Below are 288,358 nucleotides of genomic sequence, written 5' to 3'. Positions count from 1 at the left end.
GTAGCTTGCTTGGCTTCTACATTCTGTATTAAAGAAAACAACCTGCTCCAGTCACACAAAAGGTAAATAACTATTCCACCATCCTCTCACTGTTAGCTAACACTGAGTTTTAAAATTCAACAGCATGACCATATTGAACAGAAAACAAAAGAAAAGACAAGAAGAACCCATGTTCTCTGAACCAATAAGTCTTGAATTGCTATAGAAGAATGGAAGAAAAGGATTTGAATTAAGTCTTTCACCCAGAATCTATAATATTCAGGCTTTGAGGTAACAAGAGAAAAAACATTTCTGCAGATGGGTTGGAGTAAGGGGAAGAGAAAATGTGAGAAGTCTGCACAAGAAAACAAATACCCTGTACTCAGTCATCAAACTTGTATTAGGTTTGTAGCCAAATAGCTTTATTTTATTTTCAATTACCAGACAAACTCATTTATGGAATAGCATGAGTCTTTCTTTCCTACAGTTTTTAGAATAATAGAAAACTAACCAGAGAAAACTGACAGATGCAGTTTTTATCAATAAAGCTATGCTTAGAGGAGTTGAAAATCTTTTCCTTTCATGCTTTCAAGTTCTTATTGTATACAATTGTTTTCCTCAGGGGATTATACCTGATCCCATGAAGCTTTCCCTGCCAAGACCGTCCAGCCTCATTGTGGAATAAGGGCAGACATTGATAGGCAGGGACCACAAGGGAGACTGCGGCAGCTCTGGGCCCCTCTCTCCCAGCAGGGTTTTGCTGCTCAGCCTGTAAGGGTCACCTGAGCATGGCTTAAAGGATCTGGAAAGGAGAGGATATCTGAAGGCCAAATATTTTAAAAATGCAAGCCCTTTGCCATTTCTTTATGAACCTCTCCCATCAAATAAAATATATTCAACATTGTTTGTTTCCAAATGTGCTGGAAATGAAAATAACTGCAGTTATTGAAGCTGTGGGAGGTACAATGGATATTTCAGCTGCAACGGGATGAGAATGCCTGTTCAAAGGTTGCCTTCAAGCTCTTTATAGCAGACAAATCCTCAAAAGAAAACATACTTTGTTAACTTTCATTTGAATACGTCCTGCTCCAGCCAGACAGCCCACTTAAAATGACACAGAGGTAGTAAATTGTTCTACTGATTGGTTAGCTGGAGTTTAACAGCTTGAGCTTATCAGGAAAGCGATAGGAACAAAAGTGTCGAGCATATCACCGTTCAGGCAAGATCTCCTTCCACTCTCCCTGAACCTCTGAGGTGAAGCCCTTTAATTCCTCTTTGCGGTAAAAGATGTGTCATGAAAACACTGGGAGATGGACAAAGGCCACCCAGAAGGGATCTTATTCAACAAGCCTTGCATACAGCATGCCACAAGAAACCCTCTTAACGTGAAGTATTTCAGTAGCTGCATTTCTGTGTGGGCCCATGTTTTTTCCAATAAAGTGTTTGCCTCAAAAAATCCTTTATGAGGTAAGAAACAACAGACCTTGTCCTCAAGATACTTCCGATATCTAGCAACTGAAAGATGATGAGAAGCACAGACTTCCTGTTATTTTGTTTTGAGAAATGGCACCCCAAGGCATTAAAATGTTCATGAAAATATGGAGGGCCAGATTTTGACAGACACTCACACCACACACTGTTGAATGGAGATTCAAAACGCTCAGTTCCTGTTCTGTGGTCAATCCATTTAGGCTGCTGACTTCTGGCTCTGAATCCCCTCCAGAGCTCAATGGCTTGTGCCAAATAACATGCACATGCCACTAAGCCCAGCATTGTCAGACAGCTACAAGCTGATCAGAAGCATTTGTAGGTTTGTTTTTTTTCTGTTTGATGTTACAGTCAACCTTTGAATAATTGCCTCTGAAGAAATAGGAGTAAATAACACACATCCAGTCTGGCCAAAAGCATTTTTATCAATGCCAAAATCTCCACAATGTACAAGACTGTACAACAGACAAGGACAACCCCTCAAAGGCAATTATGATTGTTGCATGAAAGAGCAACAAAGCTCAATTAACCAATTAAATTGTCTGCCAAGAGACTAAGGAATCCACTGTTCAAATATACACAAAATCAGGCTAAGTAGAAAGTGTAGAGGTTTAGTAAGATAAGATGGCCTTACAAGAAAGCAAATATCACAGGTATCAGTTTGTGAGGCAGCCCCAAAACTCAAGGTGCAAAGGAAACCATAAGTCATGAAAGGGCTGGAGAGACAGATATTCAGTACATCTCAGCAGTGGTGTTAACTGTGAAATAAAACACAATATGGAAATCCAACAGTCAGATATGAGCTCTCAGTTGTTTTGGCTATGAAGTCAAAGATACATGAGTCTTAGATTCTCCTAAGATGTTGTCACAGGAGATTCTCTGTGTGACACCATTAATTTGAGCTTCAGGTAGAGAATCCATATGCCAGAATTTAAAATTAGATGCAAGCTTCCTCATTTAACCCCATCTCCTGTGTTTCTCTGCTTTGTTTTGTAACAATATTAAAAATGCTACTATAGCCCCTAGTGAAATCACATGCATTTATGAAAGGGAAATCGTGGTTGACCAAACTGACAGCATTCTATGAAGACTTGACTAGCTCAGAGGAGGAATAGAGAGCAGTGGATGCTGGTTGACTTCTGAAAAGCTTTTGACACTGTCTCCCACAAGATCCTTACAGACAACCAATGAAGTACAAGCTAGAAAAACAGACAGTGAGATGGTCTGAAAATGGGCTGCACTGCCTGGCTCTGAGTTGTGATCAGTGGCACAAAGCGCCGCTGGAGGCCAGTCAGTAGTGGTGTATGCCACGGCTGGGGTCAGTGCTGGGGCCCACACTGTCTAACATCTTCCTAAGTGACCTGTACGGGTGGGATGGAGCGCAGCCTACACTAATTTGCAGATGATACACAACTGGCAAGAGTGGCTGATGCACCAGCCATAGAGAGCCACTGGAGCAAACTGGAGAAATGGGCCAACAGGAATATAATGACATTCAACAAAGGGAAGTGCAAAGTCCTGCCCCTAGGGATCAATAACCCCCTGCACAAGAACAGGCTGGGGACAGCCTGACTGGAAAGCAGGTTTACAGAAAAAGACCTGAGGCTCCCAGTGGATGCCAAGCTGAGCACAAGCCATCAGGGCATCTTTATGGCAAAGACGGCAACAGCCTCCTAGGCTGTGTTAGGATAAGCAGCTGCCAGCACAAATCTGGAGTGCTGTGCCCAATGCTGAGCTCCCCAGAACAGTAGAGACAATGACAAACGAGAGCAGGTCCAGCAAAGGACCACAACGATTATTATGAGGACATGCAACATCTAACAGATGAGGAGAAGATGAGATGGTTGGGGTTGTTCAACCTGGAGAAGACAAGTCTTGGGAGGACCTTATCAATGTGCATAAATACCTGATGGGAGGGATTAAGATGGAGGCACGTTCTTTTCAGTAATACCAAGTGACAGGAGGCAACAGGCACAAATTGAAATAAAGGGAATTCCATTCAAACACAGAAGACTATTTCTGTGAGGGTAGCCAAATAGTAGAACAGATGGCCCAGAGAGTTTGTGGAGCCTCAATCCTTGGAGATAATCAAAACTCTGACAGGGTACAGGTGACCTGCTGTAACTGGCCCTGCTTTGAGCAGGGGAGTTGGACTAGGCAATCTCTGGACATCCCTTCCAACCTCAGCTGTTCTGTGAAAACATGCCAATCACAGAACCTATGAGAAATAAAGGCATCTGTAAAGTGTCGAGATTCTGTGTACATTTACTAAGAATATATTTACTACAGGTTTCACATTTACCTTGAGGTTCTCTTCAGCTTTTCACCAAAGTAAATTTAACTTAGGTACAAATATCAAAAGAAGCAAATCTCATGACTGATAACTGTAACATTAAACTTTAATGTCCATGATGCAGGAGGTAGCATTAAGCAGAAAAGTTTCAATGCAGCTTTTCACTCTAATGCACTTCCACTCTCTCAACCCTCATCAAATGTATATAATGTATGTTTGTATACATTTACATACAGATCTTTGTGTATTTTAAAGAAACTATTCTCCTCTGTGTTTCAGACATTTTGTTTGTTATTTTTAGTAAAATCTAGGAGATATTTGACATTTCTATTCATTTCTACCAATAGTCTCCCAGTTCACCCCTCCTGGTATAATAACTCTTCTTTGTTTCCAATTTTTCTCTTTCACCTCTTACTCTTCCCAGTGTGTGTTTCCTAGTCAGGTGACATCTCATGATAGCCATAACACATCTGAAAACAATCCAAAAGTCACAGGCCTATCAGATCAGTGCCAAAGACACTCTGTGTACAAATTGGCAGAGGCTAATCTAACTCTTTCCATCTGTTTTCCTTTGGTTTTGGGGGTTTATTTATTTATTTATTTATTTATTTTGAGGGAGGGGCAGGGAGGGATAGGGGATTTCGAATGGGTAAGGATGAATCAAAAGTTCAGAAAAAAAAAAAAAGCTTGAACCTCTTAAACTTATTTACTGAAGTCCAGAAATGCAGAATTGCCTACTGCTGCTATTCTAATTCCAGACTTAGTCAACAGTGCTGCAAATCACATCATAGTACCTCAAGCGCGCAAAGAGATGCAGATAGACTCTAAAGAGTCATCAAACCTCCAAAACCAGCTACAGGTCTGTAGGTCTGTAAACACTGCTCCTCTTAGAGGTAAACTCATCCCTAATCTCCAAAGTATCATTTAGGGTTAAACTGATAGGAAGAATATGAGTTTAAAGAAAAATCTACTGGAGTCTGACCATTCTAGTACATGCAATGTTTGTAATAAATCCTCCAGTAGTTTGTACTGTTCATTGCAGATGTCCATAAGCTATTGGTTTTTTTTCCCAAGCTATTCACGACATTCAAACATTATTTTTTTTTTTCCCCCTTCCGGAAATGCTGATATGAATCATATGAACAAAGTAAACAGAGTACTCTGTTAGAGTTTCCCTTTTTACAAATGAGCCATAAAATTGTTCATTAATCAGCCTTGCATCCCCAGGGGCCGGACAGCATTGTTGAGGTTTCCTTTTCCATTTCTGATCCATTTTGTCGAGGAGATTACAAAAAAAAAAAAAAAAAAAAAAAAAAAAAAAAAAAATCACAATGCAGTAAACCAAAAAGAATAGGCTTTTGAAAACTGCCCTCCTCTCCACAGCCCTCAGGCAGAGCTGGAGTTTTGATCAGTGGTAGAGAATTCTAAATTTAAACACTCCTGATTTTTCATCCTTTATCTTCTAGTAAAATAATAAGCCTATCATGGCTCCTTCACCTCCCATCCAGAGGACACAGTGTTCCTATCTATTTAAATTACTCCAACAAGTTCCTTAGAACAATAAAAAGGCCCTTTGATGTCTCCTGGGGTAAGTATCTACAACCAGAGAAATAATGAAAAGCTGAGAGAGTTTACTGGGAATCTGGCATTTCAGAGCTTTGCCTCCTGTTAATTCCTGAGAAAGGTGTCAGTTCTGACAGCGTTTAAATGTATCTGGAGGGCATATTCTTTTAAAACAGCACAGGAAGAAATATATATCTATTGTACTTGTCACTCCAAAATGTGTGCCATCCATGGGCACAGGGTCAGCCAGCAATTCTACTGTGTGTTGGATCTTTGAAGATCCAGCTCTTTACTCAGGACAGCCAAGTCTGCACCAGATTTTGAAGGTGCACAGTGGGAATTGGGTGAAGGAGTCAACCTCAGTTGCAGTAGGTTTTCTAGCTGACTTTACTGTGTTTTTTAAAGTAGAAAGGTCATGAGGCTTACACAGGAACACTGGAAGCTGGTGTAAAATAGCACAGAATGAACAAAGTCCACCAACATGTACGTGATGATGTTACCTGTAGATCTGGTCTCTAGCTGTCATAGATTTGCTAACTATCATCTAAAAACTAATGCTTTTGTCTTCTAGGTGTTAGATAATTTAATGCGAACTTTCCAATTCATCCTGTCCCTAATTAGAACTTTGGTTCTTATATTGCCTCTTCTGCCTTCCCTGTCTTTCACTATCTGTCACATATTTGGGGGGAGATGACATAAGCTCCTTGCAGGGGTATATTTTTAGCAGAGCAGCTTATTTAACATGCAAACCAAATACATAATCAAAGTGGAGGTTTTTTTTAAAAGGAAAGTCATCTCAAGGTTGACTTAAAAGCCAAAGAGCTTTATCTCACCAAACTCTCAGTTAAGTGCTGCAGTGTGGAGCCCTATGTGTAAAACAAGACTGCTCTTTTCAGCAAGGCTCTGTTTATCTATGATCTAATCTAGGCTCTTTAAATAAGCTTTAAAGTATGTAACTAAGATCCCCTTTATCTGTTATTAATGTCTCGTTCTGTTATCACTGCAAGGAATTTAAATATATGAGTCATATTTGATTAATTCCTCTACGGATTTCCTTCCCTCCCAAAAATATGGGAAGTTTGGTAAGGATTTTTTTTTCTTCTCTGTATTCCTTATGAGCTCAGTGGCACTCTAACATTAGGTTCCTAGCCTCATGCACGTAAAACACTGAAATGTCTGGACATGCATGCAATGTGACTCACTCACACCTAGTGAACAAGTTCTCTCATTCAAAGACCACAGAAGTGTGAGTTTCTTGAATCACTGATTTTATTAGTACAAACAAGTTGAACTTTACTAACATACCTTTTGACTTTATTGGTGTACCTTATTTTATACATCTTAAAGAACTTAGCAGTTTTTCCACAGTTAATTTAATCGAGATAGCATTCAGGGGAGAAAAAAGAATACCTAGCTAAATCATAAAAGGAATTTCTCCTAATCTCCCTCATGTTATTGGTGGCTGACCTAAGAAAGTATCTGCCACATAACCTGGCTTTTTCTCATGGGGTTTCATTTATTCTTATCTAAAACCAAATCTTACCACATCTCTAATTCCAGTTCAGTCTGAGCTGTGGGAAATGTCTTGAGTTTTCACATACTGTTAGGGAAGGTCTGTGTCCTGCATGAAACCTAAAGCAATACTCATTATGCATATTTGCATTGGCTTCTCTGTAACCCAGGAAAACTGTTCTTAAAAAAGAGCAAATAAAAGAAAAGCTGCTGTGAAACAATTAGCTGCCTTGGGAACAGTACCTGCCAAGTCAGCTCTTAACTCGTGCATCCAGTTGCCACAGAATTTGATCAGCTCTGCAACACACTGCATCTGACTTATCTTGTTGCATCCCAGAACTGCTGAGCTTTTTTCTGTGGACAAAAAAAAAAAAAAAAAAAAGTATTTTAAAGGTCACATCTACCCTTTCTAAATCTTCCAGACCTAAGAAAGAAATGTGTTCCTTTTCTTACTGCTACAATGACAGATATTTACCTCAGTGTTAAGATAAACGAATGAATATGCAAAAGTTAAAATCAGGATCACAGTTCTGTACTTGCTTAAATAAAAATAACTGATGAAGAATTTTATTATGACCTTCAGCTGTCTTATCCATAATTGTCTTAGACTTACAATCCTTCAGCAGGTATGTTGATGAGAATTTTCTGTGCTAGCTAGGAAGGCTTAAGCAAGTTTTGACTTCTCTGTTAACAAGGAAACGCCTCTAGACAATTGCAGTACAAGCCCCTATTCCTTCCTCCAGCAAACTATTGCAAAGCTGGCTGAGTAGTATGATCCTGATACCTTATGCCAAGTCAGAAACCAAAAGCAGCTCTACAGGAAGATAAACCAAAATAACAGGTGTAGAGCATGCAGAACGAACCAAAGAATCTCATCGTACTCTGTTTTTATATGGAGAGATAAATCCAGTATGAAATGTTGTAATTCAACAATGTCTGGTTTTCCATTGCTTACAGATTCAATAAGAGAACAGTCACTGCCTTTCACCTTGTTCACACTGACATACATATGGATACACACATCCTTATATATGCATGCACACACACAAATAACAGAGAAAACTTGGTTCAAAAAGAACCTAAGCATGACAGCAACAAAGCATGAAGTGCAGAGTTTTGGAATGTTAAACCCCATGCTAACAGTATTTGTACCCACCCATTTATGAATACAGGTATGTGAATAGTGTACAATATTTTAAAGACATATTCTTGGGTCTTCATAACATTGAATGTTGAAATTATAACATAAAGGTTCCTATCACAATTTAATGTATCACCCAGTTGTGATATGTCAAAATCCAGACAAGAAACCACTGAAAACATAAATTAATTCAATGAATGTTACTAAGTCTGATGTTTCAGAAAGATAGTTCAGCTAATTCTAGCCTAATATATAAACTATAACTAGTAGAGAATATAAAATGGGTTACAGCATGCACTCCTGAAGCAAGCCTTAGTAAAAGACTCAAGGATATAGCTAATTCCTTATGATAGTCACCAGGAAAGAGTGAATCCTGTACCACATGTCTTCCCTCCTCTTTCTAAATCCATTTTATAACTGTGAGAGGTCTCCTTCATTGTCCTCTTGCTTCCAGTAATGACTTGATTTTTTTTTTATTCCTTGCTCTGTTAACAACCTTTGCAATGCAGAGGGTCTTGCTAGAAAAAATACGCCTGGAGCCTTCATATCATTTGCATATTATTTTAAATACATTTACATGGCATTTTAATCAAGGAAAACGCAAACGCACAGTTATAACTTGTTATTTATAGAGATCTTATAAGGCACTCAGAAAAACATAGACAAAATATGACCTCAGGGCTGAAGAGGAAAAAGTATCAATGAGAAAACTGTTAGCATGTCTTGAAAATCCGTCTGATTAATGTCCTGTTTTACATCTAGCTATTATTGTTTGAGGCTATTTAGGAGCTTGCAATGTTTTGATTTAATCAGTTTTATGATAGAAAAAGTCTGTCTACAGCTACCCACAAAGTGGCTCACACATAGAGCACACATCACACTCTTAGTTCTGGATGTCATTTGTCAGGTATTTGCTGGGACAGAGATGCTCTAACTCATGGGTGTTTGCAGTGGACAGATTCCTGACAGATCTCACATGATCCTCACCCTCAAATTTCAAAGTTCTGCTGAAAGTAACACTGAAGATAACCTGACATCTATTGCATCTCCTCAAATTACCACAATCTGGTCAGCCTAGCTACATTTAATGTTTCTTTGAAATATGCTGCTGAAGAGGGGAAAGGGTAACAATAATGAAGATGGCCAGGAGAAATGTGTTCTGCTCTGTCTCACACCAGCTAGTTTGTCACCCACTCACAAGTCTTCCCACCCAATCCTTCCTAACAGCAGCAGCAGACAAAAGTTCCATTTGTCCTACTGAAAATGCAATTATACCAGTGGCTGACTCACCTTTGACTTCCAACTTGAGGAGTGGTGCGATCTGCTGAGGGAGAAGTATCCTGAAACATAATCAACCTCTTTATAACTGCAGATAAAACAACAATACTGGAGGAATTTAAAAAAAAAAATAAAAAAATCAAGCAATGCCAGAATTAAAGGTATCAGAAGAATCTTAACCTGTTTAGACACATACATTCTTATGATTCTCATCGCCATACTGAAAGCTTCCATGAGAACCTGTGACAGAAATAAGACCTGACTGGACGCTACGTTTTAACTATGAAAACTGTACATATGTCCCATCCAAAAAGTTTAAGCTGAAAGTTTCTGCATAATTAAAATCTTAAGACAACTTTCTCCAAGATATTTTCCAAAATGTGACAATCCTAAAATGAAATACCTTCATCTGATTTCCTTCTGGGACTCTGGAAGCCAGAGAAGCAGCTGAAAATCTGAGAAGATTCTTCTCAGTTTGAAAATTACTCACAAACAAAACTGAAAAAAGTCTTATCTTCAATAGGTTTGTCCATCTTAAACAATGAATGGAGTTTCCAACTGTTTGGAAGGAAAGAAACAAGTATAAAATAATGTAATTATTGATAGCATGCTAGGTACAAAGATGGTGCTTTTAATATGCAAGCTCCATAAATATCTGCCTGAATCTGACAAACAACATTATGAGATTTAACATATATTTGTAAAAAGTTTATTGATTCCTAGGTGAAATGTCCTTTTGAAGTAGTATTGTTGTTGTTGTAGAAAATAGAAAAAGTCACAGTCTCACTAAAGGAATAGAAACTACAGGAAATATGTAAGAAAAAAAAAAAAAAAAAAAAACGGAAACCACTGTGATACTCCAAAAAGCAGTGCTTTTAAGGCCATCACTTACTGTTCCATAGATGTTCTACATTTTTCTCCAGTCTTCACAAAACATCAGGATTTCAGGTTTATGTCTTATTCACATGATGGGTAATGCATAATCTAAAACTCTTTCAGGGCAACTAAGTAAACAAAACTGCTAGTGTACTCTACAAATTTTGCTTAAGGGCTTTAAGACAGCAATGACTCTAGGTAAAAATCTGTTCAGACCTACACTGGTCTGTCAAGAAGAGAATCAAGACCTTCATTCTTTCTTCTGGGAAATATAGGGCTTCTCAGGTGAACTAAAGCAGCCCTGGTGACACTGAGGCACATGATATCAACCGAGTGACTGTGTGGATTGCGCTTTTTGTCTACCCACCCTTCAAAACCCATAATTGTGGGGGGACAGAGAACTTGTGAGAGAAGGAGGTACAAGGTAGAGTCAGAGCAGAGTTTTTAGGTAATAGTGAAAGGTGAAACTGGATAATCTGTGGGTTTGGGGGGTTTGTTCTGATTTGCTGTTTTTTTTGTTTTGGTTTATGGTTAGGGATTTGGGGTTGGGTTGTTGGTTTGGTTTTTTGTTTTTTGGGTTTTTTTTTAATATTAAAACACACAAACAAACAAAAACAAAACAAACAAAAAACAAATGCTTGCCACCACTGGAAAAGTAGAGCTCTAAGAAATAAAATGTTATGAATGATAGCTCATAACCCATCCCCTTTTTCAGTAGCACATTATCCATCTTTTCTGATGTTTTTTTCCCCTCAAGGATCAATTTGGCAATAAATAAGTTCAGAGTTCATGTATACTTGATGATCTCTGGAATGTCACTGTGCTTAAGCATCTTATTTGCAGCTATTAGGATGTAATTCTTTTCACAGCTGCATTATTAATTCCCAGGTAAGGTACGTGAGAGTTCCTCTGTCTGCTGAAGAGAAGCCTTCATCCAGGTATCATACAACAGTAACTGATGGTAGGGATAACAACAAGATCTATGACAAGGAAAATATAACAATATTTTATTGAATTACCCTATACTTTCTACAACTTAAAAACCACCTTTAGGTTATAAAAAACATGGAAGATACCAAGTACTTCAGATTTAAAAAAAAAAAAAATTATGTCATTATCTAGGAATTTTTACAGAAAATCAGACCAATGACTCAGTGAATTAGTTTGTGAAAACAGACATATCTGGCATTGCATGTTTTTTTGAATGGGATAAAAATGTGCATGAGATGTGATTGAGTTCATCTCCAAGTCAGTGTTTCAAACCCAGGTAAGGCCCATAATTATGACTGAGCTTTGTAATCTCATATGAAACAACTAGTTAGGCTCCATCCGTTTAAAAATGGCTATTCATATCAAGTACCTAGGAGCATTACTGCTATACACTACTTCCATATTATTAACGGTTAGCGTATTAAAAACATGCATGGACTGATCAGATAGTATCACATTATCAACACCCACAATTTTATCAAAATATTCATTGTGTTGGGGGATTTTCTTTAAAATCCCAGCTGCAAGGGTCATGTGACTGTATCTGAAGGTCAGATTTCAAAATCATTTCTTACCTCTGCTTTTAAGCAAAGCTTGATAACATAAAGCAGCTGAACCCTATCAAAAGTACAGAAACCACCTAATAAGATGTAATAAAAACATATTGCTTTAAAACCTCTTTTGAAGACAAAGGCAAACTCATAATTATTATTAATAACACATCAGTGTAGATAAAACTTAAGGACAGAAGTGCATTTTAAACTGTGAAAAGTCACACTGCTCTTGGTACCTCTACTTGTCAGGTTTATTTATATCTAATGCTAGCCTGACTGTAACTTATAAAGAGCATTTATATTTTTCCCAAATAAAAACGTGAATGTAATTTTCAGATTTATATTGAACAGGGGAAAAAAGTAGAAAGAATGTGTGAATTTTTGTGATTTAAAAGAATATGTATATATTTTAAAAGTGCTTCTATAATCTCTGGTCCAAAAAAAGCTGCACTGAAATCCAGAATAAAATGAATTTTATATCATTTTTTTTTGTGATTGGTCATAATAACAGAGCTTGCTATATTATTACTGTTTGATAAACAGTGTGTAGTATGGGGTTTGTTATGAGAGGTTAGCTTCTTAAAGCTTATAATAAAAATGTGAAATATCAACTGAGCAGGGGGAGGATTTGCAACACCAACAGATTAACCTTAATTCTGTAAAGGTAGAAGTACGCAAATAAAAGAAACATGTCTGTCATCAATAGCACCATAATGATGTGAGGAAGGTCACACTTGCCAGAATTTTCATTTCTTCCCCCAGGGAACATGAAACATGTCTCAAGCACATGATCATGTACCCGGAGGAACAGTAATATTGCTTGAGATCAATCATCCTTTCTGCCTCTTGAATGGAAAGCTAAACTTTCAAGAGTGAACAAAATAAAAAATTAATTACTGCATGTATAGCTCAAGAACTGGGACCACTATCACTGTAAGTGAAGTGTGAAGATCTATTAGAAAGTCATTAAAGTCACCTGTCCCAAAAAACAGCAATAATTCTGAATGTCTCAAACAAAATTTTCAATAACAACCAGGTAGAAGACAAACACTTTTACTTGTCTCTTACCCATTCAATTGTGAAGTTACAATTTGTAAAGTAATGTTTCTGAACAAATACTGAGTTTGTTCTACAGTTTTTCTGATTTTCTGAAATTAAACATTTGGGGATTTTTCCTGAAATTGCTCTTGTTTCAAGGGTTGGGGTTTCTGGCGAGTATTCTGATATAGATCTGCACTCTTCATCCTTTAAGGTTGCTCTGATCTAAAAACTACCCCAGAGGAATGTTACAAAAATTATTCTATTTTGTTTCTGTAACATGGTCCAGTTCTTTTCAAGATCTCCAAATCTCAATGATGGTCTATATCACAGTTTATAATACAGCTCAAGTCAAGCATTGTGATGTAGGAAAAACAAAAAGTGAACTATGTCAACTAAAAAGCCTAAAATATTTTCATCTATCTTGCTATCTATTTTTGGTTGAAATATGCCATTTTTTTTAATATTTCAGTGTAATCATATTGGCATGTTTTCCATCACTTGCATAAAGAATAATATTAGGCTACTCACAATACAGAATGTTAAACTCAGGAAGTTTATGCTGTCAAATATCATGAAATATGTATACACACACATATATATAAAGCTCCTATTTCAACTCCACTTTAAGAAAAATCCAAGCACATCTATAGCCTGTTTTAATTATTTTTGGCCTTCGTATTTTCTTTCTGAGTTATGTTGAGAAAGTGAAAATGTATCACCAATAATATTTTAAAGCCATCACCTAATGTTCTATCATACATCACCACACATTTCAGTTTCCAGACCTCTCAGCAGTTACACAGCTGTTATTTATGGCAGTAGCTACCAGTTTTATAGGCTGATTATCAGAAAGGGAATAGGAATTGGGCTTTTTTTCTGGCTTTTGTCTCTTCAAAAAGGAAAGAACAAAACCAGCACAAATAAGGAAAGTGTTCCCCCACTTTTGCTTAGGTTGGGTTGTTTTCCTTTCAGGTTCTCTTCTATGAACTCCCACTGAAAATATGTCTCTAAGGAGCATTTGTTCAGGGTAAACTGACAGGTTACTGGTGGCCTTTTCCTGATTTTAACTATTTTAATTCTTCCATTATGTCAACCACCAAAATATTCTTTCCATATTGATATACTGGTGTGTCATTTCATAAACACAACACTGAAGTAATGTTCAATTATCTCTTAACTGCTCCCCATTATCAAGCACCTAAGTAATACAGCTCCAAGGACAACACAGTACAATATTAAGTGAATTTTAATAGTAAATAAAAGATGGCAAGCCTTCTCCCTCTCCACCTGTCAAACAAAAATATATTGTATCTGTTACATAAAACACTAACAGAAAAGTATAATTATTCCAATTTAACAAAACATCAACAGTGACACTACATTTCAACATCAGCAGGCAATCATTAGCATGTAGGCCAAGTTATCATAGGAGAAAGGAAAACAAATAAATTGTTTAAAATAAATGGTCTAGAAACCCAAGTTCATATGTGCCAACAAATAGTATCTCAAGAAAGATCAAACTGCCATGCTCACAAGCATAGGTTACAGAAGCAAAATGGAAAAGTGATGCTTTTAGTGATAATTAAGAACTGAAACTATCATAAATATTCATTATAAAAAGATAGCTTCACTCCTTAGAAAACATTTCCAGGTTGCAAATGTGTAATTGACTTTTTTTTCTTCCTTGTTATGAAGGATGAAAGACCACAGCATCTGTTGTACTACACAATTGGTCTGTTCATAACACTGAAAAGTTGGGCACTTAAAGGTGAAAATATGCAAAAGGCTTTTCTCTCATTACTTATTTCTGCAGGTCTGTAAAACTGAATGGATTAAAACTTTAAATCCATTGATTACAAGCCTAGGGAAAAGACTGGAATGATGCAGTTAATACCCAGCTTCTTTTTAAAGAGAAATTCACAATGACTTATTCTGTCTACAGAAATAAGAGGATCTGGCTGGCAGAAGATCTTCAAAACGTGAAGGGCAAATCTTAACACAATCAACTTTTTTGGAGGATTTCTATTCCCATGGTGAGAAAACAGCAGAGGTGTTAATTGTGAAGTACAGTTCAATATAAAGGCCCCACAGAGCACTTGGTACTCAGTTTTTTGTTTCTCATGAAAGGCCCATTTTTTTTTTAGCTAAAAATTCAATCTCCAACCCCTCTGTTCCACTCAGAATTCATAGTTATGCCTAATCTGCTGCTTTTCTGGCTCACTTACAGGCCGTGTTGGCAGGTACTGAATGCAAAATCATTTTAATGGGGAAACCCCTGGGAACGGGAGCAAAAGTTTTGAGCATTAACAATTTTACAATGACGTATGGCCAGCTGTTAGAGGAAATAGGCCTCCATCACTGAAACTCACTGGAATGAGACCATTTACACAGATCTTTTCAACTCAGCAGTCTGCTAAAGAAGGAAACTAGATCATCCAAACAACAAAAGAACAGGATTAGTCTGGACAGGGAAACATCATGAGGACATATGGTACTTATTAAACCCATTGCACAATGAGAACTCCATCCCTAATTTGAGGGCCACAAACTGTTGAAGTCACAAAGTGAGGGCCAATAGAGTCTGAAGGCCCATATGGCAAGGTGAGGCAAATAAAATGGTTCAGGATTGTATAAAGCAAAGAGAAGAAAGTGCTTGACAAGGACAATGACAATTTGATATGTTGGACAGTTTATACAAATGTGAATTTAATTTGGATCTAGCCAAGAGCACATTTTGGGCAACGGGGTAAGACACCAATTTTGACCTTTTCTGTTACTTACCATGATGTCAATGATGACAACCGGTGCCAAATTTAAAGAAAATGGACTTCATTCATTTCCTATTGAAATCAGTAGAAATCTCTCCTTGTCTCTGGAGGAAGCTAAATTAAGCCATTTATTAGCAAGAATATCTGCTCATAACAATCCCATTATAAAACAAATAGAAAAATTATAAGAAACTGGAGAACACACTAAAAAATAAACACTATGGTTAAGAAATAATGAGAAAACTAATTTAAAATATGCATCATTCTCCTTTTGAAACAAAAGTCAGCCATGATGTCCTACTTCACATTTGTTTCTTCCCACTCATTCAACTGATCAATGGTTCCCAAGGTACCTGTTCATCTTGTTTTCCTCTACTTCAGCCTTCTCTGTGGAATTGCTCTCTCAACTGTTTCATATAACACAAGCATTATTTTCAATCCAGTGCCGCCTCAAACATCCAGAAGAAAGAGATTAAAAGAAAAACATCTCTCTTAAAAATCTTGTATTCATTTGGGTGTGGGGCTTTCTAAAGGAGGTTAGTTGTTTATAAAACTGAACTCTCCTGAACTCCTTTGGAAAATCCCACTTCTAAATCAAGGTTTGTGTTTCTGTGGGGACACTAGCTAGGACCCAGTGAACGCAGTCAGAGGGTCTCTGCTCAGTTTCATGGTACAAGGTGACTATATAGCTATTCTGAGCAAGGACTGAAGCTTCTTTCACACTCAGGAGTTAGAAAGGGAAATCAAGGAGACTGGGTTTGATTGCACTGGGCCAGGGAATATCAGCAACATTCATGAGGTGGGCGTCAGCTGGATGAGGGAGGCACTAGCAGGTCAGTGGTAAAAGCAGCTACTTGTATGTCTTCATCCTTAGAGGTTTTTGAGACCCAAATGGTGAAGCCCTGAGTAACCATGCTTGATCTCATAGCTGACCCTTCTTTGAACAGGGTTGGTCAAGAGACCCCCGAGATCCCTTCCCACCTGAATTATCTTGTGATCCTATGCTTCTTACTGCCCCCATTTCTTAATCTGTCTCCCAGTCGAGAAGGAAAAAAAAAAAAAAAAAAAAAAAAAAATCAAACACAGTTACTTAGGCTAAAAAAAAATAAATCTGTCCCTCTAGTCCATACACCTCCCACAAGGGACAACCATGATACCTATATCATTCCTGACAGATCTATAGTTTACATTCCTTAAAGTTTCCTCTGTGGAGTAATGGAGAGTCAACAGCTTCTGCTAGTAATTTATCCTGGTATGCCACTATCCTTCTCAGTAAAGTTTATCCTTCTCAGTATTTAAATCTGTTTTGCTGCAGTTTAATTCCATAATTTCTCTGTTAGACACAGAGGGCAGATCATTCCCTCCCTCTTTGTAGCATCTTGTTCTGCATTTTTAAGTTAACCTCAATCTTCTATCTAGTCTGAAGAACCACAGTTTATTCAGACTTGTCCTGTGTTTCAAGTCACTGACCATTCCTTGCCTTGTGCTACGCCCTCTCCAACTGGCTAATATTCTTCTCAACATGCAGTGAGCAGAACTGGACAGCCAGCTCCAGCTCAAACTGCTGCAGGGAACAGAGTACAAAGTTGACTTCACATACCTTGCAGGCTATGATCCACACACAGTCATGTTTGCTTTATTCACATTGTCATGAGACCCTTGGCTTGAACCTAACTCATAATCAGCTATAACTCTAAGATATTTTCCTTCAGAACTGGTATTAGCCCATATTCCTACATCAAATACTGAAGTAGTTGACTAGTTCTGCCTTATTGTTGAAATTCCACTTCTCTTTCCTGGACAATATCCTGACTTTTTCTAAATCACATCTTTAGCTCTCCAGATTATTTTGACTTCTAATTTAAATCTAACAAACATACAAATCCTTCATATGTCTAATAATTCCTCTATTCCACCACGTGAGTCATTAATGAAAATATTGACCAGAACTAGAGAGTTGTGTAAGCAGGAGGAAGCTGTTATTTCCTGAACCTCTCTACTAACCTTTTTCCTCCTCATTTCAGCCCATTTCCTTCCTCCCTCCCTAGGGCATCTGCAGAGAGCCAGAAAAGAACGAGAGGAGAAGGCAGGCTTCAGCCAGCTCAGCAGTCAGACGTGATTTAGTAGCGGTAGAGGCCAAAAGCAGCAACAAAAAGATAATAGGATAGAGAACTGTGATTCAGAAGTGGAAGTCTGTGTAAGGCAGCTGATATCACACCTTGTTTGCCATATTCCTAGAGTCTTAAAAGTGTGACATTTACAAGTCTAAATGGTCCTGCATACAATGCAAGCTACACTTGTGATCACGACATATTATACTGTCCCTTGCGGGTCAAAATACATCCCCTCTAAAAGCCTTCTGGCTGAGCTCAGCCCATTCTGATAGCACCCATCAGACAGTCTACAGTGTCTTAGCATTGTACAATCTTTCTGACTCTTTTCAAGTGTTCTCCTTGTATCCTCAAACCTGGAAACTTTCAGCTTAATGGCTTAATTACACACTCGGATAATGTAAATACAATACTTTGGCTGCTGTAAAAAAAAAATCCAATTTTGTCTGCTGGCAGAGTGTCTAAGTGTGAAGCAATTTGCAGTGAGGAAAATTCTGCCTTATTTTGAATGGAGTCAGAAACCTTGATAATGTTCAGTTGTATCTGAGTGCTTCCAATTTTTTTGCCAAACACTGATGCCCCCTTTCTAACTGTGTAGTTTTTATGACAAAGCCAGAATCAAGGCCAAAGCCAGTGGTTATGGGAATTATTATGACTGATACTAGTCTATTGTTAATATGAGTCAAAATGGGAACTCTGCACTTTGGAATAGAGATAGAGTGCACAACTGTAAACCACCCACAGCTCAAGTTGTAGATAAATCTAATTGACATAGGCTCTGGTCAATAGCACACAGTGAAAAAGAATATCTAATAAAAAAAAAAAATCACAGAGTACTCCTTCTCCATTAAGTATTTAAATTTTATGTTAATATACTTTCATTAATTGTCGGTTCAACTAACTAGCCTAACCCTGAAGACAGGATCACACAGGTGTAGGCCTCCAGAAACCTTTAAATAAAGGTTTAACTAGATTTTCTGTCAATATTTATCAAGGACAGAAAACATCTTTGCTATTTTCCACCCTATTCAGCACTGAGAAGGGCATAGGATTCTTTTTTTCCCTCACCAGAAACTGAGTTTGTTCTCGCCACCCCAGTCAGGATTGACCTACTTTGATAGTCCGTGAAATATATAACATTATTGCCAGGTGCGTTGTTTCCCTCTACAACAAAGAATCTCTAATGCCCCCTGAGTATATCCTGGGCTAAAAAGCATTTGCAAAATCTCACAGAAATCCAAAGGAAAAAAATAAGCTTAAGATATAATTACAAAAGTGTTCAACATCAGACAAATTTTTTATTTGTTTGTTTTTGTTGTTTTTTTGTTTTGTTTTGGGTTTTTTGTTTGTTTGTTTGTTTTTGTTTGTTTGTTTGTTTGTTTTTTTAAATAATTTCAAAACCAGGAAGGAGAAAGATTTCTGAGGTTTTCTGACCAGGGAAGCATTTTCCACTTAGCTTAAAGAAGAATTGGAGGCTTGTCCTGTCACCTAGCAGTATCAATACAGGTAGAATATCTCAAGGCATCTCCACCATTTTCACAGTAACTTTTTCACAGCAGTGCTAGGATAAAATAATGACAATCTCACAACCCTGCTGCCAGCTCTTACCCATTGTACCAGAGCATTATAAGCATTTGGCAGCCATCCAATGAGCCAGAACTGAAAATTATTTAGCTGAAAAAATAAAGTAGGGGTGTTTGCCAGTTTCTTTTAAAGCCAAATCAATTCCCCAGTCAGGTTCACCACTTTCTTGTGCAAGAGCTTGTGCTAGAATAACAGTCGTTAACACAAGGGTGAAGACTACATGGGTTGTATTATTAACCAACCTCTCACTGCGGTCTCAGAATCCCAAAAGACACATTAGCATGTTTTGAGCAGCAGGTTGGCGGGAGGGAGGATTCTGTCACTGAATTCAAACCTGGTCTTACTCGCACTAGCTGCACACCAATATGCTGCTCTCAATTTCCATCCCTGTAAGGGAAAAATCAAGACCAAGGAGTTAATGAAATGTCGGGTGAAGAATCAGCTAAACATGTCAAAATGCCACAAAATTTATTGCTCCCAGAAGAGAAAGAATCAAGAGTTCACCAGAAATGGCATATGGCTGGTGATCATTATTAACAACGAAAAAAGAAAAAAGGAAAAAAAAGGGGGGGGGGGGGGGGGGGGGAAGAAGTAAAAAAAGAAAGGTCTTCTTCCACTCCACAATTCAGTCAGATCCTTTCCTGGCTACAACTCTAAAATGATAAATTATATAAATTACAAAAGATTCCAAAATACATATGGTAGTCCCTCTAGTTCACATTTATTTACAGAGCTTTCAAAGATGCAGCCAACTGAGGAACCTCCCATATAGTTGAACCTCAATATTATTGAATCATAAAAAGTACAGCAGCTGACTCTTAACCACAAAGATCAAATCTCACCTCTTCTTAAATGTCATTCTGCTATCATCCTTCTCTTCATTAACTTTTCTTTCCATGTCATGTTTTTCATTATCAATTCTATTCAGTGAGCACAGTTCTGCAATTAATTTTGCAGTGTTTTTGTTCATTTTCTTTCCCCAGCCCATAATCATATATAGTGTGCCTTTCTGTAAGAAACAAGCTTAACAGGGTTAACAGATGCCAGTATTACACAGCACAGGCATGGAATCCAAATACCTAACAGACTGTTATATGATTACAAAAATAAAGTAGCCTTCTCTCTGTATAACCTTATTACAAGATAGAACAGATACAGAATGAAGCAAGATGAATTTTAATCTGCAATAAACATTCTCTCTTCTGTATTATTGTCCTTGTATTAAGAAATGAAAATATATTTCAAGTGGATAATCAAACTCTGAAGTTTTGTCATCATCTTATAAAAGGTCAGTTCCCCATTGATGTAAATCAAGTGAATTGTATTTAATACCATACAATTTCTCGGCATCAGTGAAGGATCTGTAAACACAGGGAAAACAGTCTTGCAGTTAAGACTCTAGTCTAGGAATGAGGAGCTTAGAGTTTGGTTGCCAGCTGTGCCACAACTTTTCTGCATGAATTTTAAATGCAAATCCCCTCATTCTGAACATCTATTTCTGCTCCACAAAGTAAAAAAAAAAAAAAAAAAAGTTTTCTGGATAGTGTATTTGAACTGTAAGCCACTTGAGGCAAGATAAACAAAATCCTTATTATCAAAGCAGTAGAAACATAATACTCATCTATTTTTTCTCTAACTACTGATCTGGTCTCTGTGGGCTAGTCCAAAAAAAAGCTGATTCACACTGGGACCCTGTCCATACCAAAGGAGATTCCTAGTAAAACTGTCTAAAACAACTTTCCCCTTTCCCCAAGTTATTTCCCAACCTATGAACCTCCGAACCACAAAAGAGTTCAGAATCACAGCATGGAAATGGTGGCACTTGTGTATTCCCCAGTGTTTCCTTGTCAGATAGCACCCTGAGCAGTTAGTAACACAACCATACCATAGAACATGTTGAAGACCCATTCAATAAACATAGCCCACTACACCTTTTGATGCCTGCTAAATTTCCTCCACTACTGTCTTAAGCCATTCCACCTAACACCTAAGCTCCTTCCCAGACCTTTCACAATTTGGTTACTTTTTTCCTCTGTTCATTCTCTTCAGCTTACTTGTTAGACTACCTGTTTACTTTTCAGCTCCAATATTTTAACAAAAGATGTAGACCTCAGGCATAATTTGAAGTTTGGAATCTCTCTGAATTCCTTATCTAAGATAATGTTACTCACTCTGAACCTTACGATTTTATTGGCACTATCTTCCTTTAGTGCTGGTCATTTTTAACTTTCTTAAGAACTGTCCCAACAAAAAAAGGAGAATGAAAATGTTCTAATAAGCATTGAAGAAGGAAATACTATGACAAGTAGAAGCACAGCAATGCAGTCTACAAATAGAAAGGTGAATTCATTTCAGGTTCCTCATTGGCCCAAGAAAACAGTTTTCTTCAGTTTGAGATGGGGGAAAAGACACTTAAAAATATGTAGCTGTTCTCAAGAAGGCAGCATTCAAAAAGGCATTTATATGAAATTGCTTGTGCTGCTGATCTGGGTCTACAGAGATTAACAAAATTATGCCCATGTTCAAAACTCAGGCAAGCAGGTGTATTAAATAAACCAAAGATCTGACAGATCTTGCAAACAGAATGAATGCACATGCAATCAGATGGCATGAATATGAGAGCAAAGAAAGGGATCTCAAGTTTCCTGAAAGTTAGTAAGCATAAATGATATCTTAGTCCATGGGTCAGAAAAGGATCAGGAAATACTGAAACTTGGGGCTGTACATCCAATGTTTATGACAGGGCGAGGGAGAAATCTTAATGTCAAACTCCTGAGATGAACTCTTCTACTTTTTCTTTCTGTCAGTATTGCTCTCTTGTCTTAAGAGAAAAAAGCCCCTGTACTAAAGCGTTTACAACGCTGCATTAGAATTAGAAATGAGCAGATTGCCAGACAGTCTCGGGGAAAAAAAAAAAAAAAAAAAAAAAAAAAAAAAACCAAAAAAACACAAAACCAAAACAATATGAAAGTGATCTACATGGAGCAGATTGTTAAAAATTAGCTGGCCTGAACTTGTTCACACAAAAGTGACTACATAATATGAAAAAGTAGTCAAGCAAATTGCAGAAAAAGATGCTTAATATAATTGCACAAAGAAAGGGGTAAAAATCTGTTAAATTATCTGCTGTGAATTGCTCTCCAATTTCAGCACTGTAGTATGTTCTACTACTTGAGCAGGAAAAATAATTAGACTTCCAGAGTAATTCATACATACCTCAGTAATCTTGTACTAATCTACAAGGTCTGGAAATCAAGCTGAGATCTAATGACAGGACTGGTATAAATAGGGAAAATATTTAATGACTATAATGATTAGCTGTATTGTTAGGGATAAATGAGCAGTGAAGATTTATGACTTTACTTCCAGTTGTGCAACAACTTATGTAATACACCTAATATCTATAGGATAACAGAACAAACCGGCCTTTCCCTCATACCTTTTAACAGAGTTGAACTCAAATCAATTTCCCAAATGTCTTGGCTTAGGTTATCCACAAAGCATCATCCACAACTCTGTTTTTGCTAAATGACTCAAGATTCCAAGGAGGTGAAGTACCAGCCCAGCTACAGGTGAAGTGTAAGATCTGGCTCATCCTTCCAGATGTATCTGGAAATAACAGTGACTTATATTTCTGCAGAATAATCTGGCTCAATTTGGTGACATAAGTAAAAAATTGTATTGCTGCTTTTTTTAGAAATAATAATAAAAACAACTCACTGCACCCCAGCATATGCTCCTAAGGATAATGCAACCAGGTGAAGCTGTAAGAAAATCCAGCGTTTTCATAGAGGAAAATACATATGACTAAAGCCTAGGAACAAAACTGTGAAAACAATTTTTTTAAGTGAACAAACTGAAAATTGCATTCAGTTAAAAAAATTAATGTCATTTTTTGGTTACCCAAAAAGCTGTATTTCTTTTTCTCCTCTGCTTGATAGAGTTTAAACACTTCTTTCCACATTTCTGATGCTTAGTCTAACTACTTCATTAGGGATATTTTAAATCCAGTCTGTTCAGACCTAAAGTCTTTTGGAAAATGAAAGCAGCGAAGGACTAAACCAAAAAAATCTGTTGTCATACTTTTATGTAATAGTACAAGAGTGGAATAGCAAGATTCATTTGTGCTGCCTTCCTGAGAGGCCAGGAACCCTGCCTGCAGCCCCTGGCAGCATACTGCACACAAGGTTCTGCAGCCCACTCTCCCTCCTGCTTAAATGAAGAGGAAGGAGTAGCCTTACAACTTCAGGCTGAAAAATAATTCTAAATTTAAAAAGTGAAAATGTTAATTTCAGCAGTTAGTAATCAAGCTCACCTTTTTTCTTTCTTTCTTTCTTTCTACTCTTAGATAAAAGTGTTGCATAAATTCTAGGCAAGCTCACAAATCAATTCAGAATGATCGAAATTACATTGCTTGGGGAATTATTTTTGCTGGGAAAAAAAAATAAAATAAAAAATTAACAATTCTCGAAAGAACAGCTCTGCATTCTCTTCCCAGCTATGCCACAAGCTTGTTTGTCTGCTTAGTTAAGTTATTCAAATTCTTTTTGCCTGACTTCTCTTATTGTTCAGACACTGATCATGATGCTGCCCATTTCTAAGGGTGCTGCAAAGTTGCATCACTATTATCATAGGTCTTTGAGATTCTTGTATGGAAGACATCATGGAAATGCAAAAAATAAGATTTTGCACTGAGCAGCAAAAGTGTCTTTCACTCCTTTGAACATGAGACAGAGGGAAGAATCAAATATAGAGAGCCAGATCTAACTCCAGAAAATAGAAGTTGAGAAAATCTACACTCCAAAGAGAGTAATATTATAAGGAGTATTGCTGGATTGAATAAACATTCGTTAATTCAGTGATGAAATTTTGCTGCTGTCTGAAACCATTGTTCCATCAGATTTTTAAATCCTTGCTGTAGAAATTTAAAATATGTATTTTATAATATCTTGATATTTGGTGGCAAAAAGCCCAAATCTCATTTTAAATTGTTTCAAATGAAACTTTAATTTATTTTTAATTAGAAATATGCATGACAAGTGATTGCTATAAGTATGTTGACAGATGCCCCATCCAGCAGCTCTACCATCAGAGAATGTAAAAACCTACAGTACAAGAAGAACCCTGATGTCGTGCAAAGCTCTTTGAATAGCTTGTAAGAAGTCATTCAGGCTTCAAACATTGATGCTTTTTTTTTTTCAAATTAATTACCAACAGAACACATTTTTTCCCAAAAGGTTAACCCAGCCATTCTTCTGGGGTGGTTAGTGCCCTTTATTAACAACATTTCTCATGGAAGGTCATGAGCAACATCCTGACTTCAATCTCTAAAGACATTAGACTCCCTCCATAAATGATAATCTGGGAAGGCAGAGGGAATGGAGGAGGGCTCGCACATTATCGGCATGGTTGAGCTGATGCAGGTGGTCATAACTTATTGCAGATGGAGGTATAATTGCTAACATCTCTCACAGGACCATAGCATTAAGTATGTATGTACAATGCCATACGTAAGAGTTTGAAGCCACAATGACTTCCTCAGAAGAAGCATCATTTAGGGAACTGAACAGCGACATTTTTTTCTTTCATCTGAAGGAAATGGTCACAAAGGAAAAGAGCGATGAGATGTTTGTTTATCATTTTTAAATGAGCTGCTAGAAAAGAAGAGAAACATTCAAATATTTTCATCCTGGGAAGATCATAGACATTGTGGTCTTCTACTTTTATCACTTAACAAACCAATGTCATGAAAATAGTAAGGAATCTTCACCATACACAAAGCAGTGTATGTGACATGGAAGAAGAAAATGGCTCTCTTGCCCATAGTTTAAAAGAGAGAGAGTTGGTGGGTTCTTCAAAGGTCTAAGTTAAAAGTCCATCTAATTAAATTGCAACTCCATCTATTTAAATTATAACTATGCACTTCTAGTTTGAAATGTGTAACAAAGCTTCATAAGCTTCATAAGCTTTGTACATTAAACTCAGGAAAATAAACCACCCATGGCTTCGATCTATGATTTCAGGGGAGAAATTGGGGTAGATTGTGACCCTATGTACATCCTAGTGTGGCTCTGGGAATCTCCACAGATGCCTTTAACCCTCCAAATGCTAAATAGCGAAGACGATGCTCTGCTAGTCTGGAAGCAGAGATTTTACCCAGTTATTTCTGATTTAGGGATGTAGCAGCCCTATGAGAAAGATTACCAAATCATCCTTTCAGATTCTCCTTGTACCCTCTGACTGTACTCTGCTTCCCAAATCACGCTGAGTTCTCCAGACATTTACCGGATGCACATATTAAATCTGTTTTTCTAGGCTAGACAGCTTCTGTAGCATCGCAGGGGTAAGGTTTGGATTTGATGCAATAGCAATGCAAGTTGTTTTACAGTTAACAAATATATTGGTATTTAATCCACCAAACATCATAAAGAGTAGTGCAAACATTTTAATAAGCTACTGTGTAGTCATTAAATATTGAAATCTGTTCTTAATTAAGTGCTTTGTTTGACATAAAAATCCTCATTCTCAATGCAAGATTTAGCCCTGTTCCAACACAAGGGCAGCAGCATGACATGATGTGTTGGACCATCTGTGTTTACAATCACTGGCTTTCCTAATGTATATATGAAAATGAGGTCAACCCTGAAACAGGTTGCTTTATTTAGTTTGAAGATAACTCAGGCTGTTACTAGTCATTAAAATCCATAACTTTTCATAGGTGTGAACAATTACAGAAATGAACTGGTCCATTGAAATAGCACTTCTGAAAATTTTTCTCATTTCTTTGAAAAACATGCAGTGCTATAAAATTACATAAATTTGTCTTTTCTTTTTTTTTTTTTTTTTGCTGCTACAAGCACCTGTACAATGTGTATGCTGAAAATTAGAGGAAAACAGTTGTGTTTTTCAAGATTTTATAAAATCTAAACCAAGGCCCCCACTGACATTTTTCTCCTTTGTTCTATAGAGTTTGTACCTTCAAACAGAATTTTTTTAAGTGTTGTGCAATTTCACTTTAAAATTACATCTTCTGGGTCCATCCAACTTTTAAATACACTTTTCCTGTTATTATTTGTAAACACAAGGATAATTACTGACAGATGATATTCAGCTATGCAGTCATTAGCAAAAAGAATTACACCATCAAAAAATCTTACTTACATTGCGTCAGTAAGGATATCACTATTGAAAAGGCCAAACCTGTAGATGAGGGAGAGGCTTGGCATGGGAAGAGAGGGAAGACAAAGACATCATGGCACCATGAAGTTCATGCTAATACCTACAACAAAACAAAGCCGCTCCTTGTGAGAACTGCAGCCACAACTACCATCAGGCTGCAGAAACTCACAGAAGGCAGGATCTCTCTTCAGTTTCCCTTAGAGTTAATGCATATTAGAACAAGTTGTACAATCTGATAGATCACTTCCTGCAAATATACATATGTTGTCTACCTCTACAAGTATATACCTAAGAGTAACAAACTTTTCCCAAGAACAGCAAATGAAATTCAGAGGGTAGTTTTACGTGTTTACAGGATACAAATCCCCATATTGCCCATGAGTTACATTTCATCCCAGGCAGAGAGACACCAAACACTAGGCTTCTGAAATGCAACATAGGAATATATGGAAGTGGTCTACTATTTCCTCACAATATTTGGTGTTTTTCTAAAATCATCAGTGCCTGTAGCTATGTGGTAATTTGGCATTCTTTTAGAAAAACAGTTATGCCTCTATCTTTCAAAGTTTCAAAAGAAAAAAAAAATATAAGCTGCACTAGCTCATATGGCCAGATGGCAAATAAAATTTAAAGATAGTAACTGAAATGTATTTAGAATCTCTAATTATATTGGGCTTGAGTTTTTATCACTAGGGCTGACAAAGCATTAACTTCTATAAATGTATGAAATGTTGGGATACCTAGGATGGTGAAGAATTATCTAACAGTAATCCCTAGAATTATAATGAGCAAAAGCCGAATAAAATCATGGTAAGAATATTCAGAAGAATAATGCTAAAATGTGGAAGATTGCAGACATCATTCTCAGTCACCATTTTTCTTTTCTTCTTCCTATGCCTTTGATGTAGAGAGAGGCAATAAAAGTATTGTGAGCTATGAAAGGAAAATCATATAAAAGGGAGACATTGGAGGCCCATTAAACACAATCATTTAGAGGGAATGACAGACTACATGAGCAAAGAAAAAAAAAAATTGCAATTTTAGATTTTTATTCATTACTTTTTTTTTTTTCATTAATTATTTCAGGCTAGTTTCCTTAGAACAACTGTGGTTTCCTAGAATCTTTTTGACCATTTATAGATCTTTCTATATATTCTATCTCAACATGCTTTAATACTGTACAAAGACTTTTACCAAGCAGTTTCTAGCCCATCAACTCTTTGTTCTAAACTAGTCATTACAAAAAATTTTTTTGCATTGCCTTGCATTTAACATCTGATAGTGAAAGATAAATAAGTACCTGAATGCAGATCCTCAAAGTATTGTCTTGGAGAGATCAGGCAGTGATGAATTTTCTTAACTGACAACACAAATGATCCAAATAATAATTTATAGGAAAGATGCACTACAGATGGCAACCAGCAACTTATGTCCCCCAAACTGCTTCTACCGCTGATCTGGAGGAAGTACTACAAGAGGTGAGACAAACAATGCAATGTATAGGCTTTTTAATGAAAGAGCTAGAAAATATGCAAAGTTCACCTCCCCTCACATGTGACAAATGCCATTTCTGTCACTATTAACCTCAGTTAGCAACAGGATGAAAAGGAAAACTTAAAACATTCAGGAATATTGTGTTTACTCATTTCATAAGAGATTCTTTTCTTTCAAATGCTTTTCCATTTTAAAATAGGAAAATTCTGTTTTGAAATTTACAGCAAAGTTTCAAAACATTGAAGCCATTTGTTTCAACACTTTCCTCTGCATTTTGACTTCTTCTGTTTTTTTCACTTTGTATTATTTCTGAAGTTTGAAGTAAAAAGACAGCTTAAAAAAAATTAATAATGATCTCAAGTAAGTTTACATTCTTTTTATTGCATCTTCATGCATTTTTATAAAATTTTTCTATCAGAACAGAATTTTGGAAAGCACCAGCTTTTTGACAAGCTGGTCTTTATTTAAAAAAACAAAACAAAACAAAAAAAAAAAAAAACAGGAAAATACCCCACTGGAAAAAAATTAGTATGTCCCAGTAAAAAATAAAAGAAAATTTAGTTTATTTAGAAGGATTCTTATCCAACAACCTTGGCTACACTCACTAGACAAGACACCTTACAATACTGAGAGCAACCATAGCAATTATTTATATGCAATACTCCTAGCTTTATGGAATCATATAATCTGCAAATATAAAGACAGATCTTCCTAATACCAGTGTGTATTCAAGGGGTTAATTAAACTGGTCCAAAAAAATCCCTGTCTTCTTTAGCTATGGTTTCACATAATCATCATTCTCTTCTTATCAAGGCTAAGTAATATCATACGTATTATTGAATTTGGTTTCTGAAATCCCAGCACTGATGTTGCAAGAAGAGGTTTGAAACAGCCATCTTTGTCTACATCTATGACATCTACATGTGAGTGTGAGAAATCAAGCATGGTTACCAGAGAATTTTGAAACTTACATACCTGAGAAGAATTAATAGAGGAGGAAAGCAGGTATGGAGAATCTGATGTGGAACTGACTATGAAGATCTAACACAAGAAATAAGATGTTGGTGAGATTCATCTTTCTCATCTATAAATATTTTATCCATTTTTAAAAAATACAGAAATAGATAAATAATTAAATAAGTGTTAGGCATGCAGACTGGTAATAAACTGACTGCCACAAGCACTTATCAGTAGGACAGGATGTAAATATGCCTTCCTAAGAATTGCACAGCTTCTCCTTAAAGAAAAAAATACGGAGCTTGGAGACACCACTAAAATATTAATTTTATTAAACAGTAAAAGCACTAAAATTTTACTCTTTTATTTGTTCATTTTCATATGCTACTTTTAATTACAATGGAACTTGGACTGCTTATTGGTTTCTGTTGGATATGGCCAATCTGGGAATTCACAAGAATTGCCTGAATAAAAATATTAAAGTTATGTTCATTAGAGTGTAAAGCACATCTACACATAGCTTTTATTTCTTTCTGAACTATCATAACCACAATAGAAGGATCAGTGGGAGCACATCATTCATACACTAATAAATAGAAATCGAAGCAGGAACTGCTGAAATGGAATCAGGAGTTAAAAGCCACTTGTTGCTATTCCCTATGCTCTGTAGCATGACGCAATTATATAATAGACATAGTTAATTTCAGACATTCCAGGTACAAGGTGGCTATCAAATCGTGTTCACATCAAGTACTAAATTATACTATGAGACGCCTCAGTACTTTCAATAGCACCATTAGTTGAATAAATGCTGCATAATACAAGCATTAGTATTCAAATCTGCCCATAATTTCTAAAGTGAAATGTAATCACTTTGGGTACTTACTTGAAGCAAAAAGTATTATGGTTAGCTATTAGTATTACTAACACAATCACTGAATGTATACATACAACTTCATACAAAAAAAGTACAGTATAAATCTTTCATTTATTTCTTCTAACCTCAATTCTCATTCAAAAGCCAACTTCCAAATACTTAAGTAAAGAGATTTGGAGCTACCTTTGTGATAAATAATTTTAAAAGTGGAGATCCACATCTAGAGTCTGAACTTTTATTTGGTGATGCTAATGAGAGTGTTGTCACAAATTTTAACAGCAGAAGAATCTATTTTTTATAATGCATTGTCACACAAGCATTCTTAATGAAGGACTGTGTTCTTAGGGACTGAAACTTCAGCTGCAGCAGCATGCTGCTCATGTCTGAGCTCTGAGATTGCTTCGTTATTCCTCCCCTGAGAGTTCAATGGATTTGATTCAAGCACCATTGAATGTGATGCTGTATTAATTGCCCTGGAGGGTAGAAAGGCCTTTGAACTGTGGCTGTGAGTGATATTTTGTTATAAGACATGTGTCAGCACTTGGCTGGTTAACTCTAGGGCTGGGTTGTATAGCATGCTGGGACCAAGTATCTGGAAAACTACTTTGCATCCTAATCTTACATCTGTTTTCTATCATGCTGTGAGATTGACTGGCCATTCTATCAGAGAAGCATCATTCTGGAATAGACAGTCTAAGTAAAAATATTGTACTGTCAAAGAATATTAAGGATATGCCATCATCTCTTATAGTTCATAAAACCAGCTGGCAGACGGAGACACCAAAATAATATTGTGGCTGATGTATTATCCTTTCTGCTTTAGAGAAACAGTCTGTGCCCAACTTGGTACAGTAGCAACTAAAAATAGCCTCATGGTCCCACTTGTCTCTCTGTTTACAGAGAGGTCTAAATTCTCTCTAGATATAACTGCAGGTAGAGTCCCTATCACACAATCATCTATCACATAATCCATTATCATCAGTATTAGAATAGCACCAAGAGGTCACAGTAGAGCTTTAGGAGATACAGCACTCACCTGAACATTAGAGAGTCCAGTTCAGTTCTGTCATCTCAAAAGAGCTACAATCCCTATCTCCTTTTCCTTTGAAGAGGGGTAACCCAGAACACTATACTGTATCTTGTCTCCACACTCCTTTCTAAAGTCACACCATTTTGCATTATAAAGCACAGGGATCATTGCTTCTGCAGCTGAGACCATAAGGGCATTTGTCAAGTATTGAAAAACCTGGGTTCTTATTCTCAGTCTGAAAACAATTTCTATTTTCTGTATACTAGGTGAAATACCTAAAAGTTATATCAAACTCATGCTCCGGCAATATCTTTGTATGGCGAGATCCTTGTCACAGTCTTTCGTGTGGTCCCCAGTCCTGGACTATTTGTTACATGTTGCAAACACAAGCAGCTCCTTAAGGGATACAGTAGAGAAATGCTTAGAACTAAGCTCCTGATCTGCCTTAAGTACACAATGTTTCAAAGATGTTAAGCATGACAAGGCTGTCATGGTCATGCACAAAAATGGGAATTGTAGGAGCCTGTGGGATTTCAGTGAAGCAGAATCATTTTCATGGCTAGAGGCATGTATGGAGGATAGGGGGAGTTTAACTTGTGGACTTAGCCAGGGTTAAGATGTCAAGCTTCACTTTCAGTGCCTAGAACATTTATCCTATTTTCTCTCCTTTTTGCCTTCCTTTCTGCTTTTCCTTTTCTTTCCTTTCCCTTCACTTCCTTTTCTGATTTAGTCTATTAGGAATTCTCTGAGAAAGCAGGGAACTAAAACTTGCCACTGTTATCAAAACAAACCTACCTCTCCTTCCAAAATGACACGAGCTACACCTTCTCCTTTTACCTCTGATAATAATAATTAATCTATTTAGTTTAAAAAGTATGCATGGAGTGCAAATGAATGCATGGAAAAAGCAACCATAAGTTCACAAGACATATTAGCAATGGTGCCATGTATGCATCTACATACTGACATGTAAAGCATAAGTTATTATACAAATTCCTGCATAAAATAATAAACCTTTCCTAGTCATTTATTTTATATTCTAAAATATTGGTCAAAAATAAAAAAATACTAAGAACCCATACTAAACATTAAACTATTGGCTTTTTTTTTTTTTTATCTCTTTAACCCATCACAGCAGAAATATTAGGAGAAAGACATGTTGATATTTGAAATTGAGTATTTAACAAGGATGTCACCTTAAGAATAAAAAGAGAATATTTTCATAAAAGCAAAATGCAGTATTTCAGATTATACAGTCCTACAGAGCCACACGCTCTGGCATACAAGAAATGCAAAGTATAACAATAGTCTTTTCATCTAGGACAAAGAGCTGTCCTTCATATTCCTGGTAATAGAAACTAAATAATAGAAAACTATTACTAATGCACCTGCAGCTTCAACCACTGGAGAGATATATCTAACTTGCTCTCAGGATTTTATTCAGTATGACGAAAGCAATTTTGCTTCTATGCAACAGTACAAGAATTTGGATAGAATCTTCTCTGCAAAGAGAAAATACCACATAGACACTTATACTTGATGATTGAAGTTAAATAATAATCCCTTTCTAAGTGTCTTAAAACCCACGCTCATCTACTTTGATAGGGCCCAGTACAATTATTGAAGCTGACAGAAAAAAAATCTCATAAAAGTCAATGCATGCAACAAAAGAGATAATAATCTCCTTAATGGGAGCAAGGGGTTCATACCACAGGATACTCAGTGCCATTGCACTTCCTGCCTTGCCCCAGACCCCTGACTGATTCAGTATTATTATATATAACAATTCAGCTGTTGACTGCCAGAGTCCATCTAAGTGTAAGGAGTACTTTTTCAAGTCCTAAGATGTTACAGCTTGTATTTAGTTTGAAAGGAAAAAAAAGCTAGCTGAAGTCTCTGAATCTGAACCGTCAAACAATAAAGTTTTTGGACTAAGCAGTGTATAGTTTGTAGGCATTTATCAAGATAGCCCTGGTTGACATGACATGTAAATTGTATAGCAAATTTGACAGCTCAAATATTAATGCATCCACCTAGTTCTATCTTACACAGTTTGTACTGCAATAGGCTTTTTGAAAGCATCCTTGATATCCATTTCAAATCTGACTGATTTTTCAAGTTGACATCATATCAACTCAGTTTAATTAGAACTGGTTATCTGAAGACATCTCAGTCTATGATTGTTAAATTAATTACTGATGCAAGAGACAAGTCATAGTTTGTATTCATATTCCACGTTAGTTTTCCATTATCTAAAGAAGTCCCCAACACACAATATATTTGATCATTTAAATTGAAAGTATTGCCATGCCTGTAGGCCAAGGGATTACACTAAACTAACTCTCTCCTGTAGTTGCTTGCTCTGCAGGATATGTTTTCTCCTCATAATAATCTGATATCCAAAGAAGCAATGAGTTAAGACTTCCAGGGCCAAGTCAAATACTCACAGCCATCCAAAAGAAACAGCTCTGCTGTACTGCAAACAATGAAATAGGCACTTTCAAAGCACTGTTGCTATTTACAGCTTCGTGTGCTGTAAACTGGGAACTGCAACAGAGATCTCAGCATCATTCTGGGTGCTGAGCAACTTCACTTCCTGCTGAGATCTGCAAGAGCTCCCTGAAGGACCATTGCTGCGTTTTGCAACACTGGGCTGCAGAGTAGATAGGAGCTGCTTTGTAGGATGGGATTTCTGGGCTGCACATGGTCTAGAAAAATTTACTGTCTCTGAATTCTGTTTATACTAGCAAGAGCCCTTTGTAATAGGCAGGTTTAAAGTTCCCTAGGGAGAATGGAAACAACACTACTCTTAAATACGCCTTGTAAATAACAAATTGTAGGCTGAAGGAACATACAAAATTGAAAACATTGCTATTACACTGAACAGGAACGATTCCAGCCTTCTTTAAGAATAGTATTTGTATCAGACTGGACAAAAAAAAAAAAAAAAAACAAACCAAAACAAAACCTACCACTTTCTTTTCCCACAATAGATCTAAACTGCTGTTTTTAAAAACATTTTAGCACCTAACTTGAATTCATTCTTTCTTTTTTGAATAATAATTTATAGGAATCATTATCCAGTGGTCATTTGAGAGATGCAAAGATAAATAAAAATAACTCCCAAATTGTTTATCTCACTAATTACATGTGACCTTTATTTTCAAGTTTTCTTTTTATTAATTCCAAGTCTATGACAAATTTCATATCAAGGCCAGTCTTTACTATAAAAAAAAAAAAAAAAAAGATTGCCTTTGGTTTTAGAAATAATCTCCTTTCTCAGTCCTCCATGTTATTTATCAAACGACTCCATCTGTTCCTTAAGAGAACCTATCCAAAACAAAGAAAATTTAACAATAGAAACAAAAAAATATTTTCTTGCCAATCCTATTTTGTTTTATCTTCAAAATAATTGGAAGATACAGAAAGAGGTCATGTACATGTGGAATACAATATTTTAGGGAATAATTATATCTCTGAGGACATGTTCTAATGCCAGGACACTGAAAACCAACAGAAATAGACTTTAAGACTGCACATGAGCAACTGCAAACATGCAACCATGGACCAAGGTCTGGCAGATTAGTGTGGTCTAAATCAGGACAAGCAGGTGTCTTGATAAACAGTAATAGTGAGACACTAAATTTACTAAATTATATGGGGCCAAAAAATTGAAGTCAATGGTATTATAATTATGACCACAAGACCATTTGTTTCATATATAAGAACCTCACGGGTTCAATTAAGAAAGATATATTGGAACTATCAGATACCACTTTTCTCAGGGAGAGTGATATAATTTTCTTTTTTTTTTCCATTTTAAAACTTATTCTGGAACTAAATATTTTTCATTCTAATAAATACAGTAAATATATTCACAAAAAAGAAAAATGTAACTACAATTTTGATCTACAGTAGGTATAACACGCTCCCAGATACACTAAATACATTAGCTCCTGAATTTTAGAACAAAAGCTTCTGATAAGCCTAAGCTAAGATTTTAATGTAGTTAGACCCCCAATATTATTTTATGTCTACTGCTTGCCCTCTCTCACACCTTAACCCTTTTTCCATCCAGTCTGCTTACTGGCCTATTTTTTTCAGAATTTTTCTTTCTCTACTTGAGTAAATACAGGTATTTATCTTGCAGGACCAAACTGGCAGTGAGTTTTCATTCCAGCTGATTCAGACAGTTTAATCTCTCTTAAAGGAAGACAGTTTGGTAGCAAAGTTTATCTCTTCCCCTAGTACCACTAAGGAAAACAGGGGAAAAGAAATCTTTCCACTTCTTCACAGTTAGGGTTAATTGACTTCCCCCCTTCCCACCATGGTCATGGGGAAAGGCACTGCCTTCCCGTGTCTCCAGACCATATGGTTGAAAGGAGGGGAAATAACTGCTAACTGCAGAGAAGCAGCAGTCTGTGCCTAGAAGACAGAAAGGAGGAGGTAACAGCAGAAAACCCAAATATCAGCCAAGAAAACAAAATATGGCCATACTTGTATTGCTAAAAATGGCAACCAGGATAAAGGACCCAGGGATCTTTATTTAGAAGACTACAATTCCTAAGGTAGGTATAAATATTAAAAAAAAATAGCATGTAATAAAAACTGTTTGCAAGAATTATATAATATACCTTAAACTATTTGGCTGGATTAGCAGATAGCAGTAGAATTGCTCCTAATAATAAATATTGCCCTCTTTTTCTGCTGACACAGTAAACTCTGGTGACAATGGCCTAATCCTTGAAAAATTACTCCTTTGGGTTCAATAACAGTATTTGGAAAAGCTGATCTGTTTGTTACTACCTCATATCAGATGGTCAAGAAATGACCCGGGAAATATTTTAGCTCTACTGCAAAATTCAAATTATTCCTCTTTTTAAAGAGAAAAAAAAAAAAAAAAAAGAAATCCAAAATTTCAGGTTTAAAGTTATTCTCTGTGTCTATTTCTTGCTTATTGAGAAGTAGCACCAGATTTTGAGTTAAAGGTTCCTGACAGCCTTCAGAAAGCATCCTGATGAGAATATTTGAAAACCATTCCACCTTACACCTTGCCATCACTGAATGTCACAGCTAATTGATCCATACTCATTTCTCGGCATTTGGAAAATAAACACTTTAGGTAATTGGAACACTGAGGCAACTATAATTGTTCAGACATTTCTCATTCTTCATCCTGATTTTGCAGTGTCTGTGACTCACTAGTAATAAACAACTTTTTTTCTATCCAATAAAGCACCATATCTTTTCCTGCTTGAGATGGTACACAAGAGTATTTAGAAACATTTCACAGGCAGTTACTACCATTTTCATCTCAACCCCTATGTATTCTAGTAGAAAGACAAGTACTTATTCTTCCTGCAATACTTTCTGCTTTTGTTTTTTTAATAATCTATTCAAAACAAGCTACTTAGTGATCTCGGGAGGAACCTGCAACTTTCAGATAGTCCTAAACCAGCTCAGCAAAATGTTCAAGCATGTAACTTAGAAGTCAATTGTGAGGGCTTCTGTATTTGTCTTCAGGTACCAGAGCACAGCAGAAAGCAATGATGGATCTCATACACCACCAAGGGAAATCCTTGTATTGACCCTACAAGGACTCGAGAAATGACCAAAAAAAACCCACCCAGTTGGCGAATGGATGATTTCTTAAAAATGCAGAGACATTGTAGGTGATTTTGAAATTCAGAGGAGTTTTGGGTAACTACATAATCACAAGAATTTATAAAGTGTAGCTCCTTTGTTGCTTGTTGTTATTCTCCTTTTCAAAGGCTTATTATACCAATGCATTCACCTTATACAGCACACCTAAAAATAAATGCAATAAAATTAACAATATCCCTTTAAAGTTGAAAATAACACAACTCTATCTTTCTGTTCATGTTGGTTTCAGCCTGAAATAAATATGAGAAAAAGACCATATTTTCCAAACAGAAGAAGAAACCTCGCGGGGGATTTCATTTCACAGGACTTCTAGACTGTGTCTGAGTGCTATACAAAATCTCAAGATTTATGCGTATAAATTGTTTTAAAAGCAGATTAAGTCATTGTCATTGAAGCAAGAATGTTAGCTAATGGATTGGTCTTACCAGAAGATTTTATTTATAAGATCAAGTAGATTGTCTCTGTATTCAAGTTATATTGATAAATGAGCTCATTATAAATACCTGTGGATACAGCATATATAAACTGGCCCCTAATTAAAGGGCAGGGGTTCACGTTTTATGACAAGATACTACCTTTTCAGTAGAAATCTCTGTGAAATAAGAAAATATTCTGAATTCACCCACAGTGATGCATGTTAACTAAAGTAGGTTTACAATGTATACTGTGGGCAAATGCAAGCTTGCCTCATCTATGCTGCAAGCCAACCAAGAGTCAGAAGTCATAAATTAGCCACTGATTAGGTACAATTAGTAGAGCCTGACTGCATTGCCTAATATATTAATTTATGTCTAATTTATTCCACTATACAAGTACTTAGTCTGGATCTGACTCATGTCCCACAAGATATAAGAAGGGACAGAAAAAGTGATATGCTGTATATTTTATATAGATAACACCCTTAAAAGGATAATTGTCTAGCAAGCTGCAGGGAATACCAGGTTAGGAAACTTAATTGTAATGTAAGAAAACAATAGTGAAATTAATATCTGGGAAGGGGTTCACTCATTTATCAATTGACATGTATTCATATCAGACATGAAAGTTTAACCGGTGATGATGAGACACTCAAGGACAAGTATTCCTTCAAAGCAATTAAATTGCAGTTCACCAAGATAATCAATTAGTAAAAGTTTTGCAGTCAACTCAACAGGTTAAATACAACATTTTTTACAGCAATGTCCCGAAAGAAACCCAAACTTCTCTTGTGCTATATATTCATGAGCTAACAGATAAAGTCAAATGTCTGGATCTAGGAAACAGATTGAGGCAAGTACAAAATTCCTTTTATAAGGATCTAAGAGTAGGATTGCTACTTGAAATGGGAAGAGAAAATATTTTAAAAATACCATCTTTCTGAGTTTGGAACACTGCGTATGAAAGTTGTGTTGCCCTTCACTTTGACTTTTTCTCTTACCAAAAGTACATTACTTATGATCAAATGTCAGATTGACATGGCTGAGTTGTGCTGATCTGCCAATATTACCAGCTTTTCTGATCTGATAAGATGTTCATTTCAAAAATACATTATCAAAGAAAGATGAAGGTCTCAATGTCCTTCTACCATGTTATTTAACACTGAATATGCCCATGAAGTGTTCAACATTGTTTCACTCTAATGACAGCATTGCTCAAAAGATACATAGCAGATACCACTTTTTAAAAATAGAGATGTTATCTGGTGATTTTTAATTATTTTTATTCATTTCATCCTGGTTCCAAAATGAAAATATACAACCTTCTCACTAGTTCACTTTGTTGATCCTTAAAGTACTTTCACATAATTAATTAGCTTGTAAATGTATATGCTAATACTGATGAAATAATTTGACATTTCAAATTTCCAGCCTACTTGCTAATACCCTAGAATGACATTTCAACTAAGTTCAAGTCACCAGTAAAAGGGGAATTCTGCTTCCTTAACCAAGGGGAGAAATACAGTGACCCTCACTCATCTTTCTATCCAGTTTTTGTGTACAGAAAGGCATAGTTGCCCCCAGCAGGGTATGTGATAAAGCAGTACGTCATGGAGACTAAGAGAGCCTATAAGTTTTAGAAAAAAAAATGAGATATCCTTGAAAAATGTGAAATAAAACTATTGGGAAATCTAGGTGCCTACACAGTGTATGGTTTTGTTGTTCATAACTCAGGAGTAAATGCCAGAGACAACGGGAAGATAAGTAATCCTTATTAAAGACAGCTTTAGAAAGCTACCAGCTTCGTCAACCACAGTTCCAGCTGGGGCACATCAGCAGAGCTCCACTGAAGTCAAAGGCAACAAGTGTGCCAGCAGAAACCTAGTACTAAACTCAACAGAGATTAGCTAAAGATGGGATGAACTTGAGATGTGTAACATGGAGCTGGGTTTGTTTTTAATGACCCCACCAATCTTTCCTACCAGCTTTTTATTCATCAAAATGTTTATGTAAAATTAAATTGCAGATCTCTACCCAAGAAACTAAACCAGGTTTGATTAAAAACAAACAGGAACTCTAGAGTTATTGCAGGGTTTTTTTTTACTTAACTTTGCTTCATTCCGTGCTTTGTTAACAAGCAATCATACAGCCTTGCTAGTGAATTCAAAATGTGAGTTATTCATGACAAGCACAGGGTGAAACCTGGTCACAACTTACCTGTATACCATTGCATTTTGAATACAATGTTGAATTTATAAGAGGTACATATACAGGAAAGAAAAGAGCGGTAAATCAACTGCTCTCTGCAAGCAATTTCCACATCTCTAAGGCAGGAACAACATCACGGTTCCTCTTTTAGCAGGAAGCAATCAACAACCGGAGAGAAAAGCCATGAAACATTTTAATTAATAGCATCAAGACTAATAATTATTTATTATTATTCTACGTTTCTAAAGACAGGTGATATTAATTTGCTGTGTCTTATAAAAGGCTGAATGTGCAGGTGTTTAGCAAACATGAATATATTTTTTAAATGCATTCAAAATATTTTAAAATTTTAAATATGTAAATGCAGTCCAACAAGATTACATTTCCAGGATATAATGTGCATAATAAAATATAACAAATATTTACAATGAAAACTCCTTCAATTAAAATATTCATTTTCAGCAACATCTCTATTTTCTGTAAGAGCATATTGATCCTGAATTAACCTTCTTCCAACCATAAAAAGTATTTTCATCTTTCCTTTCAAAATGGCTTTTCAACAACTATTTCAGTCGATCCAAGAAAATTTTTTAGGTACATATTTTGGGGAAATATTTTCTTGTGTACAGATTTTCATTAAGAATTAAAACTAATTCCCAAATAATACAAATTCCATGTTTTACTGTCTCCAATATTCAGAATTATTTATCACTGTAACATACAGAACAGCAGCTTAAAAAAAAAAAAGTAAATATTTTCCTTGTGTTTTAGAGAAAGGCAGATTATTCCTCACTGGAATTACTCTTTTTTTTTTTTTTTTTTTTCAAGTTTCACTGTTGCATTAAAAAAATGTAAAAGTGCTGGCAGAAATCTAGTTATATTCTTTTCACATGTAAAGACTCATAACAAAGAGTGTTGCTTCACATAAAGCAATAAAACTTCAAGGACCTAATTCTAATATTAGTCTGACATTGTATCAGAAATTAATTACTATGTAATTAGAATTACATAAAATGCACATGGGATTTCTTAATGTTATCAACAGCTGTTTGAAATTAGATTTATCTGAAAACATCGGAAAAATAGAAATGCTCCTTCACAAACTGTGTGGTACCGAATTTGCCAGCTATCTAGCAAAGTCTAGTGAAACCTCTCTTTCTTACATAAGATGCCCTATATAACCTATAAAATCATGAATATGCAGCACGAATAATACAGCTCTTCCCCCCAACTCCTGCTAGGTAAGCGAGGACATGTAAAAGAAGCACGTCTGAGAGAATGCCAGGCCTCATGACCCCCTCAGTGTCAAGAAATTATCAGAAATATCTACCACAGGGAACTACACAGCTAATGAAAACAAAAATGATCTGAACCTCAAGGATAATGATAGCTCAATGTCTAATTATCCGAGATGAATTTTTGATGACACCTCCTCTGGCCAATTAGTTTGCTAGTCACCAAAGAGTGCTTTTGGCAAGGAGGGTTAAGCAGAAGGCTGAAAAAATAACAAGAGAAAATAGGACTGAAAATGCTGGAGCCAGAGGGTCCCAATTCTTCAGCCACTTGTCTCAGCAGCAGAAGTAGGCTCTGTGGGAGCCAAGAGAGATAAGATAGGTTTAAGCCAGAGTGAGAGAGAAGAGGATCAGTAAGCCTGGGAAGCCTCACAGCATTCAGGGTGAGCCCTATTGCCCCTGCAAGCCCTGATCTAAGCAGAGTGCTGCAAGCTCTCCCCCTGACCCATGACAGCGGTACCACACAGCTGCTCAGCCTGCTCTGCTGATCACCGCCCTGGTACACAGGCCCTCTGAGCAAAGGCCGCGGTACTACACCCAGAAAGCCCATCCCTCCCAGGATACACCTTTACTAGAACTTGCACATGCCCCTGCCGTGGCCTTCAGGGCTTTGTTCATCATGTGATAGTGTGCATGTTCCTCTCCCACAACATGTGGCACTGGTCTCAGCCTTTAGCCAGAAAAGGATGAAAGGAAATCACTTTTTTTTTATTGCTGACCAGCAACTAAAGTAGCTATAAAACAGTAGAAACTAGGCACATGAAAGACTCTGTACTCCACGTATATAAATCAGCATAGCTTCATTAAAATCCTCTTTAACAATCCCAAATGCCAGCACCAGCTTCAGTCAGAATGTAAGTTACACCTAGCTTCCATAGCCCATTCAGGCATTCAGGACATCATGCAGCAATAGCATTAGTTCATTCCTCCTAAGCTTCTCCAGCTACTTCTCCAGCACAGGGAGAGAAGTGACATGGCAACTGCTGGAAAAGACTGATGAAAATGTCACTTGCTCAGATTTAGAAACCTGGTTGCTGTACAACAGTTCTTCTGCTCTAAAGAACAGACTTCTCTAAACAATTATGTTTGTGTGCGAAGCTGCAAGAGTGGGGGAAGACAGGCAAACAGAATAAACAGAAATGATTTTTCTTCTTCCTCTTTGAATTTTACAAGTTTGCAATAAGCAAAGCTCAGGTTTTTGATCTAGAGCCAGGTAGACAATCTTTTCAACCAGAGCCAGCATTCACCATAGTGAAAAAATATCCAGCAGAACCTTGTATCTTGTCATTTTCAATAATCCTACTATATCCCACCAGGATTATTTTTTCCTAGGTCATAAATATGTTCTCACCCAGTAACCTACCACCCTCTGATCCCCATTATTTCTGAAGCTTGTTACAGATAGATTTAGTTACAATTCTGTATTTTTTTTTTCTATTCCATGAAGCAGAAGTACTATGTCATATCTATATAATACATTACTCATTCTCTCTGAGAAGCTTCCGAGACAGTTGGCTTCTGACTGGGATGTTTATTTTAGACTTTTCTCTAGTATATAAGAGCAGTGCAGCAAAGGAGGTGCATATAGGAGATAAAGCAAAGATGTCGCTAAAAGAAGTCTAGAGAAGGTCTGAGGTATAAACTGTTCCTTAGCGCTGGAGAATATAAACAAATTAGTTGTGTTAGATTTAGACTTGCTTGACTTAAAATGAATTTCTGCAATACCATCAGGCATTAATATTGACATTTCATGGTATTTGAGATGTTATTTACACTCTGCACACTAGACATACACCAGACAGTTTACCTTCAATACAAGCAGCTGGTTACTCACTTGGGAAGCCAAGTTGGGATGGTGTGGCCACTATCACTTTACGACACTTAAAGATTACTGAACAAGGACTGCAATGTCAAAGTAGCTCCAGAAACTGCCTCTTCTATTTGGATTGACTACAGTCACCAACTGTACATAGAAGAAATCAGTGCTGATCTGTACTAGGTCTTTTTATCAGTTATACTAAATGACCTATCTTATGCCTGGAAGGCTGGCCATGTATATTGGCCCTTTAACATAGAATAATATAACAATTTAAATTGGAAGGGGCCCTGAAGTCCAACATCTTCCTCAAAGCAGAACTAACTTCAAAGTTAGATTGATCAAGCCCTTGTCCAGATAGAGTTCTGAATGGCTCCAAGGATGGTAATTCAACAACCTCTCAGAGTCCTGTTCCAATATTTGATCACAGTCATCATGAAAAACAAACATTTTTTATGGTCAATCTTAAGAAATGTCCTAGTGACAAGATGACCTAAAAGACAGCAACAAACTGTGTTAAAACATTTGAATAATTTCATGACATATGGTAAAGTCTCTGCTTGTAAGTGGTGGCAGTAGTATGATTTCAGGGTTACTTTACATTTTCTCTGCTGTAACTGAACAATACATCATAGCTGTGGCAAGCTCATGCTGAAACATACATTGCTACAGCTCTAATTCGGTGTCACCATTGTCCCATTCTCAGCTGGACCACCCCACACTTCCCTTTAATGAAGATGCAACTCAAAATATTCCTGTGATAGTTTCACCATCAAGCTTCTACAAGTTCAGTTTTCCACATTTTAGAAATCATTTTCCCTCTTTCAGACATGGGTATGTGCTAATTTCCCTTAGGCAAAAACATGATATAACTGATGTGTTTATAATCCAAGAAAAAGCAAATTAATGTTTTGAAAAAGAAGTGATTTGATACAACTTGATTTAGTTATATTTATTTCCAAATAATGTCTTGAGTAGGGTTGATCTAAACCAGTGACAAGCACTGATTTCTGCTGTATACCTAAACTAAGACTAAATTAACAAACTCTTTCAGTTTGTAATCAGGTTATAAAAATAAAGTGTGGCAAACAGAAACTAACCTGTTTGTTTTGTAAGTAATGTATGTGCTGTATCCAGACCTTAATTAGACCACATAGTAAGAGACTTTTATAGATGGATTTTTATAGACACTTTTCCAGACATGCTGTGCTCCTGATATTCTTCCCCCAAGCCCCAATCCACACCTTGCTAAATAACTTTTATAGGTCTAATTAAACAGGCTTGTGATTCAGTAGTAATCCTATTAAAACAACAGTACTTGAGAACTGTCATTCTTATTATAGCATCCTCCTTTCTTTCCAGTAGGATTCCATTTAAAAAGCTACTGGTAAGATCTCAGGATATTTCTATATCGCACAATCTGATGTCATCCTAGAAATACCTCACCTAGTTCTGTGTGAGCTAGATCGTCTACACAGTTCATGCAGCACCAAGAAAAGGATACATTAACTCTACTGCCAGAAGCAGTAGGGCAGCAGTAGTGTGGCACTGCACCCAAGCTAATTATATGCTTTTCTGCTATACTCTTCCTTCTTATGGAACTAAGAGAGAGCAAGCATTAGTCATCGGAGACACCCTCTGGAATCTTTTATGTCTAGTATTATTGAAAGACAAGATAAACCTCCATCATTTAAATGTTGCCTAGAATTTAACAGGAATTATAAAAAATACCCTCCAAAATAGAAGAATTCAACTGAGAATTATTTATTTAATTTTATTTTAGTATTATTAAATTTAAGGAACTATTCTATAGAAGGCATATGGACCATTAAAGTTGATAACAAAGCTCCTGTTATTGGACTTGAAGCCACAATTCCCTAAAATGACTCAGAAATCTGAGACTGGTTATAATGTATTCAACACTGCAAGCATTTTCCATGAAGAATAAAATGTTGGAAAGCCCTCAGAAATTATTACAAAAAGCTGCTCATGCTCCAGGATTACCACTTTTCTAAGAACTCTCTTCAGTCACAAATATGCCTCTTACATAAGACTTTGTGTCTGTTGAATACTCCACTGGTATTATCTAGGTAATACTGGCACTTATGAAAAAATAAAGGCCGTTGCCATCACTCAGTCCTGCTCTATCCTGCCAGCATCATCATGGCATGTTTCGTGAATGCACATTATAAGTTTGATTGATTTTATCAAGTTGTTGCTGCACTTTCAACAATTAATAGGATTTTTCTGAACTCTCTAAGAAATATAAAGTTATGTGCCAAATTTTATTCTCAGTTTGGAGTAGAATTAATGCTCACAAGGCATTTTTCTACTAGTCTGAAGAAACAATTTCTGTACTATAAGAGACTGAAAAAGGCTTCCTCTCATGCTTCCAGTGACATCTTTAAACATGTTGAAGTTATCCTTATACTTCAAACACTGTATCACGGTAAGAAGTTTCTTCCTGCATCAACATTGTCAGTCATTTTTATGGCAGAAGGTGAAACAATTTGAATAAAATAAAATACTCTCAACACAAAATTACTTCCATATTTTAAAGGAAATTTTGCAATTCTAACATTTTAAAAAATACTTCTTTTACTATGGCTGAAACAACAGTGCATTTCCTTGCTACTTTTCTGGATATGACCAATAGATGATGCAATCTAGAAATGCTTTTGTACTAAGAATATAAAACTGAATAGATGGTTTGTGGTCTTACCCACCCCAAAATGCGCTATTCCCTAATCTTGAGATGAGAACCTAAAAATGTCCAGAAATATACAAAATTCCTGCATAAGTCAATCCTAAAACAAATTTATAGTTAGAAACTAACGTTATGGGGTGGTCTGCAACTACCCCCAAAATCATGAAACACAAACTCCTACCTTCCATAGTTTTCTGGGAAAGCTCCAGCCAATAAATAGTTAAGTACTGAAGCAGCAAAACACTTCCTATCTGGTCAATCCATGCCACTAAAATTACAATTCCTCTTATTTCCACCTTGCTTATAGGGAACCAGCAGGCCTTTTACTCATTATTATATATTTCTTTGATCTTCTCTCCCCTTGAACCTTACTGCACTTCCTTTTACAAGTTTTCCACTTCTTTGGCCAAGGCTTACATATCAACACCATCTGTCTGCATGCAAAGAAACATTACTACATGCTTCCCTGAAGACAAGCCTGCTGTGCTAGCCATGAGCCACTGACATGATTTCCAGCTCAGCACTTCAGAAGAGTTCTACTCAAAACACCATTGCATGTATTTCCTCACAAAAGAGGAAAGGGGAAAAAAAACCTTAAACTCTCCACTGGATCTATAATAGTAGGGAATGTGTGTCATGTTTTATGAACACAAAAATTCCAGGCTCAATTATGTGTTACTACTATGTGCTCTGCCTGCCAAGCCACTACCCTGTTTCCGATAAGTATGCAGCAATATAATGAAAGGACAAACTACAGATCTTATAAATTGCTTTTAAGTACTGCTTTTTGCACATTAAAACCATCATGGGAAAGGCTTTGCATCTCAGGAAGCGTGCTGGCAAACCTTGTCAATTGTTACTATGTTTTACCAAAATATTTAACCAACTGAGCAATAATAACCCCTATTTATTGTACTCACAAGTGGCGAGCAATTCCTGCTTTCCAGCTCTAGATTTATGAGAAAGTAACAGGAGAAGCAGCATTCTTAAACCAAAGCCTGTCATTTGTTAGTTAATTTCCACAAGCACATACTTGTATGTCTAAATATCATAGGCAGGACTCCCATGACAAATTAAAGTTAATGGAAATTGTATGCATCTCAATTCTTGGAATTGAAATAATGTTAGCACTGCGTGCAACACTAAATGAAAGCTCGCTATGAGCCTTCTAAGCACAGCACTTTCTTCAGCTGGCTACCTTTGGCTGTGCAGTTAGTTCCAGCTTATATTCAGAAACTACTCATTGCTAAGCTGCTTTGACTAATTAACTAAACTGAGTATTACATTGGTTGAAGTGTCATAACATGTTCATGTTAAGCTCGGCTCCATCTAGAGACATACTTATCAAAAAGTCAAATACAGAGGCAAATATTAGAATCACTGCTTTGCCCTCAAGATCCCAAATGGTCCAAAGCTGAAGCCTAGACAACATATTGTCCACAGTGGCCCTCTCTGCAGCACGCTTCATCTCGACCACATACCAAAGCCAGGTTTGTTGCCAAGCTAGATATTGCACAGAGCACGTTATTCTATTTGGGCATTAGCTTGAAGGCTACGGATGACAATCTTCAGTTGAAAGCTCTGAATAAAATATATTTACATATGGAGAAGTGATTTGTTAAAAAAAACAACAAAACAAAAAAAAAAAAACACAAAAGCAAACAAAATATTACGGAGACAATTTGTAATTAATGGCTGGATGTGCATTTTGAGGCCTGCATCTTTTAAAGTAAAACATTAAATTCAGAGTTTTATTCCTCTGTACCGAATTGTCCATGACACAGGAACATCCTGCACTTGGGCACTATCTTGACATAATTTAAGTCAATACATTTTACAGAGCAAAGGTCAGCAAAGGACTCAGAAATAATCTTCTGCTTCACTCATTCAAAAATACCCATATACGCTCTTCTGCCTGTGCATATGTAATAGTGAATCAAGAAGGATAGAAATTTTCAGAGCACTGCAAAATCTAACTATACATTTGGGTTCTTGAAATCTGTTAACTACTAAAAAATTAAAATAAACTGCTACAACTTTAGAATTTTCAAATAAATTGGTTTTAAGTTTGTCATTTGTATTCTTCTAAAACTACAAATGTGATACCATAGATGCTTTATAATCATCCTGAAGAAAATGTAGATCTGTTCTTTCCCTTAAGATGCAAAGAATATGAAACTCTAATATATTTTTAAAAAAAAAAAAAAACACAGATATTACCTTATTACATAGGGCAGTGTCAAGCACAACAGACTCTTATCAAAATGAGAATAATATATCATATTCTTTTTATTACAAGACTAAGTCATTGACAGTGAATTTGGAAGCCAGCTATGCACAGATCATATCAATGATCTTTAATGTGTCGTCTTTTATACTAGATTTCTGTGAAGTTTCAGGCTTCTTATTCACTAATTCTTTAAGCATAAAAACACCAGCAGGCGCCAAATGAAATTATCAGGCAGCAGGTTTAAAACAAACAAAAGGAAGTACTTTTTCATACAATGCATAACTTAATTGTTGAATTCCTTGCCACAGGATGTTTTGTATGCCAAAGTCATAGGCCAGTTAAAGAAAAAGAAAAAGCATAATTTAGAGAACAGAGATTCACCAGGGCTTATTATATAAGTAGGGCAAATATAATCTGCAGCTCTGGAATTCCCAAAACAACAGAAGACTGGAATTTGGCAGAGTAAATAGGGGAAAGTGTTATTCCACTCTTGACTTACCCCTACTCCCCTACCCCACCCCCCCACCCCCCCCCCCAAAAAAAAAAAATTCTGTTAGAAGGTACCATTGGAGGAAGAAGTTATAGATTTAGCTGAAGGTCAGCTAGGTCAATCTGTCAAGGTTCTTTTTCCTCTTCATTAACTAATTAATTAATTAATGCAAAAAAAAAAAAAAAAAAGGTCTACCTATAAGTGCTACCTTTATATGTAAAACTTTTAAAAAAATATCAGAAGTTTCTAAGTTGGCTTTTCTAGCTGTTTTTTTGTGTCTACATTATCAAGGCAAATGCATCCCAATTTGCAACTGTATAGTCTGTTCTTTTCAGATCAGACTGCATTTGGATAATCATAGCTGATTAAAAATATCTGTTTAATGTTTCTATCTCAATTTAATTATTAACAGGCTATGTATATACTCTGACCTTAAGGAAAAAAAAAAATGCTTGTCCTCTGCAGGTAGTTATTACTTTGATATTGAGTTGCAAGATACATGCTGATATCATGTCAAGGATGGCTCTGCACTGCTTCTAACTCTTGCATATGAATAAGCACCATTACATGATGCAGGCAAGATAACTTACCACTGAGGATGGGATTCATTCCTATTCAGAGGAGATTTTCTTTCATATCAAAAAAATATATTGATCAAGGATAGCATGTGAACAACATGTACCAACACAATATACCAGTTTTCCATATGTTGACATGTAGATCATTTTTCTTCTCCAAAACAGCTATCTGCATGCCTGCACATTGGTACCATGTTTACTATAGGAAATGATAGCTCAGGCGGTGCTTGGCTCTTAGCTCACTCTCTTAATTTTTGCAGTAGCAGATGTTGCCATAATTCTTTTTGATAGCATCACCTTTCTGGTTTTATCTGCAAAGAAGGCCGTCAAATTTATCTTCTGTTTAGATCATCAGCAACAGAAATCAAATGCTTTTTGAAAAAAAAGCCAACTCTTTGAGCTAGGTGAAGCATGAATGTTGTTCAAGCTTGCTTGTTTTATTTTTCTAGCAGAAAACTAAGGGTACACTCATGTGTTTTGTTAAATCATGGAGTAAATCAAACACTGGATTTTTCAATGTTTTCATTTTTGAAAGAATTTTCAAAATTAGTTAGCAATTCTTATTTTGAATAAGGATTGGGAGAAGGAACTGATGTAATTTAAAAAATCCACATTAAATTCCAATCAATTGTTTCACAGTTTAACTCTTTTAATACACAGACATCAAGAGGTCATAGTTGCTTTTGATAAAGTAATGGATACTTTAGATAGATACGGCTTAATAAGTATATTGCATGACATAGTAGATTTCTCTCCACACTATTTCTGTAAAATCAATCTATGCTACAAAATGCATTTAATTTTCTACTGAAACAAAAGAAATTAATATTAGTTTATAGCCTTCTTGTCAGAAGCAGGTACTTCAAAATCATGTAACAGCTTATCAAAATCCATCATTTAATTTTTAACTAACAAAATGTTGCTGGAAAATATGTGGGAAGAAGCTAATCAGAACCATGAAGGTTTGAATGGAAGAAACTGTTCATAAGTGTTGAATAAAAGCCAGAGGAGTTTTTGAAAAAATTGCTAACTCTACTGCCTTTGTCAGCATTATGTATAGTGTAATTCACAGCCATAAAGAACCTGCAGTTGGGCAAGCATTTGAACAAGTTATTTGTTCTGAAATAGTTTCCAGATCACATTACAGTAGGAAAATATATTTGTTTTATAAGGTTGTGTAAACTGTTTTCATTTATTTTCAAATTTAGTCGGGTTTTCTAATAATGTTCTGAAACACCCTAAAATACTGGCAATTATGAGGCTGATATTGTGCTAGGTGTTCCTGTTGGCAGATGAGCATGACTTCCATTTGTAAGAGAAGACCAAATCCCTACACACTTTAGAAAAAAAATTAGGGATAAAATAAAAAATATTTCATAAATACATATGTAGTATTTCACATGTTTAAAAGCTAACTTGAGACAAACCTATGTTAGTAAAAGCATGCTATCTGGAAAAATTAATTGTAACAGTTCAACCAACAGGCCAATGAGATTGTTTTAGATGGTCTATCCCTACTCTGCTACTTCATTCATATCTTTAACGTATGGGATTAGAAACTGAAATTACCAAATTAGCTGTAATTCAGTTCTGATTAACTTTACCAAGCCATGACTACTTTCCAGTGGAAAATTTTGTCTGCAGTTAAAACACTGATACATGATTGACTCAAATACTTCACTGATTCAGTGATTTTTTTATGTGTGAAGTGTTTAAGGTCAAATGCAGCTTGCTGACTGATACAACGGGGATTTAGATAGCTTTCAGTCTAGCCAAGAAAACAATATAAATAGAGTTTTAACTACAACATGATTCTGTCCACACTGAATAAATAGATTCTTCATTCTTTTACTTCTCCACACAGCTAAAAAGAGAATGAAGATATTAGTGGCAAACTTAAGAAATATGCATCCCAAAGAATGATGTTATCTACATTCTCAGAGGAAAATCATTATCTACTTCACATATTGAAAACCATATGTACATTTCTGAGACCACCTGGACTTCCTGTGATTTAAAACAATAGAAGTCTCTCAATGAAGGGCTATAGCTCATTCAAAAGCACACTCATGGTATGATTCAAACATTTCTAAAACTGTATGTAAGAAAATTAATAGAGAATTTTAAGGAAGAAAAAAAAAAAAAAAAAAAAAAAACACAGACTTGAAGAAGTACACTGTGTCCAGACATCCCAAGAAACACATTAGCAAGTTGATGAGATTGTGATTAGTAGTCAGAGATGAGCCAGCATCACACGAATCTAATGGAAGTTCCCAGACTGGTGATAACATCATTGATACATGACCTCAAAAACAAACTGTCCAACCTGTCAGCTGCTACAGGAGTATATCTATAGAACCTAAACAACCACCTCAGGTTGTATCTCCTGGACTTGTGAAACACTTGGAAGATCAGTGGTCAGTCATTTCACTACTGGTGATGTACAATAGAGATATAATTCATTGGGTTCAGTAAGAAAATAAATATTAAACACAGTGAATCCTGAAAGATGTTTGGATAAAAAAAAAAAAAAAAAAAGCGGGTAAAAACACCCCTCTCTTATTCTTCTTGATTTGTTCAGTTTTTTGCCTTCCCCAATGGTATTACTACCTCATTTCTGCCAGCCTGCTGATCTAGCTAAAATCTATATCCACAGCACTACAGTATTTAAGCAGTAACAACAGCAAGAGTAACAACCCGAATCTTTTTAATTGCTTCTTGGAGTAACACTTGCATAACAAATGAGTTTGTGTTTCTGTATGTGTGCATGCAACCAAGTACCTAAGGATAGACAAGGTTTTTTTTAGTTGGTTTTCTTTCTTAATAAGAGCAAAAGCTGAAGAGTTTTTCCACTTACCTGAAATCTCCGAGGTCTGTAATTGCTTGTCAGCTCTTGCAGATGTGACCTCCTTAGTGAGGTTTTGGCTCACCAGAATGGCCTGATACTGACAGTGGCAGATATACAGATGATTTTTAGGAGTCCTATAGATGTCAACCTCTTGGAGGAGACCTGAGAGAAAGAAAAATCTGTCACATACTTACAGGCCAATCTTACAAAATATCTTCCATATTAGGGTAAAAATACTTAAACTACATTCTATATTCTAGTGGACTGCTACAGCACAACTTTTTCACATTGTAAAATGTAGATTCTGCAGAATTTTACAGTGTACACATCTTTTAGTAATGCTTTATATGTACATTACAATTATAGTTTTAACACTACATAAATGCATATGAATTTGGTGTCCATGAAAATGAACAAACTGTTAAAAGGGCTAGAATCTGCTGGTCTTTGGGGAAACATCTCTTTATGATACTCCTCCTCTGCAAAAGGCCAACTACTGCATTGTGAAACTTTTCTTGAATTCTTGCCAATGACACTGTATTTTGTAATGGTTTTGTAACAAGGCTAAAATCAACACCTCTAAACTAAATGGGAAGATGACAAAGAAAAGGGAACTGGGACATGGTGAGAAGAAATACGGTGAGGGCCAAGTCATTTAGAAGGTCAGAAGAGAAAAAAGAAAAGAGACTAGAAAAAATAAGATGAATCAGAGGACTGTATGGTATAAACAGAGTAAAGCAGATTTTTTTTCCTCATTTTCCTCCCTGGCACTCAATACTATGTCAAGTGCACACTTGTCACTTTTGTGAGAACTCACAATCAGCAGCTAGAAGAGAAATGGTCTAATGGCACTGTCCTCCTCTGTAGCTTGCACAAATCAACAATACCATGAAACATTCTTTTCGGTTTAATAAAAAAAAAACCACTTAGCTTCAGCACATCCAGAGTCCAGAAACTGGGGAAGAATACAAACATATGAACAGTTTTATTCTATTGCATACTATTAGAAACCAAAGTTTCAGCCACTGAATGCTATGTTCTCAGTACACTGCACAATCTCATTTATCTATCCCCACTTACCCAAAACATTTTGTGACAGACAGTGCTGTCACAGGGAATAGCAAAAACCCCATGTTAAACTACAGAAAAGGGCTTTGGGAAGGAGCAGAGGTACAGCACCAGGAGTCCAGAGCGAACAAAGTCTGCCCTCCTATTCAGACCTTGCTTACCAAAAACATAGTTCTCAGAACAGGTTAAGTAGAGAAGAATGTGTTTTATTATATTATTGTTCACCTATTCCATTATCACACTTTTTAAATAAGAAAAGAGAACTTCTAAGGAGAAAGAATGCCTTTCTCAGAAAATTTAAGCTCAAGGATAGCTGTCAAACATACTTTTCAGATATTGTTTTGTTGCTATAAGACATGTTTTCAGTTTATATTGTATCACTTTTTTGACAGCTTGCACAAAACCAAATCTTTCTTTGTTAGAAATCATCTTCTCTAGCTGCTTTTTATTGCATCTGAGGTTATAATCTGGTCACAATATTATGCTCAGGTGACTGTATAGAGAAGAAGGTAAAGTTTTCATGGAGCAACAGAGTTCAAATCTCTTCTCACAGAAAATACACATTTTTTTCCAAGAACTATAAACTAGAACTAGATTAAAAAACAGGATTAAGACATTCATCACAAACATAAACAATGGTGGTCAACAAAGCCATGAAGAAGCTATAATGGAAAATATATAATTTGCTGACAAACCCACTTTACTGAAAAATAAAGGGGGACAGGGGCAGGAAAACATGAAAAAAAAATCCCTCTGAACAGTGTTTTAAAGTATTCTTTCCACTTGTGCCACTGTTTTCCTGGATGGCTGTGTGCAACTTATTTCAACCCTCTACACTACTTGCTGGATCATGCACAGTGGAGACAAAACTAACTGCCCTTCCGCCCTTGTGAATTACATTGATATCTATGAAGAACAAAGTATGGTTAAGAGATAACTAGCAATATCATATTTAAGCACATCCTTCTAACTCCAGCTTTTCTCATACCATCATTCCCTACGAAAAGACACCTCAAACAGCCTTTTTGCAAAAAAAAAGCAATAGTTTCAAGTGATTACATTTATAATTTTAATAATGTAAGAGTTTTACAGTAAGATACCATGCAACCAAGAATTCATTACTTTTCCTTTCAGATTTTAATAAAAGTACACTATGAATTATTTAAACTAAATGAAACATGTCAAGATAAATTAATTTAGTACATGTTGTGATGCAGTATATTCTGGCTTTAATTGTGTTTGCTGCTTACTGAGTATAGCAATTCACAAAGTCCAGTAATAAATTTTCCCAGCCATTAGAAACAAGAACCATGGGAGTGTTGTATCATGTTCATTACTCAGAGATTTTTTACTTTTTTTGATAAAAAGTTGAAGTTAGGTTATTACACTAAAAAAAAAAAAAAAAACAAAAAAAAAAACAAACAACTAAACAAAGAGTGAAAATACTGAAAGGTTCAGGGGATTTCTTGTGTACCTCTTCTAATTTAACTCTAGTCAGCAGTACCTAGAAAAAAATCCCAGGATGATGAGTTTTCAGAAGCTGCTATGCAAAAATTCTGAGATTTAATTTGGTACTCTTTAATTCTCATTATAAAGTAAAAACAGGGTCCCAGGAAAGTCAGGAAAAATTTTGCCTCTGACATGAGCGAAATAGAAGACACAATCCATAGCCTAAACATAGCTGTTAGTGCCATGTGAGATGCCCTGTGGGACTCCTCCTGGCTCCAGATGAGGACCTAGCAGTACTTGAATTTCCTGTAGGTCCTGTTACTGTACCTGTCAGATTTATGGGAAGTCCTTGGGTGACTGGAACTTCTCAAATAGCACTAATCACTACTTTTAGATCACTGAACTGAGCCCAGGATGCCTCCCATTGGACATCCCAGATTGACGGTGCCTTACACAGATACTGTTGTACATGTCTGCTGACAGCCCCCAGCCTAACATATCTGATGACATTCCTAACAGAAAAAGATGCACTAAGACATTTATATATAACTTATGTATCTTTATATACAAATATTTTTGGTAAAGATGCACATTTAAAAGGAATCATCCTTCCCATTCTGCTACACTGGCATGTCTCACAAAGATCATATCCCATACTATACAGGTAAAAATTGTACAAATCTCTTTTCCAAAGCATTTTAAAGGGTAAATTTCTTGAAGGATCAGGTTGCAGAAAGCAGGATTCTCTTTTGGAAGTTCTGGACTTTCCTGAGAATAACATTTGCTTCAAAAGAAAGTAGTGAGCAGAAATCCTTTTGAAGTCTTATGTCATTGTTACTTTGTGAAAGAGATCTGGTTGTTCACTTTTATCAATGGAATACTTTTCTAGATTTCTTACATTTTAATGGAAGCTGGGAGTTCTCTGCATGTCTAGAAACCAAATTATATCTATTTTTCAGTTTGTGCTAGAAGTGATGGCTCTATTAAGTTTTCTAGGGAAACTAATCAAGAAAATAATTTCATGGTCAGAAAGGAAGCTCAGTTTAGGAAGAATGATGCAAGTCTTCCAGAGTTAATTAATGCTCGCTATCCAGGGCAACAACATTTGAAATGGCAGGAAAGCCAAAAAGTTGAAATTATATAAAAAATAAAGCAAGCTCAAGTTTGTTAGAACGAAGTCGAAATCAGATATTTTTCAAGAATTTAAGACTAATGCTTATAGCACATATAATCTTAATTTTAAAATTAAATTTAAAAACTACTCTTTGTAACAAGTCAATAAATAGAATAGCCATACAGTACTTTCTGAATAGTTCATAAGGCATTAATTTGTGTTTACTTAGAGGTCATTCAGTTCAGGAAGACTGATTTAGATCTTGGTACAAGTAGAAACTTCATCACTTTGGCAGAAAAAACACAGCATTTATGTTTCTGAAAACAGTACACAAGTCTTCTTGAGATTAAGTATATTTAAAGATACTGAACCAGATATTCTGTTAACTACATTTGTCTTTATGCTGCATCATCTTTCCTCCTCTTATCCCAAAACTGAAGAGGCCACTCCATCATTATTGGACATAAGAGACCACACCACATTCTCCTTATATCTCTGACCAAATTCAACAGCAAACATCCTAAAGCAAATGTCTTGTGCCGACCCAGGGTGTCCAAACATCAGAGCTGAATTACATGGTGGGTCAGGCCTATGCAGAGCAACCTGACAGTTAATCTAGGTTGCCCTCTGCAATGTAGGTAGTCACAGACAGTCATCGACACTATTGTTGCAGAGCCATTTGCTCCTATTCTCAACTTCCCATTTTCTTTCTCTTTCCAATTTCATGTACTCCTTGAAAAATTTCTCCTGCACTGTCCCCTCTCACAACAGTAGCTGATGGCTGATAGAAAAGGGACTGGCCTAATACGAACAGCAAAAAGTCTAGTTGTCAAGAAAGAGAAGGAGGAACAAACAAAAGGGTGTGATTCAGAACAAATCACACCCTTCAGAACACATTCAGAGCAAATCAACCTTCTCTAGTATATTGAGAATATATGGGATGAGCTCTGAAGTGATTATATTTCCTCACATAGATGCGAGGAAAAGCTATGTTGGGAAATTCTGAATTGGCCTCATTCTTCTCTACAGAAAAAAAAATCATCTTGCATTATAATAACAATAAAAACTTCTAATATTTATATATCAGGTTTTCTTATGGAGAATCCTCAAGTTCTCCTGGGTTGGGAAGAAGTAGCCCCAATACATGTTGGTTTATGAGAGGAAATAGAGAAGAGAATACCATATCCAATTGATACTTCAGAGAGATTTGAAGGATAATGAACGTGTATTTGGAATAGGGCCAGGATACTGGGGCTACTACACCCTATCTTGCAAATAGAGACATTGGACTGTTAAAAACCATAAACAATCAGGCCACTGGTTTTATGTCTCATCAGCAAAGTTAGAGTACATATTCATTTAACTCACACTTGCTTTTAAATTCTCTCAGCTTCTACTACTGGTGGTTTTAGTTCTTTGTCTTATCAATAAAGTGAGTTACTTCACTCTTTATTCACTGGAAATCTGTAGTTGATTCATCCAGCACTACACTAACCAAATTTTAAATGAAGAAATCCTGCACTGACAGAAAAAACACATCTATTTTTAACATCTATGTACCATTCCTCATGTCACAGGCTTGAGGATTTTTTTTCAGGTAAGATCACTCTGAAATCATGAGATTCTTTAAGAAATAAAAAAATAATAATAATAAATGGTGGTACACAGTAAAACAAACTTTTAATTATGTACTGATGAAGAGGAGAAAATGCATAGACACTAAAAAAAAAAAATAATTTACTTCAGCATCCTGATAAGCTGTGACAAAATTTTCCAGTTTTTGTAGTGTTTCTAATTCTTCTGTCTCCGTGAGTAAATAGCTAATACACATGGTATTAAACTAGCAGTAAAAGAAATCGGGGGTTGGGGGTGGAGGAACCATTTAATAATTAAGTGCTTCAGGAGAGAACATTCTTCTAAACTAGCAAGCTAAAAACAAGATGTAAGTATTTTTAACAGAAAATAAGTTAGGAAGGAAGTAGTCTGGAGAAAGAAGCCCAGTTGTGTGCACCTTAAGCTTCAAAATTGTTTATTTGTTCTATATTCTATATTTTAAAAACCAGAGTTGCATTGAAAACATAAATCTTCAGAAGTGCCTGAAGATTAATTCTATGGAGCTCAGAATCCTTCCTGTTTTGATCTTTCTTCCTAAAGCCATCCATAACATTGTCCAACTTTTACAAAGTAATATTTTCCAAGAGGACACCAATAAGCTCTCTTGTCATGTATGCTTCAGCTGTTCTGGGAAGGAAACCTGCATTTCCAGTATTCAGTTTGAATGACAACCTTCAGAGAGCATTCTACAAACTTTCTGAAAAGATGAGTTTTCCAAGACACCTCTAGTTAGATATCCTAAAATTTCTTGTACTTTTTTTGCAAAGAACGTGAACATAGTTATTACAGTGTAGCTGACAGACAGAAAAGCATGAAGCCACATAATTTGATTAAGGTACAAGCAAATCACAAGCTTGTTTTAAGTGTCTTGGTGTCAAACAAGTAAAACCTAGTCTCCTTAATCACATAACATTCAAAACTTAAAAACAAACAAACAAAAAAAAAAACCAAAAACAAACAACAGTCTAATGAACACTCCCTTTGAAATAAGCTTCCTCAGTTACGAAAAAAAATTGTATTGTATTGACAGTCCTGCACTTTCCTTAACAGTGCATGTCTGTTCATCCAACTTAGCTGATACATTGAGTTTCCAGACCATGCTACACTTTTGAAAGTGTTGATCTGTCACCTTCCTTGTTAGCTCTGTAATAGGAATGAAGTATTCAGTAACCAGTAAGACTAGATTGATGAACAATGCTATTTTTAAAATTATATCTATAAAGCTAATATCAGAAAGTAGAATTCAGGCTTTCCAATTTAAAAAAAAAAGAAAGATTAAATCAGGGCATTGTATCAAATTTCTAATTATATATTTATTTGCATACAGTTGAGTAATAGTAGCAGTCACACATCCATACTGTCCATAACACTCGTATCAAATAAGTAGGGTTAGAATAAGGTTAGAGCGATATTGCAATACTGCTTTTAGAGCTGAAGAACTCATCAGTTAGACCCTTCTGTGGGGGAGACAGGTCGATTTCATGCAACCACTGTTTCCAGTGCTATTATAGGGTTTGTCTATATATGACTCTTCAAGAAACCCACAATCCTGCAAAGCAAGGTGTATGAGCAGCAGCAGAACAGATCAAGGACAACCATCTCTTTTCTATTCATGCAAAAATTAAGTGGGAAAGTCCATTTAAGGCAGCACATTACATCAGTTTAGCAAATGACACAACTAAAAGGAGACTCAAAAGGAAAGCCAAAGCTGGGGAAACATCCTGTCAGTGTAGCACCACTGAAAGTACAAAGCCTTGGGGAAAATAACGATAGGAGGATCTTATACATTTATTCTCCTATAGTTACCTTCCTCTTAGTATAAAATGTGCTATGCTGAACACACTGACATTTTGCACAATCTTGAAAGTTAAACAATCCTAGGCAAATGCAGTCCAGGATACAAACCACCTAGAAACTGTAGGTATTGCAAGTACAAACAAGCTGTCACAGTTGAGCACTACACCATTGAATCTGAGTATGTTGAAAGAGTCCCTTTGGTCTTATCTGTGCTAATTAACAGAGAATAAGAGGAGGTACTTTCTGCTTACAGTCTCTACATCCAGAAGAAGATATCTAAACTGATTGTCACACTCTGAAGCTTTTATTTACATCAGCATGATTTCCAGCACCATCTACAGAGGACAGTTATCTGCACAAGGATCCAGTGCATTAAAGAAATTGAGCCCACACTGCAAGACATTCCTTATTTACACAAGCATACACTCCAGATTTCTATACGCACAGGTACTTCTAGCACATCCCAAGCAAAGGAAAGGCAGTGGGTATCCAAAGCAGCTTCACAGCTGATACATAAAGTACTGTAACAAAAACTTTCTGATTGCATCTATGTAAGTGGGAAAGAATTGCAAATTATCTGAATTAACAACTTCACTTTTGTTATCAACAATCTGAGCTATTTATACTTACATTGATTGTTATCCTGTACTCCTTGCCAAGAAGCATTTTGAGAGCCCTTTAGCCGCCTTTTCTCAGCTCTTCAAGAGCTAGGTCCGATGCTGAATATATATAAACAGCCCTTTTGTGCTTGATCTTGAAAGAGAAATCAGTTATCTGCGTATGATCTGTGTTACAGCAAAATGTAATTTTTCCCTCTAACAACATGTTTATGGTTGTTAAATTGTTGTGATTGCTAAGAGAAATTTATTTTCTGCAGAGGCTTCTATAGCTTCAGATGTCACCTGTTTTACCTATCCCCCTCCGTCTTTCTTCCCTTTTCAATTGATTCAAAAATTAGGTTGACCCTCTGCTAGGTTGAAAAAAAAAAAAGAGAGATATTCCTGAAAATTAAAAGTTTGGCACAATCCTATAATAAGAGTCCATTTATCTTGTCTTTTCTATAAAGATAGTTTGCAGATTCTGGCACAGATCCCATTTCCAGTAACAGAAGTCTCCAAGGACTTCTGGTATCTAAGACGTTCTCTTCCTGGATCCTGATCACATTACTGTGATTAAACTGGCTATTACAGAAAATATTTTTATTATTTGTATTTATTATTGTAAGAGAAAAAGAGAACAAAAACATTTATATATTAAATGCTCAATAACTTTTTTACTGATGTGTCTGAAGTGACTCTGCAAGCCGTAGTTCAAAGGCTGTCTACATGTTGCTTTGCTATTCTGATCTGAGAGGGGTTCTGGTATTCTACACGCAGCACAGACTTTGAATGTCCAGCAAAGTAATGGAATAAAGCAGACCATACAGAGCACAGAAATGAATCGGATTCTATAATCATCCATAAGTCGGTACCATCTGATACAATCATGTCTCCGTACAAACTATCTGAATCTCAGCATCATTTGTTACACAAGAATGAAGTCTATAACATTTCCTTGCTTAATCTCACCTCACAGTGAATAAATTTTATGTACATTCTCCCTATCCAGTTTCCAACCAGTACCATTGTACTTGTGCACCTCTCCCTGTCTCTGGCAGGATGAGGCTTTCCTGGTGACCTAGAGCTTTTGCATTCCAAACATGAAGACTGCTGACTTCCCTGTGGCTCCAGCTCACTCTAGTAAAATCATTATACCAAAGTGCTTCACCTTTCATGGTGTTGGAGGATAAAGTGTGTGTGAAGGATTGCATGCTTGGAACCATTTCTGAGCAGTTTTGCAGATGGGGCTAGCAGGCTGTTCAAAGTCCTTGTGACACTCCCCTTTCTTTTAACCACAACTCTACTCACTAAGCAATATAATCTTCCTTTTACCATAGAGTATGTTAATATAAAGCCACTTTGTCAGTATGCTGGTGACTCTACAATTGAAGTATATATCAGTTCAATCATTCATAAATCAATGTGTATATTCTTCCTAAGCTCTAATGTCATTTCATCAATGCACCCCTTATTTTGCAGTTATTGATACTAAATTCCAACATGATTACAAAATCACATTTTTCACTTTATTACATTTTGAATATTAAAGGGTTTCCTTCTTTATTAAATTACACTATATTAGAAGGGTCTGAAAATCCTCTGATGCATGACCAAGGACATAGTTCCATCTGTTTTGTTTTCCTCATTCATGACATAGATGATTTTGTTTTAACCAGTACATGCATTTCACTTGAATTCCACTTTATGTCTGTCAGGTTACATCATTTCTGATGTGTGGATACTCTGCTAGAGAGCTTTGCAAAATAATTTAAGTTTAAAGTAAAACCAGCTTTTTGCATAGCTCAGGTGTTCAGAAATGAGATATGGCTACTTAAGTTACCAGTTTAAATAGAGCACATGGCACAAAGCCATATCAAAACCTGGCAAGACCCGTCTGGCTAAAAAAAAAAAATCCTATTTGAAGAGGTTTCTTGGTAGCCTATATAAAAGGAACAAATTTCCTAACAGTTACTTAGAAATGCAGGTGTTTACACAACCAGAGCTGCCTGCACAGCAGGCACAATTGGTAGATTGTCAGCAGTCTTAACACAAATTCCACGTGTTTGATTTTGAACTCAAATACTGTAAAGTAAACCAGGAGAAACTCTACTCTATGTCTTAAACCTACACTGTGCAAGTTTAATGATTGTATAGCATAAGAATTTTAAAGACTTTATAAATTAGAGCAATACTCCATGACATTAGGTGCTGTACAAACACATAGGTGCCTAAAATGAGGAGGGATGAATTTAAAACCGACTGAAACTTAACTTAGGAATCTAGTCTTCTTCAGAACTTTCAGAAGACACCTATGGAAGAAGAGTCAGATTGCAGTAGACTGAATCACCTCCTAGAAGTGCCCATCTCTTTCTGTGAAGCATCCAGTGAGTTAGCATATATATGGATCACAATAAAGGGACAGTCCGACAGTCCCTGAGCTTATCTATTTAACAAACAAGTTTTCTAACCTCAAGTTTCTCACATAAAAAAAAAGGAAACAGACCTTAAAATTTTACAAATGTACCTCATTAACATGTGAGATGAATTTAAATTTTCTAAGCTGTGGAGATTCATTTACTCAGACTGCTATACTGTCTCTGGTGATGGTACCACATTCATTCATTGGTGTGACAGTACTTTGATTCAGAAGTTGCCACATAGAAAAAGAAGAATAAAAATGCAGAAATCCAGGAGGGTTTACTAGAAATATCATGTAAATATTTTTTTTTTTTTTTTAAAAAAGGTTCACTTATTTCCCTGTGGACATTCACTGTATTAATGACTGTCCATTGGGTAGTGAAAATAAAAAATAATTATGCCTATGTTAATCAGGGTATTCTGACACTTCTTGTACAACCAGCACCTCCAGAAGCCTCCTAGATGGGGAACTAAGCAACCATGGGTATCTGAAGACATCGGAGAGAAGAGCTTTCATTAGTCACTGACCCTACCTCACCACAAAACATCAGATAAATACAAGAGCTTTTTTAATGACTTATTTAGAACATGCAAGCTCAACGTACAGGCTAAGAATTATTATGCTTGGTTTTGTTTTCAGAGAAAAGCAAAAACAACACCCACGCAGTCAGGTCTCAGTTTTCAGGTTTAGAAGTACATTATTGTAACAAAGAGACAGGCCCATTTCTTGCCTGCAACAAGGGGTGTTTGTGTAGGAAAGCAAACAGGAGTAAGTCACCTCAATGCACAAAAACAACTTCAGTCATTTGCAGGAACTAATCTAAAGCAGTGAAATTCTCATTTCTTCCCCTTTCCTGTCCAGGTGAATGTTTATATCCCCGTAGCTCTTTGAGGAATTCCCTTTCAACAGCAGATATCTTACATTTGTAATGCTGCAGATACACACATGTGTTTATGAGAGTACATGCATTTTTTTTTTTTTTTCAATAATGCTGCAGGTAGAAATTGATAGACTCATTCTCCTTTCCCCCTAGAGCACTAATATTAACAGGCAACATACATTTACACCTCTCCAGAGATTGCAATTTTTCAGTTGAATGGCAATAAGGATAGACCACAAGAGCAGAGGAAAACCTGGACAATAGCAGAGGCTGGATTTATGCACACCTCTATTTCAGACAATTAATTATAAAACCATAAGTATGTGAGCTTTTAAGTTTAGATCACTTTACCCTTTCTTGCAGTTTAAACTACATTTAGATTAAAGTAATTTAGCTTGAGACAGGATTTCTCACTAGAACAGGAACAAAAATTAAATGTATCTATGCTTCCAGTTCTCTGCTTATTTCAGTACTTCTGCACTCCTGAATAGAAGAGAAATTGCTATCTCTATAACACAGCAATGCTTCACATTCTCAGTTCATTTGGGCACAGCCAGATAAGAATCAAGTATTAAAATGAATTATTTAAGAGATTACAGGCTATATAGCAATATCCAAGAGTCTTAATGCTTTTTAACTTTTTAACACACACTCCTGCCCACAAATAACAACATCATTTAGAGCCCTGCACAAAGATAGCCACTGCACTGAAATCAGTTTTGTTTTGGTTTTTTTTTTTTTGTTTTCTTATCAGTATAACGGAGTAGAATTTGTTCCATTAGCCATGATATTTAAGGTCATTTTTACAAATATTTGCTCAGAGTTTGTGCTTCCCAGCTGTCCTCATTGCAATTTACTTTGCTAATATCATCAGAGGTTGTTGAAATTTGAATATGGGGTGAAAAAACAGCAAAAAACGATTTGCTTTAAAGGTGGATCTCTAACAGAAGTTTAATTTTTTGTTTTAGGGTTTCAGCATTGTATACAACTGTTTAATATTTTTGAAATCACACATGTATGAGCAACATCAAATCAGCATCAGGTTTATTACCTAGGAGACACAGGTGGGTTGCTTTCCTAAAGCAAGTAACATTTCCCAATCTTTTACTCCTTCCTGTAACTCTATAAATAATTAAGAGAATATGCCTGTTTCACAGGAACAACTCTTATCAAGTGCCAGCTAGAAAGGCCTCCACAGCTTACTGCACACCAAAGCGTGTGCTACAAAACATATTGCTTTGATTTTCTGCATGTGTGTGGAACTGTTTGGCTCAAACATAAGAACATAAAGTGGCATGCACTAAAACTGTAAGTCTTCAGTTCCTCCACTTGTAAACTAGTTTTACAGCTGTAAATTAAAGGAATTTAAAGGCTTTTGTGCAGATGCTAATAAATTCTATTCACAAAATCATTTTTCCTCTCCCTTACAGTACTTTCCCATGTGCTTTCACATGATACACCTGTTCTCTTTATGTGGGCATATACCTTTGTCCTGTGATAAAGAATTCCTTCATCACAGAATAATTAAATGTCACGTTTCTCTCATTCCTATTGATTACTCAGTAAATCCCTTGTAGCAGCAAAACAAATTGCAGCAAGTGAATTGCACACAGTAAGGCACACTTCAGTATTCTGACCACAACAAATTAAGAAATTTCCATTTAGTATGAATATACATAAGTAAGAAACACTATATCTGTAACAAAAGTAAGTTTACACTTTTCCTAATTTTGTGTAACGTGTATGATATATGATGTGCAAAACAAATAGTTAAACACATATACACTTAAAGCACTGAATGTTGCTCAGCCCACTCTTTGGAATAGTTATACAAAGTGGTTTATGACTGAGGCACAGCCTTAAAAATGAGAAATGATGAAAATTCACATCAGTTGAAAACGTTGTCTTTTGTTCAGTTGCATAAAACTAATATAGCAGGATGTACTCCTGTATGCAAAAATGGCAAACGCATGAAGATGATTGACAGAATGAAGCAAACCCTTTGTTTTCTAAAACAATAGCTCCTCATCCGCTATTTTAATATTTCTCTTATGCGCAGCACAATGCAGAAGTAAGGTCCCTTCCTCCCTTTTAGAAAAAGGTTACTTAGTTTTAAGATGATCTCTTAATTTGCTGGTGTTGTGGGTTTAACTGGGAAAATGTTGACTGCAGTCTGGTCTGTGGCTGTGAGGTGAGGAGGGCACCATCACAGCATAGATCTATCCCCAGGAGTTCTTTCCTGTGAATACCTCTGCATACATCCTCAGCGGGACTTCATTAGACTATTTTAATACATACACTACAGTTTGCAGTCTATCATTGGTAACTGTGAGACAGATAACCAGGGATTCAGTGACTGGACCCATGTGAAGTCTAGACAAGCAGAAGTCATGTCCCAAAAAGTAGGCAGACAGATACAGAGCGGACCATATTGATTAGCTTCAAGTATTTATATTACCTACACTAGATCTAAATCTCATTTCCATTCACTGTGAGGAGTGTAGGGAGATCATCCAACCCCTAAACTAGGCACTAACAAGCTTAGGTACTGTGAATATACTGTTCTCCCATGTTCACCCGACCTCCATTCTTCTTCACTGTGTCTGGTTAGGATGCTGTGCTGAACACACACAACATCAGAGTGCTGTATACAAAAAATAAACCTCAAAGCTATGCAGAAAAAATTAATCTTTAAGCAGCGTGTCCAGATTATAGGGCTCTCAGGGCACTATGTACTACCAGAAATTTCTGCTAGCGCATCACAGGTGGTGGAGAAGACATCTCTGCAGCCAGCTGAGTTCCCTAGGCCACACAGTTAAGCTCCATATCAGGATCTGGGAACATGGGGATTTTTACCTTACTGCTGGCCCCAACTTAGCCAAGCCAACTGCCCATGTTCCCTGCTGTAATCAGTGGATTACAGTGGATAAGGGCACACGCAACATTTGCACAAAGGAAAAGGAAACTGTCTTTGAAGACACAACCCCATTAACAACAGGAGACAAAAGGACACATTGTAAATATGGATATTGCTTTTTGAAATAGGTATGGTAATGCATCTACACTTGAACAAACACATGAAAGACTTCATGAGTGCACAGACATTGTCCAGGTCCTCTGCACAGAAGTGAGTTTAGCCAGAAAAGATAAATATATTTCCATAAGCAGTTTGGGGTGTTTTAATTATTTGATGCACTATTTCAGAAGCATAAGTACAGTTTCAGTTTCAAAATTTAACCACATAACACCCCTACACCTTCCCCACCCCTTGCAATCAGTGGGGTTTACAGTGGCATAGTAGAGATGAGAAATACAGACAGAACATGTTATTTTTTCAGTGTCATTAAGCAAGGACAAATTCTGAAGGCAAGAGAGAACAGTCTTTTCCAAAAAATGCAAGACAAAAGGAAAGAAATTGATGCAGTTTAAATCACGCTTTTATAAATGCTAACATCCTCACATTATCTTTATATCCAACTAAATGACGTGTGTTACACAGCAATAAGACCTATATTTTCTGGAACAGGAAATCAGTAAAACAATATTCTATCAGACATTACATCTGCTAGTGCCTTAGGACACTCAGACTGACTAATGCCAGTAAAGCTGATGTGTGACAATCATAGGCAAATTACATTTTTTCTGGCTGGTTTATTTTGTTTAAATTGTGTTAAGTGTATAAATAAATAGCTTAAATGTATTCTATAAGAACAAATAGAGAAGTTCTCCTACAAAAGCAAAGAGACTGACAGTCATGGAGTCCTCTAACTGGTGGATGTATCTCCATGGAAGCTTGCAAGGTAAGCCATTTTAATTGTCACTGAGTGGCCCAATTATTTCACTTGGCTCTATATATTTATATATCTACCTCTGAAAACTACTGAGAAATCTGAGCAAACCTCCTTTAACTGAATAAACTGAAAACTCAAAGAAGAAATATAATTGCTTTGGGAAATTATTCCTAACCCCTAAAATGTAACCGTTCTTGTTACTTCAATTAACTGTGGTTTGGGAGAGTAGATGGTTCAAGAGATTGGTAATCAGCTATTGGTTTACCTCTAGTCCAGGTCAAGGATTCAACAAATGGAAAGCTGAATTATTGTCTCTCACTAAAATGTGATTCCCTAATCACCTTTTCTGGCCTAAATGCGTGGATTCTGAAGAACTTTAGTGACACTAGTCCTCTAGCAAGCCTGAGTGAGGAATTGGGCAACTGCTCAGCTCCCAGACCACCTTTAAACTCAAATTAAGTATATATCATCCACTATACTGTCGGAAGCAGAGACCACAGGTATCTTCACTCCTGCTTACAATCACTCTGGATCCACTGCCTTGTCTTTTGGATGAACAAGATTTTCAACCACCCCACCCACCCACCCCATGAAATAAATACAAAAAAAAGACAGATAGGTTTAGAGACAGATCTGTTGTTAGGCAGAAGCTTGACTTAGTTTCATTTATCTTTTATCCATATCATGAAAACAGCAAACAACTAGGTACAGTTTATCTGAGTACTTAAAATATTTTCACTTTACAAGCAACCAACAAGCTCCTGTGCATTTCATAAATACTAACATCATAATCCTTTCTTAATCTGGCAAGGGGTGGAGGTTTTCATTCTTTAGCATACTGAAAGGTAATATTATTGGAGAGTTATCTGTCCATTCCCTAGTGAATGAGTCTGCAGCATTCAGAGTTTAACTATGGAAGTGGAATTCTTGCCTTTCAGGGTTTATTTACAGATTTTTCCAGATGAATATGTAACCTGTGAACTATAATTAAGGATTTCCAGCTGTTACCAGAAAACCTGGAATGCACAGCTTGCAAGCTTTGAACATATTTAAAAATCACTACTAGTAATCCTAAAATATTATTAAGTTACCAGGGACAGAATAGCATATGTTCAAATGCATATTAATCCCTTAGTCACTTCAATTATAGCATACATATATTATGGAATACGCATGCAGACCTTTGAGTCTTTGTGATACATTTAAACACAGTCTAATTCGAATTCCACCAGCTCAGTATTGTATGTCCCTGGTTTGACCACTGGGCAAAACTGGAAATCCCTCATTTTTGTTCTGACCAATTAAAAATAATTTTGTGGGGAGCCTGGGAGACACAGCCTGGTCCTTTATTTCACTATGTAGCTAGAAGAACAAGTGCATAGAAAAGGAAAGAATTATCCCCATACGTTCCTCCCTGTACTGCATTAATTATCTATTTTCTAAAAAAAATAATTCAGAATGTTTACCCCATTTCCTACAGTACCCATAAGAGTTATTCCTCAACAGCTTTTGTTTTAAATACAGCTTAGTTCAACATTCTCCAAAATCAAATCTTTGCAGTGTACCCTGACATTTAGCTTGTTTGAAGACAAATTTCCTCTAAAAATAACAAAAAAAAAAAAAAAAAAAAGAAAAGAAAAAAAAAAAAAAACACACAAACCCAACAACAAAGTGTTAAGGTTACCTGGAAAATCAAATTCTAAATTATGAGACTTTTTGAGAAAGGAGATTTTAGCATTTTGGAAAATTGTTCTATTATTTCAGTTCATAACCAGCTCAAACATTTGACATAAAAACTCCTTAGTTATACCTTGACCACTCCCCACAAAAAGAACTAACGAAGGACATATTTTTTGCCATGTACAAAATTCTAAGTTTAGAGAAAACTGAGTTCTACACCTCAGATATTAATTAAGGGGATTTTGTATCTACAATTTCACAGAGAGAACACATAGCTTTTCAAAACTCTGTGCTGCCTAAATGAACTCTTCAGCTAGGGAAAATTATATCTTTAGACTAAATAAGAGAAAAATGTAAACAGCTTCAGAATAAATGAGAGAGAAACCTAAACATCATTCTTGTTAAGAGGCAGGTCTGAATGGTTTCCATCACATGAAATCATGATAGCTTCATTCCAAAATCCAGCCACAATCCTGATTAACATGTATTCTGAGACCATACACATATGTTCCCAGTGTTGGCCACTTGAGTTTGAACCATCTAGTTTATTATTATTTCTCTTCTGATTTCTAGTCAATATTTCAAAAGAGACATAAAACAAAAGCAATCAAGAACTCCTTCTAAAAAATACAGACATGTGTAAGCTTCTATAAATTATTTTTTTTCTCCTCAGATTACTAGGCACAGTAATTCAAGCTTTGGCTGTCTGCCTAAAACTACAATTTCCTTAAGTTTTTAATTCAAACTTTCATCTATAAAATTGATTGTGCCATTAAAATAAAAGTGACATAGTTACCAACTACTCTCTATAATTAGATACTGTTAGGTGCTTCCTGTTACTTGAAAAACATTCTTCGTTTAATATACAGAGAGAGGTAGTGTTGACTAATGAGCTGCTCCATTACTAACTTTTACCAGTTAGTAGTAATAGTTTTATCAGAGCTGCAAACACTTTTGAATAGCAAGATCTTTGTTCTGAGAGCTGAGCTGAAATGCTGAAATGTTCCGAATACAGTAAAACTCTGGAGCTGACGCGCAATATGGATTCTTTGTTCACCTCCTGTACAAGCTGAAAGAGACAACCTAAACATAAATGGTCATTTGTTCTCATTACTGATCCCAAGGAATATTGTGAAAGAATGCAGAAATTAATCTAAATATCCTGGCTTTTCCAGCTTTGATAACTACATCCTCTCTACCCTAAACACCCTCTATTTCTCTCCACTCTTTAGTTTCATTTAAATAAATTACTCATTTCCCCAGTTATAAAATATTGACTGTTGCTAATGATAAAAAATGACAACCATGTTCCTTTCTGAGGACTGCTGCAGAATAAGTCTTAGCTAGCTGGGGACACAGCTTCTCAGTCACTTGAGTTGCTCCTCAATTAAAAGTGCTGAGCAAACATAAGAGATGAGCCAAAGCAGGGAAGAGCAAATTTGAAACAATACATTGCACCTCTCTAAGAAGGAGAATGTTCCAACCTAGGATGGGGAAGAGTTCACTGCCATATCAAAACACAGATTGTGTTTGCAGTTGTGGAGCCATATTCTCATCAGATTTTTAATATCTTTAACTTGGGGCTGTATCTACAAGTTCTTTCTCATCTTCAGCTTTGTCAGCAGAAGACATTCCATGAGCCTATGTCCTCATCACAGCTTCACTCCATATAAAGACCCAGACCTCCCAGCTAAACTACTTCTCTCAGTGCTTGTTTCAGCCAAAGTAAATCTGATTAGCATAAACAGCTTAATAACAGGTCTTTGCTAACACTAATCCAGTGCATGTTGACTAGAACAGGGTTAGGGAAAATGTCACAAGTAGCTCAGCTGCTAGATACAGAGGACAGTATTCTTTCAGAGTGACAAAGGCAGTCTCCTGGAGGCTGGTCTCTTCTTTCAGCTTATCTGCAGCCAGAGAAGGAACTATGTCTGTAGTAATGCTTGTCTTTAGCCAAAAACATATAAATCAGGATGCTCCAGCATAAACCGGAAAGAATCAATCTCTTCTCATAAAGCAGAGTTCATATGATTAAATTTATATGGAGACAATGTAGCCATACTTAAGGGCACAGAAATACTGAAACATAAGTCTAGAAGATTAAAATACTGTTTGAAGAGATCTGGCTGTTATATCAGAGGCCCTTCAAAAACCTTTTATAACCCTACCATATTTTATTGGTTGAACTGAAGTTTTCCACTGTTGCCATATCCTATTAACACAAGGAAAATATATTAGTAAGGAGGGAAGTAATTGTCAAAACTGAGCAGCAACACAAAAAAAGGAAAAAGAAGACAAGATCCAAATATACAAAGTCCAGTATATGATAGGGATGGAATGCAAGTAGCTACTTTGTTCTCCAACATCTAGCCCACATTTTCAAAAAGTGAAGTGTGCACCAAATTCTTAATCAGTTTTCTGGAATATACAAACTGAACAATCCTGGCTACAGGATTTTAGAAGAGACTGTGCTCCTGAGTGGGATTGAGAGGTGTAAGTGTTAATGGGGTGTGACAAACCAGAGAGGAAAAGAGTTGTCACTTTGCTGCTTTTCCTGGCTGGAGTAGGGGTGATCTTTCCCTTCCTCTCCAGAATTTGGCATCCAACATGAGGCTTCATAGCAATTTGCAGTTACACTTTCAGCTTGTCAAGCCGCCAGTGTCTCAAATCCACTCAAGTTTTCCAAAAGGTCGCAACACCCACAATGTTATTAATCCAAACAAGAAGGCACCCTGGGTTTGTCAGCATTAAGTACATTTAATCAGTTTAAGGCTGGAAATACTAGAAGCTTATCCTAGCAAGAGAAAGTTGACTACTGAAGGTTAATTGCAAAGCTGGAAACAAGATTACAAAATAAAATCACCAAGCAAAGAACTTAAGAGGACTCATTACTGAGTTCCTTCCCATTAAAGTCTATATTTTCCCTTTCTTCAGAACAAACTCCCAAAATATTAACAAACCTTTAGCTAGCAATAACTCTGATAATTCACATTTGCCTCTACCTTTTCCTTGTGACCTGGCTTTTCTCCTTTCTTCTTTCAGCACAAGTAAAACATTTGGTGACTGGTGCTAGAATAAATTCAAGGCAAATCAAATATTTGGGGCATCTCTGGAAGGGAAGACTGATAAAGGGGAGTGGGGAGTTAACTTTCAAGACTACTAAAAAAAACTTTATGAATCCAGCATCACAGCAAATGTTCACTGGATGCACATCCTGTCTCTGGCTCAGCTTAAGCTCTCCACAGGGACTAAACACAGCACATTAATAATATAGATGACAGAACTGACATGTAGAGTCTTTGTCTGAACTATATTCCCTACTCTCTTCTTGTCAGCTTGGAGGCTTGCAACAAGTTAGCTGCTTCATCCATCACTCTCTCTTATATATCCACAAGGCAAGATCCAGCAAACAAAAAACTACTCCAGATATTTCTCTTAAGCATGACAATAGTATCACATTTTAAATAAAGATGTTTTTATTTTTATTTTCTCTTTGTTTTATATACTCTATCTTTGCACCAAATTTCTAGTGCTTCAGTCAGAAAGAAATTACATTGACTTTTCCTTATTTCTCTGTATAGCTTTAACCAGGGCACCCAGTCTTTGATTTGCAGTGCCACTGATCATGATTGAATGGATAGTTAATCCAGTCTGTAAACTATGATAGCAGTCCAGTTCCTTTACAGAAGACATTATTCATGCTATCATAGAAAGAAAATTCTCCCATGAAACCATAAAAGCCTGAAAGCTGCTTCCTAACTTTCACCCCTCACTTTCCCTAAGAGGAGATAAGAGGTTCTATGTATCTGGGCTATTATTTGACTCATACTATCAGAACAACTGAACACTGAGCAACTGTTAATTGCAGTTACCCTCACCACACTCCTGAGTAAAGTAGTGGCATAATCTCTACTGTACTAATAGGAGGTATAAAGAGTCTGTATAACTTGCTCAAAGCATTCACAAGGTCTGTAGTGGAGGCAAGATTTCAGTGCTCCCTTTGCAAGCTAGGGCTCTTATCTCTTTCCAAATCATGCAGCACAGAAGTAGGGGAACTTATTTGCTCCCTCTCCATCTCCCTCCTGCTTTTCCAGTTTTGATGGATAAGAGGATCACATATTGGGCTTCTGTCTAGAAACCCCTTCTTTTGTGGGCAAGAGGAATAAACAGTTCTGTGACACTGAAGGTGATGTTACTACCAGTTCAGCAGGTCTGGGAATACAATAATTTCCTGTAACGTGCATCCCTCAACCCAGCTAAAGATTCCTCCAGTCGCAGAAATCCTGAGAATAGAGATGAATACCACCTCAGCCTCTCTGGACATCTGCCTTCTTTGACATCAGATTATCATTTCAGAAAGAACTAGATCAAACATGTGAGAACCTGGTTTTGTATAAAATTTGCCATCCTTGCAAGGCAACTTACTTAAAAGGCAACTTACTTACAAGGCAACTTGCTTGCTTACTTACAAGGCAACTTGCTTGCTTACTTACAAGGCAACTTGCTTGCTTACTTACAAGGCAGCTTGCTTACAAGGCTGCTTACTTACAAGGCAGCTTGCTTACAAGGCAGCTTACTTACAAGGCAGCTTGCTTACAAGGCTGCTGGCTTACAAGGCTGCTGGCTTACAAGGCAACTTACTTACAAGGCAACTTACTTACAAGGCAACTTACTTACAAGGCAACTTACTTACAAGGCAACTTACTTACAAGGCAACTTACTTACAAGGCAACTTACTTACAAGGCAACTTACTTACAAGGCAACTTACAAGGCAACTTACTTACTTACAAGGCAACTTACTTACTTACAAGGCAACTTACTTACAAGGCAACTTGCTTACAAGGCAACTTGCTTACAAGGCAACTTGCTTACAAGGCAACTTGCTTACTTACAAGGCAACTTGCTTACAAGGCAACTTGCTTACAAGGCAACTTGCTTACTTACAAGGCAACTTGCTTACAAGGCAACTTACTTACAAGGCAACTTACTTACAAGGCAACTTACAAGGCAACTTACAAGGCAACTTACTTACAAGGCAACTTACTTACAAGGCAACTTACTTACAAGGCAACTTACTTACAAGGCAACTTACTTACAAGGCAACTTACTTACAAGGCAACTTACTTACAAGGCAACTTACTTACAAGGCAACTTACTTACTTACAAGGCAACTTACTTACTTACAAGGCAACTTACTTACTTACAAGGCAACTTACTTACTTACAAGGCAACTTACTTACTTACAAGGCAACTTACAAGGCAACTTACTTACAAGGCAACTTACTTACTTACAAGGCAACTTACTTACAAGGCAACTTACAAGGCAACTTACTTACAAGGCAACTTACAAGGCAACTTACTTACAAGGCAACTTACTTACAAGGCAACTTACTTACAAGGCAACTTACTTACAAGGCAACTTACTTACAAGGCAACTTACTTACAAGGCAACTTACTTACAAGGCAACTTACTTACAAGGCAACTTACAGGCAACTTACTTACAAGGCAACTTACTTACAAGGCAACTTACTTACAAGGCAACTTACTTACAAGGCAACTTACTTACAAGGCAACTTACTTACAAGGCAACTTACTTACAAGGCAACTTACTTACAAGGCAACTTACTTACAAGGCAACTTACTTACAAGGCAACTTACTTACAAGGCAACTTACTTACAAGGCAACTTACTTACAAGGCAACTTACTTACAAGGCAACTTACTTACAAGGCAACTTACTTACAAGGCAACTTACAAGGCAACTTACTTACAAGGCAACTTGCTTACTTACAAGGCAACTTGCTTACTTACAAGGCAACTTGCTTACTTACAAGGCAACTTGCTTACTTACAAGGCAACTTGCTTACAAGGCAACTTACTTACAAGGCAACTTACTTACAAGGCAACTTACTTACAAGGCAACTTACTTACAAGGCAACTTACTTACAAGGCAACTTACAAGGCAACTTACTTACAAGGCAACTTACTTACAAGGCAACTTACTTACAAGGCAACTTACTTACAAGGCAACTTACAAGGCAACTTACTTACAAGGCAACTTACTTACAAGGCAACTTACTTACAAGGCAACTTACTTACAAGGCAACTTACTTACAAGGCAACCTACTTACAAGGCAACCTACTTACAAGGCAACCTACTTACAAGGCAACCTACTTACAAGGCAACTTACAAGGCAACTTACAAGGCAACTTACAAGGCAACTAAATTACTTACAAGGCAACTAACTTACAAGGCAACTTACAAGGCAACTTACTAACTTACGGGGCAACTTACTTACGGGGCAACTTACTAACTTACGGGGCAACTTACGGGGCAACTTACTTACGGGGCAACTTACTTACGGGGCAACTTACTTACGGGGCAACTTACTTACTTACGGGGCAACTTACTTACTTACGGGGCAACTTACTTACTTACGGGGCAACTTACTTACTTACGGGGCAACTTACTTACTTACGGGGCAACTTACTTACTTACGGGGCAACTTACTTACTTACGGGGCAACTTACTTACTTACGGGGCAACTTACTTACGGGGCAACTTACTTACGGGGCAACTTACTTACGGGGCAACTTACTTACGGGGCAACTTACTTACTTACGGGGCAACTTACTTACTTACGGGGCAACTTACTTACTTACGGGGCAACTTACTTACGGGGCAACTTACTTACGGGGCAACTTACTTACGGGGCAACTTACTTACTTACGGGGCAACTTACTTACGGGGCAACTTACTTACGGGGCAACTTACTTACAGGGCAACTTACTTACGGGGCAACTTACTTACGGGGCAACTTGCTTGCTTACGGGGCAACTTGCTTGCTTACGGGGCAACTTACAGATTTCTGGGTATTCTGTAGTTATGGCAACTTAACTTAAAAAAGTAAATGTCCTGTCACTACTGAGACCATTCACCATTGTACTTAAAGTCTTCTGTTGTACACTTGCATTTGTAGCAGGCTAAGCACTCCCATCAATAGCACCATAAGCAGTTTTCACACTTGTACTATCCAATTTAGGAGGGAATGTTGGCTTCATCTCAATTATATACTGTAATCCTCTATTTAATCCTTCCTTTCAGGTTTTATTACGATTTATTCAAACTCTGCCTTTGATGTTAAAGAGGTTACTATCCAGCATAGACATTTATAGTGTACTACTTTCATCTTAGATCACACCAGATCCTTTCTAGATTATAATAATTCATTAAGCAATTTTTCACATTTTTATAACAAATGAAATTTTAAAAGTTAAGCGAATTGTCCTGTGGATACCACAACTAAGTAAAGCAAGTTTCCTACCCATTTGTGTCCTCCATCCTTTAACAGCTCCTTCTCTTCTCCACACCCTTTCCATACCACTCCTGCCTTCTTTCTTAGATCCCAGAGAACTTTTTAAAACAGAGTGATTAGTAGTTGCTGCTGTCCAACTTAAGTTACGTGATCGGTGACTGTCCAGATGGCTGCTGCTTTCAGGAATGGCTAAAATGCCAAGTTATAATTGTTACGCTTCAGGGGGGTACATGCACTCTAGCCTCTTCTGAGCTACCAATATGCATTGCATAACACCTTTAAAACTAATAGTCCTCTATCAAATTCAGCCAAAGATGTCCAGTGAGTTCCAAAGCTACCGAGAACTAAAAGACGGACAGATTGATGGTATGGTTGCATGTATTTGTCTTGAAAGCATATTGCATCTTCCCATAAAAATTCATCCATTAGCTGTCTCTGGATTCAAGACAATGAGATGGGTTTAATGACATTCCAATACAGTCAAAAGACATAAATTTTAAAAGCATATGATCAATCAGAAATGATTATCCAGACTACAGTAAATGTTAGTGGATCTGGTTACTACTCTGCCTGGGGTGTACCCCTCACTTCTGTTAGAAGCACAAAGAACCAGCATCATACGGAAGCTCCACATTTAGCTTATTTCAAAGTTTAGAAAATTGTCTCATCTCCCACCATATCTACAAGATTGCAGTGCTTTCCCACAAGCCATATCTTCACTTTTGCCACCCACCACTAACTATACTCACAAATACAATCTAGTTGTCATTTTAATCCTGCCAGAGGAAGGGGGTGGAGGGATGTTTTTAAAGTAAACCCCTCTTTAAGCTTTGCTTAAAAGGTTCAGAATTAGTTCTGAGTTAGCTCTTCATGTCCCTTTTAATTTCTTTAATCTTCTGAAGAAATTGCTTGTGATTAACAAAAGCAAACACCACAAGGGAGGTAACTCTAGTTGTCTTCAGAACTACTAGAAGCATTCCTAAAGTCTCGGTTATTTCTTATGTAAATAATAATGAATAATAGTCAACCTTAAATCAAGGTTATTGTGGCAATGATGCTTCCACTCCATCCAGATCTTGACAACCTCTACATTGAGGTCTAGGCTGTTAAATTAGGATATGATCTGCTTGTAATCAAAAGTAGGTACCTTCTAACCTTTCTACATATTGATTTTGTCTTCTTTGCCAATACTTCTTCCAATCACAGATATCCCAGTAAGGTTTTCCAGGAGCTGTGGGATAGGTACACAGGAAACTTCTCAATCATAAATTCAAAATATATTTTGATTCAGTTCCCAGTGCTTTGTTACTGCATGATAAGCAAAGCCAGGAGGGTCAACACATTACTCAAGCACTTTTTTTATAAGAGACCTTAGAAATTCAAACTCTTCTTAGAAACATGGGAATTGGGAATTTACGGTATCTAGATGATAGCCAAAGGACAACTTACACTTCATTTTTGGTTTTCAAAACTTTATGTCAATAAAAAATTCTCTAAAAGGTCTTTAATTAAAAAAAAAAAAAAAAAAAAAAAAAAAAAAAAACCAAAACCACACCTAACAGCAGTAGTAAATTGGGCTACTTATGCTGAAAACAACATGATATTTTTCCATGGGGATATGTGTTAACATAGATATTGGCGTATACCAGTTTCTGACTGTGACTTAAGGCTAGTAGCCAGCTCTAAGGCAGAAATTGCAGTGGGGTAGCAAAGTGCAGAGTAGTTTTCAGGAAAAGCAATGGTGCTGCCAAGACTGAAAAGTATCTTCTTGGATAAAAGGCAAACAGGTTCATACAGCAGTGGGAAGAGGACAAAAATGGATGTTTGATTCATAACAAAAGAAAAAAAAAAAAGTCAAGAACTGAAGGAACAATAAATTTAGGATTTCTTTTTCCCCACAGAAAGAAAGAAGGAAGATGGAAGGAGAGAGAGATTGGGCCACTAATAGATCTGATGAAGTTTTCTGGGGTTTCCCTCTCATAATTTCTGAGCAATGATTGGAAAAAAAATTTGCATTCAGAACTTTTCCATGACAGAGAGTGAAGCACTCTCCCAGACCAATGGGTATGTAAACTTCTGAGGTATCCAGGATTTTGTTGAGGCTTGCAATGCTGCCAAATATGGAAGACTTAAGAAAGCGTAAGCAGTCTCTGTATAATTCCCGTTAAGCAGAACTTTAACACTGTTGCCATGCACAACCAGAAACAGGTACCTCTGTGCTTAGTCCATTGGTTTTATTCTCCCAAAAGGAATTCTCTGTTCCTTGATAGAATACTAATCTTCCATAATCTTACAAGATCAGGTTACCTGTTTATGCCCAGAAACTGTCTCTATCCTTATCCTAGCTTGCTTTCATGTCTTCTTCCTTTCCGAACAAATGCATTGTTTTGTGTCTGAGTAGGGGCTTACAACATATATTCTCTTGTGAGTGGTATTGACCCAAAGGCACATAGTACACCCTTCACTCAAAGTCTGAGCAACATTTAGTATGACTTAAAAACGGATGGCAATAAATTCTGTCACCCATGGCCAAAAAAACCAAAGAACAAAAAATAAGACAAACTCAAAATAAAATAAAATTATGAAGAGACAGGGATAAGCACTTCTTCGTATATTTACCTGGAGGGGAATTTAAAACTACAGCAAGTTTTGGAATAAGTGAAAGGAACAGAACAGAAAAAGCAAAGAAAGAAAAGTCCCTTGTAGTGTTAATTTCCCTGGCTGCTTTGCACACGCTTTGAGGAAGATGCAGGGCAAAATCGTTTCAAGATCACAGCATTTTGAAGCAATAATGTAGCTCATTTTGTCACCAGTACAGATGGCAGGCTGTAATGAGCCCACGTTAATGACTACTATAGATATTCTATACACAGATATGTAATGGTGCGCTGCGAGATGCCGGCAATGAAACCAAATGCTGAGAGCCTTGGCCTCATTTCAGGTTTTGTTACAAGCATGAAGCTCAGATTCTGTTTGCTCAAAGGTGGACATAAGATTATTTTATTCAAGATAATTTGGTCCAATTTTTAAATAAAACAAAGGTTGATTAATGGTTTCACACCAAATCATTTTTTCCCAGACAAAACCAGGTGAAAGTCACTGTTTTTTCCTGAACTATCACATTCCTTTTTGTAAATGATCTGGCTGAATATGTAAAGCAAACCTAGACACTGCAAAAACTGGAACTCAGAAACAGACCTGCTTGGATTTTCTTTAGAGCTGGTAGAGATGCTCTTTTAGCATATAAAGCCCCACAGAAACTCACATAAACATGCATTTTAACTACATAAAATCAGGGCCCCAAACTCACCTGCCACAGCCAGCCTTGCCCAGGATCAAACATCTTTGCTCTTGCACATACATCCTCTGCCCATACATCCAGAAATATAATTTAAACTCAGGCTAGGCTCACAGTCCTGGCCTGAGCTACACCACAGGTGTACCTGTTCCCATATCCTGCACCTGAGCTGCTATTATTTTAATTGACCACAGACCAGACCAGTTACCTTACTGAATAGCCAGGTTTGAGACTAAATAAGGCTCCTGGATGCACAGGTGAGAGGGTGGAGGTCTCAGGTGAAGCTGGTCAGGACAATTAAGGCTTATTGGTGCACTCAAGGCACTAACATATACAACACCTGTGAAAGTCTGGGGGAAAAAAAAAAAAAAAAAAAAACAAAAAACAAACAAACAAAAAAAACACACCAAACCAAAAAAGGCAAATCAGCAGATATTGCTTATAGTATTTCCAAATAAGGTATTTCAAAATTACAACCTCTAGTACGGGGAAGATAGAAAACATCAGACAAACACTATATGAGGACTGTGAATCTACTTTTCTCTTTGAAAAAAAGGTGACCATTTAAAAAAACTGTTAGGTAATACATGCTATAGAAATCCCTCTGACTCAACAACAGGCAGGAAACCCAATACATATAAAGGATGTTCAGTTATGCGTTTCTGTGCAAAGCTGAAGTTATCATAGTCTCAGCTCATAGACCATGTCAAAACAAACACTACTTCTACTTCTTCCTGAAGTAGGAGGTGAGTGAAGGCCACAGCATGTTGGCTAGATATAGCATCTCCAAGAGATCTATCACATGGACGAATTAAATGAAATTTAGGTTGACAACTATGCTTTGTGGATGGAAGTCATTCTGAAGGACATGAATTTGTCGTGTGAAGAATGGGCATTTGGGACTAGTAAATGAAGAGAGATCATTTGAATAAACTACCAGATGGGAAACACACTCGTCATGAAGGTCCCTTAATTGGCCCCAGCTTGAGGCTAATCTGAAAAAATGGGTTTGGACACAGCAGCAAACTAACCAGCAAGAATCAATAGCAGTGACTCAAATAACGGCCCAGGAAACAGCTAAATGATTATGATGTAAGGATTATGAGGGTGTCTGATGTCATAAAGTTATAATGGGGAAATTATTGACCATGTATAATTTCTGCCTGAAGTGGTGATAAACTTCTAATCATTTGTCACAGACGCAGAAGTAAAATTAAAGCAATGTGGGAATATAAACTGTCTGAGAAGCTTGGTACCTCTATGAAAATGCATTGCCTTGATATTGAAGACATCTTCCATCGCTCACTATGAATAGTTTCACAGACTCATGTTATCCTTTATTGAGATAGCAACTGGGAGTGATTCTCATCTTCTTTCCAGTATCCTTACAGTGATGTCAACCTTTTAATGTCAATGGAAATAATTCTAATTTACTGCTTAACCAGAAGAAAAAGAGATGCGTTAACCTTCCAGGAATGATGTATAAACATTTCTAACATGGATAAACAGACAAGTTGTTTCCATCATTATGAGAACAAATGAACAAATAAATTTATATTCTTCTTCAAGCTGCCCCTAACTCAGACCCAGAGGATATTAGAGTAATGGACAAACTTCTTACACACTGCCTGAAATCCTCTTGGGGTATCCACTTTTTCAATCCTAGAATCACATCACTGTGTTTCAAAGAGTACATTGTTCATAAAGCACTCTTTTCCTGATGCAAAAAAAGCTGAAGACCCTTAAGCCCTCACTCCTACCTGAAATATCACCCAAATATTTGCAGTCCCTCCTGTATAATAGGTTTTCTATGTGAGACCCCATGTTATACACAAAAACCCTACACTAATTGGTTATTATCTTAATAATCTTAACATTTCTTCATCTAATAATAGTTAATTTAATGTGCTCCTGTAATGCACTACTAAATTACTAGTTTATAAAAAAAAAAAAAAAGTCCTGATTTCAGGTTTCCACACATTGCATTAATTATCTGGAAATGTCTCTGAGACTTCCTAGAGCAGATTTTCACAATCTCCTTATTATCCCTGTACAGACGTTTTAAACATACTGTAGCTACTCCAAGTTCATCAACCTTGTAATTTACACAGACCATGTAATTGATATTTGTAAGCACAGAAAATCTGGAAGTGAAAAGAAATATTAGATGGCCTCCTCCTTCTAACTCACAGATCTTCCACTTGAACAGATGTACTGAGAACTGGTGCTATAAAGAGATGCAGACCCCTCTCCACTGAATCCAGGGGAACTGGGTGAGGGGAGGGTACACACAGCCTAACCCTATTCTTCCTTACACACAGGCTACTTTCAGGTACTTATTTGCTATTTAGGGAGATTTACTAGTGAGCCCATCAGTAAGCAGAAGCAGGGAGAAAATCAGGGAAATAAAACCATGCAAAAAAGGTCTTCCTATCAGAGTAGAAAAATTATTGTAATCACTAGTAAGAGAACATGCAAATACCCAGTGAGCCACAAACTGAAAGGTATAACTAGATAATTCAAATATTAAAATAAGTTAGTTCTTTCCTCTCTCTCTCACCACCATGTGAGAATCAGAAGCCTAAATCCTGAATTTGCTAAGCAAAACTGCACACACACACACACACACACACACACACACACACACAGCTCAATCTAGTCTGGATGCAGATAACACCTGTTAGGACGTAAAACATAACGGACAGGATATTATTTTGTGCCACAGTGTAGTACAGAGTCTGAAGGTCTCTTCCACATCCCATTTCTCTGATGGCACCAGAGTCCAATATTGTCTGACCAGGTTCTTTTAGATAGCCCATACTTGGAGGTTGTAATGTTTAATATCAAATTTACTTATTTAAAGATAGTTGATGTGACAGAGGATTTCTGATTTAGCAGAGTGATTAAAAAATACATTGAATAAGACAATGCAAACATAAGCTACATTTAACAAAATATACAGCAATCACAATACACAATTCAGTCACAATCCTGATAAAATTCCCATTACCGGTCTCTAGAATATGCTCACTGTCACAACGCTAGGCATCCCCAATTGCCAGGAATTAATATGTGGGTATGAAGCCAGGAATGTAGCCAGCTCAAACATGTTGCACTCTTCAGTTTTTATACTATATGTTGGGATGAGCAACATATTTGCATCCCCCATGCTGCTCTGGCTAACTCAGACACATTCACACTCTTTTAATGAATTCAGGGAGTTCATCTAAAAAAGGACCACCCTCTGGACCCCTTTGTGCTGAGACAAAGTCAGCTCATGGCAACAGCTGTGGTCAGTCATATCCTGCATTATTCCCTGAGCTTCCCAGGCACATCACCCTGGCCCATCTCCTCTGAGCCTTCTTCCATTTTGATGGTGTACTGGTCAGTCACATAGCTCACAATCCCTGCTTCTCAAGGTACACAGTACTACTTTCTTCTGGACAAGTCAAAATAGGGGAGGGAGGCTGAGCAGCTTCCACCATCTCTCTCAAGGAAGGAATGAAATTACTTTGAGTGAAAGACTACTTATATCTGCTTCAACAGAAGACACAGCAGATCCACAATTTACAACTTTAGAGAGTTTATCACCCATTACAGTGAATGATTCACACAACTAAAACTTGGTTTGTGCCAGCTGTGGACCTAGAAAGATGTTGCTAGATGTCAGGTATCCTTCAGTCACATTGTGACTCGGGTTTGAAATTTTTTCACAACCATGAAGAATCATTCTTGGTAAAATAAGGTTGTTAGGGCCATGACTTTCAGATTTTTTAGGGCTGTGCCTAATACATTTGAGTGTTAATCTGGCTGTGTTAGGTAAAAAGAGCATGGATTTGAAGACATCAGTAATACCAGTTTCTGAATGAACAAGTTATGCACCAACAGAAGATATGACGATTTAGTGGCAAAAGCTTTTATACACATCTCACTATCACTAGCAAACACACCTTCCAGCATAAAGCACTATTGTGCAACAACAGAAGAAAACTGTAGGGACTTTCACTACAACAACTTTTCCAGTGTCTTTTCTCTATTTGCCTCCAGCTGCCCCCAGAGGTTGCTGACAGCCTCTCACTCTGTCTCGAGATGAAAGCACATCAATGAAGGCAAACAAGACTGCCAGATACCCCTGGCATTCCCATGGAGAAATGTAATTCTTGAAGCATGACCATAAGAGTATTACCACAGGTGCTTTTGTGAGTAGTCCCACTGCAGACATGTCTACTCAAAAGACTAGTGTTACTTACTCAGTTGCAAAATTTGACAAATAATCTGTTTACACTTGGAATTCAGTAACAGAACTGTTAGGAGAAAGGTCTACCATCAATACATTTTGTATTATTCCAGAACTCAAGCTAACGCCCTCAGCAGTTTGGGTTTACCAGTGTTGGAGGCAGGGGCTGCCCTGCAGTGGCTCCAAGTCAGGTGGCAATGCTCTATTTGTCCTCACTCAGGCCCTGAGCAGCGCCAGGCATGGCTAAGGAAGGCTTCTCTTTGTCAGTAGCAGTCCCTCGGACTTTGACACCAGAAAAATCCTTACAAAGCTTAAATTGTACCATTTACAGGGTATAACATGAGATGCAGCTCATTGTTTCCCCTGATTTTATTAGCTAGGACAATGGCATAGTCTCTTGTTTGATGACCTCTCAGTGCTAGCCTTCTTTAGGAAGTTGTACTGGTCTGTATGAAGGAAGGAAGATTATATGTCTTTCTCCTGTAATCCAGGCATGGCTTATAGGGAAATAAAAAAATATAAATACTTAAAGGCAAACAAGATCCACTTAGAGCAGAATAAATTATATGTATGCACATTAACATGACCTGAACAGAAACATTCTTGATCAGCAGCATATAATCACTTGGGCACAGGGATGCTGTGTTGATAAAAATAAATACTGAAATACAGTTCTTGGCTCATTTCTATGTATAGTATATTCCAAACTCCTTTGTTCAGTCACACTGTTCAAGGTGCAGTTGTGATGGTTTGAGGCTTTTTTCCTAAAACCTCAAGAAAAAACAAAGAAGTTACTGAATCATAGGAGTCTTAGAAACTAGCAACTGCATACTGGTGAGTTTGTGCCAGCCAAAGCACATAAATCATAACAATTGTTCTTTCCACACCCACTGGATGTTTTCCACATTCCGGGTTTCCTTCTCATTTCCACCCTCCTTCGTATTTCTCTATCCTATCACTACTACTCTCTTAACTGTTAAGGACTTTGTCCAACTAATTTGAAAAAGTCACCTTCTGTATCTCCTCTCTTTGTTTTGATCTTACTTTAATTGCCAACTCTTCCTACCCTTGCTACTTTCATGTACTTGATTTTTTTACTCCCATTTTTCAGAAAACTCTTGTTTTCACAGTTGTCCTTTCTTTGAGAAAGCTTCTTAGAGTTTATCAGCCATGATATTGCACCAAACCAGCTATTTGTTAGACCACAGAATTTATAGGAGAAAATGGGCTCTGCTTTTTATATGGTTGGATTGTTTGGGTATGGTCTTGTTGTTTTGTTGGGGTTTTTTAATTGTAGATTCACAAGGAAATAGTAGCCTATTAAATGCTACAGAATGACCTGGAAAGCCTATTAAAACTTCCATATTGTCTACTATGTCATATAAAGCCGTTTATATCACCTTCTTTCTTATAATATCTGAGAATTTTCTAATCGATATTATGGCTGTACTTGTAGCATGCAACGTGGCATATAGCAAGAAAATAGCCCTGTTTTACACCTAAAAGAGGTACAGCTCTACATGCATAAAAGAGAATGCTGTAGCTTCTAGGAGTACAGGGCAGGTTATTTGTCACTCTGGGTTTTGTGGCAGTGGATCAGTGACCCTATTTGCCAGGCCTATGTCCCCAGTGACAGAGAGCCTCTTTCTTGACAGGGCTCCGAAGACACCTGCATCTCCCCACAGGCTGTGAGATGGACCACTTGAGAGCTGCATATAGGGATGCTACCCAGTGAAGCTGACTCAATGATCAGCATTTATCTGTTTTGCTCTGGTAGGAAGGACTATGGGAACATGCTGCATCTGCTCTGTGCCCTATTGTAGCTTTTATTACAGTCATCTTATTTCTACTACATTTGTTAGAGCAGAAAGATAAATCAAAATAACATTTTCTGCAGATTTCAGTCAAGTTGGGAGAAGAACAACGTCACGAGACCTGATTCTGAGAAGGACTACATCATGTTATCTCCCTGTTAGACAGCAGGGAATGCACAGAAATGTTATAAATGCCCATCCATGCCAATTCATGCTTCTCAGATACCAAAGGAAGAGCAGCAACATAAGATACTTGAGTGGGAAACTGGAGGTTGGTACTCCATAAGGAATGAGGTTTTCTTAGTGTCAGTACTCAAATAATTGCATGATTGCAACTGGTGTCTGAACAAGTAAAATTTAAAAAAAAATTTAAAAAATCAGAATAATACAAAATTTAAGTTGCAGCTTATAAGGTCCTCACCAACAAAATAAAAAATTCCATTTCAGTTCAAAATATTCTGTGTCAAACTGAAAATAACATTTTCATTTTAAGATATTAAAGAGAACATACTTTCTATTCACATGTAAATTCACAACAAAAGTAGTATTTTTAAATTGTACTTTCTTTTGTCTGAAATCATTTGCCTATTTTGACCCTAACTCAGTAGCTATTTTTGTTCTTGAACTTTTTTTCTACAAAATCCCACTGGTCTTTATTTTTGTACAGCTCTATTTCACAGCATTTGAAGAATCTCAGTTCTGAGAAGAAATGTTCTCAGTACATTCACTGGTGCCTCACTGGCCATTTTATCCTATAGACTGAGACAAAAAATATCCACAGAAAAACTGTGGCTGAAAAAGTTGCCAAGTTCGACTTTCACAATTAGCAAACAGGAAAATAAAATGAGGTCTTAGGATGAAATTTTCAGTGTGCATTCTTCATCCAGTGCTACCAGTTTTGCTTTAGATCACACAGAGGCAAATATTAAAGCCAGTAAAATCTTTCGTCTTTATCTGCCTCGCTTTTCTTTCCTCTGTTCATAATAGCAGTCTCCCCAGTGTGGGATAATTCCCTATAAAGATCTGTCTTTCTCTCTGTGTCTTGTGTTGCTTTTCTCTCTTTTCACACCACAAGCATCCCTTGAGTGGAATAACACCCTGTAAAAGCTTAATAGTACATGTGCTACATGTTGTCTATTTGTGTTTTAAATGCTTTCCCTAGTGTGATATAATACCCAGTAAAAATCTGTCCTGTCTTTAGGTTCTGTATTGTTGTTTTCTGATACCAGTGAATTCTGCACCTGAGCAGTGTCAGATCCTTATAAATGGCAGTGTCATAAAAACGGGTACTAATACCATGGAAACAAATTATATTTTGAAATGTTTCTTCTTAATTTCTAGAATAAACAGTTCCAATAAGAATAGTTGGTAATCTGCATAAACCACCACTAGTGGTAAGTACTTGAACCGTAGGATACTGAGAGACAGGTGTACTAAGAATTTGGGGACAGACATTCAAATCATGTAGGTATACAAAGCTCACACCTACTCTCATCCCAGTTTCTGCAAGTAATAACAAACAAAAATTAAACACACAGTTGTACTTACTCTACCCAGAGCGCAGGGGAAAAAAGAAGAAGTTTTGATCTGGGATGGCTATTACTATCTTCTCTCTTCTACAGCCTGCTGTTCAAGGAACAGAAAAATTAAGAGGTAGGGCTGTACACAGACAGCTGCCCATAATCTGGAGTAGCAGGAAGCCTGGATATAGTAGATAATGCAAAAGCATGAACAATATAGGTGCTGTATTCTGCAGAACATGGTGCTGAGACCCCAGACACACTCATGTCCACCAAAGCTGCCTAGCTCCTGCTCAGATAGTTCTCATATCCTGTTCATTCCACTTTGCTTTTTCCAGTTCTCTCTACTAGCACTATGCATGCTCATCTTCTTTTTAGCTAAAAGCCCTTCATCACCCACAAGTGTAAAAAACAAGTCCCAGCAATGCTGGAGTTTGATGAGCATTTTCAGTTACACATTACGGCTTTATATATTTTCTGTAGCAAAACAGCATTTATTCAGAAGTAATTTTCTGGTCTAAACTAATGAGCAATGAGTGTGACAAATACTGCTGTTAGTGATTGTGCATTTTAAGGCAATTTTAGAGTGCATGATCTCTGTGGGAATAGCCAGGCACATTTTACTTCTCATATATATATAACTTCAAGTCTCAGTGATAAAGTCCTATTAAAGATATCCACCCTCTTGACTGGAGTTTTATCTTTGCTAATGTAACGTTAGTGGCTCTGATGCAATGTGGATGTCCTTGGACTGATTTAATTGGGCAGAAACCTTTGAAATATGCCACAGGCTAATTCACTTTGAGGGTTAAACCAATGAATCCCTGTAGAAAATAATATATTACTGGGTAAAAAGATGAATTAATGGCAGTACTTGAATATCATCTCTACAGCAACCAGAATAGCTGAATTAATAACATACCAGGGTTTTATTATGGCTTGAGAATTACAGCTATGATGACACTATGAGTAGCTCAGCCTTCCCCTTTATTGGACCTTTGTAGACACGGTAATCCTTTGGCCTCTGGAGAATTTGTTCTCTCCTGGTGATCAAGCAAGGTTGCTCCATTTACATGATCATCTCCTCCTTTAACCATCTCTCATGTGCATTTCTCCCCCTCCTCCCTTTCTCTCCTTCAGGTTCACACACAGGTCACACACCAAAGTATCTGTAATACCTGGAATCATGCAAATCAGTAGTTTGGAATTTGATTGCCCTAACTGGAAATCATAGTTTTCAAGGGAATAAATGAGCTCTCATTCTGTCCACCAAAATAAAAAAAAAATATCTTACAATAAGTATATAGGTATAAAAAACTCTTTTCTAAGTACTACTGAGAAAAAAGGAGGCAAACTCTCCTGTCATGTGCGTTGGTAAAAAGCTGTAATGCTTCTCTGTACAACCAGGTGAAGGATACCCAATTTACACTGGTATAATTGTGGGCAGACTGCACCATGTGTTTCTATTTATTTAATCTAATGACATTGTTCAACAGAGAGGACTCCTTTTGTGCATCTGACAGAATATTTATCTTAATGTACTTTTTTCTGCAGCAAGAATTTCAGGGGAAAAAAATGCTCCACCTACAGCATTATCTTCAGTTGGCCAAGTACTTTTTTGATTCATACAAGTGCCATCTTGTATTACAGTACCAAGGAGACATTTTTACCAATATAACTAGTTCTTGCAAGAGCAGGATGAGACTGTTGAATACTACAGACATCTTGTAATGTTACTTGACACTTTGATCAAGAACTTTAGATTGTTTGCTCTAGGAAAATTGGTTCAAATTCCCTAAGAAATAAAACCTGCAAGAATCTTAAGAGGATTTGATTAACTTGAGGGACCAAAGGGGTAAAAGGTCATTTACCATAATTTTTAGATCTCCTTCAGTCTGTTGGAGAAGACAAAGGCTTTGAGGGGGACTAAGGGGACCCAAGATTCTTAGCTAATTTGTTTTTTGGGGTATTTTTCTAATTAGAAGAGGAAATGCTTAGCGTATTTAGAGTTCGTGTAACTACCTTTGACCAGCTCAGAATCATAAACTGTCCTGGACAGAGCTGTAGGCAGAATCACCATTTATCTTCCAAGTTCCTGGAAGAACCTGACAAGAAAAGGAGGGAAAAGACCTGTAAAAGACAGAGGAGTCAATTGTGGAAGGAAATTAAAAGGAGAGGCAAGGAATTCGGTGTGGTAGCTTTACCTTTAAAACTAAAATTACTTTCCACCGCACTTGAAACCTTTTTACCACACGCACAATAATCACTGGAACACATCCTTGGCTATTTCTACTCCTTCTCATACACTTTCCCTGTAAATGGGGATTGAGCCATTTCAGTCATGACCTGCTCACATAACAATTACTCAGGCAAAAGAGCTATTAAAATCAATGGGAGAGTTTGGCCCATTTAGAGAATGCAGAACAAAATCTATTACTGCTGGCATTTTCCTAAATCTATGTTGTTATGGGTACTGAAAAGAGTCTTTTACTGTGCAGGGTTTCATAGAGGATAATCTCGCCTGTAAAAGACTGCTATGTTAGGAACAGATCAAAATGACTTGGGTAAAAGCAATGCCTTGAGCTCTCAGTGTGAGAGCATGATACTTGGTTTGGCTCCAGACTTTTTTAGATACATTTGTGCTGTCACTAACCTCTGCAACTGGATCCCCACCTCCCTTATACCAGGCTTGCTTACTGATTGGTACTACTTCAGAAAGAAAATAGTGTTTGTCCACGCTACAAACAGGTATGAGTTTAAAACATGCATGGACATACTCGAGCTAGCACCTACAGGACAGAGAGATCTAATGGTAATAACAGGAGAAAAAAAAGCCATACAGAAATGTGACAGCTAGAAATTAGTATTTCAGATAATTCAGACTAGAACTAAAAGGCATATTTTTAAGTAGAGAAGCTAATTAAGTCATTAGAAGACATTGCCAGAGGAATGGTTTAGTTTCTCAGTCACTTAGGTCTTTGAACTCTTTACATTTGAATATGTTTCCAGTACATTTCCCCATGTACAAATCTTTTCAGATGCAGTATCACTCAAACTGAAGTGGTAATCTTGATGCCAAAATTGCTAGTTCAAGTGCTCTGACCTACTTCAGCATGATACCAGTTACACAGTAGAAAGGGTTTCTTCTTACTTCCAAAACTAGGATTTTCCTAATTAATTCCTGAGTAAAATTCCAGAGACCAAGTGGGAAAATATGCTATCAAAAAATATCTGGACAACTTTGTAGATTGACAGTGCCTCACATTTTGTATAACTATCACAATTCAGGGTGTTTATACTGAACACCAGCTTAGTAAATCTCATCAGTTACCTACATCCATACAAGGAAATATCTCATTTAATTTTGCAAATAGATATATGCGAGACTGAAAATCACATTAGAATTGATAGCAATGGGCCCAACAGAGAGAGAGAGAGAGTGAATACGAGAATTGTCACTCATTTGAGATAGGGCAAAACCATCATCCTTTGCTATTATAAATACTGGCTGTGTCAAGGCAATGAAATTATATACCTTGAGAAGAAATGTGAGTTGTTATGAATCTGCCCCAGGCCGGTACACTATGAACAACGCATTGTCAGTGTTGTGAGTGTAGTAGGAGCCGGTAAGCTTCAGAGATTACAGGTTAGAGGGCAGGCCTGACATTTTAAACTAACAAAATGCATGTTGTCTTTAGCTTACAGTTCTTCACAAACACTACCCCACATTCATTTTCAAGCCATCATAAATTGGACCCTCAAAATCAGGCTTTCTTTGAGGTCTAAAAGTTAAGTTATTGGCTTTCCTCAGGGGAACAGGCTGCTAAACCTTTGCATCAAAGTAATCTGGAGTGTTTTGCATGCTGTTTTCAGATCAGCTAGTTTGTCTAATGAATGAGATGTGAAATGAGTTCCTAGGGCTCAGGAGAAAGCTGAAGGAGGATTTCTCAGTCTCTCTGAAACTCATAGCATTAACCTTGCATACACTATTGCGTGTCAATGTGTAACAAACACCTAGACAAACCAATCCATCACCAAACCTTCTGCAAAGCATTAGCAGCCAAAAGCAAGGAAAAAGCCAGGATGACCGTTTTTTGTATTCCAAGAATTTTTAAAGAAAATAAAGGTTGACACATGAAGCTTTTGCCAGCATAACAGTTTCTGCTGGGGTTCTAAATTTCTATGCTGAGAAAAACCCCATACAAACACAATGTAAAATATCCCTGGGGCTGTAAATTGTTTCAATCCCAGAACCATACACAGGATAAACTGGCAAATGCACTTTTTTGCTGATATAGAGAGAGTCCAGACTATGTCTGTTTGCCTGTGCAGGCATGTCGGTATTGCTAAAAACATTGAAGGCACTTGAAACTGTTTTCAAATACCACAGTCTGAACTTTTGCCACAGCTAGATCATTTCAGGGACTGAATGAGAACTCAGATTAAAGAAAAAAAAAAAAAAAAAGTGTTTCTTAGTTGCAAACTGCAAATGCTTTGTCATTTATTTGCATACCTAAGTGTAGAGCAGAGCATGTGGGTGCCACCCTAATATAAATGTTTCTTATAAACTATAATAACATCATGATTTCCATATATAATGTCCCATATATAAGCATTGAAGAGTTGCTCCACAAATTCCCAGGCCTGCCCCTACCAGCCGAGATGGGCTCTTTCCTTCTCATGCAAATACTGTATGAGAAGGGTGTGAGCACAGCAGGGAGTCGCAGTAGAAAGATTCCCCAGGCCAAACTGGAACTTCACTAATATCTGTGACAACCCCTGGCTTTATGCCTGTGAAGCCATCTTCTTTGCTGTTCAGCTGAAGGTGCACACCACGTAAGAGAAAGAAGGACCTGCTGTTGGTTCTCTTTCTAAAGCTAATACAGTTGACAAGGATGAAGAGTTTAGAGAATTCACAGACAACTCAAATGAGGGAAGTCATCAGATGTGGGAAAAGATTTCTTTTTCAAGTAGAACAGGAAGAAAGCAGGCTTTCAAAAATCAGAGCGGCATAAGCTTTTGAAGAAAAAGGAGGGAGCCAAATCTGGCATGACTGCTGCTTCAGGTATTGTGTTTCTCTCTATCAGGGAAATTGTTATCATCAGATGCCATCAGTCATATTTATGTATTGATATTTCTAGAGGAGTGAGATGTTCCCCTTTCCGGACAGTATCAAAATCAGATTGTAGCTTCACAATAACATAAGTGTCTAAGAAGGTGTTTCCCAAAGAGCAGATGAATGACTAAAACCTAACAAAATAATTTATTAAAACAAAGCTCCATCAAAAGCAAGGCATTCAGTACCAACAGCGATCAGCATTTTAAAAAAGGGTAAGCAATGATAACTGCAGCAACTCAGAAGGTTCCCAGTATCTCAAAGTACCCAGTATCACCCAGGATTCATATTAGAGATTCTCCTGTGGCTAACAGGGTTAGGATTTAGAGAGCTGTGTTCTGATATGGAGCTCAAGATGAAGAAAAAAATTATTGCATCACTTTGTGAGCAACTCTGACATCAAACCCTTCAAGTATTGCCAATCATTTGAACTCTCACACCAGAGTTCTTCAGCAATTAGCTTTTGTTACTAAATTCACAGTTAAATAGTGCTCCTATTTGTCATTTACACTTCATAGATATAAAGGAGTACAGATAAAAATCTGTTGGTACTGTATGGCACCCAACCACCATTCACTGGCAGTAATTAAATCCTGCTGTAAAACTGCTACAAATATTTCTTAAAAGCAGGAACAGATGTTTTTTTGCAACCAAGCAATGATGAAAATCTGATAAGATCCATAAACCAAAGATGTGGGCACTTCAGAGAAAACTTCCCTTACGATTTTGATACCATGCTGTCTCAATTTGCCAGCAATATTACAGAGATAAAACATGACCATTTTTTTGTATTATTATTCTTGTCTTTAGTAACACAGTAAGTGTCAAGGGAACTGTGGAGTAAAAAAAAATAATAATCATAATAATGAGGCACAAGGCTTACAAATTTACATTTCTGTTTTCAAACCATAATAAATTAGCACAATCACTTAGACTTAGTTATGATTCACAAATCATATCCTCATGTGGCTTTTATGAACTATGACTGTCTAATTAATATTGGTACATATAAACATCTCCTAGTTATTCAGTACTACCATTTTTCTTGGTAGGTACTGAAATTCAGTTACAGCACGAGTTATTCTAAGCAGTGCCCAACCTGTGAGATAGTTAACTGTAATTGAGTTGATGCGGAAGGGTACATTTTGCATTTTCCTGGTTTAGGTTGGCTGCAAAGAGAACCTTAGTTTTTCCTTCAAAACATGTCACTAATCCACCCTGAAGAATTGCTTTGCAATAAAGCAAACCTCCCCTCCAGTTCCAGAGTGTGTATATTCACCACGTAGTTGTGATGATAGCTTGTCAGTAGGGTGAGATGAAGAGAGCTATTTGATCTGCAGGGACGTAAATTGATAGCAGAGATACTATGTTCAATCAAGAGTCATGGTAGCGACTGGAAAGCAAAATTCTCAATCAAGCTGGCTTTAATCCAGTGAAATGCAGTTTAAACAAAGGGAGAAGACAGAGACCAGATTTCCAAGAATACTCAGCACCCCCAACTGGGTTAATATTTTTAAAGAAAAGGCTCAGATCAGAGATAGGCACCTGTAAAAACAAAGGGTTGTACGCAGTGTCAGTAATTTATGAAAACTGGGCAACTTGGACTAAATGTCTTAACAGCAGCTGAGTTGCATAGAAAATCTGACACATAAATTACCCAGAAAATATAGTGCCTGCATAGGTTCCTTACTGAAAAGCACAATGACACCAGCTACCACTTATTTAAACTAGCGCATTTCATTATGTCAGGGCAATTGCTACCCTGGTACATATCTTATTAGCGCTTATTTATTATCAATGTTAAGGAGGTTAACTGCACTGTTATTTCCTCTGCTACTGGGCTTTATTGCATGTCTGAGGCACAGAGTTCTGACTAAGCTCAAGCAGCAAAGGAAATAACAGAGGCCATGGCTTAACAATAAATATCCTCTAAAGGAATATAGCAATCATGTACGGAAAAAGAAAGCCAATATCTTCTGAGGAATATCAAGAGAGGAAACCTAGAGCACCCATTCTGATAAGAGCTAGATAAGTAACCCACAAAGGTCATTTGTCTGAGAAATTGAATCCTTTTTTGTGTTGCAAAATATCTGTAGAGAGTATGATCTTCATTTGTTTGGCAAATTCCCAGTATTCTTTGATTTAAAATTATGGATTGAGTTCTATCAGTTGCTGTGGAAAGTCATTTCTAATTGTAAAAAAAAAATTAATTAGTTGCTGCCTGGTCAGAAAAGTTACCTTGTACTACTGCTGATCTATAACTGCATGACCTCAAAAGCCCATCCACTACTGATACTCATAGTAAATTGGAGCATTCACATGTTTAAAAGCTTTTAACTTCATACCTTCAAACATTTGCCAATGTAATTACAAAGGAAAGTGATATCAATAAGAGTCCATCTCTTAGAAGAAAATTGTGCAGGAAAAAAAAAAAAAGTGTGGCACTAGTAGTAGCATTTTTGTATTATTCATCCACTTACAGGAGCTCTGCTGCAAGAAAACAGTATAACACTTAAGTTGCCGACACACAAGTAAAGATACATTAAATAGACCATAAAAAAATTGAAAATAATTAGGAGGATAGCTACAACATAATCAAGCAGTAAGCCAATAGCTGCAATTTTCTGTGCATTTCCAAGCAGTTAATGGTGAGTAGTACATTTTAAATTCCTTTACATATTGATAAAATTAGATTAAATCACAGATTTTTGAAGAAAAAAAAAAAAAAAGTCTTAAACAGTTAGGAAAGCACAGATTCAACATTTAACAAGATAAATCACGTATTTATGACACAAAATTATGCTTGCCGTCTCAAGTAGTTTACAAGAGCAGGCTCATCTGCACACACAAACAAACGGCAATACTTTCCCCAGCCACTGGAGTTCCTGCCATATGCGAGTCAGAAGTTGGACCTGGTGTTTCTTAAGGGAGAGAAAAGTCCCAGTTCTATACAGGAAAAAGATTTGCTGCATGTTATGAGACAGACAGCTTGCAGCTTTCTGTGTTTGCCGAGACAGAAGTGAACATATGACACAGATGGGGAATCAGTGTGGCCACCTCAATTGATGCATTTGGTTTCTGGCTACACAGACATTTTCCTTTACAATTATATTGGGAACACTGAAGCCCAAAGCATATATCAACCATCAGTTGATACAATGACTACTTTAGCTGTTGATTTTTACCTAACACAACATTTGGGAATATATTTGTTGGATTTACTGTTACACATTCAGAAAACACCTTTTATCTTCACTCCTCTCAGCTTGGCTCCCTCAAACACATGCATACATATACTCATAGATACATTTTGTATGCATGTTTGTAAAACAGCTCGTCATTTTCAACACTGGTCTCACCAACTCCTATGAAGAATATAAAAAGGAACAAGTCCCCCCAGACTGAGGAGAGGTACCCACTCCTGGGAAAGACCCAGCATAGGGAGCCACAGAAGGGCATAGGGGTCCAGTGCTCCTCCTCTATGGCGATGCATGCAACCACTCATCAAAAATAGCTGAAACAGAGGAAGGAAGCATCCCCTTTATTTTCAGGTAGCACCCAAGCACTTTGCTGAATGTCATTTGTTACTGAGCGCTGCAGTTTAATTTGCTATAAGGCTGCTGTGAGCTTTCCATGAGTTGGGTCAGTCTTGTGGTATTAATACAACCTTCCCAAACAGCTGTTACTGTTTCAAAAGAAAAAAAAAAAAAAAAAAAAAAAAAAAAATAGTAATGACTAGGCTTGGGGGAAAAGGATGCCTTGTGCAAATGAAATCACCACTTACCCTTTCTTTGTGTTTCGCACCCCGTCAGCAGCATGGACAGACCCTTCCGAAAGGGCAGGCAGCTGGTTTTGGAGGGAAGCACCATCCTGCCCCACAACAGCTTTTTAACAAAGGTACTCACTGTGTTTGTTAACCCCAAACCAAAGAAATTCACCCACTGGCAATTAAAATACAGCTCACAGAAGAACACCTCACTGCAGGAGATGCTGTGTCCCCTCACCACTGGGCTGGGCCCACAGCACGTTGCTGTGCCTCAGATGTGGGCCAGCAGCCATGGCCAGCCTGGGCAGCCCTGCCCGGGGCAACCACCCTCTCTTTTCTGACTGGAAACTTTCTACCTTCAGCTTTGTTTATTTGGAGTAGAAAAGATTTCCCTCAATTCCACCAAATGCTCCTGCTTTTTCCTGTCAAATCAGTCTTTCTGTTCCCGCCTGCCACGGCTCAGCCAGCACTGCCTGGGCAGGGTGAGGCTGCTCTGGGGCCACGGGGCTTGTGGGGGAACGGCTGCCGGGCTTGGGGAAGTGCCCGGGGGCTGGGGCAGGGCCCCCGGCTTGGCTCCCCAGGACAGGGCACCCTGGCCCCACCACCCCAGCCCTGTGGAAGCCTTCTTGGAAGTTCATTCCCCAGTGGTAAGTTTGTCAGCAGCAGGTCTAAGAGTTAAAAAAAAAAAAAAAAAAAAAAAAAAAAAAACCACTCCTTAATCTGTGGTTCACTTCTCAAAGGGATGGGTAAAGCAAGGGAGCAAACAGGACCAGCAGCTGTGGGAGTGTGTGGAGGGAGTCTGGGTCCCCAGGGCTCAGTCCCCTACGCCTGCTCCCCAGGGGCTTCCAGGCAGCATCGGTGGGGACAGCTACAGGTGCACACGTTTGCTCGTTTACTGCCAAGCAGGTTTCTGCCACTGTTCCTCTCATTGCTCTTTCCCTTGTAAAAGCCTCTGCTCCACTTTGCTCTATCTTTCCTTGACACACCTCTTAGAAGAGCACTGCATTTGTACCTTCTACTCTTCTCCCCTGCAGATGCCTCTTTTCTTTGTCCTTTCCCATTCGGCATCTGCAGGGCTGGCTGACTCGACGTTTCACTGATGGCCAGGTTACCCCTGCATCGGAGATGCTACTACTGCTTTTGCTCTTTCATCTGCATAAGTCAGAGGTGGTAGAGACAAAAAATATCACACAGATCATTTGAGCAATCCCTCTGGGAGAGATAAGATTGCTGTCTATTGCAGGTTTATTGGTTCTTTAATTAATACCTATAGGATCAATTTTCAAGAATCCCCCACCACCTCACTTGGGATGTTATTTGAAAGGCTAAAGGCAGTCCAGAATATTTTTCCCTAATATTCAAGTTAGTTTTTTCTTTTTATGTTCATTCTATTGGTCTTAATTATATCATAGCTTCTACAGTGTGACTTGGTTTTCTTCAATATACATCAATTACATTATTTTGCTCCTTAGCTAGTATCCTACTAAACATGTAATATTTATCAGAATGCCTTATGTTTACCAATATACAGCAGTCCTTCCAGTCCACTTTATTTCTGTTATCAGTGTTTTTCAGGTCACTAATATCTTCATAAGATATCCCAAGCACAAGTACATGAGGATGCATGCAGAGATATCAAGGCCCCAGGATACCACTATGAAAGACTGAGGGCAGCTAATCTGGGGAAAAATAGATGTCATTAAAAAACCAAGGAGTTAAAGCAAGATCCAACCTATGGTTTATTTGCTCCAGGACACATTCCAATGAAAACAGCCCCAAACTGTGCTAGCCTTTTTTCTTGTTATATCACATTGCAGATCAAAGCTAATTTTATTAAAACAATCAATCCCAAGTCTTTCTACTACATCATTTTTTGCTATATCCCTCCCAATTTGGACCACGCTGTAGATAGTTTTTGTTCTTATATATATTAGTTTGCATTTTTCCACAGTATATTTCATTTTATTTTCAACTCAAATCTACGGGTGAATTAATAAGTTTTACTATATAAAACAGATTTTTTCCATAGGCAAAAGTGGAGTGGGGCTGTTAATGAAAAAACACTCACGAAATAAAGAAAACTTGTAAGAATATTCATTCAAATTTAAATACAAACTTTTCCAAGTATATTAGCATCCATGATACATTTGCTTCCTACAAATACCTTTGAAATCGAGTTTTATAAGATTTTCTCTGAATGCTTAAGAAAGCAAATCTTAACTTTCTATACATGATCATTCATGCAGGAATCTGATAAGGAGGGTTATCTTCATCTAGTTAAGTAAAAATAATACCATACACTTTGTGGCAATCTGTGCCATAGACCCATGCAAAGCAGCATGGAAGTCAACTCCCCTGACTGCAGGACTGATATACAAAGTGAACAAACAGCATGACAGGACTGCAAGATAGAGAAATAGTTAACTAAACTACAAGCAAAATTCATTAACATTTAATCAAACCATTTTAAAATATGAATGAGCTTTAAAAATAATCAGATACTATATCCAAACACTGTAAAAGGCGGGGAGAAGACATTGGAAAGATACCATTCCTGGAGATTTCAAAATTTTCTTCTGTGAGAGGTTAAGTTGAGCCACACAGTGTTAGACAACAATCAGGTGAGAAGACTTGTGAGGTATGAAAGGATAAGACTGGGCAATAATAATTTGATCTACTTCATTTGTATGAGAAGCATGAGGAGAAATAGATGGGTGGAAAATCCTACTGGAAGTCTGGACAAGCAGTCCCACAAGGAGCTGTCTAACCAAAGGAGATGCCCAGCCAAACACCATAATGTCAAGGAGCACTGAGATGCTCCACAGCTAGTTTGACCTCACTGACATTGCAGGGGTCCTGCAGCTCCCTCCCTTTGACCTTGCTTCCTGCCTCAGACATAGGAGCAGGGGTGAACCCTGCACTGAATGAAGACAGATCAAGCTTATTTCCAGACACAGGACCCAGATTTCCAAATGGCTTCTCTTCAGAATGCCTGTGTTTCACTTACCTCAACAAGCTGGTAGACTTCATAGCTTGCTTTCTGGGAACAGCTGCCTTGCAGCAGTTGAAATCCTGTTTTAAAGCAACAACTCTTTCTGGAATAATGCAAAAGAGAAACACATTTGGAAGCAAATTGTTCTGTCAGATTCAAGGCTTTTCTCCCAACAGAAGCAGCCCAGCTGTATCCTGGATCCTAGCGTATGGATAGTGTGATCACATTACCATTGTTCTCCTTCCCTGTAAAAAATGGACACTGGATATGGAGAACGTATCTCTCAAGCCATTATGGATACTATAGGCTGTAATAGAATACTATTCCTGTAACATCTCAAAGGGGACATGAGATATCCCTTTCTTGCCATTCTTAGGTGACCATTGTTAAATAATGTATAGACAAATGGGTGGATTGCCATACAAGGGGAAAAAAATATCTTTTTCTGTGACTTCCAGTGTTACCTCAGTGAAACACTCAAAGATCTTTTTTATGTAGGTGAACACCCCCCCTACCCTACCCCAGCTGAGAAAAGAATGAACCAGTATCTTCTGGAGAAGAACTTCATGAACTTGGCTAATGTTGGCCTTAATGGAGTTGTGCCTATGTTCAAGATGTGTCCTGCAATATTCTGTCTTGACAGCCTAGCAGGAGTGCTTTGCATTGCCATACAGGTGATTCCAGGTTTGATTTTCCTTTCCACTTCCCCATGTCAGATGAAGGTGCCAAATGTGCTTAAAGATAGTAATCAAAACCACATTCTCACTCCCAACCACATTCTCAGCTCATTCAGCCTTCAAAGACCAGTGTACCCCACTATGAGGTCAAATTGGCAGGTGCTCTAGGAAAAGGCCTGGCAGGATGAGAAACACCCTGCTCATAACAATCCAGAATCTGCCAGTTCCTGTAGAAAAAAAAAAAAAAAAGAAAACCCCAAGAAAACTGAAGCAGCTCAACTCGTTTTTGTACCTGCTTTGCTCTGTGAGATATAGAGCTGAGGAAATCCTTACTTGGAAGCACAGGCGATAGCACATAGATTAATCACATGGGTGTGCAAGAAAATAAGTAGGTGCATAAATTCTTTAGCCGTGCTATGCATTTCCTAATGCAGACTTCATTCACTTTAATGCTGACAAGCTGTTGAATTTTTTTTAATTATAAACTGAAATCCCTTTTGCTATCAGTTATAAATATAACAAAGTCTTCTGTTTAACTTCAAATTCCATATCACCCATACAAGTTATAAGTTTAGTATCTCTGAAATAAAATATTTACTAGCAGGAAAATTAAAGGTTATCTCATATTAAATAAATGCATAGTGCTATGACTTGCTAGTGAAAATTCCAGCAAGATGACTAGTGTTAATCTTGTAATACCATTAAACAAATCCACAGTCATAAAGAGTTTCTCAGCCCATTTTAAACAGTTAAAATGCAGGAGGAAAAATATCCTTGTATATAAGGAACAGGTTTGTGATCCTAAAGATCTGACTCCTGTTCCTGGCTTTGCCATATACTGTCTGAGTGACCCTTAATAAAGCGGTTACCTTTCAGTGTACCTCAATTCCTACTCTGTAAACTGGCAATAATGAAACACTCTCTTTTTTATAAATATACAAGAATATCCTTGGTAAAAAAGCTGTAACTGATATGTTTGAATAACACAAGGGTATTCTCAAAGTAAGACTGAAATCTGACATCTTCAGAGAACTAACCTATAAAAATAGTAAGAAAATTATTAGTTTTTATCTGGGTTGGTGGAGTTGCTAACTGTGGAATTTAGTAAGCTGCTAAATGACTTTTTAATTTGGTGCATTCCCAGATGTCAGTGTCTCAGGCAGAATCATCCATTCTGCAGCTAGTGTTCACTTCTGCCCTGCTCCAAGAACCAGCCTTCCTCTTCCTCCTCCTCCTTTCCCTGCCCTCCCCTCAGGTCCTTTACCCCTGTCTCCTTCCTATGTCTCCTTCACTCTATTTTCAAGGCTGTCAAGGCTACAAGAGGTTCACATTTGAGAGCCTCTGACACACTCAGAAGTCATATAAAGAGGATGTCTGCCTTCTCCAGAGAAGCAGATAATCTTTCATTTTTCTTAGGACAGCAGTTTTATAAGAACTTGCTTTAACACACCTTGTCAGCTACTGGGATCAACAAATCTGTGAGAGGAAAAAGCTGTTACCAAAAATATCTTTTTTTTTTTTTTTTTTTTTTTTGAGAAGGAGGAACAGAAAAACTAGCCAAACCTTTAGCTTAATTGACAGACATGCTGTAAGAAAGAAAAAATATCTCCAAAAACGAAGTGCTGTTGCAAGGCAGTACACCACCTCACAACTACAGCAAGTGGCAATAGGCAGCATGCAGGAAAACAAGCTTGTCTTGAATTCATGAATCGACAAACTGGTTTCTTATAATCATTATGAATCATCATAAACTTCAAACTTCTAACTCATTATATGTTATTAACTGCTAATTCAGCTCTTCTCTTTCTTGTCTTTTGTCTCTTGGGAGAAATGGGAAGGCGTTTCATAGCTTCCTTGAAACCTATGCCTTATGGTTGATTACTTCAGTGCTATCCCCAGGAGCATCTAGTTACCATCTCAAACAGGGTTATTACCCTAATTTAGAATGGTATTAACAATTCTGTTAACCCATCTATGCTGCAAAAAGTAATGTGTCCAGATAGTAATGACACACACTGATAAGGAGGTTTTATAACAGAAGTATGCTTTCATATCTATTATTCTATTCTGAGCTTTTGAGGGTAGGGTAAAGCTGTTGCTTTGCTATAATCTTGAAATAGAAAATAAAATATTTACTAAACAAAAGTAAGCCTTCCTGGGAATACACATTGCTAATCATCAAATCTCACCCTTACTCTGGAGAATCAATGTCACAGAGAAGTTGAAGTCCCGTTTCAGTGAGAGCAAGGTGTTATCAGATTCATGAGACCTCCTATAGCTTCAGCAATGCCTACAACCTGTAGCATCCTCTAAGCAAGCAAAATGTACAAACACAAATAAACAAAAGGTATTATTTTTACTAATAGTGAGTGTCTTTAGATAATAACTACATAGAAGCTGAAGGTAGTCTGTAATTTTTGCATTTTACAAAAATACATCACAACGGTTACACTCACAAAAGACCATTACTTGACTGACTTCACTAGCAGGAAAAGAACATTTTCCAGTAATTTCAGAGAAGGGAAAGCAAGATCCAGATCTCGTATGAATTTAAGCATATAACTTAAATAAGTTTAAAAGTCAATTAAGATTCCTAAAAAACATAGTGTCACCCAACCTGAAGGGTTCATAGATCTAAAAAGACATGTTTCTGATGAGAGGAAGCATCTAGGTTATTTCACTACTCATATTGCTTTGTAATGCTTTGATAGCATTAATTTTTCTTGGTGCAGACCTTATTGGAGATCCCCTGAAGGAGCTGGAAAGAGCTTCATGGACTTGATTTCTCTGGGTCTTAAGTGAAAAAATACAGCTCTTGCAAATTACCTGTTTGGAAAATGTTACTAAATTTAATTACAAGCACCTATCCTGTCTTTTTTAAATGAGCAGCACCATAAATTACTTGAGCCCCCAACCAAAACCCCACAAAATCTCTTTATTCCCCAAAGGCCATTTCACAAAGCAACACACGAAAACGCAAGGAATTATTTCGAGTAGGCAAGGTAAGCTTTTAAATTACAATTAGGGCAATGTTGTTTGGGTCAGTAGCACAAGCGTGGCCATCTATCTACAGATCAAGGAATGGGAAGCTGTTTTACAGGCTACTGGACAGGTAATCTCTGTTACATCAAGGCAAAGATCAACCTTTATATTTCATGTGGTATTTATTACTCTGTTCAGATAGTCCATAATACAACCCAAACAGCAAAAAGATTAGCTGCAAGAAAATGTTACTTGTTTAAAAGTGTTAACACAATTAGTCAAACTTCTTCATTTCAAAACCTGTATCTATTTATCTGAATCTAAATACATTCCTGGGACAAAGTAGCTCCAATGGTATGCAACCGTCTATTAAAGCTAGGTGAAAACAGAGCGGAAATGAAGCTAGCTTATCTTATTATCAGTGTGTGCTTCAACTGTATCAGGTCGCAGCCTTGCCCACCTGTACCAACACTTCTGTAATTGATTCCTACAAGTCCTCATACACTATGGCTTCCAGTTCCATTTAAATGCAGATGTGGACTAATGGAAGGGCTGTGCATTTCTGAACAGAAACTCAGGGAACATATTACTTGCCTATTCAGTGATCTGAATGCTTTTATTCTTTTCCTTAACAGCCTTTATTTTGTTGTGTGTATTTTTTTTTTTTAATTTAAACAACATGGGGTTTTTTCCACGGTCTGTTAAAAGAGGAAGGGGGAAAAGAGCTAATTATATCTGAAGTGTAACCATGGCCCTATTAAATAGGTAGCAGTTATGGGCTATTGATCGCAGTTCACAGGAAAAGCTTGTCATGTAGTGTCAAGAGGTTAATGTAATTACAAGAGCGGGCAGCAGGATCAGTTGTGTCCTCGAATAGGCGAATAACTAAAAGCTGCTTTAGAGACACATAATGTTGTCAAAGCATAAATAATTCATCCCAGCATTCGAGAAGAAATTACTGCTCTGTTCCAGCGTATTATTCAGCCATTAAAATCCTGCCCTTGTAAAGTCTTTTGATGTAGTCATATTTTCAGTTCTAAGAGCAGTTTTGGAGCATTCAGCTTTTATTAAGCCTTATATTGTGCAGTTTTCAAAGTATTAAAAAGGATATGAAATAGACTTACAATTTGTTTAATAACTGCATTGCGATTCAGATAAGAGGGAGAGAGCTATGTGGATTTATGGAGTGCTTGTGCAGTGCAAAGAGGAAGCCGTGGCATGATGTGATGGAAGTTTTAACTCCCCTAAGGTGGCCAGAATTTAATGGGCTTCAGCTATTTACTAGCAGTGATAGCTGTAGCAGTCTTCACAGCATTTGGTGACCCATTTCTTGAGAGCCAGCTAAGTCATAGTGCCATGAGAAGTATCAGTGTGCCCAGCTATTCTCCTATTACAGCTTCTTGATTCCAGCTCTTTCCTTGTCCCTGTTAAAGTCTGTAGCAATTTTATATTGAATGGCTTCTACTCTTTGCATTTGCAACCTGAACTGTGTCTTCCTGTTGGTTGCAATGTCTACAGCTGCCCACATTTACCGTCAGGGGCTATGGTGCTAATTTATGTTAAATTACAAGAAAAAGACCCTAAGTAATTGCTTCTCTACTGGACTGCAGCTAGCCCCATGCAGTTGGGTAGTTTGGTGGAATGACAGAAAAGAAAGAGAAAGGACAAGGTATTATAAGAAACTGCTCTCTCCTCAACCCTCCCATCCCCATACCAAGTTAATCTGATGCTCAAACACTTGTTACACAGCCAAAGCCCCCAAACTGCCCTTTGCTAATATTACCTACATGAAATTCCCAGTTAAAATTTGCAAATAAGAGATATTTGGGGTCTCAGCCCACCTATTCACAAACTTAGATTTCTGTCAATTTGACCACGCATGTAAAGGAAAAACATGCGGAATCTGAACGTATACATTTTATGTCTCCTATTATATTTACTTTAATATTCAAATAGAAAAAAAATTGTTTGAGAACAGACTAAGCAGTTATGAAATTTAAGGAGAAGGGATGTGGCTTGACAGAGAAAACAGGCTTTCATTTCAAGCTGACCAAAAGGAAAGTTGCCTTCCATGCACACCCCCAACCAAGCTCCCCCCACCATAATTATTTGTCTTACTTTCCTGCTACAGCCTAGTCCCGGTCCTTACCCTGCCCACAATGTGGCTAGAACTGGAAAGCTACAGTCTGAGACACAAGCCCTACCCTACCCTCTGCTAGCATCATCTCTGCAAGAACATTGCCAATATTACAAAGTCTATAGCAAGCTTTCGGCTAACGATGGTTGTGGACCTTTGTTCATGTTCCATACCATAAAAAAGCAGCCTGTATTTAGTATACAATTACAGAAAACAATCATAGAATGAAATATTACAGCTCTCAGATACTACACTGATTGTTAGCAATCTGATGAAGAATAGAATAAAAAGTTACTTATAAAGTCAGTACATGAAAAAAAAAGAAAATAAAACAGAAACTAAAAGTGAAGCTGAGAAGACCACAATGGCATGAAGTAGAAGCTTAGAAACAATTTCAGGGGAAAAGTTCCCCAGAAGAGGGAAAAATACAGAGAAAACGGGAAGAAAGCAAAAAAATACAGTTTCTCCACTATCTTTTACCTTATGAAAGCCCTTAAAACACCACTATTCTGGCATAGCAGTAACTCTTCTGTCTTATTTTCAAGAAATAAAAAACAAGTGAAGTCCTGCCAAAAAATGTTATTTTAATTTTAAATCAACTTTTGAACAGGACATTCCCGAAAGTTAGACATTTTGACAATACCTAAAGAGACCACATTCATATGACAAAGAAGAGCTAGTCTTTTTCCAGTCATTTCTTTTCAAGAACAAAAAATAAACAAATTTTCAGGGAAAAAAAAAAAAAAACAAACAAAACAAAACAAAAAACTCAGAGCAAGCAAGTTTGTCCTCACCATGAATATCCTCATCCTTGAGCCATGTATATGCTGCTTTTCCGTGTTTACTTCCCACGCACTAGTGTACGGATGTTTGCTGTGTTGTGAGGGGAGTTTGTCTTGGCTTTGTGTATATCTGTATGGTGTTGACAGGGGGATATTGATGTTTCTTGCACTATTTCATTCAGGGACTGAAGAACAGAGCCAAGTTTATTCCTAAGGGAAGTTGAACTTAGTATCTTAAATTCACTGTACATGAGTAAGATAATTAGGATGTCAATATTCCGTATACACAGGTTACAACTCCACAGTTAAATAGAAGAGCAGGCAATGTTTGAAACTGCAAGAACAAGCCTGAATAGCAACTTAAATGCAGCTTTCTGATGGTTCAAAAGTTATAAACCATGGGAAAAAAAAACACAAGAGATACAAAGATAGGAGCTTAATGCTGTTTTCCTGTCCCTTAGGTTTTATGTGGCCTGTGGAAGCCCTGAAATCACTTCAGTGTGAATTGGAACAGCTAAAGGCCAATCCCACACTGACTCCATCAGGTGGAGAGTTAGTCCAGCCAAGGACTGTGTTTTTTGTCACTCCTGTCGTTAAATCTCATCACCCCCAATCAGCTGGCCTGGTTCACATCTTACAGTAGTGTTTGGCTTCCTTGAACTTATCTGGTGATAAGCAAGGATCAACACTTGTTTCCTCTGCATGATACATAGTAAAAATTAGTTATATGCATGTGCTCCTGAGTTTGGTTAACAGTAACCCAGTTGTCTACCATGATTATATGAAAACACATTATTCATTGCCATAGGTTGGACGTCAACCCGTCAGCCCGAACTCTTCTTAGGAAACAAGCCAAAACCTGAGGTTTTCACCTGGCTTGGATTTGAAAATTTAACAATTCAGCAGTTTTGAATAATATCTGTGAAAAAAACAAACTACTAAAATTAGGCAAAGGCTTGTTCAGAAGGTTTTTGACAATTTTTCCATAAAGTTAGTTCCACATTTCTAGTACATAAAGCAGTCTGAACCCCATCCCTCCCGCAGAGGAACACTGACTGAGCCAAGTTCTTTTACTGTTAAGAGATTCACTAGGTGACCGAATAAAATAACACACAGGTTAAAAATCATTCTTATTTGAAGACAATGATAAAACTCCCAGTGGGGCTGGGATTTAACTTGAGGATTACAGCTGCTGTGAATCAATCCTCTACCAACTTTAGAGGAGTTTGGCCAATTAACACCAGGCAAGGGCACAGCCCTTTCATTTTACCCAGAAAGCAATAATATCCATGATTGTTTTTCCCAGCCAGCACTCTGCCATTCTTCTTCACCACAATTTCCCCTCCATCTCCCACCTTTTCTTGTTTCTCAGTTCTGACACTTGACTTGCAGAGCCCTCTGAACCCTTAAAAATATTTGCTCTCTAGAAAGTAATAGAAAGAAAAATGTTTGGATTTTTGCTTTGTCAGGAATCTGCTTTACTCACATCCAATTAAAACAAAGATAAAAAGTGATCTCCTCATCTTCAGCAAGGAAGGAGCCGGGACTTTTAAAATACACAAATCAAGTGAAATAACAGCGCAGTCTACCAGCCCTAAGTCAAATGTGCATGGAGGGATGTATGCAATGCATTACAAACATCCACTCCACAGGTCAGGCAGCATCCAGGGATGTCTCATGTCCATTGTCCACATTCTGAACTCTTTAACACACAACACACTTCACAGTCTTAGATTACCTTTTGCTACGATAATTAGTAGATACAGTTATGCGGATTTAATTAATCAGAACAGAGTGAACATTGTTAATTTATAACTCTACTTTTTATTATGACAACTCTAAAAATAAGCAAATTCTCCTCTTTGAAAAACTTTGCAACGTGCTCTTTTCCACATTTCAGTGTTACAATTTTCCCCTCTGCTCCTTTTCCCTCCTCTTTCTTGGCTTCGCTTCCCTTTTGTTTTTCAGCCTGGCTGCAGCTCTGCCCCAGCCACCTCGTCCTACTTTCAGACAAACTTTTCACCGCCCGGAGCCCAGACTGAAGCAAAGACAACCTCCTAACTCATCGGGGCTGTGCAGATTTATACCCACTTACGATGCTTGGTGTGAACTCAAGTGCTGTAAGACAAACTACACCAGCTCTGTGCTATTTCATGCCAGGAAAAACCCAGCTGACTTCTTAAGCCATCTTTAAGTCTGCTTCACACTTCTAGAAGTCTGGGCCTTAGAATACGAACAGGGTTTTTCAGTTTTGTGTGTTTTTCTTTTAAATTATGGTTTCTCACTGAGAAAGTTTTTGATTCAGGCAACATAAAAAAAAATCCCATGCAACTCAGTTGCCCAGTCACACACTGAATTTCAAATAGCAATGAATCAAAAAGGACAGTTCTTGAGCTGAATGCTTGGCTGTGCTCTTCAGCAATCCCATTAAAGCAATACGGTTTGCTTTACAAAGTGATATATAAACAAAAAGAGCAGCACTATATATATATAAAATATCATCTACAAATGTGCACACAGCTGAAATGTAGCTGCTTTAACTGGGTTCCACTTAAACCAAAGCCCCAGAATGCAACACTGAGGCTGAGGAGAAAAATTAAACAAATGAAACAACATAGCTCTGACCCCACCAGTCCGATACTGCCCTAGGTAAATACTCAACTGCAAGTCACCTCATCTACTGGGATAAATGTTGGTTCACACAATTATATGTGGAAGAGGCACATTTTTGCACAGGCTCAGACTTTACAATGAACACCATTTGTGCACAAGTAAGACCTCCAGTTGCTCAGTTTAAGATTGCATATGCTGCTCCTGCTGATAATGAGATATTAAAGATTATGAGATAAACCAACATGTCATTCTGATTCAAAAAGGTAAGCTTCTAAGTCCACAGCAATCCCTTTTTAATACAAGAAGAAAGGGCTTAGCATTAGTATAAGTTTGTTCAAGAGTCAATAAAATTTAGATCCAATAAGGAAAACAGTGGATGAACAAGAGATTTATATTCCAGCAAGAAAATAAGACCTAGTGTTACAGAAATCATTCAGTGACCTGGTTTATGCTAGGAAGCTGTTTGGGTTACATGAACACTTGGAATTGCCTGGGCAGTCCCGTGTCTGTTGACAATACCACATACAGCTTCTCAGTCACTCACGAGGGGCAAATTCATCCTCTGAACACAAAGCGCGTGTATAGGAATGTGCATGATGTTTAACAACTGCTTTCTTTGTGAACAAAGGGAGGAAGTGCTCCAGTACCTGACAGCACACTGCCTTTATTTCCACAATAATTTAAGTAGAGCTGCTTTTCATTTATTCCCAAAATATGTTTGTATCTGCGTTAGATACTGTAGGGATGCTCTCTGGATGTGTGTCATTATGACAAGTACGAGCCCCTCCATTCCTGTAATGAAAAAGGAGCTGCCAGAAAATAGCAGTACATTTAGGACTTGGGAAAGTGGAAAATCCTCACTACTGGCAATTTAAGAGCGAGAGATGAGAGAGGTTTAATGATGGAAAAGAAAAAAAACCTGACATAAGTGGGAGCTGAAGAATAGGAAATAAGAATAATTTGGGATGAGCATAGGAAGAAGGCAATCAAAAAAACAATAAATCAGAACTTTACCAGACAAGCTTTGACTTGAGGTTGTCTGCATCAAGGAAGAGTGTGCTGAGGGACAGAAGACCAAAGCACAGGTGAAGAAACCTAGTACAGGCACTGATGATAACAGTATGGAGTAATCACCAGTTAATGTAATTTTTCAAATAAAAACATGCAGGTTTCTTCAGAGAGCAGAAGAATTTCAGGTAAAACCTGCCAAGCATACCTAGTGATTCTGCTAACAGACCAGACCAGGCCCTGGCTTTATTTATTGCTCTACCTCGTTTCTTTGATCAATGCAATACAAATATGAGCTCAGGCCCAAAACTGGCCATATGCGCTTCTGGAACACAAACCAATTCCATTCAGCTTTTCTTCCTCCACTGTGAACAAAAGCTTATTTCAGTTGGCTTCATGTTTAACAACAATTAACTTTGGGAGGAGGGAATGGAGACCACATCATTTTTCAACAAACTGCAAAACAATAACCTAAAAAAAAAATATGCCCCTGCTTTCAGTTAAAATAGATACACAAACTTAGCATGATTTTGCAGGTGTTTCTGATTTAAGCCACACTTTGTTGTTTACTGCCACCCCCCACCCCTTTAGTAAGCAAATGACAAGCTGAAGCTATGATACAAAACATACCCACCACAAAAGCACCAGCCAAGGCATCAGATCTGTTGATCCCCAGAAACGCCATCCCTCAGGGTGCCCTGCGACGCACAGGGCTCGGGTGCATCCTTGGTTGAGCCTGGAAGCACACTGTGGTCAGGAAGGGCTTTCACCGCTTCCACAATTAATTCACAAAAAGACAGCATTTGCATCTCCTGATACCATAACAACTCCCAGCCCTGCTGCGCAGCCCAAAGAGAAAAAAATTACTTCGTATCTGCAGGGAACTGGTTCCTTGTGAGCTACTTCTCCCCTTCCAAGCGGCTGTTGGCTAACTGGGGAGCCAAGAGCATGACAGCACTGTAATTGTGGCTTGCAATTAAAAGAGATGCCCAGCAGCTGGGATACACCTTGGATAATTTCCACAGCTGGCAAAGGCTAGATACACATTGACCACTGGTGGTTTTATACACTTTGCAAAGGTCATGATGAAGACAAGCAGTTGCATTTACATCAGATGGAAGCAAAAATAATGTAGCTGAAGTCAGGGCAGCAAAAAGATGCAATGTCAGCAGTCTTTTTTCCTTAACCAAACTACTCCTGTGCACAAGCAAAAAGTGGCCCCAGGGAAAAAATTTTACCAACCAAATCTCTATCATTTTAATATTTCACCAGTCCCACCCAAATTGTTTAAGGCAAGCTTAGGGACAGATTGGTATGACTCGCTTATATTCTTTTATAAGAATGAGGAGTTCATTTTTTTTTAATTAAAATGTTTCTTATTGTTATGAGAGAAAAGAGGCTGAATCAGGAAGAAGTCTGCACTTTACAGGGAAGGTGATTGCTCCCAGAGACTCTGCTCACTTGTGGCAAAAATTCCCACAGGTTCAGAAGCATTTTTTAAAATGTTCTGCATTGATTCCACAAGAGCCCTGGTCCAAGCCCATCACCAGACACGTCTGAAAGCTGAGAGTGATGGCTGAGTCCCTCTGAGTGAGGGCTTGTACCGTTGTCTGAAACTGAGTCACCTTCTAACAGGTTGCTCTGTATCATACAAAAAGCATCCCTGTGTAATATGCACATTCTTTTCCAGCTGGAGTTGTCTTACTGTGTTGAAAATAAACTATAGTGACATTAATAGTTTGCCCTAGAACCCACACTGGTAGCACCACTGTTGTGGAAATTGCACTTCAGCACTTGACAGGTTCATTTTCAGTTGTGCAAGTAAGAGTAGTTGCCGGTAAAAATACCAGTAAAAATCTGACACTGGTATTACAAAGCCTACCTGAATTGCCTCTGAAGGGTGGTCCTGGGACAGGTAAGCCCATGCACACAGGGACCTTATGGCCATATCCTCCAGAGCAAGCTCTTGCATACCAGCACACTTGGCGTGTCAGTGCAACGTCAACCATAACTTCAGTGTTATCTTCAGCAGCAGTTCTGTCAGAGAGACCCGGGCAGACTGGAGGTGAGAGCAGCGGTGTGGTGCTCAGCACTGCACCACACCAGTCAGCCAGAACACAGCTCTTTTCATGCACGTGTGCATATCCAAGGCAATTTCATATACACATGGATAGATACAGATAAGTTTTGTACTACCTTATTGGGATGAAAGGAGCCTCTTTTTGAAAACCCCGTTGCTGGATACTACCAGGTAGGAGGAAAGAACTGGGAAAAACTCCTCAATCTCTTTTCAAAGGATCCATAAATTTATTCCTCCCACTATTTAACTTGTTACTAAGCAAGAGAAAAAACCCACCCACTCTAATACAGCACAGCTCTTGCACACCCATCTGTATATTTTGCTTGTAATACTCAGTACTGTTGAACTCAAACACAGGTTTAACACATAACTTACAAGTTATTCCCAGAATTGAAACAGTTGTGTGGACTTCCTTAGGTTTCAGAATAACTCCTTCATAGAAATGCCACAGTCAATCAATTAAGAAAGCTAAAAGTAATCAGTCACCCACGGTTGATTGGATTTAGCAGTTGGTGAATGCTTTTTGTTCTTGGATCAACTACACCCACTTTCAAAGCTGATTAAAAAATTTTTATGATCTCTTCCACCTGTTCAGGATGATAAACTGGCTCCAAAACTAATCAGCCCCAAAACTAATCACCTCCAAAACCCCGGGTAAGTCAAATGTAGCTCTTAGCAGGCTGCAGCCTGGTGTGAAGACAAAAGCAGGTCAAAAGTAAAGCAACAAGTGTGTAAGGAAAGTTTCTAGACATCAGTTTTTGAAGCCAGTACCACTTAGGGAAGTAGTATCCTTAGGCATGGGAAGAGCGGAGATGCTGCCTGCAAATATTCAGCACCTGCCTCTGGCTTGGTCTCTCCTCTCTACCTCACCCCACACAGTAGGAAGCCACCACACGAGTGCACATGGTGTGGAACAGCGTCATCGTGGGTGAACCTTCAAAAACTGAAACAACAGAAACTGCACTGCTGGTACTTCTGAAAAAAATAACAGCCAGCTTATTAGGTGGCTTCCCCTCTGTGAGGGATCAGCAAACTCAGCAAAAGACCCTGGATCCTGGCAAACGCTGAGCTGCTGATGTCCGTCGGGCCAGTTGGATGACTGGGAGCCTGTCGTGACCGTGCACGCCCGCCCAAGCCTGACACTCATTTAATGGCATGAGGGGGCTGTTTAGTTTTCCATTTCTTTCCTCCATCTGTGGATACTGGAGATCAAAAAGTTGGTGAATGATACATAGATGTCCTGCCTCTTCAACAACCATAGTGGATCACTCTGAGAGAGTCTGCAAAAATGACAAAAAAGGTCTCTGGGGACATTGTATTGCAATCGTAACCATTTGGCCAAACAAAACCCATCTGCCATCATAATATGAACCTGAAAACAAAGCTGACAAAGAGAGGAGTTGCGGGACTCCACAGAAACCTTCCTATCTGTTGTTGGATGCCATTAGTTTGTACTGTTAAACATGTACTTCAAATATTTGCATGAGTAAAGGCCACATACAAAAATACGATAGACAAAAAGACCAACCCGAATGTGCTATCACTTCTTTAGTCACTGACAAAACACTCTTTAAAATATATTTTCTGGTGAAAAACACAAATAAAAAATACCTAAAGTTTCAAGTAGTATGTAGCTACAACTAGATCCTTAAGCTGATGCAAGTCAAGGCAGTTCCACTGAAATCAGATCATACCATCTGCGGGACTAGATAAACGCATTTATCTTTATTTTCTTATTGCTGTCAGTGTCACCTTTCCTAGGCCTTTCACATTATGCTGCTTCAATCAAACCAGAAGCCTCTTTAAGTGTGGAAAATTACAATTATTCCATTTTATTTCTAGAAACATTTTTTTCCAAGGGAGTTTTAACTGATTTTTCAAAAAGGTGAAAGTAAGTGCTCTTTAATACTTGTCATATATTGAGAATCTGCTGGCTGGAAAGTCCCAGGCAAGCTCTCAGACACAGATTAACGAGGTAAGCAGATGAGCTGGGCACTCTCTTGCTTCCCTGGGGATTCTCCTTGCGTTTCCAGCCGATCCCATTGGCCCATGGCGATGAGATGGCACTGAGCTCCATAGCATCTCTGAAAATCTGAGGACAGGGTTTTTAAGGGACTTTTGGATTTAAATCTACTGAAAAGTCTCTTTCTGATGCCCACTCACCTCCCAGATGTTTCCACTTTCGAGGTGTGTATGTCTTGGCCAGCCACAGTTGCTGAAACAACCTAAATGCTGATGCTGTCCCAGAGCTAATGACCCCCCCCAGCCTTCAAATCAGCGGGAGCTCAGAGAGCAACTCCCAGGACAGAGGACACCCCCCTGTCCCCTCACTCGCTGAAGGACCCTCCTGTACCTATGACCCTGCTCGGGCTAGATGACAGGAGGCCCAGGCTAGACCACTGTTGCTAGTGAGGAGGAGGCAAGACACCTTTTGTGAAAGGCACCATCCCTGTGATATTTTTAGGGTGAGAGAAGGGCTGATTGTGAAGGCCAGGAGGGAAGAAGGGCCTGCAAGGGCAGGACCTGCCTCAGGCAGCTCTCATGGAGACTGGCTCAGGGCAGGGTTTGCAGCAGGCCCCGAGGTGTGAGAGGCACCAGAGCAGGTCCCTCCATAGCGTTCTAACCTCTCTGAGCTTACATGGCTTCTTGCTGTGACGGTAGGCTTCTGAAAAATCCCTCCCCCAGGTGATTAGGATGGAGACATTTTGGGAGCTTCATCTGCAAGACACTTAATGCAGGGCTGAAAACCCAACTGGGAAGCGGGAGCTCATTGCGTGAGCTGCTGCACCCCTCGGCTAAGCAGCTTCAAAGCAGCATTAAAAAGTTGGCAGCATGCACCTACCTGCACCTGTAATTGCCTAACAGCTCTAGACTGCCCAGCCCTGGGATTTTAGTTATTGACCCCAGGGGAGGCAGGTTACCTTGGTGAAAATGGGAGGAGAGCAAGGTTCCTGACAGTGGTTAAATTCTGCTGACCCTTGCTCTTTTTTTGATGTTAAGAACAATCTTCAAAAAATTAATGCCAAAGTGCCTCAGCCCATTTAATTCATTACAAGATTTTATAGACAGAATCATAAGTTCGAGAGCACTATAAAAATAAGGATTTCATTACCTTTTGTTGGTCTGGTTACAGGTTAGTAATTCACAGCAGATTACTGAAATATAATTGCCCTATATATATGCATATATGTATAAAAGTAAATTAGTATAGCATATTCCTGTAGCTACTCTCTCCATCCATCCATGGAGAAAACATTTTACTAAGCTGATTCGAATGGAATGCTTTAGGTTTTAATTTTATTTTTTAAATAAAATGTCTACATATTCATGTAACTTTCTCAGAGGCTCCTGTAAACAAAGAATTATGTTCAGGGCTGCTGCCAGAAATCAGATATGTCGGAGGTCTGTAACCCATTCAATAGAGAATCAGTCAGTGGCCCAAGGGTACTTCCTTGCAAAGGAAAGGGTAAAATAACGGAGGTCAAGGCCTCCAACGCAGCTCTACTTTTAATCATGTTGTTGCTTTAGAGCATAACATGTTTTTATTTTTTTCTTCCCAATTGTCAAAAACTATTTTGTTTTTCTTGACGTGTCTAGAACGGCCCCAATGTCTCTAGATAAACCATGTCTGTTCCTCCCATGCTCAGTCCATGGGCAGCTACACACTTTGTCACTGAGATGCAAATATATAGGCTTTATATGTAAATAGACTCACTTGCCTCATGCTACTGTATAAATAAGTGGAAAGAGTGAGGGGCAGAGAGAGAACAAATGTCTTTTTGGTAAGGAAATATTTCAGTAAAATCCATATAATTGGAAGAAAATGAAACCATTAGGGTAAGAAGTTTTGATAGGATTATTTCTTAGGTCTGGGAGCTAAAAGGGAAAAAGAGCAGAGAGTCAGAAAGAGAAGGTACCCAAGTGTTCAATCCTCACAGGACATTTTGAAACAATTGTTTCTTAAAAAGATGTAAAGGTTTGCCTTTCATTTCGCAATAAAACTAAATAATTGGTAAAACTGCTTTGTGCGTGTGAAATGGAATCTGCTTTTCCAGCCATAATACATTCTTTCTTAATACACTGACTGGCTGAATAAGGGCACCAGAGAAACACCCAGTTGGCTGGTTTGCTCTCTCAAGTACAAAAGGACACAATGAACTTGCTTTAAAAATACAATAACCCAGTGCCATCAGCAGGACCAATGCTGTACGATACGGTTCTGCTGGTACCTCTGGAATCTTTCCCAAGAAGAATTTGCTTCATACTATGTTTCAAATAGACAAGTCAAAAGCTTAAGAAAATTCCTAAAAGAGCCACCATCCTGTCTGCGGTACCCATGAACTGTGTACCTATATAACTCAGATAAAGTGCCAGAAAGCCTGTATATCCTAAACTAAGCAGCAGCGTTGTAAAGCAGCGACAGTTAAGGACATTACACCCTTGGCACGGGCTACGCAGCACGCGCCCATACGTGTGTTACCATTACACAGCAATATCCTTTATGCAACAGCCATGCTCTGAGTCTCTGGCTTGGAGCCCTCGTCACAGAAACTGTCCCTCTCCATTTTCTGCTGCTCCCGACACTCTCACACCGCGGGTTTGCTTTTTGCCCCTCAGCCTCTCCGTCCCCTCCCTCCTGCTCCTTTCACCTTCCGCCCCTCCATCCACCAGTGTCCAGCTCGTGCTCACTGGAGATGGGCAGGGAGACTATTCCCAGCCCATCCCAGCCCCGCAAAGGAAACAACATTATGATCCTGCAGGTTTTCCCGGGGTGTGGTGCCCATGGATACTACCTGGTCTCCAAGGAGGAATCACTGAGATCGTTCCCAAGGTGGGCCTGGCTGCAGCATCCCGCCCAGCTCACACGCAGTCAGCACAGCGCGTGAGCCGGGACGGTTCGTCCGAGGACAAGGGATGTGCTTTAAGGTACAAGCGGGAGCTACGCAGCTTAGGTGAACTTCAGGAGTGCGCTCCTGTGAAATCTACTGAAGAGAATTAATCCCTTTGGGGCAAACAGCAGGATTATTACTCTGAGTTCTGTATTCGTGTCTGTTGGGGATAAACACTAAACTAAAAACACACACAATAATTAGAAATAGTCCATTTCAGGTTTGTACAGCAACTACTTTATTATTTTCAAATGCAAATGTTTGCATTGTTTGCTATTTTACAATTTTACAAACTAGGTATAAAAGACCATAAATAAATGACATAAGTTATGTGTACCTAAAATTCATGGAGGGGGAAAAAAATTACAAATTAAAACAAAATAGAAAAATCTATATATCTAACCCAGAGATCGTTCAAATGCACGAACCAAGAAATGCTGTTAGATTTTTTCAGTATGAACTAAATTATAATATGCCTCATACATTCTAATTTTAACCACAGTCCTTGCATATCCCAACATACTTGCAGTGATACAAAAAAATAAATGCACTCTCTTCTTATTTGTCTGATTAGTATTTCAGATTTTTTTTTTTTTTTCTGGTTATGAAAATGTCACATAAAAGAAAAATACTGCTTTTTTAAGTCCTGTTTGCTGGCGACCTACCAGCCTTTTGTATTTTATACATATATATTTTTAATACATAAGATCCATCACAAAATTAGTACAGCAAGAAACCTGGACAAACATCAACCAGTGGTGTGTGAGCAGGACAATTTCTTAACAAACAGAGGCTTATCATGCGAGACAGTCCCGGTGGTGCCCTCCCCGGCAGGGAAGCAGCGCGGCGGCCCCCGCTCTGCCTTGGCCCCCGGCGCCGTGCGGAGCAGCCTGGGCAGCGGGCTGGCACCTTCCCGGGCCCGGCCGTGCCCAGCCTCTGCCGGCAGCGCGGCCGCCCTCGCGCCCTTCCGCCGTCGGGATCGCGCTTACCGCCGAACTCGGAGGGTCGGTGAGGAGGAGGAGGAGGACGCAGGAGCAGCTTTGGGACACCGCGTCACGGCTCTGGTCAAGGCCGTGCTCTCCCCGAGCACGGCGCCGCCGGCCGCCCCCTGCCCCTGCCCCGGGGAGCATCGCCTGCCCCGCTCCAGCGGCCCGACGTCCCCCGGCTCTGGCGCACAGCTCCACCCAAACTAGCTTGTGCGCTGCACGGTAACGCTCAATTCTCCAAACACAGGCGGCTCTCCTAGGTAGTACCAGTAAATCGCAGCACCGTTCCTCGGGCCACAGAAGAAAGAGTGCCTTCTCCTGCACTTCACCAACCCTTCATCACCCACACGAGGAACAGGACACGTTTCACAACTCTCTTGCTAACTACTGTAACCTTACAGGTCTCATTGCGTTTTCGTTCCTTGACTGTGCTGGGAGCAAATGAAGTGTTTTGATTATTACGTTACAAGTTTTCACAGCTTGCACACAGAGCAAGGTGCTTCTGTGAACGGAAGCATTGCATATATTTGTTCGCATTCAACAAGTCTTTAAAATCATTTTTTTTGCAGATAAAAAAAGACTATTTAAGAATTCTGTTCGGGGTTAGCAGTGGATGCCTCCATCACCTTGCCATTGAGAAAGGTCTTGATCATGAACAGGGCCTTAGTACGAACAAATGACACTTATGAAAATCTTTAGCACCCTTATGGATCCCGTAATCCACAACTCCAAAACTAACTTGAAATTGCCCCCGTTTCAGGCTGCAGAATTACTCATAAAGGTTAGTGTGGCAGCTAAAAAATACACTTATAGATACAGAAATTTAAACATTTTTTCATATGTGTGTTCTTGCTACCATTGCAGACACGAGCTATTGGGCTATTCATATGACAGGGGACTCCTGCACTTCCAGAGATGTCTTCGGCACATTCACAGGCAGTTCTACACACGAGGTGACTCGCACGCAAACACACGCACACAAGCACACGTATGCACCTTTCAGAGGAGATAATAATCCATTATCCATTCAAGGAAAAAAAAATATATTTTATCACTGCAATGGCACGTTTTGTGTAAAATGTCACTTCAGCAATGTATATAGGCAGCCCAAAGGATCTGGGTTCTTTGCTGCGGCACCTGGCCTGGCGTCCATGGTAAGATGTGGAGTGCTCCATCATCAGCATTTGTCTGCGATGCAGCAGTGACAGCCAGGGGACGAGGAGAGAAAATAACAAAATATATAAATAAAACTGAAGGCAAGAAAAGAAAGCAGAAGGGGAGGGGAAACAAAAAAAAAATCCAGAGGTCTGCAGGGCTTTGACACAGTACATTCCTCAAGTGACAATTGGCTGCTGAGTCTTAACAAGATAGTTATCTCTCAGTGAAGAAAAAAAAAACCAGAGTGGGTGGCACAGAAGAAGAGAAAGTACAAGTCACGCTCTCTTCAGGGACCGATGACTGTTGAGCGTGTGTTTTCCAGAATCAGTGCTATGGAAGACGCAACTGTGGATCCAGAAGGCTTCACGTCTAGTCTATGTTCCTCCATGGTCAATATGATCAATAGGACGGGCTAGGAGGCCGTGAAAGCAAACTGTAATTTCCCTGCACAGAAAGAAAACACAAAGATATGAGACAACGCGCAACAAGGCAGACACACATGCCTGCCCGAATGCCGCCTCCCAGATTTCCCTGCAGAAGCCCTGCTGTACGCAGCCACCCCTCCTTGGCTGCCACAACTGCTGATTTACGTCAAAAGGGAAAGACCTGAGCTCATCTCTGCCCCAGCGAAGCGGTGACGGGGCAGCAGGTTCGCAGAGCTAAACGTCTCCCCAGAGAGGGGAGAAGGATTTCCTAAAGGGCGGAGGAGGCCGTAGGAAGAGATGCAATTCCTGCAGGAGGCGGGGGCTGCAGGGCCGACGCCGGAGGCTGCAGCGCGGTGCCACGCTCCGGCGGGCTGGTTCGGCCAGACACGTAGGACCAGCAGTTCCCACAGGGGCAGAACCCCGCGCCTTCCTTACGCTACTTCAGGGTCTTGCTTCCATGCTTATCTCACAAACGGATATGTAATCTACCTGTATATATTTACATGTGCGACCTTCTTCCTTTTAATGCGCTCTCCTCCAGCTTAAACCACATTTAGGCGGACGTCCCCTCACTGGCCGTACTTCACAGGAAACACAACCATCAGTGGCAGTTCTGAAAACCTGGCACTTGAGAGGCCTTCACAGTTTTCATTCTACGAGGACAGTTTTTCATTTTGTGTGGAAAAACACTGAAGTGTTTTGAATTACTGTTACTAGACTCCAAGAAAACAATTTTACAAACTGGCCAGAAAACCGGGTGTATTTTGGTTTTCTACGTAAAAAGCCTATCTCAAGAGAATGCTACAGATTTACAGCAAGAGGAAACTTCCAGTATCTCTGCGCTTAAGAACAAAAGAATTTTTGCTGCTGAAAGTAGAAATGTCAGGTCTTTAAAATGCATAACCCTCTTCTTAGGTTGCCTGGTGAAATGACATTAAGACATGCTAGTTTAAGTAGTTTTTTAAAGGAAATCTTAAATGTCTCGAAATGGAAAAGCTTTTATAAGTAATACTGCGGAACAGTTTTTACTAAGCTGTCATGACTTGACAGGATCCAAATTTAGCATTCCAGATTCTGAACAAGTTGTTTTCTGAGAAAGTTGGGGGTGAGGGAGAGTTAGTGGTTAAAATCAGCAAATTATTGTTAAAAGTGCCAAAAAGTGATGTGAGTGACGATACAGTAAGTGTGACTTGTCCAACTGAGTGAGTTGTTTTGGATTTAGAATAATTGCAATTATTAAAAAAATCTGACATATAAAGCCACTAAATCATTTCTGAATTTGCTGTCAGGTGCAGAGCGGGACCAAAATATTATAGACCAAAGAACCAGTCTTAGCTCCATCAAAATATAAATCTCACCTTTCTGACATTGTCCCTGGCACAGCTGAAGCACAATGCCTGTTCTATAGGATGTGTCACAAAAATCCTCCACCTACTCAGCACAGCATAAGCAGGCCTGGTCCTGTCTCTTTTCTAAGTTCATCTCATCACTTTGGTCCTCGAAAGGAGGAAAGGAGGAATCTAAAAGGAATCTAATTCATACACTCTGTTGAAAAAGAGTCATAAAAACTCTAATATAAATAAAATTCAAGCCTAAATGTGTTCAGAGCTTTACTGGATAAAGCTTTATCCTATGTGACAACCACATTTCTATAGCAGTCACCTCCACCTAGCAACCCAGGGGATGCTTTCACTCACTCAGCTTTCCATCTATTGCTTAGGGGAGTTGGAGGGCAGCTTGTCAAGCAGCTCATGCTCCATCTTGTTTGCTGTACTTGCAGAGGGGTGCTTAGACCTTCGCCATGCAGCCTACACCTGGCACTCACACCCACACCCACCTTGATAATCCAGCTGGTGGGGCTGGTTTCAAAAGTGAATTTGGTTCTCACAGCTGAGGAGACTGGATCACTGTGTCTCAAGCGTAACAGTGCTGCATAACATAGAACTGTCACCATGCCCAACACCCAAACTGTGCAAAACCAGGAAAGCTGAACGCACAATCCCATTTCTTTCTGCTCCCCCTCCCATAAAACCACTGGCACAGCAACCGAGACTGATCTTTGTAAAACACAATTATCAGTACTACTGTTGCTCCTGAGAGGGCAGGAAAAGTCCTTGGTTCTTCTTGGTGCGCTTATGAATATCTGTATTTTATAAGGTTGTTCTTATTTTCTATGAGATCCCTATAAGGGGGTTTTTCCACCCCAAAAATAAGGGCATCCCTACTGCTCTCAGCACAAAGTGAGGTCAAGTGCTTAGCACTGAACTGAGTGAGCCCCAAAACACACTCCTACACCTTGTCTGCACACCCTAACACGCAACAGCTTGAGAGCAAGACCAGGTTTTGAAACAGTGCAATTTTCACTGTCATCAAATAGAGCAAACAATGGGAAATACTAAGCAATTAGCCTGGGAAACCAGCATGGGTTTATACAAACCAGTTGGGAACCCCAAACAGTACATATCACAGTGCTTTTGTGTGTGTGTGTGTGTGTGTGTGTGTGTGACAAAATCCTAGCACATTTTAAGAAATAAAGCACCATGAACATTCTGGACACTGTACTTCCACTGACCTTCTCCATGTGTCAAAGGGAACCGCTTCTTGAAAGAGAAAAGAAGTCTGAAAGCTCCACAGCCACGATTGTCACAGCTGACTACTGGCAAGATGTTCACAAAATGTCTTTAAGTGGTAGGCTTCAGCATGGCACAACACCAGCCAATAATCTCCCCAGAAGTCCAGTTTTGCCCAGTAATCCACGAGGTGGGTCATTTCATGTCTCAAGTCTGTAAACGGGTAGATCACTAATTGGCAGGCACTGATTAGCCAAATGATATTCTCACTAAGGTTTCTGCAAGGTATTAGTGATGCATCAAGTCTGCGAAAAATATCCTAGGGCAGATTCTTCATTCCAGTGAAAGATGCACAACGGTGGTTTCACCCACAAATAAAACACTATGGTTGTAATCCTACGGGTCACAGGGATAAGGAAAGTAATTTTGTTTTTGTTTTGTAAGCACAGTATCTGGCAGCAAACATAGCATCAAAACTTGAATGTGACTTTATATTTATATAGATACATGTATTTTACATATCGTTGATCAACAGAGAAGTATGTCCCAAGAAACAATTTGTTCCAGGTCTGGTTTAAAATGACGGCTTGTCATTTCAGGAGGCCCCCCTCCCAACACACACGCTCGGTTTCCACAATCTGTACATCAAGCAATGCTGCAGATCTTTATTTCAACGGGTAAAGGAGACGAAGTAAAAAAAGTGCAGTTCTTCAATTAAAGTGCATGGATGAGGTAAACTAATTTCAAGAGTTTTGAGTTTATTCAGTGCTGGCTCAGACGGGAACCATCCTGCCGTGCATCTGTTGCATTTGGGTGCGCATTGCTTGGACGCTGCTCAAGATCTTGTTCTGGTGCGCAATGGCAGTGATCCCGATCCTGGCCAGGTCACTGTGGAAAGCAAGAGAAGATGCAGGGGGCTGAGAACCGCGGATCAGATGCTGGTGCAGAGAAAAATGTTAAGAGTCAACTGCAAGCAACATAGCAAAAGCAAGGCAGATGTACAGAAATGTTTAATTAAATAAGTGAAGGCATTGTGGAGGCATTTTAAAGTTATCCTCCATCCAAATGAAAGGCATTCCGTTCCTTTAATGAGTGTAATGATATGCAGCACAAAGCAAAAGAGGCCGATTAAATCCAGATTTACCAGTTTTTTTGTTATATCGCTGAGTACTTACTCCTGGTTCATATGCACCACAGCCTCTAGGGTGGTATAGCCAGCAGCTGTGAAGTTATCCTTGTATCGCTCCATTTTAATGGCTTGGAGCCAGTCACCGACAGAAACAACCGCTGAGAACTCGGGGGAGCTCGGATCCAGCAGGGCTGTGCTAGGTCTGGATGCCAAACAGTGAAAGGACAGAGAAATGGGTGTCAGCTGGATTGTGAATCGCAAACCAAAGTTTGGTCTCTGCAACAGTCATCCTCAGTGATTAGGGAGAGTAGGGGCAAGACATTGGCCCTCTGCACAGCAACACAGATCAGTGCAGCAAACTTAACAAAACACAGAGTAATAGGCCAATTTTTGCCAAGAATTAATTTGACCTTAGGTTTCTATTTTTGCTTTCAGATCTAATTTGAACTGCAGTGCTGCTTACAATTTCCACCTCAGATGCAACCAAGTTCATAGAAAATGCTTTTACTTCAAAAAACAAAGAAGATGGCAGTGCTGGGAGGTGTTCAGCCCACTGGGTCTGTATCTCTCAGGCAGCAATGCAAGACCTTGCCAATCCTGCATGTGTCAGACCTCAGCTCAGCAACTATAGAAACACTACTGAAGTATGGGCAAAAGAACTGGGAGCTCACAACCTGCCAGACTGGTTTGGATGGCAAAACTCAGGGCGGGTTCAGATAAATCCTGTTTCTAGCCAGAATCGAAGGCAAGCTCAGTGCATTCAACCAGACTCAGGACAGCAGGGAGTTAATCCCCTCTTTAATCAATCCATTCCTGACCCGCGCGTGTGCCAGGAGTGGTGGGAATCATGCAAGCTTTGATCTTTGTTTGCACCGTGGAATGTGCTTCTCATTTTCCCTTGCACAGATTTGTAAATAATTATTTTTACAAAATTTGCTTCTCTTATTAATATCTCATTTACTATTTCATGTATATTGTAAATCACAGTTTCATTAAAACATTATAAATTACTACTATCTATCTAACCAAAACAATTATCATTTAGCAATTTATTTGAAAATGCACATCATCAAAGATTATGTGTGCAATAGTTATGTCTTGCCTAAGGCACCACGTACACATTGGTAATACTTGGTACAACTCTAATACTGTACTATCTAACACAAGACCAATGATGGCAACCTAATTATATACAATTATGCTTCACGTATAAAGAAATATAATATATTAATAATGTTATATGCGTATTTGAAATTCATCTTCCAAAGAGAAGAAAAATAAAGATCTATAAATAGCCATGAACATGAAATGACCTTGAATAGGCTATTAACTCACATACACACACACACAAAATGACCTTGAACAGGCTATTAATTTTTGTAAAATCTATATACTTTCAAAGAGCACCTGTAAATTGGAAAGAAAGCAAATTGGAGGAGTTCATACTGTGATTCTCAACTCAAATTATCACAGCAGATCATATTGTGATTCTCACCAAGTAAATTATTTAAGCCTCAAGGGTGGATATGTTTTTGCCAAGCTACCAATGCAATTAGGGCAATCTGGAAGATACGTGGGGATTGTGGCCTCACAGGGTTAATAATCTCTCTTCTGATAATGTACGTTGTAAGCAAGAGTCACAAAGGGACCTACAAGTTTAAAAATGAAAATAGCTTTTTCTGGGATGTTGTTCTGTTGGGGGCTGAATCAGAATCTGTTACTTCTTCACTGATTCAGGAACTTAATTTTGTATTGCTCAATGGCTATTTTTGTACCTTCTCTTCTACTGAAAGATATTTTCCCATTATCTTCCTTGCTTCTTTTCTTTTAAGCTTTTTTCCGTATTTGCTCTAAGCAAATTTACCTGACAAAGCAAAGACATTTGAAAAAAAATAGAACAAACCTGGTGTAAATTAGTAAGGTTCCTATTACTTCAGCAGTGTTTCACCAGCTTAAACAAACTGCTGATCTGTCCCAACAAAGATATTTTGGTTTTACCCTACAACTCTGGGAGTTTCCTTCCTACCACAATACTTCTGCACATACAAAGTATACATGCTTAGCAAACAAAACAAAACACAAATGTAATGTGGGATCGGTGGAGACATGAAACTGGCTTTCCACAAAATTAAATTCAAATTCACATAAAAATTAATCCACACCTTCCCAATGCCCGCAAGGCGTTGGCTGTAATGCCATAATGCTCATTTGCAAATCCTACACAAATCTAGGGTTTATAAAACTTGATGATGTACTTTTCCTGCAGAAAACCACATCACTCCACTACACTTAATGCAGTGTAGGTTAGCTACACTGCATTAAGGCTACCCGCTCAAGCCCTTTCACTAGGGGGGAGAGGGAAAAGACGCAGCAAACTTTGTTTTCAGACAGAGCTTGCCTCCATCAGAACTTTTTCAGGATGTACTTAAGTCCATGCTATAAAACTGGTTAGCATTGGTGTGATACAGGAACAGCTCTGCTCATGTGATTTTCCTTCTCACAGAGCTCGGAGAGTCTGGGGTGCCCAGTGGGGCTCAGCAGTGTGCCAGCACGACCCCTCTGCTCTCTTGCATGGCGCGGTGCCTGCTGTGCAGTCTGGCTCTGCAGAGCTGCAGGGCACGCTTCAATGCCAGCGCAGAGGGTTAGGTGGCTTCCAGCTTTGCCCGTCATCTCCACTATGCTCCCTCATACATCACCATTACAAAAGCACAGCTGACCTGGAGCTCTCGCTGCCCGTCCTCTTCAGGCTGTTGGGGTTGCGGATGAGTTTGTCCAGCATGTTGACGATCTGTCCAAATTTAGGCCTGTCACTGCGTTCCTTCTGCCAGCAGTCTAACATCAGCTGATGGAGAGCAATGGGGCAGTCCATCGGGGGTGGCAGCCGATACCCTTCTTCAATGGCTTTAATAACCTATAAATGGCACAATTAGGAAGACATTAGAGAACATCAGACACTACTCACATCTACCAGCTGAGTATAATTTATCCTAGGGTGATCCAAAGTATGGAAACAAATCCACAATTAAGTGAAACAACATGGAAAATTGCACTCAGACTCAGGCAGTTGGTGGTCTCAGAACTGTCATTTCTCCTCAGCAATTCAAAACTAAAAGGGAACAACATCCAAAGCAGACATCAGACACAGCAGGACAATGTAGCACAAAAGAGCACAAGGGATACAGGGATGGCGAAATAGCCTGGGTTAGAATTAAGCAACTATCCTTGTTGGACAGGGCATCAGAGGAGCAACAGCTCTACAGCAGATCTTTAATATCTATCAGGTTGGGATGAGATAGGTTGAAGATTCAATTTTCCCCCTCATTTTGAAGGCAGAGCAGATCACCCTCCTCCCCCCTCTCCTTCTGGGCTAGCTCATCTCTGTCGGTAATACAGGCCTTGTAGACAACTTGTTCTTTCACCACTGCATGCTCTGAACGAAGAAGTGCAGAGATGGGAACCTTTGTGTGCAGCTTTATTGAGAAAGCTACAGAAGTCCAACGCAGCAGCTTAAGTATGCATTTTGTTTTTAATAGAAACCAGAAAAACTCACAAGCTGCAGTAATTCCAAACCCTCCAACAAGGGCTCCAGAGCTCGGTACCCTGATGGCTTCTTAGCCCTCTCAGGAGAACAGGACGTGAGCAGGACTCAGTTCTGACACAACAGGGACATGACCCAGAAGCCTTCAGATCTTCATTAATCAATATGACTTTGCTGGCAGGATTCACCATGAGACTAGAGACCGGGAGTGCACAGAGACTGAGTTGTACTAAATTCCCTCGCTCTGGTCTTGTCCAATTAGTGGCTAAAATCCACTGGGAGGACAGGGCGAGGGATATGCTTGCACTATTAGCAGCTATTCAGTGACCACAAACAAAGTGTCTCTCGCTACTCCAGGAAGTATGAACATCCTTTTGATTTCTCTTGATTCAACAGGCACTGAGAATAATTTGAAATCCACTTCTGCTTTGTTGTGGAAAGCACTGCTTTCACTATCGCTAAGGAGAAAAAAAAGGCATGTCTATGCCATGTACTAAAAAGAGGATGCAAAGACAGTAATATTGGCTTTCACCGTCCTAAGACAGCTTTTTGCCATGGTCTAGCACCGCACATTAGCAGTGCATACCAGCCCAGTATGCTAGCTCTATGTTTGCCTGTGCTGTGTAGACATGCCTGATATAACTGAGACACATCTGGTGTTTTATTTTCTTGCTAAGTCTTGATGACTTCCTGTTAGCAAAAGAAGGCAAGATTGGGTGCCAGAAGAGACATTTCACATCAGAAAGAAATTAAAATTATATCCCCTGTTTAGATTAAATGCCATCCACATCTAGACACTCTTTGAAACTGTTCAGCTCTACATAAGAAAGCAGATGACTTGTAAAATGACTTAACCACTCCCATGACCGTATATTCAGATTAACATTTTTTGCTTCCTTTATATATTTGTAAATCCTCTGGGAAAAGAATTATGGATAATCTATGCCTCATTTTCACTGGGATTTTTTTTTTTATTTAATAAAAATTCTATTAGCAAAGGCTCTTATTAGCATTATTATTAAATACTCTTCTGGAATAGCAGCCATTGTGCATGCTCCCTCTTGGAATACACTGAAGTAGTCCAGATGGTACAGTTAAACAGGACATGCATAATTTAAGAATGGTCATTTAGGAAAGCTGCTTTTTAATGTCCTTGGGGGGCAGCTATGCAATTGTCACAAGGATGCTCTGACTGGTAATCAGAATTTAATTTCATATGTGTTGTTTTAGATATCCTACATGAAATAAAATCATCTGGAAGAATTATAAGCCTACCAGGGCTTGAAGAATTGACTACTAATAGGAAGCCCCATTAAATTCAAGTGTTTTTTCTTAAAGACTTTTAATAAAGTTGAGATTTAATATCAACATTCAAATCTTCCCTCTCTTGACAGTATTATGATTATCTGTTTCCCTTTTCTCCGTTCTTCTTTCTTACTTTAATTGCTTGTAATATTTTTCCTACAATTAAAAAAAAAAAAAAAGGAAAAAAGATAACCTGCACAAGTTATAGACCCTAACTTCAGAATCCCCTATTCCCTGACCATAGATCAGGCTTGAAGTATTCAAGGAAATGTTAGTTCCAGAGAGGTTCCCTGAGAAAACAAGAATGCACCACCCATGATATCCTTTTAAAAACCTGGAGTAGATGTCTTACAACCATATAGCAATTGCCACAGAAACACATCAGCAGACATGTAAGGCCAAAGATGAAGGTGCAGGGAGAAAGGGAGAGAAAAGGGAGAGGAAGCTCAGAAGGAGACTCACATCTTGATTGGACATATCCCAGTAAGGTCTTTCTCCATACGACATCACTTCCCACATGACGATGCCATAGCTCCACACATCACTAGCTGATGTAAATTTACGGTAGGCAATTGCCTCTGGTGCAGTCCACCTGATGGGGATCTTTCCACCCTGTCACAAGCAAAAGAAACCACAGGCTAGTGAGTCACCGACCCAGTAATGTGCGTGGCTGACACTGTTCTACAATGCTATTAAAAATACAAAATGGTTTTCTGTATGCAATTCCAGAATCCTTCTTAAAAAGGCATCCACTTTCTCTTTTTCTTGCCATAAAACTGTCAGATCCAACCAGGAGGCAATGCTGCCCATCTGTTTTCTTTAGTCACAAGGAGGCGAACCAGTAAATTGTTAAATGTATTTTTATCAGCCCTCTCAGAGATCTCTGCTTAGGGCTATGCTGAAGCATGAGAACAAGCCAGGGGTTTTACAAAGTATATATTAGAGATTTAGTTGACAAAACAAATAAGTACATACTGTTAATTACTATTTCCTTGCTTGCCTGTCTGACCTGTTTGGCCTGTTTCAGAAAAATAGGATTACAAACGTTTTGCTTTTCAAAAAGGTAAAATAAAGAGAGGATAAACTGGGAAGATTTATGAATACTGTGGTGTTTCCCACGGGCAATATCCCAACTCCTACCAGAGATGTGAGACAGCAAGCAAGCCTCTGGGCTCTCCCAGTCCCTGTGGGAGGAGTCCAACACCAGACCATGGAATGAGGCTGCTTCTGATACCTGTTGGAGAGAGTAGCCTCTTGCTACAATACTTTTTTTTAAACAAATAAAAACACTTGAGCATCTGATTTTGGCCACTGAGGTTCTGCACTGTTTTAAAAGGAATTCACTCCATCCTGTTTAACTGATTTTGCCTTAGCTGAGTGATCCCAGGCCAGAGATTTCTCCTTTTGTTTATGCTAATATGCAAGGTGTTTTTAATTGAGCCTTTGGTTTCCTGCAGTTCCATCTGGGGAATGACTTAAGCTGAACAAAGGTTTTAGTTTTTTTTTTTTTATTATTTGCTTTTATGCTTTTCTGATTAAGTTTATTTTGGTAGCTTTTTCTCAGCAATCTTCTAGATAGTTTTTATCCATAACTGAGTGCAGCGTGTGCATACTTAATAGTTTATTGTTCTAATATCTCTCTAAAGTGTTTAATATGGACTTGTTCCAAAGTCAAGTGAAATCAAAAGGGGTCTTTCTCCTGGATTCTTTGGCCTTTGCATCAGGCCCTGTGTGAATCAGGTTGTAGCAGTATGTGCCTTGTGTGGGTATAGGATGCTCTCACTTTAATGAGTTATACTAGTAATGAGGAGCAGAACACACCATTCTCTTAAAAAAGGGTGTTTTAAAAATGGCATTCTATTGCATTGTCTCTGGTTATGAAAAAGCTCTATTCCTCCTTTCAGACACAGGTGTATAGACATTGTTTATACATGGTTGTCATTGTAAAAATTGTCAATAAGCTCTTTTTATTTAGCTGCTTGCGTATAGTGGAGTTCATCCAAATTTGCCTGATCCTTCATTACTGATACCAAATGAAGACAATGCACTGTAAAGCAAATGTCATTGATTCCCTGTAGTTTACTCTTGAGAGCAAACATAGTATTATAACTCCACTCACTAAATTCAAAGGGAAGCTTTTCAATCATTTCTGTCTTGCCCTGGTATGTTTGTCTAAACTTTGATTTCCCTGAATACAGCTTTTCAGACCTCTTGCCGCCCTTATGAGTGAGAAACACCAAGGCTGGCCAGCATTTAATACTACGTGAGTCTATCCTTCCCTGTAATGAACTGTGAATCCATTAAAGGATGAGTGTTGGGATTAAACTGCAAAATCTGAGTGCTGCAAACAAACTCTGCACTAGGGAGAACAGATGGAGAATGGCAGATATTTAAAAATGAAGAAAATAAGCAATTAAAAAAGGAGACTTTATAAACTCTGACTTTTTTTTCTTCATGCGCATGTTAATTACAGAGGTATTGGTACAAAGGCTGATAATGGTTGGGATGTTGTTTTGTGGCCAGAAGTGCTTGCATTAGTACTATTCCACAAGCAGCATATTAAACTGGCTTTAGCAACACATAGTTAAATGGGATGTTGAAATATAGGTAAAATGGATAAGAAACAAAAAATGGGAATGCAGGCCTCACGCTTTTCCCAATCCAAATTATTTAGGGCAAATTTATGACTAGCTTTGTGATGGACAAAAGTGGATTTATCTTTCTTTTTTTTTGGTGGCTTATCTACACTTGCTGTATTAAATCTCTTGGTTGGAAATCAAGATGCATGTCTGTAGACATCAGAAGGAATGGAAGCCCAAGCTCTAATTTCTGGCATCAGATTCCTGTCATGCACTTGAGCATACTGAAGGAACCAGAGCAATAGATGGGTCACATCCTCAGAGAAGAAATACTGATGTAGCCACTGATGTAGCAATAACACTACATCAATTTATACTAGCTACAGAGTCTGGGACAATGTTTATTTTTAGGCTGTGATATAGGTTTTCACTTGTGACTGAAATTATTTTAAAACAAACTACTGTCACCTCCCACACAGTCAGAGAAAACCAATATGTAGGCAAGAAAACCCACTGGACATTTTCTTTCCCGCCTTACTCGTGTGGTATAAGCTGCTTCAGGGTCATCTTCCAGGACCCGGGACATGCCGAAGTCAGACACTTTGCAGACCAAGTTGCTGTTGACTAGAATGTTTCGAGCAGCCAGATCCCGATGCACATAGCTCATGTCAGACAGATACTTCATTCCTGAGCCAATGCCACGAAGCATCCCCACCAACTGGATGACTGTAAATCTGCCATCATTCTTCTGCATATGGGGAAAGGAAGAAAATCACAGAGCATTAAGCTAAAAGCTACATTATTGCCAGTGCTGAAATTGGCAAAGAGCGTATCTCTGGATTCCCATCTTCTCTCAAATAAAATGCAATGTTATTTCCTCACTCTCCTGACTAGTGTCTATAATTCACCAGTAAAGTAAAAACCCAGAGGTTCTGTCACAGCTTCCCGTGATGCAGTATCCAGTTTGCAATTAATCTGGTTTTAGTGAGTCTATAGCATTGCAATGCTTTCAAAAATGGAGCAAAACAGAACCGTTCCCATTAAACATGGATTATTTAATACCCTGCTATTTTAAACATTACATCTACTCTATATTCTTCCACTTCACATTTATTCTGGTTTTCGATTGGAGCAACACCAGAAAACAGAATTTCCTGAGTACAAACATAATTTCTTTAAAAATGCTGAATTTTCAGTATCTTTCTGAAAAAAAAAAAAAAAAAAACAGACTGAAAACCAGAAAATGTTTCCCAGTATAAAATCTCTCCAGCTTATTATGAAGAAATCACCTACCCTGAGGAAGGCATCCAAGGAACCATTCTCCATGTACTCAGTTATGATCATTACTGGTTTACCTAGAGTTCACAGAAAGAAAAACACAATTCCTTGATGAACACCGATGTTAATGGTTTAAAAATGGGTTGCACATGATTTTACTGCCAAGACACCTGGCTTACACAATCTAATTTAATTTGAAAAGCACCAAGCTTATGCCTCAGCTGTGGGGAGCAAGAGAAGAAATATTATAGGACAGAAACATTTAAAGGGCCCCATCTGGAAGGTTAACTCTTTGGTTGACTCATTGACAAGGTCTTTAAAGTGGCTCCTATTCTCTAAAGAACATATGAATCAATAATTGAGAGCTAAAAACCAAAGATCTGTTCAAACTTGACAAAAATCTTTAGTGTAATTAAATTGCGTGCCGACTAGGAACCCTTCCTCTTTCAAAATGGAATTTGTGAATGCTTTGGACTCCCCGCATCTTTCAAAAGATCAACACTTTAAGCAAGTTAAAAGCTGTCAGCAGCTACAAGGTATTCCAAGGCAACTGGATTCAAGAATGCAAAATACAAGCTGTTCCTCTCAACTTTATCTGTCCCAGTAAAGGAGCCAAAGCCATTTGCTTCATGTAGTCAACCCCAGGATAAAAGATTCAATGAATTGTGTCACATGTGGGGCATAGTGCTTCAGCAGCACTCAGCTTTCCATGCTGCAATACAGAGAGACAAGCTGGGCAATCTGAAGAGAAATGTAATATAATATTACTGACATGGAGGTGCTTTCTAGGCACTTTCCTGCCTAAAACAACAGCAAATACATAAATAATGTTGATGTTGTCTTTAAGAGCTTTACCAAGTCATATGACGTTGAAAGTGAAAACATTTAGGTACATACAAGTAACACTATTTCACGAGGTTAAATCACGCTGGATATTCAGTATCTAGAAATTTGCAGAAATAGGTCTAATATCATCTTCATTTTAAAAGTGAGCAATGGGAGATGTAGAGAAGTGACTTATCAAAGGTTGAATGGCAAAGCCCAGTCAGTCCCAAGATGAGCACTGTTACGCCCACCTGAAGCCAAGGGAGCACATGATGATCAGTGCCAGGATGGCATGGCAACCCTTCCTCCCAGTTATGCTTCAGCTACAGGAACTACAGTGTTTCTTCCTAAACAAAAGACAGTATCCCAGAGAAACTCTGATTTTGTACTCTCTGGAGCAGGGAACATTATGGGGAAAGAAGGGTACAATGGACATGTCACCTAGACTGTAGATAGCTCAATTCTGTCTTGGCATCAGAGGTATCAGAACTACCAAACGTTTCCTTGCTTCTGTCACCAGCAAGTACCGGCTCCAGAACAACCAGCTATGAAAATTACCCTACCAGGAAATGTTGCAGCATTGAAAGTTCCCCTAATCATTTCTGCCTCTACCTTTTTCACCAAGGTGCTTTTCTCTTCATTTGTCAGGGGTTTCTGGGTTTGGTAACCTTTTTTTTTTTTTAATTAGAAAACAATATGCTATAAGGACTGACTGTACTGAAAATTTTACATCATTTCACTTAGGCCAACATCTATGTGCAATACATCACTTATTTCACTCACCATTACTTATTTCACATTTTCAGTCCCAACCTATCCTTTGCAAGTCTTTTATTATCCCTGCTTCTCCTTTCCAACTGATACCAAAATTCTTATTATTTTGGTCCCATGCAAACTGGCATGGCCTGTGAAATGCCAGTCTGGCAGTTGAAGCCTTTCTGATTTGCATGAACACAGCTGAGAAGCAGTGGCATTGCATAAAGCAAACTGCTCTGGATGAAGGGCTTAGTGACCTTGGCTGAGTACTTACACCCTTAAGGAAAGGGATGTGATAAAACATCATTTTCCATCTAAATCACCTTTGCAACCATTCTTTGGTAGAAAGAAAAAATTTTGACCAAATCTGCATATGTCACCGTTTCATTTATTCTTTGCAACTGTAACCGGAACCCTTCCACTGAACAAATACAGCTAAATGAGTTAATTAACCTTCCTCAATCAAAAGATACTATGTCAGCATAGAAAGGAAGAAAGGGAGACTCTTTCAGTGCATTAACATCTAATTTCATTACTCAGGCACTTCTTTAGCAGGGGAGGGGGATAGGGAGAGGAGAAGTTACCATCAGTGAGTCAATTATTAAAGTACTTGACTAGCAGCCAATAATGTATTCATGGTTTTTTTTTTTTTTTTGCTGCCTCTCTCAACCCCCATCTACACCACTATTTGTCTCACATTTTAATTTTCAGTTTATTAAATGCATTCATTTATCACAGCATTCAGAAAACCTATGGAGAAATTGAGATAAATGTCTTCTTAAGTAGCCCTGTTTACCAAACACACCAGCTCTGAGGTAACCAAGCTGGCTGGCTGCAGAAGCATCACTTACTGTGAGCCAGGCAATGAACCATTCTGGGGTCAGGCTACCACCTCCTCGGTGAAAATTTCAAATCATTTTAATTCAGTGACAACTGCATTATGCAAATGCATACAATCATTTATAACTGCTAGAGCTGTAATAGCTCAGGGGTTTCAGGCCTCGGTGGGATTTCAACACAAAGATTCCCCCGTTGCCTTTCTTTTACAGAGGTGTTAGAAAAATCACTGTCTGTAGCAGACACGGTGGCCTGACCACACAACCCCCCTTTGTTACAAGAACAACAAAGAGTGACTCAGACCTTCAAAATTTAAACAGAGTATTATCTTTTAATTTCAGTTTTGAGGGAGGGCCTCAGTAAACGATGGTCAAAATTAGTCCAAACCCGTTTTCCCTAGTGGAATTTGTCTTGAAAAGCAAACAGCAACATGCTGTATGAGCCATTTTGCAACAACTGTGAGAGATGGCAGACTAGGAGAGGGAAACACAAATGAGCTAGGGTAAGATTTCCAGAAATACAAGTGGCAGAGTAAGCATTCAGCTCCCATCGACATTCAAGAGGGACAGGGTTTTACAGTGGTATTGATGGGCTTGACAACTCTCTACAGAAGATACTTTGTTCTTCTAATGATATTTTACTTTCTAACTTTTCATCCATATCTAATTTTAATTCCATACACTATTAATACCCTGCATTCATTTTCATCATGCACACCATCAGCTGCAGAAGGAAAGCTTTACAAATTCCACCCGTTAACAGCAGCTCACAAGATCACTGTCTGCTTTCTTTGCTACCCTGAGCATGAGCCCCTTCATCCAAAGAGTCTTTCAGGATTAGCAATCAGTGTCAGGCTTTCCCAACATGCTGCCTAGGGCAGTCAGAGTAGAGACAATAACTACACCATTGCAGTGGCACCTTATCAAGTCGGACCCAAGCACATCTGTCTCACAGGTGTATTTTCAGTTCTAGCCTACAAACAGCATCCAGCAAGTGCTGTCATTCTCTTTCTAAGGCAGGGTTCATGGAACAGTGAATGCTAACAGACTTAAAAAAAACCCAAACCAAACAAATAAAAAGATTGGCCAGGTAAATTCTGCAGAGTGAAATTATCGCACCTGTAAATCAGAGAAAACAAATAATCAAGTTTCACACTAAAATAGCTGACTTCATTTCAAAGGCTTGCTCCTTACATCTGTGCTTTGTACCTTAAACATATGACTCTATAGTTTTGTTTTGGTATTTTTCCCCCAACCATTTAAAATTCTTTGCTTACCATCTGCTTTTGCCTATCCTGTAACAATCAGCTCAGTCTAGCAAAGATGTGAAATATGCCTGCTTGGCATAGCAAGAAGGGGGAAAAAAAAAGCCAACCCCTGCAGTATTAATTCCCCCTACAAAATCTTGTACAAGCTGCCAACAGATAGAGTATCAGTTGAAACCATAAACCCATTTATAGCTGACAACAAGATTAATGACTTGTCCTACACTGATTTCCTCCTATTAGCTATCAGTGGATCTGTTCCATCTGTCATTTCACAGGAAAGAGGGCAAAAAGAAAAAAACACCAGTACACACCACCACAGACTTAACTTCTCAGTGACTTCCAAATTGGCCTTGTCATGAAAATGACCTACTTACATTTAGTAACTACACCTTCCAAGTGGATGATATTGGGGTGGTCAAATTGTCCCATGATGCTGGCCTCACTCAGAAAGTCTCTCCTTTGTTTATCAGTGTAACCAGCTTTTAGAGTCTTGATAGCAACACAGATCTCTCTTTTTCCTGGTACTTTGAGACGTCCACTGCATACTTCACCAAATTCCCCTTAAGGAAAAAGGCACAACAATCCATGGTCATGAACACGAAGCACACACTTGTGTTGTCAGATTGTTATGTCAGTTCATTTGGGGGAACTGTCATACAAAAATCATAGGATCTCATGTTTCCTAAATGCAAATTTAAAAGTATATTTACAGAAAAAAAATGCAAAAGTTCTGGCACTTACCCACACCAATAACTTTTTCAATCTTTATGCAGGAGGCATCAATTTCTTTGGCAAATTCCCTCACAGCTTGGTTTGGATCCTCATATGTAAAAGGATCCACATATGTTCTAACACCTGCAAGGCAGAAATGTTGTATTTGAAGTCACTGATCTACATGCTGCTGAACACAGAACATATGAGACTGAAGCCTTAATGATATACAACAGCAAAGAGAGTGTACAATAAAAATGTAGTGTAAGCCAGGAATGACTGATGAAGGAAGTAAGGACTTAATGTATTTTTCCCCTGATGCAATTTTAAAAAATGTAAACATTTACTATTTACCAATATTGATGTAAGGAATCAGACTTTTGCCAATAAATGAGCTTCACAAATCACTGCCATCACTAACAGGCCTATAGCCTGTCCATGGACCTGTGAGACTAAAACACATCCCATTTCCCTTTTGGGAGCCAAGAAATTCTGAGCTCAGGTCCAGGATTTTGTACCTGGATGACTGAGATAGAAGTAACAGTAGGATTCAGTCCTGGAAAAAAGGTAGCAAAGTTCATGTTCCCTTTCTGGCAGGATTGCCTCCAGCCCATTCTGAAATGGCTTTAACAGAGTGTTGTGGGGAAAAATCATGCCTAGATATCACTGGCCAAAACCAGATGTCTTTCAGTGGAAAGGGACAACAGAAAAAAATGATGAACCTTTCTCCTGTCTGTCCCCTCAAATCTTTTTACCTAGATGCTGGCATTCCTCAGGGGTCTGTGCTGGGCCCAGTGCTGTTTAACAACTTTGTTGGTGACATGGACAGTGGGATCGAGGGCACCCTCAGCAAGTGCACCAATGGCACCCAGCTGTGTGGTGGGTGACACGCTGGAGGGCAGGGATGCCATCCAGAGGGACCTGGGCAGGCTGGAGAGGTGGGCCTGGGCAAACCTCATGGAGTTCAACAAGGCCAAGTGCAAGGTCCTGCCCGTGGGTCGGGGCAACTCCAAGCACAGATACAGGGTGGGCGAGGAGTGGATGGAGAACAGCCCCAAGGAGAGGGACTTGGGAGTGTTAGTGGATGGAAAACTGACTCTGAGCCAGCAACGTGCTCTCACAGCCCAGAAACCACCTGTGTGCTGGGCTGCAGCCAGAGAAGGGTGGCCAGCAGGTTGAGGGAGGGGATTCCCTCCCTCTACTACACTCTGGGGAGACCCCCCTGCAGTGCTGGGTCCAGCTCTGGGGCCCCCAACATCAGAAGGACACGGAGCTGCTTGAGCAGGTCCAGAGGAGGCCACGAAGATGCTGGGGGGGCTGGAGCAGCTCCCCTGGGAGGCCAGGCTGAGAGAGTTGGGGGGGTTCAGCCTGGAGAAGAGAAGGCTCCGGGGAGACCTTAGAGCGGCCTCCCAGGGCTTAAAGGGGGGACAGGAAAGGTGGGGAGGGACTCTTTATCAGGGAGGGCAGGTGTAGGATGGGGGGTAATGGTTTTAAACTGAAAGAGGGTATAGATTAGATATAGGGAAGAAATTCTTTCCTGTGAGGGGGGTGAGGCACTGGCATGGGTTGCCCAGAGAAGCTGTGGCTGCCCCCTCCCTGGAAGGGTTTAAGGCCACGTTGGACAGGGCTGGGAGCAACCTGGGCTGGGGGAAGGTGTCCCTGCCCGCAGCAGGGGGTTGAGACTGGGTGATCTTTAAGGTCCCTTCCAACCCAAACCATTCTGTGATTCTATTTTCCCTGTTACTAAAGTACATAATTTGAAGAAGGATGCTTGCAAGGGAGGAAAACCAGAAACATAAGTCTCAAGAGGAATGTCATCCCTTATTTCCCAAGCATCAGAACATGGGACATGTTTTACAAACAAAAATCAAAAAACCCAAGCACCACTGCCTTTTACCTTGGTTCAAATGTTTCTCCTCATCTGCCTCTTGCTTAGCCTTACTGTACTTACTGCGCCTGCCAGAACAAAAAAAAAGAGCATTACAGTTCAAAATGAGTATCTTTCTTTGAGACAAGCTCAGTCTTCTTGACCTGCTGAGACACGAGCAGTTCGCACTTGCCACGACCTGTGCTTGGCAGCTCCCCTACAACAGCCCATGACACAACATATACTTACCAGCTGGGTAGGAGACTCCTCTCCTCAAACTGCTCTAAGTGTTATTGGAATCAACAAAGAATCAAGGGAAACACAAATCTCTGTATTTGCATCTCGGCATTTAATGAAAGAAAAGAAAGCTTGTGTTTTGGCTGCTTTTTCTTCAATTGTATATTTGCAGTTCTGTGCAAAAAGGGGCCAAATTGCTTTCCAGTCCTATCATATATGGATTTAAATGCCACAACAGAGGTGTTTTGGTAGACTGATTGTCAAACATAATTAGGCAAATACCAATACCAACACACTTATTTAACTGCAAATTTAAAACTGGAAACATTTTATTAACACAGAAATTAGGGTGTCAGCAAAATAACCCCCTGACCATCAAAAATCCAGATCCCAAGGATTTTGTTTATTCTTTTAAACAATGTATAATTGAAGAGGGCAAAGAAATCCTGATGGCAGAGCTCCTCCACTAACCTCCTGAGTTGGGGAGAATAATGTAGCATAGTATGTTAATTCTATAGCTTACTATTTCTACATCTACACACAGGATACTGTATCCAGTTATGTATTTAATTAGTTCAGCTTTAAACTTCAATGGATAAGTGGCCTTAAGAAAAGTTAATACAAGAGCTGAGTCTGTTTGGGAAGATACCGAGGAATCAGCTCAGCCAAACGTGTTCTGGGATTTGAAGTTCCCCAGCATCAAATGGTATGTAGATGTAGAGATTTGATTTGGGCTCTTACCCAACATTCATTGAAAGTTCAGAACCAGGTGTAAGAACAGACATTGCCAAAGAGAAGGGCTTATGGTTGGTTACTCCTCAGTTTGCCTGTTTCTATGGAAGCCCAAGTCTCCCAGCATGTCAGACCCAGGTTAGCTAATGTGCAGAGTCTGGGCTGGAGCGAAGAGGGAGGGCAGGGGAAAGCAAGCCTGAAGAACAGAAGGTGAGACTGACACTGCCTGCAACATGCAACCCACTTCCTGGAGTGGGGCAGGAGATGACCAGGCCTGCCAGGGACATTGGAATGATACCGGGTTAAAAGTCTGAAAATGGTGAACGGGTAGAGGAAGAAAATGGGAGTGGGTGAGAGAAAGACCTGTCAGAAGGTGTGAGTTAAAAGTTGTCAAAAACTTGCAGATAACAGGTAGAAAACACATAACTGAGAGCCTTGCTTGCAGCAAGTCTTCCTGAGGATCGTCATTCCCTGTCCGTCAGCAAACCCCTTCTGCCCATCAGCAAAAGCATCTCACCTCCCACTCTGTGCCTGGCCTGTGGGGAATGGCAGCTTCCCATCGCTGTCAGCCAAAAGGCCACTACCCAGCCTTTGTCTTTGCAGTCCTTTAGTGCTGGGTGTTAAACACATTATGCCAATAAGAAGAACTATAAATTAACCATGAAACAGAAGGAAAAAAAAAATTCTGTTTGACATGGGAAGACTACCTGATCTTTGAACCAAGCCTCACAGCTCCCAACAACATCAACAGGACTTGTGTTCAAACATAAAAAGCAGGTACACATCTAATGATAAACGGTTGGGAGCTTCTTTTTTCACGAAAGTCAATTAAACGCAAATGGCTCCAAATAACAAGAAGAACATTATTAAAAACCACACTGGATCCAAACATCAATTTAAACCATCTATTTGCCCGAGGACTTACAGCACTGGTATATCTGAGCTGAGCTAAATAAAAAGACTATGTTCTGCTCCCAGTTACTGAACTGAGTAAGAATGAAGAGGCAGCACAAATCTCACCCAGTGCCATACAGAAGCAAGTCAGCTAAGGGGACTGCAGAGATGGTGTCGGGTATTATATAACTTCTCTCAGAGGAGAAGAAAAAAGAGAAAAAAAGAAAAAAAGATTCTGCATTTTAAGCAGGACCCCTTCAAATTCATTTTATTAATGTTCAGGCACAGATGGGAAATATGAAACACAAACAGGCTTTGCAAGAAAGCGTTTTAAGTATGAAAAAATGCTCTTTATCTTATTTTTAAAAGTACAAGCACCCTAAGAACAGATTAAAAAAAAAAAAGCCTTCCCCCACTAAAACCCAAAGACATGCAAAAAGCAAAGGGAAACAAAGGGATTACTGTTCAAGCAATATAGTTGTAGCTTATTAAGTTTAAATAATACCTTCCAAACTAACTACCTACTTCCACTTCTCCCTGTGTCACCTGTTGACCTCTCCTGCTGGGCTGGGGGCTGGACACTCCTGTCTGCCATTGTCCCCAGGAGCCGCCCGGGAGCCCCACGCCACGGGGCACGCGGGGCCGGAGCTGCGGCTCGGGGCAGCTCACCTGAGTGGCAGGAGGGAGCTTTTGTCGTGGATTCAAACCCCGCAATTACAGGGGGTTTGGCAGTGGCGATTAAATAGCCGGCATTCAGGAAAAGAACACAGAAGCTTTCAGAAACTGCGGGGGTCTGGGACACGGGCACATCTACAGGTGGGGGCTGGCGACGAAGGGGAGGTTACAACGGAGGGTATTAGCATGCACTGGGGGGAACCAGCACGGGCCCGGCACCGCACCACTGCTCCCACCTCCTCCTCCCTGAACAAAAGAGGGGCTGAGGGTGCTGCAGTGCTCAGGCACCGGGCTGGCCCAGCACCTGGCCCAACCCCATCAGCAAAAGGTGGGCAAATGCATTCAGCTGATGATGGAGCAGAAGATAAATCAATCTACCAATTGGAAGAATTTCTGACAGAAACTTTCAGATGACCAGAGGATTTTGTAGGGCCATCTTACTCCATCCAAGCTCTCTTAGAAAGTGGCTCTTTCTGTTTTACACTTTCCCAAATCCTTTACAACTCTATTTGAGTTATTATAATTTCACTCAGCATTCCTGCAGGGCAGGGTTTGGAAACACTCACACTGCCTCTGCTGTATAGGTATGTTCATCTTAACCTCAGTAAGTTTAAACTAACATTTAGGCAGATTAGTTCTCATGTTAACACAAATGCAGTGGTCGCAGGACTGAACCAAACAGCTTGAGCTGCCTGAAGGCAAAGTCCTTTGACAAATTCTGTTGCAAAGATGAATTTTGGGATTTGAGCAATGACTTGAAAAAACTTGAAAAATGCTAAATTAGTAGTAATAAGGCAGGGTTCAAAAGTGGGCACCTACAGCATATGCCCAGTTGCCACATTTGGCTGAGTTGCAGAGGCCATGTCTGCGGGCCAAAGCATGGTTTTGATTGTACAAATATGACTTTTAGGTCATGGCTAGATTACAAAGTCCCCTCATGGGGACTGCATGGACAGAAAAGCTTTTTCTCATCTGAAGTCATTTTGTAACAAAGTATAATTATTTTGCTATTAACTTCTGCTGGTGTAGGAACATCATGAAATATCCCCAAAGCCCACACCTCTAAATGACATTGGTAAAGTGGTTAAAATCATTAGAGTAACAGTGAATATTAAAGTAGATTCTGTTTATTGAGAGCTACTTCCAGCTACTGGAGAGCTGTGTATTGAGGAAAACCATTAATTAACAAGGCACCATGCATTAGTATGCACAGAGCCATTTTACTGTCCCAGTATTTCATTCATCTTGCTACATCTTTCCCCTTCCACGGCCTCTCTGAGACCTACCAGTGCAGAGCTATGGGACATCTCTCAGCTCACGGCACCAGGAAACTTTTATATCCATTCCCACCAGTGCTTGGACCAGCCTTTTGTCCCTGCTGTCCACCTGCTCTTTGCCTTGTCTTTGTCCAAGCTGACCAGTTGTGGGCAGAGATAACTGCACAGGCAGCCTGAGCGGTGAGACCTGGCTGAACGCGCACCCGCCTCAGCGAGTCTGTCAGCTACCTGGCTCCAGGCAGCCTTTCCTCTGACAGCTTTATGGCTGATACTAAAGAGAATCAATATGAGGGCAAGGGGTTGACATTTCATTTTCTAAAAAGTGATCCATTGAGGGCCAATCACCAAGCAGTGTTTATCAGCCTTGGGAAGCGACATTTTTTTATAGGGGGAGGAGGGGAAGGAATCATCTCAAAGCAGCTCGACAGGCTCAATTCTCCAAGGTGGCGACTCATAATTAGAAATCCAATGTATCCTGCTATCAATCCTGCCTTAAATAATAAAGTGATCAATAAAAGTGAAGAGGAGATTAAGTCATCAAGCTCAGTGATGCTATTTTCTGTTGCAATGGCTTTTAATAAACCTGTCTCTCTGCATTACATTTTCATATGTTCTGCTCTTCTTTCTTCTTGCCAGCATGGAGGCTATGCGTTGAACACCCACAGAAAGCTATAACAATGCATGTCTCCTTTCCAGATATTACAATCATAGTGACTTAACTGGTCTTTAAGACAATTTAAAGTAAGAGAGCAAACCAAGAGGAATTTGTGCACCTTTATGGCTGATGCCATTAAACTGATCAACAGAAGACTGACAAAACATGCAACCCTCAGATCCCAGGCTTCAGATACATCCAGTTTTATCTCAGAATTATACGGAAGCAAAATCATGCTCATCTTTTTAAATGAGACAGAACACAAAAATGAAGACAGAAACACCCACACTGTGTTTCTGCTACACTGTCCTCCCATTTGCAGGATTGTTCCTGATGTCTGGGTTGAATTTAGGAGAATGAACAAGTACTTGGTAGAAGATTATGGTCCCGCTCTGATGAAACAACCATCAATCCAGTCTGCTGTGTTACTGCACATGATGCTGAATGACTGTGGCTTCTGTTTTACAGTCATATCCACTCACAGTGGAATGTCTAACCCAAAAGACTAATGCAGACTCATACAGACTAACACAAAAATCACAAGCATAGCAGTCCGATGGCTTAGTTCAGAACAGTGCAGTTGTTTATTCCCTGTCTATCAGGAGTCAGTCCAAGAAAATCTACTGTACCCATACCCATTAAACTTAACTTCAAATTACACTAACCACAAATCTCTATCTGGCTTGTTTCTCAGTGCCAGTTATTGGAATCAGCTTTGCATTTGAAGGGCAAATAGAGCTGGAACTATTGCCATTACATCACACGCTGCATGGTACTAATGTTGAGAAGATCAAAGCTACATGGGAGAAGGCTTGTAATGCAAATGTACTGTTTATGATGCTAATCAAAGAATTTAGCTTTGTTTGGAGGAGACAAAAAGCTCCCTCATGAAAGAGAGTGGGGAGAGAGAAGCTTAAATTCTTACCTCCTGCTGATGACAAAGGCTGCAATGAGAATGACCACAAGAACAACACTGCCAGCCACTGAAACAAGGAGCACTGTGGGATTGGTACCATCGCCAATGATGGGGGAAGGAACTGGAAACAGAAAAGGGAGCATTAGTGTCAGACACCCTCAAAAAATCAACCTAGGTAGCACTCAATAAGGCTTTCTGATTTGTGAAGGCAGTTTAGAGTAGCACTCAAATCTACTTTCAGGCCTTTATTATATAGTCATTTGTCACAATTTTCCAACAGGGCCCTAATTAGCTGAGGACATGATGTTTGATGATGATTTGGGGAACTTCAGTTCACTGGGAACAAGGACTCCCTCTCCTTTTCCCCTTCAGTGTTGCTCAGAGGGTATAATGGCTATTTTTTTGCCTTTCTAATTGCTTTCCACACTTCTTTCCTACTCCTTTTTTCTCAGTGGGGACAGATGATCTCTCCCCAACTGACACAAAGGGACTAAGTTATTTTAAAATGTCTACTCTCTTCTTGCTGGATTGATTATTTTCAGCTGTTAATATCCTGAAGGATGCTGCCACTAACTGGAATGACCTGAGATTGATTTGAGCAGACCTGCGTGCCCAAAATAGAATAGGCTTGGTCACATTGCCTTCCTGCAACCAAAAAGCAAACATTTTGGGGGCTAAATTTGCATGGTTCCTTGAGCAAAATGAAAAAGCTCTACAGACAACATAATTCAAACATTCTGTCTTTATATGACCGTCTAAGGAAAAGTGCAAATATGTGAGCTGATGTAGGATACCTATGTCAATAGCTTGCCAAGGGGAGTAACAGGGTTCTATTCTCCTGCAAATCAGATATTCCAAAAACATGTGCAAACATCTACATTTACAGTAAACAAAATAGGTACATAAATCTCTCAAGCATAGCTTCCAAGCGTTTATAGGGTGCATGTCTCCTTATGCCACACTGAAGTATTTTCATTGCTAGAATCTAGAATATAGCATACCTAAATGGATGTCTCGGGTCAGATTCATGGCATCACTAACAGTCATGTGGCCATGGAAGTCCATTTTCCCAGAACAGAAACACCACAGTCTAAGCAGCCAATGGAGAACTCCCAACACACAGTTCCGTTACATTTGCACTCTTTGCTCAAGGAAAAGAAAAAGAAATCAGTGGGAATGTCATTACCTGTGTTAGTCGTGAACTCAAATGGTCCACTGAAGTCTCCATATCCTGCTGCTGTCCTGGCCCGCACGTGAAACACATATGAAGTCAGGGGGTTCAAGCCTTTGATGTCAGTGTTCCTGGAGGCTGTCTTCACAATGCGATAGCTGCGCTCGTTTTGGTCCTACCAACAAAAGAGCACAGCAGTGATCCAGTAAAAATGCCTCCCTGCACCCAGAACAGTGGAACCCCACTTCCTTGCCAAAACTGTCATGATGAAAGAAGATGAGTAACAATGATGGAATTCTCCAAATATATCCTGAGGGCTCCTGCTGTCAGCCTTGCCCAATACCCCTAGCACTGTGTGCTGCATAGAACTCTGGGCAAGCCAAAAAAGGATGATGAGGCAGTAGGTATGATGCTAATATATCACTGATTATTTAAGAAATCACACAACAAAATCCTTTGGAAAATAGCTAAGCCTTCAAATAGGATCCTCTTGATGAACAAGCAACATTTTACTCACACAAGCTGGCACTTTCTTTTTCTTCCTACCAGCCAGAAACCACATAAAAAAAAAAAAAATTAAAATATTTTAAGAAAGAAAAGACTTAGTAAATGTCTTCCAGAAAGCCCAATCTTAAAAACTGCTCTATTTTTGGCTGGAAAATCCATCACAAAATGTAATAATCTAGCTCCCTAGCAAATCTGATGCCTTTTTCTGTATGCGTTAGGAAAGCAAATAAGTGATTATCTTTATATAAAAAAAAAATTAGAAGTATGTATGTGCACGTGAGAAAGAGCACACACAAGTAAGAGCAGGTAATTATTCATTTTTGCAGAGAATCTTCAAAGAAAATAGCTCTTTTCATAGTTCCATACCTGAGAAGTTATTTGTAGAAATAACATCTCCCTCTAACTCCGAAAGTATGAAGAATGTAATTTTCTTTCCTTATTCTCGACTAAAAGCCATCCAGCCCACACTATCACTCTAAGGAGAAGGTATCGGCAAACAGATCTTATTATTATTACTGTGTTACATACTTCATTATTATACTTCTGTCTATGAAGTAAAGCTAATGTCTCACTTCTGCCCAACATTATTGATTCTCATTATAAATATGCTTGCTATGAAAGCTCAGTTCCTAGGCAGGGAAAAAAAAAAAAAAAACAAAACAAAACAAAAAAAAAAAAAAAAAAAAAAAAAAAACCAAAAAAAAACAAACCAAACCTCGTACCATACAGCTGGAACAGCCTATGAGTCTTATTCTTTCAAGCAACCATTCAAGTGCATGAAATCATTAATTGGATTTTATTAAACTGAATCTATTTGGTTTCAAATGATGGAATCCTGGAAATAAACCATAATGGAATGAAGTGAAAAGCTCTCCCCAAACCCAAACAAAACTTCTTGCTTGTCCACTTTTGAACAGTACCTTTTCATAGTATTTGACTTCATACTCCAGGATGACTCCATTTGGCCTGTCAGGCTCCAGCCAAGCCAAGGCAACACTGTGCCTTGTTATCTCTTTAGCCTGGATCAAAGCAATTGGCGACGGAGCTGCCAGTAGAAAATAAAAATATATAAGCAATAATTTAGTTTTAGTGAGGAACATATATTTTTAATCATAGCTTTCACAACATGAGCACTTTCAGAAATTGTTTTTCTTGCGGCAGGGGGAGGTTAGAAGCATTGAGTATTTTTCCTGTTTAACAGAATTGCACTTAATTATCTCTAATAAAGCTTGTTCTTGGATTCTGGGCAATACTAGATAGGTTCGGGTTTGAAGTAACAACACAGTTGTCCAACCACTGCAATGGTCATGACGCCCAGGTACAAATGTCCATAACAGGCTAAGGTACTAAAAATTCTGCCTTATTTTTGTCCTTTGCTAGGCACAGTGCATAGACTCATCCTTTTGTTTCGGTCCTCAGTGATTCTCTACTTCCATCTCCTAAAATTAACTGATGTTACTTCATTAGCTATTTGCTTTACAGGAACTATGAAATTCCTGAGGGACCAGTCTGGTTTTCTCTAAAGCTGAGAAAAATATTGCCACACTGAATTAAGTAAGACCAGAATAAAGCTGAATACATATAAATTCAGACCCTCCCGTGAAAACCAGGAAACTTGTATTTCGAGAGTCTGAGCCAATTTGTGCTTCCTAACTTGCCCCGCTTACACCTGAGTCTGTGAGCAGTCCTTGGAGAATGGGGAAGCTTAGCACCCAAGGGCTCTGATAGCTCCTTCCCAGCCAGAAGATACCAGAGATTGGTCCATTGTGCACCAAACTGGCATCATCTTACCCTGTCCCACGTGGCACTATATTGATGTGATCAATAGAAAAAGCAGGATTGCACTGCCAAGGGTAAGGGCTATGTGATTTTTGGAAAAACTCTACCTAGCAACAAGCTAAACTCAAAGATCCTTTAAACTGTATCTGTGTGCAGTAATAAGGGCTGCAATGAAGGAGATAATGGAAAACATCTCATTGTGCACCCTACACTTTCAATAGAGCCCCTGCTAATGCTGAAGTTCAGGTTTTTGACTGGCTGGAGGACAATGCATCCTCCCTTTGACTGTGATAGCAGCAGATTCATGGCTGTGCTGGGGGAACGGGTTTTCTGAAGATTTATGAACCCGGCTGCCCCTTTCTTGCTGTTGTGTTGCTGTGTGGTCACATCTCTAGCCAGCTGTTATCAAGCTCTTTTGATGCTGACAATAGCTAGTACAAATGGTGGAGTCTCCAGGGATAGAAAGGGACATTCATGAAATTTTTAATCTTATCTAACAAAGCTGTCCTGTATAACCAGAGATTAGAGGTCTTCCTAAATTGAATATATTTCTTCTTTTGTCCCCTGAAGCTGTAGCCATGTTGCTCTTTTTTTCCCCCCTCTCCCTTTCTTTTTGTTTCTTTTTCTACCCTTAACTTTGGGATGACGATCCATGAAAATGTTAGAGAGTAAACATGTATCCTTGAAAACTACCAAGAAAGACAAATAAATAAGTCACAATAAATGAAAGGAAGATTGAATGTTGAAAGACTCAAACCTACTTGACCATATCAGACAGTTCTGATGGAAGTGAAAATAGCCAGTAGACGCTGCACAGTCACAAAAGGGTGTCTCCTCTTGATGTGAAACCATCAGGGAGCTGCTTCCCCATTTACTGTTTGACAGTTTGGCATCTCTGTTAGAAATGCCTCCAGAACCTTTCTCTCTTTTTACTTGTCTGTCTCTCACATGCAAAGGCAAATACGAGATGACAGAGGAGACTATAAACACAGCCAACAGGGAGGATCCAGGTGTGCTCCATCAAGTTTTATCTGTGGCATGACTGAGAACCTGCTTAATAACCTCACAGTTCCTCAACAGAGAATCAGACTTTTTTTTTTTTTTTTTCCCCTTTGCAGTAAACATACTGCTCAGCTAATAAACTAGAAATCAGATTTGTTTCCCCAAAACACATACATGTGCAACATCACTGATAAACCAACTGGAGAAATCCGCTTAGTTAATCAGTGGCTCATGCAGGGCAGACAGGCAATTCTTTTTACTGAGAATCTGTCATTTATTCTGGTCTGACCTCAAGAATTGTAGAGAGGAAGTTCACCTTCCTTAATCCTCTTTCTAACCTCCTTGGTTTCCCATTTCATTTCCACAGGCATTTATATTGGAATTCAGGAAGTCCTTCAATACTTGGCTGGCAAGTGCTATATGGAAATGCATTTCTTCTCTGTTGTAAAATGGCTATTTGCATCTTCTCGTGAAAGATGCTTAGTTTTATATAGTTTAACAAGTGTGTTCTCACGTCTCTCAAAAATCGACAGCTGACCTTAGGCACCACACCATACTGTAATAAACAACCTGCTCCTGGCCTCCAGGACACAAAGAGGACTTATACATCAATTCCCTTTTTATTCCTTACAGATTACAATTGTAAGAATGGCCCTATTTTTTCCTTCCTGTCCTTTATATGCAAATTCATCCTACTTAACTTTTAATCTCTTCTTTTGTCCTGTACTTTGTCCTTTTGTTCTGAGTTTTTTTGTTTTGACTGTACATCCTGCCTCTCCATATGCTATACAGAAATCTGAAGAGTGCTGAAGTCCAACTACAGGATGAAGTACCAGAATTGCAAGAGGCTGTCCAGGAGCTCTTTGACATCGCTGCAGCACAGACCTATAACAGTCTATGCAACAGGATGGTGATCTGCAAGTCTGTGGACCCTGAGGAACTACAGTTATCCCACTGCATGAATAAAATCTTCCATTACCAATTCTCTCTTGTTTCTGCAAATAGCTCTACAAATCAGTTTGTTTCTTTGTTTTCCAGGATCCACCAGATGACCTGAGTAGCTGAAAGACTGGGCTTCTGGAAGAACAGCAGGTTTGGGTCTCCTTCGACATATTATCAAAAGGGCATATGAATCCGGTCAGTAGAATCCAGGACAAAGAGGATATCGTTACTGCCAGCTCATCATGGCAACCCAGGCAGCAGTGACAGCCTTCTGGGTGAGCTTCTGCAAAATATTTACATTCTTTGTTCTTCTCCCTTTTGCCTTCAAATTGCCCTCTTAGGGATGATGTGAAAATAAACATGTATCGGGTTGTAAAATGATGCTTCAGACATGAGCAGAATAAAAGACAGAATCTTCTCTTATATGTGCACGGGCTAACTGTTCATTATATACACACATTCCTACACAAAACACACTGAGGACAGCTTGACTAAAAATAATAATGTACACAATTAAGATGTTTGCAATAAAATTGTGTAATACTTTTGGAATAGAGTGGGAGATCACTTTTTCTTTCTTTTTTTTTTGCACTTTCCTCCTCCCTACTCCCTGATATTTGGAAAGGAACACTAAGCAAAAACTTGTTTCTCAATCATCATTGCTTACAACATCAAGTTTTTCTGCCACACATGCATAGACTGCACATATCAAGCACCAATGCTACCAGAACAGCCTATTTCACAAGGAAGAATGCTGAGGTATTTTGGTGTGTAAAAAGGGTTCCCCTTGAACAAAAGCACCAACTGTAACTTTCCCTAGTTCAAAGCTCAGCAGTTCCTCTCCCTTAAAAACCCCACTCCCTACTGATGTGAATGTTGCAATTTTCTTTTATCTACTTCCTCAATAACCTGCCATTAAACACCTACTAGTAGTTTTATTACTGCAGTTCTGAGCTTGCGGCCTACAGAGAGAGAAAGAGCACAGATGTACTACAAAAACTTCACCCAAATGCCATAAAGCCATATCCCAAGGCCAATAAGTGCTGAATTGTAACAATTTTGGAGCACTTTAAAGGATGGCAGAAGCAGTGTCAGTTTTTCATTACTGGTTCAAATTAGGAGAGGAGGGGAGAGGAAAAAACAGGAAATAAATAGATGCAATAAAGTCTCTGGCATGTAGGCATCCATGAGTGAAAACAGCCCTTTATAAAACTACAACACATGAGTACTCAGATATCAAAGATACACAATGCCCAGTGTTTTAGTGAAGATGCCTTCTTAACCACAGCAGGGTTTACTTTCCACTCCCCATGATTTGAATGTAAATGGATCATGTTTACTCAAGGGGTCTTTCACTGATTGAAAAATATACCCACAGTTTGTACATTATCTCAGCTAAATTCAAATAACATATTTAAATTTAATTACTTGAAGCTTAGGGGTTTTCATGCTTTTCTTTTTTCCCTCAATTGCACACAACAACACTTATTTGTTCTTATCAATGGCTATGCACTTTGTCAAGCATCAAAATTAAATGCTTGAAAGCACTAATGATGTTACTGTGATTAAGGGTTTTTACCTTCCAGGGTAGATACTAAAAGCCTGCTCCATTATTAATTACTAAAAAAAAAAAAAAAAAAAGAAAAAAAAAAGAAAATATTTCTGAGAATCTAACACTGAAGAAATGTCCTCTTAGAAATCAAAACAAGACAACAAGAGATCTTGGCTTAATTGGGACAAAGCACGTTTAAGGGAACCTGGCACATTTCAGGTTTTCACTTTGAATATTTACCTTGTAATATTGTGGGGTTTTACATAGGATTTTGTAAATTGTATTATCAAATAACCTCACAGCAGGAAAAAAATATACAACACAGAAAATCAAATACGTCTTTAATAATTTCTAAAGGCAACATTTTCCAGACCAGATTCTGGTAATTTTATTCATGAAAGAGAGCAACTTATTCTACCAGCTGTCACACTGACTTCAGATCAAGCAAAGAGAGAAGTATTCAGCCCTATTTAGTTACATGTACAAGAATAAATTCAGAAGAAAGCAGTTATGCTCTTTCCTAAAATACTGGGTGTTCAATTCTGCTTCCTGTTGGTCCCTTGGGCCTTTTACCCACTCCTCTCTCTTGTCCAGGCAGAAATGCTCCTGTTTCTGAGTAACACCACCCCTGTGCTCTGACTACTCCTGGCAAATGGCTTTGCAAAGAAAGGAGAATGCATTTTAGCATGACCAAATTTCCAAACATATGCATAGCATATGTATAAGCCACGTATGTGCATAACGATAAGCACATGAAAGGCTTTTGCACATGTGAACCTATGTGCACACACAGATTAGACATCTGTGCATGTCTGAAGAACTGAGCTAGAGCTTGGCATTCCTGATCTTCCCTGCCAGCATGACAGCTACGCCTCTCTCCTAGGGATCAGCAAGAGTCTGCGGGCTGGATGTGTACTTTAAAAACTAACCACATACATTTTTTTTTTTAATTTTTTTTTTTCATTATTCCCTCTGTATAAGCAGAGCAAACATTTGTATTAGTGATGATTGGGCCAGGTTAGGATTTGGACAAGGATCTAGAGGCCTGATTGCTCAACCAAGCCACTGGAAGCCTCCCAAGACATTCCCAAGTCCTCTGTCTTCCCACCGTCTGCCTCTCCCTCCTCCAGGAATTACGACTGGTGAGGAACACCTCCCAGCTTGAAAACTGAGACACGCCAAGATTCAGACCAGCATTTTCAAGCTTTAGCATTTAAAGCAAAGACTTTAAATCTACGCCACTAAAGTGCCCAAGGTTATCCACCCACACTTGAAAATCCTGGCCAACGTAATATGAAGCAGTGTGACAGCTGAGCTTGGCCTCTTTCTCTCAATCCCTTCAGTCAGCCCTAATACTTCTGAACTAAACTTTCCCTCTTTGTTACTAGAAATTACTCTGCTCAGGAAAAGCACCAGCTTGGCCACAAGATACTCTCGTAGGACACCTTCATCTCAAAATGACAGACACAAGTGATCTTCCCTTTCTTTCAAGGCTCTGCAGCCCAGTCAATGACGAGGAGTTCTGAGAAGAACAAGTGACAAGCTCTCAAACCTAGTGTCCAGCTCATATCAGTTATATTTGTATTGATGTGTTCATAAACAGGCTAGAAAATGACATTTTAAAGACTGTTAACACAGCACTATTATGTTTTAAACATTTCCTCTGTTTTAAAGTTTCCATTTTTTGCCTCTCCCAAAAGAACCTGTGCTGCAAATCTTGCCAAACCACAAAAGCTGGCTCTGACTTGCATCAAATGAAAAGCTTAAAGGAAAACCCAGGCTGTTAGCGGCAACAAATAGTAGTAGTTGAAGATTATTAGAGTGCTTTCTTTCTACCAGACTACTCCAGCTTCAGTTTTGGAGACATGCAGTAGCTGCTGAGGATCCACAAAGAGCCTGTGTATTTTCTGGGTTGCACATCGAGCTCCAGGTCAGTTTTAAGCACAAACTACTTCAGCATACCAGAACTGCTCTAATTTAGATCAAACCAATTATAGGAGCTGAGGGCTGACCACAGTTCCCTGTGGTTTACATCAGGAGCTGCAACGAGACAGGGGTGACGAAGAAGATTTTGCACACCCAGGAGACAGCTTGTTCTGGCTATTAATTTCTGAGGACCAGCTCTTGACAGCAATACATTATTTTCAGGTACTGGCCCTCCAATTCTGAAGGCCAAATAATGATGTCACCTAATGCAATGCAGGTCTGGAGTAACTCCAGAGATCTGAATCTGCAACCTGCAATCCCAAAGATTGCCTTAAGCCAAAAGACTATAGAATCTACATTGCATTTAGCAAGAGATCTGTATTACGACTCAAGCAAGGGGTCTGTTTAGTCTGAGAACTGCTTGTTTTATTTCTGCTAGCTTGCTAAGAAATCCTGTTGGCATGTTCTGACAAGGATAACTTCATAGTTGCCAACAGAAACATGGCAGCATACTGTGTATTTCCTGTATGTATGAATGCCAGTTTAAAACAAACAGGAAAACAAGTCTTTCAGTTAGAAGGCAATTTATAAAAATCTGTCTGAACATTGCAACCACTTAAAAAACCCAGTACCGAAACATTTCTAAATGCTTAAACTATTAAATTAGAATGATTAGCACAAGAAGGGTGAACATACTTAGTGCTTTGAATTGCTCTAAGAAACTCTAGAGCTATAAGCAATTTGTTAAGGTGAGGAATTAGTCAGCAGTTGTCTGACCTGAGCAGGTTTGGAGCCGCTGGTCACAAAGCAGGTCACGCGGCAGTTACTCTTCCCTCTAGTTGAGGTTAGACTCTGACCCAATATAAACAACAATAAATTTTGTAGCCTAAAGAAGCCAACACTGATCCTCCACTGCATTATATCGGATTGAGAGAAGCAGAGAAAATGGGCCATGCAGTCCAGACAAAAAGAGATTGCTGTAACTCTCCCGAGTCCTCCTTCAGGACTCAGACCAGTCGTGCTTAGAGGTAGGATCCCACAGCCCAAATGTGTGTTGAACGCTTCTGAGAAGCACATGCTGTAATTAACCCTTTTACTTCCAAAATGCCGGCCCATCAAGCACATACCGCCAGAAACCACTGCTGCTGGGACACAATGTATAGCACCCGGGGTACAGTGGCTTGGGGCAGGGGACAGAATGAGAAATTAGAGATCATAACCTCTAGTTATTAAAACAGATGATAATGATGGAAATAGGGCATTCCTCAGCCACTCAAAATAAGTCATCTGGAGCAATCTGACCCACTTACCACCACCACCTCAGGGCAACTCTACCTCATCCACACACCCTGCTGTTCTCCTGGGAAGCCTGAGGTAGCCACCAGAGCTAATTCTTCCCCAGAAATTGCCTGCCCTTCACCTTTGTATTGCTGAACAGGAGGAGGATCTGCTGAGCTGCCTTTTCAAAACAAACTCCTCCACTCTCCCTCCAGCCCCTTCCACAAGGAAATCAAAGTTACCCTCAGAGACCCATCAGATGCCCTCAGATGAGCTCCCCTGTCCCATTCTCTAAAGCTTTCCTCAAGTCAAGCAACCACCCAGCTACTCCTCCTCCCATTTCCCATCCTCCTGCCCACAGTCAGAGGAGTTAAGATGTGTCTGCATATACTTCACGAGTCAACAGACAAGGAGGGTAGAGCTGTTCTTAAACTGTACAGGACCAAAGAAATAACTTACTGCATCTGTGCCCTGCAAAGCACTTCTTGTATGCAGCTTTTGAACCACTTGCAATAGCATCTCAACAATCCATAAAACAATATCAAAAATATTGACCCTGCTCTATCAATATCCCAAAGGGGCAACCCTTTGACTCACATTTCAAAGGAGAGCTCTCACCTCATGCCTCATGTCTATAGCTATTAACAGAAAGCCTCATTTCTGCTTCTTGGACCTTTCTTAGACTTACCACCAAGCCACCTGAACATGTGGTTACCCTAACAGATCTGGCATAAAGATTAACCCACTATGGGGCAAATGTGTGATTTGGTACCCAAGGCAACACATTGCCTAATGCTGTCATCCTTGATTCTTACACAGTTACTTTTTATTTACTTGAAACATGGATGTCTAGATGATATATATATATGTGCTAAATAACTTCCTTTGTCACTTACTTTCAGCATTAAGAATATTAGATTTTGTAAAAAGAGCTGCTTAAAAGCCTTTTTGAAATCCAGACAAATAAAAGCCTCTGCCCTATATGACACTTAGATGCTTTGGAAATACTAAAGTATCCTCTAAACAAAATAAATAAATAAATGTTATGACTCATTTTGCTAAAGCAGCTTTCACTGTTTTAATAAATAGATTTGGCCACATTGCCTCGTCCTGAATTCTGAAGTGCTACAGTAATAGCAGGGTTAGACTTTAGCATTTGGGTTTCTCAGATCAATCACCAGAAGTCAGAAATGGCAAGAATCTTAGAGGAAGAAAAGATAATAAAATTATAAACATTTTATTTCAACTGCGATACACAGCTCCAACAGCAACTGCAGGCTGGGTCTCAAACATGCCCTCCTGAGCCTGTGGCATCCAAGAATCAAAACTCATGACTCACCTGACAATAAAAATCAGAACTCCCATCTTAACACTTAAGAGTAATAAATTGTTTTGAGGACACCAAAGTTAAGGAACTTCGCCTTTATTTACTTTAAGCTCCATCACACAGAAGAAGCTGGTGCAGAAGGTTTGCATTTATGTATTTATATTTCAGCTGAACAGCATAGAAATTTTAATTATACTTGATACGCAGAGCATTCAGATGGAACTCCAGTAAAGTGCCTTCTGTATAAAGGTTAGATGTATTCAACATGATACAACCTCTGCCTTTGGGCTGTTGAGAAACTCTTGAGGTTTAATCAAGGTTTAGGTTTTCTGGGCTCATGTTAGAAGTACTTTGTGAAGGTCACTGGTCTGACAGAACTTGGAGATCCTCAGTTCTTCCAGGATGCTGCAAGACACTCTGCCATACTTCCCAGCAAAGTTCCTCTTCTTCAGGGGAAAAGGATACTCTATTTTTTTAGAAAAGTACCACAGAAAATCGGACTGCAGCACACAAAACTCTCACACTAAGAGCTCTTCTACCAGGTCCTCTAACTGGAACTGAATTAAGCCCCCTTTCCTTCATCCGCAATGGGCAGATTTCTTCAGGAAATTAAAAAGCATTAATAGACCCAATGAGAGAGAAAAGTATATTCTGCACACAGTGTTGCTGCAAAAAGCAAAGCTACTTGAAGTTTGCTCTACAGTAAAAAAAAAAAATGTGATGAGGGAAAAACTGGGGAAGAGTCTTAAGCTTCTTGAAATACATGAACCTTAAAATTAAAATCTTAGTTCATGATGTCAGTAGCCTATTACATCATAGATGGCACATAATTAAACTTATAAAGGGGTTTCATTATTTTGGTTTTATACCGGATGCTGAAAACTAGTGCATTATTCATTTAAAAATCGTGTCAATAAGAAAAACCCTAAATGGAATAAGCAATTAAATATTAAAGGTGGCTGCCTCAGTGGAAAACAGTCAGAAAGAAAATTGGTAAAATTTCCTGTGCAATACAAGTGCCATAAGACAGAAAAAAAGAAGAAAAGAAAAAGAAAAAGAAAAAGAAAAAGAAAAAGAAAAAGAAAAAGAAAAAGAAAAAGAAAAAGAAAAAGAAAAAGAAAAAGAAAAAGAAAAAGAAAAAGAAAAAGAAAAAGAAAAAGAAAAAGAAAAAGAAAAAGAAAAAGAAAAAGAAAAAGAAAAAGAAAAAGAAAAAGAAAAAGAAAAAGAAAAAGAAAAAGAAAAAGAGAAAAAAAAAAGAAAAAGAAAAGAGTAAAAATCAACCTCATGAGATTATGAAGATTTGGAGTTGTACAAAGAAAGCAGCCATGTTTATTTCCTGGAGGAGTACTGAGCTGCAATCTGGGCAAATAAAAGCCCATGAAAACAATAATCCCAAATTATCCCAGCAACCGCATAGATGGGTCTGTATTCTGAGTCTGGACCTCCCCTTTCAGTCCCATATTCACAGCAGATCGGAGGACACGGAGAGCCCACCCTGAGTCCCGATGAGAAGATCTCTGCAGCAGGTCTCTCCTCCCTTCCGAGGCCAGGGCCCCAACGGGCACCTACAGGGGGGAACTGAGAAGTGCACAGGATGGGGACTGCAAGGCAAAATACAATCTTCACACTCTTCAGTATTATGTGTCCTCCCTGTAAGGTCCATGGGTTTGTTTTTAGTTCAGCTTCGTCATTAACAGGTCCAAAAATTTTATTATCTTCTCATTTGATATAGATGAAGCTGGTAGCTTCCATTTAAGGATCAGTCAGACTGACTGAAAATAAGCTAGGAAACTCCTGTGCTACAGAGCCCCTCTAACCTGTGATGTTTGCAGCTTCTTGGTGTAACAATATAAATAAAAATATTATCTGGTTAAAGAAAAATGCCACATCTGCAAGCGATGCTAAAGCAGTCTGTCTTTGAGCCCAGTCCATTCTCTTCAAATCAGTTCTTCCCAGTACTTGCATAATTGCAGTTTTAACCTTCAGCACAAGCAGCAGGGAAAGCAAAGGGCTGAAATGCTCTTGGAAAGGCACTGTCGGGTCTGTGCATCATGTAGGATGGAGAGCCCACAAATCTCTGCAGCTCCTACAGGACTCCCCTTGGCCACCCTGCCCCAGGGTGCCAGGGGAGCCTCAAAACATGGGATTTAACACTCAGCCACTTACATATTCCAGTCACTTTCTGTCTTATTTATGTGCATGCACAATATCCTGATAAACTAGAAGGGAGGCTGCAGTCATTCCATCTGCATTCCCTTTTATGTTAAGAAAGATAAATTGAGGCTGATTCAGAGGACAGATTTAAAGAACGCAGTATGTTATCAAGACAAGCGCAATCTTCCCAGGGAGCCGTTGTAGTGGGTTGTCTTGAGATCATGCCTTTATTTGTTTGCTAAAATAAATGGACACCACACAAAACTCAATTCATATATAAGACATCTCTTCCAGCCCACTATACCTTCCTATTTTGCTTAGCCAAAACTGTCTTATTCTATTATTTATTGATGGGACTGTTTAATGGCACATAGAAAATTAAAAATAATAAAAAGCTAATTAAAAACTTCAGTGCTTTCCTTTTTGTCTTCGGTAATCTATGGAACTGAAAGACATTTATATCCAAAGCACATTACAGTTTAAGGGTTTTTCTGTCTGTAATAATCCATGGATACTTTCAATGAATTTTAATACATACGAAACCAAAGAGATTTTATGGAACAGTAGAAGTATTTAATAAAAAAAATCAGAACCAGTCAATTATCTTTTTAAGACTAGGTGATAGAATTTGATAGCGGAGATAAAAATCCTAATTCTGCAGGAACAGTTCAGAAGGCTGAGACAAAAGTTATCATTTCCTTTTAAATTAACAGTAGGACTTTTCCAAAAGATATGTTTTGAAATACAAATGACCAGAGGAATAAAATACAAATGCTTGAGCTTGCTACACCTCTCTAGACTGTATTTAAAAAAAATAAATCCAAAACCACAAGCAAATTTCGTTATTATCAGTTTACAAATCACAACTTTCAGAGACCCCGAAACCATTCTAGGAGTGCACTACTAAGCGTTCTGGGACTCTGGTTCTTGAATTTAGTAATGAAGGCAGATTACCTTAATCTAAGGAGACGCCATGAAATCCTTCAAGTAGATGCAGATAGAGGCTACGCATTTGACTGCTTTGTTTGGGAAGGGACGCCCACTGGAGCCCTGCCATAATAATAAAGCTCTCCTGCACACCAGCTCACACGTGGGGCTAAATCTGAAGTGACATTTCTCAATGAACGGAGCACGTATTCACTCATGTGCTCAGCATTTTGATGTTCGCAAAAATCTGGCAAACATGTTTATAGTGATCCAGCAGACATGCCACAGGTCTATTTAGTTCTCATGGTTTAATGCAATGCTATGCAAAAAATTAATGAAAAATAACAGGCTGCCTTGGGATGGCATTCTGGGACTATGACTTCATGCACAGAGATGGACTCAACACATGTTTTGCAACTCCTCATACACAGACAGAATATCTGAACCAAAGGCGGCTGCTTTACCCACCCTTACAGGGTCAGTTCAGCATCCTGCCCTCCAAAATATGAGCAGTGCAGAAACTCTGGGCTTCAGGGACTAGCGATGTTTATTTGTGCTACTCTGCATGGCATTTTAATTAGCAACTGTGCGGATTTAAAACCTTTGAATGGACACACAGGGGCAGTTGTGCAGCCTAGCTTTTGTGTTTCCACTCTCAAAAAAATCCTGTTTGAGGACATCAGCAGGGGGTTAATGGAAGCTTTGATAAAATTCTCCGAAGCCTTTTATTGTTGCTCAACTACAGACCGGACTCTGCTGTCTCTCTGGCTGCTTTCCAATTAATTTATTCAGCTGCAAAAACAACCAGAAAATTTAGAAGCCCATCTAAACATTTGGTAGCCACAAATATTCATGGGCAAAATCCATTTCCACCTGAAAATATTTCGTTGCCAATTGTTTAAGAGAAGCGCTCAGACCAAAGGGCAAGCTTCACGAATGTGAAATGTCAGTGCAGTGCCAGCGACAGGAGATGTGCAGTTAAACAGTCCAGAGCACATAAAAGCTGCAGGACTGTATCTTCATCTCTGTCAGTTTGGTAACTATTCATCTGTACCAACATCACTGAGATCAGAATTTGATCCAATTTGATGCCTCCTAAAAGTAAATTTATATCATTTAAATATGGTCAACACTACCCAGTCCTGAAATTAAAATCCTTTTTCCCCAGGAGGATATGTAACTAATCTCCATTTTCCATAGCAAACCATGAGATGTTTTTAAAAAGGTGACCAAACTTTTATTTAAATGCTGCAATAACTTCTTGGCTCTATCTGACATGCAACTTGTCTAAACTGTTCGCTGAACCCTGAAGCTAGTTATTTCCTAAGGATCTTTAGAAAGCATGGTGGTTTTTTTTTTCCTTCCGACCAAGACTTGTATCCCCCACCTTGAATACAAATTCATGGAAATGGGTGGTGCAGACAGCTTTGCCAGCAAGCAGGCAGTTGTTATTTTAATTATTATTTCTTTGTGGAAAGCTGTAGTTACCTTAAAATAATAATTTAATCCCTCCAAACAATAGTTTTCCCGGTTTTGTTTTTAAGAGGGGAGCACGTATACTTATAACTATGCATTTATTACAGACCATCAGTTAAAGCCTGTGCAAGAACACAGAGTTGTTAATAAGAAACTCCCACTTGCATCTGCGAGCTTGGAGAAGCTCCTTTCTTAGACGTTTTATCTTAGACACGTAATTAAACATGCAGTAGAAGAAATCTGAAGTGGTCAGTACAAGACATCTGTTGAGTCTCTGAGAAATCTCATGCTCAACACTGAGATTTGACCATTCAAAAGTATTCTTAACTGCTTGCTTACATGTAATTCCCAAATTTCTTGCACTGGGACGGCTCATCTTCTTTCTGGATCTCCCTCTGAATTTATTTTTGAAAGGTCTGTGGTTTCCCAAAATACATTATTTGGCTTGTTTCAGAAGTCATCGTGGTAACTTCCTTCCATGTAAGTCTTCAGACAGCAAAGGCCAAAACACAACTCCCATGGAGAAACAAAGCGAGGGAAGAACGAAGCACGTCACCGGTTACAGCAGGTGAAACCCTACAACGGCTGACAACTTGTCCCAACCCTTCTGCTTGAGAATGTGTGTATGGGGGGGACACTGCTGCTTATGTCTAGCAGATAGATGTGAAGTCCTAGAAACCACACTGGTTTAGATTCAGAATGAGAAAGTTGCATACAATTAGCCTGGAATTCTGCAAGATGCTACAACAAATCACTCAGTGTCACGCTCATGGATCACCCCTTTTTCAAGGCCCTGCTTACTAGTTTTGAATCTCTTTCCCTATTGAATTCATGCTTGACACAGCTCCATTTGAGGAACAAGAAGACTGCTGATCCATCATCCTTAGTACAAACACTTTTAAAACAAAATAAAAACACCCTTTTGCAACTCCCCTTTTCCATTACCCCGGCATTTTACAGAAAAAAGATTGCAGCATCTAGAAGCATCAGGCACACATCCCATGCTCTGGACATCTGGCATGTATCCAGATGTTTGCCAAGAGATTATTTTAAATCAGGCTTGTGGGGAATTGGGTGGTCAGGGTGCTGTGACTGTTTATACACACCCAGCTACGTGCACGAGTTTCCTCCTGGGTTTGTGTGCCTGTAAAAGGACTCCTGGAACAGGCTATTTGTATCCTTTGGCTGCAGGGAACAAGTAACTGGAAAGGGTGGGACCATGTTGGTAGCAAGTACTTTGAAAAAAATAAAAATAAAAAATTGAATTGACTCCTGGATGTCTGGGAAGGCAACAGCAAGGTACTGCTATGCCCAGCATCTGGACTGTTTGAGCAAAGACACAAACTCACCCACCCTCCCAGCTTCCACATAGCCTCAGCAGGCACTAGGGAAGGGTGATGTCAGAGCAGAAAATGACTTATTTTGCCAGCTTACACTATCTTGGAGGGGCTGTGAAACTGTGATTCAACACAACTGTATGATGAATCCTGTCTCCAAGTTAACAGAACTCCTGCCCTGGACATTTGGAGATGACGACTTCCTTGGGGTTAGACAGCCCTTCAAAATTGTGCTTCAACGTAACAATAAACAGGTCATCACCAGGATTGCATTAAAAAAAAGGAAGATTTTTGCAAGAGCTGAGCATAAAACTATAGCAGTCTGAACAACTACAGACCTCTCTACTTTTGAAAGTAAAATTAACTTCTTTTACCACCTCCTTATCAATAACACACTCAATACGCATATAAATATCACCACATACAAAATCAAAAAATGTTATGTTCACTCTCAGCGAACAGAAATTATTTAATGAAACCAGGACTACTATAAGAACATGATGGAGTTTACAGAATCAGCTGGATCGATCCATCTTCAGAGTATCTGTTAATTTTATTTTCCAGTAGAAGTTTACGGGTATTCATGCAGTCACCTAAAGAAAGTTCTGCAACTGAAATCTACTTAATAATGTCTTTTGATGTTTCACTACAGAGCAATTCTTTATAGATAAGTTATAAATATCCAGGAAAGTAGCTGGATTAAAAAGAAAAAGCATTAAAAAGAAAATACTGAAAAACTTGGGTTTCCTGGCCTTGGCTTGTGTTGCTTTTGATCTGCCTGAGCAACTATTACTTTGTCGATATGAGGAGTGCACACTGACCAAGGGCAATGTATGTCCATGAATTTTTACTGACTGCAAATTTAGCTCTGCACAGGCTAAACCACACTGGCAGAATGTAAGACCTTACATGCATTTTCTGTGCTGTTCTGTACAACACGTGAGGAATGCTAATCAGCATTTGAAAGGAAACATGGGATTTCAAAGAAAACCCACCGAAATGCAAAATGGGAATATATTTTCCCCTACCAAAAAGTCCAGTAGAACTTGTGAGCCATCTGGAAGCAAATAACTCCCACTTCTTCCCCCCCTGACATTTCTAACTTAAAACACAATCATCCTCAAAGGATCAGGATCTTCCAGATTTTTTTTTTTTCCTTTTAGTAATGGAATTAAGAACATAAACAACAAACAAACCTAAAGGTTAAATATAACCGAGTAACAGTTGACATTTTCCTTCCCTGCACTGAACACCAATATTATGGGTTCATCGCAGTTTGGTCACCACGACTGCAGCCTGTCCCAGAAGAATGCTCCATTCACGTGGGTCTTCTCGGCAGTGCTCAAGTGCTGATGGCACCGTGACCCATTTTACTACTGCCTGGAAATGGGTACTGAACAACCGCAGGGCTCTGAGTGACGGAGAGGGACCGGGGGAGCGTACAACAGAGCGGGGGAAGGACTGCAGCACAGCCAGCCACACCGCTCTGCCTCCGAGATGAAGCAGCTTTGAGACAGGCGAACAGACAGCTAGACAGGCAAGGTGTGGGGGATCCGAGAGACAAAGGAGCCAGGGAGAGGAGAGAGAATAGAAAGAGGGAAAAATGGGACAGAGAGCTTAAGAAATTCATAAGAAAGATCAGTTCTTCATCCTGAGCACAGGCAGCTTGAAAACATCCAGTCTGATGCAGTGGGAGAAAGAGTAAGTTTATTTATTTATACTGTATTTTCATCCTAATTGGCACATCCTGCCTCCTGCCTCCATCTAGCTGTGCTGGTCCACTTAAGGAAACACTGAGCCCCAGGTAACCTAACAAGGTAACAAATCACCAGGCGGTCTATTTATTCAGAAATATCAACCATTTTAACTCCACAAAGCAAAGGAGCAAGAAGGACATCCATCCCTCATAAAAAGCAAACAAAAAGAAGGGAGCAAAGCAAGCAGCATAACGACTTTGGATTTTAAATCTCATTTAGAGCTTGTGTAGGCTCTGCCCACCTGCACTGCTCCCCTGCCTTATGAATGCCTTTAGCATCGGGAAAATCTTGTCCTTGCAGTGCTGCCCCTCGGACATGCACACACACGAACTTAGCAGTGAACCTGGCTGTCAGGTTGGAGACCTAAACAGCTCGGCTGTTATCTTTAATAAAAATATAAACTGTTCAGTGCCTCTTCAAAAAACTCCAAAATCTTCATGCGTGCTGTGAACAAGGTCTCTTTATTGAGAGATTTACTTTTAATTTTGAACAGCTTCACAGCATTAGCCTTAGCAGAAAAAAAATAAAAAGAGCCCAGAGATTTTTGAGCTATTCAGTCAACTGCCTGGTAGAGTTTCTCATTGAAATTAGCTTCTCCCAGCAGCATTGCATGAGAATTGCTGGTTTGCATCTCTTCCACATGTCATTTCACATTTTTAAAAGATGGACAAAGTGCTGATTTCATTTGATTGAAAACAGAAAGCCACAAAAGTCACCACTGCTGGTAGAGACCCTTAATATCAGCATTTCCCAGGACTCGTGCTAAGGGCGCTGGCTCCAAGTTTCAACAGCTCAGTGTTCCATCCTTTGCTTTTTTAATTTCTTTTTAATCTTATATGGGAAAAGAGTGGTGTTTCTCATCTCAAAAAACTGAAAAAAATTATTATGCTTAACATGTAGAATAGCAAGCTGAATTCACCATTCAAAATTCTTAAAATGTCACAACATTGAAGTATTTCACAGTAGGAGATAGAAATTTTTACTTGGTTCAAAGCCTGCAATTTAGCTTCTCTCTTTAAAAAACAAAACAATACATAACAAAAAACAAACTATAAAAACCAGGACCTTTTCAAAAGAAGGAGGAAAAATACTTCTTCAAATGCTTTTTGATATTACTTTGAATGGCAAAAGCTTATTTTCATTTAAAAATTTTGCTACCGTATTGGAAACTGAAAAGAGTTTCCAAACAAAGGGGGAAAATAAACTTCCCCATTTCATTATCTCCAGGAGTAAAATGGCAAAAACAAACCAAATAACACCTGTGCTTTTCAACTGCACCTTTTATGTCACTGCAAGACATTTCTTCAATTTTGTGCTGAATATACTAGTAACTGATTTCTCAGTGCTTTCTGTCTCCAAATGCATACCTTCTACAGGGGCTAGCATCATTGTAAGCAAACACACAAATATTCGTATTTCTGATTCTGACATCAAAAACTGCATTCTAAAATTTCTGTATATTTCCTTCAGATTATATGGTTGCATATTTGGAAGGTCAATTTGAGACTGCTGTTAAGAGGGAGGATTTTCTGGTCTCTTGCATATTTATCCCCACTGAATTTAACTCAAAGTTGTACCTCTTGCAAACAATTCCAGCAAATTCCCCACAATACAACACAAAAGTACTGCTCATATCTAAAGAACTAAAGAATCACATTAACAACATTTTTTTTTTCTACCAAATGTTGGAAAGCACAAGCAGATAGAAAAAACAATAAAGGCATTTACAGTTTTTCGGTGTTGGCAATTTCAGTTTTATTAGCAAAACAGGGAAAGAGTGTTGCTAAAGGAGGAGCTTGGCTCTAATCCGAATTTAAAATTGCTGCAAAGAAACCAAGGTTGCTTTATGTTAGTGTAAGAAAGGTACAAAATCAAAACCAAGCCTGTGGCAGTGCTCTACCATGACATGATTTCTTTATAATGAAATATAGTGAAAGAAAATGAGTGGCACACGAATTTTAATGCACCCCAGACACACATTTACAATGATTAAACAGATCAGTACTTGTAAAACCCAAGGGTCCAACTTTGCAAACCTTTACTCAAGCAAGCAGTTGCACTGAAATCAATGGGATTATTTGCATATGTAAGGACTATTTATCTCAGTTGAGATCGGTAGGTTTAGGCCACACATTTCTGTTTAGATCTCCTATGCAGCAGAATACACAAAGTTGTATGAAGAACAGGAGAATGCCGGCACCTTGGAGTTAATTTTCATTTGTACCAGTACAGTTTTCTCCAGCCCTCTGAAGCATTTGATAGACTGGGCATGTTTCAAAATTGGAAATGTTGGCAAAAATACAAATTTCCTGATGTGAAGAACTGCTACTCATGGATAATAAACAAAATCAATTCTTATTTGCATATTCAATCAGATTTCAGTTTGCATATTAAAGCATAAGATGGTAGAATTTTCACACGGTAGATGGATCCCACTCACTTATTCATGCATATATGCATCCACTAATCCTTACACATGCCAAAATCAGTCAAGAAATACTCTCTTTGCTAGGCATTCATAGCACAAAAACACTGTCCCTGCTGCTGTTCTCAACCTTCTCTTTTCGTATAGCGTATGACAGCATTCTCCCGCAGCTTTCTCCCAAGACTCTGTAATAGCCCCTGCTCTCTATTAGTCTTCTTTTCACTAGGCAAAGCGATAGTTTGAATTTTTGAATCATAATTTAAAAGGGATGCTGTCAACTGTATGTGTAAAGAACAAAAAACACTGGACCAGATTTTCAAAGGAGCTTCAGCGTGGGCTTGACAATTTTGCTTGTAACTGTCACTGCAAAATTGAATGTATGTCTCACTATTAATATTGAAGTGTTCTGGACTACAGCTAAAATTCATACATTTAGCCTATTCATACCTATTTTTCACACGCATCTACTAAGAAACAGAATTCAAAATATTTATATAGTCCAGTGCTATCAAAATATACAATATTAATATTATCCCACACACCATAAGTTTAACAATAAATGATAATCCTATAAAATATGCTCTAAGGTGCTGAATGCCTGCAACATCTGTGGGACTTGAAGGCAATCAGCACTGCGAGCGATTAGATAACAGGTTTGATGGTCATGTAGCCAGTCTGAGAGTCTGGATATCTAATTTGCATATAGAACAGTGTCATATTTAAGTGTATATAATTGTGTGCATTAAATTAAAAATTCAGCTGGAACCCTGTGCTTGAAACCCTAGCTAGCTACAAACAAGAAATACTTTCATGTAATTAAAAAAAGAATCATACAAATGATCACCAAAACTAAACCACAATCTGCTGCAGCAGCCTTTACTAGGTCAAGCACAGGGGACTGAAAAAAGTAGAACTGCCTAGGGTATCTGAAATCATCAGCTATAAACAGAAATAGTATTTCACTCTCTGAGATGAGTGAAACACAAAAATCAGGCAGCATGAAGATGAAAGCTCATATAGAATTTCTATAGTAATGCCAGCTCTGATCAATTGAAACATTGTTAGCAGCCGGCTAAGGAGGTATTTATTTAACAATGGGACAGAATCTAATTGACTTTGCAGGAGAGGAGAGAGAACAGGCAGGCAGGCGAGCACCAACTCATTCCTCTTTTTCAATCCTACGCTGCCCTTTTTGGAAGGGGACAGAAGAACAATCCTGTGCTCCCCGACCATGTCTTTTGCCCTCTGTAAACACCAAGGGCATACTCGTGTCCATGTGCAGGGCCAAGGGCTCCAAAGGGTGGTTGCCCAGGGCAGCTGTGCTGTTCCGTTTCTGCAGAATGCTCCCAGCGCCCTCGCAGCCTGCTGCAGCACAGCTCTGCTCCCAGCTACAGGAGTCAAACCCTCCTCTGTTTGCCAAGCTCTAAAGAATTTAAACTATCCATATAAATAAGAAGAAAATAAGGGTTTGACCCAGTTACGCATCTTAGGGCTCTTTACATTCATTTGTTAATGCTAAACGTAATGGAAATCACAGCTTTCCTCAAACACAGGCAGAATAGAGAGCAACAGAATTTGTGTTGAGGTTCCTACCTGCTTGGTTAGTTGTCACAGTGACTGACACAGCTTGGTCCTGGCTAGGATTTTGCTTGGAAACTCCATTCACTGCCCAGACTTCAAAGGTGTAGTTAGTGTGTGCCAGGAGGTCAGTAATGGAGACTTTGGTGGTTTTCAAGCCGTTCTGCTGGGGGCTGAAGTGCACACCGCTGCCACAGGACCGGCAGCGGCCGAGGTCGCCGGCACCGCACCTCTTGCATACCACATTGTAGGAGATGTCTTCCCGACCACCTTTGTTCTGGGGGGGTGTCCACTCCAAGTTCACCGATGTCTCATTGACATTGGAAATCAGGTTCTGGGGAGCAGACGGAGGGCCTAGAAAGAAAGAGTCCACATGTTTTTAGTAACTGGAAAACCATACGTGGTATCTTCAGACTTAGGGTCCTGGGTGATACTGACTGTGTGCAACTCCCAGTTAAGTCAAGGACAGCGAAGACCACACAGAATTTTACTTCTCTGTGTTCTTAATGAAGGTGAAAACTTAACTGCTAAATCAAACTCTGATCTCTTCATCTGATGAATTAACAGTATTTTCCAGCTCTAAATAAGCCTGAAAGTCCAGTATTGCAATCAAACAAGAGTGGGGGTTTTTACCTTTCACTATTTACACTTGTTATGAAGAACTTAAAATTTATAGATTTTATGCTCATTTTTCCATGATCTCCTGGGCAAAGCATCAAATGAACAAACTCCTGCTTCACTTGAGACTCTTGAGATCCCCCATTACCTACAGGCAGACTCTCACTGAAATTGTTGATCTCTCAATATATTTTTCTTGAGAAGAGAAGTGCAATATTTTCCAGACAAGTGGATGTCAGGTCGCGTTCAGTGAACAGTGAAGCCCATCAAGCAGGAAGCTGGACATGACACTTTGGGATACAGGAAGGAGGTCTGAGTATAAAGCTGGACATAGAACTAAGGCTTTAAAGGAGGCAGAATAAAGGTCACAAAAGGGGAGTGATGGAGAATGTGAAAGAACTGGGGAGGAGAATATGGTGAGCAGCTGAAAGAAGTGCCGATATAAGAAAACCAGTCAGGAACAAGAGACCAGACAGAAAGCTTGGAAAGACGACTGAATCAGAGACACATGTCAGCTCTTGCACCACACGGACAGGAGACTTTAAGACTCATAAACACACCGCCAAACAGTCCCAGCTGGTTCCAGCATGGGGACGATGGGAGCTGGGGCCGGAGCGGAAGGCAGGCTGGGGGGGAGCTCCCCGGGCAGGAGAGGGGCAGAGCTGGGCGCAGGGCAGGGGCGGCAGGAGCGGAGCAGAGCCCACCGGAGGCAGCTCCTCCCGGCACCTCCAGCAACCCGCTGGGGCTGTAATGGTCGGTTCTGCCCGACCGGGCAAACTGCCTCCAGCAGTGCCCTGCCTCGCTCTGTAACCAACGCACAGGCAGAAGTCTTATTTATATGCTTAAATTCCCACAGGCCCAAAACCAATAAGCACACTGAAAATGCAGAAGAGCTAATCCTGTGACTCTTAATCTAATTTCAATACAGTTGAGGTGAGACACATTTTTTGTACCCTTAAATTTAACAAGGATGATTCAGAGCAACGCCATGAAACAGATGGGTATTTTATACATCACAAAAATCTTAACTGATCATCGAAAGGTAGCCTATTCTGGGGGTAGAGCACGAAGGCACTCTGACTACGTACACAATACTTTGGGACAGGACATGAGGTAAATACTGTATCCAATAGAAATGAAACAGAGAGTGAGAACAACACTTGCAAAATGTAATGATCCAAACTGGAATACAGTAAAAATAGCAGTCTTTAGTAATTACTCATAGTTAGAGCTTTAAATACAGATACTATTACCAGAAAAATACTGGAAATAATTTTGTAGAAAATCACAAATTCAACTTTTATTCAAGACACAGGAGAGCTTATGAAAGCTTCTTAAATTTTATCAAAATACATTTGATGGTTGGAATTCAAAAAACAGTTCAACCAGCTATCCTAGCAGAAAAGGAAGGGAAAGAGAAAGTTATGGCAAGTTTCATTCCAGGTTTTCCATTCCTGTTATTTGTCAAATGATATGAAACTGGAAAAAAATTCAGCCAGCACCCATAGTTTCATGAAGTGTATAAACAAATCAATCATAATCTCCCATATGCTAAAGGTACAAATGCAGCCATCAGGCTAAAATGGGAACCGAATTCATCACGGTGGAATTCTGCTGAAATTACAAAGTAACTCAAGTGTAGCAGCGAAGAGGTTAAGCCCTTAAAAGGTGACTATGGTGAAGATTAATTCTGGCTGCCTCAATTTATCAGGTGCATCTAACAGGAAGCCTGAGACTTGAACACACTGCAGAGGACAAGGTTTTGAGGGTTACATCAAGGCCTTGGGTCTGTGCTTAAAGCTGCCAGGATGTAACATACGTTCAACAGGAGACAGGACTTTTATTTTAGGATAGACAGGTAGGTTAAGAAAAGAGTCTTAAATTACATTAAAGTCAAATGTATCTACTTCTCTTCATCACCTAAACGAATGGTCTCTGCTGCAAGTGTAGCTGAGCAAGGGTTGTTTCTCAGTGCTCGCTTCAGAAATACAAAATTAGTATCTTCCTTTTGAAAAGAGGGAAATCCTCCCTTCCTGCCAAACCTCTGAAACAGTCTCTGAGTTAATCAGGGCTGACAGGTAGAATTACTGCGAGAAGAAAGCCCAGGCCAGCCCCTGTGACGGGGAGCCCTCCCGCCTGCTGCACCACCGGGCTGCGGTTCACGACTCTGATTTACACACTGGCAGCAATTAGGACTGCTAAGGACAAAACCCCTTTACTCAATGATCAGTTACCCAAGACAGTAAGTGACATTTCCTGCTCCAAAAATGCTGAAAAACTAGAAGAGAAAGAAAAGGGAAAGAAACTGGTTTTAATCTCTGTTCATCATGTGAAAACTGAGACAGAGAGCAATGTGGCAAGATGACAAGGGCACACAAGACATGCCTTGCACATCTGGGCATCGGTCACAATTCTCCCAAGTCTCAGCCCAGTGCCTCTGCCCCATAACCAGCTCTCCTTCCCCTGAAAGCTGGGTTTGCCAGCTCCCCTGGGCAGGAGAAAGAGGCCTCCTTTTCAAAAATACACTCCAAGTGCAATGAAGTGGGAGACACTCCTGATACCATGAACTCAAGTGGCAGCACAGGAACTGCTGAGCAGGAACTGATCTAGACATCATCTACCCCAAAACTGCCCCACACCAGGGCTCTCTCTCCAGGGCAGGCAGGTGCACAAGGTGACGTTTGTCCTTCCACACTGTCAAGGAGGCAGGAGAACAAACAAAAGCCTCTGGAGGAAACCAGCCACTTCAATAGACTGCAAGTCCAGCACGGTGAAGGTCTGAGCTCACCAGAGCAGCTCGCGGAGCCGGTGGGAGCTGAGGACAACCATCCTCCCAAAGGCTGTTTGGTACCTTGCAGCAACAAGCCCTGAACAGAAACTGCTCCTGTGGGAAACGGCAAGAGCTTTACTGTGAGGAAAAGCAAAAGGCAGTTTCTTACAGAGCGTTCACTTGCTGCAATCACACAGTGGGAGCATCAACTCAGAGCATGGCCGGGAGAGCTGAGATAAGGTGGTGCCAGTGCAAACACCTCCCCTCCCTGAGCAGTGCCCAGCTCTGCCAGGGTTGCCTTATTTCAGGGGGATATTCATGAAGCAAAATACTCCATGCAAGGAAGGTTCATACTGCCACAGCTACAGTCTGAAAGAGGTGCCTTTTAGCTCAGATACCGCAGCCAGTTTGGGGTTAAACTCAGACTTACTCTGATGTCCATTAAGATATTTTCCAAGGCTCTAGGTCCAGTTTCACATGGGAAAATGTGCCAGAATGAATCAAGCTCCTCAGAAGCAAAAAGTCAGTAATTAGTATGTGGGACAGGGCACTGCAGTGTCTAAACAGAGGCGCAATGAAGCGGAAAACCAGGGAAGCAGATGCTTGCAGGTCACAGAAATGAGTGCACCACCTCCAGCATGAAAAGGAAGATGTGGGGGCGTCTCCAAATTGTGGGCTGACATTACAGTGAGGGGAAAAGCAATTTCTTTTCTTCCTGGAGCATAGTCATCAATGGAGCTGTTGGCACTGGGAGTGGGGAATAGTTTCAGATTGATGGGCCTGGTTTCAGATGTTGAAACACAGGGCGTATCTGCTCCTTCAATGGTGATCAGGATTTGCTTTGTTTCTGACAACAGAGCCACTGCCAATAGATGAGATGAAAACCCTTTCAGGGCTGTGGCAGGCTGGAAATGCCAGCGCTGTTTCAAGATGCAGGATCCCGCAGGAACAGTGTCCTTGATGGCCAGACCACTGCCCTCACACAAACCCTCTGTCCCCTTGCAGAAAAATCTAGCTACGGGGCAGATGAGAGGGGAAACAAGGAGCTGAGCCACTAAAACTGGTGTCAACATCCCTGATTTTATCCCAAACCCCACGATTTACAACATTTCACTTAAAACTCCTGCTGATGGAAGCATGCTATTGCATGAGCCATTCAGCACTCTAGAAGCATAGAGCTAATAGTGCCACACAACACAGAAGAGCTTAAAAATGTGACAGTCCTTACAAAAGAAAGGAAAAAAAAAATCTATACATTTTTATTTTGTAAAACAACTAATTTTAAAGTTAATTTTATGATGTTAGGAAGCCAAGTGCTCTCACTTTCCTTGCCCAAGACAACAGAACCTGAGAGATGGATCTGCAGAGCCGATCGCACATCTCCTGTTGGGGGACTGCAAAGAGGTCACAATTTGTTCATGGGCCTGAAAGCCAGATCCCTCACCCAGCCCATTTACCAGCACCATGAGCAGACATGGGGGACTCCTCTGTGGGAACATAGGGAGCGGAAGTTTTTAATTTTATTCCTTCCTAGGGCTCCATAAATCTTGCTTCACAATAAACCCATCAAAATCAACTGAGCCATGAAGCAAATGGAAAGGCCCTGGGTGGAGCAGTTCATTGTGTGTGTCAGGGCTGAGGGAAACACTGAAGAGTCTGTTTAGCAACAAATAATCTTTGTCAAGCTAATCTTGCTATCTTCCTCAACCTTCCTATTAGATTTACTTAAATGTATTGGGCAATGCAGATTGTTTGGCCTTCTCTTGCTGCAATAAGCTATAGCCATTATATCTATCTCTTTCACCCACAGATAAACAGATCTGTCTGTCTTAAGGGCAATGTAGTATCCTATGTCAAAGGAATATTCAGCAAAACTAGAGCTTTTAAGGCTTTAATAGCATATGCATTACTTCTACTAAAAGGATTGATGTATTTTAGCACTCTTACCACAATCTCAGGCTGCATTTTAACTTTTCATCCATCAATATTCCTCTCCCTCCCTTCCTAAAAATCACTCTCCAGCTGGAAGTCTCCTGCACACCACTGCAAGTCTGATAAAAGGCTTGATGAAAACCATGACAAGGGCACATATCAACACCTGACCTACTTTCCAGACCACAGGACATCTCCACGCACCACGTTAACTGTGTGCCAGCTCTCTGTGGATTATAGGTCTCTGTGGACATAGTTAAGGAGCCTCTGTGATTCATACCAGGGATCAAGTCCCGTCTGAGCACCGAAGTGACTCACACACAACTCCCATGGTGAAGACCCTGTAATGAACTTGCTACCTGGGACTGAACTAGCACCTGTGGGGTGCAGAAGGCAAGGAGCCACAGCTGTGAAGCAAAGCAGGCTGCAGACTAACACTGGGCACAATGACATTTCATCAGTAAAGTGTTTATTTGCAAGGAAAATAATATTTTGCATTTTAAATCAGGTGCCCCATACATCTGAGGGACCATCAGAGGTTGCTGGCTAAAAGTCTGCCTTTTGTTTGGATACCATCCTGCTGAAGAAGTTATCTCAAAGCCCCTTTCTTCCTGCCACCAAAGGATAACAGTACAATGGTAGGAGGTTCAAATTAGTGGAACTGGCAAAATCATTCCACAAAGGAAAACTCTATCCTGAATGCAATGAACAATTTCAAAGGAAAATAGCACAAAGATGATTAGCTGTAACCGAGGGAATATTCCTGCTGCCCTCAGGGATCGGTCGCACCCAGCCCTTCGGGCACGCCAAAGGGAACGCACAGGCACCAGGACCCTCGGCGTGCCCAAGGTCGGGGTCTAACCAGGCTGCACCAGGACTGCAAGTTCAGCACGGCCACCGAGCCACGAGTCCAAAGGAGAGTGCCTCTCCCTTGCCAAACCCCATATACTACAAACCCATGGCAAAGGGCGTGCTGTAGCCAGGCTCTGGGGGCTGGAGGGACTCCAGTGAGACATGCAGACAGGCGTGATTTGTAAGGTGTGCAGACAGACTCCAACCAAGTCAGCCCACCCTTTCTCTCCCTATAGCTGTAAACCCGACCAATCTACACAACTGAAAAAAACCCTCTGGAAACTAAGCCTGGGATCTGAGGGTAGAACTATAAATGCACTGTGCTAGTGAACTGTATTTAAATGGTTATGACAAAGGTTTTAATATCCCTGGTTTTACATCTTCCTTTTTTATTACTGATCTGCCCAGCAAGGTGCTGCTCTAAAAGTCTCTGTGGGTGTATGCAGTAAATTCAATTACAGTTTTCTACAACTGGACCAGACAGACTTGTTTGACGTAAAGAATACTGTCTTCACTAAACCAGTTAATTTAGTTCAGCAACAGCGTATGGTTAGGAGGCGTGGATTAAAGGACAGTAAAAGGAAAAGAGAAAGAAATGATTCTCAGCAAAATAGCTCCCAAGTGACTTTGTTGTCCCATAAAATGACAAGAAATAAGGAAGACCTTGTGTCTTGGTTCTTTGCTGCCCCAGGTTGATAGGATGCCAGAATCCCACCTTTAGACAACTAGCAGCTCCAAATCTGAGGCAAACAGATTTTGTTTGCCAGAGCTACAGGTGAGTAAAAAAAATCTTTTTCCTTTTCTCAGCATTGCTGTGGACAAAGCACTGAAAATAAAGTTCAGGGTTTTGGTTTGGCCAATTTATCAGAGCTGAGTAGCCATTATATACAATTTTCTTAGGTTGAAAAACAAAAAGCATCACAAAACAAACCAAAAAGCACCTCAGCACAGGGTTCTGACACTTAATGCCTTTAAAGTAAATTTAGCATTTATGAGAAACCCACTCTGATGGCACCCAAAATAAAGTTCTCTTTAGCCACAAACAGTTGCCTGCCCACACTCCTCTGTCTCAACATGCCCCCTCTGGCAGAGGGCTCATTAGCAGGAGCATCTTTATTTGTGCCAGCTTAGTCCTCAGCCATTAATGGTGGACTATTTTGGCAGCAACATTACCCATTAAGGGCTAAACTGATATTATCAGTATTTGGACCGTAACCACATCTGTTTACTACTAACCTATGGTATGGTTAATATTCATTACCTTGAAAAAAATCTATCTGTGGGAGGAGATCTATTAAAAACACAAGCTGAAACCCACACTTTCCATGGAAGTGCTAATGGAGATATTTCAAATATATACCCTCAAGAAGGCAAGTCTTCATTATAAGCATCCTGTCAGTCACCAGATCAGTGCATTTAAAATATACTCTTCTTTAAAAGAAACATGCTCTTAAAAGGTATGTATGTGACTAAGTAACAAGCAGGATGAAGGTTTTGAGCTCTGGAAGGAGAAAATTATTGAAAAATAATTTACTCAGTCTTGTGTGCACATGTGTAAAAGCGTATTTCTCGATCAGGTAACGGATATCTCTACAGCCAGGGCAACGGATAATTATTTTCAAGTGGGTTGTCACCCTGCATTCGGTCTGCGTTCGCCTGACAGTGTGAAATCAGAAGGAAGCTTCATTGGCAATTCCCACCAGACATCAGAAAACCTCAAGCATGTAGAAAATACTTTAATCTTCTTTAACCATTCCCACACTCTCCTTGAGGAAAAAATCACCTCTCTTTTTTTGAGGCAGAAAAAGTAGACCTTAGCTTGATAAGGATTAAAAATTATTCTAATAGTAAAAATAATACAACAACCTTCTGCAGTTCGAAGCTTTCTAACTTCACCCTCAAACCGAGAAAACCTTAAAAACATACTGTTAAATGCAGCAGAGTGCCAACTATGGGTGTTTGTTAAACAACGTCAATCAGGCAGACCAGCAGGCGTCGGTGGGCCTTGGACCGGGACTGACAAAAGGATCCTCTTTATGAGCCTGCTCCAGAGACACTGACCCTCTTCATCTCCAGTGATTTCAAAGGGAACTCAGGGTATTCAGAAATCTTGAGCTAATTTGCTACATAATAAACAAGATTCATACAACAGGGAAGGTTGCTATGACTCACCACCATTTAGGAGCCTAGTATGAACTGGCCTGTTTTGAATTGGCAACTTGGCCTTGGCTATACTACAGAGGAGCAGTTAGGTCTTTGATAAGTTACAGGAGCAGCAGGCAACTGGGAGCAAGCATCCAACTGTCTAATAGCAAGAAAACCTAACCAGAAATGCAGTATCAGAAGCAGTGAAAAGTTTAGCACATCTTCTGCTACACAAGATCTGAAAGCCAGCTTTTGTGTACAACACAGCAAGAATAAAGAGAACAAATAACAAGGTGTAGAAAATAAAAGATCCATACAATGAACAACTCCAAAGACCTTTGGAGCCTATCTACAGAGAGCAATGAAATGTCAGTGGAAGTACATTGAGTACCTTTGAAGGGGGCTAGCTCAGGCACTAAGCAGCAGTATGACTCTGCTAAGGCTTTTAGTTGTGTTTGCCAGCCTCACCAATGTGACCATACTGCTACTCTCTCAACTAGGCCTCAAGATGCCATTATTGTATAGATAGCCTTTAACAATTCTAATCAATACTCCTTAACTTGATCATGGTCCTAAAATTCATCTCCCTGGAGGCACAGTTGAGTGTGAAATTGAGAGTTTACTGTTTTCAGAGTGAATGCAAATAAAGTAATTGTTAAACAATCAATGTTTTTAAACTCTTTAAGTTCCCTCACTAAAATGTCTGGCAAAGTGGTGCCAGGCACAGCCTTCAAGAAAAAGCACTTCGGCCTCCTCTTTCTGTCTCATAAAGCTTCATTAAACCTGTACAACTGTGGAGCTGTCAATAATGTTTCAGCATGTGAGCTGTGAAGCCCTTCAGATAAGCCTTTGTTGTTGATCTTTAACCATCTGAAAGACAAATTATAACACAGAGTAAACACCTGGGCTGTGTAAGTTTAGGCTTACAAATAAAGCGCACACTTTCCTGTGACAGTTGTATATGTTGCTGCTACTAATTGCTTCTTTCAGCAGTTGTGGACAGGTCTCCTGTTGCTGTGGGCTAATTTACACAAGCACTGACAGTTCGGACAACCCTCGCTTCTTGTCTGCCTGGCTATTCCTGACCATTTATCATTATAGACTACGTGTTTTTACAACTGGTGAGACCAAAGTCAACAGTCCACAAGATGCGGCAGCCACTTGAAATATCAGTCATTTGCTCTATTTCCACCCCCCTTCTCCTTTCTGTGCAATACAACTGAGTTTTAATAAGGCAACTGATTTGGTAAACAATTCTTAATTTATTTACATGGGCAAGACTCCTTTGACTTCAGTGGGAGTTCTGCCAAGCTAGGGATCTTGGACCAGCGCCAATGATAAAATGCCCATTCTACTGGCATGTACGATTTCCTATTTACTTGCTGAAAGAACCCTGGTTACCAGCTTCACAATAGGCTTTGTTCCTTTCACCTGCAGAACAATCCAACTGATATTTCCTCTTCTCTCCAGGCTAAGGTAGTTAAACAAAGACGTCCAGTTACCACTGGTAGAGGTGTGGGAAAACTGATGTTTGCAGGTGCCACCCCTGTGGGCTCTGGGTTTCTCTTTCAAAAACTGCCATAAGAATATTTTGCATTGCCACATATGCTAAGACACATTATTGCACATACTCAAATACACTGGGCTGAAGACAATACCACCTGCTTTCACTCACTCTTTCAAGATAAAAAGAAGAATTCCACTATGGATACCAGAAAGTTATCTGACAGTCTGACAGGAAAGAAATTCAACCAGAAAAGTAAGTTATTCTGTCACTGTCATGAATTTTTTATTCTGTTAGCCTTCTAATTTACTTCAACATCTCTACAGAACTGGGTCCCAACTAACCAAATCAAAGCCCCCCACTTAATTGAGTAAATGTCTCTGTTAATTTAAGGCTCTGCCAGAAAATCAGAAAACAGCTAATAAACAGTTGCTGTATTTAAAGGAGTGATGATTTTAAGTCTACTGATTATAAACACACATTGTCAAATTACTCCCATCTCTTCTCCCCAAGCCATAACCACTCCCCTTCTTATTCAACATTTTCTCAATTCCTTCAGCCCATCAACACAGATGAGGGAAGACAGCCTTCTCCTCTGAGATTCCCATCACTCACAATCCCTTTCTCTCAGTCTGGCAGAAATGCAGCGATGGATGGTCTATTTTCCCAGCCTAGATGGAGAAGAAAAATCATTCCCTCCATACTGCCTACCCACTGTTCCCTATGCTCTTACAACTACCATACTGCACCTTAAAAGGCATTTTGACATACTGTTTACATAATAAACAACCTTATATGATGTTTTAAGAACAAAATCATTTACTTAGGGTACAGACATATATAAAGATGTGGAAGAATTATTATGTCATAAATTTAACTTCTGTAGATCAGAGGCTGTGTTGGCATATACTTCATATTATAGAGAATGGGGCCCAACAGCAGGTTAGACTGAAGCAGTGCCAGAACAAGTGTGCAAACCCTGGGAAGGAAGCACAGCAAAGCTGGTGCAAAGCTACCTACAACATACTAACCAGCATGACCTCACGTTGTATTCTACTTTCTTATTCTTCTAAAAGCTAGAACAGTGATAATCAGCGTCTGTCTGGAAATTTAGGAGAGGCACAAGTTGAAGGAAAAAGAGCACATTTGTTTATTTAGAAGTCTAAGCAATCATAATAAACATATGCTCAAATAATCAGCTCATGTGTAATTACTCATTTGCAAGCACAGTTATTAGGTAGGTAAATTCACTCTTTTTTGAAAATGCAGGTCAAATATTTATCTCTGAGATACAGTAAATGCAACACAAGATTGTGCTAAGGGCATATATTAGACTGCAACATTTACAAAATTGAAGTGTTTAGACTTCTCAGAACTTTTTTAAAGCCTCGACCTTGGAAACAAATAAGGACAGTGTTATTTTAATGTGCATTCAAATTTTAACAACACAGTCACACAGCTCTAGTGGAATCCACATTGAGTTTCCACTGTAGATTGCTCATCATTTCATTATGGTTCATTATGCTGATAACTGTCAGAAAGCATTAGAAGCAGGAGCCTTGAGTAATAGCACTGAAATGGTAATTTAAAAACAATATACTTTCTGGAGGAAATACAGCAGTGCACTAAATTCAATTAGAAGAGGCGAATGTAAAGACAAGTAAGTGATGTTTGCTGTTTGAAGTCAGGCTCTTCGATTTCTTGATAACCTAAACTGGAGAAAGCCCTTTTAAAGCTGGCACTTTTCTCTTGCATCTCACTAAATTTGCTCTCATTATCTCTAAGCTTCTCCAGTATAAACTGTCTTAAATGCAACCATTTTAGAAATATTTCAGGCCACGCCAAAATATCAATCAATCAGTCACTGTTTGGGTGGCACAACAGACTAAATTATTCAGGGTCATTTACTGAGACAGATTTCAAGATGGACAGTCTATGCTGGTAATCTCTCTTTTGTAAAGGGCTCCCAATTAAAAATCATTAATAATCTGAATCGAACAGACAATATAAACAATACAAAACCATCCCATTCTCAGTCATAATGTGAGCATTGTTTGTTAAGAAATTGTTAGAGAACCCAACTCATTAACGGTGGGGATGCAGGACCAACGCCCATTAACTTGGGTGGGAACTGCACCTGCCTGCACCAGGCTGCAATTCACAGAATATCTCCTCACAGAGAAGGAAATTCAGGGCTAAGGACCATGATTGAGACTGATTGTTTTCCAGCCTCATGGATTTGTGTGCTGATAAGGCAATTTATTCTCCATTAGATTGCTAACCTTATGAAAGACCCATCCTCTCAGCAAGTACTGAAATATAATAAAGGTCTGAATAGCTGCCTTAACATCATTTTTGTGATGCTTCCAAAAGGGAAAGGCATCCCTGTTTTCCACAGTTTGTGCTCAAGTGTATCATAGGTCAATCATACCCTCTCCATGCCCAAGCACACAGCCGACAAGCCCACCGTGCTTCAGAGTTGAAAGTCTAAATTCCTGAGTTAGGTCAAAGCAGCAGATCCAGGGCGGCTCTGCTCCTCAGTGGCACAGACATGTTACAGATTATCCCCATAAGACAAGCTTGAGAAAAAGGTGCATCAGTAAACATGTGTATGTCAGGGTGTCTATGCCTGGCCCTCCAACACAGACCACTCCACCATCTCCTACACTCATATCCCACCACGTTCTGCTCTTACTTGTACAGACGTTAAGCCAGGTATAACTACTCACTCTAGCAGAGCTAAAATAAAGCAGAATACTCAAACCAGAGTTTGAGTTATTTGTTTAGATTGGATGGCTGGCTTACCTGAAGGTTAGACACAGTTTTTACAACTCAACAATGGATGGAGATGTCAGAGAGTGGTGTTATAGAATGAGACAACTCTGAAGCACCTCTCCTGACCAGCGCATCAGGAAGTAGGTGTTGTTTTTATTACTTACCACGGGAATTGCGATAAAGGAAAAGGAAGGGAAATTCTCCAATTCCCTTTCATCCACTAGTACAATCAGGCTAATGGAAAGTTGTAATGGTCTTCCTCCCCAACCTAGAAGGTGAGATAAGTGACGAGGCCAGCCAGTTTATTACTAAAGGAAATCAATAGCCAAGGGTCAAAGCTTTACAAAAACACATCCTAAGAAGGCTGAAGTTCTTCATCTTAAAAAGTGTTTAGAAATAATAAAGAAAGGATCAATCCACAGCCCATTCCAGGTGTTCTCTCCAAATTACCCAATGTTACTTTTATTCACCTGGTCTAATAGTTCTCCAACTGAACAGAAACCTGATTTTACAAGCCAGTGGAGCAGAGTCTATCTTTTTGCTAGAAGAATGGATCTCAGATACTGTGTTTTATTTCTTCATTAGTGCGCCGTCACACTGAGCGATTACTAAATGCAGGGCTGAATGAGAATACCAGGGTTAAAGAGAGCATAATGAACAAAGAAGGTGCCTGATTATTATGGCTGTCAGCACAAGGGAATTAGGTTTGTCACCTGGTTTAACCAACTGGTAAGAACTGATTAGAGTCTGAATCCGTCTGAAAGAACCTTTGATGTTTACGCTCCCTTCTGTCTCCACATCTTGTCAGGAAAGGCAGACAAATGGGGAGCTTCTTCCGGAGGGGCTTCCTTCAGCAGAAGCCCTCCAAACACCTTCTGTCGCTTGCCTCAAGTGCATGGGTGGAAGGCTGCTCAGGGTGGGGAGCACAGCAAACAAACAGTCCCCCCAGGAGCCCCTGGCACCCCACTCCTTGTGCAACACAGGGGTGCACCATGCACGCAGGGCTGCATTTTGTGCCTGTGCAGGTACCACAATCACAGCAACATTCAAACACTGCTAAGGCAGACCTCAAAGAGGGGATATTAGCACAGCAGTGAGTAGGGGAGTAAAGCTGCCCCACAAGTCTGCTCAGAAATAACCTCTGTCTCCTCCTTCACCTTGGATCACAGAAAAAGAAGCCCTTAAGCTACAATAAAGTTCAAAGCTATGATGTGGGACCTCCAGAGAGGCCTGTTTTCCAAGACCAGGTGTCCATGGGACTGTGGTGTTGCCTTGCCTCTGCATGCTGAGTCCTCCCAGACTGCCACAGAGATGAAGACTGAGGCCAGAACCATGGACCTTGCCTTCTCTTCTTCCCTCTTCATATTTTCAGGGTAAAAGACCAAGATCAGGGACTTCAACTCTGACTGACCTCCAAAGACTGGAATAGGGAAGGGTGCCAGAAGTAGGCCCAAGGCTTGACAAAAATGGGCTAAGCTTGCAGGGGTAAATTTTGCAATAAGAGCAAACATAGATATCATTTGCGCACAATTCCCCCATCTGGAAGTGTTTTGCTCTCTCCTCATACTTCATTCACTGCACATGCCTATTTAAATTCAACCAGTTGATTACTAATTTGATTTCTATTTGGTCAGGATATCACTCACTAGGACCAGGGCTTTATGAGAGAAACTTTTGCTGTTATAATGTTATTTAGGGCGTACCTTTTAAACAATAGTTTTATTGTTGCAAAAAGACATATCTCCTATCAAAATGGTCAAGCTTTATATCTCCTACTGTAAATTATATTATAAAAAGCAAGTTCCTACCCAGCAAGGTTTCACAATACAGTTAGACCTCTATCCCCAGTCAATGTTTGGCAAGGGATATACGGACCTCTCTGCTTTACTACTAAGCAAAAGCAGCTGTTCCTTGCTGTGCCCAGACCTGCTTAATCACCACCCAGCAAAACTCACAGCTGAATAGGAGATCACTGAAGAAGAACTGGAATCAAGGGGCTGTGGGGAAGGCTTAGTTATGGACATACTTTGTTTCTGCCTTGTAAGGGAGAAATTAAGATTTAAATAAATGTGAGTCATCTCTCCAAAATTAATTTGGAATATATTAAAATGTTACAAAAGAAATATCTCAGCCTTCCCTCCCTCACTGACACACACACAGTCTCTCTACATAAATATACAGCTGAACTCCAAAAATCTGGAAGCATTTCCAATAGCTTTCAGAGAAAGTCACACACTGGTAAAATAGAGCCCTTTCACTTAATGTTTCAAACTACTCTGCTCCTATAGAAGTGTAAACCAAAGAACTAGATGATCATGATTTAACACCAGGGCATGCCCGGAATCCCAGGTCTTCGACAATGTTAGCCATTAACCAACACATAGGACAAGGAGTTGTTCCAGCAACCCTCTGGGTGTGCTCTGCGCGCTTTGCCTCTTGTTCTCCCTGTTGAAGGCATTCCGGTGGAACTAAAGCAAACTCCACTTGCTGTACATGATGTATTTATCTATAAAGAATAAAATAAACCCTACTTGGAGTGTTTGTTTCATTAAGGTTTAAGATTTATTATTACCGACCCTCAGAGGAACACTTTTATGTTCCTAAGGATGACCAGCTATATTTTGAGCAAATTAGATATATAATGACATTATAAACATTACCTGTTTATCCTAGATCACACAATTATTAGAAAAGCTTTCACAATTTCTACAAATGTCAATACTTAAAGAGATGAAAGGTGATGTGATCTACTGGACAGGTCCTCAGACTGGAACTTAGACCTGTATTTTATTTCCAACTCTGCTACTGAGGTGTTCGAGTCACTCCGCTTTTGTGGCTTTGTCTCTTCTCAGTGTCCTGATTTATTTAGACTGTAAGCTCTCAAGGGTCAGTGCAACCATGTCACTGTTAGGAATTCAGGGCTAAGAACTAATGCTTTCTATCCCAGAAGTGTGAGCCAAAACTGCATCTGCAAAGGGCTGTAAGAGCTACTCAATGCTGCTCTCAGAAGCATGACACTTCTTAAGAGACACAGATCTCCAGGCAGTATTTCCTACGTACACAGTGAAAGAAAGACAGGAGAAGAAACAGACGATAAAATGGGAAGAGACTGTTCAAAGACCAACTTACGAGTGCAGGGCATCGAGGCAGCATCATTTTCAGCTCGGAAAAAGCCCCGATCGCAGGTGCAGGAGGTAGAGCCTTCCCAGATGGAGTAGCTGTGAGGCGGGCATTTGGCACAAGCAACATCTGTCGAGAGAGCCTTGTAGTATCCGATTTTGCAAGCTAGATGGAGGAACAGGAAGGGAGAGTGTTACTTGCCCAAGCTGTGATCATAAATTGCTAGCTTACTTATTTAAAATCAAGGCAGGAGACATTTCAAAGAGATCTAATGATGTCCTCTTAGCCCCAGGTGAAGAATTAACAATCATCACACTCTTAATGAGTAATCCTATGTCAGGGGATACTGATTTCTAATTCCAACAAGAGCCATTTTAAAAGCTGGCTTGGAGATGGTAAAAAAAAAAAATTATACTCTTCTATTGACACTGCCAGAAAATCAGCTGCCTCTTTGTGCTTACTGCAGAGTTGCATGTTGCTTAACCCATGTCCACCTGCATTCACACACACACACACAGAGCATGACAAAAGGGGTGCAATTGGTTTATTCTATGACCACTTAAGGAATGGCAGCTGACAGTCAGACACTGCCAATTTTTAAGAGGGAGTGGGACAGGAACCCACTGGGATTGGCAGCGAGGCCCTCAGCCTAACATGCCTGGAAATGGCATGTCTCCCTCCTGGCAAGGCAGAATTCATTTGGCTCTTTCTCCCCAAGGGAGGAAATCAGCAATGCTCTCCCCTCCTCAAAGCCTGGTCATAGCAGTAACTGCACCACTGCCACCAGGTCCCATGTGCAGCTGGCAAGCTTTCAGTGACATCATCTTCATAAATGCAGTGCTTACATGAATGACTACTTTTACATCACTTGGAAAAAACTCATTAGCATCATTAATAACGCGTTTTAATAGTGGCTAACAGGTATGTCATCCTAGAAATTTTTCCCTTGGCTAGAGATAAAAGCCCACCCTCACCACTGGCTTTCAGCGCTACAGAGAACAGAGAAAATACCCAGGCATGCGAACGTGTAAAAAGGAAAGGTTGTTCCCAGTATTTACTGCGTGACTCACTCTCACATCTCGTCATTTATCACCTACGCTACCTTTAGGGTTCCCCTGCTATGCACAGGCTCCAGTCTGCGGGGCACAGGCCCCCCCACAGCCAGGACTCGCTCTTTTTGTTTTACCCTTCCCCCAGCCCCCCTCGTTCTCTCCCTCCTTCTCTTATGAAGCCCTCCAATGGGAAATGGAGAGGGATTTTAGTAGCACATTTAAAAAACAGCAAGTTACTTCACTCTTATTGACCAAAGCCATTTATGGCATTTCCTTAACGAGTCCTAATTTTACGATGTGCTGTGTGCCATCTGTAAGAGCACTGGGAGATCATTCCCCTTTCACTGTGCCTGTCACTGGACCAGAGAATCTTATAAAAACACATTGCTCAAGTGACTAAGATTTACACTTCCAGAGTTTACATGCATCACGTTATTAGATAAGGTTCAACCTGCAAGGTGCTTTTTGGCTATGCTTCAAATGGCCTTGGGGTTTCGATTAAAATCAGAAACCACAGCTTTGGCAGGAAGAATCACGGGGGTCAAACCCAGTCTCCCCACATCAGAGACAATTAGTCCCTGAACACAAATACAAACCCACTGGGTACAGCCTATCAGCCAGGCAGCCGCAGCACACAAAGGCAACTCAGGCAAAATAGCTTACTCTGCTTGTGACATGAATTGCCCCTAGGGGAAAAAAAAAAAAAAAAAAAAAAAAAACCAAAACAAAAAAACACAAAACCATGGAAAATTACCTTTCAGTTTTTATATGATTCGCAATATCTGGTGAGTTGTACTATCACTACATGTCTTCTTGTGCTTGGTTTAACAACAACAGCAGTCAAGTGGCAGATGCTGTTCTGAGATATTATTCCTGGTTTTCACTGTCACAGCTCAGATCAGAAATACACCTAAGCCTGTATATGACCAGGACAGACACCAACATGCAGAATCTTACTGCCATAGATGAAGACAAGGCATAGAAAAACAGAATACAAGAGGAGACCAAGCTGACTGCTCTTACCCACAAAATTCTTTCTATTATTCAATGTTTTTAAAAAAAAAAACCACGTAAACACTAACATTACCATTAATATGAACATCATAGTTCACAGAAATTATTAAACAAAGAGCTGTCTTTAGCATCTCCCTAGTATTAAAATACTTAGATGATAAACAATCTAGTACAAGGCTGAAGATCCTTCTCGGGCTATAACATGCTTTTGGAAAGGTAGGCGAATGTCACAGGTAAAGATTTTTGTGACCATTCCTCCTCCTTACTGTCTTTTCAGGCTCTGGTTTAAAATGGAATAGATGGATTCCGTGGATACTGCAAGGTCAACAGTCCATGATTCAAGGATTTTTTTTCCCCCTCATTTCATGCACTGTATTTTGTTTTCTACTATATTAAGTCAAGATCATTAATATTTCAAGACCTGAAGAAAGCTCTCCAAATGCAGTGGCTGCTCCTAAAGCACACACAGCCATTTTGCTTCAAAAATCACCTACTCTTGAACACCTAGTTTTCTTCATTTCAGTGTGCTCTGAGATTCACCACTTTTCAGCACGTGGCATAAAAGGACATTAGAGCATGTGTTATATTAAACCAGTAGTTCTTTTCCCCTAAGAGCTCCATGGTACCGTCACTTAAAAATTTTATTCTAATCCTGTAAAAGCTGTTCTTAGCATGAAATACTGCTCACACACCTATTACAACCAGCGCCTGTTAAGGTTACGGATGGGCTTTTTTTGGAGGTTAATGATTTAGTAGGCAAATAAGAAGCCTGTACAGAACCTGTTCCCTGAAAGTCTTTATTGCTTGCTCATGACAAATCTTCATGTGGCTGCTTTTCTAGGAAGGATTTGCTGGGTGAGACCCAGCATGAATGGGGTTCTTACACGGTTTTTGAAAGATACCATTGTAAAAAGATTAGTTCACATGTGCAATGCAAACTTTGAATTCAGTTCCTTAGCTTTGCCTTAATTAGTTTTTTCTGTTAGCCGGTTGTTTGGGGGTTTTTTTTATATAAAAAAAAGAGAAAATTCTTTTCTCTTGTTTAGATCACCCACGAGCATAACAAGGTTACCATCATCTTCACTAGATCCAAGGAAAATTCTCAAACAAAAATATTTTCAGCATGAAGAAGCTCAGTCTTTCCTCAGAACAACTCACATTGATTTTAAACGGACACCAGCTCAAAATAACTATGCTGATATCTTTGATTTCTAACATTAAAATATATTTGACTTCTATTTCTCTTAAAGCAAGACAGGATTTGACAAACACTGCAGGTCATTATAATATGCGCTTTTTTTTTTTTTTTTTACCAGAGTTATACATGCTAAAACTGCAAAAAATTAAAAACTGCACTGAAGAATTATGGAAGTTCAGGCAAATCTGGATGTAAATTTTCTCAAGCTGTTTTTCAAACCATTTTCTCATTAAAACCTGATTTTCAGACTCATAGCTTTCTCAAAAAAAAAAAAAAAAAAAATGCCTGTGTGGGCTTGAAAGTCTGCTTACTTAGTGTCTCCAAATGCTGAATTTTCTATTAGAAAATTTCAGCCAGCAATTTCAGAATTTAAAAACTCATCTCATAGTGGATGGGATTCTGGTCACATTCTTTTAGTCACAGTTACAACAAAATGTATGTATTAAATTGTTTTTAACTATTTTAAAATAACTATGTTTTTTTCTGATTTGGGGGGGGAGTGTATCTTTAAAAAAACTACTCTTGAAAATTTAAAGTTGTTAAAAAAAAATCCTCCAGTGCTTGCTCTTCAATTGTTCCTTTGTCCTTGTTGAAATGGCAATGAATCTTTCCATCATAGTTTTAAGAAGGCTGACATGCTTAATAGTTCTTTAAAAAAAAAAAAAAAAAAAGAAAAAAAAAAAGCATAAGCATAATGTCTTGCAAAGGCTTGGATAAAGAAACTAACCCAGTCTCTTCGCTGACAAGTTCCTAAATCATTAAAAATGCAGTGTGTATCTCAAAAACATCTCAGCGAGCTCTGAGCAGAGTCTTTGGTAGCGTCATGGGGGCAGCTCTGCTCTTCACCCACAAGTCGGCTGAGCCGGAGGGACACTGCCCCGGGGGCGAAGGGACCCTGGGGCCAGGCAGTGCTGGGGCTGGGACCAACCAGCCACCAGGCCTGGAAAAAAACGGTTTGTACCTGCTGCCTCAGCTTCTGCTGAAGAGGAGAACTCACAACCGAGAAAAATACTGATTTCCAGATTAGGAGCTAATGAAGAGAATGGGGTGAATAAACAGGCACAGAAACATGGTTGTGCTGAAGTAAATCTAGTTAAGTCAATGAACTTATATTAGAAGAAAATTTGACATAGTTGTTCTAAAGTGCTTATTTGCAGCAGCAGCGACTAGTGGGATGGCATTTCTGTAGGGAGGGGAGGTACAGAACAGGCACAGGAACGCTGGACTGCAGAGCCATCCCCCTATAGATCACCATGGTAGTGGCTGCAACCTCCAAATGGGTTGCGCTTGGAAAGGGCCCTCAAGCAGGACAGGATCAGCAATGAAACACAAATCATGAGCCCACTGCACCCCTTCCTCTCAAAAGGGACCAGGGCACCACTGTGAACATGTATGATCACAGACAAGTGAATAACATAGCTAAAAACCTAGGGAGTTAGCTGAAATTTCAGAAACAATGCATTTAGTAGTTTCCATTTTTTGAAGCAGAAAAATATATCAGCTACATACTCATGAAAATTTCAAAATTCCTTATGATGCAATTTGGAATCAAATCTCCCTCCACACACATAGGGGGAAACTTTTTTGAAGTCAATGACTGCAGCCAACTTTAATGAAAAACCCTGCTATAGTATTCTTGGTGAAATGAAGGACAAAGAAAATAATTTCAGAGAAGATATTTCAGTGTCAGCCTTATAAACTTTAGTGAGAAAATACATTTGTGTTTAAAGACTTGAAAAAATGCTTTGATAGCTTATTTCATGTCTTTCATCACTGGTCACTTTTTCTACAGCTCTTCCCTGTCTGGAAATATTTTAAGCTCATGTTTTAACTGCATCCTTAGGAACAAAAAGTTACTTTTATTTTCCCCCTCTAATGTTGCTCTTATTCTTTAAAAGGATGGATTTTCTCTCTCAGATTGTAACAAAACCACATCTGCCACATAAGTAGGCAGCATCTTCTCAGCTCTCTTTTACTGTTATTACCATTTCTGAACAGATTTTTGTGTGTTAATTATAGAACTCAATTGTTTGGATAGTCTCTTTTGATGAGGTTTATGCCCCGCACCATGAACCCCTCCGTTATTGTACAGCTGTTTTCCTTCCAAATGCTCATCAGGGTTTTCTAATTGTCAAGCTGTCCCAGCGACTAGTTCTTTTGACCTAAAAGTCAAAGAAAGGGAGTCACCCTTGTCTCCCCGACATGAATACCGCAGGAGTCCCAGTGGCCCCCCTAATACCTACGAGACAATGGTTTTCCAGATCATTGCCACTACAAGCATAATTGGGTTTTGGGTGAAATGAGAAGATTTTAAATAGGATGAATTAATGAGTTTCTTGTAAAATTAAGTCGTTCTCCTGGTCCAATCTAATTACTCACTGTAATGCCCCTGAGGGTGATAAATAAAGATCCTTAGAAGCCAGGGGAAAAAAAAAAAAAAAAAAAAAAAAAAGGCTTTCTCTTGAGCCTTTCTTAAAAGTCAAGTTGTAGAATCTGCTGTGATGTACCAAATGCTGTTTCCAAATAATGTCAGATTGCTTTGATGTCCACATTGTAAGATCTTTGGCTCCTGTTAATAATGACTATATGATTGCTACAAATTAAAAGGAGTTCTCGGTCTTTAACTCATATCTCCGATGAGAAAATCAGTATTTCTACACGCTAAGCATATATTTCTGTTCCATGAACGACACAAGGAAACACAAACACAATCCCACTAGGGAAAGAGCCTAGACTGTTTGACTTCAAAGCACTTTCACTGCATGATTTGATACAAACTTGGGAAGTTCAAAACAGAAATAAAGGGACCTTGGAGCACAAACTTACTATGATGTAAAATCCAAACTCTGTTTAAGCCACTGAAACTGTGCATGCAGGTACACTTGCAGGTATGCACATAGACCTCTGGTGCAAAGCCACAGCATAAACTGAGTGGAGGAGCTTTTCACACAGGCAATCTGAACAACCTTAAAAAAAAATAAATCTTTGGGTTTTTTTTCCTCAGTGCAGCAGCCGTGGCAGCAAGTCTGCAGCTTGTGCTGTGGTTTGGTTTTCGTTTTTTTTTTTTTTTTTTTTTTTTTTTTAAAAACTCTGGGGATTGACCCGGTGATGAGAGGAGAGCTGCAGCCCTGACAGGAGCGTTGGATTCCCGGACAGCCCCCAGGCACACTCCTCTGCCAGGCTGTACCAGGCTTCCCCGATGGTTCCTACAGTGGGACCCAGCAGTCTGGCCCCCAGTCGCTGCGGGTGATGTGTCCCTGCTGCTGCTGCTCACCTCGCACCCACATCCCTCCCAGAGCAAGCTGCAAGCAGAGCGCAGCCCCTCTCCCCTGCTGCCCTGCACGAGCCTGGCCTGTGCACCAGGCAGCTTCCACTCAGCTGCAGAGAGGCTCACCCTCCTCCATCCCCCAGGCACCCAAGGCGGTGGGAGGAGAGGGGTGGCAGGCACCCAGCCCCAGGAAAGCACAAGATCCCCCGGGGGCTGCCCAGAGACAAGGCCACCCCATGCTGGGCTAGGGCTGCCCGAGGTGGCAGCCACACAGCCTTGCACAGGGCTGTTCCCTTCAAACTCACACTGACCATGACCCTTCCAAGGCCAAAGTCCACATCCGACAAGGGAGACCTTATCTGGCTGGGTTTTTCCTGATGCAATAATTCTAAACATTAGAAGACCGACGCCAGGCACGTGGTCTCCAGCTATACAGCACTGCAGAGGTGACTCTCCATCAGCCACTTGTTGGAGGAGGTCTGCTGCAGGAGAACTCAGCCACACCACACCAAACGATGGTGGCTCCACTGCAGATGACTGTTGCAGCCCTTTTGGCCATCAGAAAAGGCTCAGCTGCACACAGCAGGACAAGGAAGAGGAGGGCAGCATCCCAAGGCAGTGGCTGTAGGTAGTCACAGTGATACTCAGAAACCTTCAGCAATCCAACGGTGCTCTGCTTGGTGTGCATTCATGGTGAGATGATGATCAACTCATTGATAGGTGGCCAGATTTTTATTTTTATGTTTTTAGCTCCTAGGAGACAAGAAATTCAACTGCCTACTTCGGTTTCAGAAGATAAAAGAAGTGAGGAACAAGAAGCTAGAGAGATCTTTAGTGCAGAAATAAATCACGATCACCATCCAAGGTCTCTTCTTGAATCCTCAGGAAGGAAAGGGATGAGGCATTCACTCACTGCTAACTACAAGGCACGGATTGACATGACCTATCAAAGATGGCAGGGAATGGCCATGCACTGACATCAGCCAAATCCCTCTGCACCCTCAGACACAACCCATTAGGTCCCACAGACTCATATCTGTCCACTTCACTTAACTGCCTCTTAGCTCAGTCCTCTCCACAGATTCTGCTGGACCTGGAAGGCCTGGCAGCCAACCATATTAGTGAAAACCAAGGCAAAAAAGCATTCAGTATCCCAGTCTTTTCCTCGTCCTTGGTCACCAGGTCTCTTCCCCCACTGAGCAGTGAGTCCATATTTCCTCAGCATTCCTTTTGGTGCCTGCAGAAGCAGGTGTCCTTGGTGTCCTTCATATCCCTCACCAGGTCCAACTCCAGACAAGCTTTGGCTTTCCTAACTCCTCCCCTGCATCCTCAGGCAATGGCTAGACTGTACAGTCCTCGTGAGCACTTCTGTTGTGTCTCTGAGCTGTGCCAGGGGCTCCCTGCCCATCCACCCTGGCCTCCTGCTACCCCTGCTTTGCCTTCTGCAGCTGCAATGGGCTGTTTGTGGACTTTCAGCACCTTCTCCTTTGCAAACCACCAGCTCTGTGGGCTTCTTCGTTGCCCTCCTGACAAATTCCTGAACAAGCCAAAATCTGCTCTCTTTTTTTTTTTAATATATGTGAAGTCTAGTGAAATAAAACATGAGAAATGAAGAAGTTGGTAGCTCAGCAAAGGGCATAAGCACAAGAGAACAGGACATCTGATACGACAATCTGTTCAAGAGAGCTACAGGCACAAACAAAACTGCCAGGTGTATGATACAAGAACTAGAATGGCCTATTAATCCCAGCCAAGGAGGTCTTGTTCATCCAGGTATCATTTTCTTGAAATAGCCTTCAAAGTCCATTGCCAGACATTTTTACCATGCAGCCCTGCACTTGGACATCGTGTACCACAGGCACAGACCCACGGCACCGCTGGCACCATTACACTTCCAAATCTTCTCTGTAGGGACAGAGTTTGTATTTTTGGAGTGCCACTCCTTAGCAGTATCAGTTCTCCCAGGCTTCACACAGAGAAATTCTATGCTTGTTTTCTACAGAAACTTTTCAAATCAACTTGTATTTCATAAAACAGAAATATAATTATGCTGATAAACCAATCATTTTAAAAGCTGAAGCCTACTTTATCAGTCACCCTTTCCTAAGGAAACTAGACAGTCAAAAGCATAAAAAAATTAAATACAAACACAATTCATATGTTAAATAAATTCAATAGACACATACATGGAAAAGCCCAAAAATGAAAAATTAGCCTTTATTCTTAAAAATTATTAAGATTTGTTCTGAACTTTGTTACACAGCTGACAAATCACAATTGCTAAAAAAAAAACCTCTCCAAAAACACACAAACTTAAAAATCTCATATTTCTATGAATTAATAATAATAGGTTTTATATGCAGCACCCATCTTTGCTATAGCTGTGGTATTAGGGTGGAAATAGTTGGGGGCAAGTTTGACATTTTCCATGTCCTGATTGCTACTATCTCTGACAATGCCCTGATCCCACATTAGCACTGTCAACACCCCCTGCACAGGCTGCTGCCAGCCCCGTGCTAGGAGGGTCAGCTGAAGTCTCATCAAGACATCGTAAAAGTAAAACCAGCCCCTGGACAGAATATTTGCTGCACTGGGGTTTTGTCTGAAATTAAAATAAATATTAGAAAGCTAAAAATTCAGGGTCTGGGTGAAACAGTTCCTGACTGGAGGGGGGGGGGGGTAAAAAAAATCAAACCCCCTTTCTCAGTGAGAAGTCAGCACTTTCCACAAGGAATGAAAATCCCAACCTGCTCTGCTCTCTACAGGAAGATATTTGCTAGGACTGGCAATCGGAAGTGAAGCGGCCGGATCTCCAGCAGCGGGAAACAGAAAGGACTGTTTGTCCTTGCAATGTCTCCAGGAGGTGTCCCTTCCTTTCCAGGCGGCTGTAGGATCCAATTCAGCAGAGTACTGAAAGCATGTATAACTTCACATTTAAGTGCTTTAATGAAGAGGGATGCACTGCTGAACTGGGGACTCAGTACCTCAAGGATTTTTATTTTTATTTTTTTAAATATGTAAACAATAACAGATGCCCTGGTATGATAAAGACCCCACTTCTCAGAAACAGCAATTAAGTGGCTGTGTCCTTTTTCGGTTCAGAGTACTATCACTGTTAGGACGCTTGTGCAAGTGCAAATAAGATCTTTAAAATATTACTGCCTGAGTCAAGTGTTCGGCTGTTCTCCATTTCAGAGTGCTCAAGCTGTCACTGTGCTCTATCACAGACTTCATCTAACTTTGAAAGTTTAATCACCTTTATACAAGCTGTGAGATTTAAGAGATGAGTCAACTAATCAGTTTCAAATAATTACTCAATTAGAAAAACAAGTTGATGGTTTTCCTTGAACAGAAACAGCACAAGGAGAATCACAAAACTAACAGATTTTTAAGGAAATCTAAGCAGCTAAGCAGTTATTTAAATTAAATTAAAAAAACAAACAAACAAACAAACAACAACAACAAAACCACAGAATATTGTAATTTTTATTCTTTAAGCAACTAAATTTTACAGAAAAAAAAAAATCGCTACCTAAATTTTACAATATACTCCAGTGAAAGCTGATTAATTGGCCTGAATCTCCATATTAACAAGCCCTAATCCTCTTGTCAGGAGACCTGCTTACAAGCTTCTCTCCCCAGCCATGTAAAAGCACTGATGGGAACAGAGATCTGTATCTCAAAGCACTGTCCAACCAGCCCGGATTATCTCTCATCTCCTAAATCTTAACAGCTCTGTAGAAAGACAATTAAACTTCCAAAGTGAGATGAATTCTGTAATAGAGCACAGTAGCAGCTTGAGCAGTTTTACATGGAAAGGGCTAACATGTAGCTCTGACATCATTGTTTAAAATGCCTATTTGCTCCTAACATAAGCATCAGCTGGCATCCGCTGAGGGTCTTGGACTTACAAAAAGAGTGTACTCGTGAGGTACCAAAGAGCATCTAACATGTTATTTTCAGTTATTTTAAAAGTGCTTGTATTTTATACATGCTAATGAGACATTGCAAGTTGGCTGAAATAATTATTACAGTGTAATACCCTTTAACGAATTGTCTATTGTCAAGATTTGTGGATTGATCCTGCACATAAATCCTTTAATGCTATCTCCTTTGTGCCAATGGAATTTCACTCTGCACGGTAGAACTCAGCATAGATATAACATTTTCTGCTACTGTTTCAACTTGTATTATGACTGTGATGGAGCCACCTTATGACAGCAAACTAAAAACTACAGTGGTTTTCTGGGTTTTTTTACTCTTGGGTTAACTGTGAACAGCCTGGAACAGAGTTCAAGCTCATATCTCCAGAGCTATAGCAAGATGCCTTAATATGGTTTAATCATCACATCCTCTCTAGATGGCTGTATGACATTATTTAGAGGGAAAAAAAAAAAAAAAAAAAAAAAAAAAAGGCTATTTTGGTCTCCCCAGAGAATTGCTTGACACAAAGGTTTTGGAAGATGACTAAATATAGACAGTTCTGGTGAGACCCGGGTCTATGCAAGATAACAACTCTGAACTATTTTTGACCATTTAACAAAGATGCTGTGAACACAATGGCTTCAAACAAACACTGCTTTGGCTCTCCCCAGCACTACAGAAAATAGACGGAGGTGCTTCTGAGAGACTCCCATCAACATCACTGTAAAAAACTATCAATCCTCTACTAAGTAGTACATCAATCAAAATAGTGGCGTGCAAATCATGATCCATTAAGTACTTCACACTTGATTACCCATGACATTTTAGAGAGGGTCATACGTTGATGAGTTGTTTCTCTCTTCTTTGCCCTTTGCTATTTGGAGTGCACAACCACTTTTAGTTCATTACCAATGCAAAGTTTAGCACAAAGCTTAATTTCAGCAAGAGGAAAACAGCAGCCCAATTGTTTGTCCTTTTCTCCTTAAATTTGCTCAAGCTGTATGTTTCTTTATTCTACAGGGCTCAGACCTTTTCAGAAGCGTTGGACATAGGGCATGTGCAGGTGCACTCTTGGTTAAACATGGCATTCGCTACCAAAGACATTCAGGAAGACTCAAACCACCCACGATTTCTCTAGATACCCGATTCTAACCTAAATGTGAAAATCAGGCTGAAGATTTTCTCCTCATTGGGCTAACTTACAAACACCCAAACACACAGGGAGGCATCTGGGAGCCATCTTTCTACGTTTGTTCTCACTTACAGCCTGATGCCTCACAACGAGGTGTGATCTCATGGCTACCAGGGACACCAAGATAGTCACCCAGGTCTAACTCCTGGCTCTGCCACAGAAGCTGAGGACAGCTTGCCTGACCTTCCTCTGGCATTCATGGTCACAGTGTCTATCACAGTATTAAGATGAAAAATAGCCATTTCCTTCCCAGCTGCATCTGGCCTCACCTTCTGCTCTGTAACATCCAGCTCATCTCCCTGCAGATCACAGGAGGTTCCCCGCATGTGGATAACCCTTTCTCACAGGAGTTAATGGCAAGAAATAAGCAAGGAGCATTGGAAGAGAAAACAGGGCTGCTCCTTTGGGCCCCCTAATTGGAAGAGTGTAACTACACAGACAGCCAGAGCATAAACTTCTATATTCTTGCCTCAGTTTATCCACTTACAAAGAGGCAATAAAATTCACAATAGATACATCTGAAAGCTGATTTGAGGTTTAATTAAGCAATAAGTGTGTACAGAGCACTTCGAGATCTCCAGATAACAAGGTGCCCGTACAAGAGAGGAGGTGATTACTTCTGATGTAACAAAATCTCATGGCAACAACCCGGCATACTCAGCAGGGAATATCCAGGGCTGTCTCAACTCTCCTTTTACAGCCTCGGTAGAGGAAGCTTGCGGAGACTGTTTACCTGCTCTTTTGCATCACAGGCTTTGGCAGGATGTTTGAGAGGATGCAGAGAAATGCCTGCATGGGCTGAGTGCTCAGAGCTGTGAAATACAGTCCCTATTTAAAAATCAAAGAGCTGGGAATCTGCTCCTGTCAACAAGCCTTTCAATAAAGAAGAATAATTTAGCAAGAATAGATGAAATCTCCCACCTTAGGGTGATCTGGGTGGCTGTGAGGAGAAACGCGTTTTGGCAGTTCCCACATTCTTTTGTCAAACTTCTGTTGTCTGGGAAAGAGTGGAGTGCCAGAAGCCCTTGCAGGTGAATACCTTGGCTGTTTCAAACTCACTTGATTCAGTGTGATAGCATGTTTATCTAGATGTTTGGAAAGTTATTAATGAGATCAGCAAGTCCTTTCCATGTATAAATTATAAATCACCTTCAGCAATGCCATGTAAATTACCAAGTCAAGTGAGAACATGCTTATTTATCTGTGACAGTCTTTTATCACCAATAAATAAAAGCAAGAGAGGGAATTATCTGGGGAGAAGCATATCGCTCGCAGCAGTGAAGCACAATCTGTTAGGTCACGAACGGCAACACTGGTGTAGCAGAACCCCTGTTACGTTGCGTATCGTGACATGCTGCAGGAGATGCCAGCAGTGGCACTGTGCCAGCCTAGGAGGAACAGGAAAGCAGCCCGGTTGCTGTCCAGGCCACGCTGCCGGCCCTGCTCAGGTGCACTCAGAATGGTTCCCACCACGCCAGTGCATCAGCGCCTGCTCTGCAAAGAGCAGATGTCTCTCCCGAGCCTGCAGTCAGTACCCCTTCTCATCAACACACCTCCCTGCAGAGCGAAGAAAAGGCATTGGATATACAGAGGCTGGTTTGGGGAACCTGTTTTAACAGCCCCAGAAAGCAAGAGGTTCAGAAAAAGAATAGCCAGAGAGATACCAGTTTTATGAGTGGCTGCTGTGACCTCTGGATAAGAAGAACTACAATGACCCAGACTTAGCTTTTAAATCTCTCCTATCCTCAATATACAAGACACATCATGCACTAATGCCTTTTAGCTGACGTATGGTATCTTTGTATCACAGCTCTGCCCATCCATCTTTGACGTCCAGATAACTCACAGATTTACAGCACAGCTGCTGCTCTAAGAGTACAGGATTTGGCCCAGTTATGCAATGGGCATATCACCTGGTAAAATTTGAAAGCGGTTTGTTTATCAAGGCAGCTATTTGAGGAATGCTTTAAAACCAAGCTTTTCTTCAAGAGTTCTGCAAAAAGTCTCCCTTTGTATGAGGAGGTACATTTAAAAATATACTAAATTAAATCAAATCCTGAGGAAAATAAATGCAGAAACTGATGTTAGGCATGAATAAAAATAGTTATGACAGGTCTCTTCTCCTCCAGTTTAGCCTGTGCCAGGCAACTCCAGGGATGTTCTCAGCAGACACACTAGTGAGCTGGTGGAAATGAGGAATTAGGAGAGGGATGGCACAGGCCCTCTGGCTCACTCCAGGTAAAGCATCCAGAGTATGAAATCATAGCAAAACTGGACTGGCTGAAAGCTTACATGGTGGAGGTGCCTACTGCTCCAGAGGGAGATGGAGCTCACACTCTGGCCGCTGCAGGAAGCACACAAACCAAGGCATGATAAAGCCGTTTCAAGACAAGACTAGCTCCAGCACCAGGAATGAGCCCACAGCTGACCCAATTGCTAAAGCAAATTAAGACTTCTCAGGTGGGTGGGTGAATGCAAGCCAGAGCTGATGGACAAATGGTGGGTTTACTCCCTCTCTCCATGCAGATCAGTGGAGGCCAGTCCCATCACAGCACAGGCAGCCAATAAGCTGTCCCCAGTGGGGCTCTGCCACATCGCCCTGAGCCTCCTGCACCCCTGGCCATCAGAGCAGGTACCCAGGGGCACAGCCCACAGGCCGGGATACAGGTCAGGACACAGCCCAGCCTGCAGAGCCTTTACCCTGGCAATGGTGACACACAAGAAGAAAAGCTTCCTTTCAAATTCCTTCTGGATGTCACACAGCTGCTAATTAGGAGAAAGTGACAAAACAAAAATAATTTTGCTTCTAATCTGGAAAATCATCCATCTCTGACAAAACTATTAGCAAATAAACCTAACAATAACATCTCGTTTTGGCTCAGAGGCCCTCATGGCTGACATGATAGAGCTATTTATTAAAATACCTACATGATACATAAATTAGTGCAAGATAATAAACAAATAGATTAATTGTGGTAACTATGGAGCTATTTAGAAATGGCCAAAAGCACCACTGACTTCAGTCCAGGCCACAAAAATTTACTCTAGCAAAGAAATCTGGTGGTAAGTCTCACCAAGGCTTCACACACTCTGGAGCTGGCGTGTGACTCACGTCGGCCCAGATCGCCCCACGCTCTTCCTGATATGATAAGTTATCAGTTCATAGTTCTTATAAGCACTGCTTTTATCTACTCTTACTAAACCATATCAAGACTTAATTTTGCCTCAACAATTAACAGAATGCTATCAGCAACATCCAAATTGCATCTAAGATATATTAGGAGAGTGAGGTTTTAAAATATTGTCAACAAGGTGATCTTACACCAGTTAAACAAATATACTTGGGTATGAAAGAACATCTGTTTTCAGCATGTATCTTTCATTGTTCAAGTGATCCCAGATTCACACAGAGTAAACTCCACTTCCAAACTTTAGCCAAACAGGCCTGAGGCAGAAATGTTCCCCTTTTTCTCTCTGCCTTTGTCAACTACCAGTGGATTCATCCCAAATTAGAGAAAACCACCTGCAAATCTTCACTGCCTTCCTGGTGTTCCTGTGACAGTCAAGTTTCATACAGTTAGGCACCACACAGCTACAGATGGATGATTCTCAAGAGCAGCCCCAGGTGCCATCTACAGCCACCAGAGACTTCTCCCCTGTGTCCACCCCACAGAAGGGTTACTTATACTCTGCCTTTGACACCAAAACCAATTCACTCTGAATGTGTTAGGTTGCCCCAGCCGAAAAGTCCTCCGATGACCACAGTTTGCTTGAATTTTCAAGTGTTTTGTCACAAGTGCTTAACAAAATCTTTATTAGCCTATCAAAAAAACATAGGAAAACCTGTTCTTTCGAAAACTGATGCTCAGATCAGCATATTAGTTTTTCATGTTTCTTACTTGCAATTACTTAACACTTTTTCTTTCCTGCATTCGTTCATTAAGAAATATACACTCAAATAAACAAACCCAAGATTTTCTAACAGAACCAAACCATAAAATTTGTACATAATCAAAACTTGAGGCAGTTAAGCAGAGCAGGAGGAAAACTGCTGACTGCAATAAATTAGTTATGGCACATCTGATATGTCAAGTTTATTTTCTAGACGTATTTTTCCTTCGTGAAGGTACAGCTGAACAGCAGCCACTAATGGGTCAGTAAATTTTCACTGTGCCTGGCACAGCCCCAAATACACGAGATCAGCAGCCAACTAGGGGAAGAGGGGAGATGGTTATTTCGCTATATTTTATTCTTATGCATTTGCATTTGCTTACAATCTGTGAATGTGCCACTTACAGCTATTTTTTTTAAGTTGTGCCCAACTCATCAAGGGACGTAAGCAATCTTTTGAAAGACCCGTATGAATCACCTTTGTCAACATTAAGTGTGTTTTGACATTGCAAATGGTTAGTGACTTTATTCTGAAATACACAAGCAGAATTGTTCATCTGCACAGTAATTTTAGGGCTTCAGAGGAATATGGGCCTTGAATATTTAACTAAAGGAAATCAAATTCTAAGCCTAAATTAGATGTCTCCTACCCAGATTGTCTTAAAGCAAGAAGGAAAGAAGGAAAGTTGCTCCCACATGGGAACAATTACACTGGACTCATCCATGGCCTTAAAAACTAGTTCACCAAGATCCCTGGCTGAAGGCCTCCCAGGTCCGGGGAGGTGAAAGGGGAGCATACCTGCCTGGGCTGTGCGCCGATGCAGTGGGCCCCGGCAAGAGGCCCCGGGGCATGGCAAGAGGGCCCGGGGCTTGGCGAGAGGGCCCGGGGCTTGGCGAGAGGGCCCGGGGCTTGGCGAGAGGGCCCGGGGCATGGCGAGAGGGCCCGGGGCATGGCAAGAGGGCCCGGGGCATGGCGAGAGGGCCCGGGGCTTGGCGAGAGGCCCCGGGGCTTGGCGAGAGGGCCCGGGGCTTGGCGAGAGGGCCCGGGGCATGGCGAGAGGGCCCGGGGCATGGCGAGAGGGCCCGGGGCATGGCATCCCAGCTGGGCTCCTTCCCTGCTGCACACAGGACCCGCAGACAGGTACTGAAGAAGCCGAGTCCAGAAGACAGAGCAGCTTCCCTGGTATATTAAAAAGTTTCCCAGAACTGCTGATAAGGAGCAGCATCAGCATCCACATACTTTAATAGTTACCTGAACACTCGCAGAGCTGCCACTGACTCATAAGCCAACTGCACTTGAAATTGTGCAACTGGGGATTAAATACACTGCCTCAGAGCTTGTCCGCCTTCTTACACACACAGAGCCCATGACAAAAAGCATTTGCAATTCAAAGCACTCACGGATTCAAGGTCAGAGTTTTCCAGTTTAAAGAATTCTTCATATGTGCAAAGTCTAAAGCACTGGCACCAACAGACTGATTTTTTAGCATCTATCTCAAGAAAGCAAAGATGAAGGCAATCATTATTTCAGCTTGTTGAGGGGGACTTCCCTGTCAGTGTGTGTTAGAGACTTGTTAAACAAAATCTTTTGCAGTAAATCACATGGAAATGTGAACTCAGCAAATGCCAGAGGCAATGACAGGCGGATATAAATGACAATTAGAAAGGTGTGTCCGGATGTTTGAGGTATGAGCCATGATAAAGTGCTTGTGAAATTTCACCTGCCCGGATTGGGACAGAGGTTGTGGCCTTCAGAGAAAAAAAGAAAAAAAATCAGATGTACTAATTAAAAAGAAAACTATCTGTCTGAACAGACATCCAAATATTCCAGCCTCAGCAGGGAATAAAACCTACAGATTGTGGGAATTAGTCTGAATCAGACCTCATTAAATGGTCATGGCAAGGTTGGAGAAAAACAGTACAAGCCAGTGGCTACTGCAAGCACCTCTTTAGCCAGTGAGAAAACTGAATTCTTTTCTCATAATCACTCATTTGCACTCATGGGCTTCTAAAATTGATTTAGCAGATCTCTGTTCACCCTCTCTGAGCTGTATTTTGTCTTTTTAAGAAAATATATGGAACCGATAACAATTCTTGCAAATTTTGAGAAAGAAAAGCAGAGAGACGTATACTTTAGCTGATTAAATGTTTAACATTAACAACATCCATTACCATCACCAGCAGCTAGCAATGACTAACAAAGAAGAACATGAAATTGCATTACTGCATTCAGCAAACCTTCAGAAAATGCTACTTTTCACAGTCAAAAATAGCATACCTTACCAGCCCAGATTTCATCAGCCCATTCTGTCAGCAGTAAAAGCTGTTTTCTAGGCCACGGCATTTTCCATTAATGCAATCTGATTCGCCACTGCCTTTTTAGAAAGCTAAGGTGAATGTGTGATACTGAAAGAGGGCAGTCAGTAATCCAGAAATGAAAGTCTAAAACTCCTCATATAGGGCAAGGTCAAAGAACAGCTGCCTATGGAAAACCCCACGCAGAGGGACTTGCATACCACCTTCAAGCTGTGTATTCCCAGGAACTTATACTACGGATATTTTAAATAAGCAGTAATATACTTCTCAACAAATTACTTAAAAATGTGGAGATAATGACTTCTCTATGGCTTTATTACAGTTTGCACTTATAAATATGTCACCTGGGTAGTTTTATCTCCCACATTAGTTGATCTTTAAGAAGCTCTGATTATTGCTCATGCTGTTCTGAGTGTTATATCTGTTCCTAGTAACAGAGAGAAGAAAACAAGCCAAAACAAGACATAATGGTATTTTTGAAGCTACAGTGTAATAGTTACCTAGGATAAAATCCTGCCTGCATGTTTCTAAGAACTGTGTACTGTACAGAAGTAGTGACAAAAGAGCTGGTGGCAGTTTATGATAGAAACAACTATCGTTCATAAGCTACCAGCGAACTAAACAAAAATTAACAAGCTCCATAAAGCAATTAAAATCCAAAGCGTAAAGTAGATGTAATGACTCAACAGCCTGATCGCTACTCTCATAAAACCAGCCTAATAACACATGGTCTGAGTCTCCTCATATTGACATCAATATAAATTTAAGTAGCAAATTGAAAATCTCATAATTAGGGGAGTTTCACTGATATAAAAGTTGTAAGGCAGACCCAAGGGCTGTGCAGTGAGAAGACTCACCAGAAACAAGATCTGTGTACCACACTAAAACTCACTGTGGTTATGTTAGGTGTCACTTTATGGGCCAGAGGCCAGATATCAGCAGTTTGCTGCACGATCTTCACAGTATATGTTGTTTTATTAAAATCTCACTCTCTAAAGATAACTAAGTGGGCACTGTCACTCTGATCTTAGAGCCAAAGCACATACTTCCTGGCAGTGAAAAAGGCTTGGAATGATGGCCTAAATATTCTCCGTTGGGCTTAAAAAAAACAACAAACCAAACAACCCCACCCCCTCAAACCACAGAAGGGAAAGAACAGCACGTGAACTCCCAATTTCTGCATTTTAAACCTATCATATTACTGGGAAGACAGCCCTCCTCCCTCCATCCCCTTTTCTGCATTGGCAATAGTAATGCTGCTTACAACTTGCATGTGATTCAAACTTAGAAGATCATTAGCATTCTAGACTTGAAAGATTCAAGATTCACCTGAAAAGATTCAAAAGATGTCGTAAGACTCAATACCATAAAACAACTGTCCTTGTTCTCCCAGATAACAAGCAAGGCTTTTTTAGTGTTTAAAATAATCAATATGCATCCCATACATATTTAAAGACATCTTTGGATTGTTTCTTTATAAAGACAACTTTGACCCTCACAAAAGAGGCTGTTCATTGTCTTAGGCAATGCAGAGCATATCAATTGGGCAATACCTCTGACTTATTTTGGAATGCTAATTGGGACAGACCCCGGCTCTTGCTGCACTGACTGGTCACTTGTTGATTCTGGAGGAGTGGCAGGGAGTTAGGAACGCAACAGCATGTTTGCAAGGTGAATTTCAAGCATGCTCAGGTGTCACAGTATGGCTTGAGCCATGCCCCCGAACCACAAAATCTAATGGGTTGAGATTTAACAGCGTAGTTTATGGGCCAGATGCCATTGATAGTTTAGGATCAGCTTTTAACTTTGGATGGAGGAAGAGTTCAAAAATTAACTAGATACTCCCTGACAATAAGCCTTTGCCAGGAATGAAATAGCTATTATTCATTGCTTATGAAGCTCATATCAAAGTTAGCCCTCGAACTCATGATATTAAAGAGTCCTTGCTACATAGTAATTTGGGACACCACCTGCCTTCGGAAAATGCAAGCAAGATGCTTAAGCAAATGGAACAGCCCATGAATCAGGAACCTCCACAGCTTGGGTTTGAACACAGGAGCTCAAAGCAGCCAAGAATTTGCATGAATGCCACTGCACCCTTCCCTCCCACTCACCTGAAGCCCTCCCTGGGGCTGTGCCCTGAGTGATGCCTGGAGGAAGGCTGAGGAGGGAAAGTCAGGTGTGGCTCTAGCACCCCCCTGCAGTACAAGCAACTAAAGGAAGAAGAGCTGTACCCCTCTGAAGTCAGAAGTTGCTGAAGGAGCCCACAGCTCCAGGATTAAACGAGGCAGCCTCAGGCTTCTTCTGATGTGTGCTCATTGGCACAGGCTTCTCAGGACCATAAAGCCTACGGAGGCCCTCAGCCGCCTTCGACTCAGCAAGGCTTGGGGTGCTTCAGGCTGAGGACAGCCTCATGACAAGTGACAGGTTTTCACAGAGCTTCCAAGTCCACCTTTTAGCAAAGATAACCCCGTAACCCCACACCTTTCCTTTCCTTCCCTTCAGTATTTTCCGAATCAGGACCAGTGTTAGTCAGATATCTTTGCTATCCTTAACAGCTTAAGGACCTCAATTTGCCCAGCTTATTTTGTCCCAGTACAGCCAGGAGCTACATAAAAAGGCTTGCAACATATCCTCTCCTCACATAGATTGTGTTGTCTTTCCTCTTTCTCAAAACGAAACCTTGTTAAATCACCACAAAATAAATACAGATAACTAGACACTTCTTTCATTTAAACACTTTTCAATGACAACAGACAAATATTATTGGTGACAATGTTTTTGAGAGTTGAGCAATCACATGTCAGTCTACAAAAGACTATTTTCAGTTTTTGATTATTTACATGCTTCTTTCTTACACACACAAATAGACACACAGAAATTCAGACAGAAGGCAATCAAAGCCCACAGCTCGTTGGGCGCGAGCTCCCTGCTTGCCTGGCACTCTCCCAGCAGGTGAGCGCTGCAGCTCAGGTGAGGGCTCCGCTCCGCTGACACATCCCTTCTCACCCCTCTACCCTGTCACCGTTGACCCTAGCCCTTATTTCCTGTTACTCCCTCCCTGTTGCAATGACATTCCCAGCAATAGCTTTAAAAAACAGCCTGGGGTACAAAGAGAGTGACTAATTCTTTACATTTCCAGTCATACACGGTGATCTCCTAACAGGCAACGGCACCAATGAGCCCTTCCTGCAATACTCTATTTAGCAGACATTTTTCTGTGGAAAGGTGTTCCTAATCGTATCTGAAGGCAATTAGAAACCCAAATTATATTTCCCTTTCTCCTCCCAGTCACCAGAGAGCTGGCTGTGCCCTTGAACTAAAGGCAACCCAGCCGCCGTGCAGCAGGACAGGTAGGGCCAGCTGCCCGGGGGAGTGAGGAACCAGGAGGAGCTGAAAGACCTCGGCACAAGTCCCCAGGGGCTGGGACTGCAGCTGAACCTGCTGGGATGTGGCAGGATTGCCCTGCAAATGAGAGCTCCAGCAGGAATGGCTGGGTCAGAAAAGGATGAAACTAAACAGATGATCAAGAAAGACTGACTTTTAAACAGGGAAGAGCATGTCAATATTGCTGCCCCCATAAGTGTGCAGTGTTTTTCAGACTGGGATAACTGGACAGGTACCAGGGGGCAAAGCACCCTCACCCTCCTCACATGACACAGTGAGGTCCGAATATCAGGTAAATGGAGTCACTGTAAACTTGTCATATTTAATTGCCATATTTTATTGCTCTGGTGTTGCAGAATAACACATTCAGATTCCCGTGAGAGCACTACAATAGTCTTTATGAGTTAAGAAACTTTAAAAAGTTAATGCTAAAACCAATAGGATCTCTCAACCAACAAATACACTTCTAGTTTATTAAAATCTAAACCCCTGTGATTTGCTAGCACTCACATAATTCAAATAAATAATCCTTCTCTGGCACTTTACTAAACTCAGGAGTTTACACTAAAACAAAATGAGTGTTGTAGGTTGAAGTTACTATTTGATCTGGTAAATAAATCCATCATGAATTCAGGTTCAACTACAGTATTTAAATTTATGACATCTACAGTACTGCAGCAAGTTAGTGACAAATGCCAGTTTCATATAGAAAACATGCATTAACACGCACAAGCTACAAAGAAGAAAAATCAATTTGCTCTATACAGATGTATCAAAACATACATTGGCAGTTATATACAGTCTTTTACATGTATTTGTCAATACATTCAACTGCAGTTCTAGTTACTGGGATCAACGCACTACTACAAAGAAATTTCTAGGTTGGTATACTAGAAAGTAATTTGCTTTACTGATATTTGTGTGTGTGCGCACTTACATGCATATTCAAAAATGCAGTCATTGTTACTGCTGAAATTTCATTTGCATGCAAAATACCTCTGGTGCAAATTACGAATAACATAAGGGAGTCCATGAAATGTTAAAGACTTCAAAGGATGAGAGAAAAACTATTTGCATTTTGGGCCTGATCCAAAGCACATTAAAGTCAAGGGGAGTCTTTCCATTGGCCACAACAGATGTTCTGACTCGAGGAAGTTTTGATGCAAGTTATTGACATAACAGTAGACCAGCAAGACCACAAAATCTACTTTATGAAGAAACCAAAAGTTAACTCTGTTAAATACTGATTTACTGCTTTTTGTCATGGCAGCTGTATCTCAGCTTCTCCTGGGACAGTCTTTGCTGCCTCTTCCACTGTCTGCAGCACATCTTTCTGTTCAACACCCCACGTTCATTCCAGTTTTTACACCTACACATTCTTCTCTCTTGTTGATGGCTTTTAAATTCCTTCTCTCTGCAGATACTTAACTTTGTAATAGTGTTGTTTAATTCCACATAAGTGACTTATAAGACAAGTACCTATAAAGGACAATATAAAAACTGCCAAAATATGTTTTGATAGATCGCTACCTATTAAGCATACAGATGTCAACTGCTTTCAGTCTTTGCTTCTGTCATGAGAACCACTAGCAGTTTTTCAAACTGCTAGCTGCTTTCATCGATTTGAGAATAATCAGCTTAATCAATAATGCTTCAGCAATCTCTGTTTTATTCCATCAATGTTTTAGTGCAACTTTTCACTTGGCCTAAACATAATAATGCCTCCTACACCAGGGCAGAAAAAAACTGTTCATGTAAAGGATAGGAAGCACAATGTGGTAAAAGAAAACAAGTGACTGGACTTGCAACAGTGCAAGTACCAGGTAGAGAAATAATAGCAAGCTTATTTAAATAAGCTTGAATAATTCATTCCTTTTAGAAAGGAACATTTTTCCTGGCATGACCCAAAAAGAAATGAACCAGTAAAAGGAGCATTTTTCTAGCACAAACATTATTAACAAATGCCATATCTATTCTATATGTGTCACCAGTAAGCAAAATCAAACCCACTGCAACAGAACAAAAAAAATGTACTAGGACGTAGTATACATTTTTCTTCTTCTCTATACTTCAAAGTCATAAGCACCCCTCATATTTCACAGTAAAAGGTTTTACTTCTTGGTTCCCGCAGCTCAGGTAATGATATCGTAACTCAAAGGTGGTGCAAGGCTCGCTATAGCTCTGACCTCGTAAACAATTTTAATATCCCTTCTCTACATCCCAACAAATATAGGACTGCACCTGAGCAGCCAATATCTCCTCAGTAGGTACCTGTTTATTCAACTTGTAAGTGAGCACATGTGCTGCACATTAAAACCGACCTGGATGCAAAGAGAAGGCTTCCGTCTGCATGAGGGAGGCCATCTTTCAACAAGCCGAGATAAATTTGCCAAATATCTGAGGTGCGTGGGAGGGAATGCGAAATTAAGCCAAAACACAGCACAGACTCACAAAGCAAGGCACACAGCACCACATCTGCTACACACATCTACTCTGGGCTCCTTGAAGTGTTAGAGATGGCGTGTTGTTTCAGAGTGATGAAAGCAGTACTGCCACAAACGGGGGAGGAAGAAGGACCCAGACAGAAGCAGCATTTCTGCTTGTCCTTCTGGGCAAGCCAGTAACAGGCAGAGCTCCTTGTGGCTTCTCCGCAGCATCACTGCCATAACGTATCATAACCACCAGCTCAGATAAGGAGGTGGCACTAAGGCCAGTAAAATGAAGCTACAAACCTCATATGTAGAGCCACGATCCTTTGGAAAAGCCAGGGCCTGTTCAGAGTCCCTCTGGCTCTGTGGCAGACCAGAACAAACTGACAAGATGCCTAAAGAGGGTTCTGGTTAGCTGAAACTTGATGGCTAGTTAACTAGAAAACCAAAATGCAGGGTGAGAGCTGTAGCAGCTGAGACACATCTTCAGACTGAAAAAATTTCTCTTGGGGGAAAGAGGTCAGGAGACAGCATCATCCAGTTTCTATTTCTAGGTGAGACCTCGAGAGCTACCTTTCTGCTGTAAGACGATGGTGATCCCATAGCAACTGTGCAAGAATATTTACCACAAGTGATGAGGCTGGAGATGATCCCAGTTAGTCTATTCCCCCGCCACACAGGAGAACAACCTGTACTTAAACCATGCCACTAGATGTCTAACTAACTTACTCTGAAAATCCTCCAATGCAGAGATTTCCCCCATATCCCAGGGCAATCTGCACTGGCACTACTGATCTCTGTGATTATTGTTTTATATTTTTTCCCCCCCTCAGCTCTAGCCTAAACTTCTCTTTTTGCAATTTAAGCCCATTATTTCCTGCCTCGATAACAGCTCCATCTTTACAGCCAACTTCTGTGCATCTCTGGTTAAAGAGGAAAGGTGAAAGACATTTCAAGATATCTTCAACTCTAAGCAAGTTCAAACTTTGAACTCCTTAGAGTTGGACGTAAGTGCTAACATAGGTGAAAGGAATGTCTTAGTCTCTTAAACCCACATGAGGGCTATGAATCCATAAAGCAAGGTCTGGACTAATTAAAAAGACACTGCCTAGTATTTAAATTATTTCTTTCGGAATAAAGCCAAAATACACTAGTTGATAGGATGCTTTCTGAAAAACCTCTTTGAGGAACAAATTGAAAAGTGCTCTCAAAGAAAATTCTTTTCCTTATCACGTGTACTTACTCATTATCGAAGGTCTGCCTGCAAGATTCATGATACTGAGTTCAGAGCAATAAACAATTTATTTATTTTGAAAAATCACATACAGAGTGAACGAAGATATAGGAATTACAAGCTAATACAGAAAGAAGAGGTAGATCAAATCAGCACAGTAGTATCTCTATATAGCATCAGTAATGCTAAATAAAATTAATTTTATACCAGGCTTCTAGTTCTTCAGAAGGTTTTTACTGAAAAAACACAACAGCAACAACAACAACAACAAAAAGCATCTGGAAGAAGACTGAGGTTATTCTTCAAAAACTGCTGTGAGGGCCAAGCTTCTATTTCTTTGGCACAGCTCATCCATAGCCTCACCACCGTGGCTGACAACTTCCCTGTACAGAATCAATCAGAGCTGTGGCACCAACCAGATCCAAGACTCCAGACTGTGGGAACATTAAGAGCATTTTTCTGATACTCGTCAACACTATGGCAGGGGTGAGGAAGAGCTTTAATCTTTTTCAGCATAATGTGTGCTTAATCTAGCACCTTTTAAGTATCACATTTTCATATTTCCTTCAGATTATTTTATAATGGGCAAATTCTGACCTCCACTATACTTCAACCACCCCTACTAACCCTATCCAAGTAACATAGGTATAATATTCAACCTAATTGCATCTATAACCCACATAAGGTTCTTGTGCTCTGAACTGAGACAGGTAGCTTTTTATTTTGCCTTACCCACGAGTCCCTGTGACACAATACTTCTGACATATTGCAAATTTCTGAAGAGTTATGCCTTCCAAACAAGTATCTTCCTTGTTATTTAGCTGGTTTGAAGGGCAGTTCACCATCATTTATGACAGAGGCACAGAGACAAGTAGAGAACAATTACTCAGCATTTGTTAAAATGAAGGCCTCACCTTTAATAATTGCACAGTCACATTTCTTTGCGCAGGATCAACCAGAACTCCGGAAGGGAGACTTGCTGATTGACACAAATATGTTTGTATTTCAAAGGGCAAACTACAAAGTCAAATAAAAGGCAGCATTTGCACAGGAGTTAACTTAGCCATTTAGCATTCTCAAAGAGCTCAACAATCCCATGGAAAAATGTCTCTCCTTTGCTCTGCTACAGTACCTTTTTTAACTCAAACTTTAATATAAGTGTATGGAGAGGTCAAATTGCCATGATCCCTGCAGAAGGCTAAACGCACAACCACAAAAAAGAGGAGTTAAAAGTGACCTTTAAAGAAGCAGAGCAGTGTGGTGAACAGAGCTCCTTCCCCCCAGTATCCCCACAGTGAGCTGGCAGCTGCTAAAAACTGAGTGTAAGTTAGAGCTACAGGGGTCCTCTGGTTGCACGAAAGGACAAACCAATGTCCAACCAAACAGGAAGGACAGAGGGGAGACCTCCTTTCTTACACTTTCATGCCCCAATTACAGTTCATCTTAAACCAAAAGGACTGGCTCTGCACAGTCACTGTTCCAGTACAACCTAACGACAAGATCCTTAATAAGGCCACGTGCTGCTCTTGGGACTGCGCCATTCCTGTTGGGACAAGGGCAGTTCCTTGCAGTGCTGGATCAGACTCATGGTGCATCTCCTTCAGTCTCCCTCAGAGCCAGGGCTGCTCTTTCACAACGGACAAGGTCTCCTGTCTCTTGCAGGAGCCGGCCAGCCGCCTGCCTTGGCAATGTTGTGGCTATGCTCCTTCCCCTTCTCCTGCTATTCCTCACTACTGCAAGTGACTGTAGGTGGATTTTGTTCTCCTTTCTCTCACAAATTAAAGTGCTCTATCTATCCTAGAGCTATAAATGGGTGCTTTCACAGTGCCCACAACCCTTTGAGCTCACTTTCCCAAGCTATTGGGTGTGTTGAATTCAAGGTTACCAAGTACATTAATTCTGGCTACATTAAAACTGGGTACCGAATGCATGTCTTCAAAGAGCCACCAAGAACTTTAAGATGAATCAGCTAAATGGATAAAGGATCTACACATGGGTAGATTCAGCAAAAAAGGATGGAAATAGTCTTGCGGGTGATGCACCTTAAGTTACACACACTGACTTCACCTCGTCAGTTGATTCATTTCAACTTTCCTCCCCACACAGACATGCCTTTGAACCTCAGAGCATTACAAAACAATGTACATTATCAGCCCTGTCTATATGTATGCATGTCTACCCAGTACCCACTGAAGTGTCATGTCCAGCCTAAAGTATTGGATCCAGTATTTTAGTCTTGTATGGATTTTTCAGAAGTAGTCCAAATTTGGGTCAGCCTGACAGAACTGTGTCTGGGATTAGCACAGGAGGACACTTTCTAATGTGCCATGGGAATGACTTCAGCAACAAACTGCAAAAAAAGTTCTTTCACATTAAGTGTAACTATTGCTACTCTGAGATTAAATATTACCTGGAAAGTACTCTCATTAACTGCAGAGTCCTTGATTAATGAGCAGGTGGAGTGCGTACAGGGACATGGTCCTGATTTCAGCTGTCTTATTAGCTCTACCCTGGACACTTCTGATCACCACAAAAATAAATGAGGAAATCCAAGAACTAATTATGAGTGGACAAAATGTGTCAAACTAATAACTGTGTTACTGTACTTTAGAGATTAAGGGGAGGTTAGCAGATGTGCAAGATGCAAACATCAAAGCCACTTAAAAAGAAACAGCAACAGAATTCAGCTATCTTCTAGTACCTCTGGTGCACGAGGCCACGGGAAGCCTCTCAAGAAATAGTCTTTATGTCAGAATGGCTCTGGTGCCATTTTAACTACTGCAATCATTGATTCATTGTTTTAACACTGATGGACACAGGAGGAACCTTCAATGCTCACCCTGCTCTCAAGGAGGGGCAGAGGGGCTGTCTCTCCCACCAGGACTGACACTGAGCACTGCCCAAAGGCCTCAGGGAAGGCTTCGTCAGAGCGCAGGAGTTTGGCAACCCAAACGCCAAGAGCCAGGGAGAGCATCCCTCCTGGAGGGTGCTGCTGCAGGTTTGAAGGTGCAGAGGCTGGGGCTGCAGACCGCACACTGGGGAAACCAGAACCATCTTCTTCAGTTTGTTGGCAAACACAGTTGTATCTAAGCATCTCTTGCTATACTTATCCAGCAGCCACTGCCCCCGAGCATTTCTGTGAAACAGTAGGGACTACCCACACACCCTCTTTTTAATTTGTGTTTACTCGTCTCTTGAAAAGCCCAAAGAAATATTTTACACACACCAGCTAAGTACAACAAAACTGAATACTTCAGCATCTGAAGAGGAGTTCAGGCAACACGTGTCCTAAGATTGATCTCCTATTTCTCCCTACACTTTCCTTCTAATCCTCTCCATAATTACGTGAGTTGCCTGATCTTCCCAAAGCTATCAATTCCCCCAAATCCATTTTCAAATTGCCATCCTTCAAAGAGCCTGAGCACTGGATCAAGCTGTCTCAGCTTGATGCAACCCCCGCCGCTATTGATGCCGCACAGGGGCAGTTGGCCAGACCCTGAGCAAAGGCTGCCCGGACCCAGCCCGGGAGAAGAGACAAGAGCAGGCAAGGGGAAGGTATTGATCCGGTCCTTTTAACATGCTAATTTGACCAGTGGCTGCTTCAGTCATTGCCAAGCTGGACACTTCAAAAGGAAATTGTTTTCAAAGCAGCGATGTCTTTTTCAACTGCAGAAAACACTTAAAACCGAAAACAAATGAATTCAAGCACCAAGTTCACAGAAGCGCTGGTCGGTATTCTTCAGTTCCCCAGACAGAGATGTTTGATGTATGGAAAGACAGACTTGTTAATTAATACTATTAAAATGTGGCCTGGCAAAAAGCCTCTGGGATTTAAAACAAGAAAATCCACACCCTTTAAGTGTATACTTTTATATAAAGATAGTCTGTATGAGTACCAACAAAATTCAGCCATAACCTCTTGAAGCATTCAGCTGATTTCCCCCACATACACACTTCTCAAAAGAAAAGTAAAATGTTGTTAAAATTAACTTTCTGTAATTCAGCATCAACACTGGAAAACATTTTGGCCTTTCTTAGCATTGATAATGGGGAAAATAAAGCCGATTGTTCAATCCCTTCAGACAGCTGAGAATTCACAGTGAAGGCCAGACAAAACCCTCAGTGTGACAGAGACATTATTAAAATATTTCGGAAAGCAGCAGCGTTATTGACTAACGCCTTTCCACCAACACATGGTCTTCAATCACTGGCTAAATACAATGTGAGGAATAGATACAATGACAGGATTTAATTAACGGTCTGTGGAAGTACTGAAACATGTTACATACACAAGATTTGCAGACAGCACAGAAATCAATTGAGTGTTTTGCATCCATGTTTGTGGCTCACATTATGCTTCTAGTAAAACCGGAGATGAGGTGTGAAAACCAGGAGTGGTCTCCAAGCTAAGGGAGATAATGAGTTGTAGCTCTGACCCACAGCATATTACCCTGCTTTCAAAGATTAAAGAGACGAAAACTTGAATTTCCCTTCAAGTATGTCTCCATTTCCAAGTCTAGTCAGCCTTGGTCGGCAAGCAAGAAGAGCTGAACCCAGATGGAGGAAGAGTCCCAGCCCCCAAGCTCAGCCTGCTCCTCTGGAGCCCGGCCCAGGGCAGCCACTACCCACCGAGCCCAGCCCCAGCATCACCACGCTCACCTGCCCACGGTGGGAGGGAATCTGGGAGGCTGCCAACCTCTAACCCCTGGCCCTGGGGACAAAGAGCCCATTGGAAACCACAGGAGAGTGTAGGCAAATGGGGGAAGCCGACTGCCAACCTGATGCTGGTTCTGGAGCGGGCAGCATCATCAGAGCAAACTTATTCACAGAAACAAGGCATGAAGAGATAACACTGGAAAATATGAACAAAATGGAGCTTGTTTCCCTGCCACTAAATTGTTAGCTTTATGGGACTTCATGCTGAACGGTATGAAAAAATCCAATTTGCTTTGAAGCGCATTAGTCTAACATCCTAATTATTGTTTACATTGCCATTTGCCTTCTATTAAGAATTGAATAATTACCCAGCGCTCCATAGTTTAAAAATACAAGCAAACAGGATTATCTGGGTAATTAAGACACTGTACTGCAGCTTTGTACTGCGGATGTACAAAGTATTCACATATATAAGCAGAAGCAATAGTTATCGATTGCCTTAGTTCAGATGATGCTTTAAGGAGTTCCACCATGCAAGATGGGTAACTCATTAGAGAAAGGCGACTGATGCCTTTGATGAGTGTAGACACTAGACTGAGTCTTCCCTCTGGTCTCATCTCAGCCACAGACATCCTCTGTGCCTCTGGGAAAGTTACCTAGTCTTCCTCCCTCTGTCCTCCAGTACAAGAGCATCCCTCCTCCTCTGCCCAGGAGCCCCATCTCCGCCCAGCCTGCTGAAACCGCAGCCTCTCTGCAGCCTGCGCCCTGCTGCACCAGGCCCCCAGTAAACCCAAGGCCTGTTCCTGAGCACACACACCTCTTCTAGTGGGTTCGTACAGATGAACTTAATTTTACAGATTCCTTGAGTGAGATTTAAACCCAACCATCTAAGGGGAGGAAAAAAAAAAAAAAAAAAAAGAAATAGACTAGCAAACTGACTTTTCTCTAGGCATCCATGACTAAATGAGCCAAAGCAAATACCAACTGTACAGTATAGCCTTTTTTTTCCCCTCCTTCAAACTTTAATAGCCCATCCATATTGTACTTTAAACAGCATGACCTCCCCTTCTGGGTGACTATTAGGACAAAAGCAAAGTTTTTGCACGTTCCTTTGTTGTTTTAAAGAGCCTTTCCTCCATTTAATTATGCCACCAGGTTTCACACTGTGTAGTTTACTACCCCTGTGAAATTACCTTCAAGTTAAACACTAATTGGACATCCAACAAAAACGAAAAACCCCCCACAACCTTGTTCTTCCTTCTGGTTTCTTATAGGATGTAGTCCCAACAAGATCAGGGTCCCAATTTCATACCACTGATTTATAAAGACACAAAATGAAAAACAGTACTTTAAAGAAATACAGTACATTCGTGCAGCATGTGTTCTAACTTATATCAATAAACCTTTCAACAAATCCATTCTGAACAAGACTGTGTTTTGGGAGCATTTAATGAGCCTCAGCTTTATTTCAAGCCAAAGGCAATTTTAAGTAAAGTTGAAATAAAGAAAAGTTAAAAAGAAAAGAAAGCCACTAAAACCAAAAATAAAATAAAATATGGGTTCTTGTGTAATCATGAGGCTTAAGAAAGCAGAACTTTCTCACAGATTATTTTCTTTCAATAAATAAAGACAGCAGTTCATTTGTTCATGTTTACCCAAGTGCTACCAGCCCCTTTTCCCCTTTGCACCAAACTACAACCATAGGCCAAGCCTATTTCTGCCGCCAGGCCAGCAAAGTGAAGGGCACTACACCAGGGCTGCGCAGGACAACTCAACACATAGAAGATGCCACCAAATGTAGTGCTTTTTCATGCGCAAGTGTGTGAGCACACTTATAGCACAGAAGGATCCCCACCTTCCAAAGATGGCCATTCCCCCAGTCGAGGTTGTAGCTACGGAAGGGCTTCGTGGTCACTGGTGAATAATAGCTAGAGGAGATGACACCCAAGGGCCTGCGGCCCTACCAGACATGAGAAATGGTGCTCCCTGCACCTCCAGCCATCGTTTTACAAAGACGACCAGGGTTTCAGAGCATAGCACTTTCCCACAAGCAGGCTGCAGAGACTGGGGGAAGAGTGACAATCAGTCATCGTCAAGAAGAGACCTTGAGGCACAAGGAGCACACTGTGCAAATATTACACTCTCTCTTAAACAAAGAGATCAAAAAAATCAAAACAGAAGCCATTTGCATAAAATCCAAATCTTTGAGCTCTGCATAAACAGAAGGAGATTTTGGCCAGTGTTTCCAAAGGAAGCTCTTATCTCCTTTGTGAAATGGGGAAATGGGTGTGCTACTTTGCATGAGGGTGTATACAAAAGATGTAAATGAGGAATTTGCTGCATGCAAAAGGCAAAGCAGCGGACAGCTGCCAATCCCCATTCACAGGGATCTTCCTTAGTTTCCAGCAAGAGGAAAGAGAAGGGAACCAACATGTTTGCTTCCCAGGGAGGTGAAGCAGGCTCTGAATATTCATAAAATGGACATTTAATCATGGGAGTGTTAATTGTCTCTGATTCACAAAACTGTGTGACCTCACCTGCTCCCTGCAACATATCAAAAGGATGTGGCAGAATGGAAGGAAGCCAGGTAAGATATTTATCTCACAAGTTTGGGGGGCTTTTTGATGCAGTCTTAAAAGACTGAAATGTACTGCTGAGCATTTCTTTAATCACTTCTTACAAGTGCAACAGAGACAAAGCTCACTGGAGCATATTATTAGACAGATAATAACCCTTACCCAGCCAAGATCTAAATACTGAAGTCATCATATGCAAGATGAGTTGTTAGGAAAGTTTTGGTTTGCCTCTTTTTTTTTTTTTTTTTTTTTTTAAAAAAAAAAGAGAACACACAAAACCCAGAAGATGTCCTATATGCTCCACAAAAGACTTCACAGACCTGCTATAAAACTCATCACACCACAACAGCTCATCTGGCTTTGATCTGAGGACCATGTTTTTTACTAGTTAGATGCAGAATAAGGACCAGATATTGCTCCCCTACATATGAGCAGAAATTTTGCCAGGAATACAGAAGGAAGTAATTCCAGCCTTTCTCCAAGGGATACATGGAGGGACAATTGACAACTGTAGTTTGACTTCTGAGGGGGCTGGGGAGGAGGAAAGCAATACAGAGCCCTCAATGACATTTCAATGGAGATTTTGATATGCACCAGGTGGTACAAAAATCACAGAGGGAGCAACCCTCAGAAGATCTATTGAGTTATATGAGAACATAACATAACCAAATCACTCCTTTAGCAGAGAAGAGAACCAACTAAATTTGGTTCAGACAGACTGTGTTTCAGTATCGCTCCCATGCCCCTCCTGGTAGCTTCCGTCTTCTCAACTCCTTTTAAAATGTAACATGTTGAGTCTGTGCATTTTTTTCTCCTCTGCCAAAAATAATCAACCTGAAAAAAAAAAAATCTTTCTGAAATCTCTAATCTGTGCAGTCTTAGTCACCCTTCTGATTACCCTTTTGTGCAGCTAGACTGTTCATCAGTGTTATTCTGACAAAAAAAAGTTGTCTATACTAAAATGGGAAAGTACACACAAATTACTTCGCTTCCCCGCCCATACAAAACCCACCATCCAAAAATCTTATCACAGGAAAAAAAAAAATATATATATATATTAGAGTGTACCCTTCTGATGTAAACTGAACTGCTGCTCTCGATCACAGCCACTCTTCAAAGCCTCCAAGATAAAAAGAATCTTATCTTTCAATTATTACTTCTTAGGGATGCTCTTATCAAAGTTTGAAGGAAAATTCTAAAAACAGCAGTGATATGAAACCAGGACTGAGCCATATTTTAAATGACACTAGATTTTCTGCCAATTGGCCAATTCACAACTCAAAAAAGCAAGTGTAGATGAAGACAAAGCTGTTGGCTCTCATAACCTTTACAATATCACAGTAAAAATCTCAACTGTCTCACATATTTATACTAAATGGCAGGTCTAAAATTGAGATTTGTAATTTCACAGCATCAAAATCGTCACAGATGGCTACAGTCTATTGCTTCTTTAATCTGTCTTTTCTGCCTTCCTGCTTGTTTTCCCCCTCCTCCTCTGAGATAAAGAGATATTCATTTTATCATAGGAAATCATAACTAAATCCAAGCCACATGATATTAATATGTAACAAAGAAATTTACATAACAATGATGCGTACAAGCAAAGTTTAAAATTACTTTATGTCTCAACTTTGCCCTAAAGCACTAATTACCTTAGCCTTGAGATGTGCCACTTAGTTGGGATAGTCATGTTTAATCAACAATATTCCACATTTATATTCTCCTAAATAGATAGCCATTAACACAGGAAATTTGAGGGAGAATGAATCGTAATTTAAAAAAAAAAAAAAAAAAAAAAAAAACACACAAACAAAAAAACCCAGCAAGTTGTAGGGTTTTTTAGCATCAAGTTCACAGCTAAAAATTAATCTGTAAGCAAAGAATCAGTGCTCATCTAGTATTTCTACTGATCAGAATTTGTGGAACCACTCCTGTGACACACCTGTGAAGCTTCCCAAATAAGTATGGATTAAATATTTGGCTCCTTTCCCTTCCTGCCCTGTGATTTTGCATAGATGCATACATATACACACACGGATGTTCAGTAAGACAATTATCATCAATAAAAATCAGCTGGAAACAAACAAAAAAAAAAAACAGCAGTCAGAGGAAGGACAGTTTTTTGTCATCATATCCAAATACCTCCATACCACCAACACAATTTTTTAAAAAATCCTGCTCAAGGTCAGAGTCATTAACTCCCACTATAAGAGCCATTTTACGTGTGAAGTGGATTCCCATTACGCTTCCCGCACACACATCAAAAATTAAGCAAATGCAGCTCAAGGAAAACATATTATTTAAAAATCAGAATGTTTCATGAACTTGAAGCAGCTTTTAGGGCAACCCAAGCTCCATCTGGTCCATCCCAGCACTGTGCAGCAGGAGCAGGTCCCAGGAGAGGACAGGGAGCTCTGACACCTCCCATGGATCTCCCAACAAGTGCAAAGCCCCGATCCACTAGCCTAAACTATTTCTGCCTACCGAGCTTTTGTCAAACATTTAAGATCTTAATCAATCCTAACTCTGACCCTAGGATCACAGGAGAAGATGGATGAGGAAACAGACAACCTCTGACCTTTCCTTCTATTTGTCCTGCCACAGTCAACCTATTGAAAAACAATTGAGGTGGAACCTGCTCACCAGCTCCAGTCCCAGCCCCACACCCTTTTACAGCCTTTCCCAAACTCAGAGTTTCTCCCCTCGCCTCCAATGCTCTGTACCAAAACCACAGGAATCCTCCTCACTTCATCCTCCTCCTCCCCTCCAAAAACCTGCCAGAGCAGAACATTTGCTGTACTATGAAGTTAGAGGGGTAAGAAAAGGGGAAGCCTCATTCAGCAGTGTCAAAGGCCAAACTGCTTTAACGGCCTTGCTGGAAACCAGAAAGCAAGCTGCATAGTTCTGGTAAACTTCATGAATTCATGAAGAAGAGCTTCCCAGTAAACTGTTCTGGCTGGAGAATGACAAATGTGAGAAAAGGAAACCACAAATAAGCACTGATGAAATGGGTTTAGCACTTTCAAATTACATGCTGGCTTGAATCCTCTCAAAATTACTAGCACAGGCCAACTTTACTCTGGAGAGCCCAAGAGACAGAACATTTCTCTCTCCTTTGTAAATATGACATCATCTGATCTTTCTTATACTTGGGAAGCAAAGACTGGGTTTCCTGAGCCTAGCCTTACCCAGGTATAGGTGAGAGCCAGTAGGTAAGCTGACATTCATCCTCAAGGTCTAGTCCAATATCACAAAAATAAATAAATAAAAGCATCCCACTATCACCACTGCCCACCATCAAAACCTCAAGAGATTTCCCTTGAATGACATAGAATTTGTTAGGCAATGAGCCCATCACATCCGAGTCACTGACACTGAAAAATGGTAGATCTGTGTCAGTGACCCAGTACTGACCCAACAGGCCTTTAGGAGAAGGTGGAATAATCTCCACGCAACAAACCAAGATTTTTTTTTTTTTCCCCCCATTCACTTCCTCTTTTCACAACCCAGGCTGTAAAGGTGTCAAGGAGCTTTGCCCAGAAGTTAGAGCTATCAGAAAGTAACAGCATCTGCCAAGCCAACAGCTCTCTTCAGCAGTGCCCAGTCACTACCACAGCCACAGGTTTGCATGTTTAATGATACACAGGTTTTAAAGTTTCTATTTCACAGGGTTCAAAAAAAAGAAAAAGTAATTTACCCCAGACAGGATGACCCATCATCGCGTTGCTCATCTTTCAGTTCTCTCTACAGCCCATGGTAATTTTGTTGCCAATAAGGCACACTTAGGCTTTTTTCCATATAGCAGAAACACTAGATATGAAGGCCTGAGTTTATACTTGAATTTTTTTCCTGACAAACCTTAATTTCAATGCATAATGATGAACTTCATATCAACTGTAAATTATCATTTAAAATAAATCAAGTAGGACATGTAAAGGACACTGGGAGACAAAAGCACTCAGTTACTTGCTCTGCTATCTTGTTCTCAGTCTCAAGACTAAAAAAATGACCCAGCAAAAAACACACCAAGAAAATGTGTAACAAAGTCATGTAGCTCCAAAGAACCTTTTCCAAAAACATGGGTCTGAATCCAATGAGTAGAGCACCTTCAGTTCAGTACCCAATAAATTAAACTGACTGACCTGTGCAAGAATTCATTTAAATTTGATCGTAATTTATGCTTGCATGAGCAAAAATTTAGAAGCTGAGACTAAAGACATTTTATTTGTAAACTCTCTTCTCCCCTTTCCTAATCTTTAACAACTTCTTTTTCCAGAAAGGGGAGGTGAAGAGAACAGAGGTTTTGAGGCTTTTTCTTTTTAGGATAATCTGTCTTTTATACAAACTTTAATCCCTAATTCTGCAGCACACAAGATGGTGTGTGTGGGAGGGTGGGGTGGAGACTTTTAGCATTTCTAAGAGTATCCTAGCACCTCTATTATTAAACTGACAATAGAGACCCTCTGAGAAATGAAAATATTTAACAAAGGCAGCAGTGTCAAATATCAAAGCGTTATTTAGGGCTAAAAATTTGCAACAAGTAAAACACCAAAGACTTCCCCTTCTGAAAGTGGGAAAGTAATCCAGCTAAAACTCCTGTTCCCCCATCCGACTGGTTTATCCAAAGGAGATTTTGCCAGAATTTCCTGTGCTTAAGGTTGACTTCAGATAAAACTTTAAAGATTTGTCTCTTTAAATGACTGTAGCTTGACTGCACTGTTTTGCAGTCATTCACATTTTGGTGACTCTTGTGAGCCAATTCACATTTAGGCGCCTGCTAGAAAACGTGTTTCGCCTTCTGCCTATTATGGCAGTATCATTTGTTTTGCATTATGTAATTCTTAGCCTTGCCACCTGGAGCTATTGGACTTCTTCATTAAACCCCTCTGTCCCACTACATCCCACAGGGGTTGTTAATTACTGGCTTTACTCCATTTACTCTCATCTCCGATTCAATTATGCATTCAACTAAGCCCTAATGAAGAGTACAATATGGCTCATCTTACCTTGGCATTCACCATTACGTTCTTCATAGCCAGCATTGCACAGACAGTTGCCAATGGGCACCAGCCATTCGCCATCTGCCCCACAGTACATTTTTGGCACATCCTTCTCTTCCGAGTTGTTGACACAGGAGCCACGAACCTCCACCAGAGAGGATGTATCAGCCCCAGTAATGGTGTCTGGAAACTGTGCCAGGTTTCGAACTGTCAACGGGCACTTCTTATAGAAGACACGAACAGATACCAAAGCAATGCAGGCACCGACGTCCTGAAAAGCCAAGTAAAACCCTTTCTTGCTGAGTGGTCCCACATCCCGTATCTCTGTATTCAGCTTCATGATCCTGTCACCAATGTCCACCTGGGTGAAGCTCTCATCAGCAGCGATGGTGTCGATCTTGGCAAACTGGCTCTCTCGAATAAACCGCTCCTTATCGTTGTTTGATTCATAATAATAAAGGTTGAAAGTCTCTTTGCAAGTTCCCATGACACCCGGCAGGCTGTTGCAGTCTCTTAGTGTGAACTTGATTTCAATATATACCCTTTGAGCCCCCTCACGGGGAATCCAATCAGTTCGTAACCAATTATTTTGACTGGGCTCCATCACATTGCAGACTTGATAGGTGCGGATCGGAGTATTCTTCTCATCCATAATGCTTACTTCCTCCCACTAAGAAGGAAAGGGAAAGAAAAGTACATCAGTGTTAAAAGGATCTTTATAGTGAACATAGCCTGCATTTCTACAACTAATGTGGAGATTGCATTTTTTCCCATTACAGGAAAACAAACAAACAAATGAAAAAAAAAAAACAAAAAAAAAAACACAACAACAAACCACAAACAAAACAAACAGCAGACCAAGCCATAGCCAGGACCTCAAATAGTTGAACGTTAAAAGAAGAATCTGTTCAGCAGAAACAAGCTCCAAATCAAGTAACACCTCGAGGAGCACACACGTGTTTTAAAGGCCCTCTGAACCAATCCAAGAACATTCTATTGACAATGTTTATTTGCACTGCAGTTCGGTCCACAGGACCCTGCCTAGATTAGGGCTACACGTGGCACTTCAGACTCTTAGTACAGCACGGGCAATATGGTGTTTCCCCTGTGGCAGACAAGGCAGGTAATGCACAGATCCCACCTTGTACACTGTAGTATCAGTGATATTGCATGAATAAATCACACAAAAAGCACAGGGCAGAGAGACTAACACACATTTGTGGCATCACAAATAACACATATTTTAAACTCTTAAGCCATCCCTTATTATTCCTCTAAACTGCCAACTACTTTCCTGGGCAAGCAATATCCCAGGTACACTCAGCAAATAGTCTTTACTTTGAAGCTGGGCAGAAATAGATGTCTACAGAGAACTGGGTCCTTGACTTGGGTGGCACTTAAGAGATGGAGGGACAGGTAAGGAAACACTATCATCAGTCTACCAGCAATACTGCCATAACTTTGCTATCTAAAAGTTTCTTATTAGTGGGAAGGAGGGAAAGGGAGGAATATTACACATCTTGTCCTAGAGGAAATGTCACAAAATACCTAAACTCATATTCTCAAACATCAAAAAAAGGTTAACAAAGAACGTAAATGCTGAAAGATCAGGGTAGCAGCATGCTTCAGAATTCTTACACCCCTCAAAGACAGCTTCAGAATTCTTACACCCCTCAAAGACAGCTTCAGAAGTGCCAAACTAACAGGCCACATAATTATGAAACAACACATGCAATCTAAGGAGGGTACCGAAAGAAGAGATCTGGCCCTAATTCAGTAGTTCAGCATGATGCACTTATAAAAGGAAAGCACACAAAACAAATAGGGATTTTTTTTTAAAAAAAAAAAAAAAAAAAAGCTGTAAGTATTATCATAGACAGAAGAAAGTTCATCACAGTGCTCTCCCAATAGGAAGAGAAGGGAAGTAGGAAGGTTAAGGAGAGATATGCTTCCAGCCAAAACTCCATAGCACTTCAGTATCAGAAAAATCCTTCTTTAAAAAGATATTAGATAATGATATAGTGTCTGGGTTTGCAGGTGATACAATGAAGCATATAAAATTATCCTTGGAAAACAGTAGTAACTTTAAAGAGACTTCCCAGAAGTGCTTTTTAGAACTACTGAAGCTGTGGCTTTGATAAACAGAAGTCTTCTTAACGTTAAGGGGTTTCTTGTATAATATCCTTCATTCTTCTCACAAGGATTGCTCTTATGCAAGTGATTTTTACTTAAAAAGATTCTAGCTTAGCTGAATCCGTTTATAGAATGACAGTAGTTAGCACCATGAGTCACTAGGAGCAGAAAGAATAATATTTTATTTGCTGCCTAGAGATAACTGCAAATTAAAATGAAGGGGGAGGGGTACACCAATACTCAGCATGTCACTCCTTTCCACGGAAAGGAAAAAATAAATCTTAAAAAGTCATCTATCAATGTAAAGCATAACGTGGTGATAGTAAGAAAACAGAGTTGTTTCATTTACAGATGCCACAGAGCTAGTTTACTGTTACAACATTGTCTTTATGATCCATCACTTTCCATTATGCTTACCTTCAGACTGTCTAGGCTACCTAGATTGTGTGTGGTACAAGAGAAAGGAAGAAGCAGATGGAAATAATACTTGTTGATGGGATTTCCTTTAGTACATTTATACAATGGAGGATGCTGCTAGAGGATTCAGTAAAGAGACTGCCGAGGTCAACGGACAGACTGCAACTAAATTCAGCGAGATTCAGATCTGCTTCTCAACACACCCCTGCCTCCTGACAAATGCACAAATACATAGAGCTGCATTTCTTATTTCATAAACACACATACACAAAACAAACCTAAGAGTTTCTTATTGCCAGAGATGGAAATAGCTACAGCCTCACATTTCCAGCCACTGTAAATGATTTGGAACTCTAAGTATGTGGTCAAAGCTATAACTTCTTGCTTTCAAGATGAAACTAACTTTTATAATTCAAGTCTTCCCACAGTTTAATGATGCAGAGTAAAACATTCTGGGCGCAAAACCTGCTTTTCAACTGTGAAATGCAAGAGTAAATCATTAATTACATTTAGAATGCAATTCATTAATTCCTCCAAGTTTACTATATATTTGATTACTGCTAGTCACTGCTAAATTACTATGTTTATCTCCAGCCCCTCTTATCCACACAACCCTCATACCTCAGGAACTGTGTGGTATAGAGCTAGAAAAATTCATTTTTTTTTTATAGACAATGAGGTACACACTGTTGAAGAACCACCAGCACTGAAGGACACAATCTTCCCAGATAAAGGAGCTCATTTCTGGTGCTTGAAATAAATCTGCACCATATGAAGTTATAATAAATGCTTTCCAAGCACTGTATCTCAGAGACAGACCATGTACTCTTAAATTTTTCACTACTGGCTTAAAAATAGAACACACGTATGTAGGTTTAGTGAAACAAGTCACGTCCACAATAAGAGCATGCATTTCCTTCTCAAAGCTTGCATGGCACTTTCAGAGAAAACATGGGGGAAAAGGAGGAATCCAACAGCCATTAATAATACACAACTGTCCTCTAATCATTAATTCTACTACTGACTTATTAAAACTTGTATTTGAGATCCTATTTTAATATATGGCATAGATATCCCTTGGAGAGTCATAGGAAAGACCCCATTGCATTAACTGACCTTTCCAGGGTGTAGCACTAACAAGGAAGCCCGACTCTCACCTACATAGGTACCTTTCCACACTGTCAAAAGATGAGGGCAATTGCCTGCAATCAGCAGTAAATGTGAGCACTGCCAGCGGCCCGCCAATCACTTCCCCACTCTTTGAAAAAAAGGAGTTTCAGGGACAGCACAGTGTGCTCAGGCTGAGCTCAAGCCAGGACTGTAGTCAAGTTCACCCAGAACAATGAGGGAGCAAAACAATCCCCTATTCTCCCATGTTATGGTTATTCAGAGCTTATGCATAATGCATCACCAACCAACGCAGCCTCAGATTCCTTCCACTCACTGCTGTTTCCCTAGTTCTGCTTCTTCTAATTACAAGTGGGAACACACACAAAAAAAGTAAATTTGTAGGTTTCCCGAAGAATCCAGTGCTTTGTTGTGCACAGGTCCTGATCTTTCGGCATTTTTATTTTTCAATCCGCTCGACTTAGTTATTTCTGCTTAAGCACGCTAATCTGCTTTACTCATTTAATATTAAAAGGATTTGAGAGTAGGGGTTTTTTTTATATATATGTATTATTGTTTAGTGTGCATTGCTGGCATTTTTCTTAAATTGTTCATTTTAAGAAAAAGCTTTTCTAATTGCTTATTAAAAAAAAAAAAAAATCCCAAGAGATCCCGTGATGTACAGTCTCCACCAGATCTCACCAACTCCAAAGTCCAGTGTTTTCAGGAGTTTCTCACAGAGGCCCTGGGCACCCTGCAGGATGGGTCACCGATGAGGGAGCAACAAGGTGCCCATCCATTAATATAAAGCTAAATTAGTAGAGATACCTTGCCGGCAGCTCACTAAGAAGAGAGGCTCTAAGTCCCCGTGATGGATGTGTGAATCTTTTCATGTCATCACATCACCATAGAGCAGTGAAGTCAAGCAATCTGCTCTTGCAATTATCTCTTTGAAAAGTACACAAAAAGAAATGCCAAGGAATCTCCGTCGAGCACTGGGTGCTTCGGTTTATCTGTTCAGACACCAAAACATATGATGTTTACACCCTGAAATAGGACCATTGTCCCATCACGCCAAAAGGTCTATCTTGTATATTGATCCCTACTCCTGCATCCAGAAATAGAACAGCAATCGCCCTGAACATCTCCCAGCGGAGACAGCCCATAGATATAATAATTACAGTCAAGAACGCCAGTTTAGTTGCCAGATCACATTTCTTGTTGGTATTTCAGTTTTAAATAGGCATCTAAGCCTGTGCCTCAACCAATCTCCTAATTCTGAAACCTCTTTTCTGCCCTTTTGGTTTCCACTTCTTCCATGACAGAACTATCCAAAGGGAGTATAGAGTTTCTCCAACAAAGAGTAATTCACTTGGTAAGCCAAGGAAGAAATCTGACCTCCTCACCACAATCAACAATAATCGAGCCATTAGGACTCTCTGAAAGTTACTAATCACCCCCTTTACCCTTTTGATCAGATAGCGGTTTAAAACTTACCCCTCCTTCCAGGGGACTTGCTATCCACCCCAGTTCTCCCTGAACTGATCTGGAATCCAGCAAGGTAACTGCAGAAAGGTACAAATAAAATAGATTAAATTCCAGCTGCCAAAAGGCAATATTAAAATAAATCGTTTACCTGAGCGTTTCCATATGTGTGGAGCACGATCGCACCCACCTTCGAGTTGAAGAGAAACGTTATTTCCCACTGAGCCAATGCCTTCAATAATTTGAAACTCTCACCGGTTTAGCGCGGGGGGACCGCACGGTCGCCGCTCCGCGCGTTAAAGCCGCTCGGGGGGTGCGTGGGGGCAGCGGAGCACCCACACACACACACCCCCCCCCGCCTGGTGGAACGCGAAAGGGCAAGTGAGGCGCTCCCGACGGGTACCCCGCGTCGGTACCCCGCGTTTTTCGCCGGCTGGTACCGGCGCAACCGCGCGTTAGCGCTGGGTGCCAAAGCGTTATTTACGGGGCCCTGGGGAGCGCGGCCGGGCACCGGGAGAGCTGGCAGGGGGGCTTCTCCCCCGGGGCCGGCGCCCCCCGCCCGCCATGCGGGACGGCCGCCGCTTCCCCCGCGGGGCCGCCGCCGGCTCGTCCCGCAGGACGGGGCCGCAGCACGGCCCCGGGAGCCGCCAAGAAGCTCCCGGGAGAACCGGTTTAATGAGCCGCCCTCCCGGCTCGGGGCCGCCCCGGCGCGGCGGCGCCGATCGCGGGAGCGCTGCACCCCCGCCGCCCGGCCCGGGGCACCGCTCCCCCCGCCACACCTGTGCCGGCGCCGCTCGGGCGGGTCAGCGGCGGCCGGGCGCCCGGTCAGCGGCCGGGGCGGCGCGGGGCCGGCGGCGAGGACGGGACCGTCCCCCACCGCCCGCCCCGCGGCCGCCGAACTTTCCCCGCGGAGCGCGGCCGCCGGGCGCCTCACCTTCGTTGGCGGGATAGACCCGGGAGCCGGTGACGGCCCCGCAGACGCCGACGAGGAGCGGGAGGAGGGCGCAGAACGGGACCCCGGCCATGCCGCCGCCGCCGCTCCGGCCGCTCTATCCCAGTGGAATAACTGCCTACATGGGGCGCGCGGCGGGCGATAGACATTGCCAAGGGGGCGGGGCGCCTCCTGCCCGTCACTCCCCGTCGCCAATCGCCGCCCGCCCCGCGCTGCCCGCCCCGCCCCCGCCGCTCGGCGGCGTGGAGCGGGGCGCGGGGCTGCCGGGGCGCGGGGCCGGCGGGGCGCGGGGCCGGCGGGGAACGGGGCCGCGGGGCTGCCGGGGAGCGGGGCCCCGACCTGGCGGAGGGCAGGCAGCGGCCGCGGCCCCGCCGGGAGGAGGGCGCTCCGCGGGGTCTTTAATGTTAACAGTGTCCGAACACCAAAAAATACATAATAAAGTTAGGAGCAGCCCTCACCCTCTCCCCTGGTGCCGCGGGGGCAGCCGCAGGGCTCCGCGCAGCCCGAACCGTCCCCGCGCCGAGCCCCGGGCGCCTCCCGCCCCCCCCCCCCGCCCGGCCCCACCGTTGAGCAACAGCGCCACCTGGCGGGCGCGGCCCTCGGTGCCCGGTGCCCCGGGGCGGGGCGGGGCGGGGGGGGGAGCGGGGGGCTCTGCGGTTTTCCCCCCGCCGCCGGGGGAGAAGCGGGGCAGCTCGGGAGGATTCGCCCGAGCAACTCCCGGCGGAGCATCCCCGGCCACAGCCGCGGAGGACGAGCGGCCCCGTTTACCAGGGACAGGCAGATCGTTAGTGCTTTTACAGCAGGCGGGGGCGGGGGGAGTTTGGGGAAAAGCCAGGGCTCGGAGCGGCTCCCTCTGAGCGCCGAGAGCCCTAAGGCCGCCCACGCTCGAGTTTACACCGCTGTACGGCGGGTGGAAGTACAGAGATCCCCCCGCCTCGGAGCAGCTCTGCACCGAGGAACACCTGCGCTGGCGGGTGTCTTTAAGGCACTGCAAGCGATATCCCTGTTAACGAGAGGTCTGCAGCTCCATCCCTGCCTTGCTTGGACGCTTCGACCATGACACTTTTTTTTTTTTTTTTAATACTCTCTAAATGAGTATTTACAATAAACCCACAGTTTTCAGAAGCCCGCAGTGCATCGGGCAGCGTCAGCGTGGCAAACGCCGTCTGTCCTTAAATAGTCCGCACGGCCGGAGCTGCCCGAGGCCCGTCTGCCAGCGGCCGCCCCCCCGGAGCCGCGCCGGGGGGGACCCCGAGCTTCGCGGGACCGGCTGCCGCCCCCGCTGGCTCCCGGCCCCCCCCCGGCTCCGCTGCCGCACCGCCGTTACCCGTAGAGCCGGTTTTGCTCCGAAAAGCTTCACCAGCGGCAGTTCGCGAAGCCCCTTCTGCTCCCGGACACTACAACCAGCCTCGGCTTTCGCCCGAAGGGCTCGGCGGTGGCGCTGCCTCAGTTTCCCCCCAGCTTTGCAAGGCAGTAATGGGCCCCCGCACCCCCCGCCCCACCTGGGCACGCTGTCCCCTCGGCTGGGCACCGAACCCCGCCAGAGTGAGGCCGGGAGCGGGGCGTGTGCGTGGGCAGCCGCGGCATCGCCCCCGCGGGAACGCGGGTCCGCCCCGCGCGGGACACAAATCCCTCCCGTCTCCACTCATCCCAGCACCCCGGCTTCGGGGAAATCCACCCAGACTCTCTCAAGATTTTTCTTCTGTTTGGGGTAAAACGAATTATTGACATCATTAACTTTACTTTAAGCACAGGACCCCTGTAGAAGTTCGATTAGTCAAAAAAAAAAAAAAAAAAAAAAATGAATACATCTTCAAGTTTGACTAACAAGTCTGTGCAATGGGAAATATGCCTGTCGTGAATCAGGTGTTTTCTCTTTAAATCACTCTACTTTTTCCCAAATTCAAATATCTGTAAAAATATTTATAAGCGCATGCTTCCTATTACTTTTTACTTCAAAATATAGAGTATCTTTCACCTGTTTTAATTTTAGGTCAAGATCTAGCTAGGATCTAGGATGCATTTTCTGTTTTTTTTTTTTAAACAGCTTTAAAAAGGTTTATTAACACAGTATTTACAATGAGGTTTCTATAGTCTGAGGCTCAGATTGTTTTCCTTTGCCTTGAACATTTATTTTGGAGCAGCCACTGGCAGAACCTTAAAGATAACTCTGTAGAGATAGCTGGTGTATTTTTCTCTTTCTGTAGAAAATAAATCTTTTAAGCAGCTGCTTGGATAATAGGAGTTCGAAAACAGCGCAGCACAGTCAATGCAACTGTTAAAACTTGTACTTCCTGACTTTAATTATCTACAAGAATTCTTGGCCTAATGAGGAGGAAGAAAAGGATTAGTTCCTTTTTTATTATTTACACAAAAATATAGGCAGTCCTCAATTAAAGCAATCTGAGTGTTCCTGTTTTCACATCTTTGATGCATCTGACAGATCTGCTATAAGTCAGGCTAAACTTTATGGGAATGGTGGAGCATCAAAACATCTTCTCTTCTTAATTGAAGTTATTTTTGTTGCCATGCCAGAAAAGTCAGTTGTCATAAAAAAAATATTCAATACTTTGAAACCTTAAAAATATTTCTATTATATTAGTGCAATTTTAATTTGTTAAAACAAGTCACATAAAATAAACACAGACAATGTAAAAAGGGCCTGCAAATGTCATAAACTAAAATGTTCACAATTCTACCAAATCCACTACATTTTGGCTCCAAGAAAAGTTGGTGGGTTTTTTTAAGAACCCTTGCCAAAATAATCACAATTTCCTTACTTTGTGTCATTTCAACGGATCATAAATGCCCCACTTGGTTTTAACAGATGTCATCGATACTTGGACTAACTTCTGTTCACAACTTCAGCAAGTAACTCCACCTTACAACAAAGTACCTGACATTCAAATTTATTCCTTAAAATTTTGTTACAGCCGTTGGATCTGTTACATTTCTCTTAACTGCCTATTAATTGAGCAGCCCACGCTGCTGCCAACCTGCTGGCTTGTATTATTGTAACTCACTATCAGGAGTGATTCAGCTTTGACGGGAACTAATCATGTTTGCACCATAATCAAGTTTACACCATTTAAATGGTCAATTTAATGCAGCTCAAAAAAGCACAGCCAGTGTCTCTGATAGTTGTCTTAGATCTTATATTGGTCTTAGCCCCTTAGTGAAACAATATTTACTTGCAGCATGCAGTGTAATAATTATGACGTGTTAAATGTTTGATCCTGTTTGTTTCATAGATCAACCCCAGCTGAATTATTTAGGGAACTGTTTATAGGACTCGAATGGTATAGAGAAAAAGGCTCACGAACACACAAACACGGAGCTTCTGAGAAACTGTAAATCATCTTGAAATATAAGGACTGAAATATCATTGTACTTCCTATTCATTCACAGTTTGTTTTCCTCTTATTTTAAATCACCAAGGGAATATATTAGTATACAGATAGTTGGTCATTGGCACATGTGGTTTGTCTTGGATGTATTTCTGCAGTTAATATCATTTCTAATGGAGCATTCTGAATAGATTTAAGTGTCTCTCACATACATACATTTACATACGTGGATTTGTTTTACATTTGACCAATCACAAACACAACATTTGTAAGTTAATACATTACAGCCCCCCAAAGGGCTATGATTTTGGATGAACATTCTGTTCTATTTTTACTTTATCTTTTCATTCTCCATTTTTCTATGTCCACCTACTCATGCTCGTCCATCTCCCCAGAAGCTTTTTGCTGTCAGTCAAGTGACAACCTCAGTAGGAAGCTCTGTGTGTTCACGGGCCTCCTGAGGCCCAGCACTACATTTAGATGGGAAAAAAAAAAAAAAAAATAGAAAAAAGAAGAAAGCAGGGGGTGGGGAGGGGAAGAAGAAGCACAAGCTCTTCCTTTAGTATGCAATTCCACAGCCTGCAGGAAAAAAGTCACCCAGCTCCGCTGAAAAGCCTTTTCCCACAAAAATGCAATCCCAGTTACTCCACTCCCACACAACTTCCACACTACTCTGCTATTTGCAAAAGAGTGTAAAATAACCCCAGGAAGTTTAACACACACACACACAGAGTCTCATTGTGAAAGGGAATAATGCCCCAAAGGTGCACCTTTATCAGGCTTGGCACCAGAGACCAACTGCCGGCTCCTTCCCAACACAAGTGCTCAGATGTGCCTAGCCTTTCCCTCCCTGGATTTACTGATTCTTAATGGACCTGTGAGTATTAAACATTACTTGACAAAATTTATTGTTAGCTATTTGAGAATAACAGCTTTTTATTTGATATGAGTAAGATTTCATTCCTCAGGTCGTGTTCATGTTAGCTTTGTAATACAAAAAGCCATAGCAGGAGAACATCTATGTGAAGGTAATATGCATTTCTATAAACATCAGGCTGACTGAATGATTTTGTTTCAGCTGGGATTAGCAGGAGTTTTGCTGCTGACCTCAATAGGGAAAGGATCAGGTTTATAGCTCATTTGCAAATCCACTCTGCAAAAAAGTGAGCTTTAGGCACTACAGGTTATTTAGACTTCCTTTTGTTAACCGTGATCATCATCACGAGAGTTTCCTATTTATTACTACCTTGATGCTGATTACAGGACCTGTGATAGTGTATTTATTTCAACTAGGCACATGTGGCAACTTGGCAGTATACAGACAGACAGACACATAGATTTTTTGCCTTTTCTAACCGACAGTGTTAAGGAAAAGTAGATAATCACAGGTGAAATGTAACAGGATTTTAATGACAATTGGAGTAGTAGCACTTATTACATTGCTCCTGACAACACAACTCAAATCTCATAGTTAGTCTAAAATTTATAATAAGCCATTATCAGGTCCCTAAACGGAAATCCTATCACCAAAACTATTTACAAAGCCGGGAGTGTTTACGATGCAGTTTATGCTTCCTAAAATAAACAAACATTAAAGGGCACTGGCAAAAGGTAAAATCTGAAAAGCAGTACAGACCAAGCAAAGAAATGAGAAATAAATGCACCAAGCTGTCAAACCAGGTATTACCTACCACTTTTCAGCTAACAAGCAGATCAAATGTAATAAATACCAGTGCCCACCTCTGCAATGTAGGTGTCAGCTTAGCTCATTGTGGCTCTCGCCCTCATTAAGACCAAGAGGCAAGCAGCAACCCGCAGGATTTTTCCTGTGAAACTGTGACCTATAAACCAGTGCATATAACTGTATGAGGCTGCAGGTTGTTTGCAGTGCTAGCACAGATGCTTGGCAAGCCGGGGAGGAATGTGCGTGCCTACGTTTCATTGAAAGGTTATTTAAAGCTGCGGAGGTTAACAGACACCTTAATTATTACAAACTGCTTTCGAATGTCCCTGGCTTTGTACTGCCAGTCCTTAGCAGCTGTGCCTCTTACTCATTCACGACCATTTGGGAGCAGCGTCAGCTTCCAGAAAAGAAAAGTTCCCAGGATGAAGATGTCGGAGCGGCGCGCGCTGGCCTTGTGCGCTGGCAAGCGGCGTTGGTGGCAGGGGAGCCACGGGCAGTGGCCAGGGCCACCGGCCAGCGGGGAGGCTGCACGGACAGGCTCCGCCGGGGCGCTCCGGGGAGCGGCTGCCAGAGCGCCTGCTCCGTGAGTAACGGAACCGGTGTAAGAGAAATAGCTCCTGCCAAAAATTGCAGGGAATACGCTTGCAGCAATTTCAGAGGAGCCTGACTTGAATTTGAAGGGTAAAGCTAAAGTCTAAGCACAGAGAACTGCAAACTACATCCAGATTTCTTTGAAAGCACACACCCGTTTTTCTGCAGTGGGAAAAAAATATTTAGTCAGACAGACTTAGGTTTCCTCTTTCAAGAACAGGGTCACAGTTTAAGATTTCTGAACCATGTTCTGGCCTGTACTAAGGTGCAGTTGAATTTTAGTAGCAGTTTAGCTACAAAGCTTTAATAGGTAGGCAGAATTGGACCCTTCATATAAAACAGAATAAATCCAAAATTAATATAAATTAAAAAAAAAAAAAAAAAAAAACCAAACTTTCCCAGATTGGTTTTCATACTGGAATTTTAGGTTTTCTGTCATAATTTACTGCAGGTACTAGTAAAAAAAAAAAAAAAAAAAAAAAAAAAAAGAAAAAGAAAAAGAAAGATACAGGATTACTTTTATAGCACCACTACACCACTATATGTTCTTTATAAATAAAGACAATTTTTGTGCAAAGTCTCTGAATTGTCTTTTTTGGTAAAATAGTCAAAAGAACAGTGTCAGAGCTCTAATTCATTTTTATTCTGTGTGTTCAGAGACAGTGATCTTTTCAGAGATTATTTATGTAATGATGGTACCAATCAAACTGCACCAGAGACAGGTTCCCTACAGAGCACTGAAGATTTCTGGCACTTCTAATAGAATGTAAATCCTAATTAACTCAGATTAAACCATCCCATCAGAGATAGTCCACCCATTATTATGAACAAAATATTTGCAACCATACAGAAGAAAACTGTTTGTGTTTAGAGAAAGAAACAAAACCAAAACCTCTTTCTTTTTTCATGTGTGCTATCTTTTTAATAGTGGGGCAGAGGAAGACTCTTTGTTCTTCTTTAAAATTAAATATAAAATCCTTGGGTTTTGTTCTAAAAAGTGGAAAGCATTTGTGTATTTTTTTTTTTTCTGTGCATTCAGGCATGACTGATACATTCACAGGACAGGAGAAAGATTAAGATTGGGAGTTTACATCTGGGAGAAGGGCTCTGCTCCGAGTTCTGCACAGACTTCCTTTAACAGCCACTGCAGCAAAAGTTTTGAAGTTGGATGTGAATGATTACCTTAAATGACCACCTTAAAACATTGGTGCTAAATAAATATCAAGACTGAGAGATCTGTAGGCAACCAGACCCTGTTGCTCCACTCTTGCAAAGAATATGGAGATGTACAGTTTAATTTGGTAACATCTCTGAGGCACTGTGGGACTCGTGGTCTACAGGTTGGCCAGCTTTAAAGTAATAATGATGAGCTTGCCTCAGAATCTGAAGCATTGCCTATGTTTCCCTGTCCTGATTTCAGAGAAGCTATAGATAACAAAGAATAGTTGTTTATTATCTAAGAAATTATTTGTCTTATTTTAGGGGAACCACTAACTGGGGAAAGTCAGTACATGCATATGCATGTGTTCCAGCTCAGTATTTGTACTGATTTTGTAGCAGAATATTGCAAATTCAGGATTAACTCATTATAAGCAAAATAGTAGGCACAGAAATAAAAACCTCCAAGTAGGACAATGGAAAAAAAAAAAAAACCAAAAACAAAAACAAAAAAAAACACTTGCTTTTATGTTAGAAAAGTGGAAGCCATTATTTTCCTCAGTGCTGACACTGATCTTAGAAGAGTTCAGAGAATAAGGTAGTTTGTTGTGTTGGGCAACGCTGCCTCTGTATTTCCTTGTTCTCTTTTTATTTATACCCATCTGCTGGATCTTGTCATATACTGAGATATTCTTGTATAACTTCTAGTACAACCAGATCTCAAATCCACTCTCAGGGATCTGAGCATCACTGCAGCATTAGAACAAAAGATGTGCACAGGTCTGTACCTTCATCCTGCGTTACACAGGCATGAAACCCATTTTAAGAATTTTCTAAATTTATCACATACAAATTAGTTCCTCTTATTTCATACACTGATGGCACCAACAGACAATTTTTCTTTAGTTGTAACCACTCTTTGTCAAGTCCCAATCCTCTCTGTTTTCCTTCAGCAGTAACCATCTTATTCCTTTAATGGAAGTCAGCCCCAAACTCTGAGTATATTTTCTTGTACACAGGTCCATAACAACAGTAAAGAGCAGGAGCACATCTCTAAATTCTACCTTAAGGCAAGGTTTCCATTAGAAATGACTCATTGGTATTGCTTTACTGAGACAGTCAATCGTAAGACTTTCCTAACACATATGCAGCTGATATTTCCAATAATACTTTTTTTCCCAAATATTTCCTTTTGCAGTCTCCTGAGGTAAACAGCAAAAATGTTAAGTTTGGGGATACATGTGCAACCACTACAGCTTTTACAGGCACGGAAATGCTACCCTTCCCCTCAGCTATCTCCCCTGCCCACTCACCATTACTAATCCTTATTCACATTACCACACTGGCTGCAGTTTCTAGCACAGACTAAAATTAGTAGTGTAAAACCTGCTTACCCTACTTTAACAATGGGTTCAATTCTAGGGAAGAGTGCAACTATTTGCCTTGACCCAATGCAATTCCTTGTCCCCCGTTTCAAGGGTTTACACAGGACCAGGAAAACAGAAAACAGTCATTGACAGTTGAAAACAAAAGGAAAGGATTGCTGGTTGGTTGTTGTTTTTTTTTTTTTTTTTTCTTGTCCACTCCTTTCTGCACAAAAGGAACATGCATGGTAAAATTTATGGGATTTCTTCCCTTGATTACTATCTGAAACTTTGATCAAAATATAGCTTCAGGAGAGATTAAAGTAAAAGATAATGTAGAGTTTTTTGAGTTTTCCTCACCATTCTAAAATATCCAAAAATGCCAGCAAGATACTCAAATAAAGAGTTGTAAAAGTAAAACAGATTCCCAGTGGTGACATCTGTTAGTATAAGGATTATTCAAACATCTCGAGAGTTTTCCAAAGAAATGCCTGGATGGCTTCCTACCAAAAGGCCGTTCAGTCTAATATTCTCCTTGGCTAAATCTACACACAAACCATGTTTCTATATTTTGTTGGCACTAATAAACTCACATGCTTGTCTTGACATGGAAATAAAAAATAATAATAAATAAAAGAGATGAACAGGGAATCAGAAAAATGTATATACTGGGGAACCAGTTTAAACTGACCTTGGGATTAGAGAAATATCTTTTTGCAAAGCTGAACACAATCGTCAATGCATGTTTCCATAAAAAATACAGTTCTGTTGAAAGCAACTTTATAATTTGGTGCAAGACAGTTTCAATGTAAGAAGATACCAGCATGATCGGGTGGTCTATAAAGGAATAAATTCTGTCTTGGATAGAATGGCTTGTTTTATCTATGAACATGAATACCCATGCAAACATGTACAAAACCTGAATAAACATGCTGCCAGGCTCATGCATGGAATTAAAACTGAGAAGGTCCCACTAGAAACTGTGCTGTAAACAGAAACAGAGGCCATAAAGCTGCTCCTAAGTTGTTCCCAGCCATGTCATTCTCCATTTTCCTCATACCTCTCAGGTGGCTTATGCAGACCACCTACAAACTCAGCCTCATGGAGAGCGTTATATGCAAGACATGGGTATTATTCCATTTGTATTAGGTTAAGAAGCCAGCTCACACCAGTGGAATTGCATCTGTAATGATGTGAGGTTTAAGACCAGCAGCTCCACAACCCATGTGAAAATACCATGATGGTTTCATTATTCTGGGAATTTCCTAGAGCCCATAAATTGAGGAATAAACTTTACCTGAGGATTGCAACAGTATTTATAGCACTGAAAACCAATCATTAGAACTCCATGTTTCCAAAGCCTAAGCATAGTTACTAAGAAACTTAATCTGGGAGGCATTTACCAAAACATCAATGAAATTAAATACATGAAGACTGCATTTACCCCTCTTCTGATACAGGATGTTTGTGAGTGCTAGTGATTTCTTTTCTCCTTTAATTAAACTTCACTTTAAAGTGTTCTCTAAATAAAACATTGCTTAAAATGTAGCATCTCCTTAAGAGTCTATCACTCACATGAAGCTTTCAGAAACAATCACTGAAACTTAAAAGGCGCTATAGGATATTTAGACTAGACTTATCTCACAACATGTTAGCTGGCTGCTTTGTTATTCGAGCTCTAAATGTTAAACATGTGGAAGCAACATAAAAGGATCTTCCCTGTAAAGTGCATTTTCCAAATTCTCTCTATCTGTTGTTTAGAACCCCATAAAGATCTGTGTGTGTCTACCCATCTGCAGCCACATTTATTTTTACATGTTTTTGAGTGCATATCTCTCAGTGTCATAAGGTCTTCATAAATAAATCAACCTACTTAGATCTGCATGCTTTGAATAACAAGTCAGCCACCAAACCAGCAGATGGATACATTTTTAATTAGGTAAGCAGTCAGTGCCTTTTGGTTTGAAAACTCTCTTGTTTCTCTTAAAAAGACAGAAAGTAACCAAATTAAATCCAAAATTGCAGTGGGACAGCATAGTGGTTTTAATCTGCATGTAGCTGCAAATCAGTTTAGAGCCCAGCCTGTGTGACAGCTTGAACAAATGCAATATTTTATATCAAGCAAACCTCAAAGTGAAATATTTAAGGATCTTGCAAGAATACGTTGTAAACAATATGTATTTTCAATAACACATGCGGTTACTTATGCAATCTTCTCACTTGAGCAAGACTCTCTGATCTTAATTCATTTACTGTGTTGCCTTTGCAATCTCTCAAGCAAAATATTTTTAAGCAGCCACTTTTAATTTACATAATCAGACATACTTTCCTGTATAACATGGAAGAAACTCAGAATTAACAACATCTTGTACTGCTTAAATAATCCATGAAAAGAAACTTCAGCAGTTCCAGTTAACTTCTTCCCAGAAAAAGGTTTTCAGTTTTGGCCTTGGAACAAAATTTAGTATGACGGATACACGTCTTATCCGTACTGAGCTTTCCGCACCCCTCTGACTTTCCCTGTCTCCAGAAAGTCCAGGTAACTCCTCCAGAGAACACCAGCCCAGGGGTGAAGGCTGGCCCATGCCAAGGAGCCCCAAAGGAGACCTCCCTGTGCCAAGGACCTCCAGGGCACCTTGATGCCCACAGGGAATGGGTCAGCCTGGAGCCATCTGTCCCACTGTCCCCACCTCGCCTCTCCCTGATATGTTTTCCCTATGGACTCCCACTAACCAAAACAAGGTCTTTTGTGTCCATCTAATCCTTTTCCCATAAGAGTTTTCCAGTGGTTTCCCAAGTGGCCTTCTCTCACTCTTCTGAACTAGAGAAATTAATCAAATGAAAAGACCAGCAGCCTGGAGAAGACGGCAGCCCTGGCCACCACACCTCTTCCCCAGCTGCAGCTTTGTGGGGTCATAAGGGACACGACGGCACCTCTGGCTGCCTGGATAACGCTGGCACTCCCACTTCTCCTTTTGAGAAAGAGGAATGACCAAGAGGTAGTGCTATCTAACACAAAACTAAGATTATCTCACTGTGACTGAGTCCAGAAGACTGTCCTTTGAATTAAAAGGCTTCTCTGGAAGTAGGCAAGCCACGGCTTCTCTAAGGGCAAATGGCTGCCTTCTGCACCCATGCACCGCGTTTGGTGTGTACGTTGACCCCACTTTGCAACTTTTCCATGCACAACACCCAAAGCTGTCAAAAGAATTTGAGTGCCCAATATGAGGGTATTATGTCAGCACTGAGGTGACAAAATATGCTTAGAATAAAAAAAAAAAAAAATAAAAAATCACAGAGTAGAGAAAAACTCCAGACATAAAATCTGATACTTAAAAAAAATAGCTTAAAAATAAATGGACCAGGTTTAATCTTTGATGTCACTTCCTTGGATTTCATGATACAACACCTGAGGTGAATTTTTTCCATTTTATTTCAGCAGGCTCTTTTTCCTGTGTATGCTTATGGTAAAATAATAACCAAGTTTCCCATATGTTAAATAATAAAATTTAGTTTCTATCATTTCTTTCTATCCCTTTACAGTTCTTTTCAGTTGACTAAATGGAAAATACTATATGTCTAGAGCTGACTGGAAAAGAAATAAAGGTCTGACTCTCATCCCAATTTTATGGGGTTTGTGCTGATGTAATTGTACTGATTTCAAGGAAATTGCTTCAGATTTGTGCCATTAGTTAGATCAGAATCTAGATGTCAGTGCACCCTGAAAATACCCAGCTCTGTTAAAAGGTTCAGGATTACTCTCAGAGTTTTACATCCTGAAGTCTAATTGCACTGTGTAAAATAACATTTATTAAAGATCAGATACGAAGCATAAAGATGGAAATTATTTGAAACTTTAGGATATAATATTTGCCCACTAGTCTACATGGGCCATTATGCTTAAAAACTGTGGTAGTACAGGAAATAACATTTCTCTTATATGTGGTATGACTTTATATTTTTATTTGAAATGAAAATACTGCAAGATGGAGAATATTAGTAGGGCATGATGAGGCCAACTTGTATTGTTTAGAAATTCTTTTTAGCTGGTAGTTATTGTCCTATGCTACAATTTTCCTCATACTTAGTTTGAGATTTGTGTTGTAGCTCACAATCAAGAGGGAAGGAAAATGCTGTAATTTTGCAGTTGCTGATGATGAGAACTCACCCACTTTTTTTTTTTTTTTTTTTAAGCAGAAAATTACAGTGGGCTGCGCAGTGCCCTAGTGCACCCTGAACCTCCGCTCCCACGTACCCCACCAGCACTGATGAACTCCAGAACAGGTCTCGAAGCTCTATAGACTGGAAGGCAGGTGAAGGAGAGAGAGGCACTATGTCCATTTTGGGACACCTGGGGGGTGTGAAGGCTGAAAAAAATGGGATGAAAATGTCCTTGCTATATTTCAGCTCCAGGTTAGCAAATTACAGCTCAAAGTGACAAGATGAAGGATAACGTAGCTGGAGTCATTTGCATTCAAGTACTTTTGTACTGGGATTTGGAGCCTTGTTCTCAGACTGCTCTATAGACCATCCGTATGGCATTGCTCTGACTCGGAGGAATAGATGTCATTAGACAACCACCACAGTCATTGCTTTACTACTTCGTACAGTTTCTTGGTAGGAGATATGCAAACAGTAGTTCATGTTTTGTTTTATAGGCAACAGCAGAGATGGAGCCTTTCTGTCAAAACCAAGGGATCTATGACTTATATTGATCTGATGATCAATATTGGAATAAGTTAAAGCAGGATTATACTTACTCCATTTAACAGGACTTCCAGACCAGTGTTTTGAACCACAAGAAGAGCTGGAGTAAATTTCAAAACTATGTTTTCTGTGCTTATCCTCCAAGACATTTCTGACCTCCTCTACTAGATCTTCTTTTAAGTAAAAGTGTGTAAGAGCCTGAGGAACACAATACTATTGCTTAATTTTGTCTGCCTTTCATTAACATTTATATGAGTTTGTGCCATGCCTTTTACTGTTTTCCAGCTGATAAATGTTTTTTTAATATTGTGCACAGATCATTTTGCTTATAATCAAGGACGGGAAATTAAGTTTAACATCTGAGAGCTTTAGGCAAAAATGTCAGGCGTGGACCAGATGACCACATGAGAGTTGCAGACTCTCTTTGTGCCCCAGATTGGCTGGTATTGTTTTGATGCTCTTGCGCTGGAGTAACAGCACTAACGTAATTATGAGATCAAGCAACATCTGGCGGATTTGGCACCCAGCTCACAATCGATTGTTAGTTCGGGTCAAAGGATGAATGTGCCTTAAGTGCACGTTAGGGTGCGCAACCATAAAGCTTGCATTAGCAAGGAAGGAGGAATAGCAGCATTCTTGAGTTTCATCACCCAACAAAATTGATGGCCCACAAAAGAGCAGTGGCACAACACACAAAAGTGATGATGCCAGAGAGACTGATGCGCTGCGGGCGGTATTTGACATCTACTGGCTGTGGGCTGTTGTGTGTTGTGATTTATGTCACGGTAATGATTGATGTCTTTCAGATCATTCCCATTCTACCATATCTCTGAGAATTTCCCTCTTCTTCAAACATCTTTTTGTTCCACAAGCCCTAGGCTGCAGATGGCATCAACCCACGCATCTCCATTGTTTGAAGCCTACAAGAACTCCACCATTCTTTGGGGGAATGCTCATAGTTGAGTAGCTAGTGTCCAATTAAATCCTGAAACTGTGGCTGCGGGCACTTTAACCTTTTTATCCTCTTGCTCTTTTAGGAATTCCATTGCCTGCAAAAGTTGCAACTCAACGATGCCTAAAAAAGTCATCAAGAAAATAAAACAGAAGGAGATACGTTTTTCAGATTATGGGAAAGTGCTTCAAGTGATGGCTGCAGCTGCATCTGTTGCACCTCCATAAAGGTTCTTCTGATCACGTTTCACAAAATGAATTATCATCTCTGGCATGCAGCATTACAGCAGACTCCATGTAAAGGCAACAGGCTAAAGCTTCTGCATGCTGGGAAGCCAAAAATGCCTCTGGGATGCTTATGAAAATCATCAGTTTTCTCTGATATCTCAACCATTCTGTGCAACACATAAAATATCAATGAATCAATATTCATATGATGGGAAAAATAAGAATTCGGGGCTCATATCAAGAAAACACTGAATTTTTTAATACCTTTTCTATTTTGGCAGATCTAACATGGCACAGTATCAGGGGAATTAGTATAGTGGGTAGTGAATATCTTAACTTCTTCAAATCACAACAAGCTACAAAAGAGATTATTAGTTTCTATTTTCTTCTTCATTAGGAAGCAACAACATCAGGAAGAACATATTTGCTACTACTTTAGTCACTGACAACAAGATACCCAAAAGGACCCCAAGTGGACGCATTCTACCACACCAGTCCCTTTGACTCTCTAAGTTTCCACAAAAGGTTTTTTTCTGTCACGTGTACACGCAGTGTTGCTGCCTAGTGCTCTCTGGGGCTCTGTGCACTCTCTCTTTCCCCTCTGGAAGCCCTGGGAGGTGCAAATATATACCACAATCCCCAAGAAATTCTTCCAGTTGCACATTCCTCAAGTAGAGTCAAATATCATTACTCAGATATAATATTAAGAAGTATCAGAAAAAGCTTTGTTTATCTTCCCTCAAGGCACATATTGATTTGGTTTTTAGGTAGGTTGTAACAAAGTCTATAACATATTTCATTTATCAACAAAACCTGTTCTGAGTCAAATAGGTAGAAGGATCAGATCCTGTGTAAATCTAGTCAGGATTCAAGATGTAGGGCAGGCTGAGGCCCATCAGTGCCATTCAACTGCCACACAAAGAGGTTTCAAAGTTATCAAGTTCCTGTCTGATAAGAGTCCAGTAAGAGCCACTTTCACTGTAGGTGCACTGTGACGGTGTCTACCCACTGTCAATAGCCAGTGAAAGCTTCCAGCTGGACTTGAGGAGGTCTGGTAATACCAGACAAAATACCCAAAATATTCACTGTGCCAAAAGAAAAAAAAAAAAAAAAAAACTAGAGAAAGAGGACAAGAACAATAGGTCAGCTTGTGCTGGATGAAATTACAATTGATTGTCCTATTTCTTAAAAACAAAATTAGTTTAAACTGTGCTATTTAATATTTATATGGATGGAGTTAATTTCTCAGTACCAGTGCTGTTCATCTCTTGCTTTGTTTAATTTTCATATAGGTAACTAGGGAGGCAAGATATCTATCAATGGCTCCAAGCCTGGATGTGTCCTCAGAGTGAAAATTAGAAGCACTGATCTCTGTTTTTCTTTTCTTTCCTTTTTTTTTCCCCTTTTTTTTTTTTTATATAAGTATCTGAGGGGTTCCTGTGAAAGCATTTAATGTAAGTGGGTCACAAAGAATGAAAGCTGTCCTTGGGCAGCCTTTGAACAAGCACAAATATGTTTTCCTCCTTATTTCTTTTTTCAGCAGAATAGGAAACATAAGCCCCTTTCTGTAAGCAGTATTTCATTTTTAACAGGCTCTACAACTCCTCAGAAACCATAAACACATAAACAGTACTGAATGTAATTGAAATAGTCATTGATACACATGCTCTGGGCCTGATTCCCACTTAAACTAAGGTTTGTGTTATCTTTACACCCGCTGTAAAACCATTTTCACTGCTGGAATCACAAGGAAGGTTTTAGTCTTAGGGAGAAGACAGGCCAAAATATTTTAAGAGGGGAGGAACATATTTTATATTGCCAATTCAAACAGGAGATACCACACTGCAGAGACAGCACTGCCACCCACAAAATGAAAGGCTGACCCAATCTTGTATCAAAGCCCTGTGTTGATGACCCTACTGTACCGAAACCCAGCTCTCACTGGTTTACTTTACTTAAATGCTATGGATGTATAGAACCTCTGAGATGCAAGTAAGACACAGAAAGTGTTTCCAAAAGAAAGCAGATGGGACCACACACCCTGTCGTGGTGAGTGATCGCAGTCCTGGCCACCCTTTTGCAGGGGAGGAACAGTGTCCCACAACATGCTGTAGTGACCCAGCTCTTCGGCACAATAATATTAATCTCACAATTTAAATAAATTTAATAAAACCTGGGTTAAATGAGTCAAGAAAAAAATGAGATAAATTTAGATAACGTATCTATGGCTTTCTTTTTCCATATTGCCTTTTAGCTGCCTTCTGATGCCCTTGCGGCTGTTCACAATTGCCATGAGCTACAACAGCTCTCAGGTAGCAATAAATTATTTGGACTGACTGAATACTTACATGGCTGGATGAGGCAATGGGGAGGAAGGAGAGCCTCTCTGCAGCTTCTATTGCCTCAGAAAATAGGTCTGGAAATTGGCTTACCAGAAAAAAACCAACCAACCAAACAAACAAATAAAAACCCACCAACCAACCAACTAAAACAAAAACAAAAAACATTTGGTTATTGGGCAAGACAATGTTTGCCCCAAATCCAGTTTAATTCATTGCTAAGCAATTAATTGTGTTTTCAGAGACAACTCTGCGCTTTTCACCAATGCTTACATCTAAGCATCAAAATTTCAAAGACTATGTAAAAGGTAGAGATTCTCATGCAATGTGTGCCCTTCTCTCTGCTGCACAAACTACATGCTCTTCTCAGTGCTGTCTTAATGAAAATCATGAGTATGGCTCTTATTCAGCCAAGCACTTAATCTTAAGTATTCAATATAAAAGCACTTCTCTTGACTTCTTCAGGATTATTCGTGTGCCTGCCTTTGGCATTTAAGCACTTAGTTGAACCAAAGCCCATAGCATTATCTAATGAAAATAACTAAATATATTAGACACATACAAAATTTGTGATCACCATTCCTGAGGAGTCCATTTTGTAGAACAGATCCCTTTTACAGAATAAAATGGGACAGAGGTTTCTATTGTTATATCATCTGAATCAAAATTAAGAGACTGAGGAGTCACAAATACAGAGTCACAGAGTGGCTGAGGCTGGTATGGACCTCTGGAGGTCATCTTATCCCTACTCCACCAGGGTCACATACAGAAGCCTGCCCAGGACCATGGGCATACTTGTTATTTTGAAAGCATCTGTGAATACTAACAACACCTTCAAGTTAAAAAAAAAAAAAAAAAAATTCATTTTGTAAGTGAGTTTACAGTTTTCCAATAGCACAGAAGTCAAAGCAAAGGCTCACAGGAGAACAGACACAGTAGCGGACATCACAGAATAAACTCTGCCCAGTCTCTAATATGACAGCATCTGATGATCTTAAAGTGATAAATCATAAATCATCTTGGCCTAAAGACTTGACAGAGCTCTTTTTGTGAAGTAATATCTCCTGTAAAAGGACAAAATCTTCTCTCAATTTAATTTGTACACCTCTATTTCAGAAAGATCATGGGGACATGACAGAAGATAGAATTGTGTCTTCTCTTCTGAAGAAAAGAAGCTGTGCAACATTTTTTTCTAAGTAAAATATTTTTTTTCCTGCTGAAAATGATATATTTTAAAATTTATTATTATATTATAAAAATTCTACAGTACCTGCAATATACTTGTGTGCAGCAGAATCAGTCCACATCTTTATCACGGAAAGAGGAAATGTGCTTTATGCAGAAATGACCCTTTGAAGGTATTATCCAGCATAGCGCTGCACCATGACTGTTGATAGGGATTTTGCGCTGCAAACAGTCTATTGTCATGGAAAGCAGGATTGCCACCACATGTTGTACAGTTTACAAATCAATATGAGATCTGACACACACAGCGCTTATACTTTCAGCATTTGACTCAAAGTCATGGTCAGAAGAAACTATGGGCAGGGGTGGGCTCTTCCTGAAAATTAAGCAGTCAGAAGAACAGAGAGTGGAAATCCTAATTTCTAAACTGCACATGCTTTCCAGGTTCCTTATGGCAGGTGTTTCTATACAAGGATGGAGTGAGCTACTGTTAAAAAAAAAAAAAAAAAAAAAAAGAAAAAGAAATCATCTACATGCTAAACACAGTTCCAGTAATGTCTCCATGAAAATAAGACTTGACAGTAAGCTCAGCATACATGCTTTCCTTTTTGTCCCCTCTTCCAAGTGGAAATAAGCCTGACATGAACCTGTGTCTGAATTTCTGGTTTATGCCAACAGAAAGAGAGAGGTATTAAAATAAAAATCACTCCTAAAACTTCCTGGGTTTCCATGCTCCTGCCATGTTTGAGATATTCATGGAGATGGCACATCTTATCTAGAAGAACAACAAGGATTGATCAATGTCTAGAGTGTGTTCTCAGGAAAAGAAGGATAAATCTGGAGTAACTCCACTAAAAATCAAACAATATTCTATTATATGACTGGTGTATATACATAAGTCATGAATATATATGTCTTATATATGTCTTATATATGGCATATATACGTCATTAAATCTTTCCATGGGAAGAATCAGCATTTTGCAATTTCAGCTCAGTCACTGTAACTTTCCCTACATACTCTTCCAGACAACTTATTTATTCCATTTATAAGGATGTTCTGTTAGGGCCTGCGGACATGTGTACATAACAGCCATAAAAATCACAAATACATTTGCAATCCCTGACTGAACAGAGTTAGTGAAATGAAATTCTTCATGTTCTGTACAATTCCTCTCTGCATTAAGCTGCTTTAACAGAAACAATTGTTTTTCTTCCAACTGCACCTGTAACACAATCACTACTTTTACTCTTGAAAATGTCTCCCAGGGTTAAAGACCTGGGGTTTGAGGTTTTTCCCCCCCCATATTAGAATCTTTCTAACATAAAATTTTCAGAGATGTTCTTTGAACTACTTCGATGGCTCCAGCCCTGCATGGGGTCAGCCAGCAATAAGCAACCCTGCCATAAAGGTGGGCTTTGCACTATTCCCCCTCCAGTGCAGAATAAAAGTCCTTTCCTCACTCTGTGGAGTGTTGGATTTCCCACAGAATGGTTTATTTCTGCAGAATTCTCCAGGCACACAAACCATTCTGTTCTGGTGAGCTCTGCACGTCTTATTCATGGTAATTACGCTCACATCTTTGATCTCAGATGAGATCTCTTGTGCATATTTTGTTCTATTTATGTCTTTGATCTTGTTACTTGTTTTTCCCTCTTTTTTCCAGTCGGCTGTCTTTTCATTTGAAAGACATTCATCCTACATCACTTTAAAGACAAAAGGTGAAACACCGGCACATGTATCCTGAGTAACCTTGCAGAACATACTGTAGTACTGAGCAATTTTTTGAGCAGAGCGCATCTGGGCTTTGTCTCCCAGTTTAAACAAGCAGTAGCACATCATGCTGCTGATGCCAAGAATGCACCTCTGCAGCTGAAAGAGATATCTGGTACTGAGAGGAGTATATTGAAAAAAAAAAAAAAACAACCAACCAAACAAACAAAAAAAAAAACCTGGTTATTATGATGACCGCAGTGACAGCAGATTACCCTGGCAGAGAGGAGACGCGTGGGACCCACTAGTGTGCATGACAAAATCTGCTCTCCATGGCAACAGGCGAGGGGCAGGGGGAGAGCACGGCAGGAGCCCTGCGCCGAGCGGGGGCACGCCGTCCCGCAGCCCTCCCCACCGCCCTGGCCAGGCTTCACAGCTGTGGCTACGGCAGAAAGCTTCAGCCTCCAAAGCACCTTTACAGTAGACTTGCCCCACGAGGCATTAAAAAAGAAATCAAAGGAGGCAAGGAATATCTGTGACTTCTCAGGTGCTTGTATTGTCAATACTAAAATCCTAAAAGCATCACTGTTGCCCCGCCAGCATCCCATGTGGTGCTGGCTCCAGTGTTTAGCAAGGAGCTCCTCCGTGGGTCCCTAAGCCTGGTCCAGCTCTAGCACTCAAAATCAACGGGATTTGGATTTATGGCTGAGAGTAAAAATGCAATATTGTTTTGCTAAAGCTGGTTCTTCACAAGATATCAAAGCAGAACAGAGGAGTAAAATTTCCAGGGCTAAGAATCACTATGTAAGTAAGATGACCTAAATTTACTACAGTGTTTCACGGGGATCAAGCTGAAAGATTAGATAGATCTCCAATTATGATAGAAAAAGCACAAACAGGTAAGAGGTACATAAAACAACTGTCTCAGACCCCAGATTCTGTCAAGACTCACAAACACTTCTTTACTGTGAAAAAAATGGCATTTATCATTCCCCTTCCACTGTGCTGGCTTGGCTAAAACTACAGAGGACTGACAGCAGATCTACGCGGCACAACCATGACAAGTATCCTCTGCTTTCCTTCATCACCTCACAGACAAAATCTGGTATCAATAATAAATACAGAGTCATCACAGAAGGCTACAGGACTGGTTAAGGATGAATGACAGTTTCCATCTGAGAATTTATATAGATTAATCAACACTTTTGTGCTAGAACTTCTCAAGCTATGGGAAACATGTGGATGAAGGGCAGAAGAGTTCAACAGGAAAGTTATGTCTAAATGCCAAAGTTTATTTACCAAATCTCAGTGCAATTCTCAAGCAGCCACACATGTTCATACTATGTTCTAGCACTGAAAAGCTCATAAATCCCTATTTGGCTTCCTCTGAATCACATGGAAGTTATGGTAAAGCTACTATGTTATGGTAACATAAAGCTACGAGTGCCATAGTCTCTGCTTGCAATGTACATGTAATTAATTTCTCTGAGATCTCAATTACCTCTCTACTCATCATGTCGTGAAAGTGGAGCTATTATCTCAGCAGGGAATAGAGTGTCACATTGCTTACTTTGCACAGGTTCCTCTCCATGTGACTAATCCTTCACCCATGGATAAAAAGGTGAAGGTTTTGGTTGCTAAAAGCCCTGTGAAAACAGCAGGCAGAAACTGTAACTTCCAGGTCATCCTTAATCCAATAGAGGTGTCACAAAAAGTATGAGTTAAATCTGTTCTTCTGGTTTCTTAACTATGCATAAACAGGAATTCATTAAAAGATTAACATGGTGAACAAAAATTTCATAAGGATAGAGCTAAGAAGATGCAATGTTACTGAAATATTACTATTTTGAAGAATAGAAGACAGAAGCTTTGAGTAATTTCAGTATCTATTTGATTACCTTAATTCCAGAAACACAGAGCAAGTGCTTGTTTGCTTTATGCTGGAATTTATCCTGACCTCGGGGAAGCAGTGCTCATATTTCCTCCTGCCTTCCAAAAGCGTATCAGAAATCTCACTTTCTTATTGTGGACAAGCATTTTCCAGGCTACTCTAATTTTTTTTTTTTTTTTTTTAAAGCAGAACCAGTGAATACTATGCAACCAACACCTTTCTGCTGGCAGGATCTCTCCCACTGCAATGGATGTGCCTTCTCAACCTGAGCTGCAAATTGTGCAGCAATTATATCATTCGCTATCCTTGATGATGTGCAGACATACCAGGTCTTTTGCAACCCAACACAATACTCTATGGGAAAATCATTTCTATTTAAATTTAAGATAAATGGAAAGAAACCTCCATGTTTGTAATCACATTTTAAAAAATAACTCTATGGCATGGGAGCCTGTAAATCCTTGTTTGATTTGAAATTAAAAAACAAATAGAACAAAGATCTTTTAAATACTCCCATACGCATTATTCCATGGTCCCAGGGATATGAGTTATACTACCACATTTCAGAAACTATTTCATATTCTCGGTCATTCTTTGGTCAGACAGGTTTCCCTAAATCCATTCCTCTTGCCCTATTTTAAACACTGAATCATTAAAAATAGATAGGACAAATGGGATCTCTCAAGAAGTTTAAATTGAGACCCCTGTCCCAAAGCAGGATGCTGTTCCAGACAAGCATTTGTTAACCTTTTCTCAAGAAGATCTGCATCACCCCAGTGAAGTGCTGGTTTAATACCACTGCCATTGCCTCTCCCCTCGGTACTGACACCTGCCTGTCGGGTGTGGGTTCGTACCCTCCACCTCGCCCCTGTCCCCCATCTCCTCTCCTGAGCAGCTGGGGCAAAACACCTCCCAGCTCCCCACAAGCTGTCCTCACCTTTCTGCAGACCCCGCTCTTTCACTGGGGCTCTGATGGTACCCAGAGATAACCTGAGCAGCAGCATCCCCAGGCAGGGTGCACTGGCTCCCCACAGGCTGGGAGGGGCAGGGGGCTGCCAGCACCGGGGACCCCCTTTACCCTGAGGTGCTGAGAATAAACCCCTCTTCTAATTTGCCTTGGGCTGCTTCAACAGTTACAGTTAGGGAGATGGCTTAGGCAATACAATCAGGCCGTAGAACTCCCAGCTATAACATTTCCTGCAGTCAGTAGCATGCAATGTAAAAAATGAGGTGTTTTGTGTCTAGTAGTGGAAATAACGCACCACTGCGTCCGTGCCCGGGTTGCACCGAGGGAGAAGTGATGCCGGTGGGAATTCCCGGCGCCAGGGGCAGGGAGTGGTGGGCGGCTTCGGGAGAGCAAGGGGGTCGGAGCGTGGCAGCAGAGAGAAGAGCAGCTGGGAGTGTGCAGAAACTGCCAGGACTCCCCTGACTCCGCAGCACTTCTGCTGTTTGGGGAAATTATATGAAACACAATTTTTATTTTTATTTTTACTTTGATTTTTTTGTATGTGAAGAACAACATGCAGTTGAACATGTTCAACTGAAGAACAATTGAACGTATTTTAACTTCTAACCATTGTTTGCCTGTGCTCAGGGAATATACAGATACTCTTGCATATTGAAATATATATTTGTCTGCATAATATAGATGAATCTATATTCTATATTCATATATATATTCTATATTCACTTATGAAATTTATGTTAAAACACTGCCACAACTTGCAAGTATTTCAACATAATTTTAGACCTTTGCCATAGTAGAATATTACCAAGAAGCTGAACTCATTCAAATGAGAGAGAAAATTTAAGTGAAGCAGCTCTCTCTCTCTATATATATATGTATATATTTTTATTTATTTATTTATTTTTCTCTCCAGAAAGAGTTGTGGTCATTTTAAACAAGATTAAAAAGTTCAGTCTGCTCGATACCAAATTTTGTGATTTTTCCCTCTTTTGCAGAAATATTCAGTCAAAACATTTTGGCTGCAATGAAAGGGGTTAACAACTGTTAATGCCTTTCAACTGCAAAGATTTACATCAAGATCGTTTCTTCACTACGTGAATTTCATGTCTTAGAAAAGTATCTTAATTTCAGATTGAATACAATGGTTCAGCACTATAATTACCCCCCCTTCCCTTCTCTTATGGAAATAAAATTCATAATTCTTCCTGTCATTTTTACATATTAAATTCATGTCACCAGGAGTTTTAAAGTTTCTTTTTTTAAGGTAGTTACTGGTGGCATAATAAAAGAGAGAAAATTAATTTCCTGTAGTTTGAATCAAAGTGCCCCAGTGTCTCAAGATGCAATGTTATAGTAAAACTGTAAAGTTAATGGAATATTAAAATCTGTCAGTTGAGCTTCTCAGGGAAAAATAGTTCACCGTCTGAGGATTGAGAGCGTGATGGTAAAAGGGGCTATGTAAATCACCAATTAACTGCTCAGAATTAAAATGTGAGAGGACCTGTCCTTTCTGTTTACAGAAATGAAAACTGTATCACAACAATCAAAGGCTCCTTCTAATTTTTAGGCAAATAACAATTACCAATTCCTTTTAAATATCATATGGCAATAACAGTGCTCCAAACACAAACTGTTTTTCCGTGCCTTTGCTGAAGTGATTAAAATGTTGAAGGCATCACAGCAAGTCCCCGAGCTCCTTGACAGCTGTCATTGCTATTGAACACAACTATAACAGCCAGAGAGAGCTTTATTGGTAAACTGTTCTGCGTTGCCACAAAGGCAATCTCGCCATTTCACACAGGCATCTGTTGCCATATTTTGGAGCTTTATTCCTTCCCTCTCAGACGGAGCCGGTGATTTGGTGCCATGTGTAATTTCTCCCTCTTTATCAATACCATTTGGTGAGGTTTGTGCTACCAGAGCTCGGAAGGTTTTGTTTCCAGGAAAATGAGCAAGAAAAATACATTTTTGCTGAGTATAATGGTCTCTTTCTGCGCTAGTCATGTGCAACAATAGAGCTGAGGGCTTTTCAATAGAGAGTGGTGTGACTTCAGTGTTTAAATATAAATGCACAGAGTTTTTATGAGAAGTGCTGTACCCTTCCAATTTACATCTTTTTTTTATGGTAGGAAGAGGAGAAAGCTCCGCCACAATGAGCTGTAGCTTCAAATAAAGACAGATCAGACGGCCCCCACGCCTGGCTGCGCGCTGCCGCACAGTCGCAGCCGCGGCAGCGCCAGAGCCCTCTGCCAAAGGCAGCCCCTTCTCCCTCCCTCCCTGAGCTGCGCTGCCCACCACGCCACCCACCCCTACAGCTTTTATCCTCTCAAACGCCCTCGGGCAGAGGGAAGCACATTTGCTCTACTTTCTATATTTTACAGGCAGCAAACTGAGGCAGAGTGAAATGAGACTACCTGCTCAAAATCCCTCAGGCAGTCTGTGACAGGGCTGGGAGCTGAACCGTCGCTTCCCAAATCCCTTTTTTAAAGGGGGGGTGTGGTGTGTTCCTGGCCTCTCTGCCCACCTGCCCCATCATCTCCCCTGTGCTCAGGCAGACCAAACATCAGAAATCCCCCCGGGGTGGGTAACACTGCCCTATATGCTGTACTCAGCTCAGCCACCTTCCACTAGTCCCCACACCCCCCAGGTCCCTTACCAGCACATCCCCAGTATGCAGCAGTGGCTCCCTAAACTTTTCCAGCACCTATCCCAGGTACACTTAACATCTCTTCCTTCCCTCCCCTCGTGTCTTCCACAACTGGAGAGCGGTGTAGCTGCAGAGATGTACCCACAGAAGGTAGCTTTGGGTAGCAGGAAGGACACAGCGTCCCAGGGAGCAGAGGGAAGGAGGCTGAGACAAGGACCTGCAGTTAATCTGCACTGAATATTCTGGACAGGGAAGAAGTGATGGAGCCCAGATGTGTCAAAAACATTTGAATGTTTGTGAAGGATGCACCTGGAATGATAACCAGGTTGTAGGGCACAGGTTTCATCTGCTAAGAGCTGAAATACTTTCTCGGCTTCCCCTCCTCAGTGGAAAATGGGAAATCAGGAAAGAGTGATGTCAATCATGAAGACAAGGACTACTGCAATATCTGAAATACGTATACATCCTTGGGTGCTCAGAGCTGTTAATAGCAACCTGTATTTATACAGCCCTAATAACCCAAAAAGAAATCTGAAGAGCAGCATGATTTGAAAAGACATAAAAGTAATTTTTATTCTCTCAGTCCATATAATGCACTCCTTCAAATCTCTTTGCGCAAAGCAATAAGCAATCCTCTTTTTTGAAGAAATCATTGCCTGAACAACATTTTAAACCAGAGAACGATGATGTATTTTCTATGTTCTGCACCTTTAAATCTGTCAGACTACTACTATCCATTTTAGACTTATTGTGTTCATTCATGTGTGCAGACACACACATTGTGTCATGCAGACTGAAGCATGTTCTTTCCTGTTTGGTGTTTTTAAATATAAGATAAAAGTTATTCAGACTGCAATGATCTATTTATTCTTTATTGAAATATATAAAGATTTATCCAGCACTGAAACACATCTGTGTTTGAGGTGCAGTATGAGAGCTGCTCAGCGGCACATAGAAACACCAGAACTAGAGCTGGTTAGAATATAGATTTTTCTATCCTGCAAAACATCCCAAGATTTCTTCTTCTGTGTGGTTTCTGTTCTGAATCAGGGCAAAAAGCTGCATTTCTAAATGTTTTCACATGGTGCAATTCTATGGGAGGGAAATTATTTTTTGGTTGATATATCAATCTTCTTCATTTTTATGTAAAATGCATACTTGAAACCAAAAGCATTTTATAGCTACACGTTTGCTCTTCAGAAGTGACAAAAATCAGCGCACTTGGATTCCCACTAAGTTCTCACTCCCTTTGGCTTTGTCAGTCCCCATTTTGTGAAGAAGGGCCATTTTGTCAAAGTACTCTTTTCTACATAGGAACTATTTTTTGAAAAGAGAAAAAAAGAGACCGCATTCAGGTAAACAGAAGAGCCTCTGAACAGTTAAAATTGTCTATCTGCACAATTAAAAAGCAATCACAGGGCCTTAACATTCACTCTTCCCTAATTGCCAAGTATGGCCACTAACTTCTTACAACCTGCAAGAGGTATCTCCATGTTTTTAGGTGCTCCCAAGGGATCCTCTAACCCTAACTTCCAGATCTGTTAATTTCACTGTTACAAAGCATCATCTTAAATTTCAGACTATCTCAAAAAGATCTAGGAAATTCAACATCATTGCAAAGAATCAGCCCCACATAGGGTTAAAAAAAAAAAAAAGTGAGCAGAAGTACTGTTGCATTAAAATAAATGGCTAGCAAGTGGTCTAAATAAAGCATTGCTATCTGATGCCTGAAAACAGATTTGACTGAAAAGGTATGCTTTCAGACTAAGAAAGCAGAAAAAACTAATTAGACAAGAAGCAACCGTGAACAAACATGTTAGCAGAATCAATAACTGGAACTGATCAGCTATTTCTTTAATTGTGCCAGCTGGGCTCTAGCGATGTGCTTAGAAGAGCATAATTACCCGTTTCGGTTGTACAGCAGAGTTCTCTTTCTTTTCCTATCCTTTTATTCACACTCCTTTCTTTCCTTTTACGTTAGGAGCTGGTCATATGCCATTAGAGAAAGAAAAACAGGGTTGAAAAATTAGTGGAAAATGGGCCATCCTCATACGTAAGATGATATTATATGAATAATTAGAAGTAGCCCTGAACAGTTATGCCAAATGTGACCTAATAAGAAAGTGAGCCATCAAGGAAATGTAACATTTCTTAATGTAAAAAGACATTGTGTGCGCTGTGTGCAAAGCAGCACTGTAAAATAAAATAAAATAAAATGAAATAGGGACCATTCTCTTTCATATTTCGACATGCGTACCAGGGATTGTTCTAATTTGTAAGGCTGTGACTGATCCAGGCACAGAGTTCTGCTACTAAAGCACTGAAGTCCACGCTGTACAGCTGCCTGCTACTATTAGAAGGAAACCAGGACAGACATAAAATAAAGCACAGAAAGGAGAGGGAAAGCAGAGAGGAATGAGAAGGGGCTTGCTGATTAATTACCAAGCCAAAAAAACCAACCCACCCTTCCTTGACTGATGTTTACCCGTCTTTAATTGACAGCAAAACAAAAGGATTTAATAACTCCAAGGCTCTTATGGGTAGCTCCATGGAAAATCCATAGCGGTGCAGAGGAAGCTTGGCTTTTTTGATCTATAGCAATGGCTAAATGGGTCTCCATTAGAGCAATGGCTACCCTGAAAAGTGAAAATTAAAAAGTGAAATATACATTTAATCAGCAACAGGCTAATATATCAAAAGAGTCAGCCTATCCCAACAAGGGGCCTGATCCAAAACACATTGACGTGAGTAGAAAAAAATTCATGCCCACAAAAGCTTAAGCTCAGAAACTTGTCCAAAGCTGATCTAAACCCTTTATAGAGCTGAAAGCCTCAGAAAACAAAGACTGGTCCTGTTTTCTGGTTTCAGGCAGGTCACCTCCCCATCACAGGAGCAGTCCTAATTGGTGACATGACCTAGAGAAGCCCAGAGCTGTGCCGGGGGGGACGGGGTGGCTCAGCTGCACCCCGCTGCCTCGCAGGGGCTCTGCAGGCAGCTCGCCCCAGTGCCCAGCCACCTCCGCCCGTGGCATTGCCTCTTAACACTGACCGCTTCTGCTTTCTTCCTCCCTCTCACAGGCACCTTCTCTGAAGCTATAAACTGCACACCGAAGGGGAAAACCCCTTCAGGAGTGCTGCAGGAAGCTGAAGGGAAGTGGAAAGAAGTAGAAAAGAAGTGAGATGCTTTGGGACTGAGATGTAAGAATAGGCACCAGTAACAGCCAGGAGCCTTAACCCACAACCCAGGTAGGCCAGAAAGGAAATCAGGGCTATTTTCCCAGTAAAGCCGTGGCGGGATGCAGCACAGCAGGGTCCATCCTCAAAAGCCAGCAGAACGCACTGAAGTGCCAGCAGTCCAGGACTGGCTTGTGTATGCCAAGGAGGCTTGCGTAGGTTGGCATTTTATCTGAGGCAGTATTTCTATGCTTAACTTCATTTTTCTAGCTCAAGCAATTTAGCTTTATTGTGTGGCGCATATGTCTTTTGATATGGAAAAGAAACTTTTGTGAGGCGATATTCAAAGGGGGTATGCATTTATGTGGGCAGTTACTTCTGGCAGACGTCAGTTCTTTACAGAGAGGAGTAGCAGGATTTAGAGCTAATTAGGGAAATTATAAAACAAAAAGGTATTCTCTAACAATGAAAGATTCTTCAATCAAGATCAGTCAATCATCCTGACAAGGAAAAAATTTAAGATTACTTGGTGAGAGAATAAAAACGCATTACATGGGGTTAAGTCCCAACAAGATATGTGTTATCTTTTAACATCAGTGTCTGTATAGGCACTTAGCATTATATAATACACATAGAATATCATAACAGAAGATCTCTAGTTTCATTTTTCAGTCTTTCAAAAAGTATCTAAGTTCCTGATCATTTAAATCTTCACTGATTATTCATCACTACCACCTTTTCAGATAGGAGATGCTAAATTAGCTACTTACTATGGATGATATTCACCATGCTGCTGAGCGCAGTCACAGAGCAAGCCTCACAGAAGCAGTGAATGATAATGCTTTCTGCGCTCATCCTAGGTATGACAAGCTCCATTTCAGCACCAAACAAGCTGGCACAAAATGTGGTCATGGGGCTGGGCTGAGGAAGTATTGGTCGTTAGCAACAGCTATCAGACCTGATGCAGGTGATGCAGAGCAACGTTCCAAGGACTCCATCTTCAAAAAGTCTGATTATGCCAAAATTAACTCAGAATGGACAGGTTTGCCCAAAATTAAATCAAGGCATTGATTAGATTTCACCAGAACCCATTTTTACTAGCTGTCCATCCCTAGACCCAGTTAAGACTCATTTTCACAAATGTTTTAAGAGATGCAAAGACAGCAGAGCTCTGCCCAGGACTGCCCTAGCTCCAGGAAGCCCCCAGGCTCCCACTGACAGACCATGCCTGTGCCCTGGTGAGGTGTCCCAGGAGAAAGAGGACTTTGACAAGCTCAGAGCAGCCTGGAGGAGGGAGCTTAGGCACACGAGAAAAAGGGAGATAAAAGATTTCTCACTCCCCTTCCCTCTCATCCTGTGGGGGCTGACTTCATATGCAGAGAGGAGATGCCCTAAAGACTCGGGCAGCAGCGGAGTCCCTGGGAAGCCTTATGGGAGGCAGCAGGCAGGCGGGGCACCGGTCCCTGGGTCCATAGCTCAGGAGAGCGAGCTGGCTGTCCTCTGCCACCATGCTCCTGGCGAAAAGCAAAGATGAAGGCTCTGGATCATACAGTATCTCTTTAACTTTGTACAAGTCAAAAATTCCTCTCTGACTTCCTATTATTGCTGTTTATATTGCCATTGTCCTCAGAGGCCTCAGCTGAAGTTGGGTCCCCACTGTGTCAGGCACTGCACAAAGCATATGGTTAGAGACAGTCCCTCTCCCCGAGGGCTTAGAGCCTAACTAGACTAGACAGACCAAATTAACATCATTCCTACTTTCCAAGTAGGAAGCTGTGACATAGAAGGATTTCAACAGGAGTTGGGAACCTAAATGGTTCTAAAATACAGCTTTCAAGCTTTCTGGGTCTCAGAAGCAGAATAAAACTTTACCTTCTCCTACTATGAAAATACAGCCTGACTTTGGAGTGACCTTCAGAGCCTGAGATACAAAGGGAGCATTTGGCCTCATTCAGAGCATGAAACCCAGCCCCAGTCACACAGTCTGCTGTAACAGCCTGACAGGCTTTTACATCTCCAAATGCCAAGGTGAGCATTTACTTTGAAAGGGAAAATGTTTTAAAAACCAAAACAGCTCTGAGAACTGTTAAGTAAAGCTGTCATCAGTAAATTATTCCTTTCTGCTGGTATATTTTTTTTCCCTCCTGTAGTATGATCTGAGAGCTAAGTACAGCAGTCAATATGTAGTAATCAGGCTAATGATTGTCTAATAGCTAAATTAGAAGAGTGACTCTTAATCATGCAATTGATGCCAATAGTCTAGTACCAAAATCCAGACATGAAGCAAAACTCTTTGATTACACTTCATGTTTTTAAAGACCTAATTAACTTTTATAAGACTTCTTGATTTTTAAAATATCTTAAGTGAACAGAATGTAACATCAAAATTCTACAGAAAGTGGCAAATGCATTGCTTTGATGTATCTCTTGCTAAGATGGTAGACCTCCATACAAAACTGTTAAAATTATGGAACCCAGAAACATCTATAATGTTAGAAATATTTTGATATTTGTATTAATTTTCTATAAACCTAAACTCCCTAATAAATATAATTTAAATGGTGTTGCAGAAATGCAATCCATTAAGCACTATGTAATCTACTCCAGGACCATCTTATAATGAACCCTAAGTGAATTTGTCCAGTTGAAACTCAGAGAAAAGGTAAAGGGAAAATGGAGAAGAAAAAAAAAAAAAGAAAAAGTAAATATAGACAATATAAAACATGGACAAAAAGACAAATGAGTCTATGCAATCTCCATTCTGTGCACTAATATATTTGATTAGTCATGTACCAGTTCTATCATTCATATTAGGAAAGAGCTTCCATTAAATTAGAGTGATTTCAAATCCTTTATTACAAATCTGTTGGACTTCTAATGAAATAGGAATACAGAGATTCTAATTTTAAAACAACAAAATCTTGAAATCTACTTTGCTGAAATTACTGACGATGGAACAGGGAAACCGTCTGGCCTCAAATAAGATTACAGTTCCTGATGCCACAAAAACAAAAAAAAAGAGGCATAAATATCCGACCAGAGAGTTACTTGCAGTCTGGATGATCTTGCAGACTTCCTGCCAGAAAAGCTTCTCAGAAGCCAAGAGGAGTTTACCATAATAAAAAAAGAAATAAGCTATAAAGCCTACATCTAATACTGACTGAAATCAGTGGGCAGTCTTTCGGGTAAATATAGAAAAAAAATGAGTGCAATTAATGCAGTTAAATGCACCTTTCTTCTTACTCAGGAAAATAATTCTGTTGGCTTCGAGCAAACTAACTGCATGGCTACAGCAAGCCAGATTTGGCCCATCACTGCTGGAGAGACCTAGGAAACACCACAGCAGCTACGAAAATTGCTTCAAGGGAAGGGGCAGCGAAGAGATTTAACACGCTTCTCCCCTACCTATATAGTGAAATTGCTGAAGTTTTGACACTCACTTCAATCACGTCCAGTATGCTTTCCATAGTGGGGAAGCTACAATGCATCCTCTCATTTTAAAGGAACTTTGGATTACTCTCCATCCGCCTAGATAATGAAAACAAGATCCTCAGGTACTACAACATTTCAGAAATCAGATAATGAACTGAAATCATATGTTTCATGGATTAGGCTCTCTTTGAATCAATTTATATTGGGTATTTTGCTGGGAGACTGACCCAGATTCCATACATTTTTTTAATTACCGGAAAATCACTTCAGCCAATTCTCCCATTATGGATGACATATTTCATCACTGTTCAATATTAAATCATAAAGGAAAGAAAAACTTAATGGCGAGGTGTAGGAGTTAGCATTTCACTTCCCTGCACTGACTGCAGAATTTTACTGAATGCTTATGCCTAGTCTTTATATGTGATTAGTCTGATGGGTCACTGAATTGCCTTCAGATTATTAGGTCCCAAATTCAAGTTTCTTCTATTATTATTACTTTAAAATTCAGTCTCTTATTTTTTTAACAAAGGTGCAAGTCAAAATAGAGTTTTATAATATGTTATAATATGTTTTCCCTGGCCCCCTGCCTGCAGTTATTTGGATAGCTGGCAGAGTGTGGTATCTGACAGTACAGGAACAGTGTGGATAGTTTGCCATTCCTACGGGGATCTATCTTTGGCAATAAATTTGGACTGGATGTCTGTTAGTAGAGTGTGTCAAAACTGTGCCAAAAGCACTTTTGGATGTATAATAATAATAAATGAGTGTTGCACAGCATTAGTAGAAGAATTCTAATACAAGTTGTCCATCATTTCACAGTAAGTTCTTTACCATGTTACTGAATTTATGTCTCATAATAAATTAACCATATCAAGTACTTCATCCCATAGGTTCAGTAAAATAAACATACATAAGTCTAGGTAACTTCCATGCCAACAGAACAATGCCCATATCCTTGCACATTCCTTTAGCATACAACTCAAACAAACACAAGTCTAAAAGCCAAATTAATGGCTGGAGCAGGAGGGCACATTACAGCACAATCCACAGAGCTGGGTGCACTCACACCAGCCATCAACCGCCCGCTAGCTTGAAGTTCTGTAGAAATCTTCAATTAACGGCATATATGAAAGTTTGTTCCACATTCCACTATACTGAGTCGGTAACAGCCAATGTAAAAGAGCTTATCTTTATGTAGTTTTATAGTCTGATGCAGAAATGTAGACAATAAATCTTGGTAGAAAAATATGGCTTAATTGCTATGAGAATCATGCCAATGCTTTACAGTATAGCAGTCAGTGTTTATAAAACAATAGCTACTGTTCAAAGCATACAAACACATAAGAAATGTTGTGTGTTTAGTGAAAAGCCTCATAAATATAAAAATAGGTAAATACCCAAAAGGATTTTGGCATCTCCAAATTCTGAGAGCATTTGTGAGAACAGATGCGTTGGTATGATCAGAATCTCTGAAGATGCTGAGGTCCGGTACACGTGATGATACCACCAAATGATCATTACACACAAGGAGGAACACATGGCAGCTCAAACAATTGTTACGCTCAAGGAAAACTTACACCATAATCTGCAGGTGGAAGAATCAAAAAGGATTTAATTTGGAAAATGGAAAGTCACCAAAATCCAAATTTTGCAAAGGAAAATACACATTAGTTTTAGCTGATCTTTTAAGAATACCTAAAGACCTTGCTGTTTTAGAAGGGAGGACAGTTTCAAACAGGCTCGGTTATATCCATGATTTAAGCAAGACATGGTTAAAAATCTATGATTCAGCTTTCACCCAATAGCTTTCCCAGTATATGGTCTACAAACATGAGAAACATTTCACAACACTGGGTTTGAAAATGCTGACCAAATCTCAGGAATCAAAAACTAGTCCAACTTTAAAGAACATCATGAACTCACGCTTTCAAAGCCAACAGAAGTTCCAGGTGAGCCTACTTGCCAAAAAGCCTATTTTTAAAGCTGCTTAAATATGGATTGGAAAATGCTGATGTTTGAGCAGTGACTTGCAGGCACCGATTCCCCAGGGACAGCCCATGGGGTTCATGCAGGAATGCAAATCGGCTGAATCAGAAATGCAGCAAGTGCTGTCTTCTGCCAAGGGGCGTGTCTTCTGGAGGTATAATACAGCAAAGAACAGTACAGGATGGTGGCTTTAAGATGCTATAATTAGCAGTGCATACTTCACAGCAACATGGCCTATGGACAGCAGAGTTATCTAGAATTTCTGCTGTGCTGTGTACAGCAACACATTTTTCCCAACCTGAGGTACCCAAGGAGGGAACTCCTTTCCACTTGATTCCTAGTGTTTCAAAAACATTCTACATGGCCTCTCAGAAGGCTCACTGCCAACAGCTCCGCATGGTGTGTAAGCCAGGCTGTAACTCCCCTCACCCAGATAAGAGCAGATACCTTCTGAGAGAGACGGCACACTGCAGCGCTCTGAATGGAGCAGCAGGCAGGCATCGAGCCAGGGTGCAGCTGCAATTGATGTGCGCTCCGTGTGCTTTGTGGCTCACTCTGTGATGTTTCTAAAGGAAAAACCTCGATGGAGTGGCTGGTGTATCAGTTGTGCAGTTTCCATCACCAGCAACGGGAGCTGCACAGCTCAACATACTGAGACCCACTGAAAAGGCACACCATGGAGCACCGTGACCCTCAGCCACGTGCCTCCATCTAGGTGGTACCAGCATGTAGGCTCGGGCTAGCAAACAATGTATTTAGGAATAACAGATCAGTGCCACATAATTCTTATTTGTATAAGTGTTTTTCCTTATTAATTTATCGCACCAAGGAGGTGATGGTGAGGGTTGCATTGCAGCAAATGGCACCAACCTCAGTGAGAAAGGCAGAGTTGGGACCTCCCTGTACAGCTTATGCAGCAAAGGGTCACGCACGGTGAGGCCAAAGGGGCTAACACAGAGCAGAGGGAAACTTCATCTGCCATTAACAGCCATCCAGTAGCAACCAGCAGCAGGAACCCACCTGTTAAAACACCACCGCTACTCAGTGATGAAAACGGTCACGGCTTTCATGGAACTCTGACTTTAGGAGCATGCACCTCTTGGGTCTGCTCTTGGGGCAGCGTAGCTGTATGCTGCCTCCTACTACAGGGAAATGAGAAAAACGTAGCTTAACTCTACGCTGGCAATTATTTTTTTTTAAGGCTAGAAAACACCCTTCCTCTTATAGTAGGCATCAATGTACTTCAGTAGTTAAGATGTTGGTTCATCCAACTGAGATGGAGTAATTTTATTTCAGTAAATGGTATTTTTCAACAGTCCCAGATGAATATTTGTGTTTGTCATAATGGCTTAGGAAAGAAAAGTCAGAATGTTATACTGTGAAAGTGCTCTCATTGGCTCTTCTTTATAAATACTCTTATTTTAATTGAGATACAATTTCCATGCTTTCCTGCAGAAAAAGCTACACATTTCGGAAACATTTTTTTTTAGGGCTGAAGAACAAACAGCAGACATTTAAGAGAAAGTCATATTGTTTCCACTTTTTCATCTGAACAAATATACTGGCTTATTGTACCTTGAGGAAAGGTACAAAGGATAGAGTGTTGTGGCTCAGATGTTCCTGAGGACTCTTCCAGACATCTATTATAAAGCTACTGGTGATAGTGGAGGATTGCTCTCAGAGTAGTCCACCTCAGCTACAAGGTTAATGACTATTTTTCCATGGTCACTATGTGACCAATTCCTTTCTGAAACGTTTGTATTCTGACACTGATTTAAAGGGCCTCTGGTCATACCAGCATCCACAGCAAGAGCAGATTCTGGGGAAACTTGTCACTAACAATAGCAATACAGGTATTGGCAAAGTCCAGTTACCCCAGCAAACATTGCACAAGCTACTTCAGGAAAGCACAGTTCGGACAAAACGCCCGCCTCTATGCCAGAGCTTTTGCTAGTGAGGGTCTGAGCTCTTCACACTCCTGACCCCTCCAGCTTTATTGACAGAGGTCAACAGCAGAGACCCAGCGTGGCCTCTACCTCTTCTCCCTCCAAAACAGCTGGGGGAAAATAAGTCTCCAAAAATGTAAATACATAAAATCAGCCAACCATTTTATGGAGAAAGAGAAGGCTAAAGGGTTCTCTGCAGCCCCTCTGGGGCTGATGCAGCACAACCCCCCCGGTTGTTGCCAGTGATTCATCTCCCAGTCAGCTCTGCCGAGATCAACGTCTCATTTGCCCTTGCAAACAACTGCTTGCTTTGGGTGCAGAACCACCCCCTGAACAGGACAGCTGGAGATCTAAATGACTATATGGTAGGTGCCTACAATTAGTTCTGGATACACAACTACAAGCACTTTTTTATTCAGGCCCCTGGTAGTTCATTTTTCTAGTTGTGGGCTGAATTATGTTCTTGGGCTTATGTACATTTTGGTCTCTAGCTCCTTCCAGTTCCAGCTCTCAGTGTGCATGCATGCCCACTGACAATGGGAAATGAGAAAACCTATGCCCTGCTTCATAAAAATAAAGCCTGTAAAGGCCAACTAATAGCATTATAAATTTCTTAACATAGTTTAATTTGCGTGCATGCAACTCTTAAAAACTCTGATTTTCCTGACAACCAGAGCTGATGTGTTTTGATTCTGCTTTTATTGTGTATACTAGCTTCTATTAGTACCATCATAATAATATATACAGAGCAATTAATTCATGAAGTAAAAGCTTTTCTTCCTTTCTAAAAGCCACTTAATGTAAACTGTAAACATCACAAACACTCTTATTCAGACTGATTCAAAGTTCTTAGCTGGGGCCGAGAGGCAAATGATGATGGATGGCTTAGGCAGGGGTTGCTCAAATTTGCACTGGAACCACTCCTAGCACCTTACTAGAGTACAGCAAGCTGAAAACCATAAGTAATCATTCCAGATAGGTTATAGTGCCTTGAAAGATCACGGAGTTTTTCGTATGTGCAGAATCTGGTGTTGACAAGAATATTAAAAATCACCTCTTCCCAAAGCCACTAGTCCTTTGCAGCATTTATGCATTCAGAAAAACCCTTAAGCAAATCCTGGTATAGTTCATCAAGTGTCACAGCATCTAGTGTCACAACGCCCCTAATCATGGTCAAGGTCAAACTTGCTCAATTTTAAGGAATATTCAATGTAACAAATATTGTGAACATAACAGTGCTTTTTTCTACATGCAATCAGAAATATGTTTTCCAGAGATACTTAGTAAGCTTGACCACTTTAGCCAGCGACCGGCAAGGTACATAAGAACATGTATAACTTCAAGTATATGTGCTCTACCCCTGATTACAGCTGGGCAAGTCACATATTTAAGTAAAGCACATACTTAAAGGCTTTATGGAAACATGAATTTAAGGCATGAGAGTTTGAAGTTGGGGGTTGTTTGGGTTCTTTTACTCCTGTTTGGACTGATTTCTTCAGCACTTTTGTAATTTTTGACTGATTATTACATAATTTATTTTTAATTTAACTTCATACATGTCATATTTCCTTTCAGAAAGAACACTTACTTTCTCTTTAATAGATTTCTGTCTTGAAATACTGACCTATATACCACTGGAAAGAAGTAAAATATAGGCTCTGGTATAATGCCTACTGAAATCAGTCTGGAACAGGTGCGGGATCTGACACACATAGAAGCCAGTAAAATGCAAATGGTATTTAGTTATTGAGGCAAACGGCAAGCTTTAAAGCACCACCTGTGTGTATTTTGCAACATATCATGAAAGTGGTGAGAACCGTCCTCATTTATTCATGCATTAACTTGTGACATTTGGCTCAGAACAAAAAGCTGTAGAAAAGGGTAAGTTATGAGATGTCAAGGAAAAATGATATGTCACACTGTAAGATGGTGCACTTTATATTTTACTGTTCACTTCAGTGTTATTCTCAGCCCCGTAGCAAGGAAAGAGTCTGCTTGGGGGGCGGGGAGGACGGGTTGTTTTCCTTATGCACTGAAAGAGAGAGCCCAGAATTACGTTCATCCAAGTGCCTTGCTAGTCTAACTTTCCCCTCCTCTTTGTTAGAAAAACACAAAACCAACTGCCTTTTTGCTCTCTCATTTCTGCAATGCAAGATTTTCCATCACCCCCAAGAAACTCAGCAAGAGAGAAATCTACTCGCTCCAAGAGGCCAGCGTAAGCCAAACTGCACCCAAAATATTATGTAAGGTCTGTGAGCCAGCGAGGCGGCTCCCCTGCCAGCACGTATCGCGCCAGAGGACGACTAATCCTGTAACCACCAGTGGAGTGTCCTGACCTCATGCTTCCATTAATGCCACAAACTGCCAGAGAGGCAAACAAATCATCTCCCATGTCAGCATTTTATATAAAGTTGAGTTTTATTTACTTATTATGCATTTAGTCTGTTTTAATAGCTACAGAACCACATTAACATAAGAAATTGCAATGCTGCTTCACTATTTACTTCAATATATTTACCAGTAAAATCTGACAGCTGACAGCTTGTGAATGTGATGGTAATGTAATCATTACATTTACACTGGATAGAACACAACTTTCTGAAATCGTGTGATAATATTTTCAGACTTAAATGATGGTTTAGGAATAAAGACATAAGTATTTGTTTATGAGTAATCTATCTTGAATATGTTCATTAGTAATATTCCTGAAGGCTTCCAATAAAAGTTATTTGAGATTAATTAGAACAGAAACAGCTAATTTGTCTGCCCGAGTGGTTATCACATAAACCCTGACTTGAAATAGCACCTAAATAAAACAAATATAAACCTGCCACAAAGATGTGAACATGCTGTCCCAAAAGGCACAACCACTTAACTTGTGTAATTGTCAGTACAGTCAAGAAAAGCTGTTCTAAGATTTGGTTTTCAACACGAGATTATACAGCATGTCCAAACAGAGCAAATTAAATTAGGCTGCATCTAAATTAGACTTCTTCCAATGGCAAGATTACTTTATATCAACAGAAACATTGATCTGCCTTAGCAGCATCTACTAAAGATGACAGCAGAGCCAAGAGGAGAATTTAGAAAACCACTCTTAGATCTCCGCTAATTTCTCCCGTCCTTAAAATAAGACCACACACAACTCACTCTGAGTTCAAAGGACCCCGACAAACCCCATTGTTCTTGTAATACTCCAATGTTTTCATGGAAAAGTTGCCTATTATAGTCTATTCTGTTCAGCCTATCTCTTCTTGACATAAGCCAAATCTCTCTATTACTGCATTTATTTACGGAGCACTTGAGCAGAACTTTATCACCTAAAAACATCTCTAGCCTCTCAGCATAATAAACCCTAACATGAAGAGATCAATGTCAGTTTATACACTTCTTATTAAACCATCCTAACAAAAAGAAAAGCCTTTAAAGGTCTCTGCTGTTAAGCTTATTTTAGGATATAAAAAGATGACCCAGAAGACTTAAGTTTGAACATTTCCCTGCTCTATCTTTTCAAGACCTCTTTGTACATCACGCAGAAGTGGCAGGGGACTGGGGAGGGAGTGGAAAAGGAGCGGAAAGCGCTTTTCCCTGAGGGACCCTCCAAGTTTCTCTTAAGGATGTGCTCCTGCAAGTTGCATCTGCAGCTGCCATTGAATTCAGCAGGAATTTGAGGCTGACGGATCTTGTACGGAAACCAAGGTCTGACTAGGGGAAGGTGGGGGTTTCCAAAATTCAATTTTTTCACTTTGTGAATGTCAGAATTTACTTCTCTACAATTTTCAGTGTATGCTACAATCCAGGCTGCTGATTATTGATCAGTTCTGATCAATGACTCTGCAATCATTTGTATTACAGAGAAAACCAAATTGTTAAAATGAGGGCAGAGTAAAGGACTGGGGAGGCTTGGAGGATGCAAATATTCCAGACTGGGCACTTCCCTGTTTTCAGTTGCTGCCAAAGGTGTTAAGTGCACGCAGCAGGCAGATGGCTGTGACCTGTCCTGCTGTATCTAGTTGACAGATCCATGGCAAATATCCCTGAGTTCCCAAGTTATATATTTTTTTTAAATTTCTTTTTAATTTTGAAGACAATAATTAAGGAAAGAGGGGACTGCATGCTTTTATTAATGTATGGAGGCTATATACTCTATTTTGGTAGGGAAAATCATTATTGATGCTTATTCAGAAATAAAGTCGTGGAATAGAATCACAATAACCATTTTTTCCATCTCCACATTATCAAAATAGATTCAACCTTTCATCACAAATCCACATTTTACAGTCACAGAAAAACCTGACAGAAATGATACTAAGCACGGCAACAGAGTGGAACTGAAACATATTTCTGAAATTTGCTGTATTCTGGAGGAAATCACAATATGCTAAGTAGTAGTCTATGAATGTCATGGAACTATTTTTACTTTGTTTTTTATTTTATTTTTAAAAAGGAAGAGATTGAGGTAAGAATAAGATCCAAGACACTCAACCACAGCTTTTAATTAAATGGGTATCTAGGTCCAGACTAGATGACTGACACAAGACTACTAACTGTCTATATTAATTTTAATTGAGGATTGTTACACTGTTGGGGGGAAATGCTCCTGAACCTGCTTATGTTTTGAACAACTAACCACCCCACCATCATTCCAGTAAGTCACTGAGACATTAGGTACTGCACTTGGACAGATTTAATCTTGATCTGTCTTTTCCTCTGTCTGCACTGTCCCTCCTGACAGCACAAACCTCCACACAGGGTATTTATAGGTGCTTTCGTGAGGATGGCTATACTATGCCTTAACTCAGTAAGAAAGCCACAATCAATGAAAGTACATTTTTTTCTGGGTTAATGGATTTTGTACATAACAAATTTTGTTCTGATTTTCTGGTAAGGTGCTGGAGGTGAACTGCATTGTATGAACTTATGTCTCATCAGGAATGATACAAAAGCAAGTTGTAACAGGTAAATGTGTCACAGGATTCATGCCCTGTTTTCTTTAAAATTAATGGATTTTTTGTTGATTAAAGCTTCATCTGACTAACATCCTTTTTCTTGTGTCCATCTTCTATAAAGAATACAGGTAAGACGAGGTCAGTTGCTCACAGTTAATTAAACAGTTAGGTGAACTGCTAAGTATTATTTAAACTGTGCTAATGCCTAAACAAGCTTGTAACATAGTCCTTGGCACTGTCAAACCCCTAGAGAAGGTAGATTCCTCCCCAACAGACATATTGCAGGTGAACAAACAGGCTTGGAGCTAGATGGCAAAGCATTCGAGAGACCATGCTTTTCATAGATGAGAAAGGCACAAATTTATTGCGTACTGAATATTATGGAATATCCACCAAGGGTCAGCAGATTGGTGCAAGCTGAAAAAAATAATGAAAAATTAGTTTGTAGTAAGTGGTTTGCCTCTCTTCTGCTAGCAAAAAAAAATTCCTTTTTATTAGGTACAGAGCTTCATTATGCATCTAGGCAATTGCCTGGATAAATTTGGGACAGACAGAAAAGTTAAGAACCATCGGAAAGTCAATTTGGTCATTCAGTGATGGCTCAGAAGTATTTTCTCCAGTTTTGAAGCAGAGGCCTTTCCTAGCAGACGAAAATCTCTCTTCATCCAAAAATAGGTTAAAAATCATCCAGGAGAAGCACAGCTGAACAAAAGATCGATCTTTCCTCAGTTCTGTCCCCCCTGTTCTGTATCATAAAGAAAGAGGTGGAATGTGCGAGAAGAGAAAAGGCAACAGAAACCCTGGCAGGAAAAGTGCAGCCAGGCTGCTTTAAGGGAAGGGGGAGAGTATGGACGGGGCCTTTGCCAGAAGAGCAGCCCGGAAATGCACCCTCCCCACTCAGCAGGAGTCAGGTATTGCTGCACCACGGTCGCTCTCCAGACTGCAAACACAACCATCAAATACACACCAGTGTTTTCTCCCCACGTTTGCATATTGCCAGTGACAAATAACAATCATTTGCCAGTGTCTAAATCAACCATTATGGGAAAATAATGCTGTACAACTCTGAGACTTATGTACAAGAAAATGTAAATTACTTATTATTATATTCTCTAATAAAGTTGTTCATTATATTATTGATGAGACAATGGATGAACTGTTTAGCATAGAAAGGTGAAAATCAGGTGAAAAAGGGGGGCTGTTATCAGCAATTAATCGTGCATATTTGGGGGGGTTGACTATGAAAAAATCAGGGAGAAAGGAAGAAGATAAAAAGCAAATTACAAAACCATGATCAGAAAGTGAAAACAGTGCTGACTTGTAAATAAACCAAGAAAAACAAATCAAACATTCTTCTGTGCTATGGAAAGGATATTTAAAATGAACAAAATTATACATGGTCTCAAGAACTAACTGAAACTGAGTGAATTCTCAGCAGATTTCTTCTAAGAGAAAATACAGTACTTCCTGACTTAGAGGACAGTATTTGAAAGGGTAATTAAAGCAGCTCATGATGAGAAATACTGTGTAAATACAAAGACATGGGACTGATAAATAATGTGCTCACAGAAATGTTGTTCTTTATTTTCTGTAGAACCTATAAAATTTCCTCTCATTTGTCATGTCATTTTGTTTCAAGGAGTTACATTTGTAATAATAATTTTATTAAGCACATTCAGAAAAAAACCTCTCTGCAATGGGAACAATGCATCATACTGCATCTCACAAGCTACAGGAAAATTATTTTCAGGTACAAAAATATATCCTGTGAAACATTTTTCCATCATGTTATTAGCATAAGTACATTGAAAAGGGAAAGAAAATGCTGAATTGGGACATGGATCAGAAAATAATTGAAGCACTGCCTTAACTTTGTTTCTGAATCGGGACCTTAAATTTAACTTTTTTGTTGAAGGAATTGCTTATTGTTGTGGGACCTGTGTAAAGTATGCCAAGATTCGTTCTGGATTTAAGATAACTTTTGCTTCTGCAGACCTAAGCACGAGGTCTTACTGGTGATAAATCTCTCGATGATTTACGTTAGTGCTTCTGTAACTGTGAAATGTCTCTTACTCCAAAGAGATATATGAGGTCCTTGGGCCAGAATTACTACTGGTCAGAGCAAGTTTTAGCAGGGCAATGCTAGGTCTCAATTCAGAAACTCTGTGTAAATAATGCTAAAGTGAATCAATCAGTAAAAGAACAAGAGAGAGAACAGCTTGTCCCTCATTCTAACAGTTGTGGAAATCAGCACAGGAGTCAGAGTACACAACTGTCTCCTTCTGCAAAAGCAGGATTTGCAAAAGTCCATTAAGGAAGGCAGCCTGGAAAACTGCAAAGGAAGAAAGGGAGTGCATAAAAGATGAAGAAATTGGCCCAGAGCTCTTTGACAGAAGAGATGCAATTTTCTCCAGCCCTGCTGGAAGGAATATTTTCCCTTTGGTTTAAAATTAGGCTTCAAAACCTTGATATTTGTAATGCATAGCCCCATTAAGATTGCTTAACTGTCACTCACAGAGATCATCCTCCTGTAATCTCTATGTATTCTCATGGGCTTTTTGACACCTTTCCCAAAAGGGCTGAGTACTAGACATGCAGGATGGCAGGCAGAGGCCAGCTGCAGCAGGGATTACCCCCTGGATTACAGCTGTGCTCCTTGAAGACAGAAGTTTAGCTGCTAACTTGCACTGTGGGGCTGGGTGCTGACCTGCCAGTGGCACATGCTGAATAATTTCCCAGAGGAATTTTACTAAGCGCCCTGTCATTAGCCTGGGTGTCCATTTCAGCAGGGACTATGCTTCTGGCCACCCAAGTATCTAATGGTGCTTCATCAAACTGTAGCTGAAATCTGAAAATACACATATGTTTTTTAAACACAACTGTGCTTTAATTCCTTTTAACTCTAAAGACAATACACAGCTGTTTTGAGCTAATGGATGTTACTTCTATTGTAAGATTGCTTGAAAACATAACAGATCATATAATGGCAAACGAACAAATACATTTTTATCAACCACTGAAATGAGTCATTTATCTTCTGGGCTATGTAGTGAATCATGACACCAAATGATAAGTTTTATCTCTTTTACTGTCAAACTCTATCTCAGTCAAGCCCCAAATTGCTGAGAATATAAGTGAAGGGTGAGCTTTACTCCCGAATGAAAATACAAGAGAGGCTGGCTAGCTGGCCTTCCCCTAAATGGCTTTAATCTCTGTGAGGTTTGGCTTAAATGAAAACGTATGGCAGTGTCATCCTCCAACAGTCAAGCACAAGACCCCAGCACAATTCCACTGACTGGGAAGGTTATCAGTGAGCAGAGTGCCTGTCTCCCCTCTCTGCCTTCACCTCCTTACTTTTCCTTGAAAAAACATTAAGCATTCTCTGGTCACCCAATCCCACTCAGCTGTTCAGTTAAACACATAAATTTCTTTTTATTACCTCTTTTAAACAAATCCAACTTTCCATCATACTGTACAATTAAAACTTAATTTTGTGTTAATCCTTGATAAATGATACCTAATATAAAGGTTGACCCCTTGGAGTAGGCTAACATTTAAGGCTTTGATGAAAACCAAGCACTAACAACCTATAAAGCAACAGCTGTAATATCTTCACTTAACTCATAGATAGCTGGCTCATTTAAAAGACACTGTATTACAAAACTCAACCATTTCCTTCTGAACCACTTCAGAAAGACTACGAAAATTTGGTAGTGACAAAGGTACCCCATACTGACATTCTGAAAATTCACACCAAAATAGAAGCAACACAGCAAACACACTTTTTAGGTGTGGGGTGCAACCCCTGGTGCTAGCCAACCGAGGAAAGATTCTTCAGCGATGTGAAGTTGAATTTACTCTCTTGTGATGATCAGCGTAAGATCTACAAAAATTCCTCCAAGTCTATCTTAAAATAAATATATTTTAAAAAAATTGAAGATCACTGACATGGAAGTAAGAGCCTGTGGCAGAAAAGGAAGTGAAAGAAGATTTATGATAGGCTAATTTCATTTGAAATAACCTGTTTTCAGACAGCCGAAGAAAACAGAACCCAAAGGAAATTTACAGGAAATAACCTTTAGGTCAATTTGATATCTGTTTCACTATGTGTGAAGAAGCATCCTTCACAAAACCTGGACCCTCTAGTCATAGGAGAGCTGATAATCAAAAGTAATGTGGAGGAGAAATTGTTGTCATCCTCAACAACAATGGACAGTCACTGCTATCATATAAAACCTGCAGGCACGGCACTCCCCGACCAGCCACTACACAGGGTCCTCAGGGAGAGCACGAGGGTGAGAAGGTGGGAAGTGGTCTGGGGCAGCGGAGCTCGGGGGGGCTGCTGTGCAGATCCTGCTCGTCCCAGCAGCATCTCTTCCCCCCGCCAGCTCTGCACCCCAACTCACCTCCTCGCCTGGGGCTTGCTGTCCCTCTTTCCCTTCCTTCACTCCCTCTTTTCCCAGCCAAGAAAAGCATGGACCAACCCCTTGCCTTGGTGAAAGTGATGCTGTAACACCAGCCTGGCAGGCAGCTGATGCTAAGCATGGGCAGACCCAGACTGCTTATTTGTAAAGATCCACGGGTTCGTTACTGCCTGGGGTTGACTGAAGGATGGGGTGGGGGGATTAGCTTTTAAGGGACAGAATCTCTGACTTTTCCATCTCCGATGAGCATTATACTCTGCATATAGACTTGGCTTTGGAGGGATGAGTGCTTCTTAAAGATTCTACTCAGTGCAAGAAAAGAAAGAATCCAGGCACGAATGTTTTATTTTAATAAGTCACAATTTTAAATTGAGAATATTGCTGCTTGTTTTCCCCCTAAGGATTACAGAAGCACTGAGACATGATCTAGAGTCCAAAATAATTTGACAACATTTTCTCTGTGTGTTCCTTTATTTGTAAAATAACAAGTCAATAACTTATCTGATCCTTCTGCCAACAACACTAGAAAAGAAACATTCTCTTGCTAATTTATTTGGTTTTATCTGCCTGTAGTTTCTACGGAAACCAATGTCACCTGTGATCTATCTGTGTTATAACCTCTTGTGGCAGTCTGTTTTGCATTTTTTGCCATAACCTTCCATACAAAATTGATCTGTCATGAATAATAGAAGTGCTACCACATTATGTATCTCCATTTCATAACATATGATTCAACATCAAGAGTGTCAGCTTTTTAAAAAATCTATACCGTTTTAAAATAACAAATCCTTGAAAATATTTTCAACTTGGATTTTGAGGGCTGCATAGGTCATCACAAAACTTCTGATTAACAGTGGACAAGAAATGTGAATCTACACCAATGGGGAAATGGAAGAATACACAGAAAATTATTTCATCATGGTTGTGCAGGAAACACTAAGAAACAGGTAACATAAAAGTAAGCAAGAACATTCCACAAACTTCTAATGAGAAACACCCAATAGTCATGCACTTAGTCTGAGATTATGTAAAGTAGCTCTAATTATTGATCTCAGTTACGCACCATGTAATTTTCAATTTTACCTACTTTGTAAGTACTGCTTCATAAAGAGGAAGTAGAGTGTAAGCTATTTTAAGTCTAACTATTTTTGAGGAGGAAAGAGGGAGAAAATGAACATCTGAAGTAAGGTGCCACATTCTGCATGCTTAAAAATAACTGTGGGCCAAATTCTCCACTCAGCACATGCAGCAGAACTTCATTCTTTCTAAAGATCCCATTTCAGTTGCAAGAGACACATTAACTCTGCGCTGATCGTGAGCCATCTACTGAATAAAGGACTTGGGACTCAATTACCAAAATTCCATCTCAGGTATTGCCAAAATTTCTATCCTGAAAGCCTTTGTTCAGATATAATTTAATCTTGGTAGTAGTTACTTTGAAGATAAATATGGATAGGAAGTGCTTCTTCCACAGCCTTGCCTCAGCTGCATATCTTCATGAGAGGATTTCAAGCCATACCTGTCTTCTGTTAGAGAATTTATAACCCTGTGTAAATGTCCTTCTTTCAAGGCCAGGGTTATACTTCTGGAAGTATCCCAAACACATATGACTGGGATAGGACAAGAGAAATAGGACTGCTCACCCTTCCCTGTAAAAATAACTTCAAGAGAAAAAAATTAAAGGGGTTCACTGAATCAGAGTCACTGGGAAAATCCAGACAGCCAGGATCCCACTCTGCATAATCCACACCAGATCACAGCTGCAGTCCCTTGTCTAGCCTGTCTCCCTGATCCCAGCAACCTTGATTTCTTTTCTTCATGATATCATACCTTCCTCCACAATTGTCCACAAAACATCCTTCCAGAAGATGTGCAGCTGAATTTACTCTGGCAGGAGGAGGAACTGGTCGTGGTTAGTCTGCTAAACTGCAAAAGAGTGAGCAGCATCATTCTTCCTTTTCCTCTTCTGATTGCTTTTTTAGAAGATGACAAATAAAGAGAGAGAGCGAGCCCTGCTTGCTTATCTGAGAAGAGGCTCTTGCCTTCAGGAGAGGTTTCTAAGTTCTGGATAATACATTGCACAGAGCCTTTCTACAACTGAAGAAAATGACTGAAGACTCACCTCCCTCCCATTTTCCTGCTGGCTGGTTTAAACAACCGTGCTCAATATTCTGCATGGTTTAGAGCCCGTTCTGAAGCAGCACCATACTTTCCCCATGTAATGTCAGGAAGCCCAAGACATTGTAGCCACTCCAGAGCATTTTCTTAGATCTGTTCCTGAGCTGAGCAGAGCTACACTAGCGTTTCTGAGAATCAGACTGACTGCTGCAAGCATATATTATAAACACTTTATTCTGGAGGTCCTAGTTAGCATAGACATGATAGGAAGAGTTCTAAGTAGTATGGTAGGTGATGAACGCTCATCTTAAAATGAAAATATTTTCTTTTACTGTTTCTTTGTCATTTTCTTTTATAGCATCAACAACCCTACTCCAAATCAAGCACAAGTTTTACTTCTCCTGTCTGATGCTGAAGCAGCTGGACCATGTTTCTTCGACGAGCTCTCACCACCCCTAGATGTCTAACCCTTTCTGCCTATTTCCTTTCTCCTGCAACAAGCAGAGGAAGATGGATTTTAGCAGCTGCCTTATCCCCAGAGCTAGACTCCTGACTTCTCTCACTGCATGGGCAGTATCTACCATCTGAATATTTCCATGCACAGTTGTGAACCTGATTTCACCACACATTTACCACATCTGTTGTTTCAGGTCAGGCACAGAAAAATTACCAACCTCCCTCCCCATGGCAGACTTCCAGTCAGTACTATGTCCGGTGCTAGGAATTGTATGTGTGAATTATGCATACCAATGGGCATATATTTTGGCACAGCACTTTAAAAAGTCAAAGAAAGCAGGTAGAGCCTAAGGTCACTGCTGTTGTAAAGCCAACTACAAAGATACCCATCAAAAGTCGCAGAATAAACAGCAATGGAACTTGTCCTGCCTAAAGAAAAATGAAAGAACAATGATTAATATGTTGTAATGGACCTTTTCATCCTTATCGCTTCCAGACTGTGGAATGTTATTTCTGGCACAGAGATTCTTGGTCAAGTATGAAGAGTCATCGATTGGATAAAGTGCTTGATTTAGCCCATTTTTATTCTATTACAGAATGACAGAAAGAGGTTTTAGACAGGAATAAAATCAATAGGGGGAAAAAGTAAAACTTAGCAAAATAACTATAGCTTGAAATGAAAATGATATATTTGTAATGCTGAATTTTAGGGTAAAGATCAATTAAAAAAAGGACTAGAAATCTACTGTCATGTATAAAATAAGTATGAACAATAATACACTCTTTTTAAAAAGTGTCCTTTATGCTTATCCTCCCCTCCCAAAAAAAGTTTTGCAAACTGGTGCAAGCAGCTTTCTTGACCTTGTCACACAAGGGTTCCTCCACAGAAGTGCCAAAGCAGCAGGCAGCCTCTCTGCTGGTTCGCCTTCTCGTTATGAAACTTGGGTCCCATGAGACCCAGGAGCCTGTCAGATCGGCAATGTACTTCCCCCCTCCCAAACCACAGGACATGGTACATGTCCCTCCTCAGATGATCCATGGAGAGGAGATTATCTTGGCCAAAGTAATGCAACAGAAGAGTGGCAGCGGGGGGCAATTGTTTCCTTTTATGTGTGCAAAATCACAGTAACACCTGTCAGGCTGAGGTCAGATTTCTGGTCATACATCTGAGTTTGAGATTGTTCTCTTCCTCTCCAAGGGTTATTAATTGTTATTTATGTGAAATAATATTACAAAGTCCAGGTTGAAATTAGGGACCCATAATGCTATACACTCCATATACCTGCAGTCAGGCACTTCCAGTGCCTTGAAATGTCCAAAATATATTTTTTAAGGAAATTAAATCTGGGCAGTGGTAGAGGAAGTGCAACACCAGCAGCTTCAATACTCTAGGACACCTCTTGATATCATTTATTAAACAAAAACTCTCTGTGAAACATGTTTTATCCCAAGCGCCCCTAATCTATACAGAGTTAACTAGCTGACCTCTTGTGCACAGCACATTACAGAGGTTTCTTAATGCAGGATTTAAAGATGGATACAATTCTGACTTTTCAGATCACCCAAGGAAGAGCATTCCTTTTGGTATGGACAGATTGGCAAGAACCAAACTGGATATTCCTCACACTGAAATACATGGTGGGAGGATATGATCTCACCCAGAGCATTTGAAAGCAGTCTGTCTCTACAGAAAAACAAGAGCATTAAAAGTAACATATTTCTATTAATGAAAAGAATCACAGCCTGGTTATAGTGACTAAGTTGACATGGTCCCTGTGGCAGGCAGGGTTCACTGTGTTAGGGAAAACCCTACTTTGCCCATGCAGCTTCTCCCTACTAAATGTGACTTACAAAACTGCACTGTGATCTCTGCAGGTTTTTTCTCCCAGCATTTCCTAATGGGGGGGTTTCTCCTACTTGTCTTCCCCTTCCCTTGCACAACCAACCAGGGCCATAATGCTCTGGCACAGAACCAGCAAGGTAAACACTGCCAAACGTCAAGATCCTCAGGAAGAGTCAACACAGGCTTATTCTTCCTTCAGTTCTGTGATCAAAATTTCCACAGGGAGACTGATAAGGCAAGCAGACTGTTATTGTTAAATATAGAAAGTACACATGGGGAGATTAATCTCCACTTTACTCCAGGGTAACTGATAGCCTGAGTCAAGTTAGAGAGATAGGAAAATGAGTTTCTTTCTTTGCTTAATATTACATTAAGTTTCTTGTTCATCAGAACAGGAATGCAGCTCATAGGGGAAAAAACTACTTATTCATAACTTAAGGAAGGGGATATATGACAAGTAGTAAAGTCACAGGAAAGGGTGGAGAGCACAAATATCCCATCAATTGAAGAGAGGAAGGTTTCAAGTGAATGCACAGAAAATCTCTCGAAACTGGAACCACTCTTAAGCAGACACACATTTGAGGGTCAGAAAGGACTGCTTTTGCCCTTTCTTCTAGGCTGTACCTAGAAGCACTGAGAACATTTAATTTTTCTCCATCTAATTGTCTTCATTAACTGAATTTCCCCATACCACAGTCCTCTATCTTGAGAGCTCACTGGACAATCTCGTACCTTTTAGCCACAGGCTATTCCCTGGGTGAAAGAGGACAGCTCAAAGGAGCCCTGCAGTTCCTCTACTTGCAGGTGAGCAGAGCCCAGTCCCAGCTCTTCGCATGACAAAGCCTTTGCCCTGGGTTGCCATGGCTTGGTCTCTTTCTAATGCATTTGCTAGTGAATTTCTGCCATCATCCTCCTCCCTACACTTCTTCCACATTTTTCCAGCCCCTGTCCTTCAGCTGTACTCTGGAGGCTAGAGAGACTTGAACGGGTGACACTCAGAAACTGCATAGGTAAATATCACTGGTCTTTCCTCAAAGCATGTAAGAGTCCATATCACAAGCTCTTTTCATTGTGCACCAAGGCCAGGACCAAGGGCAGACTGCTTCTTTGTAAAATGGAGACCCAGGGAAGAGGGGGAAGAGGGTAAGTCAAACTCTTATTGAAGTCAATGAGCAGGATCAAACCACTAATCTGGGTAAACAAAATACAGAAAATGACATTGATTGCAGATTGGCTTTAACAATGAATAATTGTGCTTTGATGTGCACATAAATGTGATAAAAATCAAGGCAATATATTCAAAACAAAATAAAAGTAAAAATACAAAGGGTTATTTTACAACTAGGCTCCATTATCGTCTATCCTAACGAGATTAAGTAGTAATTGCTGTGTCAAGAAAAAATATAGTGGGCTCAGTGAATGAAAGATCATGATAGGATCCCATTGTATCATAGGCTCAGGTCTAGCTAGAGAGTAGTTATGGGATTTTTCCAGCATTGCACAACCAATTTTTTTTTTTTTTTTTTTTAGTATCAAAGGCCTTTCCCTGGAAATGTAATTCTTAACAATAAAAGCATTCCTTTTTAAACATATCTGTAAGCCCTGCTGAAGCTAGCTGCAGGCTTTTCATTCTTTCACTTCAGTAGAAAGGTGTCTTGAAATCAGTAGTGTTTTTAAGCAAGTTTTTCTGGCTTCATTTCTTACTGAGGATGCAAGGTTATTAGTAGTGGGGGTTTTTTTAGGTATTGCACTTGATCATCTCCAAGTGCAAACTTCAGTACCATCTAACATTAATGAATAATGGATAAATATAGTAGTTTGCTAAAGTTATTTGAGCTTGCATTGCCTTGAATGTAATACAGGTTTGTTTAGGCTCATAGGTTTCATAGAGTCTTTAAGAACCAGACACCAATATCACACTAGAATTCAAGAAAAATTAAGCAATTACACTTTCAAGGTATCTTTGAAAGCTTCTGCCTTACCACTTTCTTGGACTTATACACTGTGTATAAGGTGAACAAAGGACAACAGCTGAATTGATACATTTGCTATAGCAAGATAGTGGTTTTCTTTGTCATAACATTAAATTGCATCAAGATAAAAGTAGCAAGTCTAGAATTAAATAGCAGGTAGAAGAAAAACACATTTCCTCCTTGATCTCTTTGTTACTGAAATCCTTTAGGTGAGTGAGAAAATAAATTGCAACTTTCTGAGACACTTCCATGTAGAATAATCTATTCTACAGAAGGCTTGGTGATAACATTAATGAGTGGTGATGTTACTTACATCAGTAAAGTAAATGCATTTTGACAGTAATGGGATGATCACTCTGGAACATGGTGATGGTCACTGGCTGTAAAGCTCACTTTAAGACATATTCTACCAGCCCATTTGTTTGAATTCTGCACATTGATACAGTGTCAATGCAATGTAAATGTGAAACATGTTTCTACCAGTAGCTAGCTTCAGGTAGCAGGAATAGTTTGGAACTGAGAGTTTAGCTGGTGCAAAAGATGAAATGGAAGTTAGGTTTGGTATTCCTTGTTTAAGGGACAAAAGCAAACGAGCTTCAGTGACAAAATGAAATAGAAGAGGAAAGAAGCAGAGACTGCTTCTTTTGTTCTATTAACTCAGCCGGCACTGATGAACTCCCCTTTCCCATTTTCCTGCTGGCTGACTCTAAACAACCATACTTGATGAATTACGCCAGCAAGTCCAATCTCATGCCTTGTGCATGAGGCTCCATCATTTGATCCAATACAGCTGCTGCAGGTTTTGTTCCCATCTGCTCCTTGCTACGGGTCCATGAGACACCATCCTCTTCACTGGCATAAGCAGCAGTCTGACAAGAGCTGCCACACTGCATGGTGGTGAAACCCAGATATGAAATGCCATATGAAGGAAAACCAGTCTCCTTATTCCTCCTGGTGGTCCTTCCTCATTATGTGACCATGTCTTCTCTGTTGTGGGAACCCACCTGTGGAATATCACCTCTCGGAAAAATAAGCATGAGTGTCCTCTTGGGGATCTGCCTCACTGTACAGACATCCCTTTCCGGAGGTCTTGCATCAGCCGTCCTCACTCTCATACCTTTAGAAAGCAAGACTTCCAAACTGCTGAAGTCACTCATCACAGACTGTACAGGAACAGCAACAGGCAAGCTAAACACTCAGATTATAATGGTGCCCTAAGTGCAATTTAGAACACAACAAATTAAAACACTTCTCACTTATTTGTTTTAAGGTAGGTATTTCATGACCAAAATATCACAGATTAAAGAGCCAATGCACCTCCAGTCAGCAGTATGGTACAAGGTGGGTGAAATATATCTAACTGCCACAGATGACCCAACCAAAAACTCTAAAATTGTTTGGAAACAAACAAACAAAAAACCCTAAAGATTCAGGGTCAGGTCATGACAATGACTGTAACAAAATAATATATATTTTTGGTTATCCTAAACATTCTTAGATACTTATATACTTTTCCCTAAGACACTTAAATGATTTTCTATTTTTATGTACTGGTAATTGGAGTTTATGATTTACATATTACAGTGCAGTAGAATCCAATTATAGCAAATCTACAGAGACACTGTATTTATTTCAGGAGAAGATACTGAGGAACCATGTCAACACGTAGCAACATAATGACCTGCTCACTTTCTGGCTTTCATGCAAAACACTAATGATTAGGTTTCAGACACTGCACAAGGATACTTAGGGATGAGCTATAAAACCTTTCCACATCTGTGTTTGGTGTATTAGCAGAACCATTTCTGGGAAAAAACAGGGAAGCAAATGCTGATCCAGCTGCTAATTCTGGATAACTCTTTTTTGTCACTAACTTCATTACAAAGCACTACTTCTTGTAATCCTTTCCCCATCTCCTCCTTTCTCCATTAAGTATAAATTTCTTGTCATTTCCCTCACCAGTGCTGCAGCATAATTATAACTAATGTTAATTGCAGAGGTTTTACATTCCATGTAAACTCAGTTATGGAGAAGATGGTTTGTTGATGGTAGATTGGCAGATGATATATAATAAGAGAATGGATAAAAAATAGAGAGTTCATATACATCCTTCGACAGGCCAGGATGGAAGATTGTAAAATATATTTTTTTTTTACAGATAACCACTCAGTTTATTGATTAAATGATCACAAGTGACAATCACCTTGATCTGAGTGGAGCTGTTCATATGCAATTGCTGCTCAGGACCACAGCTATTAGTAGTGCTCATCAAATCTCAGACTCCAAAGCTCTGTTTCTCACTGGATCAGCAACTGTAAGTCACCCTGCATGCATAATTTTATGCAGGTAAATTCAACGGGACTGTTAAATCTGCTCTGAATTAAGATATGCTTAGCTGATTTTCTGATGGACTTTGTGTGAGCTGAGATTACCAAAGCTGCTGAGAAAACACTCCTATTCATTTTGAAAACTTCAGGCTAATGACCTGAATATTTCAAATCCTTCCTTCCTTGTGAATCTGCTGTCTTCAGGAAAATATTTTCACATGCTACTCTCATATTTTTTACATCTCTCTCATCCTTCTTCCACAAAAAAAAAAAAAAAAAAAAAAGATGGTATGATTGTTCTTGAGTCAGTCACTGTAACAAGCTTGTGCTTGATTAATTAGTAATGCCAGTAAAGGGTAATCAGGGAAGTATGCTACTCCCTCTCCCCTGTTTGAAAATTGCAGTTCAGCATCATCTAACTGCAAAGCCAAATTGAACAATGACACTTTGAAGTCAATAACTCTCCATGTTCTATTCCAGAGTAGCAAAATTAATCATGTTACTCCTAAAAGCTCTGTTGTATCTTTAAAATATCAGAAAACATACAGCATTGTGAGAAAACTAAGTCCTGTTTCTCTCTCTCTGCCAGTAGCTTCCCTTTCAGTGTCTTGATAAAATTAAGGTCCTGCAACAAAGAAGGCAAGGGAACGTCTGTGGCGGGATTTGCTAGCGCACATGAACAGCTGTGTGCACTCTAACTTCATATACTTTTCCCACTAAAATTGTACATAACTGAAAGTGATGAAAATAACAATAAAGCTTGCGTTCAGGGAGACTGTAATATCTTTGTAGACAGATATATTTGCTTCCCTGAGACTGATGAGAAATGACTATAAAATACAAACCTGCTTCATTTCTATTACAAAAAATCAAACCCAAGTCTGCCAGCTAACCATTAACTGAAAAATAATGAGGGCTAATGAAATAGCAAGAGTCCAGATCTTTCAGTGCTCAGACAGGTCTCTTAAGGGAACTGAAAATGAATTAGCCTGAGTTTGACAGCAGAAAAAAAAGGCACCTAAGACACTGGAAGGTGGGGACGAGGCTGTCAGAGAATGAGTAGAGAACAGATTGACAGACAGCCTTATATGAAAAGAGTAATTTAGGGGTTAGAGAATAACTCAGAAAAATGTTATAATAATAGTTTGAAATCATTTTGGAAAAGTAGTGCTAAGCAGACTCTTTTATTCCAGCATTAGGACTACTCAATGGCCCTGTATCATCATGAAGAGGGTCAGAACAGACAATCATAATGGTCCCTTCAGGCTTCTAAATCTATGACTTTATTTAAACCATCCAGACTATATGCTGCTGCAATTCCGTGTTCCCATGTAACTCAGTAACGATTCTTCCTTTTCCGTGTTACATAAAGTTCATCCTACAGTTGTTAATACCACACTCCATCTATTTGCTGGTACATAGGTAACATAATGGTCCCAATAACTGGGGCTGGACCTTCTATCTGCTTAAAATAAAGGTCCAGCAAACACTGTGGAAACTGATACAAGGATCTGTGGGCTATAAGCACTTAACCTCAGCACCCTCTGATGTTAGCCCTGCTTTGTGGAGGGGATTGGAGCTCCAGAGGTCCCTTCCACCTGCATTTTTCTAAATATCTCAACTGACGCTTCAGCACAGGAGCAGCTAAATGAAGTATATGCCTCTCTATTTCACCTGAAAGTGATATCACTTTCTGCAGTTTTACTTCTGCACTTATTTAAAACTGATCCAACCTGAACAGTTAAGTATTTACCCCCAGATAAAGTCTGGTCAAGATCCAAAGGCAGACAGAGCAGTATGCCAGGCCTCTAGAAGGTGCCCCTTCCTCTAGACACATTCAGAGCAGATCAAGGAATGAAGTCTTCACAAAATGTATCTGTAATGCCTTTGTTTTAAAAATAAACATGGTCAGAGGAGAGGTAGCATCACTGCCATCTGTAGCAGGTGAGTAGTTAGAGGACTTTCAGGACTTGAATGTTAAACCAAGATCTCATATCTCCTAGGAGAGCAGTGTAATCCCTGAACAACAGGCTGAGAAAGCTTTATTCCCACCCCAGAGGCTGTGGCACTGTACAGAAGGAGGTGGTGAAGTTCATGGTGTCAGAGGCCATGCAGGATGGGGCAGGGTCCTGCTTCAGGGCCCTCAGTTACTTGGGGGAGAATCACACATTTTGATGCTTGGACTTGAACAGTTGGAGCAAAGAGGGAACAGGAACTGGGGCCAGGACACATGGAGAAACAACCCCCAATTGTTCTGGATCTACAGAAGGACATCTAATAAATTTCTATCACACAAGTCTGTCATTTCTAAGATATCTGGCTCTAGGCAGGACAGCAAGAGTGTAAAAAACAGAAAAATTATGAGTCTGAGTCTGTATTACATTAAAAGCAATAGGTAGCACCAGGTATTCTGATTAGAGCATGTTCTGTTTTGGATGGAGGTGCATGTAAGGAGGCATACACAATCAAATTAACAGATCTCCACTAGCACAGAGTAGCTGTTTGAGAACAGACCGAGGCCTTGGAAGGATCATCTCAGCACTTTCCAAGAAAAATAAATGGAGTACAAAACAATACAGTGCATACAAATCTCTTGGATGAGACCTGAGAAGACTAAGAAAGGCAGGTCCTTTCAGCTTAACCTCCTGTGCTTTTGATTAGAGAAGTTTACATTGGTGTTTTTGGTTAGTAATATATCCTCTCTCATCAGTAGGGCTCACTCACTGCTTTTTAAATGCCTGCAAGGCACTGCATTTCAATGATGTGTACAGTATGTGCTCACAAAATGCCTTACAGTCAGTTTGATTAAGAAATGATACAGATACACAAGGCTACTCCTTGTTTATGCTACATGCTTCAGTCCAAGCCTATCTGCATTTGAGCCTTTGAATTCCTTGGGAAGAGTTAGGATCATTAAACAAACTCAGAAACCCTCTTGCAGCATACAGGGAACAAAAAAGAAAACTGAGTAGGTTTTTCAGAATTACTGCCCCACATTATGACTATTTCAGTAACTCCTCCACCCATGGCAGTTTCATGTTTATTAGAAAGGTTACACCAATAAGCTCAGCACCTTTTATTCATATTCATAGGTCAAGACATCTTATCTAATTGAGAGTACGCCTGGATAATCTGCTTGAGTACTTTATTATGGCTTTGTATAAAGCTATCATATGTTGCTCCTGAAGAAGATTATTGCATAAAAAACTGAAATAAAACCCTAGCTATTCTGTTTAAGCACTTAGACACCTGCATGAAATAGCTAATTCCAAGAACTACTGGAAATAACAAAAACTACCATATCCTCTACTTGGGAGGTTCCAGCTAAGAGCTAGTGGGTGTCCCTTCTTGTCATGCAGTGTTTCCATGGTCCAAACGTGCAAGCAGAAAAAGTTCTCCTCCTTGCCATGTGTTCCGATTAACAGGTAGGGTGATTTCAGTCTTTGATCCCTTCTCAATACAAAAACCCCAAGGATTTTTACAGAAGGAAAAGACAGAAAAGAAGACAGGACATACAATCTACCCTTCCACATTGCACTTGTAAGAGACATGCAGAAGGAAGAAGGAAACATTACAGTAATCCACATATGGTGCTCTAAGGACCAGCATGTTTTTCTAGAAACCATCGCTTGCCAGTTGTGCAATGCACTCAGTGCCTTCTCTATAAGGCTTGCAATAATTTCTGGAGCTGACATTGTTGGGATTCCTGGTGTGTAAAAAAAGTAGGGAAAAAAAATGGAAGATAAGATGCAAAAGACTTATTCTATTCCTGGTTTGCAGAAATGGTAGAAATCTCTGTATCTTGCATTCTCAATCCCTGGAATTAAGGTCTGACATCTTTTATTCGTCATTTTATCTGGCAAATAAAAATGGCAATTACTTTTAAAAGCACATATGTGAATGGCAGCATCCGAGATAGAGCAACATCCTGTGGGTCCCAAAGATCCTCTGAAGGAAGGACCTGAAATACAAGCCAACTCATGCAGATGAGGTGGAGCAGCTTTCCCCAGAAGTGCTCTCTGCAGGGAATTTCTACACACAGGGACATGCACCCTGGAGCGACTACTACCCCTCCTCCCTGCTCCTCTCTTTTTGGAGCACAGTCATGCCTTGCCCTTTCTAATAGAGTTTGCAGGATGCCAGCACACACTCAGAACAGTATTTCAGACAGAATAGGATGTATGGTAGATTTGAAATTCACTGCCAAAAAGATGAAAAAATGAAAAAGCCTGGATTATTCAAAGTTATTAATTTTGCTTCATAAGTACAATTACTAATCACTGGGGGAGGGGGAGAACAGAGTGAAAGAAAAATCAATGATTATCAGCCTGCAGCATGTGGGCAGTTTCCACCCTCACAATTGACAATATCTGGTCTGGCATTTGAGGCAGCTGATGTGTAGTTTGAGGTTAAAAAAAGTCAGCATCTGTACTGGCATAAACAGCTTTCCTCTTCATCCTTTGCTAGGCATTCCCATGCCTGCACCATCCCCATAGAGCTGCTGTACTGCCACAGGTTTTCGAGCCCTTTGATGATATTTTTAATCCAGACCATTCCCTTATATGGTTTACCAGGCAGCCCTGCAAACAGTTGCATCAGTACAATCAAGGGGGATAAAAAAGATGATGACTAAATTATTACTTCTGTGGGGAAATCCCCAAAGCAAACAAACTAAAAAAAAAAAAAAAAAAAAAAAGGCAAACAAAACAAAAGAAAAAACCACCAACCAATTACCAGGGAACAACCATAGATTTATGTGAGGGAATTGCTACCCAAATTTTTGATTAAATGTTTACGTTGAAAGTTTTGAATGAATACTAAAGAAGTTTCATTTTAACAATTCCAAGTCATTACATTTGAAATTATTACTGGGAGCACATCCAGTACGTGTCTCCATAGCAGAAGTACACTGAAGTTAAGGAGTAGTTCTGGGAGACTTGTTTTCCCCTTTAAAAAGACATTTGTTTTAATAGGAAGATAAAAAATTATAAATAGTGCAGCACAAATCTTCAGTGCAGGAAATAATCAATGCAAAATCTCAGATAAGGTCTGCAAATTGCAGTCGTGTGCATCAGGGCCAAGTCCAGCTTGCTTTTACACAACAGCCTTATTGACAAAGGCAGGATTTCTCCTGTGAGAAAAGGGGATTCCAGACCTTCATTTAGAATATCTATAATTAAGTTAGCAGAAAATTATATATAATTACAATTTTATTGTCTTTGAATGTATCTATCATTACATTTATCCCTGGTGGACTCTTAGAGACTCCAATTTTTGGCAACCTCAAGTCTTTTCAGTGCTCCCATTGACTCTAATGACAGCAGAACTGGATTCATGTATAATTAGAGATAATAATGCAATGGGGTCATGCTAGAAGTGGGAGCTGCATGTTTATTCCTAGACCAAATTCAGCAGGGAGAACCTGATATGCATATGGACAAAAAGCTCTTTTCTTAAGGATACCAGGTGTTCCAAATAATAAAATCTCAGTCAAACAGCACAAACTGAATGCTGGCCTTCAGGTGAAGGTACTGTGAAGCTAGTGGGCATCAGATGTGCATATGTGTGGACAGAATTAGGTTTTTTTACAGTGCCACAATACTGAAATCATGGGAGACTCATGAATGGACTCCCTGGAACTGAAATGGGAGTTGGATGAGGACAAAGTAGAAAGCAGTCCTTTTTTTTTTTTTAACTTGAAAGGACTAATTCTAAAAATTAAACATATATGTCCATGATGAAAACTTTAAATATTTCAGAGTAAAACCTTTTCATACAATATTAATGTTTAAAAGTCTTCTGTGATTACTTCCACTAAATAAAAATATCAAGAAAAATGTCTCCACCTGAAACAAATTCTGAAACATCATGAATAAAATTGCATTTGTGGTGCTTAATGTTCTATCTTAATATAAAAAGAGAGGAAATGCTAATGAAGCAAGCTCTGGTCTACAGATAAAAATACAATGTTGTGAAGTAGTCTTTATTTCTCTGTCAAAAGTACATGTGGTTCTATGCTAATTCCCATTCTCTCTGTTAAAGGAACAAAAGCATGATTATTGTTAGAATTTATTTCTAAATAAAGATGAGTTCCTAGAGATGCAGCACCCTGCATCTCAGCAAACCACATTTCAGAAAATAATTCAAACCACTTTGTTTTTATTGCTTTTTTTCCCCTTCTTAAGTTAGTTTAGACTGACAAAACATTTCCCAAGACAACACTGTAATACAAGGTGATATTTAGTTAGATCTAACTCTGTCAGAGTTGGCATCTGCTTCCACTGACTTTAGTAAAAACGCTAACTAATGTGCAATTTAACCTTAACATACAAGGCAAGGTGCTTGTATTGCAAAAATTCTGAAGGCTGATTTACAGTTAACCAAAACACCAGAGGACCCAAACTGGTCTCCCCCTGGGGCATTACTGGGTAACCAGATGTTTGACAGTTAGCTTTTGTACCCACAGATATACGGACTTAAAAATCTGGTCCCAGATGGTTTTGTACAGTAGACTTTGGACTAAGTTATTTTTAAAATATCTCTGTTCCCTATGAGTAAAGCCTACAATCATCTGTCAATAGCATGAAGGTGGTTTTTGTGTGTGTGTGCATTTGCATTGTTTAATTAACTTTCTTGAATATATGCAACATTCCTCATGCTGTGAGATGTATGGGAGGTAAATCAGTAGAAGATGGCAGTTCTTTGCCTCTCCTGGAAAGGCAAATTGCTTCTCTCAATTACAGTTTTTCTTCCTCAATGGACCAATACACACAACCAAGAATTAACACTGCAGATGTAAACACCATTGTGCATTCTCACTGGGTTCTCTGCTCAAGTCCCAAGATTTTGGGTTTTGTCACCACCCAGGTATGGAAAGCAGAAGCCATTGTCTCTCACCATCTAATCAAGGTAATAATTACAGGCAGTGGATCTGGAGCTAAGAAAAGGAAAAAGGCTTTTCAATCACTGCCTCTGCATTTCAATCGAAGCCCCATGCTGTACAACACTAGAGAACAAGGTGTAAATCAGCTTAAGAACATAGTTCTGCATTCAATGCGTTGTGGTTTACAGCTCCCAAATGACCTTCATCTATCTTCCTTAGCTGTAGAGGTGTATAATTGAACTAAAGAGAGGCTTGAATAATGAGCTTGAGAGTGGCAGCTCCACTGCTGTTGCTTAATAGTGTACCAGTCTTGCACTTTGTTTTCTGATATGTAACAAAATGCTGTAGTGGGTCCAATTCTTCAGGGTGACACTTGGTGATAGTCCCTCTTTTAAAATAGAAAAGAGCAGGGGTTTTGAAGGCAAAAAAAAAACCTATAAATCTTTGGCTGCAACTAGACTCCCAAAAATACAATTATACGAACCATTTTCTATTCAATATCTGCTCACAAAAGCTCAGAGAGACAAATTGCAATTATCTGCTCTTTTTTCAGTCATGGAATCTTTCTATTTTTTTAACTTTTCATCTTTCTTGTGAAAGATTCCCCTCTCAGCTCAGAGGAGTACAGTATGACACTTTCTAACAAGACTTCTGCACTGGTGTTACCAGAACAAGCAGAGGTGAAGTTTCTGAGAGCAGCCTTTCAAGCAAAATGACCTTGTTTTCAGATCATGCTTCTCCTATATTTATGGGTATTGGAGTAATCCTTCCTCCTGTGTTGGTGAGGTTAACATTAGAGGACCGCAGTTTTTTCAGCCCTTCTAAATCCTCCTTACTACCAGTTCATTACTGATAACTACACTGGAAAAAAAATCTAGCAGTCCAAGAGCCCTGGATCAATGCAAGATGTCTCCCCAGTCAAGCGGCTGTTAAAAACAAATGTTCTTCTAGTGGCATTTTTGTTGATTTCATGGATGCTAAAAGAACTCCTCATGCATTTACAGTACCAATTAAGCAGTCATTCTGCTAACTGCCTCCTTGTTACACCAGCAGTACCTCCAAGTCAGTACAAGATCTGAGGAGCCCAGAGGAACCTGGAGCCAGGGCTCCCAGACCCCACAGACACAGCCCCAGAAGCAGCCAGTGTCCTCTGTGGACCCAGCCGACGGGAGCAGGGTGACAGACAAGCCAACTCTTGGGCCAGCAAGAGAAGCCAGAGGACAGAAGGAATGTCAGATGCAGCAACTGACTTCTGGACAGGCACCTCCCCTGGCTGAGGAAGCGAGTTACAACCTACTTTGCTCACATTTACATCCTGTGGGGAGAACCACCTCTGCAAGAGCCCAGAAAGCACTGTGGAGGTGTTCCCTCCAAAATCTTCACCAGTCCACCTCACATCTGACATATACAACAAAAAATGACAAACTATATCACTTCCAGGATTTTCACTCACTTATTAGTTTACTCTCCTCCCCTCCCACTTTTGTTGTTTGTCTACTTGACAGGGCAAGTTTATTCAGCGTTGTTGGGCTGGCATTCTTTTGCAGGTTTTGCATAGACCACTGGAGAGAAGCACTGCCTTCAAGAGTCTCACTGAGCTCTTAGACAATCTGATTTCTCACAGTTTCATCAGCAGGGTGATGCAGGTGACAGCAGTGAGGCAAAGAAGGTCTTGGAAAATAGCAAGACCAAGTCCTGTTGTCCAGCATAATGCCAGGAGGCTAAAGTTATTATGTTTTTTTTTTAATGCAGCAACATTTCCTAGAGTGAGAGGCCTATATGCTTGAGAAATACAGAGTCACGAGGAAAGAAAAACATCGGACATTTGGGTATTCCACAAGAAAATCTGCCAAGCAAAACTGGACTTCCAAAACTAAAATAGATTTAATATATAAATGACCCAGTCTTGCTTCATAGAAGTCACCATTGATTGCTAAAATACACAGCACAATGAAAGGAGAAAAAACTGACTTATCAAATTTATGTTTTTCCTGGCTTTAGTAGTTCAAGTTGACATTCTACCCTGTGCTAAATACCCCCAAGAATATTAAGTGGCCATCATGCCCATGTAACTTTATTGTACCTTGTAGAAATAAGTTCCAGTTGACTTCACTTGACTCATATGTTAAAATTTATTTAAAATAAAACAGTGGTACCAAAGGCTGCAGGTGTATGAAGTTGCACTGTATGAAATTGTAAGTGAAGTACCGTAATATATAAATGTTTGTAAGATTAAGTAATAGTAAATTAAAGCCTTTAAGAGTAGTCTGATGTAAGTACTGACTTAAAAGAGTAGTTCTGCTTATTTTTATTGGGCTTTTGTTTGCAAGCAAAAGTTGCCCAATCTAGTCCTAAGTCTTATCTAAAACACAATTCTGAGCAAACTTCCCTCTTACTGAGGACCTGACTGATGTAAGAGTTTTGTCAAGGCTGAATTTTTCCCCTTCAGAAAGGGCAGCATCTCTGTGTTAAAGTTTAAATGCATTAAAGAAAGCCGATAAAATACAGAATGGCAAGAGTTACAGCTGCTTCTTCACTCTAAGTCAAGTTGACCAATGCAGCAAAGGCTGGTATCTCATTTGTGATATGGGATGTGGCTTTGCCACAAATCTGAAAGATCTCATTAGAGTGAAAGTAATAAAGGTGGTAACACCATCCCTTGGGAATCTCGGCCTTTAAATAAGTACAAGAAACCTGTCTAGAAAGAGTAAGGTAGGAATGACTTTTTCAATTTCACACCTTCAGTATCTGCCTACATTGGTTAAACACAATACCTGGTGATCTTGCATTTACTCTGATGACTGACTCTCCTTTATAGGAAAGCATCACTGGATATTATTTTTCAACACGCTAATACTGACACACCTGGTACATCTGCCTGGGAATAATGGAGAAACTGTCACTTTTTCTGTCTAATGGCTTATGTTACAATAAAGAAGGGTGGAGGTAAAATTTATTTACCTTCGGATATCTACCTGTGAGGCAGAATCTGCTCTCAGCTCTTCCCATGAGAGTTTGCCACAACACCCTTGACTGCAGCTTGGTGGAGTTACTTTGGGTTGAAACCAGTTTACCTCAAGCACGGGCTGTGCCTGTGGACTGCTTCCAATCAGCCTACAGCCTGTGGAGGACTTCAGAGAACTGAACAGAATAAAACCTCCCACCCCTTCCTTCATCACCACCATCAGGCTCAAACACTGTAAATCTTGCAGATGACAGTAGGTTTGCCAAGATAACCTATCCACACAAAAGCACTGGAAACCTACCGGTTAGTTTAGGCATAGAGTAGAAGAAACACATTTTATTTTGCGGAACTGTGTCTTGCCCTCAACATTAAGAGAGAAAGAATTTGGTACCCCTCTTCTCCCCCAATGCAGAAGGACCTCAGCAGTTTCCAGAATCCCAAGCTTTGGAGATACTGAAATTACCCCAAATATGATTATACTGGGGAGGTTTATACTCTCTGAGATGGCTAAATTACTGCCACTACCTTATTACACATTCAGTTTTCAGACAGTTAATTGGTCCAATTTGCTACAGTTCCCTTGAACTCAGTGGAAAACCGGAACATTTACAGGGGATATAATTCTGCTCTTTCCTGACAGAGACAGAAAGACAGCATGCACGGAGAACATGAATCACAAAATAGGAAAACACTTTGAATTGACAGAATCAGGGCGGACATTTCATTGATCTGACATTGGTCCTTGGGAAGTTTGTCCAGCTGCAGTGGGCTCAGAGGACGTGCTGTGCTCAGGGCAATAGACTATTCCGTTTGCAGCCTAGCAATAATGATCTTTAGCCTTGATTATCAATACAGCACCCACATTCAGTGCTTCAGCTATACAGGTCAACTTAGTAGGTGAGACGGGAAGGAAAGGGGGCTTGAATTTTAGCAGGCAACATCTGCTGACTGTATAAAGCGATTTTGCAGCTGTGAAATATCAATCAGCAGACTCTCTCTGGCTGGTAGACAGCTGGGTCACTGTCACAGACACACACATCTTGTTTAGTTGCACCTCACATGAAGATTTTTCATTGTAGAAGTGGCTACCCGAGGCTTGAGAAAGCTTTATATACCCACACATGTGTTTCTTGTTTCTATAGGGAGAACATAGTAAGGGAAATTCTGGTTCTTGTTTTTTCCCTTGCACATCCAGAGATATATAGACTATGTCCCTGCCCAGTGAGGACTTACAAGCAAAGATATAGGAAACAAGTTGTTCAGCCTGGAGAAGAGAAAGTGCCAAGGAGACCTTATAGCGGCCTTTCAGTACTTAAAGGGGGGACAGGAAAGCTGGGGAGGGACTCTTTATCAGGGAGTGTAGGGATAGGATGAGGGGCAACAGTTTTAAACTGAAAGAGGGCAGATTTAGATTAGATATAAGGAAGAAATTCTTTCCTGTGAGGGTGGTGAAGCGCTGGCCCAGGGTGCCCAGAGAAGCTGTGTCTGCCCCCTCCCTGGAAGGGTTCAAGGCCAGGTTGGACGGGGCTGGGAGCACCCTGGGCTAGGGGAAGGGGTCCCTGCCCGTGGCAGGGGGGTTGGGACTGGATGGTCTTCAAGGTCCCTTCCAACCCAAGCCATTCCATGATTCTATGAGTCTATGAAGTTTAGTCATCTATAGTGGCTGCAGCCAGAAACAAGAGGCGCCTCCTATCACACCACTCTGTCAACCAGCTTACCCTTCTCCATTCTCATCTCCCACATTGCATATCACAGAAAGAACCTCCTGAATGACTGAGCTGCTTTTGCTCAAACACAGCCCAA

At 39.9% G+C, this 288,358-nt stretch overlaps 1 protein-coding gene across 2 annotated transcripts; it reads right to left on the bottom strand.

Annotated features, from left to right (window-relative positions):
* Positions 1 to 114,817: 114,817 nt before the first annotated feature.
* On the bottom strand, positions 114,818 to 223,421 carry EPHA4 (EPH receptor A4). 2 transcript variants are annotated; one of them, XM_033005423.2, is made up of 18 exons: positions 223,288 to 223,421; positions 222,366 to 222,433; positions 217,218 to 217,881; positions 180,084 to 180,239; positions 164,374 to 164,712; positions 143,819 to 143,943; positions 142,407 to 142,566; positions 141,230 to 141,341; positions 135,865 to 135,923; positions 133,998 to 134,111; positions 133,631 to 133,816; positions 129,587 to 129,648; positions 128,832 to 129,041; positions 126,177 to 126,326; positions 123,589 to 123,782; positions 120,918 to 121,073; positions 119,745 to 120,630; positions 114,818 to 117,191 (listed from the first exon to the last, which is right to left on the bottom strand). In XM_033005423.2, exons 1-17 carry the CDS (start codon positions 223,376 to 223,378, stop codon positions 120,516 to 120,518), a joined length of 2,961 nt encoding a protein of 986 aa, XP_032861314.2. In that variant the 5' UTR covers positions 223,379 to 223,421; the 3' UTR covers positions 114,818 to 117,191; positions 119,745 to 120,515. The 2 variants fall into 2 exon arrangements, with proteins under 2 accessions (XP_032861314.2, XP_042652789.1); XM_042796855.1 differs by lacking the exons at positions 114,818 to 117,191; positions 119,745 to 120,630; positions 120,918 to 121,073; ... (8 more) ...; positions 142,407 to 142,566; positions 143,819 to 143,943 and adding an exon at positions 162,097 to 162,177.
* Between the last annotated feature and the right edge of the window lie 64,937 nt (positions 223,422 to 288,358).

This window comes from Tyto alba, unplaced genomic scaffold (assembly GCF_018691265.1).
Source record: "Tyto alba isolate M040663 unplaced genomic scaffold, T.alba_DEE_v4.0 Super-Scaffold_10, whole genome shotgun sequence".
Lineage (NCBI taxonomy): Eukaryota > Metazoa > Chordata > Aves > Strigiformes > Tytonidae > Tyto > Tyto alba.
Note: the sequence above shows the minus strand (reverse complement) of the source record. Positions and strands in the feature narration are given on the sequence as shown.

What these genes read in the sequence shown, in the direction of transcription:
- EPHA4 (XM_033005423.2), bottom strand. Translation starts at nt 223,378, where the DNA reads ATGGCCGGGGTCCCGTTCTGCGCCCTCCTCCCGCTCCTCGTCGGCGTC. An exon ending in TGTGACAACTAACCAAGCAG is followed by an intron (nt 143,944 to 164,373) that starts GTAGGAACCTCA and finishes TTCTACTGGCAG; the next exon opens with CTCCGTCGCCAATTGCTTTG. An exon ending in GGGATATGTCCAATCAAGAT is followed by an intron (nt 123,783 to 126,176) that starts GTGAGTCTCCTT and finishes TGCCATTTATAG; the next exon opens with GTTATTAAAGCCATTGAAGA.